Source organism: Crocodylus siamensis, chromosome 4 (genome assembly GCF_052110815.1).
Source record: "Crocodylus siamensis isolate JL-2025a chromosome 4, ASM5211081v1, whole genome shotgun sequence".
Taxonomy (NCBI): Eukaryota; Metazoa; Chordata; order Crocodylia; family Crocodylidae; genus Crocodylus; species Crocodylus siamensis.
In genome coordinates this window covers 124,110,467-124,366,678 of record NC_143398.1, presented here as the reverse complement: position 1 = coordinate 124,366,678, position 256,212 = coordinate 124,110,467, and the positions used below count along the sequence as shown (strand labels likewise).

The 256,212-nt window shown below is 44.5% G+C and overlaps 4 protein-coding genes and 1 pseudogene across 18 annotated transcripts; 2 read left to right on the top strand and 3 right to left on the bottom strand.

Moving 5' to 3' along the window:
• Window positions 1–87,788: 87,788 nt before the first annotated feature.
• On the top strand, window positions 87,789–127,756 carry KRAS (KRas proto-oncogene, GTPase). 6 transcript variants are annotated; one of them, XM_090043660.1, is made up of 7 exons: window positions 87,789–87,916; window positions 88,540–88,619; window positions 89,148–89,269; window positions 103,980–104,158; window positions 109,851–110,010; window positions 117,916–118,039; window positions 123,540–123,676. In XM_090043660.1, the coding sequence occupies exons 3-6, from the start codon at window positions 89,159–89,161 to the stop codon at window positions 118,033–118,035; spliced, it is 570 nt and encodes a 189-aa protein (XP_089899786.1). In that variant the 5' UTR covers window positions 87,789–87,916; window positions 88,540–88,619; window positions 89,148–89,158; the 3' UTR covers window positions 118,036–118,039; window positions 123,540–123,676. The 6 variants fall into 6 exon arrangements, with proteins under 6 accessions (XP_089899786.1, XP_089899785.1, XP_089899789.1 ...); XM_090043661.1 differs by having other exon boundaries at window positions 87,803–87,916; window positions 88,543–88,619; XM_090043664.1 differs by lacking the exons at window positions 87,789–87,916; window positions 88,540–88,619 and adding exons at window positions 87,938–88,509; window position 118,062 and having other exon boundaries at window positions 117,916–118,031; window positions 123,540–127,756.
• Window positions 127,757–132,987: 5,231 nt separating this feature from the next.
• Window positions 132,988–136,967, bottom strand: ETFRF1 (electron transfer flavoprotein regulatory factor 1). 3 transcript variants are annotated; one of them, XM_090043655.1, is made up of 3 exons: window positions 136,869–136,967; window positions 133,832–133,929; window positions 132,988–133,733 (listed from the first exon to the last, which is right to left on the bottom strand). In XM_090043655.1, exons 2-3 carry the CDS (start codon window positions 133,880–133,882, stop codon window positions 133,518–133,520), a joined length of 267 nt encoding a protein of 88 aa, XP_089899781.1. In that variant the 5' UTR covers window positions 133,883–133,929; window positions 136,869–136,967; the 3' UTR covers window positions 132,988–133,517. The 3 variants fall into 3 exon arrangements, with proteins under 3 accessions (XP_089899781.1, XP_089899784.1, XP_089899783.1); XM_090043658.1 differs by lacking the exon at window positions 136,869–136,967 and adding an exon at window positions 136,632–136,759; XM_090043657.1 differs by lacking the exon at window positions 136,869–136,967 and adding an exon at window positions 136,588–136,720.
• DNAI7 (dynein axonemal intermediate chain 7) lies at window positions 136,691–199,651 on the top strand. 8 transcript variants are annotated; one of them, XM_090043650.1, is made up of 16 exons: window positions 136,737–136,783; window positions 148,321–148,341; window positions 149,650–149,731; window positions 151,945–152,036; window positions 159,573–159,674; window positions 160,779–160,916; window positions 162,151–162,297; window positions 167,196–167,299; window positions 168,142–168,424; window positions 169,496–169,601; window positions 171,344–171,510; window positions 183,875–184,025; window positions 186,362–186,576; window positions 187,834–188,001; window positions 188,493–188,606; window positions 198,938–199,651. In XM_090043650.1, the coding sequence occupies exons 5-16, from the start codon at window positions 159,639–159,641 to the stop codon at window positions 199,211–199,213; spliced, it is 1,905 nt and encodes a 634-aa protein (XP_089899776.1). In that variant the 5' UTR covers window positions 136,737–136,783; window positions 148,321–148,341; window positions 149,650–149,731; window positions 151,945–152,036; window positions 159,573–159,638; the 3' UTR covers window positions 199,214–199,651. The 8 variants fall into 8 exon arrangements, with proteins under 8 accessions (XP_089899778.1, XP_089899780.1, XP_089899776.1 ...); XM_090043647.1 differs by lacking the exon at window positions 136,737–136,783 and adding an exon at window positions 137,025–137,088; XM_090043651.1 differs by lacking the exon at window positions 136,737–136,783 and adding an exon at window positions 144,559–144,694.
• Window positions 139,884–147,538, bottom strand: LOC149866440 (uncharacterized; annotated as a pseudogene).
• Window positions 199,652–199,670: 19 nt separating the features above from the next.
• On the bottom strand, window positions 199,671–254,324 carry IRAG2 (inositol 1,4,5-triphosphate receptor associated 2). Its single transcript, XM_090041607.1, has 38 exons — window positions 253,748–254,324; window positions 252,310–252,420; window positions 250,536–250,716; window positions 250,239–250,315; window positions 248,605–248,683; window positions 247,561–247,719; window positions 244,833–244,950; window positions 244,061–244,111; window positions 241,961–242,038; window positions 240,375–240,431; window positions 238,970–239,029; window positions 238,793–238,857; window positions 238,594–238,693; window positions 237,903–238,016; window positions 237,722–237,823; window positions 234,702–234,865; window positions 230,154–230,268; window positions 229,579–229,741; window positions 227,176–227,237; window positions 224,472–224,546; window positions 222,450–222,543; window positions 220,592–220,739; window positions 219,867–219,948; window positions 213,576–213,669; window positions 213,343–213,459; window positions 210,347–210,426; window positions 209,955–210,027; window positions 208,651–208,705; window positions 208,538–208,565; window positions 207,470–207,610; window positions 206,605–206,739; window positions 204,595–204,742; window positions 204,155–204,198; window positions 203,502–203,573; window positions 203,349–203,413; window positions 201,002–201,103; window positions 200,694–200,801; window positions 199,671–199,917 (listed from the first exon to the last, which is right to left on the bottom strand). Exons 1-38 carry the CDS (start codon window positions 254,322–254,324, stop codon window positions 199,674–199,676), a joined length of 4,338 nt encoding a protein of 1,445 aa, XP_089897733.1. The 3' UTR covers window positions 199,671–199,673.
• Window positions 254,325–256,212: the final 1,888 nt, after the last annotated feature.

Genomic DNA, 256,212 nt, shown 5'->3' with positions numbered 1-256,212 from the left:
CACTCAAAATATTTTCAGGGTATTATTTCCTATACTACAATAATCTGTTGCCTGCTCTTTTTTTTTTACAGGGTGCTAGTAAACTATCAAACCCAGTAGAGGCTGGTGATAAATGAGACTAGGTTGTCAAAGTTGCCTCACAAAATGCTCCCAGGGTCAGCGATGGCTAATGATTATGCTATAAGGCAAAAACTGGGCAGCCAAAGCGCTAGATCATGACTGCTCTGTCAACTCCCCTGTGCCCTGGGGAAGGGGAAAGCAGTGTTGAGTGCTGGTGGGGAGACTTGGTGGGGGAGGAGAGGGGAGGAGAGAAGAAAGTTGATCTTACCTGTCTTAGCTGTCCTCACAGCTGGCTTCTCCAGCCAGGTGGTCAGTGCAGGGCTGCTATAGTCACAGCAAAGACTGGGTAGGGGGCAAGGGTATAATTCTGGTTTCTGCTCTAAATAGATGCCCAGAACTAGTTCCCCTCTTTCCCTGCCCCTCATCCCCCTCCAGTTACGCTACTGTCTTTACATCCAAAATTCAGTTACAAACTTCCTCTAAATTGGTGAGTAGTGAGATCCAAGCTTTTGTTTCAGACTGTTACAAGGTTAGGAGCCTGCTGTGAAATTCTGGATCCCAACCTAGATGCAGATGTCCTCAAACCCCATAATGTTTGGATTCTGTTAACCCCATCTGCAGTGCTAATAGAAACTTACTCTCCTCTCCTGTGTTTAGGACCATAGGAAAGTAGGGCTTGAAGGGACCTCACAAGGGCATCCAGCTCAGCCCCTTACTTAAGGCAGGATCTCCCTTGGCTAAACCATCCCAGCCAAATGTCTGTCTAATCTGCTCTTGAAAACTTCCAAGGATGGAGATTCCACAGTTGCTCTAGGTAGCCTGTTCCAGTTCTTGACCACTCTCACAGTCAGAAAATTCCTCCTAATCACCAACCTAAATTTCCCCTGATGAAGCTTGAGGCCATCATTTCTAATCCTATCCCCTACACCTACTGAGCAAAGACCCACTGGGGAGCCAGCATTTTATTTTTAGTAAGTTTTTGTTTTTGCTTTTTCTGTGGATTTTGTGGAGATTTCCTGATTTTGCAATTTCTGCAAAATCTACACGATGATTTGGGCAGATCCCTATCTGTAATAGCCCTCCAGGGATTTGAAGACTGTTATCAAATCAGTCTTCTCTTCTCCAGACTAAATAACCCTAGTTCTTTCAGCCTTTTCTCATAAGTCTTGCTTCCCAGGCCTGTAATAATTTGGTTTGCTCTGCATGAGGCTCTTTCCAAAATGTCCACCTCCTTCTTGAAGTGTGCCTCAAAACTTGATACAGTAGTCCAGGTGATGCTTGACCAGTGCTAAATAGAGTGGAAGAATCACTTCCCTTGATTTACAAGTAACACTTCTGTTAATACAACCCAATAAAAAGTTGTTGCCTTTTTTGGCAACAAGAGCACACTTTTGGCTCATATTCAGCTTGTGTTCCACTATAACTCCCAGGTCCTTCTCTGCAGCACTGTAGCCTAACTAGTCATTCCCCTGTCTGTATTTATGCATGTCATTATTCCATCCTGAATGCAGGACTTGGCACTTGTCTTTGTTAAATCTCATCTGATTGATTGCAGATCACTTCTCCAATCTACACGGGTCATTCTGAATTCTGACTGCAGCTCCAGCACACACTGCAGACTTCTCTCCCATCCCTGCTAAGCAGGAATTCCTTCCTCCCCTCTGCCTTGCAGAGAGGTGTCTGTATATTAGCTAGCAGACCACATGTTGGCTACAGGTCCATGCTGAATTAACAGGTAGAATTAAAAGGTAGCTGGTAATGTCCCTCTGTTGTTTTCTTAATGGGGTGATGAATACTGAGTTAGGGGGTGATTCCCCCCTAACTCAATTCCCTGCTGGGCTAATCAGAGCATCTTGATGGAGCCTAGCCATGCTCCCCCTTAAGCTCAGTGCTGTGGAAGGGACAGGAGGGTGCTCTAGTGCCCCTTGGCTTCCAGCCTGAGCCACTGCAGGCATGTGCCTGCATTTTTTAGATGTCTGTCTGGTTACAAAACTGATTTAGCCTAGCCAGGTTAGACTAACCTGCAAAGATTGAATCAATTCAAGCTCAGGTTTTTTGAATGTCTGTCCCTAGCCTTACAAATATTTGAGGTACACTGGTTGGAACTGACTTAACTGATCATCAAACCAGGCCTTCCTTTGCTTCAGTTGAATGGAAAAAGCCACTTGTATACATTGTTAATTCCCCCAAAAAAGAATGAAAGAAAAAGTTTTCCAACCCCTGTTGAAGGCACATCCATTTTTGCTTACTCCGTACTTTTTCCTCACATTGTATGTACAGCCTCTTTCCCTAGTCTGACCTACCTTTGGTCTGTTAAGTCATTATCATTGTCTGGAAATCACAAAGAATATTTGAAATCCTTATTGTTCAGGATTATTATTGCAATGTGTAATTATTGCAGTTTTTATTGCCTTGACAGTATGTTGGCAAGTATCTTATTTCAGCTATAGGGATTCCTTTTGCCTTCATAAAATTCCTGACTTTTTATTAAAAAAATAAATAAATATGTGTACTAATAAAGTGCTACACGCGAGAAACATTTCATTCCAGATGTTCTGTTTACTACTGTGTTTATGCAGAAGATGGGTCGATAAGATAAACACAGAACAGATTCAGCTACTCTCTAGAGGCTTGTCACTGATGCCATTTTAATAAACCTTGTTCATGCCGTGTTCAAAGGGTTGCCAGAGGCAGATCCAGGAGGATCCAGGAGGTGGTACCATCCCTCCTCACTTTGGCTTTCTCGCCAAAGGAGGGAACTCTCTGAGCTCATTAGCTGGTCAGCACAGGCTTGTGCTAGAGCCACTACTTTCACATGGCTGAGGAGCCCAGGGGTGAATGCCACCGCTGTTTGTACCCCCACCCCTTTCCATGTGACTAATTTGGGGGCAAGAGAAAGGACGGGGTGAACGGCAGTGGTGCTCATGCCCTGGCGGGACCCCACACTGACCAGCTGATGAACTCAGAGAGCTCCCTGCACAGGCAGAGCTCTGGAAGGAGCATGCACTGACCATCCAGGAGTTCAGAGAATTCACTGTGCATGTGCAGCACAGGCAAGGGGGGCATGGCTGCACCCCTCTCACTCCTTTCCTGGTTCTTTCCATGAGGCTACCCCATAGCAGAATGAACTGGAGTTTGCAGCAGCTGAGTTCCATTCCACAGTGTGTATTGACTTTACAGCAGCAGCACTGTCTTGGCTATGTTCTCATGTGCAGAAAGAGACTGCTAAGGGCTATAGTCTGTGCTACCTACTTAACATAAAAGCTTCCTTCTCCTGCTCTTTGTAATTTTGGCTGCTTACAGATGTAACCATCCCAAAACGGTGCTTTACTTGGAACTCAGTGTGCCCCTGCACCAAGTTAGAACATGCCCAGAAGATGGATTGCGTTACTTTGATGCAGCTTGCCCAACATCTGTATCGATTGGGCGCTCCAGTGAGTCTTTTTTGGCACTTTTATCTAACAGCCGTTTGAATCAATGCTGGGGTTGAACTAACATGTTGCCTCTTCCAAAAAAGCGTAGGTTTGGTTTTCTTCCCATGCCTGCCAGCAGCCTTAGTCTTCAAGTTGAGGTGCAGGTGTGTTTTGGGGGGTACTTGGCTAGGGTGGAATAGGATCCCACTTTGGTGCTTAGATGCCTACTAGCTGGCATAAGATTTGGCCTGGACTTTGTATTGTTGCTTTAGGCAACTTGATGTTGTTCTGCTTTCTTTTTCTCTGTGCCTGCTTATGATTGTTATTGAGGGTACTACTGCATGGCAGAAGGGAACTAGCCTTGAGCATATCTTCCAATAAGGTCCAGTTGTCTAGCAATGAGCCACCTCCAGCACATCTGGAGGAGGGAGCAGAGAACTCCCCATTCATTTCATAGGGGCTTGAAGCATGCACAAAGCACACAGACACAGGCATTTCTCTCTTGCTGATCCTGATGACAGCATCATGGCATGACCTTTACTGTAGTTTCTGCTGGCTGAAGCAGAATATGTTCATGTGAGGTCTGTTTTTCCCCTGATATGCACAACGACAATATAAACCCAAGGAGAGAAAGGAATTGTTTAGGGTGGGTCCAAGCATAACTAGGAGTAATGGGAGGAAACAGAACAAAGAAACATTTAAGCTGAATATCAGGAAAAACATCCTAACACTGAAGTTTACAAGGTTGTAGAATAACCTCCAAAAGGAAAAGGTGGAAACCTTATCAGTGAGTCATTTCACACTGGAGAGAACAAAGCCCAGAGTGCAGGGAATAGTCAGGCACTGGTGAGGGCCTCAGAAGCACTTTTTAAATGAGCTTGAATGATATGAAGTACATTAATGAGTTTTCAAGTCATTTTCTTTTTTTCTTCAGCCCTGCCAAAATGTGTGTCTGTTCTGGCAGCAGTTTTCTAGCAAATTAATGAAACATCAGATGAGCACATCCAGCCAGATCAGAGTAGTGTGTTCCCAGAAGTGAGCCTGAATAGGCAGATCCTCAGCTGTTGTAAATCAATATAGCACCATTGCTTTTGCTGCAGAGCAACCCCAATTTACAGCAACTAGCCCTACTTGGTGTTAAAATACAAATACTGCTTTCAATTTTCCCAGTCGCACTGCAAGAAGGTGCACTTGAGTTTGCCAGCTTCCAGTTCCCACTGTAGTTCCTTCAGTATTGATATGTTTTGCTTCCTGCTTCAGAAAAACCTGGGACATTATACTTTGGAAATCAGTGGGCACATCTACACATGCAGTTGCTATGCAGTAACTGAAATTACTGTGCAGTAGCCAAAAATTTCTGCACCATATGGTGGTATCTATAAGTGCATGCCCATACTGTGCAGTAAATATGGTGACTTAGGCTGACTTGGGGGTAAATTTGATACCTGCATCATATAGCCATCACATTTATGCCCAATTAGTTAATATGCAGTAACACACATGTAGATGCCTTACTGCACAGTAACACTGTGCGTGGACTGACTTGAGACTGACTTTAGTTCTAAGTCAGTCCATACACAGTGTTACTGTGCTTTAACGCCTGCACATGTAGACATGTAAATGTGTCCAGTATGTCAGGTTGGTAAGGCATTTTCGTGTCCTCCTGAACTATCCATTTATAAAAGCCTTCTCATTGTTTTTAACTGACCTTTCCTGTTAATAGTAATAATAGCTATCATTGAAATTATCATGCAGTACTAGCCATGTTACACAATCTCTCAGAGGCATAACTGGGCAGTTCTGTTCTCTGGACAAAGGCAGTGCATAGGCTAGCACCTGCAGTTAGGGTGCTAGTGGTGGCAGCCATGCCAGCAGCACACCTGCTATTTTTGTGCTCCCCAAAACCCAGCATCTAGAGGTTGGTGCCTTGATCACTACCCTTAGTTACACTACCGCCATCTCGAGGAAGTAACAAGATATCATATCTATGGACTACAACAGAATGTTGTTTCTTACCAGACAGAGTTGAAGGCATCCTGAGGCCTGGCTTGAACTCAGGGTTGTTGGTAAAAACATATCAGTGTGTTCTTGGCAGCATGCCCAGCCATAGTAAACCAGGGCTAGGTACAGTAATTCAAAAAGCCCAAGGCAGACAAGATCTAAGTTATGTGGTTTTCTGTAAGTGGCATAATTTAGACCAGTAGTGTACAGAACACACATTTGCCTCTTGGGGGGCAGGGGGCAAGGAGAGAGGGCAAATCTTAGACAGGGTTGAACCATTTTTAACCATTTTATGTTTGCTGAATTTCTGTTCTGCTATGGGTAGAGGCCAGTTTTTGATCCTTTATACTGGTAAAAATATAATGTCTACCTGGCCCAGCAGTGTTGCTCTGCTGCCAGCAAAGGTAGAGTTAAGGGGCACATCCACACATGCAAATATGTGCGCTTGCAGCAGCTCAAATAGAAGTGGTGCAAATTTGAGCCAGGACTTTTTGCCTCATTACACGTGCTTGGACATGCACTTTGGTGTGGAGCAAATTGTGCTACTTGGGGCGAAATAACCCTGCCTGGCTCCTCCCAGATCTGTAGCCAGGGGGAGCTAAAGCCCGGGGCCAGCACCTGTGTTGTCCCCAGCAGTATAAAAAGCTGCCCTGTCCTGACCCCATCCATACAAAAAGCTGCCCTGGCAACCAGCTTGGGGCTACTCGCTCTCTGGAGTTTCTAGGGCCCCGCCAATTGATATCTGGGGACACTACCCCTTGTGCCAGCTGGGCTGCTGCAGCAGCATCCCAAATCCATTTTTTAAAATACCCCCAAATCCATGTTCTTCCACAATTAAAACAAAAAAACACTCCACACACACACACACACACACATCACACACACACACACACACATCTAGAGAGAGAGAGAGAGAGAGTGATAAGTTGGGTAATGCTTTATTGGTATATTTACAGTGTTAAAGCAATTTGGAAGCCTACCAGTGTCTCTATCATCATGAAAAAATAAATTCTAAATACCTATATGTGTTTATCTGTGGTTTTGGTTTTCTTCATACATGATGGGTGTGTGATGGGGGATGTGGTGTTTGTAGAAAGGGGGTGATAAGGGGTGTGGGGGAAGGTGGGTGGGTGGATGTGGGTTGGTCTGTGCGTAGGAGTGGGGCAATTGCTGGGGCACTGCGGGTGTGGGGGACCTTGTGGGGGGGCTGCTTGGGAGGGGTGGGTCCCTTGGCCCCCACAGGGTGCAGCCCCCCCACACAGCACATGGAATGCCCCCCTGCCCAGGGTCCCAGTTCCCCCCTGGAGAGCCACAGCCCTATCCCCCCCAGGGCCCCAGCCCCCTGCCCAGGGCCCACAACTAACCTTTAACAGAGCAGGGGAGGGACCATGTGCTGAGCCCAGTCTGGTTTTGCCAGCCCTGGGGTTGCTATTGCCCCCCAGCTGGGCTGGTTTTGTAGCAGCAGGACCTGGTGTGGCATGCAGGGACCATGTGCCAGGCCCAGCCAGGTCCTGGGCCCCCTCTGCAGTCCAGCTGGGCTGGGCCCATGATGACAGGACCTAGTGTGGCATGCAGAGACCATGTGCCAGGCCCAGCTGGGTCCTGGAGCCCCTCTGCAGCCCAGCCGGGCTGAGCTCAGATCCCTGAGGCTCACTAGTCTGGCTTTGCCCTGGAGCAGGTCTCACGGCTCCAGGAGGCGCACACAGGAGCCACACCTCCTGTAGCCCTGTGACCTGCTCCAGTGCAATGCTAGACTAGTGAGCCACATGGGGCTGGGCCAGGTCCTTACCCCCCTGCAGGCACAGGGGGCAGAGGCAGGTGCCGGCCTGGCTCAGCCCAGTGCACGGGGACCATGCGGAGCTGAGCTGTGTCCTGCCGGCCCCAGGTGGCTCGTGTTCCCTGGCCTGGCGTGCGGTGACCATGTGGAGCCAGGTCCTGTCAGCCTGGGGGCTTCTCATGCTGCCCAGCTGGCAGGAAGCACAAGCAGCCCCAGGGCCAGCAGGACCTGGCTCGGCTCCGCACGCTGGGCCAGGTCCTGCAACTAGAGGAAGGGCCCAGCCATGACAGGACCTGGCATGGCACACAGGAACTGCATGCCGCGCTGGCTCCTGTCAGCATGGGCTGGGCCCCAGGGCCGGCTCCTGCCTCTGTCCCCTGTGCCTGCAGGGGGGTGAGGACCTGGCCCAGCCCCATGTGGCTCGCTAGTCTGGCCTTGCACTGGAGCGGGTCACAGGGCTCTGGGAGGTGTGGCTCCTGTGCGTGCCTTCTGGAGCCATGCGACCTGTTCCAGTGCAAAGCCTGATTAGTGAGCCTCAGGGATCTGGGCCAAGTCCTCACCCCCCCCCGCCCCCACAGCCCCAGGGACACCCTCCCTGCCACTCTCCAACCTCCCCCCACATTCCCCTGCCACCCCTCACCCCGCAACCATGAACTCTTTCCCACCCGCCCCAACTTACCTTGGACAGTGTTGGGGGCAGCAGGAACACAAACGAGATGCTCTGGCCAAAACCAAAGAGTCTCTTTTGGAGGACTGGCTCCAGGCAAGGTCTTGAACTGTGCCTTGCTCCGCTCTATTGCGGAGCAGTTTTTTTATACCCTTGGATATCCATGGTCTAATTAAACATTTTTTAATTCCTGCATGTACCTGTTGCCCTGCAAGGGGTTTGAGGCAGGGCAATAGGCAAGTGCGCACTAGTCTGGACTTCCCCATGTAGTTTCCCAATGACTAGGCATGTCTACACATTCCTATTAATGTGCTGCAATAAACTCTGGTGCTTATTGCACTGGAGTTTATCGCTCTGAGCACACCATTTGCATGTGCACCCAAGATTGCAGCAAGTTGAATCAGGTTGGAGCAGCCTCAGCTGGCAGGGAGCCCAGGGCCTGCTATCCTGGGGATGCTCCGCCCAGCTCAATATGCCATGAAGGAGCTGGCTAGGACATGAGAGTACTTCAGTGCAGGGCTAGCCAGCAAGCAACCCCCAAAATGAAACACCCTTGTGCCCCAATATGCTCATGAAGCTGGAGATTCTAGGCAGAATTGCCCACAGGCAGCCCTGACAGACTGCCTTAACTTGGAACACCTCCCCAAGCTACCTAAATTACAGTAAGCCATTTCATCCCTTGAGCAGATAGAACCCGTCCAGCTAAAGCCACCTCTGTCCTTTCTCCCTGAGAGCTATACCTGTATGTTCTGCTCCTGCTGGAGTCACACAGCATTCACTCTGAGCATTCAGCTTTAATTTGGCATGGGGCAGGGAGACAGAAAACGTGGGGTGCCTGGATTTCTCTGGCCATTGGGACCACCTTGAAAATCTTAGGATAGATCAAACCTAGCACAGTGGACACTAAGGTTGTGAATGTGTGTTTGAAGAGAAGAGAAGAGCAGTATGAGGCACTCCTATGTTTAGGCAGGCCCCAGCAAAGCCAATTATTGAGCTCGTTGTCTGGATTCCCTTTAAATGTGGGGGTATACATTATCTTACTAATTAAAAGTTGTTTCATACCATTTGTTTCTGAAATGCCCATGTTAACTGGTGAAAGCTGGGCTTATATCAAGCAAGAAAAAAAAGGTGTTTCAGTATTGTCCTGTAGAAAGATGCCATGCTTCCACCAGCTCCTATTGTCAGGGGAAGGACTGAAGGAGAAGACCAATCTCTTAATCCTGGAAGAGTGAAAGAAAGAACAGAACTCTTTGCAGTCTCCTGCTTGTAGCTTGCACACCCCTTACAAGCGCTGGAAGAAACATCCCTGTGACTGAGACAAAGGGGAAGAAGATAAGCAATTAGTTGAGTACAAAGGAACAGAAAAGGGGCAAAAGACAGGGTAGAGGCAGGAAAGGGTGGAGTTGTGATCAAGACTGTGAAGGGAAGCTACCAGGGTAACAGATGGAATGAGGGAGGGTACCAAGGGATGGTGGAATGGTGGAGATGTAGAGACATGAGGGAGAGAGCAGGGAAAGAAACATCTGGGAAACACAGAGAGAAAGTAGAGGTTACTAGGGACTAAGGAAGAGGATGGGGAGCCTAGGAACAGGGGAGGACAAGTGATTAGGGAAAGACAGAGAAAGAAATGAGGGAGACAGTGTGGAGAGAGAGATGGTGGGAAATGGAGGAGGAGGCAAAATGGCTACAAGAGGGAAGCAGCGGGAAAGAGGAAATGTCCTGGAGACCAATGGAAAATGTGATCCAGGAGGTTGAAGAGAGGGGGAGAACAAGGCGAGCCACCTGTGACTTGCAGGTTAGTATATTTCATTTCATGTATTCATGTTGGCACTTTTTATTATATCTCCCTACCAAAAAGGGGGTATGTACAGGCACTGGGGGATCTCAAACCAGGAGGCCTGTTGTAGACCTGCAGATGGAGACGAGCTGGAAAGCAGGGGAGAATATTCAGGATGTTTGTGAGACTGGGGCTTGCAATGGGGGGTTCTCTGCCCTGCCTCAGCTTTGAGCACTCAGTGGAAATAATTTCCAATGAACTTGTCTTCACCTCATTTTGCTGGCAACAGTGCCCTCTAGTGGCCACAGCAGGCTGGGTCAGAGGTAAGAGCTGTATTTAAGAGCCACATGCAATGCTGCAGTCCAGATCTGTAATATCTGTTCAGTTCATTTCCTTTTCACAAAGATATGAAATTCTGCTTTCTCAGCTTGCAACTGAGTTGATGATTGGGCAAAGATATGTAAAAAAATCATGTAATTGCAAAGCATTACAGCACATGCATTAGCCCCTCAGTCCAAGGCCCAGGTAAGAGCTAACTTTCCTGTGTCATTTTTCCTGCACACCTTCCAAGTAGTGCATGGAAAGAATGATCTATGATGGCTTATGGGGGTATTTCTTGGTCACAGCTTCCAAAAGGTAACTAAAACTGAGCTATGTTAATCGTAAGCCATCAGCCAGAATGGTTTGGGTTTCAATATAAATATAAGTTAAAGCAGCAAGAACAAATGATGACATCCATGCTTTGGACTTATGCTTTCTAGTTCCATCTGCATGCTGAGCTAATATGACCAACAAAAATAAGACCCCCATTTGACTTACTGCCCTCTTAATCCTATTTCTACATCCAAATGTTTTCATATGGATCATTGGGGCACAGGTGTGTGGCGTGTGCTGGCAGAATGGTTACAGTATCTCATAATGATTCCAGAAGTATGTATTCAAGTCCTACCCTGGACTTGTGCTAAAGGCTGTTCCATGTTGACACAGCTATAAATAAGGGCCTGGTCCTTTTGCCAGACATGGTGCTAGACCCAACATTTCCTTCTATGCCTTAATCTAGCGTACCTTAACCATTTTATCTCTATAGGCTGGTATGTTTGAGAGAACTTGTGCCCTTGATAGCATCTGTCCATTAAACTGTCTGATATCTTGGATCCTGATTACATTGCGTTTTTCACAAGAGAGGATATTTACTCATGGGAACAAACTGCCAAGTGATATGATAGATTCTCTGACTCTTAAAAAATCTTCACATCAGGACTGAATGATGTTCTGGAAAGCATGCTTTTGCCAAATGTAAGATATTGAGCTCACTGCAGGAATATCTGGATGACAGTCCACAATCTGTATTATGCAGGAAACCAAATAAATGATCTAATAGTCTCTCCTGCCCTTAAACTATCAATTAGAATCTATGAAAAAGTCACCCAGATGTGGGAGTAAACTGGTAACATTTCAAGGAGGGGAATTACATTAATTAAATTGAGGATACTTTGGAATGTGGATCCTTTTTCAGCACAAAATGGATTATGAGGGATGTAGGCATAATTAAACTTCCCTTGCATTTCCCAGCAGATGTGATATGCTTCACTTCCTGTCCTAAACTCTTGTATAGTATGACTGTGCATGCAGAAAAAGCTGCTGTGTTTCATTTTCCTGATGCCTTTCTAAGGAGAAAAGTTCTAGAGTAAGTTATCGAGCTCCATTCAGGAATTACAAAGTGAAATTCTAATCTGAGCTAAACAGGAGCTCAAACTAATCATAGTTGTTCCTTTTATTTAATTCTATGGAACTATGATTCCAGGGATGAGGAATGTATTCCCTGTGGCTCAGATTCTGCTTCCTGGTAAGTGGAATCTAAAGCTATCTGCCACTTCGGAGCTACTTGTAGAGTGAGGTGCTACTTAGTATGAGGAGTAGCAGCAGACGGTATTTTTCATTTTTCTTCAGCTGTGGAATGATAGTTAACAATAACTATAATAGTTACTTTTATAGTAAGAAACTATAATAATAACTTTAACTTTCACTTCCCTTTCCAATTGCTACAGATTTCTCACTCAAACTCCTTTTGGAATGAAATTTGCCTCCTCAGCACAAGGGTGCATTTTGTTCCCTTTTCCTGTAATCTTGCATCTGTTCCCCTGCCTAGCCTTTGAGTCTTCTTTTTCCACTCCCCTTTTCTTTTTCCCACTCTTGCTCTTTGCTACTATTAACCCTATTTCCAAAATCAGGTCTCTCCTTGCTTCCTTTGCCTTTTCCTCATATTCTCCCCATCCCTTCTTTACCACCCCCCACCTCTTTCTTTTTCCATTGTATGTTCCATATTGCCACTGAGAATGGAGAATTGTTCTAAATCAGTTTGAATCTGATTTTAGTTGAGTCAGAAATGGACTATTTACTGAATAGTCTTTTTGCCTTTGATGTTCACAGCCACATACTGGGCACATCTATACATTCATTAATGCTCTGTAATCATGGCAAATTAAGTTTAGTACCTGTAATAACAGATACTAACTTAATGCATTGTAATCAGTGCTACTGTGCAGTAGCACAGAAGAACGGTTTTTGTATGATGTTACACGCTAAAGATATTGTCCTTGGCAGTCTTGGGAAAGGCTTCTGGAAATGTTGCAGCATGGTTTCACTGTTGCATTTTGGGTTTGGGACATGAGAATGGGAGTTAGTGGGTGTAGTGCAGTAGTAGTGCCCTTGGAGAGGGTGTCCATTCCACACCTTGTCATGGAAGTAAGTACCACTTTGATGCCTCATAAGTGGAGTGTGATCTAGCTCGATAGGTTCTTTTCTGCAATGTGTCATGCCCTTTGAATCATAGAATCATAGAAGTAGGGTCGGAAGGGACCTTATAGATCTTCAAGTCTGACCCCCTTCCTGGACAGGAGAAAAAACTGGGCTCAAATGATTCTAGCCAGGTAGGCATCAAGCTTCCTCTTAAAGATACCCAGGGTAGGAGCCAGCACCACTTCCCTTGGGAGTTGGTTCCAGATCCTAGCCGCCCTGACTGTGAAGTAGTTCTTATGGATGTTTAATCTAAACCTACTCTCAAACAACTTATGGCCATTATTCCTTGTTATGCCAGGGGGCACTAGGGGAAACAAGGTCTCTCCCAAACCCTTCTGGTCCCCCCTAGTGAGTTTATAGATGATCACCAGGTCCCCCCTCAGCCTTCTCTTGTGAAGGCTTAACAGGTTCAGGTCCCGCAGTCTCTCATTGTAGGGTCTGCCCTGTTGTCCCTGGATCATGTGGGTGGCCCTCCTCTGGACCCTCTCAATATTATCCACATCCCTTCTGAAGTGGGGCACCCAGAACTGGACACAGTACTCCAGCTGTGGCCTGACCAGTGGTGCATAGAGGGGGAGGATCACCACCTTGGCCCTGCTAGAGATGCATCTGTGGATGCACGACAAGGTCCTATTAGCCCTGCCAACCGTGACCTCACATTGTCGGCCCATGTTCATCTTGGAGTCAGTAATGACTCCAAGATCCCTTTCTGCCTCCGTGCTCTCAGGAAGGGAGTTTCCCATCTTATAAGCATGCTGCTGGTTACTACTGCCCAAGTGCAGCACCCTGCACTTGCCAGTATTGAAACGCATCCTGTTTTTTTTAGCCCACCCCTGCAACCTATCCAGGTCTTGCTGCAGTCTTTCCCTGCCTACCAGCGTGCTCACCTCACTCCAAATTTTCGTATCATCAGTGAATTTAAACATGTTGCTTTTCACTGCATTGTCCAAATCGCTGATAAAGAAATTGAACAGCACGGGCCCAAGAACTGAGCCCTGGGGGACTCCGCTGCCCACTTCTCCCCAGGTCAAATGTGACCCGTCCACCACCACCTTCTGGGTATGACCCTTCAGCCAATCTGCAATCCATCTGGCTGTGTAGGCATCAATGCCACAGTTGCCCAATTTTTTAGTGAGGATGGGGTGGGAGACGGTGTCAAAGGCCTTGCTGAAGTCCAGAAAGACTACATCCATGGCGACACCTGCATCCAATGCTTTTGTGACCTGATCATAAAAGTCAATCAGGTTGTGTCTGATATGACCTGCCCCTAATGAAACCGTGCTGGTTGCCCTTGAGCATCATCCCTGAGGCCGGCCCATTGCAAATGTGCTCCATGATGATCTTCTCAAAGAGTTTCCCTAGGATTGAAGTAAGTAAGACTGACGGGCCTATAGTTGCCCGGGTCCTCCCTCCTCCCTTTTTTAAAGATGAGGACCATGTTGGCTATCTTCCAGTCATCTGGCACCTGGCCCGAGCACCACGAGCGCTCATAAAGCCATGCCAAGGGCCCTGCAATAACCCCTGCTAGCTTCCTCAACACCCTGGGGTGGAGAGCATCTGGACCCGCTGATTTAAACACGTCCAGCCCCTCCAGAAGCTCTCTAACCCGATCCTCCCCAACCTGAGGTCTGGAAGCATTCCCCTCGAGTCCGTCTTGCATCACGGTGGGGAAGTCCCGGTCCCTGCACAAGAAAACGGAGGTGAAGAATTGGTTAAGGAGGTCTGCTTTCACCTCTGGTGCAACCACCAGATTGCCCAGAGGATCTTGCAGGGGCCCCACATTTCCTGGTGCTTTCTTCATCCTCCCTATATATTTGAAAAAGGACTATTATCTTTGATTTTTGACACAAGTCCTAGCTCTATGTCCACCTTAGCTTTCCTGACAGCCCTCCTACAGGCCCGAGCAGAGGAGGTATACTCCTCTTTGGAGATAGCATCCCCCTTCCACTGGTTGTATGCCACCTTTTGGCAATCAGGCATCCCTGTACACCCTTGGTGAGCCAGAGGGGCTTTCGGGCACTCCTGCCCCCCCTTGCTTTTTGTTGGGATGGTCACCCCTTGGGCCCTGAATATTGTCTCCTTAAGGAACGACCACTCATCTTGGGCACTGAGCTCCCCTGATCTCAAGAACCCCAGCGCCTCCCACTAATCTCAACTTGTTGAAGTTGGCCCTCTTGACGTCTAGGGCCTTGCTGCAGGCCCTTGACACCCTGCGCTGGATGGTGAATTCCAGCAAGCGATGATCACTATCACCCAGGTGGTCAAGGACCTGAAGGCCCCTTATTAGGTCATTGCCTGTGGCCAGGACCAGGTTCAACAGGGCATTTCCTCTGGTGGGACTGTGCACCTCCTGAATTAAGTGGAGGTCCTGTACCTCAGCCAGGAACCTCCTGGAACAGTCTGACCTGGCTGACTGTCCCTCCCAGCAGATGTCCAGGTAATTGAAATCACCCATGACAACTACATCCTTCGCCTTAAATGCCTCTGCAAGCTGGCCCAAAAATTCCCGGTCCAGCTCCTCCCCTTGGTTGGGGGATCCATAGTAGACCCCCACCGTTAGACCCCTCCCCCCACGGCCCCCTTGTATCTTGACCCAGAGCACTTCAGCCTACCCTTCCTCTGACCCCATTCTGCTGGCAGAGGATATGTATTGCTTCCTGACATAGAGCGCCACACCCCACCTTTCCTTCCTTCTTTATCCTGCCTATAAAGCCTATAGCCCCTAATGCTAACTGCCCAGTCGTGGGATGAATCCCACCAAGTTTCTGTAAGCCCTATTATGTCTGGGTCTAAACTGGCTATTCTGAGGGCAAGTTCCTCCTGTTTATTCCCCATACTCCGAGCATTGGAATATAGGCATTTAATACCTTGCCTACCTGCGTGTGCCACCCCCCGATTTGGGAGACTGTTTGTACCCCTGTTTCTAACCTGGGCACTCCTTGCATTTGTCACCTGTCTTGCTCGGGTGGCATCTCCTCGTCTTTCTGTGGCCCCCTCCCCGGCAATGCTAGTTTGGCCCTAGTTCTGCAAACCATGTACTCACTTTTAAGCCTATAAGGAATCCGACTGAAATAAAGTTTAGTGTGCCCTTCAGCAAGATCAGGCCAAAAATGCTTAGCGTTTTGTAGGCTCAAGAACTTAGGAACAGGTCTTTGTTGAATAGGGGAGTAAACTGTAGAAGGAAACAGAACCACATAATAACTTGTGATTATTATCTGAGGGCTAGGTGGAGTGTTTAATGCAGGGGGAACAGCTAGAAGTGTACAGATCTGGACTGGAGAAGCTGACACTGTGGAATTTCTTTCTATATGGCAATGCTTTGGTTTATCCTGAGCTCCCATGCTTCCCAGTGGGGTCACAGCTGTGCAACCTGCAAACAGTCCTCCCTTTTTGATCAAGGACCATGTGGTGACAATGAGAACAGAGAGAGAAGCAAATAAATATTTAAGGGAATATGAATTGGATGTTTCATGTGTGCATGCTACTGACTTCTGTATTGTTTCTCATTGCTCTAGTTATGAGAGATGTCCTAATTACAAGCGTCTAAAATACATAAAATTACTTTTGCCACCCCAAATAAATGGTGCTGTAAAACCTAAAAATATTGTTACTGTGACCACGGCCAAGAAACTTTAATGGACCCCCTCTTAAGTGAGACACAAAACAGCCATACATAAGCAACAAATTAGCTGAATGCTCCAGAAAACAAATATTACATAGTACCCTCGGCACTTTCCAGGCAAGTTCTGTCAATCTGTTATGCATATTGTTACCAGATTTGCCCGCTACTTTGGGGTGTGCTCATTTATTAGGGCGAGGGTCTTGGTAATTCTATTAATGTGCTGCTTGTGTTACTTGTGTTTCTATACGGAGCTGTATCTCTCCCTTCTGCAAGCCCTCACCCCCAATGGAGCTATCTTGCAGCACTCAGTTCAGTGGGGCTGGGTTCCTCCAGTCCCCAAATCAGTCATACACACAAACACACACAGATTAACATGACACGCCTTACCTGGCCGGGTTGATCAGCATGGACAGGCTGACACTCTCATATGCCAAGAATCAGTTCATCAGAGCAACAATAACTATAGTCAGACACAAGCACACAGTTAAACAGAATACCTCTGAATCTGGCTGGGGGTCCAGACAACACCTTCATGGGCTAGCATTCAGTTCATTAGGGCACGTCTGAGCCAAACTGGGTCAATCAGCCTGTAGAAGCTGATCCCCTTATGTGTTTCAAACTCAGCACGTCCCAATCTTTTAGCCTTTTGATGAGCAGACCCCACAGTATTTCTAGGCTTCACAGGGATCTTTAGCTTAGGTAAGAGGGGCGTTGCTGCAGAGCAAGTGGGGAAAAGAGAAGTAAAGAAGGCAAAATATACCCAATTACCACCAGTTTGACTATAAAAGTTACTTATTGCTAAGTAGATGAAATATATATTGATACTAGTAGTGATAGACATGGAAAGGAAAAACAAACACAAACAGTCACAGTATACCCTGGTTTCACTAATTATTTGGGGAAACTTAGCTCAAGCTTAACTAATACAGTTCAAGTTCAGAAATCTATGCTTAGAGAGAGAGAAGAGAAAAGAGAGAGAGAGCTGGGATCTCACCAGTCCAAGGCACTCAGGTTGCAAAGCCGCAAAGCCAACAGGTCAAAGTTCTCAGCACGATCCTTGAAGGGAGATGATCTGCCTCCTGCAGCCTCTCCGGAAGAAAGCGAGTGGTGTCAGCACACACACTGCTGCTTCTTTTACAGATTTTTATACCCCCAGTTCAGCTTCTTTCAGGCATTCTCAATAGTGTAAATCAAATTGTCCTCTCTATTGACAAGGGGTTATCTAGGTGGAACATCTCAGGAACTTGATTGATACTCACGAAACACCTACTTGGGAGCCAGCTTGACATTATATACTTGATGGGATATCTCTTGGTGTCTTCAGAAACAATAGATTGCAGCATCAGGGTTTTGGATTTTTGCTGTGAACAAGCCTCAGCTTAGCATGACTTTTCCAGATCTTACTATAGTCTTTTAACAGACTTAAGGCACTTACTGGAGTGTTCATAACCGGTTGCGGGGAGGACTTCCACCAGTCGTCTCGGGAAAAGTATGACAACACTTGTGGTCAGGGCTCCAATGGGCTGGATGCTGTGGTGAACCCTGTACCATTGTTCAAATGTTGCCCATACCCCCTCAGACTCAGTCTATTGCCTCAGTATTCCCTAACCCGGCAACCAAGTTTTAGCCAATTAAGTTTACGTAGGCCTCCCATAGTGGGACTGGGGAATGTACAGCCCGAGATGCCTAATAAACTTACTTTTGCTTAGAGGTGGGGGGGAGGGGGAGGGAAAGGTGGGGGAAGAAAAGTCCTTTGTAAAGCCAGATTAGGACTGGTCTGATAAATGCTGAGCTGGATGTGAGGGTTGATTAGCATTTGGAACACAGCTTCCCCATCAGGCAGTGCTTCCCTGCTTTGCTGATCCCAGAATTCACTACAGTCTCTGCTTCAGGCTTTCTGTTCTCCATCTCTTATGTAAATGAATGGTCATCTGTTCCCATCTCAGATGCAAATGAGACCTAGGGCAGTTGTTTCACTTTTGTCACCCTTATCTGGAGGGTTTTAGGTGCGTCTCCCACTGCATCTGAATCAGTTTCTGTTTAGGTGTGTGTGTGTGAGGGGGGGATTCTTTGTGAGTCAGACAGGTGTCAGAGTTCCCCAAGAACATGGAGCTGACAGGTAACAATATACATAACCTCATTTTGTAGAACCGGTGGTCTGAATATTTCACCAAGATCTCTTAAGAACCAGCAAATGAACAGTTCAGGTAAAGTGATTGTCCAAGGCAATGATGCTCAGCTTGTAGGCTGGGAGTTTTACCTGGCTCTTCAAAGCCCTGTGCTTAGCTTTCCTGTCAGGTCTGAGAGGCACTGCGTGACATCCTAACTATGATGCAGCAGTTGCTCTGGGGAAAATGACAATATAGAACATAAGCATAGACGCTCTGGCTTCATGGGAGGTGGCAACACTGATAGAAACAGACTTTTCAAAATGTGTGACAGACTTCAAGTATCAGATCCCCTCTTGAGGCCTAAACTATACTTCTTAGATTGCAACCTTTACCACGTTGTTTTGACAACTGCAAACTTCTTTCCTAGCAAACATGTTACTTGGGCTTTTGTAGTTTAAACTGGTGGTATTAATGGGGTTGCTTAGAGCCACTGCCTAACAGCCCACAACTAGCAAGTTTCACCAAACATGAAAGGCCCACCTTGGTAAGAAGCAAGCAATCATCAGCCTTCAGACTGTGCACAGAAGTGGCTATGTAAGGAAGCAAAATATTCAGACAGGGAGAAATTTGCCTCAGAAATTTGCCTGTGCCTCATTTCCATTGCACTTCAAGTCTCCAAAAGGGACTTAAAAGGTGCCTAGACTTTTAACAGCATATAGGAATGGACTAAATCCATTCAGTATAGATGACAGATGATGGGAAGGGTGCGTATTTTCTGGAAGCAGGCCCCAAGAGATGGACTTGCAAATGAGAAAAACACAGTGTTTTTGGCTGAATAACGTATCTGTTACTGTGTTATTGCTTTGACCATAGCTATAGGCACTTTGGACTTTGAAGAAAAAGCTTCTAATACTTTTTCCCTAAAACAGACATTTGTGTTTCCTAAGCAGCTTTGGGAGTGTTCCATTAGGATGCAAAAAGCTCCCAAGTATGCTAGGCAACCATAGCCACCACTTTGGTGCTTTTTGAAGACCTTTATTAGCACTTTAAAAGGAAAAGTTGTAGATGAGAGTTTACCCACTGCAGCCTGTGGAACTTCAGCACATGCTTCGTCTTTATCTTCAGGAGATATATCATTTGGGAACTTGTCTTCAGACGTTCATTCAAACACAGTTTTATTCCAGTTAAGACTTTAAAATAATGCACTGAAGCTATGCTGAAGCATCAACACAAAGTATCTGCCAAGGCAGAAGTCAAGATTGCTGTTTTTGAAGAAAATTGACAAACTGCATGACAGCTGCTAAGAAGTAGAGAGATTGACAGGATCCAACAATTAATTATCTGTGGCTCTAGTTAAATACAGCTCTGCCTTTAATAGAAAAATACAAAATAGCGATTTGGAACTTTTAACAGTGACAATACCAGGAGATGGTAATTAAGCAGTACACTGTTATTTCATACTTCGGGCTAAAGGACAGATTTATGAAACTCCCAGGGATGGCAAGGATTACCTCCTGAATGTGAGGAAAGGTGGCAAATTTTAAAATTACAAGACCAGAAATTAACCTGTTTGCATTGCAGAGTAATAGGCTTATTGCTGTTTTGTTGTACAATGGTTTAATTTGTCTTTGGGAGGATTTGTTCCTGTCTCCTATGGTTGTCGACATGGTGTAAGTGGCCACCAAGTTCAAGGCCCTATAGGGATGTTTCTAGCTGGATGAAACATGATATAACTCAGTTACATACAAGGTTCATCTACATGTGAAATTAGCGTGATGCAATAAACTCCAGCATGGTTTGCACTGGTATTCATTGCTTCCGGCTGCAGTGTTTACACATGCACCTGAAACCACAGCACATTGAGCTGGGGTGGTACAGCCCTGGTTGCCAACCTAGAGCTGTTATGCCCTGGCTCAACATGCTGCAGAGGGGCTGGTTCTGGCACAAGGGTGCTTCAGCATGGGGTTAATTGGCAAACAGCCCTGGCATTGAAGTGGTCTCATGTCCCAGGTGGCCCAGGAAGCATTTCTATATGTGGTGCTGTGGAGTAAATAAATATGCCATGGAATAGTAGTTGTATTGGGCAGTACTAACCTATGGTGGAGTTAATCAGTTTACTCTAGCCTAATAGCGTCTCATATGTAGACAGACATGCTGTAGAGCTAATTAGGCAACTACAATAAGCATCTTGCACAGGGCTGGATTAAAGCATAGGCAAACTAGGCACATGCCTAGGGCCCTGAGCTGCAGGGGGGCTAGTCCTTCCCTCTGCAGCAGCAGTGTGGATGGTCCTGTCCACTTCCCTTCCCGTTCCCATAGGTGGATTAACAGATTGGCCAGCTGGACCCAAGCCCAGGAGCCACTACCAATCAGGGCCCCCTGGATCCTCATTAGCAGGGAAGCAAAACATACAATTTTAAACTTGGCACCGTTTTTGTCTCCCCGATCCTCAGCCACAGGGAGACAAAAATGGCATCAAGTTTAAAAGTATGGCTTTAGCTTTTGCTTCCCTGTGAGCTGGAAGCTGGGCCCCTCCACCAATGGGGCACGGAGAAGCAGGGCCAGGGCCGGGCCAGGCCAAACCAAACCAGGAGCTCTGTGCTGTGCCTCTTGTGGGGGAAGATGGTCAGGCTGGGCTGGGAGCATCGCTCCACACCTCTGCAGGTGGGCAGCAGTGCTGGGAGGGGTGGCTATGGGGAAGCTAAGGTGAATTTGAGGGAGGGCTATCAGCCCCCAAGCTTCCTCCAGCACCACCCCCGTGCATTTACACAGCCACATGTGACAAGCCAGGCAGCAGTTCCCTGCAGGTAAGTCTAATGGGGGGGGGCAGAGCAAGGCCCCCATAGTGAAGGAGGGAGTGGAGTAGGGCAGGGGCTGGGGGCCCATGGCCAGTGGGGAGCTACATGGAGCCACAGGTGGCTCATGGCAGAGGGGTGGCCTCAAAGAGATCGAGAGTGGAGGAGGTCCTGTGAGGGAAAAGTGTGTGTGTGCATTTGTCTGTCACTGCAGGGACAGGCTGCACCAGGCCAGAGAGCTCCCATGAGGGGAGGGTGCCTCCAATTTTCTCCTTGCCCAGGGTCCCAAAAATCCTTAATCTGCCTCTGCCCTTCCCCTCCCTTCCACCAGCTTCACTGCTGTAGCAGCTGCTTCCTAGAGGCAGCTCCTGGTCCCTTTCCCCACAGATGGTAGAACCGGGGTGGGGAGGGGGGTTTCGACTGGTCCGGGGCCCACAAGTTTGTTTGTTGCCCACTAAAGAGTTAATCCAGCCCTGATCTCACATAAATCCTCCCCAAAGAGTACATGTATCAAAACCTGTTTCCTTGAACCTAACAGGAACAAAGAACAGCAAGTAATTTTCTTCCTCAGAAATCCCCACTCCAGCAAGCTGTGCCAAAGAAGCCCTTTCTTGCTGCGTCCTCGGAGCCACACTCATCACTGTTTCTCCTAGTTTTCTCTTAGATCCAGAACACCCAGGCAATAGTCAATAACCTATCCTTTTCCATTTGCAGCCAGGGAGCCCCCTCAACTGAGACAGCTAGACTTTTGCTGCCATGCACCTATTTTCTGTAGTTTTTATTACTAAGGGGGGTTAATTTCTTCTGCTCCCAGAGAAGAGTGGTTGGTATATCCACAGCTTAAAACAAGGGTCACCTGACGTAATCTCTTGTACCAATTTATTTTCAGTCAGTTTTAATTCTTTATGATCTATTCTAAGCATTAAAAAGGTTACAATAAACACTGATTTTTCAATTTTGTCCAAGCTATAAATGTATGTCTACATACATTGATTTTGACAGCAAATATTGATTGCATTAAGTAGGCTGTGGACTAGATCCAGTAAAGAATGTAGTTGCTTAAGGCAGGGCTCAGATAGAAGAAAAGCACTCTAAACTTAACACCGGGATCCAAAACACCTCTATTTAGCTACTGTGCATACCAGAGATGCCAAAAATATTAAGTGCCTACCTATTTGACCTTCAAGTTCTCTAGAAGCATATTGCTCTATTGCTTATTCACAGTAATGCTTGAGTCTGAGCAGCTCAGTACCAATCAAGGATCCAGAATCTAAGTAGTCTTCTTCTCAATTCCCCCCAGGGTTCTGAGGCATGCTCAGAGTATACTAAACATGCCCCAACAGGATTATGCTTTCTACAAAATGCAGTTATGACTACTTTGCTTTAAAATACAATCAAAATCATTGTTCCAAGGAACTGTTCAGGGAACAGGAGCCAGAAGCCAGGATTTTACATTATTTTCTGAACTATGGCACAACTTTAATGGGAGAGTTCCCTCTCCCAGAAGAACCTATAGGTTGATACTCCCAAAAGATGAGAGATGGAATACTTTCAGGCTGAGGAAGAAATTGAACCTAAGCCACTTACTTTCTTTAGGGAGCGCTCTAACCACTAAGGTATTATATAAAAGCTGGGTACAGCCAGTTCTGCTTTAAAAGACAAGACTAGGCCCCGTTCAGTTCCTGAAAGAAGAACTGGAAGGGTCTACCTCCAGGAGACAATTCTGGGCCCCAAGCAGAGGGAGGTATTTATCTGCTGCCTCCATCCTTTCCCCATATGCTGCATAGGGAGCTTGGGATCTTATGTATCTGACTGCACATTCTGGATCCCACTTTCCAGACTGGGTGCCTTACTGAACTCAGCTTCTTGTCTCTATGGATAAATAGCCCCATACTGGGAGCAACTGATGCATCTGCATCTGTGCTGACTCCTAATGAATGACAACAGGGCATGCAGAAATTTGTACCAATTAAGCTCTATGAAGTTTACCCTGATTAGCTCCTTACATTTCATTATCTTTAGGAATCAGCACAGGTGCTGCTAATGCTCAACCAAAGTATTCTTGTATGAAGAAGGCCTAGGATGGGTTAGATGGGTAAAGGATATGTAAAACAATTCAATCAATCGCTCTATCAACCATGTTAAGAACTTTTTGTCTGAGGAGAGACTGGGGTTCTAAGAAGGTAAAAAATCTCTATGGGTTCTACTATATCTTAATGTATGAGAGCTTGCAATAACTCTCAGTGAGAGTAGGATTTTGCAAAATGTTCAAAATGATCCATGTACAATAGTAAAGTGTAGAATAAGCTGTCTGGCAAAAGAGTACAGCCTGATATGGAAACACAAGCAATAATGTGGGATATGGACAAGGTATGGCTGAAAGCATAGTGTAAATATTTCAAACTCTTGGTCTTGATTCTTCTTTGTTCTATGCCTTGTGTAGTCATTTGTGCCAGTGAAAAATGGATATTTACACTTACTATTTTGAGTTAGTATCAGTTTACACTCATTTTACATTGGAAGAAATGACTGTATGGTGGAGAACTGGACTCTCAGCAACTTCCTGGTATGGCAAATCTGTTAATGGAGAAAAACTCTTATCATCTGAAAGTCTGCTTTGATGATTCACTAACCAAAATCAGTGGCAACAGCCTTCACTGGGGGGGATGGGGAGAACTTAGGTAACATCCTTGTATTGAGTTATGCGTGTGTTTTATAAATGATTTAAAGCAAGTAGGTTTAGAATAAAATGGATCTCCCACCTGGAGGAAAAGTTTACCACAAAAACCAAATTTTGTCTGATAAAAACAAAAATTCACCAAGTTCAGCAGATTTGCAGGTGAATCAAATCTGAGTTCATAAAACAATTTCTGGAGCTGAATAGTTACTCTTGGATAGAATAGGTTGAAATGCTTTGAATTCTGATGAAATATTAGGGGAGAGGGAGCATTAGTTTGGTCTTTTGGCTGTGAAGCTGGAGAGACTTTGCACTTCTGTCTTGCTGGTTCATGTTCAGCCCCTGAAAGTAAACATGAGATGTCTTTCCATTTCATGACGGGTGGTCTGTGTGAACTGAGTTTGAGGCCTTAGATCTGGTACTAAGGAACAGGTGTTCATATCCTACCCTACCCTCAAATTGGCATGAATTAGTAATCTTGTCATCAGTCTCAGAAGAGAAGTCAAGGAATAAATGAACTAAGAGATTAGCTGAGCCATCCTATAAGCCCCAGGACCTGGGGGGTATGGGTGGGTGAGTATGGGGTTTGTTGGGGGCTGTGGGGATGTGTGTGTTTTCAGGGGAGGGTGTGGATATGGATGTTTGTGCAGGTGTGTGGGGGGGGTGTAGGTGTGGGTGGGTATAGGGTTTGTGGGGGGTTACATGTATGGGTGTATGCATATGTGGGTTGTGGGGTTTGTGGGGGAGGTTTGTGGGTGGATATGGTGCTTGTGGGAGTATGTGGGTGAGGGGCTGTGGGTGTGGAGGTGTGTTTGGATCTGTGTGTGAGGGCCCCCCCTTCAAACACTCCCCCTTGACACCTCCCCCCCCCCCAAGCACAGCCCCTGCCACTAGTGGCAGCAGCAGGCGGTAGACCCTCAGGGTACTCAACCCATGGCAGGCAGAGCCCCCCCGGCAGCATATGGTCCCGGCGAGCCCCAGGACTATGGGTGGCTGGGCCACCAGCTCCATTGCATGGGGCTCGCATGCAGCTCCTGGGTTCTCCACCTGAGCTCCATGCCATCAGAGGTAGCCCCATGCAACGAAGCCAATGGTGCAGGTCATGGGGCTCGACTGAGGCATGGGGAGAGGGGCAAAGCCAGCCTGGCTCCATAGCAAGGAGCCCCCACCATTCCCTGAGCTGGGCCATCGGCTCCATCTCACAGGGCTTCTCCAGAGGTATGTGACTTGGGTGGAGAACCCAGGAACTGCATGTGAGCCAGGGGGAGCCATGCACAATGGAGCCAGGCAGACCCCACCAGACCAGGTTCTGCACTCCTGCTGCCCTGCCCTGCGTCTCTGCCAACTCCGCACTCCCACCTAGCTGCTGCTACTTCCCCCCTGCCCACCTGCTGGCTGCTGCTTTCCCCCCTGCCTGTCCACCACCACATCCGCTTCCCTGCCCAGCATCATCGCTGCCCTTCCCCCACCCATCTGTCACTGCCACTTCTGGCGCTGTCCTTTCCCTGCCCACTGCTGCAATTTCTCCCTACCTGTGGGGCTGGTGTCGGGGCCATCCTGCCAGCAAAGGCGGAAGTGCAATGCACACTGCCCCCACAGGAGTGAGCAGGGCTTGGCTCCAGGTGAGCACAGCAGGGGCAACCTGGGGCTAGGCCAGATACAATGATTGGCTGACATCTGCCCATGGGCCAGATCCAGCCCACAGGCTGTATTTTGCCTGCCCCTGGACTAGAGAATCTTTCTCTCTCCAGGGCTAAAACCCAGCACCTTTCCCTAGTGCACACAAACTCATCACTTGAGAACTGTTATTACTAATGTCTTAAATCTTCAGGTGTTTGCAACACCATCTAACATGCAGGAAGGGAGTGCTTAAACTTGCTTAAATTGCATAGACATTAGACCTCAGCACAGCAGGGTGTCAGACTTCTTCCAGCTGTGTGAGTAAAACTGCTATCTAATCTGTTGAAAGTTTATTTAGTTTCTTTCAAGATATGTAAGTTGGCCTATCCCAAACAGGGGGCGCTCTGTGACTAATATCTGTGGGCCTTTCAAAAGCTGTAAGAAAACTTAATTGCCCTAGCTAATAAACAGTTTTGAATGCTATGAGTCTAAATACAACATTGACTGACCTCTAGGCATTTACAAAATCTACCTTACTGAGATCATTATTTCTGGCTTACTTCATACATAAGTAGCCTCATGAATTTCTTCAGGATATAAAGCCAGAAATAAGTTTTTGTTGCAGACTGAAAATTTGGGATCTTTAGTCTGTTCTGGATTCCTTTCACCCCACCCTCCTTCCCCCCGTACTGTTTTCCTATTTCATGATTGAAACTAATATGCAGAAAGAACTATAAACTGACGGCAGTTTTAGCTTTTGGAGGTTATCCCAACACAATATTACACTTAATAGTGAGTACAATATTTTCTTTTTGGCATGCAAATTAAACTGATTTTTGCCTTTCCCCCCATTCCCAACACAGAGCTCATAGGTGTTAGTTTGGTTTAGTACAGTGTTAAAACTTATTGTAGGGGAGGTTGTTTGTTTTCTAAAAAAAACCTGGATTTCCCTCCTACCCTCTCAAAGAACAAATCCTTTGACGGCTTGTCAAAATCTGACCCATTACTATGGCTGTATTTAAATCACTCCTTCCAAATAACAGTAATGGGCAACATTTTAACTGGTATGTAAGATTATTTTTAAGTCAGCTATTGAAAAAGTCCCTCTTCTGTGAAGACAGTTGTTTGCAAGCAAGAGTTTGAGACTTCGTTGGCTCTTAATCTATGCTGTGAATAAGCATCATCAGTTCCTGTAAAGCAGTGGTTCTCAACCTTTTTTGTACCAGGACCCATTTGTAAACATTGATGGCCAGTCCTGACCCAGTGCTTCTGACCTGCTGCCCCCCACCTTCAGGCTCCAGCTCTTGGGGGAGGGTGGCATTCTTGCAGGCTAGAACTCTTTCATATATTCTTGCAGCCCACTTCTTGGGTTGTGACACACAGGTTGAGAAACGCTGCTGTAAAGAACATGCAGGAAAATTTGAAAAACTGCACACACATGATAGAACATGTTCCCTCTGAAGAAGAAACACTTAGACATCCCAGACTCCAGTGGTCCATAAAGGTAGGGTCTCCGCTATATACAAATGGGATTGAAAGGTAGACTGTTCTAAACTAAAACAATATGGTGATATGCTTTTTGTTCCCCAAAGTGCATAAAAGCACGAGAAAGTAACCAATAGCAGCAGCAGAGCGCTTCCTAGTTGAATTTGCTGCATGAGTGTGGTGGGTTCTTTTCTTTTGTTTTCTTGTTTCTTTTTTTAAGGGCAAATTTAACTAATAGCTAATACTGGGTGCATCTACAGGAGACCTTTACAGTGCAGTAGACTTATTGGCTGCAAAGTATTCTTTGCATATCTACATGCGTGTCCCTGTTAGGCTGGAGTAAACTAATTTACTCCACAGCAGCGCATATGTAGATGCTACCCTGGCAGGCTTCAGTTCAGGGGCTGCCTGCCAGCTAGCCTTGCACTGACATATCCTTGTGCCCCAGCCAGCCCCTCTACAACATGTTGAGCTGGGGGGAGCAGCCCCAGGCTAGCAGGCTGACCTCCAGGGCCCCTGCCAGCCGGGGCTGCCCCGACCTGGCTCAGCGTGCTGCAGTCCTAGGCGTGTGTGCAAACAGCAGACCCAGAGCAACAAAGTGAGGCAATAAGCCATGGAATGCATTAATATGTATGTGTAGAAACACCCACTGTGTTTTAAATTAAGTTGTTCATCATGAGAGTAGCCTATTAAAAGATCAAGTCCAAAAAGGTAGCTTACATTAGTTTCCATTTAAAAATATGCCCTTGGGACTGATCCCCAGCTGGTCCTCTGATCATCACTGGGCACTGATGGGATGTCTTTACCAGCTTAATAGTAGAATTCATGTTTGTTCTCCTTGACAAAACTGTTGTCCTACATGAATGTCCTTCTATCAAAATTCTATACATAGCCAATTTATCAACCTCAAGAATTCAGAAATCGTGATATATTTGGTAAATAAATTTAGAATTCTTTTCATTTTTTTTTTTTCTGTGAGGGTTTTTGTTCATTTTGTTTGAGGCCTTGAGGGCTCATGCTTTTAGGACTTCTGTGTCATGAAGCTTAGAAACTTTTTCTTTTTTAAATAAAGAATCCTGTGGTTCCAGAAGCTTTAGAAAACCCCTCAAATATTGTTGAGGGTGTGGACACATACATCTAGAGCCCTTTCAAAAGGGGAAGATCTGTCCCAGGAGTGTGTGGAAACTTGCAGAGTCATCTTGTGCATGAAATCTCTTCCCTCTTGGGACCTAGGGCAGTTCTTGTTAGCTGAACTTTAAAGGAACACTACAGATGTAGGGGTTCTGGTGACCAGAGCATCTGTGGGAGTCCCAGGTCTATAGCATAGATCAGTAGTTCTCAGCCTTTTTTTGGACCAGGACCCATTTGTAAACATCGATGACCAGTCCTGACCCAGTGCCTCTCACTTCTGATTTACTGCCCGCAGTATGTGGGACAGGGGGTATGTGTGGGACATGGGCAGCCCCTTGCAGGCTGGAACTCTGCCAGCCTGCAAGAGAAAACTCATGGTTTCCCATGTGTTTGTGTTTCTTCTTTTGGATTGTAACCCATGGCATAGATGGCCCTGACCTCCTAAGTTTCTCGGTATCTGTCTGCTGTGAGGGCTCTCCAATTTCTGCAGGAGATGGAAACTGTCCCCTACTGCCATATGATGGGCCAGCAGAAGGGGAACTGCCAGGGAAATGGAAATCTCAAACTGTTGTGAGCAAATGCAATAATAGTGCAAATATTTGAGATGGTCAAAACTTAGAATTTCCATCAGAAAAATCGACACCTGAATCCTTTGCGAAATTAGCTATTCTGAAAATTGTTGCAAACATGTCAAGGTGTGTTTGTTTGGATGAGGCTAAAGCATCCTCTTTTGCATCTAAATATATATATAAATAAAACAAGTTTACTGAAAAATGGTTTCAAACTGCCCAAGAAAGAAGTGACAGAAATGGGTATGTTCCTGGAAAAAAAACCCAACAGCTTGGATTTTGTCAAACTGATGCTTCAAGAGAAACCTTTCAATCGGAACATGGTCAACCAGCTCTAGTAAATGATGATCCACAAAGAGGCTGAAAACCCTGGTGTTTATACATCTTGCTGCCACATGGAGAGAACTGCTTTAAAGTTCTCTGAGAAGCATGGATAATGATACAATGAATTTAGAAAGGGTGTGACTGAGAGAAAGGAAGTCACCACTTCCCTCCCTCCCCCTATAAGCTACATGGCTCTTTATCCTTCAACATGTAGTCATTTAGCTGGAGGAATATACCCCTTCCCCTTCAGCTCCTTTCTCTATCTACTCTGTGGTTTGCCTTGTCACTTGACTGAGCACATCATGAGTCATGACACTGTATTGACGTCTGCAACCTTGAGACCTTTGTTTGCTTTTCCCACCCCGCCCCTGAGGAATTCCAAAAATACATCACCGGAGTGGCCGTGAGGTCATTCCTCCCACCCGTTCCTCCACCCACCAAGCCTGATGCTCCAAGGTGGGCTTAAGGACACGGATTGGGGATTGGGGGGGGGGGAGGGGGGCGGAATCCTGGTGGGCTGGTGTTAGCTCCAGGGGACTGGCGGTGCCAAACAGCAGCAGCCCCAGACCCGCCTCAAGGCTTGGCGCTAACCTATTCCAAGGCGGGGGCGGGGGGGGGGGGGAATCCTACTTCGCACCGTGTGTGTGTGTGTGTGTGTGTGTGTGTGTGTGTGTGTGTGATCGTGCTCCATGCTCACTGTGTGCGCGCACGTGTTTGCAAGATCTTGCATCGGGGTGTGCGTGTGTGTAACTATGTCACCCCACGCTCGCAAGCCCCAGCGCCCGCAGCCGCTCCAGCTGTGGGGGCGGGGAGTGGCGGGCAGCCCAGCTGTGTGCCGCCGCCTGTATGCAAAGCAGCTGGGAGGTGGCGGCCAATCAGGGGCCGGGCTCGGCCGGAGTATTTATAGCCCGTATTTAAAGAGCCCTTGGGAGTCTGGGCAGGGCTCTGCTGGGCGGCGGCTGGGTCTGACGGACGCGCGCGTGCGGCTGGCTGGCGGGGGCCCTTGCGCTCCCCCCAGCAGGCTCGGGGCGGCAGCTCTCCCTGCAGCCTTTCTTCGCCGCCGCTGTCCAGAGGCGCGGGGAGACGAGCCGCCCTGCACACAGACACGTTCCCGTGCTAGGCAGCCATAGCCCCGCCGGGGCAACGGGTTAATAGCACTGGGCTTGGCAGGAGGAACCTGGTTTGCAAGGAAATGAATACGGACTGGGTTTGCACAGGGTAGGGAGGGCGATTCCAGTGTAAAGCAACACCTTTTTTTTCCTGAATAAAACTGCCGGGTGACTCTAAGCCAAGCCGGAGCTCCCCGCTGAGGCGGCCAAACCTGTGGGGTAGGGCCCGGGAGGGGCTGCAGGGCCCCAGAGAAGTAGGACTTCTAAAAGGGCACAGGGCTGGGGAGGAGGTTGCTGGCGTGTGATGTTTCAGCCCTTGTTGCACAGAGTCCTACAGAAGCCAGGTTGGGCTGGGCGTGCAGAGGTCATCTAGTCCAGTCCAATCCCCCCTGCCTGAGGCAGAAGCAGCCCTATCCAAGCCAGCCCATGCAAATCAAAATCAAAGTTGGCACAACATTGACTGAGCACCCTAATCTGCCCCAGGTAAAGTAGGGGAGCCACAGCAGCCAATGTACTGGTTCTGTTAAATGTTGATTTCAATGTGCAAGTGGTTCTTGCCCCTCACTACAGTGGAAGACAAATCGGTTGCAGTCCACAAGAATCTGACCATGGGCTAAAATTCCTTCTTAACCCTAAATATGGTGATCAATTTGAGCCTGGGCAAAATCCTCAAGCCAGGAACCTCTGGCTTTGGTCCCAACAGGAGCATTGGCACACCCCAAAGTCCCCAGCCTCAGCTGTAGCCAACACCCAGTGTTTTAATATGCTCCCAAGGTGCCTTTTACAGTGACTGGAGAGGAGGACAAATTGGAGGAGGAGAGAGAGAAAGCGAGTGATCTTGCTTCAGGCTGTGTGTGTGTTTGTGTGATTTTGCTTCATGGTCATCATGTACATGTGTGTGTATGAGATCTTGCTTCCCAAGATCTTGCTGAGATCTTGCTTCCCAAGGCCCATTGTGTGTGAGAGAGAGATTTGAGTCCCCTACTACAGAAAGGATGTGGACAAATTGGAGAGAGTGCAGAACATGGTTTGGGGGCTGGGGCACATGATTTAGGAGAGGCTGAGGGAACTGGGTTTATACAGTCTGGAGAAGAGAAGACTGACAAGGGGCTTTAATAACTTCCTTTAATTCCTTCCAGAGAGGATGGGGCTAGATTGCTCTGTCAACTGCTGCCACTGAGGGCAAGGAGCCGTGGTCTCAAATTCCTGTGAGAGAAATTTAAGTTTGGTATCAGGAAAAACTTTGTCATTAGAAGGGTAATAAAACACTGGAAGAGGCTACCCAGAAAAGTCATGGAATCTCCACCATCCTTAGAGGTTTTTAAGACCCAGCTAAGCAAAGCTTTGGTTGGGATGATCTAGTCAGGGATGGTCCTGCTTTGCGCAGGGGATTAGATTATATGTCTTCCTGAGGTCCCTTCCAACCCTCATTTTCTATGATTCTGTAAGGATTACAAAGGCTGCTGAGGTGCTCTGGCCTATGTCTCGTGCCAGGAACCACTATGTGAATTTTTATTGCATCAGTCTGAATTCACTTATGCATGCAATCCTGTGAGGTGCTGAGCTCCTTCAATTCCCATTAGCTGCAGTGAGGGCTGAGGGACCTCTGAGGAAACATTTGGTACTTTTAGGGTCAGGCTGCAAAAGTTTGATGTGGAGTGGTTCTGGGCCCTACCTCCTTTGAAATCATTAGATAGTAATAATAAGTATTGATTCCTTACTATGTCATCTTTCTTGTAGCCAGTGACAGGAAAATAGAAAAAAAAATACTACCAAATTACAAAAGCTGCATTTTACATCCTTGTGGCAGTGGAGAATTGAGTCCTAATGTTCAATTCTTCACACCCTCTGCGAGACTGATTTTCTTTCTATCGAAAACATTTCCTGAAAGCATGAAACAGAATTAGAATTCTGATGATGTGCACAAGTTAGCCGAGTCCATGACGAACTTTTAGGACAACTGCGTTTCCAACAGTGTGCAAGTCACTACAGCGGTGTTGCTCTGCCAGTAAGGGTTTGTTCCCCACAGGAAATTATTGCAAAATATGCTGGTGTGTTATTTTAAAGCATAACAGCTTTTCTGCACTAGTTCCCCATGCACCTTAGCCTTTTGAGCTAAGACTTTGCTTCTATGCATGTCAATTGCAAAATTCCCTTTGACTTCACCTGATACAGGGTTGGTCCCCTAGACCTTTCAAATAAAGAAAGAAGCCTTTGCAGCTAGTTTTACTTTAATGAATAATCCATAGGGATGCATTTTAATAATATAGAAGCACGTAATACATGATTTAGAAACATTGCATACATAATACCATAGCAACCTCTTACAAAGCAAATCCTGTTGAAAGCTGTGTTATGTTAGATTGCAAGTCTGTCCTGCTAACCCTTATGTCAGATGGATCAAACAGTAAAGTTTGGCCCAAGGCAAATATAAAGGACTTCATCATAATTTCCTGAAAACATTTAGTTTTGAATAGAAAGTATATGTCTACATAATATATTGGTATTTGCAAGTAATATCCTTCAGTGAAACTGAAATTTAGTTGAACATACTGTTACCCTCTACTGTTTTTTAGGCAAAAATCAGCTTCTCATCTGTATAAATCAGTGATTTATTTTTTTCAGTGGTGTTAAATTAGTTTACACCAGCTGAAGAGCTGACCCTTTAAAAATATTATTTTAGCAATAATGTGTTACAGTTTGTTAAAAGTTCACTGCAGTTGAGTTACTGTTCTGTGAACAGTAAGCCAGGAATATTCAACCTGTATATTTTTTTAATCCTTTGTGTGTGGGTGGGTTTTTCTTTATTTAAAAACAGGTAAATCAAGTTGTTATGAATTTCTTGGAGGTCTAGATTATCTTCAACTGTAAATATGAGAAATTTCCTGCCAAAAGAAGTGTTTTGTTTGTTGCTCTGAGAAAGTTGGGAGGGAGAAATACCAATTCTGAACCTGCCTTGCTGTTGGCCTGTAATCTGTGTCTTAAGCAAAATGGCTATAAACTGTTATCAGAATATGCAGGCAGCATTTTACACTTGTTTCTAAGGACACCAGTATAAGTAATGATGAAATATACTAGAAATTGTGAACTGGGCCCAGTGTGCAAGTCCTTTGGCTTGCAGCTGCCCAACTGAAGTTGTGATGCTCCCCTGCCTCAGTTTACAAACATAAGCCCAGAGAACTAATGAAAAATCTCTTAAACAATATTGCTTTCTGATGCAAAGTATTCCAGAGCAACCCTGCTTGTCATGGTGAAAATCAATGACAGTTTAAAATATTGGGCTTTGCAGTTTATTTTTTTAAAATATATAAATCATCCTATTTGTTTGGTTATTCCACTCTGTCCCTTTTCCCCTCCCATAGACTGAATAGTTACTAAAAATGTCTTTCATTCTGAATAAAACTAATTTGGTGAGGCTGCTAATGTGAATTCTGGGAGGACAGGAGAAGGGGAATTCACTCTCTCTGTCTGATAGGTTTACGCCTGTCTTTCATTACAATTGCTTCAGGTAATTAAAAAAGCTACTCTAAGCACCGACTTCATGGCTTCAAAAAAACATAATCATCCTTTGCGAGTTCTTGATAAATACATTTCTTGGGTTGTATTGTACAGACATTGATTTGCCTGACTCTAATTTTACTAGAGTATTATATTGAGTTTCAAAATAAAATAGAAAGTGGTCCATGGAAGCAAGCCAGGAAAATGAAAGCATACACATTTCTTAGCTTTTCTGTGCATATCCAACATGTTGCAATCCATGGAAAGATTCCATTTGACTTCACTGAGCTTTGGATCATCTATAAAAAGAACCCATATAAAAAATGTGATGGGTAAGTGCACTTTATGTGAGCTTTCTGACAGGTCATATCCCTAGGTATTTCAGTTCATAAAGGCATCCTCCTTCATTAGCACATCACAGACAGAGGAAGAATAAATCAGTACTGTAATCATGTAGATAAACTATTCTTTACTTATTTTGTTTTTACAGCCCTTTTTATTTGGTCCTATTATTCCTATTAAATAGAGGCCAAGAATGAATGAATTCAGTTTTAGAGCTCTGACTTTTGTGGTTCTCGGCAAATATATTATTCCAGTGAGCTTATGCAGAGAATTTCTCCAACATTTAAGTGGATGAAATGGTGCAGAAAAGTATGATGTACCTTTACTATACTCAGATTTTTGTTAAGAAGTAAAAGAATAATGAAATCTTGTCCCAGGTGAGTGCCCTAGTCAGCAGCAAATATTATCAGCCTAGTAGTAATGGTCTTTAACACAAAAGAACTAAAACTCCATCAAGACCCTACCCCTACCACCAATGAACTGCTTTACAAACATATGGAGATGGGATGAAGGTGAGTAATAAAACAGAAATAAAATAGGAAATTCCATAGGAGAGAAATACAGTTGAGGAGCCAAAGAGAGAGAGACAGTGTTTCTCCAAGCAGCTGTTGAAAATAAGTCTTTGGGCCAAGTGGCAAGACTGAGAAAGATGGCAGCTGCCCACACTGGAGCCACTCCATCAACCAGTGCTGAAGGGAAGGGTAGCATGAAGGGCAGCCAGAGATCAACATGGCAGCTCCCCCTCTTCCCTCCTCCCCCCCTCCCGGGGCCTCTCCATCACTCAGCACCAAGTAGCAGGGTCTCTTTGCCAATTAGCAGAGACAGCCAGGGTTGCTGTGAAATGCCTTCAAAATTGGCTCTGTGTGCTGCAAGCTGCTGCAAGCAGGCCATGAAAACCCCTTTGTCTCACTGCAATTTAGGTAGGCTCCTACCCAAAGTAAGTGAAAGCTAAACCATACTAGCTTAGTTCTTTTCACTTAGGGTTAAGCTACCCAGCTTATCTTCTACTGACTAGGCATGTCTATACATTCACTTTAGAGCATTGTGGCTGTAACAATATGTATAGATCCCAAAGGCAAAGCAAACAGCAGCAGAAAGGAGGAATCTGAAGGAGAAACAGAACATGAAGGGGAGGAGACAGGAAGAGGAGGAGAGTTAGGCAGTCTGGGGCAGAACAGCAGGCCCTGTAACAGGTCTGTAAGTAACTGCTATAATAAAGACATTGTTTATATTACGTAGGGAACTGCTCCTTGATTACCCACACAGGGTGACATGAAACATGGTGGCAGCAGAAAGTTTGTGAGGAAGCCCAAGAGAAAAGAGAGAGACCTGGGCCCCAGCAGTGATTCAAACAGATTGCAAGAAACATGGAGGGACTGAAATCCCCTGAACAGCTGGATTTCAACACGCAGAGCCTGGCACAGGCATGGACACAATGGAAGCAAGAATTCAGTCTGTATACAGAGTTAACCATGGCTGATAAAGAAGAGAAAATGAAGGTAAAGGTGTTTTACTATCTAGTGGGGGAAAAGGGTTGTGAAGTGAGTGCGACTCTGATGCCAGGGGACCCCAACACACTAGAACAGTTAATAAAAGCATTTGATGCATACTGTGACCACAGGAAAAAATGAGACTGTAGAGAGAGATCGGTTTTTCACCCAAAACCAAGAGGAAGAAGAAGAAATAGAGACCTATAATCACAGCACTGAAAACTCTGGCATCCTCATGCAACTTTGGAAACATAAGACTCCCTAATCAGGGATAGGATTGTGTATGGCACATGGGGCTCTGCCCAGAGGGAGAGACTACTAAGAGAGGTAGATCTAACCCTGGAAAAGTGTCACCAAATTGCAAGTCCAGCAGAATTGTCTAAACAGAGTATCAAAATTATATCAACAGCCACGTGTACAGAGCAGGTTCACAGGCTCAGCCTAAGGGACTCTGGAAAGCAGGAACCTGACAGGCCAACTGCAAACGCCAACAGTATGATTCAGTGCATGTTCTGTGGGAAGCTACATGAAAGGTGGAAGGACAAATGCCCAGCCTATGGAAAAGAGTGCAAAAGAAATGTGGAAAAAGGAATCATTTCAGGGGTCAATGTCGTAGCCACCGAAATATGAAAAAACAAACAAACCAGGCCACGCAGTGATAAGAGATCAAGAGACTACAGATGAGGAGGAAGCTTTCAGTGTAAATTTGACAGATTCACAGGATATACACATTACAGAAAATAGTAATTTTACTATTACTAAATAGTAAATAGTAACAACTCAGCCATATTTGCACCTATGGTGCTAGAGTAAAGACCTACAAGATTCCAGGCGGCACATGGAGCCACTTGCAATGTCCTTCCTGTGGATCTATTGGGTAGCAGCATTGTAATGGAAAAATATCACCAAGTCCTGTTAATGTATAACAAAACAATTGTGAGGATACTGGGGAAGTGCCGGCTGACTATAATAAATCCATGCCACAAGAAACAGTACCATCTGGAATTTATAGTGATTGACAGGGCAGACACCCATCCACTGCTGGGCAGCCAGGCAGCACAGGCCATGGATTTAATTCCAGTGCAACACCACAACATCCTCCAGGTCACAGAAGAGCAAGAATGGTCATTAGGTTCACTACCTAACATTCTGTTAAGATATGAAGACATATTCCAATATGACTACCAAAACACAGAGTTCTGCTAGCCCTACTGGAGCCACTGAAGAAAGAATTGACAAACCTGCAGAAAAAAGGCATCATTACACCAGTTGAAAAAAACACTGACTAGATCAGCAGCCTAGTAGTAATAAGGAAGCCATCAGGCAAAATGAGAATCTGTATTGATCCAAAAGCACTTAACAGGGCACTCAAAAGAAGCCACTACCCACTGCCAACAATTGAGGATGTACTACCTGACCTGTAAAAGTGTTCACAGTTTGTAATGTCAAGAATGGATTTTGGCATGTAGAGCTAGACGAATCTTCCAGCCACCTGCCAAAGGGTGTACTAAAGGTTGTCATGGGGATCAGTCCAGCTCCAGAAGTTTTCAAGCAGAAACTGAACAGGAGCTGGAAGGTCTTCTAGGTATCAAGATTGTGGCTGATGATATTCTTGTCATAGGAGAAAGGGATGATAAGGAAGAGGCGATCCATGACCTTGATGCCAAACTGCAACAACTCCTTAACAGATGCTGGAAGAGGAACATTAAACTGAATACTGACAAAATACAGCTGAGAAGAACAGAAATACCCTACATTAAACATCTGCTGAGTTCAGAAGGACTATGGGCAGACCCAGAGAAGGTGAGAGCCATTATGGGAGATGCCTAGGTGTAACAGGGGGGCCTTCTGGGGGTGATTTGCCTTTGGCCTGCCCATCTGTTTCTGGACAACCGCCCACCTTCTTTCCTGCCATGCCTTGCTGTTAATAAATTAATTATCTTAATTAAGCAGGAGGCTGCCCATTTCTTGCCCCGATGCCAGGGGGCACTATCTGTGGCTGCGTTCCTCCCCTACACCACAGCCCAAGCCTTGCAAATGGTATTTATAAATTTCTCATTATGTTGGGGGTCTCAGCTGCTGTGGGCTTACCCCTTCTCTCTTTCTAGCTAGGCCTGTCAGCCAAAAAACCCCCACTAATCAGGGCTTGACTCCAAGGCTATAGCTCTCAAAACTCACTCAGGCTCCTGCGCCTTCTCTGGCGCTAAGGTCTGCTCCACCCCCCCCCCAATACTGCACCCTCTCAGGCGCTGGGGTCCACTTATCCCTGGATACTGCGCCCACACTGGCACTGGGGTTCCCACACTGCAGTGGGGCCCCAGTGAGGCCTCCTTCTTCCCCAAAAAGCCTCAGCCCAATCCTCTGGTTATTAACATCCAATGCAAACCATAGGCTTCTATGGCCATATAATGGAAAAATAATAAAGAAATAAGAGAGGTAATAATCTGCTTACTTTAGATGATCATGCTTCTGGCTCACAGCGTGGTGTATTTTTCTGAAAGAGGCTGCAGCCGCAGCACCGTGGTCATTGGGAAGTCCCCCTCTCTGCTGCCTCTCTGGCCTTCTCCGCTCACTGTTTATAGAGTTCTGGCCTTCCCCTTCCTGTCACCTGACCAGCTGGCAGGGCTTGAGCCTGAACTCCTACTTGAGCGGCTGGCTGTGACTGGAAGGTTCTGGATTTAAAGGGACCACCCTGTCTCTTGGTAACAGGGCTAGGGTTCCTTGTTACATTAGACTACAAGATGTTAAAGGCCTTATTGGAGTGGTTAACTATCTGTCCAAATTTTGTGCACTTGTGAGCTACTCAGGTTGCTAACACACAATGATACAGCCTGGGAATGGGCACAAACCCAAGAGGAGGCATTCAAAATAGTTAAGAAACTCATCAGTGAGGCCCCAACACTGAAGTACTACAACACAGCTAAGCAACTAGTACTACAGTGTGATGCATCATAAGAAGGAGAACCAGCAGCCCGTAGCTTTTGCTAGTAGAGCAGTGACTGAAACCGAAAGGAGATACGCACCGATAGAAAAGGAGTTACCATCAGTATTGTTTGGACTGGAATGGATGTCCAAAAGTGTAGGTATACAATCAGACCACAAACCATTAGAGATCATAATGAAAAAACCCTTGCTTTTAAGAGACTTCAATGCATGCTGCTGAGACTCCAGGCCTATGATGTGAATATAAAATACTACCAAGGGAAGTCCCTGCAAGTGGCAGATACATTAAGTAGAGCATACCTTCCAGAGTGCAGCACAGATGGATCTGTAGAACAGGAGATAGAGTCAATTAGCATGGTACAAGACTTATCCATCTCCAAAAGCAGTCTCAAAGCAATACAACAGAGTATGGAACAGGATGATGTGCTACAAGCAGTTAAACAAACCATCCTAGAGGGTTGGCCACAGCACAAGGCACAAGTACCACCAGAAGTTGTCACATACTACCAATGGAGGGATGAACTATGTACACAGGATGGAATTTGGCAAGACATCATGAACCGACTCCATGCTTCACATATGGGAATAGAGTCATACCCGAGGAGAGCACGGGAGCGCATCTACTGGCCAGGCATGAATGCCCTCTTGAGAACATACATGGAGCAGTGCGACGTGTGCAAGGAATACACTGACAAACAGGAAAAAGAGATATTGAACCCTCATGACATCTCCTCTTGGCCCTGGGAGAAGGTAGGGACTGACTTGTTCAATTTTAATGACAGAAATTATATGGTCACTGTAGACTACTACTCCCGTTTTTGGGAGGTGGATTACCTTGAAGACACTTCGGCAAAAACAGTGATTAGGAAGCTGAAGGCTCATTTTGCACAGCATGGGATACCTGACACTTTGTTCTCAGACAATGGCCCACAGTACACCTCAAGAGAATTCAAACAGTTCTGCACTAAATGGGAATTCCAGCACAAGACATCATCCCCTAGGTACCCACAAAGCAATGGGAAGGCTGAATCGGTGGTGAAGACAGCTAAGAGACTCTTGCTGAAGGCAAATAAGACTGCAGGGAGTCCCTATCGGCTCTATTGGACCATCGCAACACACCATCCCAAGGAATGGACAGTAGCCCTGCCCAAAGCTTAATGGGCCAGAGAACTAAGACATTACTGCCATGAGAGACTGTTTGCTACAACCCCAGGGGCAAGGGTGCAACAGTACATGGAAGCAGCTAAAAAAGCAGCAGTCTCAGCAAGTATCACAGCATAACAAAGGAGCCAGGGACCTGAGGCCACTGTGCAGTAAGTCCACATGTGAAAGAAAGGCAAAAGGCCACTGTTGAGGGTGCAGTGGGAGATAGCGGACAGCAACTGAGATGTAACGAGAAGCAGCTGTGGAGTGCTGGCAGAGTGGAAATACAAGGGAGCAAAAGATGCCAGGATCAGAACCAAGATAGCTTTGACAACTGGTCAGTCATCAGTGAGCCCCAGATTGTGGAGTCCATGGATTCCCCAAAGGAAACAGATACACAAGCAGAGTCCAGCCCACAAAACAAAGACATGGGCAGAACAGAAACAGACATAGCACCCAGAAAAATCAGCCAAACAAGTGGGAGGCTGGTACAACTACCAGCATACCTGGATGACTGAGCCCTAAAGAACACAGGAGACCAGTGGTAAAGGCTCGGTCTCCATGGTGGGCTATGTGCTAGCAATCTCTGGCCCAGCCAGGGGAATAAGTTAATCATCTGCTTTGAACTGTTGAAAGGAAAACGTAACAATATGTATGGATCTCAGAGGCAAAACCAGCAACAGGAGAAAGGAGAAATCTGAAGGAGGAACGAGACATGAGGGGGAAGAGACAGGAAAAGGAGGAGAGTTAGGCCGTCTGGGGCAGAACAGCAGACCCTATAACAGCTCTGTAAGTAACTGCAATAATAAAGACATTGTTTATATTAAGCAGGGAGCTGCTCCTTGATTACCCATACGGGTCACATGAAACAGTGGCAAAAACAATGCTAATATGCTAATGCACAGTAAAACAGGCTGCTATGTATTAAGCGTCACGTAAAAACCATGAGCATTTGTTACTGAACACTAAGGCAGTCTAATGCGCATTTCTTTAGTACTTTACATTGGAGATACTAAATTTAATGCACATTAGAAAAAAAGTGCTTTAATGCATGTGTAGATACACCCATTGTTAGGGAATAACATGCACAAAAATAACTATAGAGCACACCTGATGCATGGTCAAATCCTGCCTGTCTTTTATCTCACTTGTAATTGCTTGTATCTTCACATTTTCAGGCTTGCCTTGCAGTTATCCCAACACTGCTCACCTTATGCCTGCTTAAATCTTCTTCTGGAATCTCAGCATGCAAATTGCAGCTACTTAGTTACACCAACATGTAATTTGATCTGATTCCCTAACACTTCACTCAAGTCAATTTAAGAAGAGCTAATGGCATCTGAGTGCAAAGGAATCTGAGCATAAGAAAATCTACTTTTGCATCAGTGAATTTGGCTGACTCTGACAGAATGGGGGAACAATAAGGAAAGAGCCCGTGGCATTGTTTGAGAAATGAAGCAGGTGGTGGTTCTTGCTGATGGCTGAGCAACTGTTTAATTGAATTGGGCATATTTTAAAATGGACATTCAAGAATGTGGTTCACCAATTGGAGATGGTTCTTAGATAGATAGAATATTAATGTTAATGATAAATCTCCTGTACTGTATGGTACATTCTTGTAACTGGGAATTTATGAACTTCCCATTCTGGGAAACATGTCTGCACCACAAATCTATGGACTACAATACTGTTTATGAAACAGTGAATTCTAGAAATAAATTTAAGCAGCATAGCGTAGTAAAAGTTTGTCAACTAAATTTTAGCATGGCATGATGCAACACCTGATTGTAGACAATTAGTTACATGTTTTGACTTGCAAATAATTCAGTAAAGTGGCTTGAGCTTAATGTGGACTTTGCTATCCCTTTTTCAGAAGGAAAAAATAAATCTAATTTTGGTACCAGTATTTTGCTGGAACTGAAATTATAATCTGTGCTTAACCTAACTGTTTTGTAAGTGAATGTTTCCTGTTTTGTTGAAATTATTCAGATGTGGTTTCAAATAGATTGCACATTTGTATGTCCTGCCACATACTGATATCCTAGAATTAATATAGCTTATTTAGTTTTCACAAATAAAATAATGATATTTTTATTACACATAGTTTTCCTTGTTGTGTTTTCCTACCTTTTTGTTCATGTAAAACTATTCTTGCCTACAGTAGGTCGGGTCTGGCAGCAAATGAGCTGCCGCAGGGAAGCTGCCAGAGCACATAGGCGGCTCCTCTGCATCAGCTGTGCTAGCTGGGCATAAAGTGCACTCTTGGTATGAGCACATGCATCTTCTGCTGGCTCCTGGAAGGCAACAGAAGCTGCCTGCAGTCTGAGCTGCTTTTATTCTCTGCCTGAAGAAAGAAACAGTTTTGCTTCCATAGGAAACCTGTGAATGTGAACACATTTACAGAATTCTTCCAGAAAAAACGATGTAGTGCAGATCAGGCCTTAGTAACTTAGTCAGAGACATATCTGTATGCCTTTACTTAGATTAAGTTTTGTGTTTTTAAAAAACTGAATGCCTCTTTCATTTTCCTTGTAGACTGAGGTATTCTTGGCACATGTAATGGTGGCAGAATCTAGTCCTTGCTCAACATTCATTAGTGTTGGTAGGTAAAGAAGGTCTCTCCCTGATAAAATAATAATGGATTTGCCCAACTACATATATCTGGTAGCATTACGTTTTCCATTTGCATTTTTAGCTATGGTAAATAATTAAAGCTCTCCCAAAGAAAGATATGAACAGTGAGGTTTTTGTTTAATCTGTTCTTAAAGTTAAGGCTTGTTTATTTTACAGGTAAATAAAACCTGTTAAGTAGGTTAGAGTGGATGTTACCATGGTGTGAGTTATAGGAAGTTGTGCTACTTTTCCAATGGTTTCAGTATTTACCAAGATTCTTGCTATCAGCAAGCAAGCAGTAGGTTTAGACCTCTCTGGGACAAAGAATCTCACTAGTTGAGGAGTAAGACTGTATTCCAGGATCTAGAACAAGCTTGCTCATGTCAGATCTTTAACTGGAATAGTTCAGCTTTAAAGCTATATTGAAGTCAGCGGAGTTATGCTCATTTACACCAGGTGACCATTTGTGTTGTATGCTCCTCTGAGTTACAGAAAGAGTAGGAAGCAGGAACCAGCAAACTCTTTCAGCTTCTGAGACTTTAATATGGCACTAGGAAGTTAAATTGCAGGTGATGACTGGAAAGCTGTGTATTTATAGCCTAACCTGATTGCTTTCTTGTTTGCTTAACGGCAACTTGTATGAGTGAAGGTTACAAGATCAGGCTTAATTCTTTAGATAAGTATGTTACCTGTGCTCTTTTCCTGGTGACTGTCCAGCAAGCATAGTGATGCCCAGGTTTAGTAAACACAGATGAGTAAGGACAACTGAAAACCAGGTTTTATTTGTAGTGCAGTAGGCAAGCCTCTGTAGTCCTTTAGTCTATTAGCTGGGTTGCAGCTCTCTCAGGGACCATCTCTCAATTCTCAACTCTGTCTCCTATTAGGGCGCATTTGTATATTTTAATTTTTATCACTACATCTTCCTTCTTAACAAAAATCAATTAATACAAAAACACTGCCAGGAGTGACCAGGAATAATGGTCACAAGCTGGCAGAGGGTAGATTTAGGCTAGATAACAGGAGGCACTACTTCACGGTCTGGGTGGCTAGGATCTGGAACCAACTTCCAAGAGAAGTGGTCTTTAAGAGGAGGCTAGATGTATACCTTGCTGGGGTTGTTTGACCCCAGTACTCTTTCCTGCCATGGCAGGGGGTTGGACTCGATGAACTGCTCAGGTCCCTTCCGACCCTAGAAACTATGAAACTATGAAAAATCAATTAATACCTGTCTACGGAGGAGAGTTTACTAACATGTCACCAGTGAATGAATCTTTACCATTCACTTTCCTATTCCTCCTTTCCTGAAGCTCTTTTAACAAATCTCTGGGTGCATCTGCATGTGCAATTAATGCTACCTAGACTTACTGCACAGTAAGCCAACCCTGGGAAGGCATTTATGTGTGTACCCTGTGAGCATGTCTACACATTCATTTATGTGTTTTTGCTAATGCTCATTAAATTTAGTACCTTTGGGCTCCTATACACGTGCAAGGAAGCTGCTCTGACACTGTAATTTCAGCATATTGGAGCAGACTTGATTAATTGAGTCTGCTGGAGCATGGTAATTATCATGCTCCAGCAGACTCCAGTGTCACATATATCAGCATCCTCAAGATGAAAAATGGGAAGAGGGAGCTTTAAACTAAAGCTCAGTTGAGCTCATTTGCCCCCGCCTCTTGGAGCACATCTATAAATATGAGTTACTAGAAAAAGGTGCATGAGCCCATTTTAATGTGCATTAGCAGAAGCACACAGGTTTTTTGTGTCACTTTAATAAGCATTAAAATAGGCTAATATGCATTAGAGTGCACATTTAGATGCCCCCTCTGAGTCTTTCAGGATGTTTTAGTTTCTTCTCAGACTAATAAAGTATCAGATCCAGTTTCTGATTTGTTCTTAGTGAGAAGTTTTTCTGCAAAGGCCTGACTCTTAATACTGGGATCCAAGGAGTTGTACTTTTCACAACTGTGCTTTTGCACCTATCACAAAGTACATCAGGTATAGCCTGCTGAGGGCAGTTTTCTTTTTCTGGATGACAGTGTTTGCATCTGTGTCCATAAGTACATTTCTTCCCTTAGGGACCTGGTTGCTTCTTGTTTTCTGGAACAATTTTTACCAATAATTTCTATCACTGCAGAAGGACTTTCAGCCCTCTGTACTTAGGCCTCATATATATCACAGCCCATATCATCAACATTTCTTCAATACAAGGATGACAGTTTCCAGTAAACGAGGAGGTTATTGGTGAGTGTGGAGATAACTGAGGAGGCTGATATGAGATCCACACGATCAACTGCAGATGTGACAGATAGTTCTTGGAGGAAAAGTATATCCTGGTGATGTTGGGTCATGGCTCTTTCTCTTTGATTCTCATCTATTTGCCTCCATAGTGAGACATGTTTGCTCAAAACAGTCAATGGCTTGTCATACATTACAGCACCATATGGGACAATTCAGGGCTTTAGTCTTCCAGGTATTGGTGGTAATATCGCATGTCTTTAGATTGGCTTTCAAAATGTCCTTGAATATCTTATTTTGCCCACTTCTAGAGTGGTTACTATCCATGAGCGGGAATATGCAACCTGTTTTGGGAGCCAGTTGTCAGGCCAAAAAATCCTGTCCAGTAGAACTGGTGTCATATAAATGTGGCTTCAATGTGGGTGATATTTGCTTGAGCTGGAACACTGGTGTTCCTTCTTCTGTCCTTCCAACTGACGTGGAAGATTTTCTGAAGGCACTGCTGATAGTACCATTCCAAGACTTTCATGTGTTTCAAATTCGTCATCCAAGTTTTACACCCATACAACTGGGTAGGGATGACTACAGACTGGTGAACAAGAGGTTTGGTTTGGGTCCTGATGTCAAGATCACTGCAGATATGATTTCAAAGATGTCCAAAGGCAGCAGTGGCAGACTTTATCCAGTTCTGAATATCGTCCTTTATGTTCACATTTTGGGAAAGGTGGCTGCCCGGGTAGGGGAAATGCTTAACATTCTCCAAAGACTGTCCTCTAATTGTAATATGTGAAAGAGCAGCTGGTTTATTTGGGTTGGTTGGTAAGATATCTTGCTTTTCATGAAGTTGATAGTGAATCCAAGCATTTCATATGCTCCACAGAAGCAGTTAAGAGTGACCTGAAGATCTTTGATTGAGTTGGCACACATGAAACAGATAGTCATCAGAACATTAAAGATCAGTAACTGAGGTTCGGGTTATCTTGGATGGAACATAACTGGTTGATGTTAAAGAGACTTATGTCCAGGCAACATTGTATGTTGGCTCCAGATAAAAATCTGTCAGCAATGAGATGTGGAATAACTGATATAGAAGGAAAAGAGTGTCGGTATAATCACGTGTTCTTGCTTGACTCTAGTTCTGATAGTGAAGGGGTTGGTTTTCAAGCCATGTTGTCAAGAACAAGTCTGTCCTTTGCTCCAATCGGTCATTAGACACCTGGATAGTCCCACGGCTAAAGCACAGAGTTGGTTGCAGCAATTTAATGCCTCATTAATACTTGTGCATGCAATCTGACATCATTTTGCTGCAGAAGCTTCTGCATACAGTTTGGGGAAATTCATTGTCTGAATGCTTTCTGCAAGCATTTGAGATGCTGAGTCATATTGCCAGAAATAAATGAAAAAATGTAGTGAAAACGGACCAAGAAAATTAAATCGGCAAACCAAATAAGTGATTATCGGCACAGCTTTAACATATGCCTAGATCATGAGAAAAATTAAACTTCTAACTGCCAAAAGCTGAGAACTCAGTTAATTAGCTCTATATACACAGTTATAATTGCACTGAAAGTCTTCTTGGATTTCTTTTTAATGAAAAGCCTTATTAAGAGAACATTTTTAAATTGTCCATGATTGTCTATCATGCCTTCTGTAGCATTTTAAAAAATAGCTTCGATTTTTATGAGGTCTCTTTGATTTTATCTTGTGACTCTGTATGTTCTAAACTTTTAATTATGCCACATTTTTATCTGAAGCTTCATTTTTACTTGAAGCTTTTTCATGCATTCCAGTTTTAAATGGAGGCAACAGCAGAGTACAGAAGTGGGACTTGTTCTAGTGTGGGAAGTGGGACCTAATCCAGGCACAGTAAACGAGGAAACTTCTTGAAAAGATTCCTCTATGGATACTTCAGAGCCTACCTTGCACCGTGTGACCTTATCTCTTTATTAGAAATTATTGGGCGGAGGAGGAGTGAGAGTAGGAGAAATGCCTTTATTAGCCAAAGAACTAGATTTTGATGGCTGGAAATAGAACAGATGTTTGAGTCCAGCTTAGAAGTGTTTTGTTCCATAAAACTCAAGACAATAAGAGATTCTTTTTCTCTTCTGTGACCCCTTATGCCCATGAACCAGTATATAGAGGTCAGTATTGAGGAAGGCAAATTTCCCCAGTTCAAGAGAGATGTAGTTTATGTAATCTGCCCTATATTGCACTTCCGCATAGCCTTCAACAGCTGTAGGCCACAGGTGTGGTTAAGGACGGGTGAGAGGGAAATGGTGGGAGAAGGTAATTTATAAGGTTGGCAGGCTGGCGGTGGCAGTGGCAATCCCTTGATTTGAGGATGATCTCTACTATGGCTTATTGATAGGACTTAAGGTGACTTCAGAGTCCAATCCTTGAGCAGAAGTTGCAGGGAGAGTAGGCCATAAGCTAGGATTTCTCTCCTTTTCCTTTCTCCATTCCCTCTTCTCTGTTTCAAGAACAAGATACTTCACTTTGAAATGGGCTGGCAGTTGGCTGATTTTGCAATACCATTGGATTTGGCTGGCAGCCAGCTCCTCCCAGCTCTTGATATTGACATCCATTTTCTTGAGGTACACTTGCAATATGCCCTTGTAGTATTTCCTCTGGCCACTGCAAGATCTCAGGCCATTACAAAACTAGGAGTAGAGCACTTGTTGTAGAAGTTGATTTGGGCATTCATACACAATGTTCAGTCCAGTGAAGTTGGTGTTTGAGAATCACTGACTCAATGCTGGTAACCTTGGCTTCAGCAAGGATGATGGCACTTGTAAGGTGATCTTCACATGTGATGTAGAAGGTTTTCTGGAGGCATCATTGGTGATACCTTCCCAGGCTCTTGAAATGACAATGGTACCCACATTTTGTATCCATAGAGGAGAGGAGAGATGATGACTGCTTTGTAGACCTGGACTTTTGTGTCTTTCCAGAGATTGCAATGAATAAAGACACATTGAAGCAGTTTCCCAAAGGAGGCATTTGCACACTGCATCCTGTGCTGGATCTCTTCATCAATGTTCACTGTCTGAGAGAAGTAGCTACTGAGGTAGGGGAAGTGCTCAACTACAGGGTTATTCCCTCAATAGTAATTTGGGAGGGGAGGGGGTCACATTCATGACTTGGGGAGGCTGATAGAGCACTTTAGTCTTCTTGATGTTGAGAGAGAGGCCCAGTGATTGGTAGGCTTCTCCAAAAACATCCAATGTATCTGGAGGTTTTTTTCAGTGTGTGCAAGGATGGCACAGCTGTTGGCAAACTGAAGGTCAAGGATGGTTGTTCTGAGTACTTTGGTCTTTGACCAAAAACATCCCAGACTGACCAGTTTTCTATCCATTTGGTATTTTATGTCAATTCCAAGCAGAAAAGTGGTCCTTAATGAGAACCCAGATGACTGTTGAAAAAATGGAGAACAGAGTTAGGGGCAATGACATGTCCTTGCCTCATGCCAGTTCAGATGACAAATGGATCTGTTTCCAATCTGCTATATGTGATGGCTGCAGTCATTTGGTTGGGAAGAAGCCTCAGGACCTTGATGTACTTTTCAGGACATCCAAATCTAGCCAGTACTTTTCACAAGGCTTTGCAATTGATGGAATTAAAGGCCTCAGTGCAGTCAATGAAAGCCATATACAGGTTCTCATCATAGAATCATACAAAATTAGGGCTGGAAGGGACCTTGAGAGGCCATTTAATCCAACCCCCTGCTCAAAGCACAACCATCCTGAAACCGAACTAGATCATTCCATCCAGGGCTTTAACAAGTGGGGACTTAAAAACCTCCAAGGATGGAGATTCTACCACCTCTCCGGGTAACCTGTTTCCATAGGTGACTGGTGCCTCCCGAGTCCAGCGTGGGGTACCAGATAGCTGATGGGGAGGAGGGTCCTCCAGCCACTAATCACCAACCAGGGGAGAGTCCCTCAGGCTCCCCTCAGAAGTCATGTGCCCCAGCCCCCTAACCAGTTGTATTGCCCTCTGGTGCACTGTCTCCAATTTGTCCACATCCTTTCTATAATGGGGGGCCCAAATCAGTACTCCAGATGTAGCCTTACTAGTACTGAATAGAGGGGTACTATAACTTCCCTAGATCTGCCAGCAACACTTCTACTAATACAGCCTAATATACTATTAGCCTTCTTCACAACAAAAGCACACTGTTGGTTCATATTCATCTTATTGTCCACTGTAACTCCCAGGTCCTTTTCTGCAGAGCTATTGCTTAGCCAGTTGGTCTGCAGCCTGTAAAAGTTCTTGGGACTATTCTGTCCTAAGTGCAAAATTTTGCATTTGTCCTTATTGAAACTCATGTAACTTCTTTTGGTCCAATCCTCCAATGTGTCTAGGTCTAACCATACCCTCCAGTATATCTACTAATCCCCCCAGCTTGGTGTCATAGAATCATAGAAAGTTAAGGTTGGAAGGGACCTCTGGAGGCTATCTAGTCCAACCCCCTGTGCAAAGCAGGGCCATCCCCAACTAGATTATCCCAGGCAAATCTTTGTTTAGGTGGGTCTTGGAAACCTCCAAGGATAGAGATTCCACAACCTCTCTGGGTAACCTGTTCCAGTCTTTTACTATCCTCCTAGTGAGAAAATTCTTCCTGATATCTAACCTAAACTTCCCTTGCTGCAACTTGAGACCATTGCTCCTTGTTTTGTCATCTGCCACCACTAGGCGGAAGTTAATGTAGACTGCCCGAAAATTTTAATGAGGCTTTTTTTTTTGGTGTGGTGCATTTTTGTTTGCATGAACAGTGCTTTTGAGTGAGTTAAGCCCCTGCGTGTCATTCCCCTCAGATTTCAGTAACAGGAATCAAATACCAATTTATCCCCTAGAATGTCCTAATCTTGTGATGTGATATCTTTCCTAATTTATTACAGCAGGAGGCACATGTGAACTGCCCAGGTTCTCTAGTCCCTGCCCCTGGACTCTCACAGGGCAGTCCTGATGCTCACTGGCAGTCTCCCCTGGGCACAGTCATGGTCACCCCAAAATCCTTGTCACTTGCACCCACCTATGCTCACATGTTGTCATCTCGTTCCATTAGTACATGATCCCAAAGACCCGTCTCAATCCCAAACACAAGCTGCGTGAATCCTCCCTCCCATTCCTTTTCCTTCCCTTCCCATCCCACCATGCTATAAATATATGGGGTTGTGTTTTTTCTTCCATTAACTAGAGTTAATCAAGAGTAAATTGGATGCTTATCTTGCTGGGATCCTATGACCCCAGCTGACTTCCTGCCCTTTGGGCAGGGGGCTGAACTCAATGATCTCCCGAGGTCCCTTCCAGCCCTGATGTCTATGAAATCTATGAAACTATAGCTGCTAAATAACTGCTTTCTCATAAGAGTAGTGGGTGGTGGGTGTTTGTTGCCGCCCCATTGATAGGCAATTGCTGTCAGTGTTGTTGGTGGTGCGGTTGTCTGGCTTTTTTTGTTTGTTTGTTTTTTCTGGACTGGACTACATTTCCCAGCATGCCCAAGTTCATTGGTCTTTTGTACAGTTTGCAATGGGGGCTCCCATTGGAACCCTCCAGTTTCCTGCCCAGGTATACCATCAGTCTGTTTGTGTAGTGCCACATATGGCTTTTGGAGGTGTGTTGTGAATTGTTTTATAAATTTTTTTTGGAATATTTTTCAAAATGTGGCTTGCTGTTTGGCTTGTTTCCCCCTCCCTGTGGGGCTCTTTCACATGTGGGTGATGGTGCATAATGCCCCCCTCTCCTAAAACACTCACAGTCTGAAAGCAGCAAACCCCTAGCCCAGTCCAGATTGCCTCCCCCTTCCCCTGACCATCCTCCCTTCTGCCCCCCATCTGCAATACTGCATGCCCCTATAGACAGACACAGATTTAAAGTGTAAAAAAAAATGTATTTTTATTTTATAACAAAGCACTCCTAGGGGTTGTTGTCAGCAATATATCCTGCCAGATAATCACGCACAAGGGCCACCCAGCCAGCCTCTCCTTGAGGATATCTCCTCGGTCCCTGTGCTGCTGCCCCACAACTCTATTGTCTGGTCACTGCCTGTTGCACTTCTTCCCACAAGTCCTTGAAAACCTCTCTGTGGCTCTCAGATATTGTGCAACAAGCAGGCTACCAGAATAAAGGTCAGTAGATTTTATTGATCCATCTTGAGCTGGCACGTAAGCGCCCTCCATTGTCCTTTCAGTTGGCTAAATGCACATTCCACAGCCATCCTGTAACTGCTGAGGCAGTAGTTGAAAGCCAGCTTCTGTGGGTCAGTAACACTCCCTCCATAAGGCTTCATAAGCTAGGGCTTTACAGGGTAGGTTCAGACTCTTTGCTTCTCTTCACTTTGTGAGCAAAAATAACTATAACTATATACAATATTAAAACGTGGGGAAAGAAAAGTTTTTTTTCAGTTTGGTATCCACTGTTTACTATCCACCCTTCACTGGCCTGTGGGCTTGTCCCTGGTGAGTTCTGCCCACAAAATTTTCTGTGAGGAGGGAGGAAAAAGGAAGAAGAGAAAGAGGAGGGGGGGCTTGGCGCACAGTTAAAAAATATGGACTTTTGCAACCTGCCCCCACACTCACACCTACATGAACGCACATGCATGCACACAAGCTCAGTGGGACATATTACCTAAATAACACCCAGAATGCTGCGTACTCTGGGTGTCAGATCTGGTAGGCAATGTCATGCTGCCCTTTGACTCATGGCTCTGGAGTGGGATGTGAAGATGAAGTTTAGGTTGCAGTATTGAAGGAAGTCATGTAACCACTCCCTCCCTCCCCTCCAAAGTTTCAGACTACTTGCAGAAAACTTACCATTACTGCTGCCGCTGCCACTGCCACCGGGAGCCATGGGCACTGCACTGGCAGAAAACAGGGGGTGCAGGGCTCGCAGCAGGTAGAGAGTACTGAGGGAGCTGGAGGACAGGAGGGTACATGGGTGGGGGGAGGACACAGACAAGAGGTGGCAGGGGGGTGCTGGCAATTAAGAGGGGATAGAAAATGATACTATAGCTCTCCCCCATTCTTTCAATAATAAAAATAAGAATAAAATAAGAATAATTGGTTGGACTGGTCAACCAAACAAACATGTCCTGACCTGATTGCAGAGGAAGGAGGGGTGAGGAGTGAAGGAGGGTAAAAAAGAACACACAGCTCCACCTACTGGCTGGAGGCTGGAATGCAGCGGCCCCACGTGGCAAAGGGGATTGATTAATTACAAGTCTTTGGAGTCTCTGGCTGTTTGCATGAACAAAATCCACAGATGGAGCAGCGTAACAGGAAAGCGACGCAATTTAAAACATCTCTGAGTAGCGTTAATTTAAGATGCTAAATGGACTTTACAGTGGTGGGAAATTCTGGGTTGTACAAACACAAACGCAGTTGCATTGACATAAATGGGAAATTTAGTTTTGTCTTCACATGCCCACTGAGAACAGTCTACTCCATCCTCTTTCAAACCTACCTTCATGTAGTTGAAAGCTGCTATTAAATCCCCTCTCAGTCTTCTTTTCTCCAAACTAAATAAGTCCAGTTCCCTTAGCCTCTCCTCGTAAGTCATATGCCTCAGCCCCAAACCATTTTTGTTGCCCTCCACTGGACTCTCCAATTTGTCCACATCCTTTCTGTAGTGGGGGGCCCAAAACTAAACAGGGCACTCCACATGTGGCCTCACCAATGCTGAATAGAGGGGAATAATCACAGATGATCTGCTGGCAACACACCTACCAATGCAGCCTAGTATGCTGTTAGCCTTCTTGGCAACAAGGGCACACTGTTGGCTCATATTCAAGTTATTGTCCACTGTAAGCTCTGGGTCCTTTTCTGCAGAGCTGCTGGCCAGCCAGTCAGCCCCCAGCCTGTACTGGTGCATGGGATTGCTGCGTCCTAAGTGCAAGACTTTGCACTTGTCCTTGTTGAACCTCCTGAGATTTCTTTTGGCCCAATCCTCCAATTTGTCTATGTTGCACTGAATCCTAGCCCTACCCTGCCAGCATATTTACTGCTCCCCCCAGATTGGTGTCATCTTCAGACTTGCTGAGGGTGAACTCTATGCCATCTTCCAGGTCATTGATTAAGACATTGACCAAAACTAGCCCCAGAACTGACCCCTGGGGCACTCCCTTGATACCGACTGCCATTAGACATTGAGCCTGATGCTCCAGCCAGTTGTCTGTTCATCTTATAGTTCCTTCATCCAGCCCATACTTCTTTAGCTTGCTTGGGAGAATGTTGTGGGAGACTGTATCAAAAGCCTTGCTAAAATCAACATATACCACATCCATTGGTCTCCCCGTGTCCACAGAGCCAGTCATTTAATTGTAGAAGGCAATCAGGTTTGTCAGGCATGACTTGCCCTTGCTGACTGTTCCTAATAACTTTCTTCTCCTCTGAGTGCTTAGAAATGGATTCTTTGAGGATCTGCTCCATGATTTTTCCAGGGACTGAGATGAGACTGACTGGTCTGTAGTTCCCTGGATCCTCCTTTTTCTCATATGGGCACTATGTTTGCCCTTTTCCAGTCATCTGGGACCTCTCCTGATTGCCATGAATTTTCAAAGATTATGGACAGTGATTCTGCAATCTCATCAGCCAACTCCCTCAGCACCCTTGGATGCATCCCATCTGGCCCCATGACTGGCATTTCTAAATAGTCCCTAACCTGTTCTTTCACCACTGTTGGCTGCTCACCTCCTCCCCCAAACTGTGCTCCTGGTGCCGTAGTTTGGGAGCCTATCTTGCCTGTGAAGACTCAGGCAAAAATGGCATTGAGCACTTCATCCTTTTTCTGCATCCTCTGTCACAACATTGCCTCCCCCATTCAGTAAGTGACCCACACTTTCCCTGATCCTCTTCTTGCTACCAACATACTTGTAGTTACCCTTCATATCCCTTGCTAGCTGCAACTCCAATCATGCTTTTGTCTTCCTGACTTCATTCTTGCATGCCTGAGCAATGTCTTATACTCCTTCCTAGTTATTTGTCCAAGTTTCCACTTCTTATAAGCTTCCTTTTTGTGATTTAGTTTACTGAAGAGGTCCCTGCTAAGCTAAGCTTATCTTCTGCCATACTTACTAGTCTTCCTGCATATCGGAAAGGTTTGTTCCTGGACTTTAAAGAAGTACAGCCAGCTCTCCTGGACTCCTCTCCTCCTCAGACTGGCTTCCCAAGGGATTCAGGAACATGAATTCCCCGAGCAAGTCAAAGTCTGTTTTTCTGAAGTCCGAAGTCTATACTCTGCTGCTCTCCTTCCGTCCTTTCCTCAGGATCCTGAACTCAATCATCTTGTGGTCACTGCTGCCCAAGTTGTCATCCACTACTACATTCCCCATCAATTCTTCCCTGTTTGTGATGTGACCAGCTGGTCAAGAACACGGCCCCTAGTTGGCCTTTCCAGTACTTGCACCAGAAAGCTGTTCCCAGTACTTTCCAAAAACTTCCTGTGCACCTGTGAATCACCTGTGCACTGCTGCATTGCCCTCCCAGTAGATGTCAGTGTGATTGAAGTTCCCCATGAGGAGAGGTTCCAGACAAACCACAGTCCAACCCCAACTCCTCAATGGTAGATTAGATGGAAGAAGGCTGCAGCAAGATGGAGATCTCCTGTCATCGAGGGTTCTCCCTTGCCACTGGGCTCAGATCTCCACCTTGTCAAGATGGTGGTTGCTGTTTCCATGCACCAGCTTCTTCGCATAAAACAATCACATGCAGACTTCTACCACAGTAAACAACACACTGTCCTGTACCATCCTCCAAGAGCCCTGTGGCTATGAAACAGTCGTGATGGAGAAAGAATTAGTGAATGGTGGTGAGTGGCGGTGTTTTCAATGCTGTGAAAAATACAGAAAGGCCTTGTCTCCACTGGAAAGGGTCTATCAGTACAGATGTGCTATAGCTTTCCTAAAAAACCTCCTAGGGGAGATGCAGCTTATTCTGGCATCTATATCATTTGCCAGTATAACATCAGTTCCAGAACAATATGAGCTAGATCAGCAAAAGAGTCCTTTGCTGACTTTAGTAATAAGTTAGACAAGGATTTTTTGGGGATGGTTTGGATAAGGATGATCCTGCCTGAGCCAGGGTGTTGGACTAGCTGACCTCTGGAGGTCCCTTTCAGCTGTACTTTTTTGTGATACTATAAGTGCATGTATATTAAGGCTTTTTCTGGAATAGCTATGCTGAAAAAAATGTATTTGTTTCTGTCCTTCCCCAGACTCTCCTAACAGAGGTATGCTGGCAACAATTTAAGTGTAGGCCATGCCAAAGATATAATCCTTTCATGATGAGCGCATTGTAAGGCAGGGTTTGGCAACTTACAAGCCACAGGTTGTATCTGGACCATTAATCCATTGGATCTGGCCTGCAGATGTGAGATTTCAGTGGCATTTAGTGGACGTGGTCTTTAGCTGTGGACACTTTTCCCCATGCTGCTGTGGGGAGACTTGCTGACTCTGGATGGATCCTACTGCCTGTCCCACCTCTTATTCAAAGCGAATCATTCTGACCTGCTTTCTCTGCATGTGCAATTGCTCATTTTACAAGAAGATTAAAATGGCAACCATGGTGGGGGGCGGGGGCTTGTTTGTTTTGGTTTGGGCTTTTGGGAGGGGAGTCCAGTTTGGAAACTGGGCCATGAGGTAAATTTTGCTTTTTTTCTCTGGCACTGTAATTGGAGCAGTTCTGTGGGACATCAGTGGGAACCAAATTTTAGGAGGCTGTGAAAGGAACACTTACTTCCTGTATAGGTTAAAGCCTATGTCAGTGAAGGTTTCCCATGCAGTCAGTTATGAGAATTGGTTGGGTCTTATGACCAGAGGATCTAAGAGGATATATAATAATTCTTTCTTTATCCCATAAAAGGGTCCAGAGAAGCTATGGAAACTACTTGAACATGTAGCAATAGAGTAGCTTCCACAGATCAGCTCCAGAACCTTGACCCTGAAGCATGCTCCTTTCCACTCTGCCTCTGAAGATTGCCCAGAAACCAGCTGAGTTACTTGATAAATCTATTTCCTGTTTAAGATCAGCTCAAAGTTCATTTCCAGGTCTAAACTTTCCCAGACCTCTGAAAAGTGAAGACCCAGGTGTTTTGTTCACCCCATTATAGACAGAGGCAATGGAATAAAAAGAGGGAACGGGACTGAAAGTAAGAAGGAGGGCTGAAAGGTGCTGAATGAGACATAGTTTGACTTAATTTATTTGGATTCTTTTTCATTGTGAGGCACCATGGCTGAGGAGAAATTGCTGCTTGGCATACAAGATGGCAATACTAAAGGAGGATAGCTCAGGAAGTTCATGTGCTCTTTGGATAGCCTCCAGAGATGTTTAGCAACATGGGAACAGAAGCTGAGGCAGCGGGGTGTTGGGTGACAGCCAGCAACAGCGGGATCAGTGAGACAGATGGTACAGCGAGAAAAGGAGAAAAGGTTTGAAAAATAAAGAGAGAAGAAAATAGAAATATTGGTGAGTAGGAGTTGTTGAGGAAATCATCACCTGGAGATGCACCTGGGTCATCCCTTGGACTGCCAGGGGCAGATACTGCAGTTGATAGCATGTCAGGGGATCAGTGTGCCAACACAGTCCCACTGAAATGGTTGCTTGATATGGATGTAACAGCTTGTTTACTTGCTTGCATGCTGTTTGCCAGTCAAGACCCAGATCTTGCAGTCAATATTCCTTGATATCACTCTGGAAAAATCACATTTAACAATTCCTCAGGCACCACAGGATATGGCAGCATATCTTGCAAAGTTGGACACAAGTATATAATTTGCTTCATCAGCGGGGTCACTTAATTAAGTTGTCTTGCAGGGAGCTGATTTAAGCTTATATTAATAGTGAATGGAAATGACTCTTGCTTAATCATAAGAGTCTTTAATATAAATTCCATTTAACAGAGGTGTGCTTGATGGGCAGCAAATGGTAAGAGATATTTAACTGTCAAGGTATGAAATTCTTATGTTCTCTCTTTCAATGAAGAAATGGTGAATTTAGCCAACTTAGACTCAGTTTCTCCATCGTAAAACAAGGGTAATAATATTTCCATTATGGACAATTCTTTATGATTCTTGACTGTAGTGTTAGGTAAGCACAGATATTATTCCAGTGGGTATATATTTGTAACTTGGATTCTTCCTTGTGGTATATTATACATAGTTCTTAGAACAACCCTGAGTCATTTGAAGCAAGGTCATCTGAGTAGCCTAACCTCATAATCCAGTTTTCTACCAGGTTAGCAGGGTGGCAGAACAGACTGGCAGGGGTTAAAATGCTTGACAACTTTTGCAGCTGGAGTCCAGTTTCAGGGCTCAGCTGTTAGTTATCTGGAAGATGAGAGGGACTGGGGGAGAGGGGTTGTTAGACTCAAGATGGAAAGGAAGAGACTGCATAGTCTAGCTTCTACTAGAAAATCTGTGCTTTATTTGTGTTCTGAAAAAGCCTCTTCTACTTTGTTCTCTCGTTTGTGCCCTGGAGAAGGAAATCTTATAACAAACCCCAAAAACTAAATCTGGGAAAGGGCAAAGAGATTCTTATTCTGGTGCATAGGGAGCAATATTCCCTGCAGACTGGGAAGCTCACCCTGCAGACAAGGAGTGACTGTAACCCTACAATCCCAACTGTAGCATGCAGTAGAGGATAACACTGAAGAAACAGCAAGCATTACCATCAGAAATTCTGAGCCAAATCCTACACTCTCTACTCAAACTGCTTCCATTATCTCCAGGGGAGCTTTGTCTAGTAAGGACTGTAAGATTTGCTCCATACAGTCTGTATTTTGGATATGTGTAGATGTTAAAGGGAAGCATCATTTTTTTTCTTATGAAGAGTAGTAGCAGTATATATATACAATAAAATAAAAAATCCTAAATAGCTACAGAAATGAAATCCTTGCCCATTCTCCTGTCAAACTTTGTTCCTAAAGATATTCACAGGGCTGACACCCTTCCTTTTAATATGTGCTTGCATTTCTACCCATATATCTCCAGACGGATAATATACACACTGTAACTTTGAGTCAGCCTTTACAGATAGTGACTAAAAATGCGACTTTTGGCACCTGTCTAATGTCTGGTCTGGCTTCAGGTAGAGCTGATGGTGGCACATAAAATAAAGACAAATGTGAAATTCTTCCTGCCCAATAGCTGTTTGCTTTGTCTGTAAGACTATAATAAATAATAAAGCTGTTGTCAAAGGTACTAACAGCAGTAAAGTTAAACATAAGGCAATGTTTTTTCTGTTATTTAGCTTAGCCTGTGTTCTTCCCAGACCTAAAGAGAAGCACTTTTTGTGCTCAAAAGCTGGTCCAACATTTTTCCCAAAAATACTGGGAAATAAAAAAGATCACAAAAAGACTCTTGTCCTACTGCAGGAGTGTCTGATTTCAGCAGCCAGGGGCTGCACATCTTCTCCTCCCCCACTGCTCCCATGCACTTGCCTCTGCCTTGTGGACTTCTCTGTCATGTGGCCTCCCCCACCACATGGATGCCCCCTCCTAAATGCCCCCCCAGTTTCCCTCACCACATGGGTTTCCATGCACCCTCCCTGCCACCATATGGCCTCCCCTGTGCCCACCCCCACCACATAATCTTCCCCACACTCCCTTGCTGCATGGGCTTCCTTGTTCCTGTCCTCCCCCAACTGTGTGACTTTCCAGCAACCACCCTATGTGTGCCCCCCTGCCCTATGTGCTTTCTTGTACCACCTCGTCCCCCCCAGCTTTTATGTCTGTCCTCTTGCATGAGGCACCTGTAGCTCCTACTGTCATGAAGGACTGAATATGCTCCAACTTTTCCTAACAGGGGTGATGCATAGGGGCTGCACGCAGGTGCACCTGCATCCCCTATGGGTGGTCACCACTCACCATCCTGCCGTCGGCACTGCTGATGGCATACGAGGGCAGTCCATGATCACCCCTGGCCACCACTGCCACTGCTGGAGGTGTCTGTGGCTGATCGCCAATCCCTGGATGGCACTTGCCACCCCCTGCCAACCAACAGTGCTGGCGGTATCTGCAGGAGCTCCCTGCTTACCGTGGCTGGGTTCCTGCCACCACTGCTGCACTCCCGCCAGCACAACAGTGCACCCCCAGCCACTGGGGGCACATGCCATTCATATTTCCTAAGGTCCCTGGAATTGCATTTATCCTCACTGTTTTGTGCAATTTCAGTTAAATAAGGATAATATTACTTAGCTGTCATAGGGAGTTATTGTAAGAATGAATGAATTGACAGTACTGAAGTTCCTCAAAGATGAAAAGTGCCATTGAACTTTTAACTTGAAGAAAAATAAGACATGAGTTAGGATCTCACTTTGTACTTGGACATGGTAAGTCAGCATATTGATAGCCACCCTGAAGCAGGGAAAGTGTGAGGGTTTTAAATCCAGCTATTAAGTACTGTTCTAGATTTACCCTGACAGAGTTATACTTGAAGCCAGTGGCACCAAACTTTTTTGGCGGTGGTGCCACAAATTAACACCCTTCTTGAGTGCCACTCTGATCCCCTTTTCTTGCTCAATCTTGCTTTCTGCTCCCTGCCATGTGTTCCCTGTCAGATCTGCTGTTTTGCTTTCTGCTTACTGTCCTATCTACTATTGTGCTACAGGTCCTCTCCCCAGTCTCTGTTACAGAGGCTGTCCTTTCTACTTCTAGTATGTGCACCACAGGTTGTCTACCCCTGCCTTAAGATGACAATTCATCTGTGTGGGGGGGTGGTTTGTGTGGGTTTTTTTTTTTCAAATCTTCTCTTCCACACATAGAAATGTTCTGGAAGTAGTGGCTGAGCCCTGGAGGACAAGTGAGAGAATATAACTTGCCTCATTTTGCAGATCAGTTGAGTAGCAGTCACAAGGTTGCAGAGGGTGTCTGGGTCACACTTTGACCCTCTGGGTAAAACCTACAGAACCCATCAGAACATGGATCAACTGACTGAGCCAGTGCCTGGTAGAGTCTCCTAGGAAATATAAGCTTTACCACTTTAGTGCAAAATTCACTTTCTTTTATTAACAAAGCTAAATTCTTCCTGTATGCACACAGACAAAGAACTCAAACCCACGCACAAACATGCAAACAAACCTTAAGCTACTGGTCTTATGAAGCTGCCAAGGAAGAAAAGGAGATTGTTTCTGTGATTCTGTTTTTAAATATTTGGGAGGTGTTCAGTTCTACAGCTTTGGGGATTATACAGGTACTTAAGTACAATCTATGAGAGCTCCAACTGTAGCACCAACACCAATTTAAATATCTGAGCTATGAAATCCTCCACTTAAATGGTAACAGAAATTAGGGCTAGCTTCCCGGATTAAGGATAATAAGAAGTCCTTCTTCAAATACATAGTGGGGAAAAAGAAGATTCTGGGTAATGTGGGGCCCCTGCAGGACGTGTTGGGGAATTTGATTGTCACACCAGACGACAAAGCTAACATGTTTAACGATTTCTTTGCCTCCGTCTTCCTAAGTAGGGACCAGAACAGTCACCTCCCTGCTGGGCCCCCCTTGGGCCCCGGGGGAGGCACACCTGGGCCATGGGTTAGTAAGGAACTAGTTAGGGAACTTCTGGAGGGACTGGATGTGTTCAAGTCAGCCAGTCTGGATGATCTCCACCCTACAGTACTAAAGGAATTGGCCGAGGTCATTGCAGGACCCTTGGCACGGCTTTATGAGCACTTGTGGTGCTCTGGTGTGGTGCCGGAGGACTGGAAGAGGGCCAACGTGGTTCCCATCTTCAAAAAGGGGAAAAAGGAGGACCTGGGAAACTATAGGCCAGTTAGTCTTACCTCGATCCTAGACAAGCTGTTTGAGAAAATTATTCTGGCACACATCCATGAGGGGCCTGCAGGGGAGATTATGCTTAGGGGCAACCAACACGGGTTCATCAGTGGCAGGTCCTGTCAGACCAACCTGGTGGCCTTTTACGATCAGATCACCAAATCATTAGATGCAGGGGTAGCAGTGGATATAATCTTCCTGGACTTCCGGAAGGCTTTCAACACTGTCTCTCACCCCGTTCTCATTAAGAAACTGGGGGACTGTGGTGTCGACGCCCACACAGTCAAATGGGTCGCCAACTGGCTGGAGGGCCACACCCAGAGGGTGGTAGTGGATGGGTCCTACTCAACCTGGAAGGACGTGGGCAGTGGGGTTCCACAGGGCTCAGTCCTCGGGCCCGCACTGTTCAACATCTTCATCAGTGACTTGGACGAGGGGGTAAAAAGCACCCTGTTCAAATTTGCTGATGACACTAAGATGTGGGGGGACGTGGGCACACTAGAAGGAAGCAACAGGCTACAATCGGACCTGGACAGGTTACAAGGGTGGGCAGATGAGAATAGGATGGGATTCAACACAGACAAGTGCAAAGTGATGCACCTGGGGAGGAATAACCGGCACCATACCTACAGGTTGGGGAACTCCCCTCTTGTCAGCACAGAGGTGGAAAAGCATCTTGGAGCCATCATTGACTCCAAGATGAACATGGGCCAGCAGTGTGGGGAGGCAGTCAGGAAGGCCAACCATACCTTGTCATGCATCCACAGATGCATCTCGAGCAGGTCCAAAGAGGTGATCCTCCCCCTCTATGCAGAAGTGGTCAGGCCGCAGCTGGAGTACTGCGTCCAGTTCTGGGCACCGCACTTCAAGAGGGATGTGGACAACTTGAAGAGGGTCCAGAGGAAGGCCACTCGCATGATCAGGGGGCAGGACCTGAACCTGTTCAGCCTCCAAAAGAGAAGGCTGAGGGGGGATCTAGTGGCCTGTTACAAACTAGTCAGAGGGGACCAGCAGGCACTGGGGAAGTCCCTGTTCCCCTGAGCACTGCCAGGAGTGACCAGGAATAACAGTCACAAGCTGGCAGAGGGTAGATTTAGGCTAGATATCAGGAGGCGCTACTTCATGGTCAGGGCGGCTAGGATCTGGAACCAACTTCCAAGAGAAGTGATGCAGGCTTCTACCCTGGGGGTTTTTAAGAGGAGGTTAGATGAACATCTTGCTGGAGTCATTTGATCCCAGTACTCTTTCCTGCCATGGCAGGGGGTCGGACTAGATGATCTACTCAGGTCCCTTCCGACCCTAGAAACTACGAAACTATGAAGAAACAATGACTTTAAACTACTGTTCTGCACCCTTGAATCTGTGAAAGTCTCAAGTTTGGCCAAAGTCTGCTCTAGGACGCACAGTCCAAAATGGCCTTCTAGCAGTCAGTTGGATTGCTGGAATGCAGCAGCCTGTGGCTCAATCACTGGCCAACGTAAGAAAAACTGTTTAAAAAACTCTTTAAAAATACTTGGGTTTCCTGGGGGCAGCAAGTAGTATGGAGCTGGCTATGTCAGCTTTACAGCAAATGTTGATTCCAGGAAACCCCTACTGTCCTGTAAGGACAACTTTTTCCCAACTTGGAGCAATGCAAAGGGATGAGATATGGGTAAGGAGTTAGCACTCCAACCTGCACACTCAGATACCTCTGTATAGCTTATATCCTCCTGTGTATCACTCATGAATTTAGTGAACTGAGCCCAGGGAGGCTAAGCTGGTGTAAATATATGTTAAGAGATGCTGCAAGAGAAGAAAATAGGAGGGTGCTGGTTAAAGTGGGAGGTGGCCTGTGTTAACTTACACCTTTCTGTTTACTTTTCTTGCTCCATACCTTTCCTATCCCTCAGCATGCTTAGACACAGATCCACCTCTGAAATTGGCATTTAGACTCTGCAGAATCACTAATTTAAGCCCTGGCAGGGTTGACATGTTCCTCTGTAATTCCAAGGTAGAAACATGGAGTCCATGTAGTTTGCATGGAACTGTTTTAAATGAAACGGTCACATTAACAATCTGCAGAACACCAAAGATCTTGTGACAATTTTGGTTTTTCTCTGTCATCAGCCAAAACCTCCCCAACACCCCTGCCCTTCCCCAGTACTGTTTATCTGGCATGTAGCTTGGTTGATGGCTTCTCAAACCTGTGTACAATATGCTGGTTTGGCAGGTGTAGTATTGTATTAAAAAATGCTTTTGGTTGAAAGGTACTCTCTGCACGTACCAGCCTCATCATCAGCTAATGCAAATTGATGCTGCATTGCCATCAGTGAAGGTAGGATGATTGATAGGAACTAAGAATCTGGTCCATCGAACATTAGTATTAAAATTCACAACACTGCCTAGACTTCACTGTTTAAAGATTATTATCTGAGTTGCCCTATTTAATCGTGGAATATGAAACAGGCCTATAAGTAATTTAAAGAGGAGAGGACTTGAAGATCTGAAATATTTTTCTCTGTCTGCCAAACTGGAAGTTGACTTTACAATAAAACTATCCTAAACCATCTTTTTTTTCTTTATGTCATGTCTCTCTCTCAACCCCTAAAACTAGCCAGACATTTTTCTTAATATCCTCTTGTACAAGAATATGCTAAAAATTATTCTCTTGATCTGAAGGCTTTGTTTGCCATGTATGAAGTCCACGAGCATACTTTTACAGCTAAGTTGCAAATCCATGAAAAATAGATTTATCATCTATGTATAAAATAATTTGGCCATCCCTGAAACCAAGATCCACAAGATTCTTTGGTTTCTATATGCAACATTCCCCCACCCTCCCTTTGATAAACTATGATTAAAACAGCAAAATATAGAGACAAAGGCCACTGAAAAATGTGTTATAACCAGGGACCCGTGTTTTCTATTTCCCACAGAAAAATGGGGGAAAAGGGCAGATTTTCCCTTTTAACTAAGAAAAATCTGGATTTTTCATTTTAACAGAGAAACGCATGGATTATCCACTTTTGCAAAGAGCTCTCTGCAGCCTTGCAGAGTTCCAGCCTGCAAGGGGCTGTGGGGAGCAGGAAAAGGGTGGTCAGGCACAGGGCACCATAAGCAAGTGCATGCTCACACATGCACGTGGCCACCAGGCAGCATGGAGAGCAGCTCCTGCAAGTAAGTCTGGTTGTGGGGGGAGAGGAAATTGAGGCTCCCATAGGTAGGAATGGAGGGAGTTGGGAAGGCTGGGGCTGGGGCTGTAGGTGCAGCCCGGCTGGGGCAGTGTGTGAGACCTGGAGCCAGAATGCATGGCTGCAGGGCTCTGGCAGGGAGCAAGAAGGAGCCCCAGGCAGTTTGTCCAAGGGGCAGGGAGGCTGGCTCCAGGGAGGGGCAGCGGGGGCACGTGTCCCCCAGATCTGTGCATGGGGGTGGGGGCGGGGGGCAGGCTGCCCTCTGCAGGCTTGGGCTTCCCTCCCTGCTGTCTTCTGCACAGGGCCTCTGCAGCCCAGAGGGAGGGACCCAGCAGGCAGGGCAGAGCAAGGCCAGGAGGGGAAGCTCTTTGCTGCTGCAAGGACCACATCACCGTAATGAGGTGCCCCCTGCCTGCCCAGCAGTAGTGGGGCTGGCGGCATGGAATTGTGCCCCTCACTGCTGCCAGGTAAGCAGGCAATGCCTCGTCATGTCAAGTGCAGGGCTCCTGGTGGTGGCACCAAGCTTCCCCGCCTGTCCCCACTCTGCCCTGCCATGCTGGGTCCTACCTGCTGAGCCACAGAGGCCCCGGGGGAGGACCAGCAGGGCAGGGAGCCCAAGCTTGCAGCAGGCAGCTGCATCTACCCTCACCCCCCTGACAGGCTTTACCCTGGCTGTGCCACATATGGGAGGGGCTTGAGCCAGGCCCTGCATTCCACTCCACTCAAGCCCAGGAGTGAGAGGCCTGGGCTTGTATCCTGGTGAGTGAAGGAGGCAAGGGGAGCTCTGATTTTCCATGATAAAAAACCCAAAATCAAATAACAAAATGTATAAGTACTTAGAATATATTTTACTGTAATGATTGAGGCACTGGTAGGCTTCCAAATTGCTTTAAAATTGTAAATACCTTAACAAAACATTGTGTTCAATTGATACCTATATATATATAGTGGTCTGTTATTTTAATCATGGATTAAATTAGAGAATTTGTGATTTTAATCAGAGTTGTTGGTTGTAGCCATGTTGGTCTAAGGACATAGGCAGACAACGTTCTTTGGGTAGATATGATATCTTTTATTAAACCAACCAGATAGTTGGAAAAATTGTTCTTTGTCAGCTTTTGGGCACAGGGAGCGCAAACTCTCCATATGCCTGAAGAAGGAAGTTTGTACCCAAAAGCTGGCAAAGAACAATTTCTCCAACTATTTAGTTGGTCTAGTATAAGATATCACACTGTGCTATCTTTCTACTGGTGGTCTAGTGGATATGTTAAATATAATTAATATATAATATATATATGATAACATGAATTAGAGTTAGGGCCCAACTCTGTCATCTATATCTATATCTATCTATCTATCTATATATATATACTCAAATCTGCACTTAATGATTTACAACTAGTATTTTGATCATTTCTGGTGGGTCTTTCCTGAGTGAAATCTGGACACTTAACTTTGATACCAAGTTTGTATTCTGGACCACGGGTACCAAACTTTCACATGCCGGCCTCCTTGTTATAGCCAGTTTGGATCCAGATTTTTGAGTTGATGATTTGTCCAAAATACAAAACACTTAATTGAACCAAACCTCCACACTGTTTTCACGTTTGCTCATTACTACAGACTTACCACTGAAAGGAAAATATCTTGAAAAGACAATAGCATCCCTTAAGGGAGGACAAAAATCTGATGAGATTTCTTTAAAAATGCCATACAAAATATTTCAAATATTCATGAGAACTCAGTCTTGAAACTATGCTGAAGAAAAGAGGCATTCTTACCCAGCCCCCACATAGCTAAAACTCTGCTTTGATAGGCTAATCTTTGTAGCTCATGCATTCAATTGAGGTTGGTGAGTATCTGAGCCAACACCCTGAATAAAAAGCAGAGCATTTAGTATTTAAACATTCCCTTTAATCCTTGTAGCAAAGGGCTTTCTGTTTTTGTTTTTCTTTTTTTGAAGAAATGCATATATTTGGGGTTCTCTTTAAAAATATCTTACCTCTGTGAACCAATCTATTAGATTATTACACTCCATTTATTTCAGATCCTTCTTTAAGATACTCTTTTGCAATGCAATGTACAAGAACTCAGTCCAAATATAATAGCTGAACAGAGGTGCATTCAAGGAAAGGGCAGTGTGATGATTAGAGGAAGTCAATATTTATGCCTTCCTCCAATGAAGTCATGGCTCTGTAATTCACTGCATGCAAGTATACTGCTGTGCTTATAAATGGTGAGCTGGATGATTAGAGTCTTAATAAATAAAATAACCCACATACATATCCCATTAAAAATAGAAAGATACTGATTGCAACAGGCATTGTACTGGGGCATATATACACACCTATCTGATTTTCTGTTTCTCTTCTCTGCCCTTTGTATGTTACTTATTTCCCTAGATCTTAAGCTCTTATGGACAAAGGACCATAATCTTCTATGGATACAGACAAATCTATGCTTTAGCTGCTTTAAAAGGAAAAGGAGCTGCTTCTTGGGACTCTGTTACTCTGTAGTTGTTATATCTGCATGACTCTGTAGTAATACATATTAGTTAAATCTCCCTAATTTTGATTTTGAATGAAGCTGGGTTACAGTTGGAGCAGTTTTGCTATGTATGTATTGCTAGGAAATTGCTGCAGATGTAATAGTTGCATTGTATCAGCTTATATCAACATCTTTTAATATTGGTACAATTTTTACAGCTGCAAGTACCCTCTTTTTTGTACAGTGCCTAGGTCAAGTCTCTGAAGACTAGTCTGGGACAGACATTGCATAAACTAGTTTCAGCCAAATCAGTTAAGTCTGATACTACATTCAACCAGGTTTATCTCAAACAGGTTTCAGCCATTCTCAAACTGGTTTGTGCGCACTGAGCATCTGTTCTGTTACAGGTTTAAACCAGCTTCTGATCACTTAAATCAGTTTGCGTGTAATATCTGTCCCTAGCCTACGGCAATATTCAGTTTTCCCAAGTATTATTTGAGCTGTTCATTCAAAGTGATAGAAGTTTTGAGGAGGAGATAGGTTTAAGCCACAAAGTTCATGTGCTAACCAGTTCTGAACTTTCGTAAAGCTACGTTCATCTTTATCACTCCCAAATATTTCTCCCATGTTTTTTCTTTTAACAGTGAGACAGAGAGATGAGCCTCAAACAAAAGTCCAATTCAAACTCCTTTCATCTCCCTTCCAAAGTTCAGACATACTTAGACCTGGGCTTTGTCAAAACTCATCTGTTTAAAAAACAGGCTTTGAAGAACCCCTGGGAGTGGTAGATGATACTGGTTTCTGGAAGGGTGAAAAATAAATTTAAGGTAAAATATGTAGGCACAAGGAGAATTAAGATTCCTTCGCATCTATTTCCCCCCCCCTTTTTTTTTTTTAGGACTGCGGTACAACAGGACACTTTCAGATCAAGCAAAACTGTTGAAGGGAAGAAAAATACAAGCTAAGATCTTAGAGTACTAAGTACTTCTGTTCACTGACTATAAACTCACAACACATGAGAATCTACAAAGTCTTTAGCTAGCAGTGTGCTGATACAGTAAGCAAGAAATGGAAGAGGTGAAGAATAGAATTATTTTTAGTAATTTTTACCATTAACTTAATGTTGGTTGAGCAAACTAAATAGCAATCTTTTTAATAGAAAAGATGAAAGAAAAAGAGAGAAGGTAAGAGAGAATCTTGATTGTTTTGACCAGTTCCCACCCTGAAAGAACTCTTCGTTTTGAATTTCACAGCCACAAGTTCTAAATAAGCTTCAGCACTTTACTAATTCTGCATGTCAAGGTGCTCAGAGTCAAGCCTGGAGGCCAAATATATCCTGTGGTGTCCTAACCTCTGCATTCCAGGGTCAGTCCCTCCCTGTAATTGTAGTAGGGCAGGGGTGTTCGTATTTTTATAGACTACAGTTGTTTTTAGCCAAATTATACCCAGTTTTCCTTTATAACAAGAGAATCATTTTATAAGGGACTCTCACAGAAATCTTTCCCATTACGTCAACATTCCTTCTGCCCTCACTTCCTCAAGCTACTTATTAATTATCCTCAATGTAGTTCTATACTTGATAAGGAACAACTGCCACAGCAGGTAAATGTCTCATGGTATCAACTGGTGGTGGTGGTAAACTCATTAGAAAGATAGTTCCTAGTTCATTCTGTCTACTTTCATATCTTAAGCCTTTACACAGTCAAGATTCAGATTTGGCTATGGCATGGAGATGAATTTACTGGCACTAATATAATAACTTCCATAAAGAATATACACTCAAAGAAAAGTTATGTGCTTGATGCAGAAATGACTGTATTAGGGTTTTTTGTCCTGTATTCTGCTGCTCAGACTAGCCTAGAGGATTCAGTATTAGTCAGTAAATGGAAAGTGCTCAGACCACAATGTTGATACTGCTCATGCCTGTCAGTTGCTTTCATTATTATTGATTGCAAAGAGCTGCTAGCAGACCTAACAGGAATGGATGGCATAACACTAATGGGCCTTAATCATTCCTCTCAGACAGATCCCACAGATGCTCATCATCTATGCTGCTCAACTGCTTCATGTATAGTCCCACAAGAATCATTCCTGCCTTCTCTCCTTTAAAAATCTTGAGAGAGGGTGTGTAGTGCCACAGATTACTATGGCACCAATATTTATAAAACATCTGTTTTTAAGCTCCCTTCTCAGCTGGTATGACTAGTGCCTTGCCACATGTGAGACAATGCCAGCAAGAGAGAAGATCCTGATCAAAAACACTTATCCCAGTAAAGAGAGGAGTATGCTGGAAGGAAGAGGAAATAGCTTCTAGACCATGACCACATCCTTTATAAGAGTTTATCTTGTACTGGAATCAACACTGATCTTTGAAAATCCATTAATTCTGGAAGCTAGAGACAGCATCTTCCAGAGGTGAAAGAAGTACAAATGGTTGAAATGAAAGTTGAAACAGCAAATTTTGTGCAAAAGCAAGCTTTAGAAACCAGCTATCCTAAGATTCCTGCTTTCACCCATCTTTCTATCTAACTAGTAAGGATAGTTTCATAGTTGGTAGGGTCAGAAGGGACCTAAACAGATCAAGTCCAACCCCCTGCCACTGGCAGGAAAGGGTGCTGGAGTCAAATGACTCTGGCTAGATGATCATCCAGCCTCCTTTTGAAGACCTCCAAGGTAGGGGCGAGCACCACTTCCCTTGGAAGTTGGTTCCAGATCCTAGCCGCCCTGACTGTGAAGTAGTGCCTCCTGATAGCTAGCCTGAATCTACTCTCAGTCAACTGATGGCCGTTGTTCCTTGTTACTCCTAGTAGTGCTCAGGGGAACAGGGACTCTCCCATTGCCTTCTGGTCCCCCTTGGCAAGTTTATAGGTGGCCACCAAATCCCCTCTCAGGCTTATTTTGTGGAAACTGAAGAGGTTCAGATCCCATAGCCTCTCCTCATAGGGCCTACCCTGCTGCCCCCTGATCATGCAACTGGCCCTCCTCTGGACTCTCTCGATGCTATCCACATCCGTCCAGAAGTGCGGCACCGAGAACTGGATGCAGTACTCTAACTGCAGCCTGACCAATGTCACATAGAGGGGGAGGATCACCTCCTTGGACCTGCTCATGACGCATCTATGGATGCATGACAAGGTGCAGTTAGCCTTCCTGATTGCATCCCCATGCTGCCGGCCCATGTTCATCTTAGCATCAATAAGGACTCCAAGATCCTTTTCTGCCTCTGTGCTGACAAGGAGGGAGTTCCCCAGCCTGTAGGTATGCTGCTGGTTCTTCCTCCAGTGGTGCAACACCTTGCACGTGTCCATACTGAAACCCATCCTATTCTCATCTGCCCAACCCTGTAATCTGTCCAAATCAAGTTGTAGCCTGTCCCTCTCTTCCAGCATGCTCACTTCTCCCCACATCTTAGTGTCATCTATGAACTTGAACAAGGTGCTTTTCACCCCCTCGTCCAAGTCACCGATGAAGATATTGAACAGTGCGGGCCCTGGGGAACCCCACTGCCCACGTCCCTCCAGGTCAAAAATGACCCATCCACCACCACTCACCCTGCAGCCAATTTGAGACCCATTTGACTGTGTAGGCGTCGACACCACAGTCGCCTAATTTATTAATAGAGGATAGAGTGAGAGACAGTGTCAAAGGCCTTCCTAAAGTCCAGAAAAACTACGTCCACTGCAACACCTGCATCCAAGTCTTTTGTGACCTGGTCATAGAAGGCCACCAGGTTGGTCTGACAGGACCTGCCTCTGATGAACCCATGTTGGTTGCCTCTAAGCATAATCTCCCCTGCTGGTCCCTTGCAGATGTGCTCCTGGATAATTTTCTCAAAGAGCTTCCCCAGGACCGAGGTAAAACTAATGGGCCTATAGTTTCCTGGGTCCTCTTTCCTCCCTTTTTTGAAAATGGGGACCACATCAGCCCTTTTCCAGTCCTCTGGCACCTCGCCAGAGCACCACGAGTGCTCATAAAGCTGTGCCAGAGGTCCCACAATGACTTCTGCCAATTCCCTTAGATACACATCCTTGAAATGTTCCGGAGATCCTCATAATTTCCAGTTAAAAAAAAAAAAGGATATGTGAAGTAGGTGAGGACATGAGCCAACTAGATATTGTTGCTGTCCTTGTTTTTTTCCAATGTTCAAGTGCCTATGAAAATGCAGAATGTTGGAGACTAATCAATGAATTAACAGGCTTTTTATTTTATTAACTCTTTTTGGGCCCAAATATCTTTGTTTCTAAACTAATTACTATTTTTAATTATCAAGAATGTTAGATATAGTTATGTACCCTAGCACAGTTGTTCATTTCTGGGAAGGTTAATTGGATCCATTTACTATATTTCCTCAAAAATAAACATCCCTGTAATGACAGTATTTATAGAAGTGAGCCCACAGAAGATGATTGATAATAAAAAAGTAACACAGAAGACATCTTTTCCTTTCATCCTGACAAACAAATTAGTTGTGTATAATAACTGTTGGGGTTTGATTTTGCTCTCATTTACAGTGGTGAGGATTCAGAGTAGCTTCACCCACTTTAATGCCATTACTCTAGTCATAAAAGTGTAAGTAGATTCTAACCCTCAGACTCTGAAATAAAATACAGAATAGAAGTGTTAGCATGCTAAGCAACGCTTATCTTCTCCTATTTTGTATCTGATGAGATACTTGACTGAACTGATTCAGCTCCACTAACCATTGGAAAAATGTAGTCAGAGCACGTGAAATGTAGTGTTGTTTTAATAGAATATTCCCCTTCACCTTTTCCTTCTATTTCTTCTTGCACTGTATTAAAAATGCATTTCTTTTCTGTATTTATCAGCTTGACTTGATTGTCACATTCTCAAGGGATGAGTATTTCAGCAATACATTCTAAGAATAAATATTCCATGTGCCAGGTGGATTTAAAGAACTAGAGTATGGACATTTAAACATGGGTAGACCTAGTAAATGATTTTATCCTTTCCCCTTTCCCACCAACACTGCATGGTGGGATTCCCCTTATCTATGTTATCTTGTATGTTGTCCTGTCTAGTTTTAAATCATTCATATAAAAAGACCTGATAAAAACATCATATTTACTCAAATACAAGACAAGGTATTTTTCCCCATTCAATGTCTGAGGAAAAAGAAACCTCATCCTGGATTTGAAGATGACCTGGGGCAGGCAGCTGCTGCAGCACTGGTTCCAGCTCTGGCCCCAACCTTGTGGGAGGGGAGCATGTGGAAGACCTGTCGTGCAGCGGGAGGGGAGCATAGGGAGACTGCGTGGTGCTGGAAGGGAGCTGCTGGACCCCCAGCTCTGGTCCCAACCTAGGGCCAGGGCTGGTGCTGCCACCATTACCGGCTAGGGCCACAGTCACCACGCAGGGTAACATAACTCCTATGCCGGAGGCTGGAGATGGAGCCAGAACCAGAGCCACTGCATATGGTAAACGGTGGGGGTGGGGAGCAAATGGTAGTGGGGCAAGCTATGGTGGGGGAGGAACGAAAGGAGCAAGTGGTGGTGAGAAGGAGAGACCATGGGGAGGCAAGTGGCAGGCAGGCAGGTATTAAGGAAGGAGAGCGGTCACTGGTGGGGCAAGTGAGGATCGGAAAGAGGGAAGGGAGAGGATGAATTTAAGATGACTCTCCAATAATTAGATTCTATACATGGAAAACAAATTTATCATTTATAACAAATTATAATTTTCCATGTGTACAATCTAATTACTGGGGGGTCATCATAAATTTGAAGTTGTCTTGGATGTAGGCAAATATGGTATTAAAGGGGATAAGCACACAAAAATATAGGGCATTTTTACACCTGCTTTGAGAGGCCCAGGGGGGTGCTTTAATTAGCAAACCACACTAATTAGGAGCACCTGATCATCACATGAATCAGCTTCTCCCATGCTGAAAAATGGTGGCAGGGCGCTTTGAACTAAAGCTTATCAAACGAGCTTTAGTTCAAAGTGCTCTACTGCCATTTTTCATCATGGGGGATGCTGATACATGTGACACTGGAGTCTGCTGAAGCACAGTAATTTCAGTGCTCCAGCAGATCCAATTAATCAAGTCTGCCGCAACACACTGGATGTCTAGGCTACCGCGGGGCTGGCCACACCCCCTGCCTGCCATTCAAGCAGCAAGCAGGGCAAAATGCCTGACAGGGGCTGCTGTGCCCTTGGCTGGCAGACCCTGGTTGGGGCCATGCTGGTGGGACAGGGGAGAGAGGGGAAAATTAAACCCTCCTCCATCTCCCTTTTCACTACAGGCTGCTGCCAAGGCTGGCCACACACCTTGTCACTTGAGTGGTGGGGTGGAGGAAATGCCTGATGGGCTGCTATGCCCCCACCAGGTAGACCCTAGATGTGGTTCCCTGGAGGGGAGAGGGAAAGGAGGAGAGGGGAATAAATCCCTTTTCTGCCTCCTCTGCTGTAGAGGGCCATGCCTGCCGATGTCTGGCCACAGCCCTGCCCTTTCCCTGGCTAGAATACAGAGGGGCAGGGCCAGCCCTGCTCTCTGGAGCAGAGAGTACAGCCAGCCCAGGGCTGAAAAGCATGCTGGGATGCTGGGGGACTCTGATTTAACTTAAACCAGGAAGGGGTCTGGGACAGAAGTTCCATAAACCAGTTTGACTTTAGTCAGTTAAGTCTGATACTACATTCAACCAGGTTTATCTTAAACTAGTTTCAGCCATTTTGAAACTGGTTTATGTGCACTGAACTTTTGTTCTGTTACAGGTTTAAACCAGTTTTGGGCTTCTCTCTCTTTTCAAGCCTCTTTTAAAATTCAAACAGATGCAGATGTTTAAACACATTCTGTGTCCCTTTTTCTCCCTAAGTCCTTCACTTTACACCTGGTAAACCCCTAGTCCAGGGGTTGGCAACCCCTGCACACGTGCCATTAGTGGCACATGGAGACATTTTTCCCGCCACACTGGGAGGCATGCAAAGAAATTGTTTAATTTTTTTTTTAAGTTACTGCTCTGGGCTGTCCTGTGCAGCCACAAGTCCCAGCACCGTGGCAGGCACTGGGGTGGAGCCAGAAGAACAGGGGCAGGGAAGCTGTTTGTGTTCTACTGACCCCGCCCCTCGCACCCAGGCTGCATCCTCCAGCCCAGCTGGCCTGTGGAGGGAGCTGCGGATGGACAGGGCTAGGGCCAGAGCAGGCGCTGTGCAGGGTCACTGTCCTGGAGGTTTCCAGCAGATGGCATAGCTCTGGGGCAGCACTGGGGTGCTGAGTGCTGGGGCCAGGCAGTCAGGACAGGTTCTGGGAGGTGTGGGGGAGGTGCCACAGGCAAGCCAGCCCAGTTGGGCCCTTAGCAAGGCGGGGGATAGGCAGGAAGTGGGGGCAGCCCTGGGGCTCTGTGGGCTCGAGCTGCGGTGGGCAGGCAGGTGGAGGTGCCCAGCAGCACCTGTGATGAGGCCTGGCCCGGCCTGTGCAGCTCCTCAGGGATAGGCCACAGCCACTCTGTGCACATGGGGATGCTGTCTGACTGGGGCAGGATGCTGGGCTCGGGAGCTTCCCTCTCTGGGATCAGCCTCCCTGCATGCTGGGCACAGTGCAAGCAGGTCAGAGCCGTCCCCTGGCTGCAGGAGCCCCCTGGAGCCTGGGAATAGCCACCGTGGCTGCCTCATCCTGCCTGGGTCCTGGCCTTGCCCACCCACAGCTCCCCTCAAGGGGCTGGGGCAGGCGTTGCACAGAGCTGCAGCGCTGTTCCAATAGCTTTAGTGCAGGTCAGCAATTTTATACTAGCTGAAAATCTGGCTCAGAGTCTCCAATGAGGAAATTTCCTTGGCTCCCTCCACTCCCAACCCCCTCTTCCCTTCAGAAATAAATCACCATTGCATGTTTTCCATTTTCCTATAAGTTTTCTATCTAATGGCCCCCAAACTCTCCAAAATAAACATGTACATTTCCTTCCTTGGTACTGCATGTCAGGTTCTGTTAGCTACCACTGCAGTTGCAAGAGATTCAGAAAAATCCCACCACTGTGATCAAACAAAAGTTTCTTTTAGTTTTAGAGCCATCTGTGAAACTACACTTAAATTTGACTCTTTCATGTCCTCACAAAGTTTCTACCCTGCAATGATTAAAATGTCCTTTCAGTTACGCTAGTGCAAATACAGGAGAACTCCATTGACTTCAGTGAGAAAATTCTCTTTTTACTTACATTAAGGCAATGCTAGCGTACAGGCAGCTATTTTAGTGCAGTTTTAAAAACAGAATTTAGAATATACGTTGTTACAGTATGGAACCTTCCTGTATTGAACATAAAGCAGTGGGGATTAGGAAGATATTTTAGCAGGGAGACTGTGGGGGGTTGCTGGGACTCCTGATTGTAGCCCCAGATTTCAAAGGGGAGTGAAATCTAAATAGAGCAGTGGTTAGAGCAGGACTAAGGACCAAGATGGCTTTAGGATGCCAGGGCTCATGGGGTTCATCCTACAATGAAAACAGAATTGCATCAGAACAACGTAGAAACTGCAGTCCTTACTACAATAACCACATGTCCACATTCTTATAGTAAAGTTCTACATGTGGGGGGGACAAGTCACAGGACTGAGTTAAGATCAGTGTCTTTCACCATGTTCAGCAAGAATAAGTCAGCATCACATCATTGAAACTGATAAACCCATATGGATTGACACTAGTCCATGATCTGACCCTCAGTCCTTGTTTTACAATCTCACTCAAGGAAAGAACGGAGTGGAATAAAACAAAACCCCTAAATTTTTCTGTCCAATTTGTTAGTCTACACTGAAAGTCACTGTTATTCTGACTTGATAGCATGATAGAGACATATGCTGCATTTGCTTTGAACTTGTGTAAATAAATACAAAAGGCACAGGACAACAGGCTCAGGCCCAGCATGTTTTGGAGGTTCAAGTGTCCTACATTCTGTTCTCTATTACAGCTGTAGAAATATATGGGCTGGGTACAGATGTTACACTTTTGCTAGTATAAATGACAGGCAACCAGCCTATACCCATAACAGAACAGAAGTCTGGTGCACACTGACTGGTTTAAAAATGGCAGAACCCAGTCTAAGAACTTTCTCTACCACCAAAGGGCGAATGTTTGTTCTGTTAGCTACTGATATAAACTGTGCTGCTTACAGAAAACCGTGCAGCTCAGATCAATTTTGCCTTGAACTTTTTGAATGTCTTTATCTATCCATGGAAATCAATGCAGCTTCATGTATGTGACAACAGGCATATTTACAGTTTTCTTAATAAGAGTGACAGCACAACACTTTTCCTGTAAGAGAATGTGTAAAATAAAAACAACCTGGTTCTTTATTCTTCACTTAGAAAAGCCTGTTTGGGATTGATGCAACTTAATGCTAAACAAACATTGGGTTCTACTTAGTCGTTTCTGTACAAAGGGCTGGCTTGGAAATTCTCTGATAGAACACTAACTTGTTGAAATCGAAACGTTCTAGGGGAATGTGATGATTTCAGTGAAACTTCCAGTGATACTCAGGCAGGTCTCCTGCCTTCGTTCCTTCTTGACTGCTCAGCAATCAGAGCTCACACATTGCTCAGAAGCTCACTTGGTATGGAACTTATGGGATATCCGTATCATGGCAGGAATGTGTCTCAAGTAGGATGGCCCAAGCATCCTCCCTTGCCCTTCCCCTGAAACCCCGCTGTCCACTAGCTCTTGTTTGCATACTCCAAACCTGAAAATGCATTGCTGAAGCAGCTCAGGGTTTGTCCACAGTGGCCACTTCCACAGCATCTGATAAAGTGAGCTCAGGTTTGCCAAAGTTTATGCTATGCATCTCTGATTTAGTTAGCCGATACAGTGCAAATCTCCCCTGCCTTCTGTCTGGCTTCAGACTCACACAGCTAACTACCTTACTTTACTTTTAAAGAAGCTACATACCAAGCCCAGATCATCCCCATCACTAGATTCCTAGGTTTGGAGTGTACAAGCAAGACTGAGTGGACAAGGTGTGTTCAGGGCCCAACCAAGGTATATCACTGTCACTTTGTAGGTAACAAAGAGGAGGATTATGGGGAAACTCCAGTTTTCCCATATCCACAGCAGCTAGCTAGGCAGGCTACAGCTTCTCCTGTTAGCTGACTTCCCAGGCTTCACAGATTAATGGCTGACCAGTTCCCCTGGCTGATACAGCTCACTCACTGGCTGTCATACAGCTTCACAGGTCAGCTACCCTGTGTCCCTTCTAATAGGGATTTCAGGTTTTAGGGGAGCCTGGGAACTTGATGCATTGTAGAAGAATTGAAATGTTTGTGCCTCTGGACTGTTTTGCTGTTTCTGAAATTAAGTTTTGTAGAATTTTATTTCTTTTAGTCCTTTTCCAAAGTGCTGAGAGTATTTTTATTCTTTTTTTTTTAAGTAAAAAAAAAGCAAATGAACCATTTTGGGGAATGTCTTTTTCTTTAGGCAGCATTTGAATAATTTGTTTCCCTTCCATGTGTTTCTTATTCTGTCAGAATGATGTATACAGTTTTACCAAACTCCCAAGAAATATAACTTCTGGTTAACCAGAAACTGGCTTTGTCCCGAAGGGTTGTAATGATACCAAGGGATCTGAGAAGAGGCAATACTAACATGTAAACCAAGAGCTTAATCCTACCTCTGTGGAAGTAGATGCCAATAATCTTAAAATCAAAAGCTGCTGTTCCTGATTTCAGATGAGAGAGGCAAAATCCACCCTGCTTACTCTGATTGTATGTCTTTACTGGAAAATTAGCCTGGACTTTTATTTTGGTGTTGCTGCTAACCTGGCTTCCATACATGTGCAAGACACTTTCACCCAGCTGTGATAGAGCTGTCAACTAGAGCTAGCTGTCTCATCTGGAACTGCAGTTCTTTCACAGTGAAGAACATACTCCATACTCCAATGGCATGCTCTCCAGTGTTTCTCCACATGAAAGACAGTCAATTTCCCCTCCAGTTCACTGGGACAGAATCAAAAATGATCAGAAGGGATCCAGGTTTTCCATTTGCCGTGGAAGAATGAGGTAAAAACTGGATTTTCTCATTTTAAGGAGAAAAACACAGGAAACAGGTTACTCCCTGCAGCCTGGCAGAGTCCCAGCCTGCAAGGGACTGGGGGGAGCAGAAGGAGGGTCATGGAGGGGGTGCTGTGCATGTGTGCATGCACATATGCACATGGCCACCAAGCAGCCTGGAGAGCAGCTCCCCACAGGTAAGTCTGGTGTGGGGGGTGGAAAATTGAGGCCCCCATAGGGAGGGAGTAGGAAGGGCTGGGGCTGAGGCTGCTGCCCAGCCAGGGTGGTGCATAGGGCTTGGGGCTTGGGGCCTGGGGCCAGAATGCATGGCCACAGGGCCCAGGTGGGAAGTGAGATGCAGCCATGGGCAACTAATCCAAGGAGTGAGGGAAGCTGGCTCCCTGCTGATGCATGTGCTCCCAGGGTGGGGGGCATAGGGGACACGTGACCCCCAGATTTGACATGAGGCGGGCTGCCTGCTGCAGGCTAGGGCTCAGGCTCTCTGCCCTGCTCCTCTCCCCCTAGGGTCTCTGCAACCCAGTGGGTGAGACCTGGCCTGGCAGGGCAGAGCAGGAACAGGTGAGAAAGCTCGGTGCCCCCACCACAAGCCTTGAGCTGACATGGTGAGGTACCCCTGCCCGCCCAGCAGCAGCGGGGGTAGCAGCATGGAGATGTGCCCCCTGCTGCTGCTGGGCAGGCATGGCACTCCTCACCATGGCAGCACAGAGCTCCCAGAAGTGGCACAAGCCTCCCCGCCTGGCCCCACTTTGTCTTGCCACGCCAGTTCCCACCCGCTGGGCTGTGGTGGCCTGGGGGGAGGAGAGGAGGGCAACAGGGTGGAGAGAAGAAGCCCACAGCAGGCAGCCAGTAGCAACCCCCCACACACTCTGCCACAGCAGCCACTGCTTCCTGTGGGCAGCAGCTGTGGCTTGGGTGCTGCTGCGGTGCATGCAGGGAACTGTGGACCTGGGTCCCTGGCCCTGTAGCCCTGACAGCTGGGGACCTCCTCCGGCAGGGCTGGGAGAGGTAATGGGTGGGGGGAGTAAGGAGCACTGGCAGGCAAGAGGGCAGTGGGTGGGGAATGAGGGGCACCAGCAGGGCTGTGGGGCTGTGACTTGGGAGTGAGGGGCCTGGACTTGTGCCCTGGTGAGCAAAGGGGGCAATGGGAGCTCTGATTTTCCATGATAAAAAAAACTCAAAATCAACTACTAAAACTTAAAGGTACAGTACTTAGAAGTTATTTTATTACAGCATTTGAATCACTGGTAAGCATTCCAAATTGCTTTAAAATTGTGAATATCTCAATAAAATATTCTGTTCAATTGATACCTGTATATAATTGGGGTTTCATATTAACCATGGATTTTGGGTTTCTAAATCAGAGAATTTGCGATTTTTAAACAGAGAAAACTAGGGTTTCTGGTGATCAGCTAAGTGGAGCACAGTAAAGCATAGGGATATGGCCTCAGCAGTCCTAGCTATACACCTGGGTAAATATAGAACCCCTGGAGTTATATTAACTTAGCTATGGCTTTTCACTCCCAGGCCCCAAATGCCCATAATATCTGTGGTGAAGATGTTCTCTGAGGGCACCTATACATCTTCCAGATGTCTGTTCCCATGCGTGCTGATTAGCACGTGTCGGAGCAAACTTGACTAATCAAGTCTGCTGGGGTGTGCTAATTAGCATGCTCCAGTAGCTTCCGCATCATGTCTATTCAGTGTCCCTGTGCTTCAAAACGGTGGTGGGAGCGCTTTAACTAAAGCTTATCAAACAAGCGTTAGTTAAAGCACCTCCGCTGCCATTCTGAAGTGTGGGATGCTGAATACGCGTGATGACATGGGTGTTTTAATTCTTGGAGCAGCTCTAATTTAAGTGCCCCACCTTCTACCCCAGAGTATGTGTATAAACTTTTACTGTGAGGCTTTCTGGATATTTTAATAATTATGGATATTCTAATACATTATTATGGATATTCTAATACTCTTTGGCTTTTCCTGTGGCTTGTAAATTAAGTACTGACCCCACACAGTTCTTCTTGGCATTCACTAGAGTTGCAGCTGATCAGCACAGGGTAAGAAGCACAGCCTGGAGTATAGCCTTAGCATGGCCAGTTAGGCTAGGGACTGACATTACACATAAACTGGTCTAAGTAATCAGAAACTGGTTTAAACCTGTAACAGAACACATGTTCAGTGCACATAAACCACCTTGAAAATGGCTGAAACTGGTTTGAGATAAACCTGGTTGAATGTTGTATCAGACTTAACTGATTTGGCTCAAAATGGTTTATGCAATGTCTGTCCCAGACCCTTTCCTGTTTAAGATAAACCAGATGTCCCCAGCATCCTGGCATGCTCTCTGGGCTGGGAGGGGCTCTCTGCTTCACAGCAGGGCTGGCCCCTCCCCTCTGCTCCCTGACCAGAGCTTCTCTGGCACAGATTTGCAGACACAGGAGGGTCTGCTGGCTTCCCCCTGTCCTACCCCTCCTTATTGCTCAAGCAGGAAATCCTCCCCCACCCTCCCTCCCATCGCCCACAGCACGGACCCCAGCCCCACAGACCCTAGGCATGTGGTGTGCTAGCTAATGCCAAGAGGTGTCCGTGTGTGTGTCTCTCCAATTTCATTGGGACAGGCAGGGAGACAGAACAGGATGTTTGGAGCTAATCAACAGGTCACCCTGGTAAGCTGTCTAAAAAGAGTTTGAAGTGATGGGAGAAAGGCTTTTGTTTTGCTAATCAGGTGATAAAGACTCCTACCAGCTCTGGGATACCTTGCTCCCATGTCAGTTTGTTGCAGACAGTCTGACAAGCAGGGAGGGAGATTGAAAAGCTGTGTATCATCAACAGATGCATACACTGCATACCCTACCTTGCCTCAGAGTGCTAGAAAGGGTCTGGGGGCTGACAATTCTCCCACCCCTTGAGCAGCCAGTGAGGAAAAGCCTGAGATGGTGCAGGCAGACCTCCCTAATGAGAAAGTCCTGCTGGGGCCTGGCCATGTCCTCCTCAGCTCAACTCTATGCAAGGAAAGGGAGGGCTGTTCTAGCGGCCACCCCCTCCCCTGGCTTCTAGCCTGAGCCACTGTAGGCATTACGGGTGTGCAAAATGGGCCGTATTCAATTCGGACTTGGATTCGACCCAAATCGAGAACAGCGTTTCGACTTGTTGATTCGGACCACTGTCCCTGATTCAATTTGGCCAAATCTGAAGATTTGGTGCTGATTCAGAGAATCAGCAATTTGGACATAGACACAGCTTTAAATGTTTTTTCTACATACCTTGAGGTACCAGGTGTGGCTCATGAATGCTGAGATAGACATTGTCCCACAGGAGCACAGGGGTGGTGGTGGTGGGGGGGGTGTCATGTGCTTGGCAGCAAACCTGGAAGTACTTCCAGTCCACTTCTGGGTCTGCCAGGGACTGCGCTAGCCCCCCCGCCCCATGATGCCCTCCTGGATCAGCAATCAGCCACGGGGGGACCCCAGATGCCCCCCCAGACCCAGGAAGTACTAGTCACCAAGCTGGGAGTGGCATAGGGGGCCCCCTGCGTGTTCCCCGGCATACCTGAAAGTGGACTGGAAGTGGTTCTGGTTCACTTCTGAGTCTGCTGCTGAGCGCACTGGGGAGCCCCCCATGCTCCTATGAGACACTCCATCCACTCCAGCATCGTAGTATTCATGAGCCACCCAGTAGCTTGAGGTATGTAGAAAAAACATTTAAAACTGTGTCTATGTCTGAATCGCTGAGTCTTTCCAGATCTCTTGGAATCGATTCGGGGTTGCAATTTGATTTGGAGAGATTAAAGGGTCTCCTGATTCAATGTAGATTTGGAGGTTCGGCCACTGAATCAGGCCGAATCGCCGCCAGATCAAATCAGGGACACCCCTAGTAGGCATGTGCCTGAATTTCCTCAATCTAGAGAGTTTCCAACCTGTTCAGCCTAGCCAAGTTAGACTAAGGCTCAGGCTCTTTGAATGTCTGTCCCACAAAATCCACTAATTTCTATTCCCTGGTCGCTGGATTAGAAGAGTTAAAGTACCATTGGATGGTCAGTTTCCAATACATCCACAGGCCACTTTTTCCTGAGGTTTCAGATAGTTTTAATTTATCTTTAAGATAAAATGATTTTGCTCACAAATTTTGTATCCGTAATAGTTCAGATACAGAATGCAGGCAGCATTTCATCGTTTGATTTCCAGGTTAGATAAACAGCTGTGTTTCCAAATATCTCTGGGCCTGATCCAAAGAACTCCTGTTAACGTCAATGGGTTTTGGATTCCATTGAAATAAAAGAATGAAAATGTTCTTTTTTTTTAAAACCACCCTCTCCCTAGATATACCAGTGTTAAATCAGAAACTTGTAACAACTGATTTTTTAAAATTAATGTGTAGCTTTATGTTGGCACTATAATTAGAGGGATGCCATGTTAATTAATGCTGATTGGAACCCTGGAGTAGCAAAATCCTTCAGCCTTCTAAAGAACACTTTGCAGCCAAAGTGCTTGTTTTTTCTTTTCATTATATCCTGTTTCTAGATAGTGAAACCTACTATTAAAAAAGCAAGTGTAGCAACTGGAGATACACTAAAAACAAATTTATTTAGGAACTCCAGCAAAATTCAGAATAGTAAAACGTGGGTGACTGGTGCCTCCCAAGTCAGGGGGGGCCACTAGGGGACCCCACCCGATCACCAACCAGAGGAGGGTGGGGTCCCCTAGTGGCCAATAGCTGAGCCAGTGGTGTAACTGGAAGTGCACTTTCACTGACGCTTCCAGGAGGTGCACAGCCAATCCCAGGGGGTGCATGTGCACCCATGTGCACTCCCTACACGTTGCCAATATAATAAAATATTGCTTTCAAACTTAAGTGGGATGTTATGGTAGATAACTTTTAACCAAGTTGCTTTGAAAACTGCATGCAGTGAAGAGATTAAAAAGAATTAAGCCAAGCCTAATGGTGAGATAACATGTGTCCTTGGATGCATGTTTGTTTGGTTATCTGGCCAGCACTGAAGTCAATGGAAGGTCTCTGTAAGCAGAATTGCAATTTGTGCATTGTAATATACTGGGCAGGGGCAGGGAGAGGGAGGTAGAAACCAGAAACTTTCTTTCCATTTCATTTTAAAAGCTTTTTCTGTATCTGAGTTTATTGAATTATTCTGTACATGACATTTGTTACTATGCTTGTCTTTTAGGCCATGTGTAGACTAGAGTTAACTTGTTAAGGAACCTGTTAACTACCACAAATGTACATTCTAATATAAATATAAGAGTTTGAGAAAGTTCTGGGATGTTTTATATATATTCTGTATTAGGGACATATGTATAGAAGTTCCTTTAAAATGTTTAGAACAGCGGTGCTTAACCTCTGGCCTGTGGGCCAGATCCAGACCACTGGGCTGTGCCACCTAGCCCATGGATCTCCCTACAAGTCCAGAAATTTGGCAGCAGGGGAATGGTGGCAGTCAGGGCCCAATTAGTGCATAGGCAAACTAGGTGCACTACCTAGTGCCCTGAGTTGTAGTGGGGAGCTGGGTCCTTCCCTCCATGGCAGCAGTGCAAATGGCCCTATCCATCTCCCTTCCCCTACCCTCCACCAGCCTCGTTGCTGCCATAGTAGCTTCCTTAGCCAGAGCTCTGAGCCGTGTTCCCTGCACTGGGGTGGGAATGACACAGAGCCCACAAGTTTGTTTGCATAGGGCCCACTAAAGGGTTAATCCAGCCCTGGTGGCAGTATTACTTGCCACTTCCCTGATGCCAAATTTCTGGACCAACAGGGAGCCCCGGAGACCTGCTAATGTGGTTGAGCATGCAGGGTCAGATTGACGCAAAGCTGGGTCTTTGAACCAACCCCCTGCCATTCATCTGGTTCAAGGGCCAGAAAGTTAGGTGACACTGGTTTAGAACATACCTGGAAAGGGGAAGGTGGGAATGGTGAAGATACATGCATTGAGGGAGGGGAAGAGGAAATGAAAACTGACTTCTCATACCTACAACAGGAATTTGTTGCTATTTTATATGCGAGTCTCCTTGTCAGTATTTTTAGGCCATGGTGGACAGTTTTTTATCTGCATTAAATTCATTCCCTTTTTGTGAGCTAATTCTCCACAGCCTTGCATCATTATTTATTCTGCATTCATCACAGTGCACAGGAGCAAGTGCCCGTGAACACCGTGGAGAAATACAGTGTCTCAGTTCCATAACCAAGACATCATTCAGGTTTCCTTGTGCATATCTGACTTGTCCCAGCATTTACCCAGGTAATCAACATTGAGCCAGCTAGCTGATGAACAAACTACCACACTCTTCAGTTTAGAATGCCATGAGCTTTATTGCCTAATATAAAACTGGATGAGTCTAAGAAGGAGCAAATCTTGGAACTGTAATGGAAAGGAAAGGAAAATACTCTTTCAGAGTAAGTAGCTGTAGTTATAGTTTTGCCAGATGTGTAGGATATTTTCCAAGTGCAGACCTTCTCAGATCCATATTATCATGGGCATTTTTTGGTTGCATGTGAGCCTTAAACCTTCTTTTCATCTGGGCTAGCATCTTGTGATTAGGCTAAATATAGAATTGGCTTAGAATGTGTTGATAAATGTGTTGCAAGTGGATAGAAATGTTTAGTTCTACAGCACCAAAGTCTTTTCTCTTTTTTGGAAAATACATCTTATTTGCCTATGTCCAGAACTTTCACTGTGCATGTTAGTGAAATGATAATCAAACAGAAGACATTTTATACATTAAAGTTACTTATCAAATTCCATCTTCTTTGGTGCGTTTGTACTAGATTTTCAAAAGCTTACCTCTAATTATTTCAATATCTGAGCTTGTTTTAAACATATTTTAATGAAATTACAGGTTATTTTGTTTTGTTCATATTTAAATAATGAACAAAAAACCCCAGTTCCCTATGCTTCTAGATGCTTTTGATTAAAAGACAAAAGGTGAAATAAAAAAATTAGCAATGTGGTTAAACCCATAGACCACAAAAATCAAGCCAAAATGTTTCCCCAAATGTATCCCCAGCCCTTGTTCTTTTCCAGAAATCCCAATAAATGGATTGGTTTTAAATGCAATTGAGACAGCATGCCTTGGAGTCAAGCTTGAGGATGAATTCCAAAGCTGAGGATCCCTCCAGGGGAATGCCTTACCACTAGCAGCTTCTTTCTGAAGACTCTTTTCTGATCTCAGCTATGGCTAGACAGCATGGGGAGAAAAGCATGCTCTCAAGTACTTGAGACCCAAACCACATAGGGCCTTATAGGTTAAAACAAGGAGCCAAGCATTGTGTGCAGAGCTGAGCATAAAATAGATTTCCAATTCCACAAAACATGAAAAAAATACATCCTCCATGTATTGGAATGAAAATAAGACTCTTCAAACCCTTTAACAGGAGAAAGGAAGGGGGAGGGAGAAACTCTGTCCCTCTTACCCCTTGCACAGCCAATAGCCTAGTGGTGAAAGGACTCACTTAAGATTGCTACACATACAGGCTGTCTATGCTACTTATGGCACATAGGCTGCAGGTTGGTCATCAGAGACTGAGGCTACTGACTTTCCCAGCGGTCTCTGGTTTGGTTTTGCCCAGTTTTTTAGTTCAGATCAAGTGTCGTTTCCTGTGCTCCTGGGAAATGCCCTACCTAACAAGCAATCCATGCTCTTCTGTCCTAACTGCAGTTTTTGAAAGGACTGTACATATTACATTACTATATATTTTTGTGGACTTGTGTGTTGAATCTGCTCAAATGAGACCCAAGAAACAGAGAAGAACCAAGCCCTTTAAGTGCCTGGGGTAGAGGCATGTGCGGATTGGGTGGGGGAATTATGCTGACCACTGGAGGAGGAGGTGGGCAAAAGGGAGGGGTGAGGGAGAGGGAGAAGAGTTTTATCTGCCCCAGGTTTCTTCACTTGGGTGGCAGCTGCTATTGAAGCTTGGGTGGTCTGCTGCTGCTGAGAGAGAGGAAGCAGCAGAGGCTCTCCAGGGGCTGCTCCTGGTGCTCAGATCACCCTCCCCCACCTTAAAAGTACAGGGCTATGCCTCCCATAAGAAAGCTTCCTGGGGGGTGTCATTCCAGCCTCCTTTCCCCCAGATATGCTACTAGGCATGGGGCTGCATTTGCCTGGTTCCTTTGGCCAGACTGCACAGGGCTGTGCCTACCCCAGCAATGACTTCTAGGGGGGAAGAAGCCATGTTTGTACCCTCTCTAAGTTGGCACCCAGGGCTTGTGCTCCACTTACCATCCTCTAGTTCTGTTGCTGCTGCTAAGAATGAGTAAAGCAAAGACTGTATACAGGAACTATAAATAAAACACTTGATGGTCAGTTAGTTTAACAAGTTTTATATATTCACCTCTTGAATGGCACCAGGTTACTGTCTTATAGTACCAAGAAAGAAATGACAGAAATGATGCATAAGATCATACATGCTCTGTGCACAGTATACCTGTTACTATAATTCTTACACCAATATTCTAAATCTTGTCCCACAGAAATCCATAGGACTTTTAGCATTCTCTTTAATGACAGCAGGTCAGGTCTCAAGAATAGAAAGTGACTAGTCTGAGTTTTTTCAAGCTCTACATAAAGGAATGTGGTGGCTGTAGCAGGGTGATCGCAGTCAGCCCTGCTAAGAAATTCCAGCTGTGGGGCATTTGGGTGGGTGGATGGGATGTCCTACTGGGAAATTTAAGAGCTGCCAGAAGTGTGAGGAGGAGGAAGTAAGTTGCGGAGGGAACAACTTGCTGCAAAGAGAAGCCAAGCAGCTGTACTGGGGTCAGAGCAAAAGGGGCTCTGTTCCTAATGTCTGGAACAGGACAGAGGGATTTTGTTTTGTTTGCTTATTTAAAAGACGGACCTTTGCATTGGAGGGTTGGTCCTCAGGAAGTGAATCCTCCTATAAAAGCCAGTCAGCTAAGCCACCCACTCACAGTGGCATTTTCAGAGCACAGTTCAGGAACGTGCACTCTTCTGTTTTTCTCCCCAGGGCTTAAATTCTCAACATCAGGGAATACTCTTGAACAGCTACTTAGGGGAATGTAGTAGCAAAGCCTGCTTGCATCAATCACCCATGGGGACATGGTGCTATGAGGGCCAATCTTTTTGGCAGGTGTGCCACTCTGATCTCCTTCCTCAGCCCAATCTCCTGCTCTGCTTTTTGCTTCCTGCCTGACTTGCTGCTCCACTTTCTGCTCCCTGCCCTGTGCTCCTTGGCTGATCTGCTGCTTGCTTTCTACCCTTTCTGCTGCTGTGCTACCTGTCCCCTCCCTGAACTGTCTTGGTACTCGCACAGGCTGCCTGTGCTACTTGAGGTACATGTGCTGCAGGTTGGCCACCCCTGTGGTAATGAATGCTTTCCTATTCAGATCAGTGATGCCCAGCCTTCACTAACCCTTGAGCAGAGGATGAGTGATGTGACTTTTTCTGTCAGTGATACAAAACAAGTGATGTGCTGGGGGCAACATCAAACTTTTGCTTTTCCCGCTGTACTTAGTTTTATCTTTGCTTGCAGATAGGAGAAATTCCAGTGACAGTGGGTGTCTTCCTGTGAGTCACAGGACTGGCGCCTTCAGATTTAAATGCTATGTAACTGACCCTACAGCTCTTTCATGGCATGGTTGGCATGCTGTTGTGGCTGTCATGATCTTGGAAATGTACAAGTCATTTTTGTGATACATCTTTTACTGGGCCAGCAGTATATCTGGAAGACCTGTTGGACCAGCTTTGGGGCTTCATGTGCCTTTCCTCAGGGCTCTGTTGGAATCAGTACATGATGGGAGCCTGCATATGTGACCAGCCGTGCACAGGTTGGGCTTGGGGTGCCTGTGTGCATGAGCTCAGTGTCCCTGAAGCCAATGTTACTAGCATGGAGTTGGTGATCCTCAAGCGCCAGCTTTGCTGGACTGGACACTGGGTGGAGATGCCTGACTCCTGACTCCCAAAATGAGTGCTCAACTCCCAGCTTATCTCACAGCAGCTACAGGCAATGCTACAAGGACATGTTGAAGGCATGCCTCAAGGAAATGGATGCCACATTAGGAGCTGGCTGCCAACTGGTGCTAATGGTGCCGCCACCTCAACCAAGTGGCAGCCCACTTTGACAGCCATAGGCAAAAACAGGAGTCTTCCCTGAATGATTAATTAATTCAAAATAAAAGTGTAAATATGTTGTTAAAATGGTATCCTTTCAAGCTTTCAGGAGCAAGACCTCATTTCACCACATGCTGTAACACCTGATCAAGTGCACTCCTGCTCAGGACAGCTTAGCTTAGCAGACTCTGCAGGTGCCTGAAAAGTATTGGTGCCCAAATGTTTGCAAAGAACAATTTTTTCCAGCTATTTAGTTGGTCTAATAAAAGATACCACATTTACCCAAAGAACTTGTCTGCCTAGCTTCTTTCATTCAGTTTGTCTCTCTTGGACTCTTATGTCACCTCAAGCCCCATCAGTGAGCTGCCCTACATCGAGGGATGACCTGTGATGTCTGTCCCTGGCTCTGGGGCAGCTGTGGGTGGGTGGCTTTGACCTGAAAGCCTTGCACTGGCCCTGTGGCTCCCTGGCTGGATGCCTCCTCAGCTCCCAAGGGTGTTGGTCTAAGGACATAGGCAGACAAGGTTCTTTGGGTAAATGTGATCTCTTTATTAGATCAATCTTTCCTTATTTCTTATGTATTAATATTATTGGACCAATCTTAATAATGATTATTATTGGTCTAATAATAATACATGAAAAATAAGAAAAATAAATAAGAAAAGATTGGTCTAATCAAATAACAATAAATACAAATAATAAAAATTTTAAAAAAAATTGATCTAATAATAAATCCATAAAAATAATGACAATAGTAAAAGATTGGTCTAATAATAATGTCTTTTATTATTATTATTTGTATGTATTATTATTAGATCAATCTTGCATTGTTTATTGTTATTTTTATTAGACCAATCTTTTATTTTTTATTATTTTCATTTTTTTCTTCAGTATTATTTTTATTAGACTAATCTTTTCGTAGTCCTGGCAAAGCAGGGAGAGACCCCGAGCGGCTTCAGTGCATTTCCGGCCGCGGGGGAGCGGGGCGGGACGGGGCGCAAGAGGGGGTGGGGCGGGGCGGCCCCTCCCCCCGGCCAGGCGGGGAGCGCCGAGCGCATGGATGAGGCAATCCTTGCGCTCGGCGCTCCGCCTCCCCGGGCAGCGCCAGCCCGGCCCGCCCTGGCCCCGCCATTTCAGACCGGGCCGCCGAGGGACGCGCACTGCCCCGCCCCGCCCCGCGCCGGGGGATACAGCAGAGCCGGCCGCGGCCAGGGCAGCGCCGCAGGCACGTAGCGCGGCCGGGAAGAGCGCGGGGCTCAGGGGGCGGCTGCCTGGGAGCGGGACCGCGGGCGGCGCTGACAGCCCCCCGGGGCGGCCGCGGCCGGACAGGTGGCACTGCCCGGCACCTCCCGGCCCTGTACTGCCCCGGCATGGACCGGCGAGCAGCGCCCTGTGTAGGCACCTCCCACCCCCTTGCGCTGCGCCGGGCAGTCCGCGCCCACACCCACACCCACACCACCTCTCTTCTCTCCCAGCTCGCGCTCTCTCACCAGCTCATGCACATTCCCTAGCTCACCCCCACCTAAGCCAGCTCCACACACCTCCTTTCCCCTAATCCAGCTTGCTCACTTACACACACGCCTCTTCCCCCTAGCCTAGCTGTCTCTCTCTCTCTCTCTCTCTCACACACACACACACACACACACACACACACACACACACACGTGTGTGCGCGTGCCCCTCCTCCCCCCAAGCCGTCTCCCTAGCCCCCCAGGGATGAACCTGTAAGCACCTGAGGAACCAAGTTGCCCCTCCCTGGCTCCTGGCAGCTCCTTGGCTCTTAGTGGCCTCTTACTCAGGGTTTTCCTGAGTTCCCAGGTAAGACCCCATGTGTTTGTTACCTTCCAGCAGCCTTGTAATCCTCTGCACTGACTAAGAGCCCCCAAATCAGCAGTGATACCTTGCTGCTTGCCCAGAGAACAGTCAAGGTGAGCTCCTGTTGCTTAACTCTAATAAAATATGGAGGCAGTTCTTTATAGCACTTCCCTTCAGTAAACTCATTGAAAATCTTAGTAACAGCTATACTTAATCCAATTCATAAATCTTTTTTCAAATCCAGGGAACCATCTCCCCCAATTCCTCAACATTTCTTCTTTTTTTAAAAAACAGCTGATCACAACATGAGCTGAACTTTGTGTTTCAGTCTGCAAGAACAAATGTCCAGCTGTTACCAGAATTTAATGCATGATAGATATTAATAACTGATTTTTAAGTTCAGCAGTAACCAATGGGTACAAATATTGTTGATCTAAATCTTTATGTGTAATGATTGAGAAATGGAAATAACATCCCCTTCTGGATGTGCGTCTAAAAGGGAGGATGAGGGAAATGAGAAACTTCTTTTCCTTTATACCTGAAGTGAATTTAGGGATGGCTGTTAAACTAGCATTATTTTCAATTAATTGAAACAAAGTTTTGTTTGACTTACACTTGATTTCTTGTTTTCTCCTTACCAGGGCTGCTAAAAATGACAGAATATAAGCTTGTCGTTGTTGGAGCTGGTGGTGTAGGCAAGAGCGCCTTGACAATTCAGCTAATTCAGAATCATTTTGTGGATGAATATGATCCTACAATAGAGGTAGACGGTTTCATTGTAACAGCATGTACATGTTTTTATAATACAAGAGGCAGATTGATTTTTCTCTCCTGTTGGTACTGTTTTTGAGATGTTTGTGAGTAGGCAGTGTAGTATTTTTTTTCTCCCCTCAAGTACATCATGGGATACACTTGAAATTAGATTTGAGGCCCTAGATTTTAGTCTGTTAACTATTTATTTGGGAGTTGTTTTAGGTTGGGGTTTAAATAATTCTGTAAAAAAAGTACTGCCTTTTTAATTGTAAGGGAAATTACTGATGATGGCAGAAATCTCAAGTGGATCAGCATACTTGATAAACCAAATTCCCTGCACAGGATCAGAAACAACACTATAGTTGAAATGCTGTGTTTACTTTCCTGGAGTCAAATTATGTGCATCGTGTTTTGCAAAACTAGGAATGCACCAATAAAGATTTTTTTGGTCAATACCAATAGCCAATTATTAACCAGCCATATCAGCCAATACCAATCCAATAGCTGATATGCAGCCTAGCAGCATAGAAAGCAGTGTCCAGCTGGTCAGTCTGTTGTGGGGGGGAGAAGGCAGGCTGGGGCTGGGGCTGGGGCTGGGGCTGGGGCTGGGGCTGGGGCTGGGGCTGGGGCAGGTGCTGGCACTGCCTGGGCAGGGCAGGGGCAGAGCTGAGAGGCATGGGGGGCATGTGCCCCCCTGCATTTGTGTGCAGGGTAAGGATGGGTTGCCTGCTGCAGGCTTGGAGCCAAGGGCTGTGCTGGCCTCTTCCCAGTGGGGGGCCTGGGCTGTGCTTGAGGGGGGGGCAGGGCAGGCAGCAGCAGCACTAGAGGGGGGAGGGGGAGGCTACAGGGTAGGCTATAGTGAATTTGGGGTGGCTGTAGCCTACACCATAGCCCCTCTTCCCAGCATTGCTGCTGTCTGCCCTACCCTGCCCCAGGCACAGCCCCAGACCAGGCCTCCTGCTGGGAAGAAGCCAGCGCAGCCCCTAGCCCAGAGCCCACTGCAGGCAGCTTACCCTTGTCCTGCACACAGATCTAGGGGCACTTGCTCGCCGTGCCTCCCCTGGGGTGTGCGCAGCTGTGAGGAGCTGTCCTCCTCTCCACCTCCCTGTGCCCAGGCCTCTCCTGTGCTCTGCCCCAGCTGGGCAGCACCTGCTCCATCCCAGTTCTCTCTCTCACTTTGGGGGCCTCGATCTGCAACCCCCCATGCCCTTTCCCTCCCCCATGTCCCCTCCCCCACAGACTTACCAGCTGGACTGTGCTTTCTAAGCTGCTGGGCTGCGTTCCCTGCCAATTATATGCTGTGGCTGTGTGCATGCGCATGGCATCTATCGGTGACGTTATCAGCTACATCGGCCAAAAAAGCCGATCGCCGATAATGTCAATTTTCCTTTTATCAGTGCTGATCCGATATGGACCAATATATTGATATACCTCTATGAAAAACGGCATAAAAGTCTGTGCCCCAGAGAGCTCCCAATCTAATTTGACATGATAAAATGCAGTAGATTTACGTGCAAGGGTAGGGCTCGGTGATAGGGTTGTAAATTAAAAAAAAAAAATTGAGACTTGGTGGGCATAGATGTCAAGAGCATCTGGTTGGTAACATGAGGGCGACCCTTCTTGTGTCATCTTTAAAAATGTACAGTGTGTGAAGCTAAGAATAAAGGAAATGGATAGAAGTAGCATGGCACTTGTGACTGCTCATTCTTGCCAAAGGAACTTGTCTCTGAAGTTACAAGTCTCCATAATAGAAACTTATGACTTAACTACTGTGATTGTGCAAAATCAGAGTTTTGCTTAGATGCCCAGGACTTGTATGACATGGATATTTCATATCAGAATTGAGGCATGTTACTAGAACTGAGAGAAGCCCAGTGGCTATTATTTGCTCCCTATCACTGGTAGTGTCCAGCTCAGGACACCATATTCAGAATGTTAAAATGAAACTACTTTCTGGGTGGTGGAGGGGAAGTAATCTTCCTGGAAAATGTTGCTTTTATTCTTGAAAGCTTTCAGACTAACTGCACAGGATGACCTGAACATTATTTTGTGATCCAGTAATTGGGAAAATGTTTGTGCATTGCTGTACTAAAGATGCCCTCTCGCTTCCCCCCCGTCCCCTCACCTCCACACACCTCATTCAGTGTTTTACCTTCATAAACAACTTGATCCAGTAGTATTCCTCCAAGTGTTACTTTAGTGGATGCTGTCTGAACAGATGGAAAAAAATAATATGTATATCTAATATCTATAAAATAACATGTTAGATTGTAGGACCTTCAGGACAGCGACTGTACCTTTGATATGTGTACCAAACCACCATGTATGCTTACAACACTAAAAATGTATCCAAGCTTGTAGGCAAGGCATCATTTAATTAGAAAATTCACTTGTCATTCAAGGAGAAGTGATCAGTTTTAAAATTTGGGGAGAAAAATTTAAATGTTGCTTTATATTTAGCAAGTTTCATAATTGTGTAAATACCCATAATTATGTAAATTTCAAACCTTTGAAAGTATTAATATGACTAAAGGAGTTGTTGCCATCATCACCGAGAAGGGGAGAGGGAAGTGTTCACTGTTTATCAAAGCAATATGGTTACTATTTATCCCTGTACATACTTTCAGTAACATATTTAATGATAGTGCTATGGAAGCTCTTGGGTCCCCCCCCCCCCCCGGGCCCAATTGGTGTATTTCTGCTCATGACTTTTAACTCAACTAAATCTGTTTCCTAAAACTGCTTGCTTTAGTAAAATCTCTGGAAGTTTCTGTGTGGACGCTTACTTCTGAATAAAACTGGCTCATTTTAATCAGTTTGTCTGTTAGAGTCTTCTGCTTTTTATTTTGAAATGAGTGTCCATGTGGTAACTGGCATCTAAATAATTAAAACAGCCTAAGGAACGGAGTTAATTAAATCTGTGCAGTTCAGTGTAGGAGCTAACCCTTATAAATCTAGTCTAATGTATTGAGGGAGTTGGGTTAGTGCCCTCTACTGGTCAAATATTAATCTTATTGAAACCTTGAGTTGTGGTACCTTCATTTTGACATTTTCTTAAACATCTATTATGTATTCTATTTAAAATCATTTTCAGGCAAAGCACTCCTTGCTGGCTTTTCCTTAAATCCTGAACCAAAACTTAGAAGTTTAGAATTGGATTTACAAAAATCTGCTAGATTTAGGAATAGGGACGTGAGCAAGTTTAGAAGTTCCATGAATTTCTTTTAATATTATCATAATTTGTACGTTGTGTATGTGCATAAATAGTGGAGAAACTAGTGGGTATATTTAGAAATTGCTGACACACATACATATTTAATAACTGCCCAAATATGATGGATGGTTTTAGCTGTATCACTGCTACTAGTTAACAGATGCTGAAGGTGTTTCACATTATCATAACTCATGTTGACTTTATGGCAGGTTATAAGGCTTATAAGACCAGGTTCAATAAATAGTGCGTGAAAATAAATCTTTTTGCTGTAAATGAGTAAACAAACAAGTTTTCTTGTATTCAGAAAACAAATGCAGACTGACATAAGAATGCTTCAAGACATACAAGTGAGGTTTTCATTTTTTTGTTTTTTTTTTTAACTTTAGGACTGCTTTCCTCAGCTCTTGGTTTTTCTTTCTTACTATATTAATGTATTTTTGTGCCAAACCCACTACCCATTCATTGCATTTTTTTTTTCTAATTCTCAGTGAGGCTGTTCAGATTTCTCAGTCTCAGTCTTCCTCTGAGACTGTGTGCAGCCCAGTCTTCCTTTGATGTTTGAGCGTACCCTGTTTGAAGGGGAGCCTGTAGGCAGTGTCTGGTCCAGCAGGTGCTTTGGAGCAGTTGAGCAACTTCAACAGAGTAAGAATGAAACTTTCTTCTAGAGGTCACAGAAGAAGTAGATTTCTTGTGTCTGTAATCCTTCGTCTCTCTTGTACAGTGCAGGCTAAATTCACTTTTAAGAACTCTGTACACTTTTTGGAAATGTATACTTCATTATTTTGGGAATTATCATCTTGGATCCATCTAGAGTGTTAGTCCTCACTATATCTGGGCACTTTCAGTACAGAGTTTTAAAATAATGTTCTGAGAGTCTCTTTATACAGTGAGGCATGCAATTTCAAGTTGGGCGTCACCTTTTCAATTTTACTTTTGTCTATAAGGCATTTATTTCCCCTGTCCCAAATAGAAGTGTGTCTTTGGGACAAGGAGAGAAAAATTCCACACCTTAAATTATCTCCCAGAACCTTTTGTTCTTGTTTCATTTCTACCTCATATCCCCTTTCTGGACTTGGTAGTGGGGCTTCCTTTCTAGACTTGGAAAGCAAGCATTTTCCCCAGAAGGCCCTGTTTGCACATGCCTTTTTTGTCCAAAATCACTTGGCTGCACAAAACCTCCTGGTGTAGTGGTGTTCAACCTTTTGTCCCTGCGGATCAAATGACCGATATGGGTCTGGTCCTCAGGCTGCATTGGGTGGAAGCTGATTAGGACCTGGATCTCTATGAATGGACTGGGTGGAGGCCATGGAGCCCAATCTAGTGTGCAGGGTCATGCTATCCATCTTGTGGGTCCCCCATGGGTTCAGAAACTTGGCAGCAGGGAAGCAACAACTTCCTGCCAGTGGTCCACAGCTGTCAAATTTTTGGACTGGGGGAGACCATGCTCCACAGGCTGAATCTGGCCTGCAGTCCCCCCTCAGCAGGGACCCACCTCAACAGCAGGGTTGAGCACCACTGTCTTAGGCCTTTGTGTTTCAGGATATGTTTGCACAACACAACAGTTTTGATTGTCACAAATGTTAGTATACTTATGCTGTTAATCTGACTGTCATGGGGCTAGTAACTTGAATGTGTATCCAGGTCAGCATCAGGCTTGGACCCTGATTCCTAGTCCATGCTGAAAGCCATGCTGATGTGTCTTCAGTGCAGTTGTTAACAGTGCTACCAGGGTATGCCCACCCATGCTGCATTCGTACTTTGGTACACTACATAAACCAGGGGTATGCATATTCCTGGTAGTATGGAAGACTTCTCTCATGGGTATGTAGGAGAAATTGTATATTCTTTATAATAATAATTGGCATTTAAGGGGTTAAAATATAAAACAGGCTGATAGCAGTACATGGGCAACTGGTAAATCTGGAAGGGGGTACACAATAAGAAAGTTTGGGGACCTCCAGCATAGACAGATTGTAAACCAGAGACTGCTGTGCTATGTGCAACAGCCAGCAGATGAGGCAGAGGAAGTTGCACCCAAGTCTGAAAGTAGATATTTCAAGGGAGGCAGTCAGAAGTGTGTACATTGGGTCATGGCAGGAGCCAGCCATCACCGAGTTGTTGCTGTATAAAATGGTAGCCAAAGCTACCCATTCAGCAGTCTACACTCCTTTTCCCTTTCCTTCATGTGCCACCCTTTGTCCCCTACCAACTTTTCCTTGTGGTTGCTTTTTTTAAGATAGTTGTATTTATTTCTTTTATATATGTACTAGTCAGTTCTCTGAATGACAGGGAGGTTGAGTAGGAAGCTGGAATGGAGTGCCGCCACCTAATGCCCATGCTGCTGCTGCTGTGCCTCTGCACCCCCTCCCCCCCTTGTTTGGCTTCATGTGCGGCCCCCTCATCCTCTGCTGGACTAATGCCCCATGCTGCTGCTCTACCTCTGCCCCCCTCCCTTGTTTGGCTACTTGTGTGCCCCTCCCCCCATCCTCTGCTGCCCCACCCCGTGTCTCCTCCATTCTCTGCCATCACTGCAGTGCTCTGCCATGCCAACCTGTCCCCTTTGTCCTCCAAGGATCAGAATGACAGATGGCTTACAAATAAGAGGAACAAACAGGTAGGTTTTACATTTTATATGTATTGTAGCTTAAGGACAGTATGTTGAAAACTTAAATTAAGCAGACTGAACATGTAAAGATACGAATTGTTTCCTTTCCCTCTGATTCAGTATGCCATTGGGGTTGGTTCCCCGGTGTTCCTTTGGGTTGCTTACAGTTTGGTTAAGCATGCAGATGGTGTGTGAGGAATCAAGTATCATCAAATATCTCCTGAAAGCCTATGTTTTCAGTGAATATTTTCTTGTCACCATTTAGATTTCCTTGTTTCTTTGCAACCAGTGAAATGTATATTTTTAAAAACACTGTTTCTGGTAAGCAGAGGCCAACTGAGTTGAATGTTTGTCCTTGTGATTTATTAATTGTTATCGCAAACATTGTTGTTATGGGAAATTGTCTCCTTTTCAGAATGAAAGGTAGTTGTGTGCCTGATGGAGCCAAATCAATCCAAGGGATTGATTGACGTGTTATCCTACAGTAGTACCTGCAATTATTTCAGCATGTATGAAATTGTGGTTTAATCCTCTTATCAGTCAAATTCCATTGTGTAGTCCCATTTTTGGATTCATATTTCTGATTAACATAACAATAGCACCAATTTTCAGGTGCAAATCATGTGGTGGGAGTCCTGATGGTGTTTGCACATTTAAAAATTCAATGGGATAAGTAGTTTGATTTTCAGAGTCATCTGCAATCATGGAAGCTGCAGTACTTTCATTTCACCAGGCAGCAAAGTTATAATTTTAGTATTCAATTCCATGGTGTATTTATTTTTGGGAGTTACAATAATTTCATTTCCAAGTCTTCTGCTTCAATGTGGTTCCCATAAACTGTTGTGGTAATGGACTCTATTTCAATAAAGGTTTCTGGTATTTCAATTAGATCTGGTGGCAACCTATAATCATTTGACATAGTTCCTTCACCGGCTTTGAGAGTCCTGCCATTGAATTGATGTTGTCCTTCAGTGACCATATTTTGTGATCATTTGATTTTGGTGAAATTCGACCACAGATGATGACTCTTTATGCATGCCTCAGTCATCTCTGTTCTTGTAGATCGTACTATGACTGGTAATGTTTGTCTGAAGTCTCTGCCTAACAAAAGCAGTTTTCTTCCAAATGGCATTTCATTTTGCATAATCTCTTTAACTAATACATCAGTGCATGTAAGTGGATCAGGGAGACCTAAAGTACTACAATATAGTCCATGGACCATCAACAATTCTTGGATATCTAGCAATGTCTTCTGTACTGCAGCGTTATCATTGTGATGTCTCCTACGGTCCTCTGTCATGGCATCCTGACATTGTTTCAATAGCTGAAATGCATTAGATAGCTTACAAAATATGCAGATGAATGCAAAAGTGTGCCTCAGACACACAGTATCTGGGCATTTGAATTCCAGCTGCATCCTCCAGGCAGTAGCTCCATTCTTCATCACTGGCCATCAAATTACGTCTTTTTGCTGTTTCTTGAAACGTATCTCAGAGGGCATTGTTAACAGTACGTAATTCTTCAGAACTGGTTGCTGCATGGACATACAGTAGTAGAGCTCTTAAACAGAATCTTTCTATATTGTTTGGACTTACTGAATACATTCTAGGGAGAATATTGTCTCCACCTCTTTGTCATCTTTGCCAAACACCTTTTTTTAGAATATGTAATGGTATGGAATTTCACAGTATAAATACCGTTGTGCTTCAGGGCAATTGTGATTTAATAAAAAACAAGTGTTTAAAGTTGTTTTTGAAATGCCTATGTGATTGGCCTCATGTTCATGCCCTGGCTGAAAATACACTGACTGTTGGAGTGGCAAATGAACTGCTAATTTAATGATTCCATGAGATCTATCATGCGTTCAGTTTTCCAGCGGTCTCCACATAGCCTCTGGTGGTTTCACGTACCTTGCATCAAGGTATCTTGTCATGTTGCAGTCATTGCTTGTTTACTATTTTAATATTTGTGCAGTCATGTTCTTTGTAAACATATTTAAGATGTATTTGATGGATTTAATCAATGTGCAAACTTCAGCATTGATATGAGTGGTGTATTTTAACAAAAGATATTGTATGAAGCAACATAACTGTCTTCTGTTTGTTTGCATACTTGGATGGTACATGTTTGGCTTCTTTTATATCAGGGGTAGGCAGTTATTTCGGGCAGAGGGCCACTTACCGAGTTTTGGGAACCCATCACGGGCTGCGTTACAACAGGCCAGATAAGTGTTGCCAGGGTCAGATCATCATGCCAGGGTCGGATAAGTATTGATTTTTCTAAATTTTTTAGGGGCTGTGTGGGTTGAATAGAATGGCCTGGTGGGCTGCATTTTGCCCACCTGTTTTATATAAAGGGTATCTATTGACATTAGCTACTGTTTCTTGTTGAAACGGCTTTGGAAAATTTTGGTACAATTTCCCTCACTCATGCATGGTGAATTACTGTTGAAAATACCACATGGTCTACGTATTGTGCATTTTTTTTACTATGCAATATAAAATTGGGTCTGTATCTGGAGCAGGAATTTCTGCACTAACTATACAATCAACGACTGCTTGTGTGTCAAGCTTGTTCTCCAGTATAAATAGCATGTGTGCATGTGGGAGTTCTCATTTTTGAAACTCAGTTGTGTATACATGGATGATAACTGGACCAAATATTTTTTTTTCTGGCATCATCCAGTAAAGATGCCAGCTTAATTTTGAATACTCTTGCTACTAAGTCTGGTCTGTCTGAGGGATTTTGTCCAGGAAACAAATTTTCTTGAGTAGCAAGCCATTTTGGATTTGGATTTGCAGTGAATGTAATAAACATATCTGGGTGACCATATTTGCTCACTATTGCCATGGTGTTATGATATTGTTCTTGCATATTTCTTGGTCCTCTTTAGAATTATGATGGTAAAATGACAGTTTTTCATAATTGCATACCAGAGATTTCAGCAGTTTCTGTTAAGAAGTCCATAAGACCATTAAGTTTTCTTTGCTGTTGCCTAAGGTAATTTAAATTGTTTGCTTCAACTTGTAAATGTGAATCTACAATCCACTGTAGAGTTAATTTTTCTCCACGTAACATTGGATTAAATTCATTTTGATGAACTGCTGTTTGAGCAACTTTGCATTGTAACATGGAAACTTCTTTCGATGTTGAAGTCTCATATCCAGCAAGTTTTAAAGCTGGATGCCAACCTGGTTCACCATATGGATAAAACACAACGTATGTCATGGGATCTAAGTTGGCATTCATAATACTTATATTTTCAAAGCCTTGAGATCTTGAGTAAATTCTTATATCCCTATGGAAAGGCAGTTCTTCGTTGTCATTTCAGAAAACCATGGCAATTTCAACATTGCTTGGTAAATTATATCTTCTGTCAGATTCTCTGTCACAACAGAACACCATGCTAATATTTGCAATTGAATGACTTTCCTCACCCGCTGTTCACTCTTCTTCTCTTACAACTTCAACTAACATTTTGTAAGAGTTGAAAGTGAATTGATGTTTCTCATTAAAGTGTCCAGGTCCTACATTAAAGCAGGATCGCATAGGTGATTTTGGGGATAATTTAACCATTCTTCAGCTGCGTCTTTGGGATCCAAAATATAAAGTAGGCCATAGGATCTTGCTTCTCCTCCTTTAGGCTGTAAATGAGGTGATCGAATTGTCCATAGACACAAAAGAAATATGGGCCCTGTTCAGGAACAGGTGTGACTTTTTTTTTTCTCTCAAAGATGCAAAGCTTAAAGAACTATTCAATAACCTGGTATTGGTCCGGAAGTTCTCATAAAACATATGCTGCGAGTTGCTTATGATCTCTTTAAGTAATGGAGGAAATTTGTGGCAGTAAGGCAACCTCACTTTTCCTTTGTGACAGCAATTTTTAAACTTCCCATCTGATGGCTACTTAGCTGTGAAGTTTAAAGAATGACACAATTGGCAAACAAGTCCATTTTACTGCAATAATGCCTTTCTACTTCTGACTCTGTCAAGAAATTACAGTTTGTCATTAGGGATTGCCTTTGTCATGTTCTTGCAGAGCAAACGGAGTTCAACTATTGTCTCACTGCAGCATGTTCTTGGAACTCAGTTGCCCGGCTTGCTTGATGGCATGTGGCATCTAAATGTCTTTGCATCATGCCTTTTTCATGAGACTCACTTGCATGACTTTCTTTATGGTGTTGCGCATCTAATTGTCTGCACAAAGCTGCCTCCTCTTGTGATTCATTAGCACGGCATTCTTGATGGCGTTGTGCATCTAATAGTCTTTGCACAGTAGCCTGTCATCTACAGGCTCTCACGATGTTGTCGCAAATCCCATCACCGCCTTCATGTAGCGTGGTCCTCAGATTCATTGTCACTTAAACGTCTTTTTCTACTTGCATCTAATAGTCGTTGTTCAGCAGATTGTTCTAGAGTGTGGCTCTGTCTCCAGTGTTAGCGCTCTTTATTGTGACAACATTTTCTCTCAGCATGACATTTACATCCCATAGTAAAGCACTGGCAGAGTTTGTGACAACTTCTTGAAAGGTGTTGGGCATCCAATTGTTCTATCATGGTATTGTCACAATAGCTGGGAACTTGGCTTCTGCTTTTCCTCAGGTGGTCCTGCTGCTAATAAATTGCTTTTCACAACTGATTTATTAGGTGTAGAAAAAGGGTGGAGGGAGTTGCTGCACCAACAGCTTGGAGGCAGCAGGTAACATGGAAGGGGTGGTCCTTTTTCTTAACTGGCCTCAGCACTAATTAATTTTAAAGCCTAATTGATTTATTTTTTGTGATGCTGAGGAGGGAGCTGCTGCACCTGAAGTTGTTGTAGCAGGCATGCTGCACTGTGAGGACTTGGGGTGGCATCAGTTACCATGGACGGCCTACTAATTTTTCTGAGGTGGCCCCAGCACGACTAATGGCAAAGCATAACAGGCCTGTGTGAAGCAACTAGTATTTGCTTTGGATTTGGATTTGGACGATTCAGGGGACAGTTACTTGATTTGGTGATTCGAATTACTGTCCCAAATTGATCTGTCTAAATCTGATTTGGCTGAATCTCTGAACCAAACAGGCCCTATCCCCTGCCCACTCTCCCAGCCCTGTCAATGGCTGCCCCACCCAGCTCTAGCATCCCATTCTTTAAAACAAACAAAAAAAAGAGCCCTGTACTCACTGACTGCTGCAGTGGCCATCGGGGCTTCTGGAGGCTCGTGGCAGAGCCCCCCATGCAGCATGGGGCAGTGGGGATCGCCCCCCCTGCCTGGTAGGAGCCAGTGAGCGTGGGGCTCCTTTAAAAACAACTGAATGAATGCTGGGGCTGGGTGGGGCAGCCATTGATGGGGCTGGGAGAGCAGTCAGGGTGTGCTCAGGGGGGCTGGGAGAGCAGGCAGAGGATGGGGCCTGGCAGGGGTCCCCCCCATGGTCCCCTCCCTCCTCATCCAATCCCCCCCCCCCCATGGAGGTTCTGTTGTTTTTTTCTGAGGTGGTCCAAGCACTAATTTAATGTCCAAGCTGTGGGAGGTGGGGTCTGTGGTCACCCCTTGGATGCAGCAGTGAGGTAGGGGGGGCAAGGCCAGCACTACTGACCTTGCCCCCTCACTCCTTTCCCGGAGTCCGGGTCTGGGCTCTGCAGCTTGTAAAGTACTTGTGTTTTTTCATCCCTTTTTTTTTTTTTTCACTTTGCATCTGTTGGCAGTGGGAGTGAGGCCAGCACTGTGATGCCAGCACCCCAGTCTAAGGCCAGGCCCACTCCCCCCACGCACCTCCTCACCGCTTCAGGACCAGGCCGCTTACCCCCACTATGCCCCCTCACCCCATCCCAGCTGGCTTTTGTTGAGGTGCCATCCTTGGTGCCGGTTTCAGGGAGTGGGATGGGGGAGCCGAGGCTAGCAGCTCTGGCCTCTGATTCCCCCACTCTGTCAGGTCCTCAGTGCTGCTTCGCCGTTATTGCGGTGCTATGCTGTGCTTGGAGCACTCCGATTGGCTGTTTCCGTCAGCCAATCAGAGTGTGCATAAAGCATTATGGCTGGATAGACAGCCTACAGCTTTTATAATAGGTGGGGCCAGCTCCAGTGGCCTCACTCCTCCTCCTACCCCCATCCACTGTTACCAGCTGTTCTGTTTCCACCGCCTCCAGGGAGCAGGTCTCCTGTGCCATTATGGTGGCACGTGCGCGCACACACACATTTGTGTGCATGTGTGTATATATGGTAGGGATTTTGGGGGCTGATATCAATAGTTGATTTTTAAGGAGGCATGTTGGCCAATACGGATCCAATATAGCTGCCATCAGGTAGTAAGTCTGGTGTGGTGGAAAGGGGTGTGGTGGGGGTAGATCAACACCCCCCTGTGATGAGGGAGGGGGCAGGAGCAGGTACTGCCCAGCTGGGTTGGGGGGGCAGGTGCAGGATGGAGGCACAACTCGTGTGGTGGGGGCAGCTCCCACCACTGCTTGTGCCCTAGGAGGGTGGGGACAGGGAGGCGTGCAACTGGATCTGTGCAGCATGGGGCAAGCTGAAGCTGTAGGGTGGAGCCAGAGCCAGTGCTGTGCAGGGCTTTTCTTGCTGGGGTCTGGGTTTGGAGCGGGCTCTGGTGGCACTGAGAGGCAGCTGCAACACCTCCAAATTTACCCGCAGCTCCGTTCCCAGCCCCACGCCACCACCCAGCGCAGCCCCGGCTTTTTCTGTTGCTTGGGTGGAGGTAGGGCATTCAGCTGGGACAGTGCAGGGCTGGGAGTGGAGCTGCTGCAAAATTTGAGGTGGCCGCAGCTTTCTCCCAGTGGTGCTGGTGTCTGCTGAGAGCCCAGCCCCTGACATGAAAAGCCCCGTGCAGCTCCGGCCCACCTTGCAGCTGAAGCCCGCCCTTTGCTGCATAGATCTGGAGGCACATGCCCCGCCCTCCCAGGGTGTAAGCAGTTGTCGGAGCTGCCCCCACCCCACAAGCCATGCCTCTATCCTGTGCGTGCCCCCCTCCCCCCCCAGCTGGGCAGTGCCTGCCCATGCCCCCTCTCTCACCACAGGGGATGTTGATCTGACCCCCACCTTCCCCTTCTCCCCACCTTCCCCTTCCGACTTACCAGCTGGAGGCAGCTTTCCACGCTGCCAGCTCTGCTCCACGCTGTGTTGCATCTGCACACAGCACGGGCATTTAACGGCCAACAATTATGCAGGTTTGCTTTTTTTGGAGAGATGGTGCTATATGAAGGGCTAATACACATTTACTTTTCATGAATAGTGACATATGGTGACAAGTAAGTTGTTTTTTTTCCTTTTGTTGCATTCAGTTATCGTCAACTATGATAGAGCTGATAGCAAAAAATGGGAGCACAGTTTTCCTATTTAATAGGAACAGGAATCACTTTCTGAATTTCTGTACAATGGGACAAAGTATGAACCTTGATTTCAGGCTTCCCGAAGCTTGGGGGCTTATTATGATCTTATCCAGTTGTAAGCACTGGTTTGTATTTTTGCAGTAGGTTTACTGTTTCTTACTTCAGCACTGGCTTTGCATTTTAGGGAAGTGGGTATTTCCAAAATTCTGTCAGAGGTGACCTTTATCTTTAAGGGACATAGCCATGTTTGAAGTACTTAACCATTATTGTTACAGATAACATCTAGGGTTATAATAAGTATAAAATTAAAGAGTTGTTTTTTTTTCCCCTTTGTGTATTTGACAAACTGTACTTTGTATGGAATTGGTATCCTCTACCCCATTCCAGATCAGTTAGGTCACTTTCCTCGTTTGGTTTATATGAGACCCATATAACCAGGCAGAGACCAAGTTTAAAATAGGAGTTAAAAAAAAATGTGAATACACCAACTGGTAGACAGCATGAGGTTCCGGTATAATACCTGAAACTAATCTGTATTGCAGTAATCAACTCTCCAGTTTTACTTAGTATTAAAATCCTGTTTTATATAAATAAGAATAGAAGTGATATTTTCTGAACTCCTATACCTGATATGCATTTAGGAAAAGTATTTTGTAACGTAAACATTTCATACATAGATAAATCCTTTTAAGTGCTTTGGCATAAGCATGCAACTTTCTACACACAGGATGCATCTACATGTATAATTAATGTGACACAATAAACTCTGGAACAGTTAATGTCAGAGTAAACTGCTCCTGGGCGCAGCATCTACATATGTGTCTGGAATAGCAGCAATATGAGCTGGGGTGGAACAGGCCCCTAGCTGGCTGGGCTGCTGGGGTGCAATTTATGCCCCCTGGTCACCATCTACATGTGCATTTTATCTGAGTCAAAACCCAGGAGGGCATAGATCTTTACACAGCCTGTTCTTGGATTGAATGGTAATTAACTTGAAAGATTGTCCCAGGAAAAAAGTGTTAGCTCAGATATTTCATAGGTACTTGAAATGGGATAATTAGTTCCTATGTCTGTAGGATCTTAGGCATTTCTCCTAGGAGAAGTGTGATACCTGTTTTAACTAATATATAGCTAGATTATACCTGCTTGCTTCTGTAGCTTGGGTCTGCATGGAAACACAACTAAGATGCCAGTGAAACTCTGATGTGGAACTCTGTCCAACTTGCAGATATCCATGTAGTAAAGGGTGAACATTGCCACTTGTGCTTTGAGTGGGTAGGAGCATACAGTATTTTCTAAGATTATGGAAACGGGTTGTAGTAATCGGAACAGGAAAACAAGAATCTGCAATCTCAAGTCTGTTCTCCGTTTTCCTTCTGGTTTGCTGTATGATTGTGAACAAGTGACTTGGTCTTAGTTTGCCTATCTTTAAAATTGAAGAGCTAAAACTTTAACTCATAGGCATGTTGAATTTAGTTTAATGTTCATAAAGCATTTTGAAATCCATTGTTCAGTTATATTATTTAAGTCTTTCTTTTGATGTGTAACTTGGAATTTTTTTTTTTTTACTCTGTTCTCAGGATTCATACAGGAAACAAGTAGTAATTGATGGCGAAACCTGTCTCTTGGATATTCTTGACACAGCAGGTCAAGAAGAGTACAGTGCGATGAGGGACCAATACATGAGAACAGGAGAGGGTTTTCTATGTGTATTTGCCATAAATAATACAAAATCATTTGAAGATATTCATCATTATAGGTAAGTCTAATAAAATAAATTACTTCAGTAATTCTCCAAAGAGGGAATGATTTGCTTGTTTGTGCTTATAACCGAAGATAATTTATTTCTTACAGTTATGGAATTGTAACATAATCATGTTTCCAAACTAGCAGTGAGCAGTTACTTTTGAAGTCAATAAGCCATTAAAAATATATCTTTTTATTTTGGTCACCTAGCCAGAGTGATTATGCAATGGGCTGCCCATTCTTGGAGCATACTCACAGTTTTGGGTTGATGGAAGAAGGCTGGTTGAAGCTACCTGAAAATTCCTCTAGTAGTATGTTTTTGAAATATAAAACAGATGTAGAGATATGGGCTTCAGAATTAACATCCTACTGAGATTAATAGAAATCAAGTATGGATCAAATTCTGCCTTCCTCATGGCTGTAGAGTAGTACTTCCATGGCTGTAGAATACAGTTAAGTAAAGTAATTTTGGTCTTTGTCTCTGTGAAATGTGCCTGTGAAAGCAGTGGATGACACTAACACTTATGAACATCCCAATTCCGTGGGGGCAACTTTTCTACTATTTATGGCTGGAGCTCTTCTCTTCTAGTAGTCTGAAGTAGGCAACCAAATTCTATTATGACTTGATAGATATTATATTAAGACTTAATATCACTTTAATCTTTCCTCCTCAGTGTCTGTTTTTTATATATGAAAAAGTTCTTGCCTGTTCCATATATAACAGAAATATATTTTTAAAAAAAAGTAGAAAAAAAAATCCATGTGACTTTTTAACAAAAGTGTGCCTATCTCAGTAGGACTCTGCAAATTGGGAGAAACTACCTACATTTACAATATTATTTGCCATGTATAAACCAAGTCATAGTTGGTTAGCCTTCATCTGTAATTCAGTCGTAAAGACACTGAACTCTTACAGGACATATTGTTGCCAGTATCTCCTAACCCTCTCATCTGTCTGCTGGATGTCGGATAGAAGAGATGATCGTGCAAATCCAAGCCAGTAACTAAAAATTACTACTTTAAAAACAAAATAATAAAGCCTCTGGATAATGTGCATGTGATAATTAAACATACAGCAAATAGCAAACTTTTCATAGATTCATAGACGTTAGGGCTGGAAGGGACCTCATGAGATCATTGGGTCTAGCCCCATGTCCAAGGGCAGGAAGTCAGCTGGGGTCAGATCACCCCAGCAAGATAAGCATCCAAGTGATTCTTAAAGGTATCCAGAGTAGGTGCTTGCACCACTTCTGGGGGAGTTTATTCCAGATTCTGGAGACTCGGATGGTGAAGAAGTTTTTCATTATGTCCAGTCTAAAACGGTCTTTCAGCAGTTTGTGGCCATTAGTGTTGTATTGGGGTGCTCTGGTGAACAGAGCACCCCCATTTCCTGATGCACACCCCTTGTATACTTATAGGCTGCCACCAAGTCACTCCTGAGCCTTTGCTTCTCCAGGCTTAAGAGTCCCATTACTCTCAGCCTCTCCTCATAAGGCCTTTTCTCTTAACCTCTGCTCATGTGTGTGGCTCTCCTTTGGATTGTCTCAAGCTTCTCCCCATCCTTTCTGAAGTGTTGAGCCCAGAACTGGGTGCAGTATTCCAGCTACAGCCTCATCAAGGCTGAGTAAAGCAGGAGGATGACTTCCTGGATCTTGCTTGATGTGCATTGGTAGATGCAAGCCAGAGTTTTATTTGCTTTGCCAGCTGTGGTATCACATTGGTGGCTTATGTTCATCTTGTGGTCAATTATGACCCCCAAGTCGCTTTCCGTACTGGTGCTAGTGAGTATAGCACTGCCAAGCCTATAAGTATGATGTGTGTTTTGTTTTGTTTTTTTAATCCCAAGGTGGAGCACCTTGCATTTCTTTGTTAAATGTTATCAGGTTTTGATCTGACCACCTTGTGAGCTTGTCCAGGTTGGCTCGAATTGCCAGCCTGTCCACTTGCCCATAATTTGGTGTCATCTGCAAACTTGGCCAGTCCACTTCTGACACCCGAATCTAGATCCTTCATGAATATATTAAAGAGTACTGGTCCGAGTACTGAGCCCTGGGGGACACCTGTGGTCGTCATGCACCATGTTGACTCAGTTCCATCGACTATCACTCGCTGGGTCTGACCATGAAGCTAGTTTGCCAGCCATCGGACTGTAAAGTTTTTTGAGGCCGCAGTTCCCCAATTTTACCATGGGAGATGTAAAATTTTACATCTTACTTTAAACAGTAAAAGAAGCACAGAATTGCTATCTGTTTTTAAAAGTATTGACTTTTATACTATTTAGTCTTTTAAACCTTTAAAAAGAGAACAAGAGAATGACTAATCATGTAAAAAGCCCTCTTGTTATACAGCTTCTCCCTAAGAACACTACATGTGGAAACTGACAGTTGCACTGGCAGCATGTTAACTCATCAATGAATGAGCTTGTGAATAGACATTGAAGGTTCACAAATAAATAACTAATGCACTATGAAATCATAATTGTGTTATTTGAGGAGTAACTGTCCATGTTCTCTCAAAAAGGAATGAAGTTATAGACTAGTATTATATGTTGAGTTTCTTTCAGCAGCTTTGTCATCTTGCTGAATAGTTCTGACTACAATACTGTTTTAAAGATGTATTTTAACTTGAGCTACTTGCTAAAGAAAACTTCAGAAAATATTAACCAGATAGAGACAGATTCTTAAAATCTGCCCCTACAAATCCAGTGCCTTAACCATAGTTTTTTTAGAACATAGTAGCATCAGTTTTTTAGGGGGGATGTTTGACTTTTTTTTTAATTCAAAAAGGTGATATGGATATACAAAATGAATTTCAGGGTTCTGGTTAGCATGAAAACTGTACAATGTCTACACACATTTACATTGGGATACTTTAAATGAGAAAATCATCTGTGCTTTTGATTCCAATCTTGGAAGCACATTTTCCGATTCCTTCACTCGCCCAAGAGCAAGAAGGTAGAGGAGGAGATAGTTGCTCTTTCTAAACTCTCTCACCGCTTGCACATAGCACCAAGTCTAATGCAGTTATTTACCTAGTAGAGGTGTGCGAAATGGGCCATTTTCAATTCAGATTCGGATTGGGCCTGAATCGGAGACAGTGATTTGGTGTGTTGATTCAGATCACTGTCCCCAATTCAATTCGGCCAAATCTGAATCTGAAGATTCGATGCTGATTTGGAAAATCAGAGACTCAGCCATAGACACAGCTTTAAATGTTGGGATGAAGCGTCCCACAGGAGCACAGGAAGGGGGGGGGGCCGCATGCTTGGCTGCAAACCCGGAAGTAGACCAGAAGTCCTTCCAATCCACTTCCAGGTCCACTGCCAAGCATGCTGGGGACCCACGCCCATGCTTCTGTTGGATGCTCCATCCACATCAGCGTCTCAGCATTCATGAGCTGCTTGGTACCGTAAGGTATGTAGAAAAAACATTTAAAGCTGTGTCCATGTCCGAATCATCGAATCTTTCAAAATCTCTCTGAATCAATTCAGAGGGTTTCAATCCAGAGAGACTCAAGGGTCTCTTGATTTGATTTATGAACTTTATGGCTTTATGAGCACTCATGGTGCTCTCACGATGTGCCAGAGGACTGCAAAAGGGCCAGTGTGGTTCCCATTTTTAAAAAAGGGAGGAATGAGACCCAGGAAACTATAGGCCTGTTAGTCTTACCTCAGTCCTGGGGGAGCTTTTTGAGAGTTATCCTGGCTCATGTCCACGAGGGGCCAGCAGGGGAGATTATGCTTAGGGGCAACCAACACGTGTTCATTAGAGGCAGGTCCTGTCAGACCGACTTGGTGGCCTTCTATGACCAGGTCACAAAAACCTTGGACACTGGTGTCGCAGTGGATGTAGTCTTTCTGGACTTTCGGAAGGCCTTCGACATTGTCTCTCACCCGATTCTCATTAAAAAACTAGGAGACTGTGGTGTCGATACCTACACAGCCAGATGGGTCACTAATTGGCTGGAGGGCTGCACCCAGAGAATGGTGGTGGACAGGTTTTATTCCACCTGGAGGGATGTGGGCAGTGGGGTTCCGCAAGGATCGGTCCTCGGGGCCCGCACTGTTCAACATCTTCATCAGCGACTTGGATGAGGGGTGAAAAGCACCCTGTTGAAATTTGCAGATGACACTAAGATGGGGGGATAAGTGGACATGCCAGAAGGGAGGAACAGGTTGCAATTGAACCTGGACAGGTTACGGGGGGGAGTGGATGAGAACAGGATGGGTTTCAACACTGACAAGTGCAGGGTGCACCTGGGAAGGAAGAACCAGCAGCATACCTACAGGCTGGAGAACTCCCTTCTTGTCAGTGCAAAGGCAGAAAAGGATCTTGGAGTCATTATTGATGCCAAAATGAATTTGGGCCGACAGTGTCGGGACGTGGTCAGGAAGGCGAACCATACCTTGCCATGCATCCACAGATGCATCTCAAGCAGGTCCAAGGAGGAGCTTCTCCCCCTCTATGTGACACTGGTCAGGCCCCAGTTGGAGTACTGCGTCCACTTCTGGGTGCCACACTTCAGGAGGGATATGGACAACATGGAGAGTGTCCAGAGGAGGGCCACCTATGTGATCAGGGGTCAGCAGGGCAGGCCCTACAAGAAGAGGCTAAGGGACCTGAACCTGTTCAGCCTCCACAAGAGAAGGCTGAGGGGGGATTTAGTGGCCGTTTACAAACTGGTCAGGGGGGACCAGCAGGCATTGGGAGAGTCCCTGTTCTCCCGAGCACTACCAGGAGTGCAAGAAATAATGGTCATAAGCTGGCAGAGGGTAGATTCAGGCTAGACATCAGGAGGAGCCACTTCACTGTCAGGGCGGCTAGGATCTGGAACCAACCTCCAAGAGAAGTGGTGCTGGCTCCTACGCCAGAGGTCTGTAAAGGAGGCTGGATGAATGTCTTGGCCGGGGTCGTTTGATCCCAGTACTCTTTTCTGCCATGGCAGAAGGTCGGACTTGATCTGCTCAGGTCCCTTACAACCCTGCCAACTATGAAACTATGATTTAGAGATTCAGCCACTGAATCGGGCCAAATCAAATCAGCGACTGAAGCTTCACACAGCCCTACTACCTAGTGAATATGACCCTGTAGCATACTGGAGGAACTTCTTTGAAATCACTCAGATTTTATCTATTTCTAATGTAAATAGAGGGCTTAAATGTTGTATTATATTTTAGGGCTTAACTATTACATTCTATCCTCAGCTGTAAGTAGGGATTTTGCATGAGTGGGACAAGGTCTCTAAGGAATAATAATAATTTTTACAAAAACCTCAGCCATGTGACTTGATTTTCATTTATATTAAGGTACTCTGCACTGTGCTGGCATTAAAATAATCATAAAAGTAAAGGACCCCGTCGTGTAAATAGGGTGGAGTCTGTCATTTTAGCCCTGTGAGTCTCATTGGCAGTAAGAGCCATGTCTAATCATCTAGCAGGTTTAGTTATTTTTGTTTTGTTTTTCATATATATATATGCAATTCTTCTGTGTTAAGTCGAAAGGTTAAATGTAAAAGGCAAAAGGGGCAACTGCATACATTGTTTTGAAATTTCAAACTATGTCCAGAAAATAAAAGGCATTCATATTGTTGTTCCCGAAAAAAAAGTCTAATTTGTATTTTGTTTTCTTTCAAAATCCAATTTTTATTAATGCTGCTAAGATTATATTTAATAAATCTCTCAATTTTTCCTTTTCTTTTATTTTTAGGGAACAGATAAAAAGAGTTAAAGATTCTGAAGATGTCCCTATGGTGCTAGTAGGAAACAAATGTGATTTACCTTCAAGAACGGTAGATACAAAACAAGCTCAGGACTTAGCAAGAAGTTATGGAATTCCTTTCATTGAAACATCAGCAAAGACAAGACAGGTGAAGTTCATATCAAGAGATACACAAAAGCAGAACTCCTGCTTGAATTTTTAAAAAAGCTAGATCAATTCAACCATCAGCAACTGCCATGAACGATGCATGTCCCTAGGGTGCACAGCCACACTCAGGGTGTGCATATGCACCTGTGTGCACCCCTCTATGCGTAGCCCCTGGCAACTGCTATCTGACATTTATGTATATTTTTCTAAAGGAAAAACTTGTGGTGATTTGCTGTTTAGTGAACCTGCTGAATCGTGATCAGTGATGCAGCTTAGCTGCTCAGACTAAAGAGACCTAAGCCTCTGTTGCACTGAGCTACCAAGTGGAAGCATACTCCTTCAAGTTGCAGTTAACTTTTTTTAATAGCTTTGAGATAATTTCATTTAAAAAAAAAGAAAATGTCTGAAGGTCATGCATTGCTTTTTTGAAGCAAAGGTGTTCAGCAGTCAGACAACTAAACCAGTTTTTGACATCCAGTGGTCTGTCTTGACAGCGAAAACATTTCTTTTTTTTGGTTATTGGCTTATTCTCAGTGGATATGTTTTGTAAGACATTTCTCTATTTAAGCAATTGTCCCTACAATTCTTTGTCAAAACTTCAGATTTAATTGTTTGACAAGGTGTGAATTCCTTGAGTGAAAATTTGGCATATAGATATTTAGTGGGACTGGGATTTTACCCTTCTGTATGAGAGAGTTTTATCTGTTCAGTATAACTGGTGTGGAAACAACAAGATACTTTCCCTCCCAGCTAACTGGTATCAAGGTGTTTGTACTGGTACAGCCTGTTCCTCTTTCCTTAATGGGTAGGAGCTATCTCAGTATGAATAGAGCTGGCTGAGAACTTTTTGACACACTGCCAGAAAATGTTGATCTGTTAAAATCAAAACTTGTAATGGAGAAGATTAATCTGCATATTTCCTATGATAAAGAGAAATTTCTTTAACACAAAACAGAATCATTTGATTATTTTGGATTCCAAATAATTTAAAAAAAACAAAAAGAAAAGTTCAACATAAAAGAATATTTTAAGAATATTAAGAATAAGACTTACCATCAACCCACTCTTTTCTTTGTTGACTTGTTTTATAATTCCAATTTGAGACCTGAGCAACTTTTTCATGGTAATAGGAATACTGTTCCTTGCTCAGCTCTAGGCATAAGGTACTTTTTGCAGTGATAGTTACTGCTGTGCTAGGGACTGTACTGGTATAATTCTGTTTATTTAAAAAAAAACCACAGCCCTTATTGAAATAGAAATGATAGTACAAAAACAGTACTTCAGATCTAAATGGCAAAATTTCCAAGCTCTAAATCGGTGGGGCGACAGAATAAAATAAACTACAAGTAACTTCAGTAAGCTAAGTGGGGTACAGGCTGGCTGAATAACTCTAGGTAATATAATGTCCTTTACTGAATTAGATTGTCTGTCATTGCAGCTATAGGATAAAAATGGAAAAACTGGGAAATGAAAATAGTAGCAAAAACGCTGCTTTTTAAACTATAAAGTCTATGCTATCACTTTAATGTTGGGATTTTTGTTTACAATTAGCCAGTTTTGTACAGAAATCTTCCTCTTCACCCTTCCCTCACCACAATGCCTTTTAAATGCTAAATGTTTAAAATTAACCTGTCTTTAGGAGTTTATTACCAAACAAACATGATGGATGTATCAGCCCTTTTGTGTGTGTGGTGTGTGTAGGTTTCTTTTCCCTTTGTTCCCCTTGCCTGATACAAAATTATTTGCTTAGAAATCACTGCTTGGAATTCTGCTCAGTCTTAAATTTATCTTTTTAAGGATTGTCAAACTGTTTTGGTATGTGATTTGTTTCTCCTCCTGTTGAGAGACTTTTTTTAAAGAGCTGTGCTCAACCATAATGCAGTTAGTGGATTTATTGCAATCATTTTCCATATGCCCTTTGTTATCCTTACCACAAGAGTGCATTTAGGCTAGAACGTGTCTTGATCATTGTATTTTACTTTTTTTTTGGTTTGACTTGCCTCTTGCTCCATATGGTTGGGAAGAAATTATCCTTTTTATCTAGGGATTAATTTTGTTCTTCAAGGTTAGATTATTATTTTTCTTCTTTCTGTAGCTATTGCAACTACTACTTGTAGAATTGGCTTTAGAATTAATTCCAGAACTGAGCCCAAAATGTGGGTGTGTATAGGATGTGTCCTTCCCACCCTCAGGGGACCTCTTATTAGTATTAGATTAAAATGGATGGGATGGAAGGAGTGCCCTGAAGTGTCTAGAGTTTAAGTTGCCACCAAACCTTTGGACAAGTTTGATGTAAAGTGCTAATCATGTTGCATCTTAATGGTCTTCTATTTTAAGATCACAGGAGTGATGAGAATCAGAGTAGTGAACGCTAGTGCCTATGAATTTTGGAGAAGTAAGTAGGGCTGCATTTATAAAAATCTGGATACAGGACTTCACTTATCTTCAGTGTGGGTTTCAGGTTTTGAACCAGCCAGCTGTTTTCAAGTTACAGCATAAGAAACACCTGGAACTTTGTTACTAAACTTCAGTATGCTGCAGTTGTTTTTTATTGTAGGTGATACTTTGAGCCCTGTTTGTTAGCTTTCCATTAAACTAGAGACAAATAGATTGTTGCCAATGCTAACACAGAATTCTGATATTCATCTGGTATGCTGATTGATCCTTTAGTGGGGGAAAAATAGTCTTTAATTATCTAATCACACTATCTTGTAACACATCAGCAGAACACAGGCACAGTTTAAACTTGTGCATTTGGCATTTACTATCTTTTGAGTGGTTGACTCGCCAACCTTCATCTTTTTAACATAGGGGTTTTTGGGTGTGGTGTTAATTTAATATGCATGATACATGTTCAGTATCTGATTTTCAAAAGGATAGGAACTTAATCAGTTTTTAAAACAAAGGTTTTTTATCTAAAGAACAGCTGAATTTGTACACATTATAATTAGCTGACATAACTACAGAATAGATCTTTTAAAAAAAAGTGATAAGCAAAACTATCATTTGATTCACTTGATATTTTTATTTGTAGTCCTAATAAATTATTTAACAGGTAACACAGTTTACATTGGCATGATGTAACTTGCTTTTTAAACAGTGGTAGAATATTTTGGTGCACTGGCTATTTTGTGGCGCATAGATCAAGATAAGTTCTAGCACATAGATGAAGATAAGTTCAATGATCAAGATAAGTTCTAGCATAAATGCACTCTTGTGATTAGGATAACAAAGGGCATACGGAAAATGGTTGCAATAAATCCACTAAACTGCATTATGGTTGGGCACAGCTCTTTTGCAGGCTTCAGTAACTATCATGTTGAGTGTGACTGTCAGATGTTAATACACAGTGGTTTTTAAGAGGCACTTTTGAAGATGAAAGGCACTTTGAATATTTTGACCGATCCTCCGAGGTGTTAATACCCAATGTACAAATAAAAATGTACCCTTTTTTTACTACGGTGAAGGGCAGTACTGTGCTGTGCTAAGACATCAGAGTAGCTTCATGCCAGATAGTTTCAAGACTGGATAGCAGTGGAATTGCTGGGAGGAAGAGATCAGTGGCATCCATGCACAGCATTGCACAAACAGAGCTATATTGCTTCCAGGTCAGGTTGTAGTGGATGAGTGTTATGTATGTAAGCTATTTTTAATAGCAGAGCTGGGATTGGAACTTGGAAGTCTGGGCCTTAGAATTTTCTTTAAGTTGCAAGTGAGTGCCTTTATGATGGCTGGTAGTGTTTTTTGTTTTTGAGTTTACTTAACTCTGGAAGGCATCTTTGAACATGTAGGCACTTTTGTGGTCATATTCACATTAATTTATGTTAAGCATAATTTACAAAACAGTTGTTTTTAGAAAAGTTGAAAATATCTTAAGGCACATAATGTTGGACAGGGTGCTCTCAAGATGATGAGGCCTTTTTTGATTTAGATGTTCCTTTGAACATTATTTGCCAGTGTAAAAGGCTATTGTAAATAGTCCCATTTAAAATTGGCTGTCATAGGAGTCATCTCCATGTCTCAAACACCGCTACAAGATTGTGGATCCTTCACAGTTTTCAAAGTATCAGAGCACTTTAAACTATACAGTTTATGTATATTTGATTAGATTTATACCCTACCTTATACAAAAGGCACAGAGCAGTAGAAGAACATGTATTTAATTCTGTGGAAGAAAAATATTCTTAAATTCTATTTCTTCTTTTAAAAAAATTTCAGTAATGGTGCTCTGACCATAAATTATATTAGTAAGTACATCAATTGGTTATGAATTTGGCCTTCAAAGAGAGACAATATTTAGCCCCATCCCTCCTTTAAAAAAAAAATTACAGTCCTAAAACTTAAAACCTATCAGTCTGGTGACTGGCTCTTAAAACTTTTTGCTTTGTTGAGGTAATGTCTTTTTCTATTTAAAAAATATATATATATATGAGATCTTTCAGTGAGACTTCTGTTAACAGAAGTCTTTATGTTATATTCTTGGTGGTGGTAGTAATTTCTTTTTTTCATTTTGTGCCTATTTCTCTGCATTGCTAAAGAAAATTGCATTTCCTGTTGTTGGTGATGGGAATGTTGACATTCTGAAGTCAAATGAAGTAGTATCGCCTAACTAGTGATCTCAAAACTACATAATCAAATTGCATACTGGTGCTCTGAAACTGTAGACAACACACTCTTTGATTCCTAGATGGAATGTGTTCAGGAGCATTGCAGCTGATCACTATTTATTCTCCTCTTTTTAGGAATAAGTTCCCCTGTTCCCCAGGTAGACATGAAAATATGAGCTTTACTTGATTTATTAGATGCTGTTTCCAAAAATGTAAATTCTGCAAATCATGCTTCAAATATCAGAAGACTTGCCAAGCTGTCTGCATTTTGTGGGTGTAAGATTAACTTTCTCCTTTTCTTAAAGGGTAGACTCTATTTCCTGGAAGCTTAATTACTTAGTTGTACCTGTCTACGTACACAACTCAATGTACTTAACCCTTGATCTCATCCTGATGATTTATTTGAACCGCAGCAGAATAGCAAACGCTGATTTATCTTGTTTTTAAGCATGGGTTTGTAAGCATAAATTCTAAATATATCTTATGGCACAACTAAAAAATGAGCCAAATAGCAGTACCCTATGAATAGGCAATATACTTTTGGTTTGTAGTGTTCCCTTCTGATTTCAGTTGTGTAATGCAATGTATAGTTAAAATAATCTTATTTCAAAGTCAAAGCTGTAAATTTATCTATTACAGAATTATAGGAACAATAGCTAGAGTACACTGAAAATGAGATAAACTGGTATAACAGGTGCTATGTAATGCAAGTTAAACTAGTATGTTGAAAATAGATTCCCTGTCTTTGTACCTGACTGAGCTAAACTTAGCTCAACCTGAGGAAGTAGGTAGGTATAAGGCACCATTTTTCTTACCCCAGTTTTTGGGCTAGCTCTTCAGCCTCAGTGCAGCTTTGCTTTGAACAGACCCACAAATTTCTGTGCACCTCTTTTTCGACATTTTATTTTGCAAAATGAAGCCGCTTCAGTTCAAAAGTAGCCTTTTTATAACTTATAATTGTTGGCTGCATTACATGTTTTATATTGGGGGTGCACCAATAGACATTTTTTTGGCCGATATCAATGGCCAATTTTTAAGGAGCCATATCGGCCAATACTAATCCGATTGACGATATGTGGCCTGGTGGCTTGGACAGCAGTATCTGGCTGGTAAGTCTGTTATGGGGGAAGGGATGAGGGGAAGATCAAGGCCCCCCCACAGCGATGGAGGGAGTGGGGCAGGCCTGTGTGTGGCTCATCCAGGGGAGCGGCTCATCCAGGGGGATGGCTGCCACCACTCCGTGCACCCCAGGAGGGCATGGGGGGCATGTGCCCCTGGTCTGTGTGCAGGGCAAAGGTGAGCTGGGGCCAGGGCTGTGTTCTTCTTCCTGGCAGCAGGGCTGGGCTGGGCTGGACTGTGCTTGGGGTGAGCAGTGGCAGCACTGGGATCAGGTGTATGGGGGGAGGGGGGGGCCTGCATCCACCCCAAAAATCTCCATAGCCCCTGCTGTCAGTTCTGCTGCCAGCCCCAAGTGGAACCTAGCGCAGCCCAGGCCCCAGCCCGCCCTTGCTCCACATGCAGATCCGGGGTCACATGCCTTCCCAGGGTATGTATAGTAGTGGGAGCTGCATCCCCCCTGCCCCCCCCAACTTCCCAGGATGAGATGCTCATGGCTCTGCCTTGCACCCTGCTTCACCCTGGCTGGGCAGCACCCAGTCCCACTCCCTCTCTCACCACAGGGGCCTTAGTCTGCCCCCGCCCCTTCCCCCACAACAGACTTACCAGCCAGACGCTGCTGGGCTATGCTCCTGGCTGCCTGTGTGCAGTATCTTTTTCTGACACTGGGAGATTCCACATATGCTAGGGGAGTCTGCTCCAGCTAGGATTGCTGCCCGTGTTGCAGATTGACCCTAGCAGTTCCCTGAAACTGTAAGCAAATAAGCACAAAGATCAATAATTTATTAAACTTATTCTTGCAGCCGTCAATAGCAGAACTTGTTTTTGAACTGGAAACGTAAGTTAATTTCTTGTATGTTTTGAAAATTTGAGTCACTGCTCATGATTTTAAGGGAGCTTCTAAGTGTTTCATCCAAGTATATGCCTGGCCTGAAATAATAAGTGATAATAGTACTTATTCAGTTTTAAAATAGTAGCCTACTTTGTGGCAGTAAGCATTAACTGTATGCTTCCTTCTGCCTGTTTCTGAAATAAATAACAAAAGCTTTCCTCAGCCTTGTTCAGAATGAAGACACTATTCTTAATTTTTTTTTTTAAGGTATGTAAAAATTATTCTTCACTCATCTACCTGAAGATGTCCGGGCCCAAAAAAAAGGCATAAATATTAGGGCTGTCCGAAACATCACTGTTCCTTTCCGACTTCAGTTTCGAGGTCTGGATGGAACAATGTTTTGTATCGAATATAATTTTGAGTCGAAACAGAGTCTGTTTTGACTGTTTCGCTGGACCATGGGGCTGGGGAAAAAACTCAGCCCAGCTGGGCTGCGTTCCCAACCCCAGCGCCATGGTCAAAACATTTCAGAAGTCCAAATGTTTCGGCTAGCCTTGTTTTGTTTCGCGGCTGTTTCGATGGCCTTTGTTTCATTTCAATTCTGTTGTTTCAACCTTGAAATGAGCTGAAACCATGTCAGAACGAAACTGCCGTTGAAATTTCACACAGCCCTAGTAAATATGCCTGCTGAACTCAAAAGGTTAGAATATGTGGTTTGGTAATCATAACTATAAACATTCATCCCACTTAATTATCAACCAACTCTATCAACCTGCGATGTACAATGAATTGTACACAAGCAAAGTTAGACAGTTTAGCAGAACAGTTCATCAGTTAAAACAGTATTCCCTTCTGCCCTTTTTCTGTCTTACTAGTAAAAGGTCTTTAAGTACATTGCAGTACAGTACCTGTCATTCATTCAGGTCTTACTCTTTTGTGTCTACCTCTCATTTGCTTATATCAGTTAACATTTTTATTGGTCAACACATTCAAGATTTTAAATGGGTAAGCAGCAAATCTTAATTTTCCTTTATAAAATTTGGTACTAAAATAAATCTTACATCTTGTTTTTAGCCAAGATAATGTGATGTGTTGCTAGTAGGGAATGACAATTCAGAATGATATTTCAAGAATCCTGGTTCCGCATAAGTCTGTGATTTATAAAGCGCTCTTTGATAGGCAGGTTATTGCCTTTTTTGTCTGCAGACTGATTGTGAACAGAGCCTTAAATTTAGAGGTACGCTTCACAAGAAAAGCTCATAATTTCTGTGTGTGTGTTCTGCCGTGGATGCCCCAGTACCTCATATTTGTCAAAGAAGCAGATTTTAAGGAGCTGTCTCTTACAATGCAGAGAGTGGAGGATGCTTTTTATACATTGGTGCGAGAGATTCGACAATACAGAGTGAAAAAAATCAGCAAAGAAGAAAAGACTCCAGGGTGTGTGAAAATAAAAAAATGCCTTGTAATGTAACAGGGTAAGTTCTTGCAATATAACAGGGTAAGTTTTGCAAATCAATTTTAGCAGAAAAATTAATCATGATTTCATGCAAATCAGGTTTATCAAACAATAGTGATTACATAATTTCAGAGCAAGTAACTTTAAATCCACAAACCCCTAAACTTATAGAATCTTCCTTCATAATTGTTTAGTTTTGAGCTCTAGTTTCTTAGTTCTTAACAAAAAAATCTCTTAAATGCTATAGGTCTGTGTTCTTTGCTGTGATTTTGACAAATGGGTAAGAGGATGCCTGTTCAGTGTGTGACTGGGCATGGCACACAAGCACAGAGAGATTCAGTTCTGTCTAAAATTCTAGTGTATTCCAGCCTCAGAGAGAGAGAGTTCTGAGGGGGGAAAAAAACCTTATGGATGCATTGGAGTTGCAGACACTGTAGTGATGAAGACCACAGCCAGACTTTCCAGTTGCTTTACAAATAACTGATTCTCTTGCCCCATCTATTTCCATTTCTCAGGCGTAGAGTCTTGAAGCCCACAATGGCCATATCATATAAGAATTCTACTGAAGAGATTTCTGGTTCCTGCTTCTGTCCTGCCTCCCTCTAAACTAAAGTAATTCATTTTATCACTACAGATAGGCATCTTAATTTCTTCTTCCCCATGTCAACTGTTATACCATCAGTTTCATCAATTTATTTTGAGAGGAGGAATGGATTTTTCTCCTTTTTAATGTCTTTAGCACTATTATGATAAATTTAAAAACGAGACAAATGTCAGAACAATAACAATGTATTTGGTGTCATGAAATATTACCTAATATCCACTGACTTCTGGAAACTTGTATCCAGAGCATTTGAATTACAAGGCTTTTTATACTTCTCCCCAGCAAGGTTAAAAAATAAGCATCTATCATAAAACCCAGTCCAGGATCCCTTCAGTTGAGAATAAGTGAGGCTTAAGCAGCATCAAATATTCTATTAAATATTGTTAGCTCTTCTTTTCTGATTCATTATGAATTTAGCTGTGCTGGGGGGAAATAAATGACAGTAATTTAGTTCAGAGGTATTAGACTTCTTGTCTCTTAAGATGTACTTGGCTACTTCCTTAAATTTTCCTTCAGGGAGAAAATACTGTTTTGCATTCTTGAGCTAAGCCCAAAGCCTCCATCTTGGTCCTGTGTTGGGGTGCAAAGCCTTTGGGGTGGAATGACCTTCTTTCTGTGTTTTCCTTGTGGAAGAGTTTAGAATCTGATGTGTTTTTGTTCCCAACTGAAAAACTTGAGCTGTTGCTGCCTTAACTCAGCTGTCTTTCAGAAAGCGCTTTTCGTTTTCCTTGGTATGGGAGAACTTCACAATAAGGCCACATCCAGACGTGTGGATGTTCGGTTCCACAGGGACAACTAGTGGCAGGGCGTCTCGTGCCGCTGCTGGTTGTACCCAGGGAACACCCATGCCACATGCACACTGGTGTGTGGCAAGTTACCCCAAGTGGGATAGGGGAGGCTGGGGCCAGCACTGGGCAGTGGTGCATGCTGCTGTCATGTGCTCAGCTCCACTTTTTTTTTTCTCTTTGACTCCTGGATATCCAGGGGTCAAAAAGAACATTGGAGTGTGCAGTATGTGGTGCCACAGTCCTGTCTGGACGCGGCCTAAGAGTCTACTTAGTCAGCCTAACTGTGTAGCAAAATGGTTAAAGCGATACAAGGAGGGGGATTTCTGAGAGACTGCAGTGAACCCCCATCCAAAACTTGAGGAATAATTATGATAGCCTAACCTGAAGTAGCTTTTGGCAGTGAAATATATTCATGCTGCTTTCTTGCTAGCAGGTAATAAAAACCCCATTATTTTTGTTCATCGTATATCTGTTGTTTGTGGAACTTCTCTTGCATTTTGTTTTTTCCCCACAAACTCAACATGGAACAGTATTTTTTTTTCCTTTCACTCAGACTGGTGTGCTGGACTAGGTAATGTAGGCTTGATACACTGGTGTGCTGATGTCTTCCAAGCAAGTATTCTGTATGCTATTATGCTATTATGTCGTAAAGCAAGAAGCACTTAACACATCTGGTTGACTGTCATGCATAGTAAGCAGACAAAACATTATGCCTTTATGTAAAACCTACAACAAATCCTTTTCTTGAAAGGGTGTAATACAAGTAGTGCGTTTATTATGGGCTACTGTTGCTTAAAGGAGCCTAAGTTGAATTGTAAATTAGACAGCTGGAAGCCATAGTGATAGGTTTGGAGATTTTTTTATCACCATTTTATACTAACTATTTATTTTTTTTATCTTTCATTACCTTTCTGACTTTATGGATGATACTTTCAGAGTAGAGCTCTTATTTTGTAGATTCAGAGATTTATGTATGATTCTTCCAGTGTTAAAAGCCTTAGCCAAGACAAATTCATTAAAGGTAAGCATTTTCATTTGACCACAGTAGGCTAAATTAATAAAATATAAAACAAACCAAAAAAACTCTGCGTAGTCTGAAATTAATCAGAACAGAAGGAAGTAGAAATATTCCATGCCCGCTTGAAAACATGGGTTAGAATTCCAAAACCCGGTTTAGAGGGTGATTTCAGCTGGAAAAAAGAAAGCAGTATGATTTGTAGAGAGTTGCATGCTTCTTTATTCATTGTTTCAATAGCACAATTTAATGCTAGGTATCAAATAATTTGGGGATTCTACTTCGTGCTTGCTAAATGTCTATATTACATATGTGAGACCTGCATATTTCTCATGCTACAATGTAAAAGTAGTGTAAGACTTGTAGCTGTGATGTTCCAGAAATTATGCATGGGGCAAGGACTTTCTAGCGTGAAACCTTTTATTGGACCAACTGCATAGTTGGGGAGGAGGAGTTAGTCAAGCTTTTGAATGCAAAACTTTCTTCATCAGGTCTGACTAGTGCAACCAGGTGGAGCATAGTCCTTAGGCAGATACAGTGTTGTTATTTTAATTTGAGTTTGGGAACTGCTTTCTAGGGGTCCACTGAATAAGTGGACATGCATACGATTGACCCCTAATTAATTAGTGTCCTCTGTAAAGGGAGAGGGTTTTTTGATAACTTTTTCCCACTATACTACAGTGCAGTCTGCTGAACCCCAAATGTTGAAGTAATTGTATCTTTTTCTTAAAGATAACTGAATTAAACACATAGGTTTAAATGAAGGATAAACTGTTGAATGTATTTTTTTTGTTCTCACTTAAAGCACTCTTTGAGTCTTAATGCAAGAGCCCCAGTTGTCCAGCATATAGTTTAAAGAGAATTTACAGCAGAACCTAGCCTGGTAAAACTGAAAAGCTGTACAAATGTTTTTAAGTGTTATTTGCAGAAGTAAATAAATTCAAAAGCAGAAATGCTGTAGCAAGTTGCCCCCTAGTGTGTAGAGTTTGCAACATACACAAGATTACCTTGTAAACCTATAGTAAGCACAGTACAGTATGTTTCAGCTTTAACTGGACCATCCTTTTCTTTTTTTTGAGTTTGAGTCCCTTGAATTCAGTTGTGTAAGGAATTAGCTTCCTGGCATTTATTTTTAAAATACTTGAAAATGTTTTGCAGCAGCTTTAGAGTTATAATTTGCCACTAGCACTTTCAGTCTGAGTGTTTTAAAGCACTCTCCAGATGTTTATGATGGCCCCTAGGCAAGTAGTATTTTACAATGGGGAAAACTGAAGTACTGAACAGGTGCTCTGTTCAAAGTCCTGGGTGCAGTATGTGGTAGAAGTGCTTTAAGCTTTTGATTTCAATACTGTACACGAGCAATGAGATACACTTCTTATCCTTTGTGGTGGACTGTTGGTATGTTTACTCCTTTTTATCAATGGGCGTAATAAATATTGCAGTATGTAAATCTTATACTTGCATATCTATTCAGCTACAGCACCACTATGTCTGGATACAGAGTATATCTGCAGGTATGGGTGGCCAAAGATTCATTTTATGTCTTCGATTTTTTTTTTTAAGTTGTAAATTAAGAGACTTAGTAATATTTTACCAGTATTCAGTTACTCATTACTAATTGTAGAGATTAATTCTAGCTCTTTCAAAATGGACTAACATTTAAAGAAAAAAGCCCAGGATATTGTACTATAACATGCACTGTGTTTTATTTGGATTGTTCTAAAGGGTGTGTGCATGTGTGTGTGGTTTTTTTGTGTGTGGGGGAGATTAATTCAGAATTTACTACAAAAGCACTCTGAGAGCTGGGGATAAATATGGATTAGCAAAGTGCAGGTTGCTGAGAGTTCTGAAGTATCTTTAGGCTCAGATCAAATTCCTTAAGAGCACACATGGATTGTAATGCTATGTTGCAAATGCACAGCTTTTTTGCATTTTGTTTTTACTTTCTGGTGTAGATTTCTAAATGAATTGTTTAATTTTCAAATTTTCCATCTGCTTGGAAAAAGCATGCACCATTATGGTGTAATGCAGTCACTAAGTTCTTAAGTGCCATTCTGTTCTCATTCGTGTTAATGGAGAAGCTTCTTTGCTCTTGACTTCAGCAGGAGTATGTTTATTACCTTGTTTTGGTTGCTTGCTGATTACAAAAGCTGGGAGGGTCTCTAATCAGTAAGATAATCTTTTTCTTCTTCTTTTTTTTTTTTTAACTCAAGAGGTAGAAACGTATGTCAACTGTAAGACTACATTTCTACACCTGCTTCTGCAAAGTGTGGTTTAGCACACTTTTATGCTACCATTTTATGTTATCTTCTACATGTGTGACAGTACATTAAGAGCAGTGGAGAATTGGAGCCATCTTTTTAGCCAGATGAAATGCAATATAAAACCGACAACTTTCAAAACCAGTTTCCAAGGCTAATACAGATTTCTCAGTGACAACTTTTCAACTTAATTGTTTAGGTACAGTTTTTATAATATTGGAAAAAATCTGTTTCAAGCTAAATCTTTAGGGAGCTATTCATAAACTAGATCAACTTTTTGTTTCTAAAAAGCTTGAAGATTCTCCATTGCTTCTGTGTATCAAGGTACAAAGATACATACAGCTATAAAAATACTTTTCAGTGAATAAATTAAATGTGCAGTGGCTTTACATGAATGGTGTCAGCAGTTATGTATTCTATGTAGTTTTTCAAAACATATGTTTAATTTTAAGTAAAGTGAATGCTTTTAATCTTGACAAGAAATGCTACAAAGTCACGGTCCCTGGGAACTTCATCCACTGCTGAGACATAGTAGAGTTTCTTCATCCAGTGCTGAGACGTAGTAGAGTTTAATTGCAGTACTTCCTCAGTGGGTGTTCAGTTAATTTCCTTTGACATGTATACCTATGCTGTATAGGTATACCTTGGCTACTGAAAATATTAACACTTTTTCCACCAGCTTTCTGGTATATTAGTATAGCATAATCAGAGCTAAACAAACTTCTCCCTGACAGAAATTGTAAAAATAAGAATGATAATAAATCTCTAGCCTTATTTAAACAAATTGTATCCAATTAGTGCACAAATTACGTTAATTTAATCTCAATGTAGCCATGTGTATTTCCTTTCAGGGTGTCGATGATGCCTTCTATACATTAGTTCGAGAAATTCGAAAACACAAAGAGAAGATGAGCAAAGATGGTAAAAAGAAGAAAAAGAAGACAAAGACAAAGTGTATAATTATGTAAATACAATTTATCGTTTAGTCTTCAGACGTACTTAAGTGATTTTTTTGTACATTACACTAAATTATTAGCATTTGTTTTAGCATTACTTAATTTTCTTTCTGCTTCATGAACCTGTTAGTTTTATATGAATGCTTGTTTTAAATGACAGTGGGAACATTATTCCTCTGAAGTGCCAGTATGCCTGTGAAAAAACAAACAAACATGAGAATTGTCTTTTTTGGTGCATGCACAGTTACTAACTTCCTGTTTTTCTTAACAGTTGTGAACTTTTGTTGTGTGTGCAAAAAATAATGAAGTAATGGTACACAGGTTGTTTGGTTTGTTTGGTTTTGTTTTTTAAAACATGGCTTTTACTGTGTTTTTTTTCTTTCCCTCTAATCTGGTTGGGTAGAAAGACTATTTAGCAAAACAGACTTTTATTTCCAACATTTGTTTTCTTTTATTCTAGACTGACTGCAATATTGAGAGACCAGAAGCCTTTTATAGTCTTCCTGTAGATTCTGCTTTTAGGCATCTAGTCTTGTAGCATTTCAGATCAACTTTAATGAATGTAAACAAATAACTTTCACAAAGTTTTTCACTGCAATTTGCAATTTGTCATGGTCATTCTTTAAATGCTATATTTTTTCTAGAAAAAAAAAATTAAAAAAAAGACAACAATGCACATCTGGCAATGGAAAAAGTAAAAGTTCTGATTAGATTGAGTTGCTCTGGTACTGCATTGCTTTAAGACTTCCACTAATTTTTTGGTTTTTGGAAGACCTAGGGTGAAGTCCTGCCTCCTCTGAAGCTGCTGAAAAACCTCAAAGTAGCTTCAGTAGGTCCAAGATCTTGCCTTCAGTGTCTCTAACAAGTATGGGAGCGCCTTAACAGATTAGTTAATTCAGTCTCTTAGATTTAATTCATATATGAATTCCAAGTTTATCCAAGAATGAGGTCAAGACCTCTTGGCCATATGGGTGCCAATTCTGCCCCTCCTTCCCCTGTGATATTAAATATTTCCAAATGCCTAATTTGTATATAATAGGAGGCATTTTAAATTCTAGTAACCTCTTTAGTTTCAATGATTGAATAAGCTTGTATTTGGCTGCTTCATGCAAATTATTTGAAAATCCATTGTGCCATAAAAATGGCGATATGGAATTTGCACAGACATTCAGTAGACATAGTTGAGATCATGGTTTCCAGAATCAGTGTCATTTTGTGTGATTCTTGTGAAGTATTAATCTCCCTACCCCTCCAATAAAGTTGGTTAGTGACATAAAAATGTCAGGGTTGTTTCACAACCAGGTTTGTCAATGTTGTCGTATGATTTCTGGTTGGAATTGATTAATTATTTTGAAGTTTTAAATAGTAGTACTGCAGTAGTTTGAGTTATCAGCACTGAAGTAAGTCAGTAATTCTAGTGTTGTCTATTCTTGTAATTTTGTGAGTCTTGTAGTATATGCCTTTTTTTTTTTTTTTTTTTTTTTTTTTAAGCCCCAGCTCCTGGATCTGTAAGTTTACATGAGTATCTCAGCTTCCCTTTTTTTTTGTTTGCTTTTGAAGAGAGCAGTTAGCCATTGTTGCAAAGTAAGGATTGAAAACATAATCGCCCCAGTGTATTTTAAAGGATAAAAGAGAAGATTAGATAAATACGAAACTGTTATTCTTTAAAGCCTTGTGATGTTTTGGGAAGCCTGATTTGTGAATTCTGAAAGTTCAGAATAAGGAAAAGCAGTATTGTGTATCCTAAGTTTTATATCAAAACTTTTAATTGGAGTTTCTATACTGAGTTGATAGAGTAGGATTTTAATGCACCAGTGTAACTTGAAGCCATGTGTATGAGTATGCAGGATTACCTTTTTATTTCTACGCACAGAGCAGAGGTGGTCACATTTGAAGGAAGTAAAAAGTATACTAACTGGATAGCTCTTAAAGTTGGCTGAGGAAGTAATAGGACTACTACCTTAATAGCCTGTAAGATTTGGGTCTGGGAAAGAATGTACAATTCTTTGGATGTGGGTAATGCTGCCCTTCATACTGCTTACAGTACTGAAAGATGATCATAGGAGAACCTAACCTTATATTTTAAATAGGACCAATAAGAAATGAGAACAAATACCTATAGAAGTTGTAAGCCTCTTCTATTCACAGTTTCTAAGGTTAAAACATATTAAAGTTGAGAGTTGTGTTGGTTGTCTTTCCATATTTCAGATGCTACTATCAATGTATTTTGAATAATGTAGCAGAAGTGGATGGTGTTAACAAACGCATGAAATGAAATCTAAAGACTCATGATTTGTAACCAAGTCACACCACATGCCAACTTGGGTCTTGTCTAAACAGTTCATGCACTGGCTTAACTAAATCCTTAGAAGACTATTGTAGTCTTCTGTGGATGTAGTTTTTTTCAATATGAAGGCATACAGTAGGACTTTGTGAAGCTTCAGTGGCTGATTTAATTTGACAAAGATTCGGCCTGATTTGGTGGCTGAACCTCTGAATCCAGATCGAATCAGGAGACCCTTTAATTTCTCCTAATCGAATCGGAACCCTCCAAATCGATTCAGAAAGATTCGACAAATCAAACGTAGATACAGCTTTAAATGTTTTTGTTACGTACCTCAAGGTACCGGGTGGCTTATGAATGCTGAGATGCTAGGGCAGATGGAACGTCCCACTGGATCACAGGGGGTCCCCAGCAGTACTTCCAGTCCACTTCCAGGTCTGTTGGGGAGTGCACTGGCTCTCCCCCCACCTCTTCTGGCTTGGCGACTGGTGCTCCTGGGTCTGGCAGGGCACCCAGGGTTCCCCCATGCTTCTGTGGGATGTTCCACCTTCCCAACCATCACAGCATTCACAAGCCGTGCCTGGTACCTTGAGGTATGTAGAAAAGCATTTAAAGCTGTGTCTATGGCTGATTCACTGAATCAGCATCAAATCTTCAGAATCGAGTAATTGAATCATTGTCCGCAATTTGGGCTGAATCCAAATTGAATATGGCCCATTTCGCACATCCCTAGTATACAGCTTATTTTATCTAGTTTATTCTGTAAACTATCAGTTTTGTTAAATTTAGTACAGAAATGGTTTAGAACAAGTCCTTTTGTGATTTTTCACAAAACACTTGTCCTTGCCAGTATTGTGCCATTTTGTCCTAATATTTGTAGAGATTTGGTGAAGCATGTTGGATTGCAGCATGCACAAATTGATCTTTTAATTATTCTGATGTCTTTCCCTATTTGAAATGCTTAAAAAACATCCAGATACTTTTTCTGATGGTAATTACAAAATGAACACACAATGACACTTACTACATTAATACACTAGATTTCCATGTGTCAGGAAGTAATGCCTTATAGTAGCTTTGTGTAGCTTGATAGACAATCTGTATAAAAAGGTTGTCATGTATCTCAAAAGTTAAAATTGTTTTTGTTTTTTAACCATCACAGTAGTCCTAAAATCTTGAGTGACGTAGATCATGAGAAATTTAACAGTCCAACATGCATTACAGCAATATTGTTTTTTTCCTATACATAAATACTGTATGTAAACTTCAAGTCTTGTGTTTGTACTATGAAGCAATGCAGCTGTTACTTTCAAAGGACACCAAGCTGTAAGCAAGTCGGGGGGGGGTGTTATTTGTTTGGTTGGGGGATTTTTCTTAATTCTACGTAAAGCTACATAAGCAGTGAATCTTTCCTAACTAACATTTCTTAATTCCACTGTCTTGTGTTTTCATGTTGAAAATACTTCTGCTTTTTCCTCTCCAGTGCCAACTTCTTACTAGAACAATTTCTTAATGTAATATGTTTACCTGGAATGTATTTTAACTATTTTTGTATAGTGTAAACTGAAACATGCACATATTTGTACATTGTGCTTTTTGTTGTGGAACATATGCAGTGTGATCCAGTTTTTACATCATTCGGCTGCGTGACCAAGGAATGTTGGTCATACCAGATATTACATTTTTTTTTTTTAAATGACCACTGTTTAAACTTTTTAATGTTGTTTTATAGGAGTATGTGCTGTGGGGTGATCTGGAATTTGTCATTTTTGTCAAACTGTACTGCTCCTATTTATTGTAATGTAATAAAAGATAGTTATTGAAAGTCTTTGCTGTTTAATTTCCTGCTGCTTTGAAGAATTTAAGTGCTAATGTCTTATAGTTCAATAGCTGACCAACTTCATGTGTTTTAATAGCTTCCATCTCAATTTCCTCTTACATATTTAATTGCCAGCCAAACTGGCCTTGTCTCTGCCCATCAGTGTTTGTACAAAGAAAATCTATTTTACCTTGCCGCAAGCCATTCTGTTCAGAGAAGTCTTTCCTTATGAAAGCTTCAGTGAATAAACTGGGGCATAACATTAGGTCAGTGATTTGTCAACTAGGGTGATGCAAGATCCTTTTTTAAGGGTGACCAGCACCTAGCCCCTGGTGTGAGGGAGGTAAGTGGTCCCAGCATCGTGTGGGCAAGCAGTACCTGTAGCTGCTCCTCTCGAAACTGCTGCTGCTGCCCTTTACCTCCTGGCAGTCCCTCTGTTGGCTGCCCCCACACTCTAACACTGCATTCTGCCATGGGTGGCTATGAGGATGCGGAGCTGTGCTTCTCAGTCTGGCTTGTGTCTCTCTCCCCCTCCTCCTTCTCTCCCATGCCCCCTTACTTGCTCCTTCCATGCTCCCAGGGCCAGAAGGGGCTTTAAGGCTAAGTGACTCTGGTTGTTAGCCTGCAAGATACAAGAGGAGCAACTTCAGCAGAGGGAGTGCCCTTATTCTCTCAGGTATATATGGGGCAGGAAGAGGGTAGACAGAGTGGGACACCACCTTTACTCGGCATCTGCTAGATCAGTAGTTCTTGACTTTCTTTTAGCCTCAAGGCCCTTTCCAAAACTTTGTCAAAGGAAGAGGGAGAGCAAGTTAGGCTGTGGAGATCAGCAACAGTGCAAGGCAGGGAAGGGGCCACATCAGTCCAAACTGCTTCATGTTTATCCCCCCTGCCACAGGCCAGATCTAGTCACTTTGGGGTCAACATCTGGCCTGTGAGCTGTAGTATGCTATAGACTGTTAGTCAATCTCTTTAAATACACCTTCAGTGTATTGTTTCATGTGGAGAGTGCTAGTAGCACTGCTATGTTTATTATTACACAATGGAAAACAGTCTCATACAGCAACTATTTCCAGTATTAACTATTTGAGATATTTTCCAAGTTGGGTGACTGCCTCAGGCTGAACTTCTTTCAGAATAGTTCAGCAGTTTGAATTTGGCTGATAGTTTTCAGAGATGGTTATTAATTGAACACCCAGGAAACTGAATGCCTGATCCCACAGGTTTCTGATGCATAGAAGTGCTGAAGCTATGCCTTGGTGTAGGAAGTGCTAACTATTCTAAATGCTAGATCCTAGGTTTCTCAAATTAGGTCCGCAAGCTTAGAGGATGTTTCTAGCTAGGGTATCTTTTCTTCAATTCCCAACCTGAAAAGTGGGTATAATACCCTCTCTCAATACTGTGGTGATGATGTTTGAAGCACTTGCTACAATATACGGGTGATGACCCCCCCAAAAATAACAATTATTTATTCGGAGTAGGGTATATATACGGTGCAGCACATGAAGCCAGACCTTTGAACAAGAAGAAAACAAAACTAAATAGTAGCTCTGTTAGTGAACAGTAACTATTTTACTGCATTAAGGCACGGATTCAGATGCATAAATTTCACACAGTCCAGCAAAGAACAATGAAAACGATTGGGGAAATATGATGTATGAGGAAATGGTGCAAAAAATAAAATTTTATTTTGGAGAAAAAAGACTGGGTGGGATTTGATAACAGTCTTCAAATCAGGGCTGGGCAAAACATGGCCTATGGGCTGCATCTGGCCCATGGCTGCCCCCCTGCCATGCTCCGCATAGGCCTGAGCTCCACTCTTGTTGGGGCAGCCTATGCTTCCACCAGCACAGGACAGGACAGGTGGCACTGTTCCCAGTGTGGCTGTAGCCAGCTGGATGCTCCTTTGTTCCCCTCACCTCCAGCAAGAGCAGCTGAGTTGAAGTTTGTCCCCACCCCGAGCAGTGCAGTAGAGGCAGGAACAGGAACAGGAGCAGGAGGAGCGGCTGCTGGAGATGAGCAGCGCATAGCAGCACCTTGCTGGCTGCAGCCACACGGGGAGCTGCACACTGGCCGGGGCTGTTTTGCTCCCTTAATCTCCAGCTGTGGCTGCTGCTCCTACCCCTACAGTGTCTCCCTGGGTGGACAGGAAGCTTCAGCAAAGCTCTCAGCCACCTGCTCTGCCCACCTGCAGGTGGCTGCTCATTGCACCAGGTGGATAGGGAATGGGCAGAAGGCAGCTGGGAGCTAGAGCCAGAGCTTCGCATGCTGGGCAGGAGCTGCTTGGCTGAAGCTTCTCACCCACCTGCTCATATCATATGTTGTCTTTTTGAGGTCTTTTTGGAGGTGGTATGATTAGAATTAGGGAATTGCTTTGAATTTCCATATGTTAGCTGAACTGCACATTCTCATGTGCAGAATGAAGAATGACTTTGTTGTGAATTGAATGAGCTGCAATTAAACATGCACAGAATGTCATAGCTTTCTTAGATAAGTGATGCTCAGGAAATCTAGTTCAACTGGGGATTGAACCTGTGACCTTGGTGTTATTAGCACCACACTCTAACCAATAGAGCACTCAGCTAAATTGTCTTGAGGGAGGGGGGTGCACACTTTATCTCATAGTTCAGAGGTATTTAAAGGAGGACAGTGGATCGGCACATCTCAAGGTAGAAATAGCTGTCACTGAAGCAAAATCCCCACAGCTGATCTGCTTTACTAGGTGACGCACCTTGGCCCTCGTGCTAAATCAGGCCTACTGCCTAATGCAGAACAACGGGCAATAAGTTCCCCTTGCCTGGAGATTTCCTGGGTTCCTTGTTGCCTACATCAGGACCCACGCTGACCAATGCCTTATGTGGAGACACAGGTCTACATAGGTACTAGTGCACAGAGACACCAGGCTGACTAATCTTCTGTGCCTTCATGCAGGGACCGGCGCTAACCCAAGCCTCCACCTGAAGCACTGGCCAGCAGAGGTCTTAGCAAGGGTGGCCATCATAGAGAACAGTCCAGTTGTCCTCTCTCCTTTATTGATACGAAACCCAATGCCTTTATGTTCTCTATTTTTCTCTTCAAGGATTCCACCCACTATCGCCTGTTATAGTCCAGGTTGTGGGTGGGTGTGGGGGCTGCTTAGGAAGGGTGGGTCCCCTGCATGAATGCTGAGTACCACCAGCGGCTGCCATGCGCTGGTGGTGGCAGGACTGGTAAGTGGGGAGCTCCCGCAGATGCTGCCAGTGCTGTCGGCAGTGGGGGGAGGGGTCGGCGACCACCCGCAAACACTGTTGGCAGTGACAGTGGCAATTGCTGACTGCCTGCTGACGTTGCCAATGGTCCCCTACCCTGCACAGGGCAGAGCCCCCCTCCCTCCCCAGCACATGGACAACCCTGCCTGCAGGGTCCCAGCCCCCCAAGGCTGGAGAAGAGCAGGGGGCTGAAGACCAGCAGGAAGCTGGAGATGAGCCCCTGGAAATGAGCTGGAGACCATTCCCCTGTTTTCTTCAGCCTCCTGTTCCTTCTCTGCTACTCCCAGTGAGTGTGGGGGGGCTGGGAGAGCAAGTGGGGAGCTAAGGGAATGAGTTGGGGGTGGGGGAATGAACAGAGTTGGGAAAGGTCCCAACCCCCTACTTACCTGGCAGAAGCTGGGTCCAGATCCCTACAGCTTGCACCACTACCTGCCCCAGACAGGCAGGCAGCGTGCTTCAGGACCGGGGAAAGGGCCAACCACCGAGAAGCTCTGGCAGGCTGCTAGAGCGTCTCTGTGGAGGACTTTGCCTCGGGGCACAGTCTGAAACCATGCCCTGACCCGTTTTTTTTTCCCTCCCAGGGTATTGTTTGATCCCTGGATATCCAGGGGTCTAATTTTGCTCCCCCACTACAAATTTGTAGCATGTGGGACGTTCTTTTTGTTCCCACACGTGCCTCTTGCAGCATCTCGAAGAGGTTTGAAATGCTGCAAAAGGCACATGCGGGCTCATCTGGACGTGTCCATTGAGGTTTTTACCACTGGAGAGGGGAAGGGAAGCTTCTCTTGACTAGCTAGGTAAAATCTTACTGAAGACAAGGTATTCTATAGTTTTAATGCAACTTAATAGGTTGAGATAGAGACCATAGTGGAGCCTTAGGTTTCCTTTCACCCAACTTGTGCTGAAACTGCACATTCCTTTCCCTCGACTAGGATTTTACTATGTCAGCTACCTCAAGTTACAAGCATGCCTTTTTCAGAGTGAAGATGCACCAGAAGGAGGAGCTACTGAAGTAGCTTGGTTAAAGGCATGGTGAGTATTTTTGGAACCTCTGCATGATCTACTGCTTGCAGTGCATCTTTTTGAGTTCTGGCAACTTATAAACATTTGTTTCTATAATTTAAATTTGACTGTGGCTGCTGTAAACAACTGTAATACCACAGTACGCCCTGTTTTCCTTAAATGAATTGCATGTAAAGTGGCAAACATTTTAATATTTGTGGCCAGGAAGTGTCTTCTTTTGCTCCGAGTTCACTATTTCATAGTTCCAGAAAGAAGTAACTCAATGGTTATTGTTAAGGCAGTTTAAAAAGAGGATTGATAATCTTTGGCCTCTTCTACAGTCTGAAATATCTCAATAGCTACTCCGCACTGATTTCCCTGTAGACACTTATCTTGCACTAAGAACTGTTTACATCTACTTCGGAAGCTGATTTAACCTAAACTATGTAAAGGTACTTACTGTTGTGGAAAAGTGAGATTTTTCAGATAGGTAGGGTTTCAGGTTCTGAAAGGAAAGCAGAGACCTTACCTCATCTACAACAGCCTATTATGTAATTAGTCTCAGTAGCTTTAGAAAACTGCATTCATTTCTGCCCCAAGATCAATGCATGTAAACATTGTGGCTGTGACAACAATTAGTCATACAAAAATTAATATCACTGTCTCCTATCTCCTTGTGTTCTTATAGTAATCTGGTACTTAGTTCTATGTAGAAGAAATCAGTTGCAGCCCAGGTTTGTTTAAAGGTGCTGGTATTTAACTGCTGCAGCAGGAGCTCATAACATGACCACAGGCAACCCTTTAAGTGCTCTTAATTGGTTTCTGAGAAACCCAGCATTAAGTGAAACAAAAATGCACCTTATGCATCTAACATTTAGCCAGTGTTTCTCTAAATAATTGTCCCTTTCCATGCACATAGTGACTGTGCATCCAAACAAGCCAGAATACCCAACACATTGCCAGGAGGACAGCCACACAGGGAAGTCATTCTCAAACATTTTTTTAATGATTTTAATTTTCAACCTCCATTTGACCAGGACACACACATTTTGCATAACTTCCAAATCAAAAAAAAAAAAAATTCAACACCTCTTAAAGAGCAAATGAAATCTGGGTCAATATTAAAAACTTGTATTTTTTCAGTTTTAAATCTATGAAGAGCTCTCTGTTTAGTTAGTTTAATATGGAGAAAGGAAGAGACTCACACTAAAAGCACTTTCTACAAGCTTTTTTCTTTTTTTTTGTTTTTACAAATTGAGCTTCAGTTCAGGGAGGACCTGGACTAAGTAACCCTCTGAGCTGTCGCTATAAAATTACACCTGCATGGCCCTTATACTCCTGATACCCAAATCATCCAGGTAACCCCTTGAAGTGCAGTGAAGTAGTTATAGATGTGATATGCCCATGTATTTCAGATGGCTTGCATTTCATTGCCTTTGAGAGAATCATTCTGTTTTATTCATTCATCCTAATTACTTGAGCCTGTATTATTACATGTGAATATTCAACAATGCTATGGATCACTCATTGTCATCCTTGTAGTAGCGCTGTTTCATAGCTCTGTACTTTCTCAGATAGTACAGGGCCTCTAACTCTTTTATAACAAATTCTCCTTGTGCAATTAGTTGTTTAATTTGTTCAGGATCTTTCACGTCCTTATTTTTTAGGAAAGCTGCCTTCAAACGGCTTCTAAAGTAGTCTGCTCCTTTGGGATATTCCCTTCCCAGGTGCAGCAGCTTTAAAAAAAACAAAAATATAAGCATTTTAAACTGAGTACATGGCAAAAGTGTTTTATTTTGACAAGGAAAATGCTAGAGGTATTGAGGAGACTTACATTTTTGTAAAGATTCAGTACTTCCCCTCTTAAAGGACTGGCCATTTTCATGTTTCACTGAACATAGATAGACACTTTATTCCTGTGTGATTATTTACCTGAAGAATAATCAGTTCAATATTAATCTCCATGAACTTCAATACATGACTGTGGTTAAACAATTAATGGTTAATTACTTTGTAGAGTTCTGACTGGATTTTCCTCTGCCCTGTTATGACTAGCTGTTTGTTCCTGGCCCCTTTTCCCATGGCCTGCCCCACTACTCTTCTCCCCTGAATTTTTATTTCCATTCAGCTTATCCCTTTCTAAACAGAAACTCTCTCCCGAGGCTTCCCCGACCTGGTACATCTGTCACCATGGCATTGCTCATATCTACTCATGCCATTTACATTATAAGCATGTGAGCAGGGACCACATTCTGCTCTATGTTTGTACATTGTTTAGCAAAATGGGACACAGTTTCTAGTTGGTCTTTTGGCTCTCCTCAACTAGGCTATTACTAACTTACAATATTGCCCCAAGTTCCTGATGAAGTGAACTCTTGCTCATGTATCTCTGATTTAGTTAATGTATAAGGTGAATCTCTACCCTGCCTTCTGCCTCATTGCAGACTAATGTGGCTAACTGCCTCTCTATCGTAAGTACCTGCTATGTTGAACTAGTTTCCATTCACGTTCTCTATTTTAAATACAGATAACTTCTGAAATAAAGATAAATAATTTATTTTCAGATTGTAGTGGTGCTTACATTTATTAGGCTAGAAAAAAACCCATATATAAATCAACGCGTGAACTTGCTAGCTCATAATGTTATTGTTTCTCTACATAGATATCTATTAGCTGCAAGTAGGCAGGTTGTATATATTCCAATTCACTTCTTGGATCATTGCTGTTCTTTCAAGTACCGTGGCTCTCTCATAATTCTGAAACCCTCTATAGGAGGTGAAGTTTTCTTTTATATATGGAAGCATGGTAATGTTTTTGTGTAAATCATACTGCTGAGATGCAAGAGTGAAAAGAGCTGAACTAAAAAGCCTCTTCAGACAGTCTCCAGCCTGTCAGCCTCTTCTTACATGTTTTACTTTGCTTTGGTATCCAGTCACAGATGACAAATCAGCTGTAACTAGAAAAGAGCTGAGCATATGGTTAACAAACTTTATATTTTGAGTTTAATTCTTGTAACAAATCTGTGCATTTGTATTATGAAAAGGTTTGTATAAAGAGCACAGGGACTGCAAGAGAAGACAGATGCCAGAGCATATTCTATTTCTACGCATTTTATTTAGCAATTCCTGAGTTATAGAGCAGGCTAAAGAGCCTTATATATGCAAGAAATAAATTGCTAAAACTTAATTAGCCCTACCCCCTCATTACCCCACTTTGTCTTCATTTACTGGCACAGAAAATGTTACTCCTTCATATATTTAGTTAAATTGAAACCATTTCTTCCATTATAACCTTCATTCCTTCATTATAAGCATAAAGTGGAGGGTAAAAAACGTACATCTTCTGCAACTTCTGGTACATTATGCTTTCAGGTACTACTTTTTTGTGGGGGGCAGGAGAGAGGGAGGAGTTCAGGAAAATGCCTTGATGTCGTTCCTGGCTTAGCAACACAAGAGACAGTTTTACAAAGAAAAAGGAAGTTCTTGGAATGAATCCTATGAACCCTTCCTATGGCTATGAATAAGAATTATCTAGGGGAAGCAAAAATCATAAGCTGTGTAAGCATGGTATTACGGACTAAATTACAGGTCAAAAGTCAAGTCTGACTTCCAAATTTTCAAACTCTTCCCCCCCCCCGGTCAGCTGTTTAGGAAAAACTACACTGTGGAATTCAAGAGCCACCATCCTCATTCAGATCCTGAAATATCCTGCCAATATGTATACTTTAAACATCTATTTATACATTAACATATTTGAATGTGTGTGATATATATAATTGCCAAATTATATTTTTAAAGTATACACTTGGGTACTAAGCCAGTTCTCATAAAATCATCATCATCATCATCATCATAAGCAACAGAGTGAGTGACCACCAGGGATCCTGGTTTTCTCTGATTTAAAAAAAATCCCCAATTTTCAGTTTTAAAAAGGTAACCCCAAATCCACATTTTTCCGTGATTTAAATGAAAATAAATCCATCTAGTGGTGTTTCATTTTAATCATGGAAAAATGGATTTGGAGTTACTTTTTTTAACTGAAAATTGGGGATTTTTCTGAGAAAACCAGGATCTCTGGTGACCACACACCTTGCAAGTTGCACAGGCCCTTTTTAAAATCCAATGCCAAGACCTGGCACCATGGATGAGCTGAAGCCATTTGATTAGTCATGCGGGAGCATCTGGGCCCTGGGCAGGGAAGGGAAGAGGCAACAGACCCAGGATTTGGGGACTGATGGTCTTTTACTGCACCAACTGTGCGGGAGGCATAAACTGCAGGAAAAGGCAGGATATATCTGCACCATGGAGAGTAACCAAAGTAGAAAGAGAGATGCAGAGAGAGAGAATGTTATCTTCTCAATTATTTATATCTGTACAGACACACACATACACAAATCTGCTTCTACATATTTACATGTGTGCCTACATATACATGTAAACACATTTGTGTATTAAATAAATATAAATGCATGTATATACGAATATATTAGTGTAAATATATTTTTATACAAATTTGTGTCTGTATATACACATACATGCATAAACAGATACACATGCACAGAGAACGTTATCTGCCTAGCCCTCTCTGTACCTCTGTCTCTACGTAGGTACACGTGAGTCCGTGAACCTATGTACCAGTATGTACATGCGGGTGCGCGTTCAGACGTGACACGCACACAGCCCGCCTGCCCGGGCCCTCCTGCTGGCTGGGGGCAGGCTCACGCGGGCGCAGAAGGCGGACGGAGAGGCCAGGCCGGGCCGGGCCGAAGCTCCCATTCCCCGGCCCGGTGAGTGCCCTTCGTGCCCTACAGCACGGACAGACTGTTGGCGTGGTGGGGGGTGGGGTGCCAGAGCACGAGCGTCCAGACGCACCTCACGCCGGAAAGGAAGCCCCAGTCCGCACCTCGCCTGCCGCGGCTGCCCAGCCCCAGGGGAGCGCGTTTTGCGGCACCTGCTTTCTTTACGGCAGGAGCATGACGACCCCTGGGAAATCTACGGGGAGGGAGGGGCAAGCGGGCGGGGCCGGTTGCCGGGGTAACGGAGCGGGCGATGTAAACACGGGGCGCCGGTTGCTGCGCGTGGCGGCGAAATGGTGAGAGCGGGGTGGCGGGGGGAGGTCACGTGGGCTGGAACCTTCCCCCGCAGGGCCGGGGGTGGGAAGGACCGTAGAGGTCTTCCTTGCTCTCGTTTTCCAGCCTTCTTGGGGCAGTTTACCATGATACCCCGCGTTCATCTTAGCCCCACACCTCGCCAGATTAGTTCACCTCAGTTAACATTGTCTTCTTTCTCAAACGAACCTGTCATCTCTCTCTTGCTGCCTCTTAGTTTTCCTTTAAAAAAAAAAGGGGGGGGGGCCGTTGGGAAAGCAGCCAAGCTGCTGCCCTGAAGTCTGACCTGACACAATCCTGCCTGCCCTCCTTGCCTGAAGCCCCCCACAAAGGGACACATGGGTGTCATGAGACATGGGCAGGCCCACATGGCTGCTTATCCCATGCATGCCCCAGCCACCCCCAGCCCTGCTCTTGTGCATGCCTTTAGACTCAGTCTTGCCTCTTGCAGGGTTTTTTTCCCCTGGCGGCTGCTGCTGGAAAAGGGGGCCCCGACAAGAGGAGAAGCGTACAGTGCAGGGCTCAGCAGTGGCCCTGGTCATTGGCTATGCATAGGGGGTGCATGTGAACCCCCTGAGATTTACAGTGCACCCCCTAAGAGAAGCGCCACTGGCAGTGGTTGCAGGCAGTTGTTGCTTGCCACACCCTCCCCTCGCTGCAGACACTCTTGGCAGCATCTGTGGGCAGTCACTGATTACCACTGGCCACTGCTGACACTGCTGGGGTGTCTGTGGCTGGTCACCAACTGCTGGTCGGCACTCGCCATCCTTCCCCCTGCCGCTGACACTGCTGCAGCCACCTGCAGGAGCTCCCCTCTCACTACCGCCGCCGCTCGCAGGCAGTTACCATGCCCCCCCAACCTCCAGTAGCACACGTCGTTTGTGGCTCTGGTGATGCACAAAGTAGCGGCTCTTAGTTGCACAAAGTACATTAAGGCTGTTAAACAGAAAAGTTAGGAAAAATGCATCCTCTGTCATCTCTGTATCAGTGATGGGGGATGCCAGGGAGGCTAATGATATGCGGGGAGGGGAAGGTAGATCACCCTAGATGTGCGTACTTCACTGCTCTTCCCTCTGAAGTAACCACTCCTGCCACTATTGGTAACAGACTTTTGAGGCCTAAGGTTAACATGGACCGAACCCCCACAGACCAACCGGCAGCACCTCCTCTCCACATTGTTAGGGTGGGGTATTAGGTAAACATCAACTGATCTGGGGAGACAAGAAAACAGAGGCAAGAGTGAGTGAGGTCACCAGTTCAGAACGAGCACGCCAAGGAGGGACGACACAGAGTATGCCAGATGGTGACCGTTGGCCCTCAAACATGTCCAAGGAACCAATGGACGCTGCCCAGTGAAACTGCCTGGAGGATAGAAAAACAGGCCTCTTGCTGGCAGGCTCCTGGGTTAGATGGATCATTGAACTGACCTAGTGTGGTACGTGTTATGTTCTTAATAAAAGAAAACTTTGGTTTTCCTTATTTTTTTTTATTACACTAGTTCCAAGGATCACATGGCATTTTTACATGTACTTCTGATGTAGTGCCTGATGCTTTTAATTAGTGAGCTGTGCTAATTGAAAGTGCCCAGTGCTGTGTCAGAACCAGATGTACCAGCAGCGCAGCATGCGTCAGTGCTGAGAAAATAGCACTTTGAACTAAAGCACATGGAACTTGTTTTAGTTCAAAGCGTACTGCTGCCATTTTTTCAGTGCTGATATGCACTTAATTGAGTCTGCTCCAATGTGCTGGGTTTTCAGAGCATTGGAGTAGATTCCCTGCATGTGTGTAAGTGCGCATAGTGACAAACTGTGGGTTAAAACAAAACCAGAGAGGTTGTCTGATAGTGGCCCTCTAACCCAGGGCTGGGCAAAATACGGCCCATGGGCCGGATGCCTGTGAGGCCATTCTATCCAGCCCATGGGGCCTCTAAAAGATTTGGAAAATTAATATTTATCTGCCCTTTGTCCCTGTCAAAAATGACAGGAACCAAGGGCAGTAGGACCCAGGGGAAGCCCAGCAGGCTCCCACAACAGCAGGGCCTGCCCGGCCCTGCCCCCCCAGCAGCCCCTCTCTTGCCCTGTGGCCAGCACTCCCTGCTACAACGGCTCACAGCATGGGGCGTTGGGCACGGGGTGGGCGAGTGGCCACTTTTCTCCCCCTGCACTCAGCACCAGCTTGTAACCCGGCCCCGCTGCCAGCCTGGGCGCCACGCTGGCTCTGCACTCGCCTGTCGGGGCTGCGCCGCAGCAGGAGCTGCGGCCTCCCCACTTGCTGCATCGGGCAGTGTTTGTCACTGCCACCTGTGGGCTGCCCAGCGTATGAGCTCTGGGCAGACAGCAGCAGCAGCCAACACTGCCTGGGACTGCAAGCGGGGGTGGGGCCCGCAGCTGCTGCTGCCATGCGCAGCCCCCATAGACGAGCCCAGAGCCGACGCAGAGCCCAGACTGGCAGCAGGGGTGGGTTACAAGCTCGTGCTGAGCATGGGGGGGGGGACACGTGGCTCCTCGCTTACCCCATGGCCGGTGCCCTGCACTGTAGCCACTTGCAGCCTGCATGGGCTGCGAGCGCCTGCAACAGGGAGTGCCAGCTCCCCCTCTCCTTGCTGGTGCAGTCCAGCTTGGCTCCACAGACCCCTGCCAGCCTGTGCCCTGCTTTGGGCCCCACCAGCGCTGACCCTGGTACATTGGTCCTGTGATATTGGGACATTGGACCCAAGATGGTGACCAGGGGGCGGGGCACCTGTCAAGGGGTGGGGTGGGGCTACCCATGAGGCCCTCGGTAAGCGGCCCTCCACCCAAAATAATTGCCCGCCCCTGTTCTAACCACAGCAATTTGGTTTCATGGGCAAAGATATCCAAAATCTCTCCCACATGGCTGCTCTGCCTGGGTCAGTGCATAGGTTGAAAAATTGTACTAAGTTATCCCCTTCATTTTTGCTGAGACCAACAACAGCAGTGCCAAAGACTACAGTGACCATGGAGGGGGGGTTTACCATGTGGGCAGCTGTCTTTCTGGACATTAGGGATTTAGCAGAGGTCATTGCAGGACCCCTGGCACGGCTTTACGAGCACACATGGTGTTCTGGCGTGGTGCCAGAGGTCTGGAAAAGGGCCAGTGTGGTTCCCATTTTCAAAAAAGGGAGGAAGGAGGACCTGGGAAACTATAGGCCAGTTAGTCTCACCTCGGTCCTGGGTAAGCTTTTTCAGAGAGTTATCCTGGCACATGTCAGCAAGGGGCCAGCAGGGGAGATTATGCTTAGGGGCAACCAGCACGGGTTCATTAGAGGCAGGTCCTGTCATACCAACCTGGTGGCCTTCTATGACCAGGTCACAAAATCCTTAGATGCAGGTGTAGCAGTAGACATAGTCTTTCTGGAGCAACTGAGGTATAGTCCTCCCTGGTGATGGCCCCTCCCTTCCATTGGGTGTACGCCTCCTTTTTAGCTAAGAGAAGTTCCTGTATACTTTTTGTGAGCCATGGGGGCTTTTGCCCCCTTTGATTTGTACTGGGATTACCTCCCTTTGGGCTTGAAGGATCATCTCCTTAAGGAATGACCACTCTTCTTGGACACCCGACTCCCCTCCCCTCCGGGACCTCAGTGCCTCTCCAACTATTCTCCTTATCTCATGGAAATCCGCCCTCCTGAAGTCCAGGGCTGCTGCCTTGCTGCAGGCCTTTGCCACCTTGTGCTGGATGTTGAATTCCAGCAGGCGATGATCACTGTTGCCCAGGTGGTCGAGCACCTGCAGGCCCCTCGCCAGGTTGTCGCCCATGGCCAGGACCACATCGAACAAGGCATCTCCCCTGGTGGGGCTGTGCACCTCCTGGGTTAGATGGAGGTCCTGTATCTGGAAAGTTCAGGTCACCCATGATGCGGTACCATGTCCTTTGACCTAACTACCTCCGTGAGCTGACTTAATTCCCTGTCTAGCTCTTCCCCTTGGCTGGGTGGTCTGTAGTAGACCCCCACCATTAAGTCCCTTTCCCCTCGACTTCCTTGTATTCTAACCCAGAGCACTTCAGTGTGCCCCTCCTCTGACCCAGAGCTACTCCTTGAGGATGTGTATTTCTCCTTGACGTAGAGCGCTACACCCCCACCTTTCCTCCCTGTCCTATCCCTCCTGTACAGCCTATAGCCCTTGATATTCACCACCCAGTCGTGCGTTGGGTGTTACCACGTTTCGGTGAGCCCCACTATGTCTGGGTTGGTGTTAGCTAGCAGGAGGGTAAGTTCCTCCTGCTTGTTCCCCATACTACGAGCATTAGTGTAGAGGCATTTGAGGCCTCCTGAAGATGCATGCACTGGCCCCCTAACCTCAGTACTACCCAGGCCCCTGTTGCTTACCTGGGTATTTGTTCTACTTGCCATCGGTCTAGGCTGGGCTGTTCTTGTGGGTGATGCTTGGTTTAGTGGTCCAAGGCTTCTTCCGCCCTCATCTTCCCCTTCCCCTGACGAGCCTAGTTTAAAGCCCTACGGAGATCAGCCAACCTAGAAGAGAACACATGCTTACCTTTGGGGGGAAGCTGAAGCCCATGGCATCCGAGCATGTCTGTCATCCTGATGTGTGGGTCGTTGTCTAAGACAGCGGTCTCCAAACTTTTTTGATCGCGCACTCCTATCAGTAAAAAATTTTTGAGCACACACCCCCAATATATGTATATTTATAGAAACAGAAGTTCTAATATTTTCTTCCTGCACCCCAATGGATTGTCTTGAGCACCTCCTGGGGTGCACGCACCCCACTTTGGAGACCACTGGTCTAAGAAGCCGAAGCCCGCCTCAAAACACCATTCCGGAAGCCTCAAGTTGACCTCTCTGATGCAGGTCTTGTGTCATCTTCCACGACTGCTCACTGGTAGGACAGAATACCACCTATCTCCTTCAGCATGCCCCCCCAGAGTGTGGTAGTCCATCATTAGGTGATCAGGGCTTCTCCTGGCCACATCATTAGTGCCCACTTGGATTAGGACCATGGGGTAGTAATTGGTGGGCCGGATCATGGCCTGGATCATCCTCATCATATCCTGAATCTTTGCTCCGGGCAGGCAGTAGACCTCATGTGTCAAGGGGTCCTGGCAACAGATGGGACCCTCTGTATCTCTCAGGATGGAGTCACCTGTCACGGTCACTTAACATTTCCTCCCCCGGGTCTGCTTAACTCCTTCAGCCTGTTCAGAGTGTGGAGAGTGTGGAGTTGCCTCCTCTCTGGAGGTTTCCTTCTCTTCTTCCTTCTCCTGCAGTGTCGCCAGGGCCTCGTACCTGTTCTCCAGCCAAACTGGAGGAACTGGTACTGCTCTGCTGCAAGCAGCCCTGGTTCCGGAGGGGACCGTCTGCCACTTTGCTGTGGACGGCGCCTCCCGGGGTGCTTCTTCCTTGGATGCATGGCCCTGCAGGAAGAGAAAATACCCATCAATTTCATCCTCTGCCTCCCTGAGTCCCCTCAGCCTGCTAACCTCCTCCTGGAGCTCCCTCACCTGCGCCTCCAGGGCCCTAAGACGGGTGCTGCAGAACAGGTGTGAGGGCCCCCATTCCCTGCCCCCCTGGCCCTGCTCGGCATCCCCCGCAGGCCAGGGGGAAGGGGGGACGCCAGCTCTTCCATGGGTTCTGTTTGGGTGGAGGCCTCAGACAAGCCCCAGGTAGGCAGCATGCCCTGGGCCTTAGCAGCATTCCACATCAACACCATTTTATAAATTGCTATTTATTTATATTTTTGTGTGGTGCCTTCACCCTACCCTTGCTGGAGTCTCCCTCCTGTCCCTTCCTGGTTGCCCGCCAGCAGGAACGCTGGTGCAAACGCAGGCATGCTCTTACAGAGCACATCTGTTTGCACGCTCTGTTTGCGCCGTGTGGCTTGGGAGTGCGGCTCCCTACCGGCTCAACTAAAAGGGATCTGGGGAGCTTCCCCTCCGGATCTGGCTCAGCTGTGCTGGCTCCCTCTGCTCCACTTACCTTTGGGGAATCAGCTGTTGCTGCCCCCGCTGCTGGCTCCATTGCTGTGTCTGCCTCTGCCTCGGGTCAGGTAAAGGGGCACACGTGTGTGCGGGGATGCATGTGTGCCCAGTTCCCTCCTCTCCACCCTGCTGCTGGCTCCCGAGTGCAGAATGGGGTCTCTCACCCCATTCTCATTAAAAAACTATGGGACTGTGGCATTGACACCTACACAGTCAAATGAGTCACTAGTTGGCTGGAGGGCCACACCCAGAGAATGGTGGTGGACGGGTCATTTTTGACCTGGAGGGATGCGGGCAGTGGGGTTCCGCAGGGCTCAGTCCTCAGGCCTACACTGTTTAACATCTTCATCAGTGACTTGGACGAGGGTGTAAAAAGCATCCTGTTCAAATTTGCAGATGACACTAAGATGTGGAGTGAAGTGGGCATGCTAGAAGGGAGGAATAGGCTGCAATCAGACTTGGACAGACTACAGGGGTGGGCGGATAAGAACAGGGGAGGAAGAACCGGCACCACACTTACAGGTTGGGGAACTCCCCTCTTGCCAGCATGGAGACGGAAAAGGATCTTGGAGTCGTCATTGACTCCACGATGAACATGGGCCGGCAGTGTGGGGAGGCAGTCAAGAAGGCCAATCGTACCCTGTCATGCATCCACAGATGCATCCACAGATGCATCTCGAGCAGGTCCAGGGAGGTGATCCTCCCCCTCTATGCGGCACTGGTCAGGCCGCAGCTGGAGTACTGCGTCCAGTTCTGGGCGCCACACTTCAAGAGGGACGTGGACAATATGGAAAGAGTTCAGAGGAGGGCCACTCGTATGATCAGGGGTCAGCAGGGCAGGCCTTATGAGGATAGGCTACGGGACCTGAACCTGTTTAGCCTCCACAAGAGAAGGTTAAGGGGGGACCTTGTGGCCTGCTACAAACTGGTCAGGGGGGATCAGCAGGTATTGGGGGAGTCCCTGTTCCCCCGTGCGCTGCCAGGAGTGACCAGGAATAACGGTCACAAACTGGCGGAGGGTAAGTTTAGATTAGATATTAGGAGGCGCTACTTCACAGTCAGGGCGGCTAGGGCCTGGAACCAGCTTCCAGGGGAAGTGGTGCAGGCTCCTAGCCTGGGGATTTTTAAAAGGAAGTTAGATGAGCACCTTGCCGGGGTCATCTGACCCCGGTGCTCTTTCCTGCTAAGGCAGGGGGTCGGACTAGATGATCTACCTAGGTCCCTTCCGACTCTAGCTACTATGAAACTATGAAACTAGGATGGGTTTCAACACTGACAAGTGCAGGGTACTGCACCTGGGGAGGAAGAACGAGCAACATACCTACAGGCTGGGGAATTCCCTTCTCATCAGTGCAGAGGCAGAAAAGGATCTTGGAGTCATTATTGATGCGGAAATGAACGTGGGCCGACAGTGTGGGGAAGCGGTAAGGAAGGCTAACCATATCTTGTCATGCATCCACAGATGCATCTCAGGCAGGTCCAAGGAGGTGATCTGCCCCTTGTACACGACAGTGGTCATGCCGCAGTTGGAGTACTGCGTCCAGTTCTGGGCGCCGCACTTCAGGAGGGACAACATGTGGACAACATGAAGAGGGTCCAGAGGCGGGCCACTCGTATGATCAGGGCAGGCCCTACGAGGTGAGGCTGGGGGACCTGAACCTGTTCAGCCTTCACAAGAGAAGGCTGAGGTGGGATCTAGTGGCCTGTTACAAACTAGTCAGAGGGGACCAGCAGGCATTGGGGGAGTCCCCGTTCCCCCCGAGCACTACCAGGAGTGACAAGAAATAACGGTCACAAGCTGGCAGAGGGTAGATTTAGGCTAGGTATCAGGAGGTTTCACTGTCAGGGTGGCTAGGATCTGGAACCAACTTCCAAGAGAAGTGGTGCTGGCTTCTACCCTGGGGGTCTTTAAGAGGAGGCTGGATAATCACCTAGCTGGGGTCATTTAACCCCAGCATTCTTTCCTGCCATGGCAGGGGGCCGGACTTGGTGGTCTGCTCAGGTCCCTTCCGACCCTATCAACTATGAAACTATAAGTGAACTGACACCCTCACATCATATCAGTGTGGGTTTTTGAAATGCCAGCCTATGGAAATAGTTTTTAATCATTACCAGTCTGAGTTGGTCTTGGTAATAGTGAAAACATTTTATCCTGCCCCAGTCTTGTCATACAGCTAGTTTTTTTATGTTGTGAACCACTGGGGCAGTTCAGCATGAAGCCCAGCATTCATCTTAACTATCACACCTTCTCAGAATTATTTCACCACAGTAGATATTTTCTTCGTCCCCAAACAAGCCTGTCATGTCTCCGTAGCTCTCTGTTTCTCCCCTTTCTTACTTTCTTGCTTCCCCACTCCACTTTCAACCACTTCATCCCACTTAAAAATTTCAGGCTTTATATCTTAAATATGATGCGTGTAGATTTAGGCAGCCAGGGCCATAACATTCAGATTTCACTCTTAATATTGCTTAACTATTGCCACCCTGCCATTACACCAAAAATGTAACTGTGGTGTACAGGATTGGATTCTGGGATACTTCCATTTCAATCCCTAGTCTGCATAACTTTTTATTCCCTTCTAAAAATCTCTTAATTATTTGTACTTCCATTTCCCTGTGTATAAAAAGAGTTCAATTGTGCTTATTGTTCTTGTTAAGTGGTTTGGTAGTAGAACTGTATATTATTCCTGTTGTATGTACTAAACAACAGTGAATCCAGTAAATGTGGGGCTGAGATATTTTTAAATGTATCCTGCACTGAGTAACATTTCTTATTTTGTACACTGGGATGGTAAAAGGTGAGCTGCCGTTACTTTACCTATGCTATATCACTGTAAAGGTTGTGGTTTATTAAAACCAGTGAAAGCAGTGAAATTATGTACCACTGGTTTCTCTCCCTATCCTCAACATTATCAGTCAGGGGTTGTCAACCGGGGGTACGTGTACCGGTCCTAGATAGTATGCTCGGGTGGGTAGGGATGGAGTGCTGCTGCCCCCCAAGAGCAGGGATGGGGAAGCTTGCAAGTGGCAGCTGCTGCCACCACCAGACACCAGCCCAATGAGCTTCCCCACCCAACAGAGGAATGCCAGTGCCCTTACCTCAGCCTGATGAGTTTCCCCGCCCCAACCCAGCCCTGCTTCTGGGAGAGGGCAGCACTCTGTCCCCCTGCGCCAGTCCTGCCTCCCAGCTAAGCGTTCAGCCGCCGAGAGTACTTAGACTAAAAAAGGTTGAAAACCCCTGTTATAGGTTATTAACATTAGCAGATATTGCTATCTGAGTGTTGTAATAAAATTCTTAGCTAATTGCATTTCCTTATTACTTATTGGTTGTTGGTTGTAGCCGTGTTGGTCTAAGGACATAGGCAGATAAGGTTCTTTAGGTAAATGTGATCTCTTTATTAGACTAACTATATAGTTGGAAAATTGTTCTTTGCAAGCTTTCAGGTACAAGCACCCTTCTTCAGGCATGTGGAGAGTTTGTTGTTTCTTTGTGTGATCTCCTGGGTAGAATGGAAGCCAGTATGCAAAATGCTGGTCTGCGAAAATGCAGATGCATGGTAGGAGTGATCAGGGGCCTGGTGAGAGAAAGGTGGTGGGTTAAAAGGGAAGAATGTAGCTGATAAAATACAGACAGTTTACCTGGGATTATCAGATGTTAGGCAGGTTACATTGTTCCATAAAGCCAGTGTCTGTTTTTAGTCCATGATTTTTTGTATCCGCTAGATTTATGAAGTGAAGGTCTTAGGCTCGTCTACAAAAGGTGTTTTGTGAATTCCCTTTGAGGGTTAGAACTGAGAGATTGGAGAGAGTGTGGCTGTCTTGTGAGAAGTGTGCACCCACAGGTAGTTGGGTATTTTTGTTTTTGATAGATTTTCGGTGTGCATTTGTTCTGGTACACAGTTGTTTGGTTTCTCCTACATAGTTTCCATCTAGGCATTTAGTACACTGGATGAGATATGTTACCTTTCTGGAAGTGTAGGTGTAAGATCTAGGAATGGTGATGGTTCTGTTGTGGGGTGTAGTAATTGTGGGAGTGGTGGAGATGTGTTGGCATGTTTTACATTTTTTGTCTGGCTTAGATCTGGACATTTTTTGTCCGGCATGGATCTGGATCCATGCATTGTGGGTTGGGCCATAGGAGTTTTTCTTTTGGTGAGGTTTGTTGCTTGTTTAAAGGCTAGGATGGGTGGTTCTGGAAAGGTCTTTTTGAGAATTGGGTCTTCTTCTAGTATGGGTTGCAATTGTTTGAGGACTTTCCATATAGGTTCCAGGGAAGAATGGTATGTTATAACTAATGATGTGTAATTCATGGAGGTTTTCTTTTTGTACTGCAGCAGTTCCTCACATGGTATGTAGGTATGTGGGTGGGTCTTTCAAAAGTACAATCTGTGTCTCCGGAGGAGTGTCCTTGTTTAGTGAAAGCCCTTTTGAGATTTCTGATATGATGATTGTGGGTATTCTCCTCAATGCAAATTCAGTCATATCGGAGGGCTTGGCTGTATATTACAGCGTTCTTGGTGTCTTTAGGGTGATTTCTGGGTCTCTGTAGATATGTGTGTTGGTCCATGGGTTTCTGGTATGTTGCGGTTTGTATTTTACTGAGCATGGTGTCTAAAAAGGAGATGTTGGTGCTGGAGTTTTCAAGAGAGAGTCTAATGGAGGGGTAATGGTTATTGAATTTGTGATGGAAAAATCAGAGACTGTAGGTTTTTGATCCAAATGATGAAGATGCAGCTATATATCTTAGGTAAAGCATAGGTTTGATGGTGCAGTTCTTGAGTAATTCATCTTCCAGGTGGGCCATGAAAAGGTTGGCATATTGTGGGACCATTTTGGTACCCATAGCTGTGCCCATGGTTGGGAGCAAGTGTTGGTTGTTAAAACAGAAGTTGTTATATGTGGGGATGAAGTGTATAATTTCAGTAATATCTTGAGAGCTGTACTTATGAGGCAGGCTTGGATGCCATCCACACCATTAGTTATGACATACCCTGCCATGCATTTGCATTTTCACAGACCAGCATTTTGCATACTGGCTTCCAATCTACCCAGGAGAGAACACGAAGAAACAGCAAACTCTCCCTGTGCCTGAAGAAGGGCATTTGTGCCTGAAAGCTTGCAAAGAACAATATTTCCAACTATTTAGTTGGTCTAATAAAACATTAGACCAACTATTTATATTTACCTGAAGAACCTTGTCTATCTTGTTACTCTTGTTACTTCGTTACATTCTCTGATGCTTTTCCTTTTCCTTGAATTTTTAGGGTCCAAAAAAGAAAAAAAAGGTAGGTAGGTAGTTCAAATATAGTTTTTTCCCCCAACTTTATGGCATTCATTTACATAATACAGAAAAACAATTCAGGAATCATAGGGTGAAACTATGGCATATATTATTACAGGATTGCAATAGTTTATGTTTTAAAAGCATATAGTCAAATATGGTGCAAAAGCTAGCTTTTGAGAAAGGAAGTTTTTCCAAAACTTAAGGCAAAATAATAATATATCTGCATTTTTTTTTAATTCCAGTGGAAATAGTTTTTTAAATGCACAAAAATAATGCACTCCACTAGTGTTTTGTATATTGCCGTGCTGGGCTAAGATATGAGAGGCTGAGAAGAAAATAGATGGGACCTGGTTGTAAGCAAGTTAAACTGACTAGTCTTCTTTCACTTTCCAAACCGAGAGATTCAAGAAAACTAAACAAGTACAAAGAGTGAAAAGTGTGTTATTTAAACTTTCTTTAACTTTTAATGAACTAAGGCACTGATCCTACAATGATGGGCAATCCCCATCATGGGTGGCCCCTCAAGTTTGTATTTACACACTTCAGTGTGAAAGAACCTTGCAGAAATTTGTTTCTGTTCCTTTTGCCACACCAAGTTCTAACCATTTTGGCACCTTGGCCAGAAGCACAAAATAGTCTCTTGCATAATTCTTTAACTTTGCTAGATGGAAATAATACTATTCAAATACGTATTTTTATGTACCAAATGACAGGTCTCCTCTCTTCCTTTGGAAAGTGGATTGACTAAGATGCTTAGTTAGTGAACACATCAGTAATATAACATGATGAGGCAAAAATATGTAGTAGAGCTTCTATCATAATATTTATTTGTAAGTTTTTGGACATTTGCTTTTTCCTTCTCTTCCTCCTCTCTGTTATTCTGTATCTCACTCTGGCCTTTGTACTTGTACAGTTGTATGCACCTTTATAAAATGGATACAGTGTTACTTTTCTAATTTAGTGACATTTTGCTTTCCCCTCACAACAAGAAAATGGAGAATCAGGAATAATTCTTTACATTAACTCTTAATTTTTACTTATATATTGATGATATTCAACTATAAATATCTTGACTCCATGTCTTTGCCTTTAAATTTTTTGCAATGTTATACTGAGATGTATGCTTTACACCTGCACAGAAATATAATAGTGTAACTACAAGTGAAGACAAGAACAAAATCAAAACTGACTGTAGCTGATAATGATTTGCTAAGATTAAGAGTGCTGAGTACTAGTAACATTATAGGAATAAAGTGAGTAAAATAGGTGTTGATGTTATATATATTTTTTATTTGTTGCCTATGTTAAGTCGGGTGGTAAAAAGAAACTTAGCAAAGCTGAACGGATCAGAATACAGAAAGAAGAAGAAGAGAGAAGATTGAAAGAAGAAGGTACAGTGCATTTCACATAGCTGGAACTTGATTCCACCAGAGGACTAATTAAGTGGGATGTAGCCTCTCAAATATAATGCCCAATAATATCTAAATGCTATTTCATCTGAGTAGAGTTATTCACTTGTTAGTTCTCTGTTTTTAGGCCTGACTTCCATGCTTTGGAGGTTCCTGAAAGGTTGTTTTGGGGGATCTTACCTATCCTCAATGTTTCCAAATTCTTTTTCCATTTTTCTATTCCCTCCCCTCCCCAGTGGCTGGGAAGTAAAGGAAAGGATGAGGAATTGTTAATTTTATCTCTCTCTCTTCCTGTTATGATTCCAGCAAAGTCAGCAGCAAGATTGAGAGAACACAGATTTTCTCCTCTCTATACCTGGTGATCAACAGAGAAAGAGATACTTAATGTCTAGGAGTTTTTCAGAGTAGACTAGCAGAGCACACTGGTTTTGAGTGTAATAGAGTCCTCATTGGTGTGTTCAGATAAAAGCAGGCAACATAGCCCCATTTAAATAGGCTAGGCTTGCAAACAGGGACTGATTAAAGAATATAGGCCTGTACTAAGGCCCCAGCTCCTACAGTCAATCTCAGCTTTTATTTTTTTTAAAAAAGGTATAGACAGGTGTATTGCTATCAAAGGGTCTTGGCTGACATTAATTTAATTGCATGATAGCATCTGAAGAATTGTATCCCAGATCCCAAAAATCCTGAGTCCTGCTATGCCAGACATTCAAGATCCCATCATCATGCATCTGCTGGAGCATGCAGTTGGCTGTATTTATGCCAGGGTGTGGGAAGCTGAGAATTGCGGAGCTCCCCAGTCCCCAGCTCCCCTTACCATGGAGCTGTCAATGTCAGGTGTGCAGGTACACACCCGTGGTGCAGGGAGCTAGGGACACATGAGATCCATGACACATGTTCAAATTCAAGTACAATGCAAACCAGCCACAAAGATATTCCACATCAAATTAAGATGTTCCCCATGGAATGTGAAACATCTTTGTGGCTTGTTTGCTGTTTTTAACTGCATGATGAATTTGCTGACTTGTGTGGCATGTTACAATTTATTGGACAATGAACATGTTCTTTCCATGATAAATCTGGTAGGGGCCAAAGGGTATTGATATAGGCTGTTGTGCTGCAACTGTCATGTCTGCATGATTTTGTAACAATACAGGTGTAGCAAAACCTACCTCAGCATCAAAGTTAGGATTGTTTAGCACATTTGTATCGCTACAGGATCATGAAGATGTAATAGTTACAGCATAACAAGCTGCTGAACACTGTAGCTGCAGCTTCCTCTCCCCTTATAGAAGAGGTAACATTTATTCTGTCCATACCCAAAACCAAGCAAACAAAAAAAACCCATATTGTACAGTCCTTCTGAAAGAAAAGCTTGAAATACATTACATTAGATAAGCTTGGATTGTATCTGGAGAGAACCTGAGACAACAGTTATGGGCACATCTACATGTGTCCTTTAATGCACAGTAGTCTTTTTTAAAAATCATGCTATTACGCTAATGCACAATAAAATAGGCTACTGCGCATTAAGCATCACCTAAAAAGCATGTGTTTGTGCTACTGCGCAGCCGGGCAGCCTAATGTGCATTGATGTAGTACTTCACAATGGAGGTACTAAATTTAATGTGCATTAATGCATGTGTAGATGTGCCCTGTGAGATATAACAACTACTTAAGCACTGAAACAGGTATTAGCTGGAGGGATGTGCTATCATCCCTCCGTCTCCTCACCTCTCAGCAAGCAAAGTATAGGATATGTAGATGAGAGGAAAAGAAAGAACAAATCAGGGTCAAGCCTTCCAACCAAATGTGATGTGGTTGTGGGAATAAGCACTGGATGCTATTTTGCAGCCATTGTACAAATGATGGGGAAAAAAAGGGATTTCTGCTTTTGTCCCAGGTGCTCCTGAGGGGAAGAGGCTTACTGCTCCTGGTTTCCTGGAGTTGGGATGATACTAGTTCAAGAAGGGGTAGGGCCATACAGAGACCTGCATGTTTAAAGTTGTGGATTGACTTAATCTGGCTATATTTATAAACTTTAAGGATTGAATCCTAAAGAGAAAATATAAATTTAGCTCTCACTATAATTGGTTATTTGATATGCAAGTATTCATGTACTAGCTAATATCTTTAAACTAATGCACTTGTTTTTATTCAGCTGGATTGCTGATAACCAATTTATCATTTTTCAGAGGAAGCCCGTTTGCGAGCTGAACAAGAAGAAGCAGAAAGATTCGAAAAGGAGAGACTTGAACAAGAGAAGAGGGAAAAACTTGAAGCAAAAGTTAGTTTAAAGCCAGCTTAGTAAATAACTCTTGAAAACCATTACTATGTTTCTTTATACTATGTTTTAAAAGTTGACTAATCCATTATGAGAAAATAGAGATTTTTCCTCATCTCCTTCATTATGGAGCTAATATGGGAGACTTTTCAGTAGTTTTGAATCGGCATTAATTACAAAAATTCTTATTAGGGGCTGATACCGATAGCCAATTTTTAAAGGAGGCATATTGGCCAATATCAATAAATCCAATCTGATTTGCAGCCTGGTAGCATTCAGAGCAGTGTCCAGCTGGTAAGACTGTTGTGGTGGAAGGGGAAGAGGAAAGGAAGGGGCATAGGTGGGGGGGGTTCATGTCCATAGATCTACACGGGACGGGCTGCTGCTGCAGTCTGGGTCCAGAGCTGTGCTGGACTCTTCCCAGTGGGGGCTGGGCCGGGCAGCACTTGGGGTGGTCAGTGGCGGTGCTGGGAAGGGAACTACGAGGGGGCTGCAGTGACCCCCAAAAATGCTGCCCCCCCTCCCAATGCCTCTTCCACACACCTGCACCGGGAAGAGCCTGGCACAGCCCCAACTCTAGCTCACAGTGGCAACCCACCCCACACGCAGATCCGGGAGCACATGCCCCCCATGCCCTCCATGCGCGTACAGCAACATGAGCCGCTCTCCCCTCCCTGTGCCCCCTAGATGAGCTGCGGCTCCGTCCCGCACCCTGCTCCATCCCAGCTGGGCAGCACCTGTCCCTGTTCCAGCTCCACTCCCTCCCTCACTGTGGGGGCCTTGATCTCCCCCCCACACTGCTTTTCTCCCCTCTCCCCTTCCACTACAACAGACTTAGCAGCTGGACACAGCTCTCCATGCTGCCAGCTTTGCTTCTTGCAGCATACGTGCTGCACTGAAGCTGCGTGCATGCACAGGGCATTTATTGGCCACACCAGGCAAAAAAAAGCTGATTTCCAATACAGTCAATTTCTTTATATCGGTGCTGATCTAATATCAGACTGATGTATCAGTGCACGTCTAATTCTAATGATTATATATGTTTCCTTTTTTACTTGATTCCAAGACAAGATATTCCTTCCCTAGTCAACATAGGAAAACCAAACCTTAACTTAGAATTGGGTGCACCTGCACATGCATTTAATGTGCATTAAGCGAGTGCACATTAAGCGATTTTTGGCAGCTGTCTACACATGCAGGGACTTGGCACTAAACATAGTACACTTGGCACAAATGTTAGTGCCAAGTCCCTGCAGCCCTGCCATGTGCCCCTAGTGGCTGGGCAGACCCGGCACTAAAGTTAGTGCCAGGTTGTGTCTACACATGCACCTCATTTGCTTTAGCCTAATTTCGCTACTTTTAATTAGCATTAAGGGTGCACACATGTAAACACGTGCCCTTAATGCACATTAAATTAGGCTAATGGGCATTAACGTGTCTTGTGTAGATGTACCCATAGAGCATCAAACTGCTCCAGCTGTGAGCTGTGAGGAGCAGATGTGCAGGGACCCCAGACCCCAGCTCAGCTGGAGACAGCATCAGCAGTGCATAAGGTTCCTCCTTCCAACATCTGCTTCTTGCTCATCTTTTCTCCTCCTCCTCCTCACCCCCATCTCTCTCATTGGCAGGGAGCAGATACTGGAAGGAGGAACCTGCACGCCACTACTGAAGTCCCCAGGCAGGCTGAGGTGGAGGTGGGGGCACTTTAATTACAGTGTCACTGAGAGCCGCTTTAATTAAAGTGCCCACAGCATTGTGTGTATTCAGCATCCCACACTTCAAAATGGTAGGGGGGGGCCTTTACCTAAAGCTCGTTTGATAAGCTTTAGTTAAAGTGCCCTTGTTGCTATTTTGAAACACAGGGACACTGAATACACATGATGCGGAGGCTGCTGGAGCATGCTAATTAGCATGTTCCAGCAGACTCACAGCAGACTTATTTAATCAAGTATGCTAATTAGCATGTATCAGAGGAGACATCTGTCATGTCTAGCAAGTGCCCCTTGTACTCCCACAGCTCCCAGCTGGACTGATCTGACCATGGGCAACTGGTGCTACGTTAATCAGGGGGGGCATGTGCCCCCCCCCCAGCAACCAGTCATTGACCGAGGGGGTCCTCCCTTGGCCAATCTCACCAACGGGGGGGAGAGGGGGGTTTCCCCACGACAGCTCATGCCAAGCAGGAAGTGGCCACAGCCACGGCACTCCTGAAAGTGACCACGGTACTTCCAGAAGTGACTGCAGTGCTTCATCCAGCGCTCCCACTCCCTGGCCAGTGATCGCCGGGGCGAGCACCTACGTTCCTGCCTGCTTCCCCTGTTCGTCACCTAAATGGGGAGTGTTGCCTTTCAGGGGGTGCACCAAAGCTCTCACAGGATGCGCATGCAGCCCCTACACATCACCACTGGATCTGGCTGCCAGCTGACACAGGTTTGTAAAGGGAGGAGTTCTCAGAGCCATTCCTGACTAGCTCCTGCCTTGTGCTGCAGTAAGCACAAGAAGCTGTGGCAGTCTGCAGGTTCCTCCTTCCAGCTTGTTCCTGGTCAGCAGGGGATATAGCATGAAGCTGAATGGGGAGGGAAGAACCTGTGCTGTCCCAGCCAAGCTGGATTTCCTCACAGCCGCTCCCAACAGCTCTCAGCTGGAGTGGTCTGCAGGCAGGGGGGAGCTCAAGAACCACTCCTGCCCTGCTCCTGCTCTGCATTGTGGGGAGCAGCTATATGAACATCCCATCTAGGCTGAGGACAGCAGCAGTGGCATGCAGATTTCTACTAGTCACTTGTCCCTGCCAGAAAGGGATGGGGGAGGAGAGCTAGACAGGGAGCAGATGCTGGAAGGAGGAAACTTTGAGGTGCTGATGCTGTCCCTGGCTGAGCTGGGCTCCCTGCAACCAGATCAGCTGGAGACAGCAGCAGGAGAGGGCAAGTTGTAGGTGGTGGCAGGCATTCAGTTTCTCTTATGCTTGAGGCAAATGGTGAGGAAACAGCTGGTGGTGGGGGGAGTGTAACTGGTGGGGGGTTGGTGCCAGGGGGGCAGGCACCAGGGGGTACAGAACAGAGAACAGCCCACCTTCCTCTCATGTTGTGTGCCTCCCTGCCACTTGCTCCGTTGATGCTGCTTTCCCCACTGCAGTAAGGAGGATGAATTTAAGAGAACCCCACAATAATCAAATTCCATACATGAAAAATTACAACAAATTTATAATTTTCCATGCGTGGAATCTCATTATTGGGAGGATCTTCTTAAATTTGAAATTATCTTGCATTTGGATAAATACAGTACTCTAAACAAGGCAATGAGTTAGGTTGGTGATTAAATATCAGAGTTTTATGGAAAATGAAGGATAGTATGGAAAGAGTGTGGTAGGAGTGGCCTCCTGTGATCCAGCAGGATAGTGTGGCAGGAGCAGCCTCCTGTGATCCAGCAGGCCAGTCAGGGCTCCTGCACTCCTGGGAGGGCTGTGGGACTTTGCTGACTCTTCCCAGAAGTGTGGATAGCCCCGATCTGCCTGCTGGATGCAGGAAGCTAGTGCTGCTGGCTGGGACAGGCGCTGGGCGCAGCCCGTTCTGGGAAGATTGGTGCTGCTGCTGGCCCCAGCTGACAGCACCAGCCTCCTGTCATCAGGCAGGCAGACTGGGGGCTTGCCCACACCCGCAGGAGGACTGCAGGGGCCGTGCTGGACTCCCCCCAATTTTCCCAGCGCTGGGTGCAGAACAGCCTATGGGTGAAAAACAGTAAAACACTTTCGACAAAATGAAATGGAACAGTGCTTTCGAAACTAAACAAAACTCAAAACACTGTTTTGTCAAAATGGAAGTCAAAACAAAATGGTGCTGTTTCGCACAGGCCTAGTGCTGGAGTCGAGTTGTGGTAGCAGCTTCCCATCCTCCTGTCCCCCATAGCCCTAATTTGTACCTTGCACTTTCCCTGCACTGATTCAGTCAACAGCAGTGGCAGTGCAGGGTCACTTCCATAAACTTGCAGAACTTCACCTACACACTTATGGGTGGTGCGCAGTGCAGCAGCAGTGTCCAGAGGCTTGCTATTGTGGGATGAGATGTCACTGCCTTTTTTGTGTTACCAGAAACTGGTGGGTTTTTGGCTACTGAACTTGCACATTGGTGGCAATAAAGGTGGTGCCAATTCCCCAGTAGCAGAAAACCTCCTGTCCTGCTCCAGGACTGTGTGGTGCCACTACTATTCTGCTCTCTCCACTGCCAGAACTGGAGCTGCAGCTGCAGCTGCAGCTGGAGCTAGAGCTGGAATCATGGCAGGAGTGAGGTGGAGGGACAAAGGCATAGTGCTGGCTATTATGCCTCAGACAAAACTGATACATCAGGGGGTGGGCAAAATACAGCCTGCCAGGCCATTCTGTCCAGCCTGCGGGACCCCTAATTTTTAAAAAAAAATTAATATTTAACTGCCCATGGCTTCTGTCATTCCTGACAGGAGCCAGGGGCAGAAGGACCCACAGCAGGTCCCTGGAACAGCAGGGCTTGCCCGCCCTTGCCACCCAGCCGGGACTGTGGGGTGCTCATGCCTGCGTCATAGTGGGAAATTCAGGTAAGGGTGGGGGAACAGGGAGGCAGGGGAGGACCACAGGTAATCACCCCAGTTCTCAGGCTGGGCCGGCTCCTGCTGAGTCCCACAGTCTGATTATATAGCCAGGATCAAGTGGGCGCAGGAGCTAGCAACAGCTGGGATCCTTTCACCCAAATGAGTGAATGTAGGGCATGCAGATTCAGGGCTGTGCACACTGGTCCTCACATGACCATGGGGCTGGGGTGGGGGGGCTGAGAGCGAGTGGGCGCATGGGAGCCAGTGCCAGTGTTCCACAGTGGCTCCCCTCTCCCTGCTGGCACAGCCCAGCCACGCTCCAGGCTTCTGCTGCCCCACTCTGGGCCCCACTGGCCCTGGGGCCCTGCCAGGCTGTTGCTGGCTCCTGTGCATTTGCTCACTCCCGGTTCCCCAGCCCCACGGTACAGACAGGGACCAGCACGCGCACTCCTGACCCCACATACCCTGCGCTTGCCCATCTGGACAAAAGGATTGGGCCCCGGGCCACTCAGGCAGGTGGCCACCCCTCTGGCAGCCTGGCCTGGGGCCAGGTGGTTGTGGAGATTTGCATCGGGCCCACAGCCATATTTGCATTACAGCACCTTTTGCTGCCTCCTGGAGGCAAGGGGCCACCGGGGATGGGCCTGTCATGCCCTGGCAACAGTGCAGGGGGCACCCAGAGCCACTGTGGGCATGACACAGTAAGCGCAGGGAGGCAGTGTGGAAGTTCAGTTACATGCCTGAAGCTTGGGACAGCAACAGCCCAGCTGCAGGTACCCAGTCTGGGGCACAGGAAACCCAGGGAGACCACAGGAGCTTCTGGATCAGAAAAGCATCCATGGATCTGAAATGGCTCCTGGTGCAGCCTCCCTATCTGTCCCAGGGCTGGGGGGTGAGCTGCCAGTGGACCGCTGGGCCCCTGCAGGGCAGGGGCAGCTGGGCCTTCCCCCTGGGGCAGCAGCGCTCACTAAGGCCGCCCATAGGGAGGGCAGCTGGTCCATTGCTGGCCCAAGCCTCAGGCCACATCCCTGCCTCCTTGTGCTGTCCCCAGTGGCTCCAGGCACCCCCTGTGCTTCCTCTTGGGCCTGACAGGCCCTTCCCCGGCAGCCCAGTGGCCCGCTGGCAGCTCACCCCCTGGTCCCGGGATTTGCAGGGAAGCTCCGCCAGGAGCAAGATTAGCCCTGCAGATGCTTTTGCATTCCAGAGGCTCCTGTGGCTGCCAGGAACCTGGAAGCCATCCCGGAAGGGCCTGGCCAGCCCAGGGGATATCACAGGGGTGCAGCTGAGGCCACTGGGGGCAGCACAAGTCAGTGGGGACCTGACACAGGGCACTGGAAATGCAGGAAGGCTCCACCAAAGTTGGATCAGCGTGCTACACCAGCGTGCTCAGGCTCTGGGTTATTGCAGAGCAGGGGTGGGTGCTGAACATCTCAGCGTGGAGTGCACAGGGTGCTCCCATGCACACTCATATACCCTCAAACCCTTCTCGCAAACCCCACAGCCAGACCCTTCACACAAAACCATACATCCCACAAATACCATACACACACACACACACACACAAACATACACATCCACAGCTCCCCACAAACCCCACCCATACCCCCGACACCCCTGCACACCCCACACACTATACAAAAGTAAGACTGCATTTTGAGCTATTATGTAATCACTTCTATATGTACAGCACAAACACACACAAATCAGGACAAAAATATATATTTTAAATTGTATTAAAATATATTATTATTGGTATGTGACTTTTAGTGCATCATTTGTTTTTTTCCTGGTTCTAAGATAGCAAACCCTCTTCCCCGAAGGAGTACTTCCAGGGGCAAGGGGAGGGACTTCTGGTGGCAAAGGTCTGAGGTTAGGGGCAGGAAGGAAGGGGAGTGGGGGAAAGTGTAAATGGTAAGGTCAGACAGGTACCTGGTGAATCAGATGTCAGGCAGGTTGTAATGTGTCATAAATCCAAGTGTCTATACTGAGTCGATGATTTTTGTATCCAGTAGATGTATGAGGTGAAATCCATAGGCTTGTCTACGAAAGGAGCTTTGTAAATTCCCTTCCTCTCCTCCCCTCCTTTTCTACCCTTTGTCTTCCTTATTTCCAGCTATTTCCAGCTTATTCCAGACCGCAGGAGCTGGTCCGTTTTCACAGACTGCCTCTTTTCTACCTTGGAGAAATCAACCATAGTAGAGTCTCTCTTACTTACCTCTGGCGTTTTCCCTGCCTCATTTCTCCCTCTCCCTTCTCTTGTTTACCTATTGATTTCCTAATTTCCACCTATTTACATTCTTACTGACATCTTTCATTCCTTGGAGATCTCAGAACAACAGAGACTCCATATGCCTGAAGAAGGGTGCTTGTGCCCGAAAGCTGGCAAAGAACTTTTTTCCAACTACTCAGTTGGTCAAATAAAAGATATCACATCTACTGAAATAGCTTGCCTTACGTTTTTCTTGATTTTCGACAGTTCCAGTTATATTTTCAGTTGGATATACATTGCCTGTAGTCTCCTAAACTGTAGTTGGTACTATTCAGTACTATTCAGGTGTGTTATGGATTCTATAATTAACTGCATTTTATGGCAGGTTTATAGGTTTATGTATATATGTGTGTGAGTATGCATGTGCATGATCATGCTGTAGAAAGTTTTATTGGAATGAATTTAAGATGACTGCAGTTCCAAAATTTAAAACTGTGTTAGGTAAATCACTCCAAACAGGTACTGATAGAAATTGTTACATATTCCATGTATGGGACATTTGTCAGAAAAAAAAGAATAGAAACATTTTAGTAATTTAACATTCTTTACTTTACTGATGCTTCTTAAACTGTAAACCCAATTAGGTAAGACTTTAAGGAAGATAACTAGATTATTTTAAATTTGAACAACAGTTGATTGAAAGATTGAAATAAGCTTTGGAGTCTTTACCACAAAATAATTATAAAAATAAAACTAAGTTAATATGTTAACAGGATCAAGAACGGAGAGGGTCTGAACTTACAGAACTCCATGCACTAGAAGAGAACTTTTTGTCTGCAATGCAATGGAAAGAGGAATATAGAGCATATGCAAAGGTAAGCTTGCTTCCTAACATATTTGCATAGAACAGTCATGCCCTACCTTTTTGCCTAGGAGGCTGGATGGTCAGTGCCTGGTCCATCCATGGGCCAGATTTGACTGGTATCACCCACCGGTGACCAGGGCAGGTGGAGGTCTGACTGTACAGAGGTAGGTGGGAGGCAGCCTGGCCCCAGTCCAGCTGTGTGGGAAGAAGAGGACATGGCCCAGCCACAATTCCGTCCTGTGGGCAAAAGGGTGTGTGGCTTTGCCCTGATTCAGCAGTGCAGGAGAAAGGGGGCATGGGTTGGACCCAACCCAACCCCATTGGGGATGGCCTGGCTTTGATTCAGCCATGCAGGGGGAAGGGGACTTGGCCCAACCCTGACCTCACTGCGCAGGGGGAGAGGGTGTGGGATTTTGGTAGTGGGGTAGGATGGCTATTAATGGCCAGTGCTTCACCACCAAATTTTCTGACTCATGAGGAGCCCTGCATGTGAGATGCAATGGGTCCACAGGCCACATTAGACCTGCAGGCCGGAGGATGAGCACCCAGGACTTAGTCACAGAATATAGACATGGAAAAGGTTTTTATAGCATCTAACTGTTGTCTCATTAACTGCAAGCTTGTTTCCTTATTTCTAGTGCTTTGTTCATTTTAATTTAAAACATCATGAGGAAAACCACCATAGTTCTAATTAAAACACTTCTGTAGAATTTCAGGCAGTTGGTAACACCTGTTCAAGGGCCTCAGACTAAACAGCCTGCTAGTCAGGCTTTTGATGTATATTGGCAGAATTACGTGAAGAAAACAGTGCAAATTTGAAATGGATGTTACTGAGACACGGAAGTTACAGTAAAATGCAATTGAAACGGTATAACAAATCATGTGGAATAAAAAAAAAGATATTTGATTTATACCTGAAGCAAGCATTATATACTCAGGAAATTCAGTGTTAATCAGCCAGTAGAGCCTTTATTTTACCTTGTAGTGACATCATGCAATACGCATATTGTTATGACTAAGTCATGTTAGTATTTGTTCTCCCAAATTAAATTAAACTGACCTGACAAATTTAAAATGTTTGCATCTATTTTTTTTCTTTTAAAATTCTCTCTAGTGGGAACACTACATTGGTTGTGATGGGAGTCCTGATCCAGCTGTGCCTCAAGAAATAAATACTTTTATGAGCTTGTGGCGAGAAGATCAAAACAAGGATATTGAGTTTGTGATTGAGAAGGGAAACAAAGTGCTAAATGTAAGGATCAAAATAATATTCTTAGGTTTGCGAAAGACATTATGTATCTCTGCATAGCCATTTGGCTGTAATTTGCCATTCCTGAACTTTCACTACTTTTTTGTGCCATTCTCCCTGTTATGTGTTGTCTTTACTTTCCTAATATAACAAGTCTATGGTCCTTGATGCTTGACAGGACAGCATTGACCCCAAACACTCAACATCTTTCCATTTAGGAACATATAGGTAATGTTTAGAGATGTATTCAATCAAAAGTCTGAATCCAAACAGCTTTTCCCCATATTTGTGAAAATTTGCATCAGGATCCAGTTTATGAACCTTGCAATGCATGTATAAACCTCAAAGAAGCACATAGATTCATAGATTGTAAAGCTGGAAGAGACTTCAGATGATCATTGGTTCCAGCCTCCTGCACCAAGCAGGAAAGATAACTGAGTGACCCCAGCAAAGTAACTGTGTAGTCTCCTATTGAAGATTTCCAGGGTAGGTGATTGCACCACCTCTGGAGGGAGCTTATTCCACAGTTTAGACACCATGACTGTGAAGAAGTTTTTCCTAATGTTGAGCCTGAATCGATCTTCTAGGAGTTTGTGGCCATTAGTCCTGGTTTTCCCCTCAGGTGCCCTGGTGAACAGTCGCTCACCAAGGCCTTAATGTACTCTCATAATGTAATGGTAAGCTGCTACCAGGTCCCCCCTCAGCCTTCTTTTCCTCAGGCTGAAGAGTCCTAGATCTCTCAGCCTTTCCTTGTATGGCTTGCCTTTTAAGACTCTGATCATAGGTGTGGCTCTTCTTTGGACTCTCTCAAGCTTGTCCACGTCCTTGTTAAAGTGTGGTGCCCAGAACTGGACACAGTACTCCAGCTGCGGTCTCACCTGTGTTGAGCAGAGCAGAAGAATCACCTAGGTTTTGTTGGAGATGCATCAATTGATGCATACCGGAGTATTATTTGCCCTACTGGCTACAGCATTCCACTCCTGGCTCATATTCATACTGTGGTCTATTATTACCCCCAGGTCCCTTTCATTTGTGGTGCTTGTCAGTTTGGTGCCACCAAGCCTGTAGGTGTGTTGGGGGTTGCTCATCCCAAGGTGGAGCACTTTACATGTCTTGACATATGATATCTGAAAGCAGAGTGCGAGCATACTCAACATTACTCCTTTAAAAGGAATCGTAAGGTAATAAGCCACTGGTTTGACCTGAAAGCTAATGTAGAAAATTTAACCTCCTTCAGTTAATCAACAAGTTGGATTTTCTGTTATTGGACACTCCACTGAATGAACTACCTGAAAAAAATGTAATTCAGTACCAGGAATCAATTTTGGATTTGCAGAGTCTTCTTCATCAGAAATACAATGAAGCAACAGAAAACCTGCTTAAAGTAAGCAAGCTAGCTAAGCTTTATATTTTGGTTATGTTAATCATGTTTGCAGTTTTGTACATTGGAATAATTTGAACAAGTGGAAAGTAATTTTTGTTGTTTGTTTTATTTTAGACTGTGATGCAATTAGTATATAAGTGTCCCCACGTAAACATGTCCAGGATGTTTATAAAGACCTTACACATTCAAAGTATCTTAAACTGGGATTTTAAAATGAACCTAAGGGAGTTGGTTCTACTTCTACTAAATTTCATTAGGATTTGGAATGTGAAGCAGTTAAGAGCCCTATGAAAGCCCTGGCTTTCTTTAATTTGTCCCTGTGATTTGTATTAGGAGCAACCACTGATTATACAAAAAAGTTGTAATTCCACAAAATTGTCAGCTACATTAAACCCCAAAATAATTAAGGCCAAAGATTTTCTGCACAATAGAAACTGAATGCACTTATATTTGGAAAATATAAATGCTAGCATTTTCTTCAATTAAAATAATACATATACAGCAATTGTGTTGTAACTTTTGATTCAACCTCAGAAGTTAAAATGATTTGCCTCTGATTCACTGCATAATTAGAACAGCAGTACTGAATCATTGGGTGCATCTACACAAGACATTTACTGTGGAGCTGCCTAATTAGTCCTCAGCAAAGTCTCAATGTCTACACGTGTGCCTCAATTAGTTGCAGTAAACTAATAAATGTTGCTGTAGGTTAGTACTTGTAAACACAGGGTGTGTGTAAATGAAACAAGGGCCCTAAATTGAAGTGGTGGGTTTTTAAAAACACCGCTTCAATTAAGGGCAAAGTAAACCCCCATGTCAAGTATACCCATGTCTTACCTGCTTCTTCCGTGGTGGGGAGGGGAGGGTGAGCTGCCGGTGGGTGGAGCAGTTCCTGGGCTGTGGGAGTGGGGTGGGAAGGGGTGGACTGGTGCTTCCCCCCCATGGCGGTGGCATCCACCTGCAGGCACCCAACTCAGGTGATCTCAAGGGACACTGCAGCCACGGGGGGAAGGACTGGGTCCCCACACAGCTCATGGAGGCAGGCAGGCTCCAGGGGGAAGAAAAAAAAGATCAGGCTTGCCGTTGTTTTGTGTTTCTTCAGTGGAGCCTGCCTCACAGGGCTGCTGCCAGGCTGTCTACCCAGGCTGTCTGCAAAGTCCTTGAGCTTCATGGAGCCCGTGTTTCACTTCGCAGCTGTAGGGAAGCAAACTAAAACTGCTTGGAACTATTTTAGTTTGCTGCACCTCAAAGTCATTTAAGGTGCATTACACACCAAATGTGCTACAGCGGCTGGAATTAATGTGCCGATACATGCAAACACCAACACATTAAATCGGTGCAAAAGCATTTAACTTGCTTTGAAGTCTCATGCATGCATTTTGTCTACACACACCCACAGGTACTATCATACAGTGGCATTATTTAGTGAACCACAACATGTGTAGATACCAACAGGGCTGTCTGGGATACAAGCGTGCATCAATGTGGGGACTGCTTGCTGGCTCCCACCTGGGAGCAGCCTCGTGTCCCAGTCAGCCCCTCTGCAGCACATTGAGCTGGGTCAGACAGGTCCCCACCTGCCTGCATGGGGAACCCCTATTGGGCGCAGGGTGTCTCCCCATGTGCACAGGGCAGGAGAGCTCTACAGAAGCTGTCTCCTGGCCCTGTGCATATCAGGACTGCTCCTGATGTGTACGGAGCCAGGAGACAGCTGCTTTTGCAGCCAGCAGAGCTTTCCTGGCTCTATGCACATGGGAACTGTGCCCCATGCTTTCTGTCAGCCCCCAAGCTAGCACTGAGGGCAAGTCTGGAGCTCCCCTGGCTGCTGCAGCAGGGCTGAGCAGGGCAGGAGCAGCCCTGTACCAGTGGCCACTCCCATTGTGAGCAATTCTGCTTCCAAGAAGGAGCATGCATAGATACGCTCCCAGGTAGGTTTATTGCATAGTATTTTTACTGCACAGTTAGCATACTTTGAATTAATCGCACATGTAGATGTACCCTGCAGTTTCTTTCCTTCTCTTAAAGTTTTGCCCCTTTTTGATCTGGAAATCCCGTACTGCTTATGCAAGCTTGGAAAGATATCTTTCTAAATGTCTTTATGTGTTAAGAGGCAAGGATTTCTTATGGTGCTCTTTTATTGAACCAATTGTAGATTTAGACAAGAGTTTGAGTGCAAGTCAGTTTCTGTCAGGTATTATTAAAGTACTCTCTGTGTTACCAAAGTAACATGCAATCTTTTGTGGACAAAGTAACTTTTAACTGCTTGGAACTATTGGGGTAGTATGCATTAGCTGTCATGCCGTAACTGTAATTCAATTGATCAAAATCACTGTAAATATAACCCTGAATAAAACAGTGTTGATTGCAGTCGTTTTGCTACACTAGGAACACTACAGGAACATGCAGAGTTAACAGTTACATTGTACGGTTACCAATCAACCACATGTTTTAGTTAACAAGAAAGGACTGGGTCCCAAGTAATGCAGTTGTTCAGCATTTTGTATTTGCAGTTTACAATTACTGGAGGTTTGGGCCTCATGATCTAATAAAAGCCATAGGCATTCTTGCAGCTGTGCAGGGATTGATTGATTTCATTGGGACTCTGGGTGGTCATCTGAGTCTGCCTGTACCTATTTGATTAAGTGATAGATTAGGCAGAAGAAGGCAGAGTTGCACTACTTACACTAGCGGTGGGCAAAATCCAGCCTATGGGCTGGATTTGGCCCACCAGAGAATTTTATCTGGTCTGCCTGGCCCAGGTGCAAGAGGCAGCCTGAGCCATAGTGACTGCGGCCAATCCTGCTGCCGCTGAGTGCACAGTGGGGCTGGGGTAGCGTGGCAGTTGGACTCAGCTTCCCGGCAGCCCTGGTGGCAGCAGCTTCTTCTGGCTGCCATTGCCAGGGTTACTGCCGCTGTCAGACCCTGCCCTGCTGCCTGGACTCCCTGGCCATCTGCCCTGGACCCACCAGACAGAGCGGGCAGGCAGGGTCTCCATGGAGACTGGCCCAAGCCCCCCATGGGCAGGGTGTGCTTGGCTGGGCAGATGGGATGAGGCTGCTGGCAGGGGGGGAGCAGTGGCCAGGAGAGGGACAGATGGGCAAGACGGACTGGGGCTGGCGCTGGGAATGCAGGATGGTGACAGCATGGGACCAGGGTTTGGGGTACAGCCATGATCTGTTCCCTATATACCCTGGCCCACAGAACCAGCCCCCATCACAGAGGCATGCAGGGAGCAGATCGTGGCTCTGTCCCAGATCCTGGGCCCCAGCGCCATGGTTTCACAGCTCTGCAATCCCAGCCCTGAACCCACCAACCCGTCCCACTCCCAGATGCCACACCCTGCTCACGCATGGCCCCATCCTATCCATTCAGCCAAGCATGCCCTGCCTATGGGGTGCTGGGCCCAGTCTCCATGGAGACCCTGCCTGCCCACTCCGTCCAGTGCTTCTGGCAGTGGGTGCAGAGTGGATGGGCCTGGGCCAGATAGAATCAATTGCCCCTCCACCCAGCCGTACCAGGATGCATCAGCACCCCTCCCTGCTGCCATGCTGGGTCAGCACTGCTCCCACCTCCACCCAGCCTGCAACAGCTCACCCAATTTCCCTATGTGGCCCTCCAGCCCAAATAATTGCCCACCTGTATCTTACACTAATTCAGAGATGCATGAGTGTTTGTAAGCAACAGCTTACTTCATCAGATGGTATGAAGGACTTGCAAGGTAGCAGGTATTCAAATAGAAAAAGTGATTAAAGGATAAGGAAGGAGAGAGGGAAAGAGGGGCATCTTTGCCTCTCAGCTATCTACAAGTCCTTTCATAGGACTGACCAAGTAAATTTATGCATCTCTGAATTAGTATAAAAGATACAACTCTGTCCTGCCTTCATCCTGACTTCAGAGTAATACTGCTAACTACTCCTCTCTGCTTATGTGATAGATTAGTTCAGATGTCATTTCATAAAGGAACAGAAAGAATCACACTTGAGTTATGTAAGTAATTAACAGAGGGTGAAATGTGCAGATGTTCCAATGCAATATGCAACTAGAAGTTTCCTTGTAGTGCAGTTGAGTGCAATTGCATACACGTTGAAGGACAGGACAATGATTCAGAATGACCCTGGTAAACTGGAAAAAATGGTCTAAAAAAATCAAATGAAATTCAATAAGTCTTGAACTTTGGGTGGAACAATCAAATGTACAAAAACAAATTAGGGGATGACTGACTAAGCTGCTGTACTGGCTAAGCTGAAAAGGACCCCAGGGTTATAGTAGACCACAATTTAATGTGAAACACCAGTGTACTCATGTGGTTGCATTAACAGGAATGTCACCTGTAAATTCAGGGATGTGATTTTTACATGGTATTCAGCACTGAAAAATCACTGGACTTCAAGAAAGATGTAGACATATTAGAACAAAACTGATTAGAGGTTGAGGAAACGGACTTACAAAAAAAAAGTTGGAAGAATTTGGATGATTTAGTTGGGAAAACAGAAAATTAAATATTCTGCAACTTGTTGACATCCCTCCCTTGTTTTTATTTCCCACAAGCTTTTATCACCTTACTGATGGATCAGTTTGTTGGGAAAAAATTAAATTCCTCATTTTTATCTTTTCATTAAATTTCTTTCCTGGCCTCCTTCACTGAAAAAAGGAGTGAAGATTATTGCTGCTCACTCCATTTATAGTTTCACTGGGACACTGGTTACCTCTATAGCAGACATATTATATACAGTAGTTCAATCTTCATAATTTTTTAAACTGGCTTGGTGGACCAAAGTCCATTGGCTATATTTCTTAGAAAAAGCCTGGTAAACAAATGATATTTTATAACTTCCATTTAATTTTGTCATTCTTTATGCTTCATTAATATTCTGATTGAGTCTGTCTGATTTTTGTAGAAGGCTAACACTTATGCAGATTCTGACAGTGGAAATATGGCGATGGTCATTAAAGATAAAAATGTTACTTTCTGTATTTGGGCAAATCTGAAGAAGAATCCAAGGTACAGTAGACAACTAATCTCATTTCATTTAATCTTATTTTATTTAAATAAAGACTAATGGCCAGATTCTGACAACCTGCATTCTTGCTGTGTAGTACCTTATAGTCCACAGTACTTTAAGTTGGTTAAACTCACCTCCATGTCCCTTCCACTGAGTGCAAGTTCTGTATTGGACGATATTAAAAGTATAGTGAATAACATTTATAAAATGGACAGATGAATTCTCATATGAGCAAGATTGTCTCCTCAGGAAAGAGAATGAATAGGAATGGGACCTGTAGTTTTACAGTCTGAGGCATGAGGGAAGAGGGCCCAAGTGGGTTCACAGAATACCTTATCTGACACAGAACTCATTTCACTCTTTGTGCCTCCTAGTCTGCTCACCACATTTCTGCAAAAGTTGCTGGATGTGTGGTACTGTTGGTTCTCCTAGTTTGGCTGCCTTTACCTCTGTGTGTGTCTGCAGCTTGTATCTGGAAGCTGTGGAAAGGGGTTTATTGCAAGTGTCAGCTACATTAACCTGTGTAGATCTTTGCCTAGCCTATTGCTTTATTTTACCCAGGAGTAAGCTATACAGGATAATTGTTGTTTGAATCTGTCCTCTTTCATTTCTGGCCACAATCTTTAAAGGCAAGCAGATCTCATATAGTTTTCTTGGGAAGCTTGTGACAGTCAACCATGCTGTGAGAGCATGTGGTGATGATCCAGTTTTGCTCCGTAGACTCCACTATGTGAAGAAAATGTAGTTGCCGGTTTTGCAATGAAACTGAACAAAATGTACTTGAATATTATTGTGTTGGTTTTACTAGAGATAATTTTTTATTTAAACCCATTATTTACAGGTTCAAAAATCATACATTTTGTGAGGCAGACTATGGGTTTGACCTTCCAAAGTCCCTGGCAGTGAGCGATGTTGCTGTGCGCATCTTGCACACTCATTATGATCATGTTTCTCCACTACATCATATTCTTCCACTGCACCTGATGCAGGAACTCTCAAAAATCAGATCAGATTTGGTTTTGGAAGTGACAGAAGAGGAAAAGGAGAAAGAGGAAGGGGAGCAAAAGAGTGAAAAAGAAAGTGACCTGGCAAATGAAGAGGAAAGCTATTCACCTGGAGGAAAGGTAGGAAAAATCTAGAATGTGCAACTTGCACAGTACTGTCAGTCAAAGCCCAGCTGCAAGGTGGTAGCACCTTAACACATTTTTATTGCCTGAACCTTGTACAATTCCAGTCTTGGATGTAAAAGCAAGAATATCCCAGTCAAACTTTAATGCTATGGCAAGAGGGAAAATGAGAAGCCAAACCTATAAACTTTTTTTGAGCCAATTCCAGTGATGCCCCAGAGATTTTCCTGTAGTTAGTATCCTTCCATCCCTTTCATTAGCGCATGTTTTCCTCCTTGCACCTACCCAAAAGCATTATTTTCTTCCTTGAAGATGCAGCCTTTTCCCATTGTCTTCTTAAGGCCCCTGTTTTTAATATCTGTTGGGTTCACTTGAGACTGGGAGGCTGAAACTTTGCAGTCTTTCATATTTGCAAGCTATTGCTTTAGTTTCTCATTTGTGAAGAGAGAATTTAGTTATTGTTTGAGTTCATTTGATACTGCAATAGTAACTTCATTGATGGTTGTAAGATGCTTTGGGATTGTTAGATGGAATGACTATAGAAATGCAGTTATACTTTGATTTCTACATATATATCGGCTTGTTAAATTGATTAATTGACTTTGAAAAAAATCTAGGCTGGCCAAGAAGAATTTATAATGCTAAGAGAATGTGTACCATCATGACTGACTGGTGCCTCCTGAGACTGGGGGCGGGGGGCACAATTTGTGGGCTACAGTGTTGGCGATCACCAGTGTGGGGGGGTTGCGATTGGCAATAGGCAACCGCTCACAGTAGTCAGCAGTGGCGGCCAATCTCAGGGTGGGGCACGTGCTTCCCTGTGCCCCTGCTACATGTTGCCTATGTGTACCATAAATCAAAACTGAGTATTTCAGCCAGCAAAGCACTAATGCACTACAGTTCCATTCTCTACTTCCCCAAATGAGGTCCTCATTCCTGCAGCAAGTTACATGTGGATCTCACAGAAGGAATATTCCCATGATACCTTCATTTTCAAGGAAGAGCTATGTCATTCTTAATTTTGCCTCTTTCACTCTAATATAAAACTGTTATCTTTTGTTTTTTTAGAGTGGTATCTCATTCAAAGAAGACAGTAAAAGTGATGCTGATGAAAATGAGATGATGGGAGAGGAGCCTGATAAGAAATCAGAAAGTTTTAACACTGTTTCACAAGGTACTCAGTCAGAGCTTATCTGCAACGTTGCATAATTATGTACATTTTTAAGCTTCTTTTTTTACTTGTGGCAAACATCTCAGTATGTATTATAGCATAGCCCCTGACATAAACACAGCAACATGTGTAAAGCTATTGCTGTTTCAGTTACACCAGAAAAGTTAGTATAGCAGTGTTTTGCTAAATGCCAAATGTACATACAGAGACAACGTCATTGCTGAGAATTGCGTGTGTGTGGAAGAGAGCTTTCTTGAGATGTTTGTTGTTTCTTGAGGCTGCTCAGGTTACAGTTCTAGGTATCTGTCTTTGGAAGGCAGAGTTCTGGTCTTGCTTTTATTTTAGACCAAGATCCAGTAAGTTACTGAAGTATGCATCTGCATAACTCCAATCATATGAATGTTTCCCTACTTAAATAAGATGTTCAAATAAGGTACATTCTTAACTACTTTGCTGAATAGGGGTTATAATGCCAGAAACCAGTACTGCTCATCAACTTTTTCTTCATATAAATCATCTGTCCCTTTTTTGTACTTCCATGTTTTTTAGTTTAGTAAACCTACTAACTCAGTATATCCACTAATTTACTTCTAGCACGTTCTTCTGAAACAACATAGCAATGTGTTGTGAATAGGTGATGTATATTATTAATCCTGCTATTTGTTTTAAAGAACTTTCTGAGGGGTACAGATTTGACAGTCAAATGACTAGGTTCATCACTAGAAACCAGTCAGCCAAATATTTACATTGGGATTTTCAAAGGAGTTAGGCACTGGTCAGTGGAATGTGGTAATTCTATCCCCGTACCACTTCTAAAATCTCTATCTCCCCATTTTCTAAGATCCAAGACCAGAAAAGGAATAATCCTATCTGAATAGTGTTTTTCTAGTGTGAAAATGCATTTAGAGTGCCCAGTACCCTATATACCTTTAATTTTATTTTTGTAAGTGATACAAGAGTTTAAATTTGTTATTTTTTTATATAAATAAAAGACTCCTGATTGTAATAGGAGAGTTTCTGTTACTGGAAATCATTTACTCTATCTCAGGACAGAAAGAAATTAAATAGTATGGTCACTAGCATCAATATTAAATGCACCACTTGTTAGGTTGTTGAAATATTTTGGTTTTTAATATTTAATATTTTATTTTGTAAGCTTGCTACAGATTTATATTGTGTTAGTAAATATGGATGGGCTTCACTACAAGGCATTAGCTACCATATATAATATGGACAGCATATCATACATGGAGTTTTGAGGCCAAGAAGCCATCCAGCTACTTACAGTCATTGTGTTTGCACTTTCTAATAGCACTTTTCTTAAAGTACTTAACTTTTTTTTTAAAAGTCTCTTGCCCACACTTCTCTCGCCCACAACCTCTTATTGATTTTTATTGTCTCTCCAGTTTTCAGAAGGTATAGTAAATGCTATTCCTTCCCAGCATCTGATGAAGCAAGCTGCTGTCTACATAAGCTTATGCATTTCCAATTTAGTTAGTCTGTAAGGTGCAAATTATCCTGCCTTCTGCCTGACTTCAGACTAACATGATTCTTTCTCTCTCCTCTCTCTGGTTTTCTCCATTCTAAAGGAACCCTTAAAGATTTGCAGAGCACCAGAAGGTGGTGCTGAGATACTACAGAGTGGAAAGCCATTAAAGTAGAGAGATGTATGAATATGTCTGATTTGACATCTCAATACTGTATTTAGACCCTGCAGTAACACATGATGTTTGGCTGTTATTTAGTTCAGATTTCAACACTGCAGGAGGAGACCAATGAAAAGGAAGAAGAGATAATTGATGAAAATATTGTTGATTTGCGACAGTTCGCACCACTGGGTGGAGTATATCATATTGATGCACTGAAGCTCCCACCTCAAGCTAAACAAGTCAAAGGCTGGATCATGGTGGAAGTAGGTTTAAAGCTAAAGCAAACTTGCCCCCAGTGAAGTTTTATTTGATCACCCGCAAAAGAGTGCAGCAGTTCCTAAGATTTGTTAGTATGGTACATGCAAGTCACTGTTATGCATGTTGAGTTTGTGCACTGAGATTGCAGGCCAGGTTTTCAAACTGCGCTTCCTCAGTTGTATCCTCAGAACTTTCACACCTGTCTGAGACACTGACATAATGGAAGTCCTTGCATTTTTTTAATAACTGAAGGTTAAAGCACTGCACTGTGCCAAAGTTGACTTGAGTTCAGTTCGAGGCTGTGGCATTGACTTGGGCATGTGCTTCAGTTTCCCCAGTTGTAACATTAGAGATGAAGTCTACTTACAACACAGTGTTTGTGAAGCTCTATTCATTATTGGGTGAAATGCACTTCAGGAACATAAAACCTAAGTAGTCGGGCAGGGAAGTAGAGGAACACAGATAGCTCTTTATCCCAGTGCAGCTGCAGCACAGCCCCCCCGTCAGCCAGAACATCAGCATCAAGACTGTTGGCTGGTCTTGTCACTGCCTTCCCTTTTGGATACTGCACCATATTTGAAGACCTCAGGGTCTGTTTAAAACTTCAGTAGACATGCCTTAGGAAGGGCTAATTTAGGGCCCCTCCAGGCAGTACACAAAAGGTTCAGATGCATTTAGGGAAGACAAAGTTCTTTGAATTAATGTGGGTGCTCATCCACATTACACCTCTCCTGTTTCCATGTTAGATTTTTCCTGTGTCTACATTGTCATGGGATGGGGTCCCTAAGGATGGCCGGGATCTCCTAAGGCCCCTCAACTGTGCCATTTTGGCCCAATGGGCACCCTCAGTTCTCACCCGCCATGTCTTTGATGGAAATATAAAAATAGGGAGGCTGACCTTAAAGTCCTCTTGGACATAGTTTGATGGGATCTCTGAACCCCGTGGGTTCCCAGACCCCTTGTGCATCCCGTTTTCACAATGGGTGTTTCGGGGGCACCCTAGCCTTATGGATTATATGCATGGCTCCATCCACCCCTTTACCATGCCCCAAGCCTCGCAGATGATATTGATGTTGTTTGGTCTGGGCCTTGGTATGAGTTGGCCCCCTTGTCTTCTCTGAGCTCTCCGCAGCCCTGTCTCTGCGCCTCACTGGTGCCGGTGCACCTCAAATGTCATGCCCTCACTGGCACCAGGGTCAGTGCACCCCAAATCCTTCACCCTCACTGGCGCCAGGGTCCCCACACTGCAGTGGGCCCCCAGTGCAACCTTCTCCTTCCCCAAATAGCCTCACCCAAACCACCAGTCTTATAAAACTACAACCAAAACATAAGCCCCTGGGCTATAACATAACACAAATGGTGTAAGGTGTGCTCTGCCCCTTTACATACTAGGAGCAGAACTTAGTTAGGCCTCTTCCCTTCACTTACTCTACGAAGGCTCCTTCCCCCTTGGCCACCAGCAGAGAACTGCCCTTCTTAGCTCCAGCCTGGGGTTTATATGGGCCCAGGGCCCTGCCCCTTCTGGCCAGCTGACCAGGCGCAGGTACAGACTAATTTCCTCATTAGCTGATTGCCATGGCAACCTGCACCTGGGCTTCTGCCTGGCTCTTTGGGCTCTCCCCAGGAAGTTCCTGCTCTTCTAGGAGCAGGAACTGCACACACATGACAAAAAACACCATTAAGCTAACTAAATTGCATCTGCAAATCCACATTATCAGCTGATTTTATCATTTTAGTTTTTTTTCTTTCATGGTAATTTCAAACACCTCTGATGTGTTTTACTTTTGGCTCCTGAACTTTTTCCATGAGGGGTTTTTTTATGGTTTTAAATTTTCAAAGTTGATCTGAGGCTCATCCAAAAATGGGATTTTTCCTGTGTTGCAACAATTTCACCACCAGGTGCCACTTGGGTTCACTCAGTAATCCATGGAAATCCATTGAATTTTTATTGCAATGCTGCAACAAGACTCCAGGGGCTAATCTTGCAAAATTTTACTGGTGACTTAGTTCAAGGTTCAGATTAATGAAAAATACAACATTTTTGGATTCCAAAAAACATTGTTCCCTGTGTGTTCGCATGCACTTTGTAGCAAAGATCAGTTTGGGTCAGGCAGTTCAAGACTCAGGTTAATCAAAATTACTTTTGTTGGACTGGGTTTTTGGTTGTAGCAGCATTGGTCTAAGGATATAGGCAGACCCTGGGGTTTTAAACTTGGTGTGGTTTTTGTCTCCTTGCAGTTCAGGAGCTGTGGGTCGGAAGTGAGAGGCACCAGCTGGGCTGGGGGAGCAGGTCAGGAGTGAGGCGATCCAGCAGGACTGGGGGAAGTAGGGGGCTGTGGGTCAGGAGTGAAGGGCCCTGGCAGTGTATGTTGAGGGCTGTGTTTTTTGTGGCCATTGCACCCTGCTCTGGGGTATATCTCAGACCTCCCCATAACCTGTTATATTAAGCTGTTACACCCAAGGACTGAGCACGTCTTCCATTCCCATGCACTGTTATATGTGGCTGTTACACCCTAGGGCTAGGGCTACCCCATGCTATGCCTCTGTGACACTGGGGGACTCTGTTGGACACCCGTGACCCCATGGGCTGGACCGGGAAGAATTTCCAACTGCAGTCCTAGCCCAGAAACCAGCCCAGTTCCAGGAAAGCCAGAAAACTAGAAAAACCACAGAGGCATGGGATGGGATGGCTCTAGAAGGATTTCCATCTCTAATCCCAGCCCAAAAGAAATTCCTTATTTGAGCCCTATACTTAGTTCAGTGGGCAGGACTGTCAATTGGCAGCCTGGCATGCAGAAACCGTGCTTTGGGCTGGACAAGATTCTGGCCAGAGATGTCCAGAAGAGTCCTGCGGTGCCACAGAGGTATGTCATGGGGTAGCCCAAGTATGACTTTTAACCACACTCCCAGACCAAAATCCAGTTCCTTATTTGAGAGGGTTCAGTGGAGGGCCATTCGCATGGTCAGGGGGCAGCAGGCCAGGCCCTGCAAAGATAGACTAAAGGATCTGAATCTATTCAGCCTTCACCAGAGAAGACTGAGAGGGGATCTGGTGGCTGTCTATAAACTCACCAGTGGGGACCAGCAGAAAATAAGTGAGGCTCTGTTCCCCCAGGCACCACCTAGCATAACAAGGAATAACAACCACAAATTGATTGAGAGCAGGTTCAGGCTTGATATCAGGAGGCATTACTTTACGGTTAGGGTTGCCAGGCTCTGGAATGGGCTCCCAAGGGAAATTTTCTCAGGTCCCTTTCAACCCTAGAAACTATGAAACTATTTGGGTCCATATACTTAGAACTGTGGCTGGGGTGCTGTCAGTTGGCAACCTGGCATAGCCAAGCTTTGTTTTGAGCCAGACAAGACTCTGGTCAGGAATGTCTAGGAGAGTCCCCCAGTGACACACAGGAATGGTGTCAGATGGTCTAGAAAGGATTTCAATCTGTAATCTCAGCCCAAAAGCCAGTTCCTTATTCAAGGACATATACTTAGTACGGCAGGCATGGTGGAGCTGTCATTTGGCAGCCTGCCATGCACAAATCACACTTTGGGCTGGGCAGGAATATAGTCAGGGTTCTTTGGGACATTCCCGCAGTGGCATGGACAGGAAGTTGGGGGTTCACCCTGCCCTGGCTGGCCACCAAACTATTGCCAAGCCTAGTCTTTCTCTGGTCTTTCTTCTGCCCCTCCCCCTTTTGACAGTGCCTATTTTAAAACCCAAAAACGGGGTTCTATCCAAGCTATAGGCACTCTTGCTCTCTCACAGACTTTGGGGATTAATGGAGTTGCCAACAATGCTGGGTGACAGGGAAGCTGCCCATCACACAGCTGCACACAGCTGCACACAGCCCATCAGACTTTCCAACAAGGGCACACACCAGGGGCTTCATGCCTCATCTGTCAGTTTTGCTGGGGTGCTGCTTTTAGGATGACTCCACTGGTCACCCAGGCAGTTCCCTCATTGCTGGACAGCTCCCCCTGACACTGACCACAGTAGCAGACCATGGTACTGTCTCCTCAGCACTCTGGACACAATTGTGTTGACCCAGGACTGACAAAGGTGAACCCAGCTCTGGAATGTAATGTCCATGTATAACAGTGTATGGTGAGGGCTGTGATGAAATGTTATGTGTGGCCGTTGTACCCAGCTCTGCAGTGTCTCTCAGCCCCCACCATGCACTGTTATATATGGCCATTACACCCCAAAGTTAGGGCCACCCCACACCCTGCCTCTGGCACTGGGGACTCTCCTGAGCACCCTGACCATGTAAGCTGACCCAGGAAGGAATTTCAGCTGTCATCCCAAGCCAAAAACTAGTTTCTTATTCAAGCCCATATAGTTAGTATAGTGTGCATGGGGGGCTGTGAGTTGGCAGCCTGGCATGAACAAACCATGCTTTGGGCCAGGCAGGACTCTAGTCAGAGATGTTTGGGAGAGTCCCCTGGTGCCAGTCACGGTGTGGGGCAGGCCTAAGAAGGATTTCCATGTCTAATCCCAGCCCAAAAGAAATTCCTTATTCGAATAGCCCATATACTTATTACAGTGTGCATGGGGAGCTGTCAATCAGGCCACGCTTTGGGCCGTGCAAGACTGGTCAGAGATGTCCAGGAGAGTCCCCTGGTGGTACACAGGCATGGTGGGTGCAGGATATTAATTTACATATTATTTGGAAAATATGCATAGCTAATAAAATTCTCTCTAGAATGTGTAATTCATTAATAAGAATGAACTGGTGACTGGTGAACAGATCAAATAAAGTGCATGGCTTGCCAAGTGCAAGGCACAGTGAAGCAGGCTTTTGCCAATTCTGGAAGAAAACCCTAACGTAGTATTGAATGCAAGTGGTACGGGTCAGGTAGTTCTAGGTAATGGAATAGGTCTTCAGCACACTGGAAGGTAATGCAGGAATGGGCTCCCTCTATTCCTAACAGGGCAAGTAACAAGAAAACAATAATATTCCTGGCCCTAGAATAGTCACATCACAGAAGTCTGCTATTAGAAGAGAAAACTATATGGTTTATTGAACTGAGTTGGTGTCTGTTCAAACTGCTGGAAAACCAGGTTTGGAGGTCTGCCTCAAGGCACAGACTGATGAGACCTGTAACCTGAGCTGGGGGGGGGGAACCAGAATTGATATGCAAATAGGGTTACTGTGAAATGCTGATAGAGCAATGCACTGTCAGATTTCAAGTATCTCCACAAAAAGCAGACCCAGGGTCCTTGGATTCTACAAAACCATGTCTGACTGTATGAAAATAAAAAATAAATAAATACATTTGCTCAATCAAAAAGATCATGGTCACTGACTTGTCACGCTTTGGAGTGCCTCTCGCTTCCAAAATGCAGCCCCTGTCCCCCCAGTGCTGCTGGTGCCCTCATCCAGGGCCCCAGGGCCCCAGCCAAAAAGCAGCTTCGTTGGAGTACTGTTAATGCAGACAAAGCAATTCAAAGTTCATTTGGGTTTTTGATTGTAGCCTTGTTGGTCTAAGGACATAGGCAGGCAAGGTACTTTGAGTAGATGTGATATCTTTTATTAAACCAACTGAGTAGCTGGAAAAAAGTTCTTGGCAAGCTTTCGGGCACAGTCACCCTTCATCACGCATGAGGAGTTTCTGCTGTTTTGAGACTCCAAGAAATGAAAGAAGCTAAAAGTGTGGCAGGATGTCAGTGAAAATGTAACTAAGTCAGCACTCCAGGATTTAGCCAGTCATTCACAGCTGTTTGAGGACTTCTGGTGCTCAGGCCAAGTCCCTGAGGACTGGAAAAGGGCCAATGTGGTCCCTATTTTCAAGAAGGGGAGGAAGGAAGAGCCTGGGAACTACAGGCCGGTCAGTCAGCCTCACTTCTATCCTGGGGAAGGTCTTTGAAAAAATTATCAAGGGCCACATTTGTGAGAGCCCTGCAGGGGAAGTGATGTTGAGGGGTAACCAACACGGGTTTGTGCCAGGCCGATCCTGCCTGACTAACCTGGTCTCTTTCTATGACCAGGTAACAAAAAGCCTAGATGTGAAGGAGGAAGTCAATGTCATCTTCTTGGACTTCCAGAAGGCCTTCGACACAGTGTCCCCACCCAATTGTGGTGAGCAAGCTGAGCGACTGCGGCATCGATGAAAGCACAGTCGCATCGGTGGCAAACTGGCTCCAGGGGCGAACCCAGAGTGTGGTGGTGGACGGGTTGATGTCGAGCAGCAGAGTCCCCCAGGGCTCAGTCCTTGGGCCAGTGCTGTTCAACATCTTCATTAGCGACCTGGACGAGGGTGTGGAGAGCACCCTGTTCAAGTTCGCTGATGACACCAAGCTGTGGGGCAAAGTGTATACACAAGCAGGCAGGGACCGCATCCAGGCAGACCTGGATAGGTTAGAGAAGTGGGCGGATCTGAACAGGATGCGGTTCAACAAGGACAAGTGCAGAGTGCTGCACCTGGGGAGAGGGAACCAGCATTATGGTTATAGGTTAGGGGCTGACCCTCTCGGCAGCACAGAAGCAGAGAAAGATCTCGGAGTCATGATTGACTCCAGGATGAATATGAGTTGCCAATGCGACGAAGCAATAGGCAGAGCCAACCACACCATGTCATGCATCAACAGGGGCATCACTAACAGGTCCAGAGAGGTCTTGCTCCCCCTCTATGCAGCGCTGGTCAGGCTGCAGCTGAAGTACTGTATCCAGTTCTGGGCGTCACACTTCAAGAGGGACGTGGGGAACCTGGAGAGGGTCCATAGGAGGGTCACTCATATGGTTGGGGGCTTCCGTGGTCAGCCCCATGAGGAGAGGCTGAGGGACCTGAGTCTCTTCAGTCTCCACAAGAGGAGTCTGAGGGGGGATCTTGTGGCTGCCTACAACCTTATCAGGGGCCAGCAGCAGGGACTCAGGGAAAGTCTGTTCACCAGGGCCCCCCTTGGAGTCACCAGGAACAATGGCCACAAGCTGAGGGAGGATAGGTTTTGGTTAGATATCAGGAGGAACTGCTTCACAGTAAGGGTGGCCAGAGCCTGGAATAGACTTCCCAGAGAGGTGGTGCTCTCACCTTCCCTGGAGACCTTCAAGAGGAGACTGGATAGGCACCTGGCTGGGGTTTTATGACCCCTCCCACCCCCAGTGCTCCTTCCTGCCCATGGCAGGGGGTCGGACTAGATGATCTGTCTAGGTCCCTTCCGACTCATCGAGTCTATGATTCTGCGATTTTACAGGTTGTGTTGAGGAATCTTAAGGTAATGCTCTGAGGGGGGATGGGATATGTTCCTCTCCAGTCCTACAGGAGGCACAATATACAACAATCACACAGAAAACATGATCATGCTTTACAGCCAAGCCACTGGCCCTCAGTCTTGCCACTGCCCCTCACCCACTTCACCTCTGCCGGGGTGGCCTTAGCTCTGGGGTGTAACAGCCACAGATAGCAGTGCATGGGGAGGGCAGAGATGCTCCCAGCTCTGGGGTGTAACAGCTCCATATAACAGTGTATGGAGAGGGCTGAGATATACCCCTGGGCTGGGTGCAGTGACCACATATAACAGTTTAGTACAGCCCGCACCATACACAGTTATACTTGGCCATTACAACCCAGAGTTGGGTGCATCACAGGACCCAAGCCTCTCCAAGAGCGCATGACTTGCTTCTCTCTGCAGTGGCCGGGGTTGTGGCATGAGTGCACGAGGGGCTGGTGGTTAGCATGGGTGACACCCCCTCACCTGCCAGCCCTGCCTGTGTCCCTCACTCTGAACCTGAAGCCCCCCACCCCACCAGCCCTGCCAGTGCCTCATTCCTAGCTAACCTGCAGCCCCCCAGCCCAGCTGGTGCCCCTCATTCCTGCTGCAGTCCCCTGCCCTTCCAGCCCCCTCCCCCCCACAAACCCTGCTGGTGCACCTCGCTCCCTAACTGCAGCCCCCTGCCCCTTCAGCCCAGCTGGTGCCCCTCACTCCTGACCTGCAGCACTCTGTACTCCCAGAACGAGGCAGCAGGCTGACTGTCAGACAGAGCAATGGCAAGCAGAGGGTGGTCAAAGCAGGACAGAGACATGTTGCTGGGGACAAAAATAGGCTTGGAAGGAACAGGAGTACCAGAGAAGAGGGGCAAGCTTGGGGGGTAGAGGACAGGAGGGAGAACAAATATTGAAGGGATCTGGTTGTAGGCTGGGGGGATACGACTGCAGGCTATGATGATCTGTCAGTACAGCAATTAAAATATTGACATGCAACTAGACTAAGTGATAAGAAAAGTCATCTCATTGAGCCTGGGTTGTTTCTTTCTTCACCTCAACCCACACCATGCCCCTGCCATGTCGGGGTGGGGGTGTTAGGTCATGCTGGCTGCTGTGGTGATCACAGGGGCAGAGGGAGTTGAAGTAGGCTGATCACGGTTCCCCGCCCCCACACACACACTTTGAGGGAAGCTGTCCTGGGCACAGGGATACCCAAGAAACCTTAATCAACTTCAATAACCCCAGGCCACTCCCACCCACCCCCACAACCCACTTGTTCTCAGCGCTTTGAAAAAAATCCTGCTTTTTGACATGAGGATACAAAGAACAGGAGACACAGGATTCTTTCTGTTTTACATAAAAATTCCTGTAGTAATGTTTCCATTTAGGCTTCAGCCTGGGTACCTTGCATACATGATACCCAGATGTAAACACACAGGAGGTGAGGCAGCCAGACCCTTTGTGTACCCTTGTGCAGCCCTAAGCGTACCCCACACCCAGTGCCCAGTGCAACAAGCATACAGAAAAAGTCAGGGGCAGAACTACATTGGGACCTGGCTTAGGTAGGGGGGCAGCCCCTTCAGGAGGCCTGCAGTACACACCCCCAGTGCCAATCCAGAGTTGTGAGGGGGAGGCAACCAGGCTCACTCTTTCGGAGCTTTGCATGAAAAGATTTCCCTCCCCACCCAGCAGTGCCCCGTGCAACAAGCGATAAGCACCCAGAAAAAAGCAGGAGGCTTTGCAGGGGAGGCAGGCAGCACTGCTTATTGAACTCAAAACCGTCTCAAAAATGTCTCTCTCTCAAGCAAAACTGCCAACAATTCCCCACAAAAAGGCAACCCGGCACGCGACCCAAGAAAACAAACCAGACAAAATATCAAATCTTGTCCTAAAACGCCACCTGGCAGTAAAGTAGTACAGGCGACCCTCGCCATTCCCAGGGGATACATTCTCGTATCCCCTGTGAATGGCAAAATCTACAAATAAGGCAGTGTGTTCATGAATGTGGTGCCCCCCAGCGGCTGGCGGGGGGCACGATTCCAGTGGTGACAGTGGGAGCAAGCGCGGAGCTCCCAAGGAGCTCCTAGAAGTTTATAAAGTGTATTTAAAATGTAGGTTCGGCGTTTGCGAATATTTGAAACCACAAATGCCGAACCCACAAATAACAAGGGTTTCCTGTACGGAAAGCGCAGGAGGGTAAAATTGTTCTGACATTTTACTATTTATAACATAATAAGCCATTGTGTGGTAAATCACGTCCATGTTACTTTATTAGTCGTCATAAATTAAGTAAGGAAAATTAAACCAGAAACCTTTTTTTGTTGGTAAACACCAATTACATGGACAAGTGCCATGTGATATCTTCTATAAGACCAACTAAATAGTTGGAAAAATTGTTCTTTGCAAGCTTTTGTGTAAAAACTCCCTTCTTCAGGCACAGGGAGCATCTGGGGGTTTTTTTGTGTGCTCCTCTGGGTAGAATGGAAACTAGTATGCAAAATGCAGATCTGTGAACGTGCAAATAGGTAGCAACCAGGATCAGAGGCCCTGTGAAACAATAGGTGTGAGATAGGTGGGTAGGAATGGTAGAATATAGCTGTTAAAATGCAGACAAGTTACTTGGGGTTATCAGATGTCAGGCAGGTTATAATGTACCATAAATCTAATGTCTATATTTAGTCCATGCTTTTTTATTTCCAGTAGATTTACAAAAAGTTAAGCTCATAGGCTCATCTATGAAGGGTGTTTTGTAGGGTTGTACAAAACAGCATCATTCCGCTTTGACTTGCATTTCAATGGAACAGTGTTTCATTTCGAGTTTGGTTTCATTTTAAAAGCACTATATCGTTTCTTTTCATCAAAAGTGTTTTACTGTTTTGATGCTGTTTTGACGTTTTGCCCACCAGGTGCCAGGAAGATTGGTGCTGCCACTGGTCCCAGCCAGCAGCACCAGCCTCCTGTCATCTGGCAGGCAGATCAGGGGCCTGCACCCCTGGGAGCAGTCCAGCACAGCCCCCACAGCCCTTCCAGGGGTGTAGGTAAGCCTCCAATCCGCCTCCTGGATGACAGGAAGATGGTGCTGTCAGCTGGGGCCAGTGGCAGCACCAATCTTCCCAGCCCAGGCTGCACCCAGCTGGCAGCACCAGCCTCCTGTCATCTAGCAGGAAGATCAGGGCTGCCTGCACCCCTGGGAGGGCTACAGGGGCTGTGCCAGACTGCTCCTGGGAGTGTGGGCCCCTGATCTGCCTCCCAAATTGCAGGAGGCTAGTGCTGTTGCCTGGGGCCAGAATGGGGGCCGGTCCCCACACAAGCTGAGTTGCCCCAGGCCCTGCACCCTCCTCAGGCTGGCTCCAGTACAGGGTCTGGGACATATCAGCTCATGAAGAGACCTACCACTGCCCTGATCCCAGGGCAGGGGAGAGTCCCCACATGAGCTGATTTGCCCTGGGCCTACCTGCTGCCAGCCCCAGGTGGCACCATCAGCCTCCTGTCATCCAGGAGGCAAATCAGGGGCCCACACCCCTGGAAGCAGTCCAGCATAGCCCCCCCACCAGCTCTCCCCGGGGTGCAGGCAGGCCCCGATCTGCTATCACAGGGCAGCTGCAGCTGGGGTCTCCATGGAGACCAGCACCAGCCATGCAGGCAGAGGCTGCTGGGAAATGGAGTTTGGCTGCCAGCTGGATCCACCATTTTGGAGGCCCCTGGTCTGGATCCATTTGGTGTGCTTTGGGCCATAGGAAGTTTGCTTCTGGTGATGAGATTGGTGAGGTCTGGTGCTTGTTTAAAGGCTAGAATGGGTGGTTGTGGAAAGAGCTCTTTGAGAACTGGGTCTTCTTCTAGTATGAGTTGCAATGGTTTGAGGATTTTCCCTATAGGTTCCAGGGAAGGATAGTATACCATAAATAATGGTGTGGAATTCATCTGGATTTTCTTTTTGCACTGCAGCAGTTCATGTGGTATGTGGGTTGCGCTTTCAAAAGTACGGTCTCTCTCTCTGAAGGAGTGTCCTTGTTGGGTGAATGCCCTTTTGAGATTTGCAAGGTGACAATTGCGGGTATTCTTCTCAGTGCAAACTCAAGTATTGGAGAGCTTGGCTGTATACTACAGTTTTCTCAGTGTGTTTAGGGCGATTGCTGGTTCTGTGTAGATATGTATGTTGGTCCGTGGGTTTCTTGTACATGGTAGTTTGTATTTTACCATTCGGAATATTGATCATAGTGTCTAAAAAGAAGATGCTGATGCTGGAATATTCAAGAAAGAGTCTGATAGAGGGGTGATGATTATTGAATTCTGATGGAATCAAAGACTACAGGTTTTCAGTTCAAATGATGAAGATGTCATCAATAAATCTTAGGAATAGCATGGATTTGAGGGTGTAGTTCTTGTGGAATTCTTCTTCCAGGTGGGCCATGAGAAGGTTGGTGGCAATGAAAAACCATTTTGGTGCCCATAGCTTTTCCCATGGTCTGGAAGAAGTGTTGGTTGTTAAAACAGAAGGTGTTATGTGTGAGGATGAAGTATATAGGTTCAATAATATCTTGAAGTCTGTACTCTGAATTGTAATCTTGCTCTTGTAGATATATATGTAAGGCAGGCTTGGATGCCATCCACACTATTAGTTATGACATACTACAAAGAAAAACAGCAGATGCTCCCTATTCCTGAAGAAGGGTGTTTGTTTCCAAAAGCCTGCAAAAAACAATTTTTCCAACTCTTTAGTTGGTCTAATAAAAGATATTACATTGGCTCAAAGAAACTTGTAGGCCTATGTCCTTAGACCAACACAGCTACAACCAACACCCAGATGTATTTAAGCGATTTGTTCTCTTACAATTTTCTACATTGTAGCGCCAGAGGGACTTGTGTGTCAAAACTTTACACTGGTTTCCATATCAGGATAAGCTTCACCCTAGTATGTGCTTAACCTCCCATGACTCCCCTAAACAAAAAGTACTCCAGTTTGACATCCTTAAATGGCAGATGCAGTAGAAGCAGCATAATATTTACAACATTTCCTAATGCTTGGGCTTATAAAGTAGAATATAACATTTTTAGATGCTTAGGTTTTATTTTAGCAACTTTGCAGCAAACCCATGCGGATAAAAAGAGATCATTGCAGTTTCTCATTTAATTCTTTTTTCTTTTTTTTCCACCTCACACCCAAAGTTACTTGACATGGGACTGGAAACATATCCATATCCTCCAGAATCAGAAGAAAGCAAGGATGTCACTTATCCACAGATTGGAATAACTGTTCAGCTTCTTGACACTGTGATATATTTTGAGGAGCCTACTGTTGCTAGATGGGATACTGCAGGTACAGTTAAGTCTCCAGCTACTTATTATGCACATATTCTGAAATTAAAACCTCTTAAAGATCAAGCTAAAAAGTTCAGATTGGTCTTTGAAGTTTTGCAAAGTTCAGAAACGTTCGCAAAAGTTCCACTATAGAGAAGAACAGATCTGATTTTGAGTTTAGTTTGGAATCTTTACTGACTGTTATGCTTCACTTTCTGAAAGCTATCTTAATATTACATTTGTACTTCATTTTTAATATACTCAATTCAAGGCTTTCACTTCACCCAGTTTGAGCAATTGCTCTCACTTTGTAAATTATTTGGAAAGAAAGGAAGTGTTATGTAATATTTCAGCCCTCAGTCAAACTGCAAAAGCATTTACCAAATGATCTTAAAGTAATTTCTACAACTAAGGGCCTTAGTTGTGGTGCTCCCAGCCACAGGGATGACTCATGCACCCCCAGGTGAGGAATCACAGCTGCCACAATCTCCCAGTCTGGGAGTTTCATAAACCCTGGGAAAGTTACACACCCCCAGCTACCAAGACCCAGGCAGGTCCCAGTGCCCAGAGTTCTCATCTAAAGGACTCTGTGTCCCTGTGCTGCCAGAACCCAGAGTTGGTAGCTGCTGGGGCTGAGTCCCCCAACTTGTGGGACTTCTAGTCCTAGCTGGACCTGGTGCACCCATGTGGCTGGGAGCCCTGTCAGCTGAAGAGACTCCCAACCACAGGGGAGACTCTGCTACATGTGCAAATTAAAGCTCAAAAGCAACCTGCTATAAAGTGAGTACACATTTTTGGGATCTAACTTTATAGGTAGTTGGACCTTTTCATGGTGTGATAGGTAATTTGCACATGTAACTGGTCTCAAGGTAATTGTGGTATTAATCAGTTAACTGTGCAATACCTGTAATGTGCAGAGGGGGCCTAATGTGCTTAATCTCAGCTTTACTGATTTGAGTTTTCATCCTGTAGCTTCCATTTTGTTATAAATATTAGAGCTGGGTGGCAAACTGTATTCCATCTTGTGGAAATGTTTAGTATTTTGGAATTCAGTTTTGGTCTGATACAGAACAAAATGTAAAGCATGAAAGGGATGGAAGGAACCCTGGATCCTAAGTAGTCCACCTGACAGGATGTACAGAATTACAGAACATGGATGAAGCAAAAAGTCTAGTGCTAGAACTGCAGACTCCATAGGTCATTGTTTTGAAATATGCCTGGCAGGCAAGGTTCTATCGTAAACTTCAAGGGAATTTGTTGAACAGAAGAGAAATGAAAAATCAGTTTCCAAGGAGCAATTTGATTCAGACAAATCAGCAAATTACAGAGAAAATATTTTGCTAGGGTTTTTGTTAATAGCTATGCCTACATACACAGAATGTACTGACTAATCAAGTTACAGTATTTTTAATTTAATAAAATTTCACTAACAGTTCTGTAGTACTTCTACCCCATTAATTTAATGATTAAAAGTAAATTGCACAACATCAATGGTTAATGATAAAAATTAAAATGAGTAAATAATTATAAATAGAATTCTTTTAACCCCATTTTTCTCTCAAATCTTACATATAAGGCTGTGTCCAGATGAGCACAGCCGCGCAGCATGTGGTGCTGCAGACCCATCTGCAGCACCACACACTGTAGATGTGTGGTGTAACCTGCCATGTGCCAGAGGGCACGTGGCACAGGCATTCCCTGGGAACAAGTAGCAGCAGCACAAGGTGTGCTGCTGCTTCTTGTCCTCAAGGAAAGAAATCTCCAGGCTCATGTGCACACAGCCTAAGAGGCCAAACATTACTCTGTTACCAATAGAAATGCAAAGTCTACTAGAGTTCAGTAGAATTACTTGGGGAATTACTCGTATATGCACCAGGGTTTATTGCTGTGCATTAATTGCATGTGTAAACACGTCCAGTGAAAGGAAAAAAAATGAAGTCCTTGTTTTTTTCACAACTGAAGGTTAGGTTAAAGCACTGCACTGTGCCAAAGTTGACTTGAGTTCTATTCTAGGCTATGCCATTGACCTGGGCAATGTGCTTCAGTTTCCCCAGTTGTAACATCAGAGATCCATTAGTAAGTGGAAATGAACTATATACGAGGGCTTGAAATGAGGATTAAAAATGAACTCCCAGCAATTTACAAATGGTAACAGCCTGCTTGATATTATTGGTTTAGATGAAGGAGAAATTGGTGGTGCCAGTTTGCCCATATACAGTTCAGTCTAACTCTCACTTAAGTCAATCAAGTGACTTCCTGCCTCCATTACATGCCTAAAATTCCTCCAGAACTCCAAGTTGTTTTCTAAGACCACAATTAGAAGCTCCAATACTACTGTTTCTTCTCCTTTACAAGGCAAACAGTGGAGAACTGATGGCATCAGCAACATAAATTACAAGATGGAAGAGAAACAAGTCTCCTTTGAGATGGATAGTTTTTATACGGTTGCCCTGCTTCAGGACCTTCACCTCAACATGCCCTACCAGTCCTGGGAACTGCGACCTACTGACATAGATGAGTTGTTCCTTACTGTCGTTACTGCCTTTGCAGAGGTTCAAATACAAATTAAGGTACAAGCGTCTCAATTTAAGTAAATCAAATAAAGATTTGTACGGTTAAAGATTTTGGAATTTGGGGTGTTCATATGTATTTTGAAAATGGCAGATCTCATGGGCTCTCCAATCTGATATTTTAAATGCAACTTGCAGTAAATCAGCAGCAAGTATTTTAAGGTACATCCACCTTTTAATTGTCCTTGAAGTCTAAAAAGTAATTTAGAACTGAATTGAAAGCTCATATGAGAACATGAGCCCATATGTTTGCTTCCCTTATTTGTCCTGTATATCATTGTTTGACAGTGCTGGACATGTGTTTGCACTTGCATACATCAGAAACATTCAAAGTGAATATATATTAGAGCTGTGCAAAGCTTTGGTCCTGATTTGATTTGGCAGAGATTTGGCCTGATTAGGTGGCCAAATCTCCAAATTGGAAATGAATCAGAGGACCCTTTAATCTCTCCAAATCAAATCAGAACCCTCCAAATCAATATGGAGAGATTTGGAAAGATTCAGAGATTCAGACATAGACACAAAATGTTTTTTCTACATACCTCTAGGTAGCAGGTGGCTCATGAGTGCTGCAATGCTGGGGCATGTGGAGTGTCCCACAGAAGCATTGCGGGGGCATGTCTCCAACACGCTCAGCAGCAGACCCAGAAGTGGACCAGAAGCACTTCCAATCTACTTCTGGGTCTACTGGGGAGCACACGGGGGGGGCTCTCTGCACCTCCCCAGCTCAGTGACAGGTGCTTCCTGGATCAGGCGAGGGCACCTGGGGTCCCCCCATGGCTGATCGCTGAGCCAGAGGTTTATGGGGGGCCCCCGTGTGCTCCCCAGTGGACCTGGAAGTGGACCGGAACTACGTCCAGTGCATTTCCAGGTTCACCGCCAAGCATGTGGAGGGCCCCCACCCCTCCCTCTCCTGTGGGACACTCCATACACCCCAGCATTGCAGCTTTCACAAGTTGCGCTGGTACTGCAACCTCAAGGTATGTAGGAAAAAAACATTTAAAGCTGAATCCGAATCAGCATTGAATCGTCAGATTCGGATTCGGCCGAATGAAATCAGAGATAGGGATCCGAATCAATTAATCAAATTACTGTTCCTGATTCGGGCCAGATCCTAATCGAATAGGGCCCGCTTCGCACACCCCTAATATATATGCGGCCTTGTATGGTGAGGGAACAGAAGTAGTCATCAAAGGTCTGAGCTATGTAATAATTTCCATCAGAAATAAAAGCTTTTTTCCTTGCATTTTACAACAGGGTAATCAATGTATGTTATCTTCAATAATTGTGGAAAAGGGTGAGGTACTTTCCTACTTGACAGGAAGGTGGACAACTCCAGTTGGTCTAACAATTGCGTTGAAAAAGGCTGGTGTGAACATCTTCCCAGCAGAGTACTCTCACAAGTACGTCTATGTAAACAAAAAGGTAAGGCATGTTACACTTTATAATAACATTTTCTTGCAGTGAGCTAGATACATCATCCAGTAGCCCCCACTCACTGACTTTCAGAGCAACTGAGGAGAAGACAGAATTCCCAGAATTAACTTTGAGCATGTTTGTGTTTACAGCAGTGATTCTCAGCTAGGGTACCACACTGCCCTGGAGTGCTGCAAGGTCCTTTTAAGGGTTCTATGCAATGTTAGCACTATTAGGTGTGCAAACCCTACACGATTCACAAGATAAATTCAGATTTCAAATAGGAATCCAGAACGTCAAATACATTCTGAGCTGCTGTGGTCTTTCTGCATTCTTTGCAACAGAAGAATTGCTCAAAAGTTTTTCCGTAGTCAGAGAAGAAGAAAGCCAAAGTCTGGCATTCTTCAAGGGGTGCCGTAAATCTAACAAGGTTGGGGAGCCACTATTTGAGTGTTGCAATTTTGAACAAACCATTTCTGATCTGTACTTTTGCTTTACAGACTCCGTTAGCTGAAATCAGAGCTTATCAACAGATGGCACTGTCCGCATCTGCTTTTGCTTTCAGTTGGAGCAAATGGAATTTGGAGTCTGGTGAAGATCAAGTAGTTTTCAAGGTTTATTTAAACATCTTAAAAGTTTCCTAGTGTCTAAAACAACAATGCATACTAAATGAAGGAACAGACAGAACAGTCATTAGCAGTTAGAATTAGGCTGCAATTCTAGAGTTGTGACAGCATTAGAGTTTAACTTTAGCAGCTCACTGTAGCATACCAAAATCTGAATTTTCCACTACAGTTTTGGTAACAGTCTATACCTTTGTGAAGGGACAAGGATGTGTGTGTGTGTGTGTGTGTGTGTGTGTGTGTGTGTGTGTGTGTGTGTGTGTGTGTGTGTGTGTGTGTGTGTGTATACATACACACACACACACACACACACACACACACACACACACACACGTTATATTCTACAGTGGTATATTCTACAGTGTATTCTGCAACTGGGGTAGTCAGTCCCTCTGACTGAGGCTCTTGCTATATAGTGAAAATGCCTGAGCGTGAGTGCTTGTATGCAACTAAGTCTGTCAACTAGTGCTTAGAGCCCTCAGCAGGGAAGAGCAAATACTGAATTTCTAGTCCTGCTCTGCTGCATACTTGAACTATGTTAGATCAATAATTGAACTAAATTTTGTCTGAAGTCACATAGGGACTTTCACCAGATGTCTTAATCCAGCCTGTTTAAAAGGCTAGTATCAACAGTTAGGTCAAGAATATGTTTCTACTTCCTCCTACATATACATATATCCTTGTCCCTTCACAAAAGTATAGACACTTACCAAAACTGCATCCATAAACTTCTGTGCCTTTTACAACCTAGCTTGTACAACTGACCTTAACTTATGGGAGTCTTAAGACATGGCTGGATGCAATAGGGTGAAGTTTCATTCAAAGTCTAATGAAAGGACTACCAGCTGGCTGCTCAGGTTGGGGGTTTTTTTGGGGTTTTTTTTAAATCAGGAAAGCCCCATTTCTGTCCCCCCACAGCCTGACTCCTTTAAGACTTTAGTGCTCAGGCCCTTTTGGCATGATTCCTTCTGGGATTCAGTTAATTGCAATTAAACCATCCAGGTCATCAGTTTACATCAGACAGTACTAGGGTTCTGGAAATCAGCATTTCATAGGTACTTAACATGGTACATTTAGTGATTACATTACTGTCCACACATACCATATGCTGAATTCCTATTGCTCTTTTAAACAACAAAACTAGTTAAGAACACAATCCCTGTCAAATTTCTAGCTTAAAAAGGGCAGGTCCGTATTAAAAAGCCTTAACCTCTCCGATGTGACAGTGGGAACTGTAACAGAGCCAGATAGTATAGGTGTGTGAAGCTTTGGTTGCAGATTTGATTTGGAGAAGATTTGGCCCAATTCAGAGACCAAAACACCAAATCCAAATCGAATTGGGAGACAAAAAAACCCCCTCTGAATCTATTCGGAGCCTCCAACTTGATTTGGAAAAGGTTTGGAAAGATTCGGAAATTCAGAAGGCAGTCTTTCAGGGGAACAGAAACTGAGAAGTGGGAGCAGGAACGGGAGCAGGAGTGGGGGGAAGACTGACATCTGTAGCTGGCCAGTGGCTGATATCTTTCCCTGAGTCCCCTTCCAATCACAGTGCTCTGGAGGAGGGATGTAGAAAGAGCATATAAGCCTCTGTCTGCAGCCTTTCTGTTCCTTTTGTGAGCTGTTTCTGCCTAAGCAACAGTGTCTAAAACATACTACTAAACTGGCTTGGCTTCCTAGTCAGTCTCCTGCTAATCTATCTTCTTGGAAATGATTGGATACAGCTTACTAACTACCCTTGCCTAGAATCCCTCTACTTATCTCTATCCAATCCATTTCTTTCAACTTACTCTAACCCAAAAAAACCTCTTATTTGTTCTTGTTATTCCCCTCCCCCCCAACACACACACACACACACACACACTTTAAAATAAAGCTGTGGTTTCCCGGGTAGTGCTGTGTTTTCCACCGCAGCATCAAGGGGAACAAGATGCTATGGGGAACACAGGCAGAGCTGAGCAACCTGCAGCACAAAATCATACAGGATGTGGAGACTTGGTGGAATGCCACATACCTGATGCTGGAAAGCTTGGTGGAGCAACAGAAGGCCATCCATGAGATGGCCTTGCTTGGAGAGATTGAGATCAGCGGCCACCTTAACAAAGCTGAGTGGGATACCATCTCCCAGATCTTAGTGGTCCTCAAACCATTCCTGGAGGCCACCAAGACCCTCAGTGCTGGCAATGCCCTCCTTAGCCAGGTGATCCCCATAGCCAAGGAGCTTGAGAACCAAATGGAAAAGTTCCAGGGGATCCATGTTCCTGGCTGGGGCAAGCAGCTTTCACCAGAGGTGCAGGTACTGAATGAAGCAGCTGAAGGAGGGCATCAAAAAATGGTTGGATCTGATGCAGGCCAGTATGGTCCACATGCTGGCAGGCATGTGCGACCCGAGGGTGAAGGGGAGCATGTGCACTAGCAGCACCAAACCCTCACTGGATGGAGGTGCTGGTGAAGTAATGGAGCCAGAGGGGTGGAGGCAAGGGGGTGTGGAAGAGGGGGATCCACTTTCCCATGCCAGCACTCCCTGCACCAGCCAGTCTCCTCCATGCCTGCTACCTCCAGTGTGGGTCAAGGGCATGGCTTCAATGTTGGGGTCCAGACACACCAGACCCCAGCCTTGGGTAGGTAGCACCGAGGCTTTAGTGGCTACCTAGGTCACCAAGGACGCGGAGCCACTGAACTGCGACCCTTTGGCCTATTGGGCAGCTTGCAGCCAGATGTGGCAGGATCTGGCCACAGTTGCCTGGGAACACCTGTCCTGTCTACTGACCAATGTTCTGAGCAAGAGGGTGTTCAACATTGCTGGGGATGTTGGTGACACCCCACTGCACCTCCTTAGATCTTGGCTTGATGGAGCAGCTGGTATTCCTCAAAGTGAACCTCCTGCTGCTAGGGTTCCCCAAGCTCCACCTGCAGATAGAGTGAGTGCCACCCTCCTTGGTCCATTCACACCGATTTCCATTTTGTTTTTTTTTTAAACATTTAAAGCCCCACTCTCCGAGCTGTAGCAGCACTCACTGCATCACCAGCCAGCAGAGGAAGAGCATCTCCCTGCTGAGCTCCCATGCCAGGGAGAACATGGAGGTATAAGGGCTGGGGCATCATCCTGGTCATGACCTAAAACTGCATCCTGAAAGGGCAGGGAGGCCTGGGTGGGACTGCCAGGACCACAACCCTCCCTGGTGAAAGGCAGGTAGGAATAGGAGGCACCTGATAACCTCCAACCATTGCAATCCTGGCTGGGGAAAGCCCAGACCTGTAAGATCTATGAGGCCTGAGGCTTACTGGTTGCAGTGGAGTTGTGAGGGTGAGAACAGGGGCTGCCATTTCTGCAGTTTTCACCCCGCTGCACCTTAACACACAGAGTCATAAATGTCATGAGTTTTGCTTGTCAGCATCTTGAGGTGCAGTGTCGCAGAAACCCCTGCACCTATGTCCTTGAAACTTAGCAGGCCTCATGCCCTTAGAAGCCCTGCTGTTTTCATCCAAATCTACTAAAAAATTACAAAGTTATAAGTATTTCAGCATTATATTCTATGGCTGAATCTAAATTGGCTTTGGAAGATTCGGCCAAATCGATTCAGGACAGTGATCCGAATCAAATCACTGTCCTCCGAATTGAATACTTTCCTATTTGCACAGCCCTACCAGATAGCACATTTGTCCTCATAACCACTGTGATCTAGAGCATTTTGCCCCCAAAGAATGGTGTTAGCCAAGACTACTACATAGGGCTGTGTGAAATGGCACCGTTCCGTTTCAACCCATGTTTCAATGGAACAGTGTTTCGTTTCAAATGTCATTTAGATTCCAAACTGCTGTTCCATTTTGTCAAAAGGGTTTCGCTGTTTCAACATTTTGCCCATAGGCTACAACGGGGAAGATCAAATGAGCTATAACTTTGTTATTGCTGGCCTGATTTGGATGAAACTTACAGGAATGGTAGCTCCTTCTGAGGGCATGAAGCCTGCCAAGTTTCAAGGAGATGGGTGCAGGGATTTCAGGGAAACTGCACCTCAAGCTACAGATGAGCAAAACTCATGACATGGGTGGCACTAAACGTTAAGGTGCAGCAGGGTGAAAGCTGCAGGCTTGCTAGCCCCTGCTGAGGCCATGAAGCCTGCCAGCTTTCAAGAAGATAGGTGCAGGGAGAGTCTGGGTTTGGGGCCCATCACCTCTAGCTGCTGACAGGCAAAACTCTTGACATGGGTGGGTGACACTGTGTGCACATTAAAGTGCACCCTCACTCAACTGACACCAAGTCAGAAAGCTTGGCAGTTCAAACAATACTACCTTTTATGTAGTTTTTCCATCCTCCTCCCCCACCAGTACTGGGATTGGAAGGGACCTCAGGAAAGGATGACAGTCACTAGCCAGTAGGACTGTGCGAGTCTTTGGATCCTGAGCTGCTTCGGCATCTGAAGCAGCAGTTTCAGATCGAAGCAGGGTCCCAGCAACGGTATCCGGAGTGGGTCAGAGGCATCCAAAGCTCTTTGGATCCACTTCGGATGCTTCGGACCCACTTCAGCCATTTTGAGGCAATTAGAAGAGGGAAGGGGGTGGGGGAGGGATGGAGAATGGGGGAGCGGTGAAGGAAAGACTGATCTCTGTAGGCAGCCAGTGAGAAGGATAACAGCAGTGTCTGTGGGGTGGGACTAAAAAAAAAAAAAAAAAAAAAAAAAAAAAAAAAAAGCATAAAAGCCTCTGTCTGCCTTTTGCAGCTTGTTCCCTGTCAGCAACTGTGAGAGAGAGGAATGCTGTGACTGAGACCTGCCTACTCCTTTTTTGTTGTTTTAAAGGAGTGGTTAGGATTTAGCTTAGCTTAGCTATTCTATTCAATTATTAGTAGTATTACAATTCAATTTATTTGAATTTTTTTTTTTGGAAACTTTGCAAAAACAAAGTTGTGTTTTCCCAGCCAGCGTTATCTATCACTGTGCAGGGAGGCACAGATTGCTTGCTTGCACGCACACAGAGACCCAGAATATAGGGGAAAAAAAAATAATAATAATAATCACAGTGGAAGAAGACAGGTAGTTACAGAAGAACAAGACACAGCTAATATATGGATACACACAAAGAGACACAAATAATTTTATTCAGAGCAGAACAAGACGCAGATATACAAAATGATTCACACACAGAGAGACCTTTTGCAGCACAGGAAAGATCAATATGAAGTGTACTGGAAAGGCAGGTGCCAGGTCTTCTAGCAGGGGAGGGAGAGGGGGTATGGGGAGAGCTAGAGCTGCAAGCCACCCCATCCCAAACACAGACACATCCTATTCCTGAGCAGCCATGGCATCAGTGCTGCCAGCGGAAGCCAGGAGGTGGGAGCAGTGTCTGCATCTAACATCCCTGCACCCGCATCACCTACACTCAGTCCAGAAGTGGGTACCAGCAGTGGAATCACTGCCTCTTCCACCCCAATTTCAGCTCTCAGTGTGAGCCTCCTACTGAGAGAGGAGGAGCTGGAGCTGGAACCAGGGATGCTGAGCATGCTGGCTCAAGCACTTCTGGGGACTGAGGAGGAATCAGAGTTTGTGCTCCACATCCCTCAAGTTTCCCCTAGACCCGGGTCTCCTCCGGAAAGCATCACCTTGGAGGAGACTGAGGTTGTGAAGGCAAGTGGCTCGGCTGAGGCAGCTCCTCCTGCTGTTCAGCCTCAGCCTGCTGAGAAGGGGGGAAAAAAAAACAGGATACTCACCCTCAACCCAGAAGCAGGGGAGTAGCGTAGTGTGGGATCATTTTGAGGTGGCAGATGATCCCAGGTTTGCCATTTGCCAGCACTGCCAAAGGCACATGACCCATGGCAAGGATGCAAGATGCTTCACCACGGCTATGCTGCTGCATCTGAGGCGGCAAGGGAGATCATGGGGGCCATGAACCGCATGGTGCAGAGGTGGCTTATTGGCTAAGCCAAGCTCACCCATGGGTTCATGCTTACTGACAACAGGGCCAATATTGTGAAGGCTGTCCATGAGGTGTGGCGCACAAGCTGCACTGAATAGCAAGGGGTGCCTTGGAGGGGGACAGAGCTGGCAGTGACAGTGCCGCCACCAGTACTGCTACAAGCCAGCTGATTTCAAAATGCAGGATGATGGCAGGCTACTTCCACCACAGCAATCAAGGGGAACAAGATGCTGTGGGGGAAACAGGCAGAGCTAAGTATCCTGCAGCACAGAATCACAGGATGCGGAGACTTGGTGGAACTCCACATACCTGATGCTCAAGAGGCTGGTGGAGCAACAGAAGGCCATCCATGAGATGGCCTTGCTTGGGGAGATTGGGATCAGCGCCCCTCTGAACAGAGCTGAGTGGGGTACCATTTCCTAGGTGGTGGTCCTCAAGCCCTTCCTTGGCACCACCAGGACCTTTAGCACTGGTGGTGCCCTCCTCAGCCAGGTGATCTTCCTAGTGAGGGAACTGGAGAACCAAATGGAGAAGTTCCAGGGGAATCAATGTTCCTGACTGGAGCAGGCCACTGTCACCAGATGTGCAGGCACTGGTGAGGCAGCTGAAGGAGGGCATCAGGAGATGGCTGGATCCCTTGTGGTCCAGTACGGTCCACCTGATGGTAGGCACGCGCAACCTAAGGGTGAAGGGGAACATGTGCACTGGCAGCCCCAAAACCCTCGATCACTGGATGCAGATGCTGGTGAACAAAGTCAGGGAGGCTGAAGTGCAGAGGCAAGGGGATGTGGAAGAGGGGGATCCACTTTCCTATGCCAGCACTCCGAGCACCAGCACCAGCCAGTCTCCTCCACGCCAGCCACTGCCAACATGGGCCATGGGCATGGCTTCAATGCCGGGGCCCAAAACACACCAGCCCCCAGCCTCGGGCAGGTAGTGCTGAGGCTTTGCTTGCTACTGATCTGGCTGAAGATGTGGAGCCACTGGACTGCAACCCCTTGGCCTACTGGACAAGCCACAGCCAGAGGTGGCAGGATCTGGCCACAGTTGCCCAGCAATATTTGTCCTGTCCACTAACCGGCATTCCAAGCAAGAAGGTGTTCAGCATTGCTGGGGATATTATCACACCTCACCGCACCTGCTTGGATCCTACTTTGGTGGAACAGCTGGTGTTCCTAAAGGTGAACCTCCTACCTGCAGACAGACTGAGTGCCACCCTCCTCACTCCATCTGCACCAGTTTCCTTTTCTGAGGTTTTGAAAAGCTGAGTAATGCCCCACTCTCAGCTGGAGGGGGCACTAACTGCATCAGCAGCCACGAGGGGAAGAACATGTCCCTGCTGAGCTCATTCCCTTGCCAGGATGAACTTGGAGGTATGGGATTGGGGCTATGGGGAAGGAGGCGGCCCCAAGTCCTGGGCGTGACCACTAAAACTGCACCCTGCCAGGGTGGGGAGGCCTGGTGGGACTGCTGGCAGCACAGCAGCCCCGTAAATGCCAGAACCAATGATCCCCTGGCAAAAGGCAGGTAGGAGGCACCATAACCACCAGCTAATGCACACACATACACACAAAGCCCTGGCTGGGGAGACACCCAGACCGGTCATGTCTTTGGCCTGCCACTCGCTGGTTGCAGTGCAGTTGTGAGGCTGCTGGTGAGCTCAGCTTAGCTGCCCAGGATACCAGCTTTAGGGTTGAAAACCCTTTCATCAGGCTGAGGAAGTACCAGCAGTTGGTCCTGGATGGAAGGAATAGTAAAGCAGTCAGAGACTGGCCTGGCCCGTAATGCAGGCAAGAAAGCCAGTCAGTGAAAATGGAAATGGAGGCCTCACAGGGAAGGACAGGGTAGGAAAGGGGGATGTAGCAGTGCAGGTAAAAAAAAAAAAGTGCAGAGGTGTCTGGGGTGTCAGATGTCTGGCTGGTCACAGTGTGGCAGAATCCACTGTGTATATTGAGTCTATGAGTTTTTGTACCTACTGCCTAGGAGGCTGATGAAGTGATGTTCATAGGCCCCGCTCTGAGAAGTGGTTTGCATTGTAACTTTGCCTCCAGTCTCTCAGGCCTGATCCTGAGAGGGAATGAGTGTTTATTTGGTGAAGAATGTGTCCCCACTGGTAGATGGGTTTTGTTGTCTTTGATAGATTCTGGTGTGCAGTTTGTGGGGGTACTTGAGATAGTTGGCAAGTTTTGCATTTTGAGCTGCAGGAAGTTGGCTTCAGTTCTGGTGATGAGATTAGGTGCTTGTTTGAATGTACACCCCAGGTACCTCTGCACTTTTACCCGAGTTGCTACATCACCTTTTCCCCCCCACTATCGTCTACTCCAGCCATCCCTTACCCCCTGACACTTCCATTTCCATTTTCACTGACTGGCTTTCTTGCCTGCATTGCAGGCCAGGCCAGCCTCTGGCTTCTTTACTATTCTTTCCATCCAAGACCAACTGCAGGTACTTCCTCAGCCTGACAAAGGGGTTTTCAACCCTAAAGCTTTCAAAGATACATTTTTATTTTATTTAATTTTTTAAGTACTCCTTTTTTTCCCCCATAATACATATATAGACATAAAAACACAAGATAAGCCATCACACACCATGGATAACATCATTATGTCCAACCCAACCCAACCCCTTTACTTCTTGCTCTCAATTCTTTTATAAAATGACAGGCTCTGTGACAGTTCCGCTTGGGTACCTTTGATGCTGCTGCTGCTACTGGTGTTGAGCCAGCTAAGTTATTTTCCCCGTTGTCACATAAAGCATAGTACCGGGCATGAGGCTGTAGGGAAGGAGGCAGATGCAGTGGGGCACACTGCCATGATGTGCAGAGGCCCCAGCACCACAGAGGGTGCTGGAGGCTCTGCACACACAATGTCACCCACCCACATGACAAGTTTTGCCTGTCAGCAGCTTGGAGTGCAGTTCCCCCCAAACCCCATGCACCCGTCTTTTTGAAACTCAGCAGGTTTTGTGGCCTCAGTAAAAGCTACCACCCCTGCAGTTTTTACCTCCACCCCCACAACGTTGCAAACACAGACGTGACAGGAGTTTTGCTTACAAGAATTTGGGGTACCAGTTCCCCCCAAACCCCTGCACTGATCTTGAAACTTGGCAGGCTTCATTCTCTCAGCAGAAGCTACTATCCCTGGAGGTTTCATCTAAATCATACAAAAAACCCCAAAATTATAGATCCTTTCATTGATTCCCCATTATACTATGGCTGGAATACCAAGGTGGCTCCAAAGCTTCAGAGCTGCCTCGGCCAGATTGAGGCAGAAACCCAGTCCGGAGCTCCGGATCGGATCACTGCCAACTCACACAGGCCGACTGGATAGCTACATAGTCAATAATGAAAGCATTCTTTCCCCCTCACTCTCCTTTAGTTTGTTTCCCTGCAAGTAAGTCCAGTGAGAGCTTCAAAACTTGAAACGTTTTGACAATTTCAAAACAGTTTGACTTGCCTCATTTCATTTCAAGGCCGTTTCCAAGCTCTCTGTTTCATTTCGATTTTGCTGTTTTGTCCTAGAAATGAATCAAAACAGTGCTGGAAAAAACTAACGGTGAAATTTCGCACAGCCCTAATACTCATGTGCTGCAATACCCGGGGGGGGGGGGCACATCCCCACGAGCAGAAACATGCATTTCCCCAGGGACAAAACAGCAGTGGCACAATGTGCTGCTGCTTTTGCTTGACCCAAGGAAACAGTTGTGGAAACATGCTGACACTTGACATAGTGTCCTAGGTCAGGTAGGGGAGCTGGGGCCAGCACTTGGGCTGGCCCCTGCAGGCTTACCTGGGGTCCTGAGGGTCTCAGGTGGCTGCAGTGGCAGCAATCTAACAGCACAGAACCTGGCCAGCAGCCAGAGCATGGCTCCAGCCAGCCAGGCCCCAGTTTCTGGTGGCACATCCTACCACCCCGTGCACCACCCAGTGTGAAAAAAAAATCCACTGTGTGCTGCAGGTTAGCAGCACAGAAAATGCCTGCATCTGCAGTGTGTGACGCCACAGACTGTATGTCTGAGCTCTTCTGGACATGCCCTAGTGGTCTTGCTGCTTCGTGAAACATTTAGCCCCAAGTAAGATGCTGTATACAGTCTGTGGAAGTTAGAGCTCTGTGCTCAGCTATCTTCTGCAGACCCTTTACTTGGGGGCTTGTCTGTTATGGTGAGCCTGCAGCTTGTAAACTTGGGAAAGATTTCCCACTAAGGCAATATGATGCTTACAGTTAAGTGTCAGAATGATCAAGTCTTACAGGCAGTGTCCAGTGGAGCAGGAAATCAGATGTAGGTATCAGAATTCAAGGCTAGAAACCTACTGGTCTAGGTGCTATGTTGGCTACAAATTGAAAACCAGGGGACTTCTAGTTAGTATTTTCAATTGTAGAACTGGTGTTTCAATACTTCTATTTCTGTTCTAGGTTAGTGAACATCTTAACCAAGATCTTGTAAAAGATGAGGATTGGTCCCTTTATATGTTCAACGGTCAACGGGCACAAAGACTCAAGATCAGTGAAACTAGTGAAGCCTTCTCAGAGGAGCTGGCAGAAGAAACTGAATTTCATTCTACACTCTATCACATGATTAAAGATTTTGCTAGTGAACAAGCAATTGAGAGAGTAAAAAAAGCAAGCTACCTATTTACTGATGTTGTGTACCAGCTACTCCTTGGAACTAGAGTTTTAACATACTCTTAAAACCAAGATTTAAAAAAAAAAAAAAAATTTATTGAGCATTAAAAAAAAATTGGTCAATAAAGTCAGATTTGAAATCCATCATTTCACATTCAGATAGTCCCAACAGCCTTAAAATGACTGAAAGTAGCTTACTGCATTTAAAGACTATCATTTTCCTTCCTCTCTAGCAGTTGGGAAATTTAATCCTGTTTATGTTTCAAATACCTGTTTTTAACATTCTAAGCTGAATGAAATATGGAAGGTGAAAGTCTCTTTTTGATAGTTTAAGTTGTGCTTCTCTGGTGAAAAAGTTACTTCAAAAGCAGTCTAAAAGCATCAAACTAGCTTTAAATACACCTCTCAGCTCCTCACATCTATAGATTTACTCAACTAAAAGAGGCATTTTGTTGTGAACTAACATAATACCACACAGAAAAAAAAAAAAGATTACTATACAAGCCAAAAGGGTTCTAATCCAGTGTTATGTAGGTGGTGGTCCATTGTGTCGAAGTCCAGTATATGGCCACAACAGCTTTTGTAGTGAAGTCCAGGAATTCCCAGTTCCCACAGGAGCGGCATCTGCTGGTCTTTGAAGAGACAGGCCAGTGAGAAAACTTGTGAACGCAGCAAGGAGGACCAGAATGGTAACCGAAATCCATAAAGTCTTGTTAGCATCACAAAAGGAAGTCTTGAGACGAGAAACCCATGAAGACATCATATTGCAGCTATGGAGAAGCACATAAAACACAGGGTTTTTTTGTTTTACTTAAGCTATCATTTCACAATCTGAGACCTAAAAGACAAGGCTGTTAGCTTTCTGTTAAGTACCTAGAATTTAAAGCCCAGGCTTCCTGGCCAGTATTAAGGGCAGGTTCCAAAAAAAGAAAGAAAAGCAATTAAGATTCTGATCACCATATCAGAATCCATACTCCTAAAGCAAGCACCTTCATTCCCTGATCAACAAATTGAGGTGGTAGGGGCTCAAATGGAATTAACAAAAGCACACTGAGCAGGGAGTCACCTAAAACCAGCAGTTAGGAATGCTAAAAGGTACCCATGTTCAAATATTACACCTCTCTGGGGTTTAAATGTCTATTAGCCTTGAGTAAGAGTGGTATATTCTACAGTGTATTCTGCAGCTGGGGTAGGTCAGTTCCTCTGCCTGAAACTCTTGCACAGTATAGTGAAAGTGACCAAGCTCTAGTGCTTGCGTGCAACCAAGTCTGTCAACTAGTGCTCATAGCCCTTCAGCAGGGAAGAGCAAATACTGGATGTCTAGCCCTGCTCTACTGCATACTTGAACTGTTAGACCAATAATTGAACAAGGTCTTGTCTGAAGCCACATAGAGATTTTAACCAGATGTCTTAATTCAGCCATATTTAAAAAGCTAGCACCAACAATTAGGTCAAGAATATGCTTCTACTTGCTCCTAACCTCACTTGAACACTTCCCCTTACATGGATTCCTGTTTATAAGTGGAGGATGCAAACGCATACTCACGTCGAGTTTAGAATCCATTTTGACGGATTTTTCCTCTTTTCAGCAACACTCATCTTCCTCTGTTGGTCTCCTCTTGTTTCTTCAACTGGTGGTTCCAACTTTTTGTTTCTGTTGATAAGCATTAAAACAAAAAGGTAAGCTTCTCCAATAAGTACTTATGAGCATACCAAATATTTATTTTGGTTTATAGCACCAAATAGTTTTGCCATAAAATATCTCTCGATATAGATATAGATCTCTCTCTCAAGGAAAATGAACACTCAAAAGGAACGTGTAAAAGCCTTGGAAATTAAATGATCTAAACCTACTTTGTTTCAGAGCATTCTTCCTCATACTCTGTCCAGGAATATGTGCTAATGAATCGTTGCAGTGAAGGACGCTTCTCATTTTGCTTTGCTCCTAATCTTCCCCTGTCAAATGAGACAACATGTTCTTTACTGTTACTCTGTAAAAGGATTTAGCCAAATTTTAGTGCAAACTAGAATTTGAACAGCTTCAGCTAAAATTAGTGTGCTCATTTGAACTAAGTTGTATAACTTTAGTCCACAATTTTTGCAGCCAAAAGTTTAAATACCTGGTTTCATTAAGCATAGTAACCCCCAAAATCACCCAATTTCACAGCTCTCAGGCCCTTACAAACTGAAGTCACCCAGAACTATGAAGGATCTTTGTGCCTCAAATTTAAGTACAGACAGAAAAGTCAGGCATTATTTAGGCACACAGTCTTACAACCACTTCACTGCAAGCATCAAAATTTGCAAAACTATGATAAAAAAAAAAAAACAAAACGAAACACCTACTCTAGGAATAAGCAGCTAGGTCTGTGGGCCAGACCTCGCTGCAAAGCCATTTGATCTGCCCTTCAGCTGTATTTGGCAGCAGTTGCTCTCCATGGGTAGATGTTGCAGCTGTAGTAGCTGGCTTCTAATCACCCACCTGCCCACCTCTGACCTGAGCCATGTCATTCCAGCCCACAACGTGATAAGGTTGCTGACTACAGATCCACTCTATGCAAGTATAATATGTCTTTCACAAGACACTTTGTGAACAACGCCTCTGGAACCATTTATCGCAGCTATTGATCAAGCTGAAAACTAGGGCTGTGCAAGGCTTTGGACAGAGCTTTGGATTTGGAGAAGCTTCGGTGTCTGAAGCAGCATGTTCAGGTGGAAGCACTGGCCTCATTAGGCTTCCCAAAGCGATTCGGAGCTTCCGAAGCACCTCAGAGATCCAGCGATAGGGTATAATGGGGAAATAGAGCATCTATAACTTTGTTGGTTTTTGTCCAATTTGGATGGAATATTCAGGGATGGTAGACTATGCAGAGAGCATGAATCCTGCCAAGTTTCAAGAAGATTGGAACAGGGGCTTGGGGGGAACTGCACCCCAAATTCTTGAAAGCAGAACTCCTGTCATGTCTGTGTTACAACACGGGAGTCAAAACTGCATGGCTGGTAGCTCTTATTGAGGCCACAAAGCCTGCCAAGTTTCAAGATCAGTGTGGGGGTTGGAGATGGGGCGGGGGGGGAGGGGAGGGGGGGCAGGGACTGCCCACCACACTGCAGACAGGCAAAAAAAAAAACTCATGCCATGAGTGACACTGCATGTGTTAAAGGTGCAGCAGGATGACAGCTGCAGGGATGGTGGCCCCTGCTACAGCCATGAAGCCTGCCAGCTGTTGAGGAGATGGGTGCAGGGGTGTTCTGGGGCATTGCACCCCTAGCTGCTGACAGGCAAAAAAAACCCTCATGCCATGGATGCTTGTGGAACTGACTGTCTCCGTCTTGGGGTATGGGAGATGCTACTGCTGGCCTGGCTACTAAAAGCTACTGTGTTACCAGTTACCAATCAATCATCATTCACTCAGGGACCAGCTCACTACACAAGACCTAGCTAATGTAACCAGTTAATTGCCATCAATTAGTACCTACAAAACCAGGCTAAGGAGAGGAAATAATCAATACAGACAATCAACTGCCCCAAGACAGACTGTCAGCCCCACAAGCACCCATGGCACGAGTTTTGCCCATCAGCAGCTAGGGGTGCAGGGCCCCAGAACCTCCCTGCACCCATCTCCTCAACAGCTGGCAGGCTTTGTGGCCTCAGCAGGGGCCACCATCCTTGCAGCTTTCACCCTGCTGCGCCTTAACACACACAGGGTCACCCAAGTCATGAGTTCTGATTGTCCACAGCTTGAGGTGCAGTTCCCTCATCTCCTTGAAACTTGGCAGGCGTTGTGGCCTCAGTAAGAGCTACAAGCCCCATAATTTTGACCCCCCTGTGGTGTAACAGCCATGACAGGAGTTTGGCTTTCAAGAATTTGGGTACAGTTCCCCCAGACCCCTGGACTGATCTTGTAACCTGGCAGATTTCATGCTGTCAGCAGAGGCTACCATCCCTGAAAGTTTCATCCAAATCAGACAAAAACAAAAGTTCTAGATATTTCATTGATTCCCCCATTATACCCTATGGCCGGATCTCCAAGGCAGCTCTGAAGCTTCAGAGCCATTTCATCTGGATTGAGGTAGACACCTGGTCTGGAGCTCCAGATTGGATTCCTGGAATCCAAAGCAGCCAGATTGGATCACTGCTGCCTCTTACAGGCCTACTGAAAATCTCAGCTTCCGTTTAAGAACAAGACCCAAGTAGCCTCACCAACTGCTTGATCTCCTGTTGAATTTGTCACTCTTTTCTGGTCCACCAGTTTCATTTAGCTGAGCCTGTAGGGGAAGTGTAGAGAGGTTTCCTTTGCTTTTGAAATATTAAAAACCCAAAGTAGACACTACTAGAATGAGAAACTTTACTCACCAGTGACAGACCAATGCCAGCGTTTCCAGTACTCTTGGGCAACGTTGCAATGCTAACTCTTCGTAGTGGGGGCTACATAAATAAAAGTGGTAATACTAACTTATGCACTGGCTAGGTTGTACAAAAACGCAAAAGACTGGCAAGTAAAGAGATTGTGTTAATATTAAGCTTCAACACAAATAAAGGACAACCTATGCCAACTGAAACAGATGTAATGTGCTCCAACAAGGAATCTTTGCAGATTAACTTGTTAATTTTCTACTTTGACAGACTGATGCTCAAAATATTGCTATTGCCCCTTTCCTGAACTGATTCCATTTTTTCCTGATTGCTAAACACTTTGTTGTCAAGATCCTTAAACAAAGAGAGCCCCCTTTAAGCGATAGCTCTTGAACAACAAAAAGGGAGAGCACAAGGGTTTAGACCTCAACAAATCAATTTGCAAATTTGTAAATGCAAGTATATCATCTTTTCAGTTGAAAAGAGTGAAATGTTAGTGTGACCAAGATAGACAGATTACTTCTCAGGGTTTGAAGAATTTAGAGTTCAGTGGAAAACTACTACTATACCAGTAAAATACTTATATAAAAAGCAGACAAAGAACATACAGAGCATGAATCATTTGGCCTTAATACCTAATATTATATCATTACCTTGTAATTGAGAGAACTTGGAAGACTTTTATTTGCAGATTCATCTGTGAAAAGGAACAGATACAAGTAGGTTCATAAAAAAAAGTTGCTACTGCAGCATAAAACCTGGCTAACTACAGTTTCCACTAAAGATAACTGCATCTCAGCACCTCAAAAATTAATTTAAAAAAAAAATCATGCTGCAGAACATCAATAGAGACAGTCCCATCTCTTTTGATAAGATAACCTGCCACCTACAACAATTGTGACTTGGTCTTATTGACCTATGGGTCTAGGATCTCCTCTCCTTTCAACAAGTTAAATCTCTGTAGCCAAAAAGAAATAAAAACATTGACATCAGCTTCTGCAAGGATGTCCATGTATGTGACTGCCAGGATAGAGCTTTGTTTGTTTGTTTGTTTAAGATAGACAAATGTGCTCCTGATTCTCAACAGAATTACCTCTGTCTCCAAGAGAGCTAAATGATCTTTCATTTTGAAGTAGAACTTGTTTCAGCTCCTCAAGTTCTGCATGTTCTTTGGTATACATGCGTTTCAAATTTTCCACGTGTTGAATCATTACTTCTACTGCTTTACTGACACGGTTCTCCTAGCAAAACACAATATAACCATGTAAATGCAAATACAAGTATGATGGAAGAGACATTAGTTCAAATGCTGAGTTGTTGTGAATCCAAACAATCACTCCAATATTAGTCTTCTTAGCTACTTGCACATTTTCCTTCTCTTGCATATCTTGGCAACCACAAGATCTTTCTCTGGCTTTGATAATGCAGCCTTGTTACACCAGGGACAGGTACAATATGGCCCATGGGCTGCATCCAGTCCACCAAGTGATTTCATCCAACTCATGGATGGATGGCCACCAATTAATTGTATCCAGCCCTGCCCTTGGCTGCCCCTGCTGCATTCCACATGGGGCTGAGCCCTGCCTGCTGCTGCTGCTGCACAAGTGCACTGCGTTCCCATCCTCATGTGCGAGACAGTCCCAGCCCCAGCCCCAGCCAAGCATATAGCTTCCAAGCAAGACCGCCACCACCCAGGGAACTGCTCAGCTACCCCAGCCTTCAGCAGCTCCTCCTTGTGTCCCTACTGCAGCACTCCAGACAACAACTAGGGAAGAGGCAGCAGGCAGAGGGAAGTAGCAGCTGGGCAGGAGTGTAGAGCTTAGTTTGTAGACCCCATGCCCAGCATGGTGGCAGGGACACAGAGCATGGGTCACCCCAGCTCCATTGTACAGGGCTTCCCTTGGCTCCTGTGCAGGTCCCAGGACTTGTGCACCACCAAGGAGAAGCCCTGTGTGATGGAGCTGGCATCCTTCCTCACTCCCTGCTGTCATGTGCAGTTGCTGGGACTTCAGAAGTGGAGTGTAGTGGTGCTCCACATGGAGCCAGGGCAGTTCTGCTCCCTCCTTTCTGGTGGAGTCCAGGGAAATGCATGTGGTAACAGGAAGCAGGGCCAGGCCACCAGCTCCATCATGTAAGGCTCTCCCATGCAGTGTGCTGTTCTGGCCAAGTCCTGGGAGCTACATGCAAGATGCAGGGAGCCCTGTGCCTTGCTGCCATGTGCAGCTCCCAGGAGTGGCTGGAGTGGTTCACCTGCACAGGCCATGAGCATCCTGAGATACTGTGTACCATGGGGGGTGGGGGGGGAAGAAGAGGTGGGAGCATATGGGCTCCCACATGCACAACCCACTATACCCACACATCCTCCCCAAACAAATCCCAAAGCCACACTGTCCCAAACTGCACACCCCTACCCCCAAACACCCTCCTCCACACTCCGGGAACTTGTCACACATTCACACCCCATACCTGTCCCACAAACCCCACCCCCACAAAGATCCACACCTCACACACTATATACAAGAATAAGACCTTATTTTAGCTATTATGTCCTCACCTCTATATACACACACTACACAAATGCATGTAAATAAAGAACAAAACTATCCATCCATAGGTGGGTGATAGAGGCTGACAAGTTATTTACCCAAGTATATTTGTGCTTTCTCCTTTGCTCTTCCCCATGCTTAAGAAGCTTCCCATAAACATCCACCAAGCTTATTTATCCTTTTCAAGAGCCCTCAAAAAAAAAAAAATCTCCCCCCAATGCCTACAAAAACTAGAACAGGCCAGCTAGGGTACTGAGATCACACCAATCAGTAGTTTCGCTGTCTTCTTGCAGGCTTTCCTCTCTTTTCCATCTGTTATGATGCTTTTTGAGGCAGGGATTGCATTTTTGTTCTCTGCTTGGGCAGCATCTAGTACAGCTATGTCCTGGCTCCTAATGCTATTTTATTAATCATTTGTACTGCCATAGAGAACACTGTGGATGGATCAAAAATGTTATTGGCTGTTCAAATTAGAAAAGCCGTTACAAGCCTTATATTAAATTATAGGGTTTTTACAAGAGTACTCCTCATAAAAAACAAGTAGTCAAGTTACTTACTTGATTGATGGCTCCCAACATCTCTGCTCTACTAGCAACCCTGGTCACATACTGACTAAGGCTTTGCAAACATTTCTCCAGTTTCTTAATGATCTCTTGAGCTTGATTATCTTCATCACACAAAGGTGCTAAAGACTGGAGAGAAAATGCAAATGAACTGAGTACCAAATAAACAAAATGCTGGTCCCTAAATTAGCTGCTCATGACAGGAAATTATCATGCTTCCCTTAGATTCCATACAGATCAGAGAGTCTGCACTAGCACATATATTCACAGGATTAGTGCCCAACATGTTCAATTAGTGCAAAAGTTAGTGCTGTTTTATCAGCAGCATGGAGTTTGGCTGATTTTCACCAAGTACAGATCTGTCTCTTAGACATTTACCTTATGCTGCTGTCAATGTGAAACCATTCACTGAAACACAGTAGCTTCCTTTTTAGCATACAATACATCCAATGGTACAGAAGAACTTCAAAATGCTAAAATCTCTTTAATGTTCAAGATAAACTACTTTATGGGTGCATCTACATGAGATGCTTTGAGCACACTAAATTCTACTGTACATTAGCGCAGCAAGCAAAACCCATGCTAAAATGTGCAGTAGATTTAAAACTACTGTGCATTAGATGTCACAAAAAGAATGTTTGTTTGCTCTAATGCTCAGTAATGCTAATTATGGTGCATGTAGTACCCATCTATAGGTTCCAAACTTAACGTGCTGTAATTACAGCACATTAAATGAGCATGTAGATGCACACCATGTGATCAAAACCAAAATAAAAGTTCCTATTAAGAAAGCTGTACATCAAATGTACATTGTCTAGCCATGTATCCCTTTCCCCTTCCAATCTTATCTACTTCTAACCTCTAGTAGTTTCAGCCCATTAGTGATCTCCTTTTTCAAGTTTTCTTCAGCCAAGTCTCGAGACCTTTCTTCAAGACGCACTCGCTTGTCCAAGGTAAACAGGTCACATTTAAAGCCCAAAGACAATCTGAGAAACTCTGCCTGTTTTGTTTTGGTTTTTTTTTAAAAACAGAAGAGAGCCATCAGAACAGACCTAGCAATGTAAGTCCAATCACTATTAAGAAGTTACTCAGGACAGACCTCCTAATCCCATCAACACTCAAGCCAGAGTTGTTGGAGATTGGGAAACAAAAGGTGGAACCAAAATCAGTAGGTCTCAACTTCTACCCAAGGGATTTTCAAAAAAAGAAAGATTTCCTGACTTACTTATCACTTGAGATTTGGCAGTTTGCAAACAGAGTAGCTCCTTCTCCAGCATAGGTCATGGTTGCCTTGTGCAACAGGACTAGACAGTTCGACTTAAAATGAGTGGTACAATTGGTATACCCTGATGGGTTTGGATTTGGGAGACAAAGAGAGCTAGGTCCAACAGAGCGTTTAAAAAAGTTGATCATGGCTCTACTCTGATCCTGCCTGCCTCATTCACAGATGCTGCTCCCCACCCACCCAAAGCCCTATCCCATGTGCCTGGCCAAGGGGGTCCTGGGCTGGCCTCCATGGAGAGACCACCCACTTGCTCTGTCCAGCATCCCCAGACTACGTGGGGAGTTTTGGTGAGCTCATGGGCTGGGGCGGGGGGGGGAGGGGAGGGGGGGTGACCTGATCTACAACAGCTCACCAAACCTCCAGCCCAAATAAATAAAATTCCCCACACCTGATTTAGGGGATTTCATTTGAACCCAAGTGCTAGACAAAGTAGATATCTATATCATCCATGTTAAAGATGATGTGGGCACATTAGTTAAATTTTGAGAAATTAGAAAAAGTCAAGTTTTGAGCTGCTCCATATCTAAAATCACTACTTATTTTTGTTCAGTAGATTGCAAAATTGTTTACCTGAACTTGAAAGAGTAGACAGATTCCTACTCCCTGAAATATTTGGGGTACAAAAAAGGTCAAAAAACTCACCTCCACCTCCTTTTCATTAGGAGAGCCACTGTAGGAGGAGAACACAACACCAACATAAGCAGAATGAAGTGTTAAACATATGCAGGCTGGAATCAGGCAAAGGTGATACTTACTCATCATTCTGATTGGTTTTAGCTCTTTTAATGCCAGTTGCCATGGGTGAATTCTCTGATTGGAGAGACATGGAAAACAGATCTCAATTTTCAGGTACAGAGCAGAGCAATTTCTCCTCTCAAAGTGTTAAGAATAAAGCAAGAACCCCTAAATTGCAAGATGGCAGGTTCACCAAAACTTTTTGTTGAACCACTGACCTAGAAATGGGTTTGGGTGCATTGAGCCTGAAGGTCTGCAAAGCAGCTTGTTAATAATTTAACTGAGTTTGACCATTGAAAGATCTTATTTGATAGCTATCACCCTGAGCCAGAACATAGATTAAGATCTGATCTAGAAGGAATTGATCTGGTGTTTCACATGGCATCCTGCATACACAGCTTCAAATTGTAGTGATAGAGAGTAACAAAACACACAATGTAGAAGCTATGTTTAACTCACTATTTGTAATTCTCAGGGAGGATCAGCCAAAGACAAAAAGGGACATGGTTACAATGAGAAAGCAAACTGGGCATGCTCAGTAAAGACTGTCATCCACCTTGCACGTAGTTAAAAGCACCAAACCTTTGGTTAGGGCATCCTTTTATAAGGGAATCACAAGTAGTTTCATTAGCATTTAAAGGTCTCAAACACAGCGGCAGCCTGGCCCATTTTGAAAGTCCCAAGGGATGTCTCTCCTCTCCTCAAAGAGGGTGCTGGTTAAACCAATGCCTGTAGACTATGGATAGATGGGTCTTTGTAGGATGGGATACTGCTTCTTTTTGCCCTCACCATTTTGATTCTTAATATAAAAATATATATATAACCCACCCACTTGGTCCTAAAGCCACACTACATAATGCAGCTTTGTTTCGTTGTCTCAGCTTATAAGTGACAGAACAGTAAGAAAATATTTAAAAAGCTGATGTCACCAACATCCTGTACACCCACACAGGAACATGCCCATCTCCATATCATTCATGGAGACTATGCTTACAAAAGATCTGCTCTATAATTTATCAGCTCTCTACATGCTGTTGATAACTATAGATTTGTTACTTTCACTATAAGCAATTAGTTGCATCCTTTTAGACAAGTGGAGTATTTTGCCATGTTATATATACATACACGATAGAAAAATTTAATGTAATTCAGCATTTTGATGATGTTCTGTGCCATTTCTATGCAATATTGTTATTGTACAGAATACAGCAAGATCATAGATAAAGATATTTCAATATGCTGAGGCTTAAGACTATTGATTCAGGAAAGATAGCTTGCATCCAGTTGAGTTGTAATATACAGATATCGAATGAGGACAACTTACCTTTGATACTGGGAACTGCTATGGATGCTTGTCCACTTTCTTCTTTAACAGTCTCCATTTCCTCACCCACCTCCTAAAGAAGTTTCAGAGCAATTACTCAAAAGAAAACCAGAAGTGTTAGAATATGGCTGGGCATCTGGGGCAGCTGCCACAAGGCATCTTCTGTTGCCGTCTCACTGCAGTTCCATAGCTGCAGTAGCTATCATTTTTTTCCACCTCCCTGTTCCTCCTCTTAACTCAGCACTTAAAGGGCAGGGCAGCCAGGGCATCCACTAGTTACTCCAGTGAAGCAAAATGCCACAAATATCTTAAACTCATGTCAGGATTCCCTTCTTACGGCTTAAACCAACTGCAACATTATTAAGACTTCAGCATTTTACTGGAGGTCTTACCACATTTAACTTTAAGGTATTTTCAGGTGTTGTTCTGTGATCTTCCGTGCTTGGGCAGAACTCCCTAGTCAGATCAGCACCTGAAGAGAAACATTTAAGGAACTGAACGTAATCATCTCAAAAGCCTCTGAACTTCCTTTCACCATACAACTCATAGTAATTCCCAGAAGAGCACACAGAAGGAAGAAGGCCTTCCTAAGCCACACAACACTGTGGGAGTGTGGAGGAAGGGATACTGTGATGCCATTCATCAAGCCAAAGTATTACAATATGAAGCAGTACCACTAAGAACAGAGCAGCTGTGACCAGTATCAGTTGCAATTGCTGAAGTTCCCATATGCTCATAAATTTTCCAAAACATGGTGCTTTTGGGCTAAAAGTGTCTATAAAAAAGGTTGAGACACCCAAAATAAGAGGTACAGAGAATGTTTAAAGTTGAGAGTGGCTTGTTTTAAGGAAAAGAGTCTCATCAGGGAGCAGCTAAAGAGGCTCTCATTGGAACTCTGCCCTCCATCCACCCTAGCTTACGTCAAGGTAAGCAGGACAGATACAACTGCCATAAAGCTTAGAAATTCTGATTCTAGGCCAGAGATGGATGCACTTTGCTTACATTTGAAAAAGATGAACAGGTTTTCAAACCAGTATCTGAACTGGGCACACCCAACTGGGCATGCCTTTCCTCTAGGTTCAGCAGCACCCACAGAGTGACCTGTGGTGTACCATACAGGGGCAGGCATTCAGCTGCAAGAAAGCATAAGCAGCAAGGAGGTTACTGAACTTCAAGGGCTGGTAGTTGCAGATCTACAGGGTAGCAAACTACAAAGTTAAATCAAGTCACCTGGCTTTAGGCTATGCAACATCTTTACTGCCAGGAGCTACTGCCTCCTGTTGTAGGCTACAGGGAAGCTTACTGTTTAAGTTATTAAAATCCCAGCTGCTTAAAACATTTTCTAAAAGTTGGCACAGTCCTGCTGCCATGAAATGAGGCAATTCTAAAGTGATAAACTGTTCCTGCTCACTCCACAATTCACAGCTTTAAACAAATAGAGCACACTAACCTATATTAGGGCTACCAAAAGAAACAGGAGGTGACAAGAACTCAACATTTAGAATTTCCCATCTTCAACCTTCATGCAGCATTGAAAACCAGTTTCTTTCACATCCATTTACTATGGGTGTGCAAAATGGGGCATATTCAATTCAGATTCAGCCCAAAAATCAGGGACAGCAATTTGATTAGTTGATTTGGATCACTGTCCTTGATTCGACTCTGTTGAACCTGAAGATTCAATGCAGATTCAGAGAACTGGTGGTTCAGCCACAGCATTAAATTTTTTCTACATACCTTGGAGGTACCAGGCATGACTCATGAATGCTGCAATGCTGGGATGGAGTGTCCCACAGGAGCACAGGGCCCTGCCCCCACGTGCTGGGCAGCAAACCAGGAAGTAGACTGGAAGCACACTCAGCTATCAGCCTGGGGGGAGGACAGACCTCGGGTGCGTGCCCTCCAGAGCTAGGAGGCACCAGTCACTGAGCCAGGGGGCATGAGGAGCCCCCTCAGCATGATCCCTGGTGGACCCAGAAGTGGACCAGAAGTGCTTCTGGTCTGTTTCCAGGTCTGCAGTGGAGCACACTGGGGAGCCCCATACGCTCCTGTGGGATACTCCATCTGCCCCACTGCAGCATTCATGAGCTGCCTGGTAGCTTGATGCATGTAGAGAGAGAAAAAAAAAAAAAATTTAAGAGCTGTGTCTATACCCAAATCATCAAATCTTTCCCAATCAATTTGGAGGGTTCCAATTCAATTCAGAAAGATTAAGGGGTCTCCTGATTCAATTTGGATTTGGAGATTCAGCCACCGAATTGAGCCAAATCTCTGCTGACATAACATTCCCTATGTATCCCACATGTAATTTTGCAAGAGCTGATGGATATTATGACACCTAAAAACAGATGTACCAAATTACCTCATGTCTCCACGTGCAGTACAAACATAAGAAAAGGATTATGCATGTGGAAGATGACGAAAAAACAGATAACAAGCTTTACACTTGCAAGATTCATGGCTGGACTGTTTTGTATGCTTGTTTCACCCCTTCCCCTGGGCACCCAGTCATTTTGTGACTATAAAGGTAGAACAGTAACAAAATTGAATCCGGGATCTAAAATGTGCAGTCAGAACCCAGCCTGAAAGAAGAGTGACTAGTGTTCAGAAAAGGTAAACAGAAGATATGAATAACAATTGGATAAAGCAAGTTATAAGATTAAAGCGCTTTAAAAATGTTTCAATATTTTGGGCAGTGTATCTTAATCTGTTTTTTTAGCAGCACCACATATTATGTAGGGTTTTCTTAAAATTTAGAATCTAAAGGGAATGTGAGGAGAAAGACCATGACACAAGTAGGTATGAGACTAATGTTAGTGTCAAGAAAAAGAACTGTGATAGCCTTCTCATCCAGTCCGATACATCTCAATGAGAACTTGCTTTCCCGATTGATTTGAGAAGAAGTTGGTGTTGGGGGAGAAGCATTCCAATTTTGAGCTTTTCAACCTTTACATACCTTTGAGATTCCCATTTCTATTAAATTAAGCACATAGTACTGAACTTCGCAAACCAGTAAAGAGAGGTTTTCCACTGTCCTTCCTCTCCCCAGCTCCTCCCCCCCCCAGAAAAGAAAAAGAAAGAAAAAAAAGTCAGCACTACTTAAGACAGCCCTGGCAAGAGAACCAGGACTTCACCAACTCATTCTGCGTACCTCATTTGCAGGGTGTTCCACCCTAATCCTGCAACTGCCTGTACTCAGGCACTACCCCATCCCCATGCATCGTTCACTTAGTCTGGGAGAAGCTGCAAGTCAGAGTGGTTATTTCTGATCTAATGTAACCCAGAATTTCTGCAAAGCTGTTTTTCTTACTCAACTTCCTCACTTCAAAAGATCTTTTGGAAGCCAGCTGTTTCCTCATCACACAAATGTTAACAGCAGCTACAGTACCTGACAAATTAACAGTCAGATCCTTATCTTTATTTTGCTTCATTGCCACAGAGGTTGGTACATCTTCCTCTTTTGCCTGTGAAAACTCAGAAGATTTTGTCTCCATAGTGAGCAATTCTATAATAGGAGGCAACAGAAAATAGATCTATTATTGGTTAGCAGCAACATATGCTCATGTATTTGCTCTTTAGGCAGGTATTAATTAGTTCTGTGCTTGTAGATTAAGAGTTTACCTGTTGATGTTTTGGTATTCTCCAATGAGGATCCAGTGGCTTCTGACCTGGAAATTGCTGGGTCAACCAGTGTTAATGGCCCAGTACTGCTTTCCTAAACAAGAAGGAGATTTCATAAGTTAAATATTTATGTTTATGAGTGACAGCCTAATAAAAAAACAAACCAAAAAAAACACTTTTCTTTTGAAACTATACACACTGTTTTCAAGCTGTCCCACACAAGTTATTCCTTCTGTAGGACATGCACCAGCATGCACACTTCTACAAGGGAATGAGTGATGCTGTGACAAAACCATTTGGTTTTTCCTGCAATTTGCTGTTCTATGGTTTTATGCCAAGGGGTGAATATTTACCTTCTGCTCAATAACTTTAGCAGTGTTGCTATTCCAGTACTGTGCCACAGCCACAATGTAGTAGATGGAGACAGTGAGAGGTTAACAGTAGAAATGAGATGGAATAGTGTTCCTGTGCCTACTGGAGCACCCAGTTCCAGGAAAGGAATTTACAAGCCCATGAAGTGGGAGAGTTGAAAATCACTATACCCAGCCTGTTGGCCATGGGGCTGGGGCTCATTCCTTGCCATGGATGGGGCTCAGGAGGCAGGTGGTACAAACTTGGTCTTAGGCAGCTGAAACTGTTTGCCAGGCTCCCCATGAATTCTTTCAGAAGAGTGCAAATGAAGTTTGTTTTACCATTCAAGGTTAAGAAAATTCCCTTCTCTGTTCAATTTGGTTGCAGAAATCAGGACCACAAATCTTTTAATACCATGAAGTTTGCATTTTACTTATTTTCAGTACCTTGGATAATATAAAAAAAAGCAAATACACCTACAGTCGCTTTGGTGCAACTATGTTCTAATGTTTCTGGTTGACAAGCAATGAAACCAAAGCTGTTGGAAGTAGCTAATTTTAATATGTTCACATGCCTTTGTTTCTCAGCGTTTACCTTCAGAGGTTGTTTGCTTTGATGCATATGAATGAATGACTTGGATTAATGATTTAGAAAGAAAGAAGTGCTTTTGTACTATCCTGTACACCAGATACATTTCTTAAAAGCACATGTACTACAGACCATCTTGTGTGCACCAATTATAGTGATGAGCTGAGGGAAAGTGGGTCTTGGACAAATGTATATCGTAGCAAATAATCAGCTTTGATTGAGTCCATTTATCAGACAGTAGCAACAAATATTATTTGAATCTCCAGCATATGTGGAGGACTTAGAACAAGTCTCCCAGTCAGGAGAAGCCAAACTCCTAATAAAATGAATGCAAACCTAGCACACTTGGAAGAACAAAGTTACACCCTGCACAACATTAAAAAAAAAGTTATAACATAGAAATCATCATGAACAAGCTTCACCATCTTTTTAAAAACAGGATAATTCAGAGGACTAGATGAGCATGAAATTTATCAGGTGTTTAAAAAAAAAAAAAAAAAAAAAGAAATACCCAGCTGAAGGGGAAGGGGAGGGGACAGAAATAAAATAAGAAAGGCAGAGGATGAGTTAAACACGTAATCCATTTGGTTAGGACCTAAATGGCTTTGTAAGTTTCCTATCAGTTTTATAAGTCATCTGGTTTGGGACCAGTACAGAAAGAATGGTGAGAAGGGTGCTGATGAGCAGACTTGATTTTATACAGAAGTTAAGAGTGATAGGAAAGTTTGTATCACACACACAAACCACAAATGTATTACAGCACAAGCTTCCACTAAAGAAATATGCCATCTACATTGGCCAAGAGGATTTTTGAAGCAAACAGTGCTTAGGAGTCTCTGCATTTGGGTATGCCAGTGATAGTCAATAATGGGGCTGCAAGATCCTTTTAAGGGTACAGTGGGGAGCCACTCAATATTGCCACAGTCAGATGTGCAAACACCTATTCAGGATTCACAAGATAAGCCCAGAGATTTCAAATAGGAATCCATAGCAGCAAAGGCATCTCTGACCTATTGGAGGTCTTTGATTTCTTTTGGAACAGAAGAATTCTCTATTTTTCTGTAGCAAAAAGTGAAGAGCTGACATTTTCCAAAGGGTTCCTCAAGTCAATGGAAGAAGTTGTATACCTCCAGTGGTTCTCAATCTAATGTCCTCAAAAGGCCTGATGCACAAAGGATGGGCAGTTAGTTTCTGAGTAGTGAGGTCCTCTTCAGAAGTCAAGAATTAGAGTAACCTAAAAAAACCACTCAAATCACTGGTTGCTTTTGACAACCTTGCATAATAGTAGCCCAGTTGTGTTTAATCCTCCCTTCCCCCAACTAGGTTAAGGATCAGTGAATTGAGTTCAGCTCTGTCAGCTGGATGTTTCCTCTCATGCAAACTTCTGCTATTTATACCCTTATTTGAATTCTCTCTCAAGCTTAAGGAAATAGTCTTTTAATTATGGTTCCTAGGTACTGGTGAACTGAGAAGCACACTGGTGTTAAAAACAAAGTCTGAAGGTCTGTGATACAGGAGTACATCAAAATCCAGGGGTGGGGGTAACTAAAGCACCCACATTCTCTCACCCCAAACACACAAGTAAGATCTACCTTTACAAACTGAAGCTGTTATGGAGGGAAACCATGTATCCTCAGCCATGTTTTCCCTAGTGTCCAGTATTATTGGAGTTTCTGGGTTGTACAGATACAGGATTTGAATAAAGCAAGTTATGTTTCTCCTCTACCCCCATCTTAGGTAAACATGTGCTTTGGAAAATGTATGAAAAGCTATAGAGCATGGTTGCAATCCTTTGATACACTATGTCAGGTAATAGCATACAGTAGAGACCAAGCCAACATCTTTCTCCTCTTTCCTCTCTATTCAAGAACACAGTTTCTGTTTCATTGTTCTCCAGATACTGTAGCAATTTATGTTAGGTCACCAGAATCTTCCATAACCCTAAATTAGATCCACATGCTTCCTTGCAAATGCTTTCAGGATGATCCTAGTTTTTAGTACTAAAAGATCTGGAATGCAAAGTTGTTTTTAATCCAAGCACTGTAGACACTTTAGTCTTATACAAGAGCTCTAAGCAGTTCAGGCAGCCCCTAAACTCCTACTGTTGTGCTTTGAGAAATTCAGTAAAATACTTCATAACTTACAGTATGAGCTACTTACATTCTGAAGGACTTGAGCTGCTGACATATCTGCCAAGACCCAGTCTCATAACATACTAGGAAAGCTTTTCCTATTAAACAAGGACATTCAAATTTTACTCTGCGTCATTTTTAAGCTGATCCTGGACACAGCCTATTTGCCTTCTCTTCAGTTCAGACTTTGAATATTTTGTAGAAGAGGGGCGGGAATTATGAATGGTATGCAAAGGGATTAAGAGAAATATCTAGGAACCCCAGCCAGGGCCTAGAAGGGGGTTATTCTTGATATAAGAGAATTTTTATTTTATTTATTTTGCTTTTAGAAACAAGTTACAAGCAAGACCCCTGGGAAGGCTTGGCAAAAAACTTATGTTGGCAGTGTTGCAAATAAATCCCTCAAAAGAAACAGGTCATTGGAACTACAAGATGGGTTTCATCTAGCCCCATCCCCAACTCAGGAACATGCCTCTATTCTTCTCACTATCACTTCTTACTTCAGCAATACTTCTTACTGCAGAGGAGCCCGGCTGACTGCAGTAGACCTTGGTTGGAAAAGCAAGAGTATTTCAAGATTCAAGGCCACTCCATTTGTAACCTGGGAACACCCAACGGTGTGCCCATCCTCAATTGGAAGGGATAGATGGGGCAGGCAACAGTACTGTGAGAGGGACACCTATGATTTGAGCTCAGGTCCCCCTTTCCTCTATCGAATAGACTCCACACAAATGCTCTTAACTAATTAGTTTAATAAATTATAATATACATACTATTCTTATCCTACATATAGGTAAGCATTTCAGTAGGTATCACCCAACAAATAAAGGAAAACTTCCAGTTAGTCCCAGTGATATAAATTCAACACTAAGGGTATACAGATAAATATTTACACCTCCTGGGACTGCTTGTCCCAATAGGGAACCCACCTCAGGGATGGCCTTCTCAACCCCTGCACCCTACAAAGGCCTGGCATAATTAGTAAGTCCTCAGGAGGCCTGTGCAAAGAGGGGTCGATACCCAGGATAGGTGAACCAGGTAAGTTAGGGTCAACAGGTAGTTTACAGGGAACTACAACTGGGTAGGAAAAGAAGCAGGGGAATGGGGGGGGGGGGGTTGCAAGCAGGCAGCATACCAGTGAAGAACCAAATTGTACAAAAACTAAGCCAATCCCATCACATATTATACAGCATATCCATAATTATGATAACAGTCTTACAAAATATAAAGGAGGTGCAGCTTTACACAATAAGGGGAGTTTAACCCTGGATTCCAGTTAGCAAGGGGTACCTTCCCTGCTATGGGTCTAGCTGGGGGGGGGGGGCAAGCTTGTTTCAGGAATGCCTCCCTTGCAGAACCCAATTTTACTAGGAACTCAGTATTCTCTAAGGAGCCATCGACCAGACTTCAGAGTCCTCCACTCAGTCAGAGGTACCCCAGTACAGTCTGCCTCATGCCAAGACCTCCCCTCCTGGCCCCGTGTCATGCTTTGGGCACCAAGGGTTCTTTCAGTTCTTGGGGGGGAGGATCCAGGCGCTGCTAGGTGGGTTTACCCAGCCTTACACCTGGGTCTTCCCTTTCCTGGGCCCTGCTCTAGACTCTGGGGATCTTTTAGTTTCTTGGCTAGGCCACACTGCAGGGCTCTGGCTATCCAGCCTACACCAGGGCTAACCCAAGCAGCATCGAGCTGTTCCCAGGGCCAGCTCTCCACGTGCCGGCCTGCACGCCATTCTGTGCGGCCCCCTGCTGGGGATGCAGGCTTGTCCCACCTCCACATGGCTCCCAGAGCCTGAGCCCCACGTGCAGATTGGCGCATTGGTGGGGCAAAGAAGGGATCCTGGTGGAGGCCCTCTTTGGGCTCTTCAATTTCCAAAGTCCCTCACCACGTCCCCCAGTGCAGCTCATGCTGCTCCTTTTATACCCTCAGGGGACTCCACCTCCTGAAATCCAGCAGAGCTGCAGCTTGCAGGTCTGAACTTGGTCCAGAGGCTTCTCATCCCCTCCCTTCAGGCACCACCAGCTCCTCCCCACTCTTCCAATTGGTGGAGCCCATCCACCAATCAGGGAATTGACAATTCTCAAACAGGTAAGTCCACCACACATTCATCTAAAAAAAAAAAAAAAAAAAAAAAAAAAAAAAAAAAAAAAAAAAAAACAAAACTGTTCTATTCCTGTTAGCCCAAATTAGATTGATTTCACTTCTAAAAGAAGTTGCACTGCATTTCAGCAAAAAGGTCAGATGCAAATCTCCAAAGCTTTTGTTTCAAAACCCTGATCTCAGTAATGCAAATTTCTAATTCATATCAGCTTAAAAAAAGAGCATGATACAGAGTAGAACAGAAAGTTCTGTTGGCCACAATAGTTACCAAATGGAATCAAGTGTTTGTTCAAATCCTTATCTGGCATTCATCTGAGGCAGCATCACTGGTGGGTCCTTGGAACTGAGACCCCCCCTATTGTTTTCCTGGTGTCCTCAACCTTAAATACTGGGTGCACTGAGATATACTGGATCCCACCGAGTACTAAAATGTCAAAATGAACTATATTATACTGGGTGCATCTAGACATTCATTAATGTGCCTTTGCTACAGTGCATTCACATTTTAGCACCTCTGATGCGCTTTTCTGTAATACTTCACATTAGCCCATGCTAGTGTGCAGTAGAAAAATGCAAATATTTTTTGGTGACACTTAATATGCAGTAGACTATTTCTACTGTGCATTAGCACTATTTTTACCACTATGCACTAATGCTCAGTAGAATGCTCACATAGATGTGAGCACTGAGTAGCAGTCACATTTGCTTTTTAAGAGCCAGGGTGGGCTTGACTATTACACAATTCTCATGCCAAAGTAGTAGATAGGAAGAATAAAGTAAATGAATTTAAAATTTGCCCAATTTTAAAGAGAGAGGAAGGGAAGCTCTGAAGTTAAAGTATCACTAACAGATGAGACCTTAGTAACTGCCAAGCAACAACTATATTAAAATTTATACATCTACAAAAGGATCTCCGCTAGGGTATGATTCTTGATGCTCCTGAATTGGGAGTGTTTTCACCTTGACCATCTTAGCACAACTTAAGCAGCACTTCATTTCATTGAAGGGCCGATTTATAACCAGTTGAGACTGTAACCCATAACTTCTATTGTAGAGAATCAGTAAATGTCTACCACATTCACATTCAGAAGCAAGACTGATGAGTGCAAAGACAGTACTCACTTCAGTAAGCAACAAGTCCATCATGGTAGTGGAAACAGGAAGATCTGCCTCAGTCTGTTTGCCAGCAAAATGTATTTTCCACCTGGAAGCACAAGCTTTATTTGCATATTGCCATTTAAAAAGCATATAGTTCAAAGATGTTCTTCCTGAACTCTTATTTTGATAACTCAGTTGGTTTAAAAAAAATTGGCTGCTGTGCTGTTACAGGGACAGTACCCAATTCCCCAAATCACAAAACAGAAGCATCACAATGCGAAATAATCCAGCCGGAGTATTAATGTAGCATACAGATAATAAATCATTGGGTCTCAAACACCATAAGAAAAGCAGCTCATCAGCTTCTACTTCTTCAGTAACATCTAACCCTTACTTTTATTTGTGGACATTACTTAAACAGAAACACTAGAGAATTATAAAGGGGTAAGGGAATTGTTACATCTCAAAACAAAGCATTTTGATGCTACTGCAAGGCTTTTTGAGATGGCTTAAAGCATCAAAGGTTGCCCTCATGGATGGGGCACTTCAAGCTCAGGAGACCAGGATTTCGGTTCTGAGTCTGACTCCAAGCTTTCTGTTGGACAACACTTACCCTGTACCTCAGCTGACATGAGAATTTCACCACCTTGCTATAAAAATCACACCTTCTGTGGATTCTCTTCAGGAGTCTATACATCACCTCTATTTCCCCTTCCACCCCACCAGAAGAACTAGTTTTACCATCTTACTGGAGGGATGCAGGTGTCATATCCAGGATGGACCCATTTATCAGATCCTGCTGTTCAAATGCAGGTAGAGGTCTGGCTGCAGTACATGTGGAACAACTGTGTGTGTGCACTCTTGGATTCAACTGTAGCGTGTCCAGTGTCAGAGCATCTGTTAAAAAAAGATATTCAGACTTGATACAAGAGGTGTCTGTTTAAAGAAAAGCAGCAAACAAACAAAAAACACAACACTGCTAGTATTCATATGTGCAGAATAGGTAGTCTTCTTGATCAGTGCCCCTTCTAGAGAACTAAAGAGAGACAAGGAGATTTACAGATTGTGTTTAATGCAAAGCATAATTATGACAAATGCTACAAATCATCCTGGCCATAAAATAAAAGAAATTAATGCGTGTTCAGGTCTAGTTATCCTTTCTCTTCCCCTCCACTCTCACCTCCAAAACCATCAAAGTCAGAGTCAAAAAGTCACATTGTAAAACAAACAAACAAACAACACGCAGAACCCCTTCCTATGTTCTTTTTTATCATGCATATTAATAAGTTAGATAAAAAAAATTGAAGGTAATATGGGTAATATCATTACTTCATTAGACATTACTACTTGGTATGCATGCTACAATCTCAGGTCATACCACATTAGCAAAGTACTGTAACAGTGTGTAAACAAAGGGGCACTGTAAAAAGAATAGGCTTGGATTCAACTACAAAATTCAGGTAATCAACTATACATATACCTCTTTATTTATTCCAGTGTATTGCAAGGAGATATTTAGAGGTTTCACTAAATATACCATACAGGCAGTGTCCAGAGGATGGTAATAGTCTGTTTATGCCAGGACTATTCTACCAGAAACTAAAATAATCCTAAATCTGTACCATTTTGATTATGCTCTGGAAAGTGCATCTGCTTAGTTCACTTGCTACTGTTAGAGACTATTAGCAAGAAGTTTCAGAAAACTCCAGAGAAGTATTATAGACTACAGGTGGGAGGATACTATTATTATTATTAGCAGAACCCACTTGAGGGGAGTATGACCAACAGTCCAAAAGATATCAATGCCCATCTTACTTTAAGGGAGTGGCACAGCCCAGTTTCCTTATGGCACAGCTGGCAGCCAAACTATTCAATATGACTTTAATATTTTACAGCAATTAGACTTGGAGCGTTGTCATGGAGGAGGGAGACAAGGCTGCAGTATGCAATACGAGAGTCTCACATGAGTAGAAATAGATGTAGCCCTGCAAATCTCACACCTCAACCACCAGTTGGGAATTGAAGATTGTAAAAATTGCAGAATGATGCAGCAACTGGGAAGCGTTTCACAAAGTAGCATACTGGGACATGAAAGGTAACCTAGTGCCTGGGTGGAAGACTACAGTTGAGTCCACATGTGTATGATAACATGACAGTCTTAACAGCAAAGGCTGAAATTTAGATTAAATGAAGGTGGCTAAACTGTTTTTAGGATCAGTAGTTTATAGACTAAAAACATAGCTTTGTCAGTATCAGATACTGTGCCCATATACATGTGCCACCTTTCAACCGCCATTCAACCACTGAAGCTAGATCATGAAGGACCCAGATGTTCTTTGTGGCTAGAGCCTAATGGATCCCACCTAGCCTAATGGATTAACATCTCAGGTTAATTGAAAAGTTATCCACAAAATGAAGCCAGTGGCAATTGTCCCCATGGAATGCCATGCCCGATGTATACTAAGAAGCACACGTGCACATAGTACATCTCACACTTAGCAGCCTGCCATATTAGATTTAGTTCAAAAGTAGGCTACCTGCCAACTAGTTCTTTAAAATTTTCTGAAGAAAAAAAAGCCAGGTGGGAAACTAATTAGCAGACCTTACCCAGTAGAGATGTGTACCACCTGTACTCATGTCCTGACAAAGGTACAAAGGAAACTCCCAGGCGCTGATCTCGTCTTTGGGAGCAGCAATGTTGCTAATTGAAAGGAAAACACTGCATGTTAGAACTGGCCTCTCCTAAAACCATGTGTGGACACACACACACACACACACACTAAAAGAACAGAGCCCCATTATGTGAGGCACTAAAAATATGTAGAGTCACTAATTAGAGCCATTTCCATCAATAAGAGCCAGACAGTGGCTCTCAATTGGAAAGATAGAGTAGAAGTATTTGTGGGGGGGAGGAGAAGGGAGAGGACGGAGTATACACAGTTAACAAATATGCAATAACCATATTAGGTCTACTTTAAAGCGGGAGTAAAGGTGGAGAACAAGTTCAGGACACAGGCAGGGAAGAAGTGGTTGAGAATCAGTGCATGTGCAGCTGAGGAAGAGAGAAAGAGGAACAGAGCTGAAGAGGTAGAATCTCATTAGAATAGTACACAGATGACACCCATTCCAAGAATATTTAAAAAAAAAAAAAAAAGTCCTGGTTTGGCTGCTTCTGCAACTGCTCCTACCACTGTCCCTTCACTAACCACAAAGCAAGCGAGAAAAAAGGCTCCACTTAGGTCCTAGATTTCCCCATAGTGTATATGCCAATTTGTTCATCAGTAAGAGGCTTTATTTGAAGACTTACTGGATAGTCAGTATTGGAAAGAAAGTTTCTGTAGCAGTAGCCTTCACCCACATTTGATTTTAGGGGCTTTTCAGGGAAGGAAGGTTAATTTTGAGTGAATACATCATTGAAGAATCTACATCTTCTATCCTCAAGAATGCTGATATTAGTTTCAGTTGAGACAATTTTTAATGATTTAAGTACCTTTTTGAATTAAACCCCCCCCCCCAAAAAACGGTTCAAGAGTAACTGGAGGAGACCTTGTTTTGCTCAAGTATAGTCCCATTTTCAGGTTTCTATCACTGAATGAGGTGCATTCATTAAAAAAAAGTTAAAGTTTGCAAACTTTTGCACAAAGGTTACTAAAGTGGCCTGGAGCATAACATTTTCAGAAGCACAACAGGAAGCGAGACACAAGAACAAAAAGGTGACACATAGGTAATAAGACATATTCCTTTAATGTCCTGAGGATAGAGGTGACATATGTATGCATGCCGTTTTCTTTTAAAAAAAAAAAGAAAGACAAATGTTGAGCGGTAGTTCCCCACATTAGTCTGAAGTTAGACAGGAGGTAGAGCAGAGTGACACCTTAGAAACTAGTTTAGAGACTTGAGCTTTCCTAAGCCACAACCTACTTCAGATGCTATAAATGGACTGGCAGAAATAAGAGTTTTAAATAAGAGGGAAAGGGATGGGGAAGGGAAACTACCAGGGGAGACATCTAAAGAACACTCAGTGTTCCTCAACTTGAGGACCACTAAAAGTTAACACCTACCCCAGGTAACGGGATAAGAATTTACAGACCTTGTTGAAACCATGGTTAAAACACACCACACAGTCTGTGGATGATGTATTGGTTTTGCAATATTGTGTTCAAGCTGGTTCTTAAAGAGCTTTTGTCCATTTGTTTGTTTAAAAGGAGAGCTACTCTAAGGTCACCAACGGAATGAATGCCTAGGGAGGTTAAAAAGTGTCCTCCCAGAAGCCTCTGTGCATTTCTGGAATCTCTATCTATTTATTCTTTACATGGAGATCACCCTATCTGGCCAATATAGATGGCAGAGGGATATTGTAAGCAGGTGATGGTGTGTATGACCTTGGTGGAAGCAGGCAAATGAGTACTGTGGAAGCAGGCAAATGAGTATCATTTGCATTGTTTAATTCAGCGATCCTCAGTGTGAGCTGATGAGGGGGCCCTGGGAGGTGCGGGGGTGGAAGGGATGTAAAGCTAGTTTAAGGAAGAAGGTTCTGGTAGATGTCAGTGCATCTCTCTCCCAAGATGCAAGAGAAAAAAAGAGTTATTAATACTGAACAATAGTGGTCAAAATTTATAATATGCTTACCTTCTGCTTTACTGTCTCTTGTTTTATATTTGATGTAGACAGTGCACTTTGGCCAGACTCCCCATCTCTAAAACTCTGGTGTAATGCAAAGATAAATTTTGAACAATGACTTTAAAGAGAAGAGTATACCCAGCCCCAGCTTGTAAAAATTACTTGCAGGTGGCTAAAAACGTGTCTTTTCACTGAAGACATTCTTATGCTTTGAACTACTGAACTGACATTTACCTTTACTGAAACTTAAATAGCATGGCTTATAGGATAGTCAAATTCATCTGGTTCTTTTGATTAAACTGCAGGCCTTGTCCTGCAAACTTTTATGCTGAAGTAAAATTTTATTCATGTGTACCCTCTCTTCTTTTTAAGTGGAGTTACTTCTGCCATCGAACTTATGTATGCATCAGAAGACTTGTGGCATTAAAAATAGCAGCTATTTTGTGAATTTCCTCTACAGGTAAGCCAAATCAAAAGAAAACCAGCTCTTTCGGTCTCCAATTTAAGTCCTGCTATTTCCAAAGAGTCAGTTTGTTGAAGATTTAATGTTTCAATTTCAACAGCTTTTCATTTACAAAAGGAATGGATTCTGTTTTGATGATTTCTCAAAATTGAAATTTCATCACTTCATTTATGTAGCACTTCTAGGTTTGTTCTGAAGCTTTCATTCAGATACCAAGTACAACAAAATGTCCATCCCCTTCAAATTTGTGTAAATTTTAATTTTTAAATTCTAGACTTAGAAAAAAAAATTTAAAAAAAAACCGGCCCAATTTTATTTAATAAATCAACTACGCTTGCCTTCAGTAGTAGGCAGAGGAAATACTGTCTTTCTTTATTCCCATTTAACAGAGTTGCCACAAAAGGAAGAGATACTACACATTATCCCACACCACAGCTGAGTGGTGACTATGAAGAGGAAGCAATACATCTTTCCTATTATCCCACACCCTGAGGGCTTCTCTCTGTACCCACTCCCAGCTCAACCATCTTTCTCTCAAAACCGTCTGCAAGACAGTAAAGACGTGCATTGATTAGTTTTAGTGCAATTTTATAAAGTCAAGGGAGATAAAGCTCCCTGTTAAACAAAAACAAAAACCAGCCTGGTTGTTTACCACAAGTGCTGCCAACGTGCTCAGTGCTGAACCAGATAGACAGTGAAGCTCAAGCTTAAGGAGCTTGGAGGCATATCAGTGGCATACAAGTTTATCTGTATATACAGTTCACTTCAGCCAATACATTTAAGTGTCAGCAGGAGAGGATGGGGGTGGGGAAAGAGGTTAACAGTAGGGTTGTGTGAAACTTTGGTAGCCGATACGATTCAGAGGAGATTTGGCCGAATCTTCGAAATCAGAATTGAAATCAGGAGACTCATTAAAAAGGTCAGAATCAAATTGGAAGTCTCCGAATCAGTTCGGAAAAGGATTCAGCCATAGATTAAAAATGGGCAGAAATCCTCACCAGACCAGACACAGCTGCCTCCAGCTGATAAGTCTGTTGTGGTGGGTGGAGGGAAGGAAGGGGCAGATCAATGTCCCCACAGTGTGGCAGGGATTGGTGGCTGACAAGCTGCCCAGCCAGGGCGGTGGCGGGGGGGGCGGGAAGGGAAGGGGTCCCAAGGACTCTGGTGTGGCAGTGCTGGGAGGAGGGGCTATGCCAGGCTACTGCTTGCCCCCTTCCACCCAGACTGAGCTGTGCCCGCATTGTGCCCCACCTCCTTTCCCAGCTGGGCAAGCGGCAGCAGGGCATAGCCCCTGCTCCCAGTGCTGCCACGGTCATATCCTGTGCTCCCCTGCCCTACCTGGGCAAGTGGTGGCAGGGTAGAGCCCACTATTTGCCCAGCTGGGGGGGTGGAGAAAAGATGTGTGTGCAGGATGTGGGTGCTGCCAGAGTGGGGGTTACGTCCTACTGCCTTTTCCACAGCCGGAGTGGGAGGGTGTGGGATGCAGGCGCTGGGAACGCGGCCATGCCCTGCTACTGCTTGCCCAGCCAGAGGTGGGGTGGGGATGCATGATGCAGGCATGGCTTGCTCCAGGCAGAAGGGGTCAAGCAGCAGCAGGGCATAGCCCACTGCTTGGCCAACTGGAGCATGGGATGCAAGCACTGATGCTGCTTGCCTAGCTGGGGCAGGGCAGAGGGGGAAAACAGGACACAGGATATAGGTGCTGCAGCCCTGGAAGCAGGGGCTATGCCCTGCTGCCACTTGCCCTCTTCTACCTGGAGCAAGCTGTGCCTGCCTTGCCACCAGCCCCCCCCACCTCCCAGCTGGGAAAGTGGCAGCAGGGCATAGCCCCCCACTCCCAGGGCTGAAGCACCCACATCCCGCACCCCCCATCCTGGCTGGGCATCTTGTCCCAGCCCCAATCCCTCCCTCCCTGACCCCCCACAAAAACAGATGTACCAGCTGGAGGTGGCCGTGTCCAGCATGGTGAGGACTGCTGCCTCTCTAGTCTATGCCCACTTTCTGAAGTGTCACTGAATCTTCAGCTCTTATGTGGCCAAATCAAATCAAACCACTGTCTCTCAAATTGGCCAAATCAAAATCTGAAGCAAATGCTTGCTGCTCTGTACAGGCCTAGTTGACAGCCATTATAAAATAGTTCCAAGACTACAATTTGTCTGAAACTGGGAGGACCTGGATAATAAAATCACCAGTGTCCATTGTGCCATAAGGCTCAGCCTTCTCCCACCAGCTGAAATATAGACTTCATACCTGATGTAGCGATCCACAGAGCTGCCTTTCAAACAGCATCTCTCGCAGAGTGTTAATAGTTGCTATGAAGAGACATTTACATGTCAGGCTGCAAGCTATCAAAAGTCAAGTTGTACTCTGATCCTTTTTAAAACTGGTTTTGGCCCACCAGTTTTATATCTTTGCTATTTATATCTGCATTTTTATCATTGCTATTTATATCTGCATTTTTTTTTTTTTTTTAAATTGGAGGCAAGATTTTTCAAGTGCTTATTCCATTATACAGGAGACATTGTAAAATTCCTTACACTTTAAAAAAAAAAAAAACGAACAAAAGGAAGAGATAAAACAGACATGTATTCTTTAACTGTGTTGAATTTTAACAGCACATGCAATAAAAGGAATCCTTTTTGGAGACATGCATGCACTTCTGATTTCAGAACTCGTTTAGGTTTTCCTAGTTTTATTTACTAGGAAATAGTAGTAAACCAACTTAGACCAACCAGTCTAAGACCACTTCTAGACCACTGACTGAACAGAGCATGGCCAGACTGTACAATACCAAACATGCAACTGAAAGATGACATGTAAAAAGAATAAATTATTTTGGTTTGTGCCTCATCACCAGTATGATTCCAGAAATAAAAAGCTACCACACTGCACTGCTAGTGATTCCACTGAGGGTGCACAAGCCAAAGCAGGATCCAGACCTCAAAATTATCATCGGTTCTTTTGCACACACACACTTCTACATTACATTTTATTTTAAGACTAATAAAAGTCCATGTACAAAATTGACTATGTACATCTCACTCGCATCAAATTACCCCTACTTCAGCAAACAGATCTGTGGAGTCTGGCACAATACTCCTAACACTGCTGCCATCAGTGGCTTTGTTTGCACGGGCAATGCACAGCAGGAGCTAGTGGCAGAATCTGGTCTGAAGCAACAGAACTGCTGACCACACAGGAGTCAACAGAAAGTGGCACCTTTTTCTTGGAGTCTCAGACCAGCAGAGACTCCCTAAGCCTGAAGACAGGTGAAGGTGCCCAAAAGCTTGCCAAGACCATTCCCGCCCCCCCCCCCCCCCCCCAACTACTCAGTTGGTCTAATAAAAGATATCACATCTACACACAGAGCCCTGCCTGCCTTTTCTACACTTGCTTCTTAGTGACGTTATGGAGAGAGACATTGGGTAATTGGCTTTTGAGAGTGAACATCACCTCAAAAGATTTCCCAAATCACCTTAGCTGCTTTAATTAGTACATCTTTGCTAGCTTAATTGCTGTCAGCTGTAGCTCTATCCCTTCATTACCAGGAGGAATACTCTGGTCTCACCTAACACAAAAGGTCTAGCAGAAGTACAAGGGAAAGGAAATATTTCCACAGATATGTCACTTCCATGCAGCTAAAACCACAATTAGAAAAGAATCAGAAGCCTGAAAAAAAAGCAGCATACATACTTGGGGTATTCATTACAATTCCAAGCTTGCAGCAAATATGCTCATCCTCAGATAGTCTATCATCCTGGTGCAGTGTTCAGGCACCACCTCTTCACTTTGCCTTCAGAGTATGCTGCTGCCTGAGTGGTGTAATCTTTTCAGAAGGAAGCTTTAATACCAGAATACTCTAACGCCGCAATTTAGAATGCATTCTTCCCTCAGGTTCCCTTTATGGCACATTTTAATACATGCTACCATGGGGAAAAACACCCAGGGCTGTATTCTCCACTGGTGTAAGCCTGCATAACTTCTCTGAAGCTAGGGTAGTCAAATATGCCATCTCTACTAGTCCACATCAACTAGAATTAAACAGGTCTGACCACTTTAAAGATGATACCCAAAAAGCTTTTTGACATGAAGTAAATGCCAAATGAATACTAAGGAAAATCTATATAGTCAGTTCAGGAGGGCTTTTATTTAAAAAAAAGTAGCCATCCCTCGGCTGAAGCAGCTGGTTTGACAGCACATGGCAATCCCATACAGTAAGATGGAAGGAGGAAAACAATCCATAGTACAACATCTGTGTGAAATGGGACAAGGAGTTTAAAAATCACCCAAGATGAGGGGTACCAAGGTAGGGGCTATCTAGACATGAAGACCAGTATTTCAGTTAAATTACTGCTTAATACCTCAGCACTGACTCAGAGGGAAGTGACAGCAGTCAAGTAACCCAGTGCCACAGTACCCTAGGATTTTCCTTAGAGGTTTGTCCAGATGACCAATTTAAGACCCTGCTTAGCTGACGTTTTATCTGGGGAACTGCACATTCTGGCGTGGCTACAGGGCTCTCCCAGAGCACAGCAACACAAAAAGTTCATCATCTGTACTGCGAGCTTGCTCGATTCCTCCCTGGTCTCAACTGCAGCAAACTAGCTAGCACTGAAGTGAATAGTGACATACATGTGTCATTCAAGTACTTACTTTTCTGCTCCTTGTTTTTTTCCTGAAGCATCTGGCAAGTGCTCATTAAAGATGTATTCATAGCCTGGAGATTTTTCTGCTCAGAAATGGCTTCCTCCAATTCACATTTCAAAGATTTGGTTTTTTCACAGGCAGAGTAGAGGGCCTCATCTCGATCCTTAACCTGAGCCCAGAATAGCTTTTAAATTTTTTAAAATAAAACTTATAGGTGACATAAGAAGTCTCTACAGATCATGAAAATGCAAACTGAAATGCATCTGTTCTCTCAGGAAGTGTCAGGCTCCTACTGAACTTCTGCATTTTCACATTTGAGGGCTGTGTATGGGAGCTATTTTTGGTGGGGTTTTTTTTTTTGTTTTGTTTTTTTATTATAAAGCCACCACAAAATATGCAAAGTTGTCTCTTTCATCAGCAAAACTGTTGACACCACCCCCTCTGCTTTTACTTCCTCCACACCAGTGACAGTTTTGCAATGAGGCAGTTCATGCTGATCATACAGGTTTCCTTTCTGCTAGCCGAGAATGTAGCAGGCACTGCTTTCTGGGGCACAGAACATCCCATCACCACTCCCCTACCTGTTTGCAGGAATCTTCCACCTGTTTTCTAGCTTCTTGCAGTTGGAAGCTAAGGGTGTCTACTTGTCCAGCAGCTGCTTCTTGTAGCTGCTTGACATTTTCTAGTTCATGTTGCCTGCAGAAGAGCACAAGGGCAAACCACAAGCAGTTGCTATTTCAGAAAAGTTGTGTCTGGGTTGTATGACACCAGTGACGGGGCTAGGCACCATAGTAAAGCCATCAAAAAGGGTAACGCCTCAAAAAAAATCCCATAGGGCTTTCACTTTGACACAGAAAGCAGATATTTTCTATGCTAGCCCTGCAAATTGCTTCTGCGATGCTCCTAGACAGAGTCAACACAAGTACTACGGAATTCAACTGCAAGTACTACGGAATACCAAAGCAATGTTAAAAACTTGCAAAAACAGATTTTTGTTTTTAGAAAGAGTAGGATTCAATAGAATTCTGTCCCCCACCTCCAAAATCCCAACGTATTAGCAGTGTTAGCAACCATTACAGATACACAGCTTTAACAAGTCAACTATGCAGTACAGTGCAATGTTTCATTGAAAGACAGCCAGGCAGCACTACACAAGCTTATATGCAGACTTTGACTCCCTCAGACAACTGGGAGGCTAGTCTAGGGGGGAAAAGGAGTCCAGGAAAGCTTGTTGCATTTTAAAGCAACCTTACTGAAAACATAGGAACAAGCCATCCTGAAGCGTAAGAAGAATAGCAAATGTGGCAAGTGACCAGCTTGGCTTAGCAGAGAACTCTTCTTAAATTTAAGCACAGAAAAGGAAGCTTATAAGTGGAAACTTGGCTAAACAACTTGGGAGGAGTATAAGAATATTGCTCAGGCATGCAGGGGATGAAGTCAGGAAGGCCAAAGTGCAATTGGAGTTGCAGCTAGCAAGGGACATAAAAGCGTAATAAGAAAGGTTTCTACAAATATATTAACAACAAAAAGGAGGAAGGTCAGGGAAAGTGTGGGTCTCTTACTGAATGGGGAAGGCAACCTAGTGGCAGATAATGAGGAAAAAGGCAAGGTCAACTCCTAGACTACATCACCAGGCAACTGTCTGGGGAGAAGGTGAGCAGCCCTCAGCAGTGAAATAACAGGTTAGAGACTATTTAGAAAAACTGGACATGTGTCCAGATGTGTCCAGTCCATAGGGCCAGATGTAAGGCATCTGAGAGTGCTGAGGGAGTTGTCGATGTGATTGCAGAGCAGCTGGCCATAACCTTTCAAAACTTGGAGGTGATCAGGGGAGGTCCCAGACAATTGGAAAAAGGACAAATACAGTGCCCATCTTTAAGAAAGGGAAGGAAGATTCAGGGAACTACAGCTTTACCTCAGTCCCCGGAAAAATCATGGAACAAGTCCTCAAAGAATCCATTTCTAAGCACTTGGAGAAGGCAATTAGGAACAGCCAGCATGGATTCACCAAAAAAGCTTTGACATGAAGTAAATGCCAAATGAATACTAAAGAAAATTTATATAGAGTCAGTTCAGGAGGGCTTTTTTTTGAAAACAAAATGACCAAAAAGAGACAACACTACATTTATGCAAAACAAAGCCTCTATTAAAAAAAGTAGCCATCCCTCAGCTGAAGCAGCTGGTTTGACAGCACATAGCAATTTCATACGTGCCTGAGCAACCCAATTGCCTTCTATGATGAGGTAACTGGCTCTGTAAATGCAGCAAAAGCAGTGGACATAGTATACCTTGACTTTAGCAAGGCTTTCAATAGCATTTCCCACAGCATTCTTTCAAGCAAGTTGAGAAAGCATGGGTTGGATGAATGGACTGTAAGGTGGATAGAAAGCTGGCTGGATTGTCAGGCTTGATGGGTAGTAATCAATAGATCAATGTCTAGCTAGCAGCCACTATCAAGTGGAGTGTCCCCAGGGTCAGACCTGGGACTGGTTTTGTTCAATCTCTTCATTAACAATATGGAAGGTAAGATGGATTTCACCCTCAGCAAATTCACAGATGACATCAAGCTGGGGGCATGTAGTAGATACACTAGAGGGTAGGGCTAGGATTCAGATCCGCCTAAATAGGAGCACTGGGCCAAAAGAAAATCTCATGAGGTTCTACAAGGATGAGTGCAAAGTCCTGTAGTTAGGACAAAAGAATCCCATGCGTCACTACTGCCTGGAGACTGACTGGCTAGACAGCAGGTCTGCAGACGATGGCCTGGGGGTTAGAGTGGACAATAGAATGCGTGAGTCAGTAGTGTGCCAATCCACCCAAGAAGGTGAACATACTGGGCAGCATTAGTAGGAGCATTGCAAGCAGACCAAGAAAAGTAATTATTCCACTCTATTCTGCACTGGTGAGCCCACATCTGGAGTACCATGTCCAGTTTTGCCCCCTCCCTTCCCCCCCACGTTGTGGACAAGTTAGAGAGAGTCCAGTGGAGAGCAACAAAAATGGCTCGGGGGCTGGGGCACACAACTACTGAGGAGAGGCTGAGAGAACTCTCCTTATTTACTCTAGGGAAAAGACAGAGGGGATTTAATAGCAGCCTTCAACTATCTGAGAGAGTGGTTCCAAAGAGGATGGAGCTAGACAATTCTCAGTGGTAAGAAGTGAAGGAACAACGAGCCATGGTCTCAAGTTGCAGTACAGGAGGTTTAGGTAATATTTTAAGGGGGAAAAAAACAACACAAAACAAAACAAGAAAACAAAAACCACACAAACACACACTAGGAGGGTGGTAAAGTAGGTTACCCAGAGAAATGGTAGAATCTCCAGGTTAAAGCCTGGCTTGTCAAAGCCCTGGCTGGTATGATCGAGTTGGGGCCATTCCTGCTTTGAGCAGGGGGTTAGGCTAGATTACCTCCTGCAATCCCTTCCAACCTTAGGTTTCTATGATTTTATGTGCTAAAAGATGGTGGTGGCACACCAGTCCCTAAAGACTGACCTTTTTGTCCAGCTCTTTTGCAATGCAAAAGTAGTCTAGATGCAGCTACTTTCGTCTCCTCACCATCACAGGTTCAGTGATGGCAGCAATCACCAATGTTTGTGTAGGTCCACCTCCCCATATTTTACTAAAAAAGTACCCCCAGCTGACGCTAGGAGGCAGCAGTAACGTCAGGAGCAGGTGACCAAGATTAGTTCTACTGATACAGCTAGAGTAAATGATGGGAAGTGAGCAGACCAAGATGCCACTGCTGCTTAGTGCCAGCAGACAACCCTGGAGGAGCTGATCTAGGTGGTATAGGCAGAAGCAAATCCAGAGGCAGTACAGCCATATAGTTTCACCTCCCTTTTCAACTGCACTAAATGACAGTAGCCTCTGGGGACTTTTTTTTTTTTTTTTTTTAAGTCCCAAAAGTACATAAGAATCTTCCCTTCTCCATGGAGAAAGACACACCCTAATCCAATCTCTATGCAACCTGGCTGGAGCAGGCAAGAATGGCTTTGAAGCTTCTCCCCTCCCCTAGAACAGAATGGAAAGCAGCAGCAGCAGCCACAGATGGGGAAAGAGGGAGAGGAGATGGACATTTGAGTATGAAGGAGGAAGCCATTTTACATGCTTCATGGCCTACGAAAGTCTCCAGAGGCTCCAGCAGTATGGTTTGTCCACACTGGTTGTGGGGGGAGGGAGGCAGGAGGCTTCAGTGAAAGTGGCTACTCTCATACCCCACTTTCCTACACCCTGGATCCATCCCTGGGCATAGCCCATATTTTGACTGGAAAGTGCATGTTGAGGAGCATATTGTAAATATATATAGCACTACCAACTCCTGCCAAAGCCTCTAGTCAAAATCCAGAAGTGGGCACGCCCACATGAAACTGTCGCCATAGCAATGAGCTACAGAGATGTAGCATCAGCAGGCACTGTGACACCACTACTACTGCACTTGTGTGCCACCAGGACTGTGCAGCTACCAGGACCTGCCGGTGGGTGCTGCACAGTCATTTAGTACTTGCTAAAGCAAGTACAAACTATGCAGTCAGAGGCATGTGTAGATACACCCTGTTTAAACTGGAGTTCACTCAAACTCTTTGGTCAGAACTTTGCATAGGTGCCTGGAAGCCCAATGCAATAGTCCCATCTACATACCTTTTAATTCTGTATTTATTGCTCAGAAGCCATGTATATATTGCAAATACATCTAGTTAAGGAAAAGACTCCTATTGTACAGTCCTGCTTCTCCAGAAATAACTTATTCAGGGAGCTCCAGTCTTTCCTAACCATTGAGGAGCCAAGAAAAGGTGTCGGTCTCAGCCAATCATAGTTTTATCTGGTATAAGGATCAGTTTCCAATGAGAAAGAATGTTTTCATTTTTCTACTTTGCAGACAAACCAACTGCTTGTTTAGTGGTTGCACCTGTGAAATGCGCAGCTTGTTTCTTTACATTTTATTCTGTGGTCTGGTTTTAAAGAGCTGCCAGAAATTGGTCTCCTTATTGTATAGAGATTCCAACTCAAGTAGAATGCACTAAATAACCAAACTGATCAGAAGTGTGTGCCATTTGTTTTCTGAAAACATTAACATTCATCAAGTATCTTGTTTACATTTGAAAGCCAGGGGGAAATAAGAAAAAGGTACCTTGAAGCCAGTTCCTTCCTTAAATGAAATTGCTCTGTCCTTGTTCTCCTCAAATTTCCTGACATTTTAATAAACTCTTTATCCAGGGATTCTGTGCGTTTTTTCAAGAAATCAATTTTTTGACACCAGAGCTTTCTTCTTTCTTCTAGCTTTTGCTTAAGAACCTATGAATTTAAAATTGAGTATCATTTGAGATGCAGGAGTTAAACATAAAAAGTTGACTTCCCCTACAAGCTAGGGTTCTGTAAAGACTGTAGTCAACAGACTACCAAACAAGCTGACAAGAAGGATAGAATTCACAGGACATCAAAATTTAATTCTACTCTCAAATTCTAAAAGGAGAGGGGAAAAAAAGATTAGGACAAAGGTAAAACAGCATGTTCAGTAGAGCTAACTAAGTTCATAAAATTGCTTTTCAGAGGAAATGAAAAAGGTTCCTTTTAAAGTCTTCAAACATGAAGATGTGTTTTGAATGAGGATATTTGACCTACTACAAATACACATGCATCCCCATTGCATTTTTTTTTGCCACTGGAATGTGTGCAGGGATGAGAAAAATCCCAAGCTACTAAATTTATTTTGGAAGACAAAAAACACCAATTCAAATTTTAAAAATGCTTATTTTGTTGAAATGTTGCTACAAAACTATTTAATTATAAGTACTTTTCACAATTTTTCATTTGCCCTAAGAACACCAGTTAATACAGGACTTCCAGATATTTCAGAATAAGTAGTCATGCAGTATACTGCAAAACAGATTTATGGATTTTTAATGCAAGTCTTATGTGATAAGATGGGCAGAGTGAGGCTGCATCTTAAATTTTATTTATTTATTTTTAAGGTTACAGAAATTGAAGAATTTGAGGTACAATTCATATGAATTTATGCACAATAAAGTACACATTTCACTATGCTATTGTGCCATTGTCTATTTTCTGTGATTTGCATGGTCAACATAGCAGGGTCTTCTAACTGGCTGCAATATTTCTCTCAGAACTGTGCGGGGCGCGAGCTGGGCTGTGGCTGTAGCCCCGGTGGGTTCTATCCCCTGGTGTTAAGTTGCAAGAGGGAGAGGTAGACTCGTAATGGTTGCAAGGAAGCTTTATTTGGTTTCTTACTTATGCACCACTGATGTAGATGTGGCTGCGCAGGCAGTTACACTTGGTTCAGTCGAACAACAACAAATAAAGTCTCTCACTTGTGCACCACCAGCGTGAATGTGGCTGCACAGACGGATTCCGTCCTGGTTCAGTAAGAGGCGAAGGGAAGAAAACAACAAAACCCTGGATCTGGGTTGGATGGGTGGGGGGGGGGGGGGGGGGGATAAAAATCGATAAAAAAAAAATTCGAGCATCCGTCCCGTTCTGATGGAACGGATGGGAAGTAAACTGACGGCTCTCGGGTTGGGTGAGGGCGAAAACAATGAACCGCTGGACTTCCCGAGAACCAAAACAAGCCGATTGGCAAACAAACAATTTTTGGGAGACAGAAGCAGCTGTGGGAAGCTGGCCAGGCCTACCCACTTAGCAATGGAAGCTCTGGCTTCTGCTCCCGCTAGCTGACCAAGAGCGATGGATTCTCTGGCCTCCGCGTGGTATCTTTCTGGCGTCCACTCTGGGTAGAAGCTCCACCCCAGTCTTTATAGGCCAGATGACAAGCCCAACCTCAAACCCTGATTGGAGGAACTTTCCCACCAAAATGTTCATGGGCTTTTCCTCGGGGGACGGGGTTTTCCTAGCACATGGCCAGGGGCCACAAAGCAAGCCGAATAGGGACTTTCCCGGATCGTGAGGAGAGTGCTGACAGTACCTGTTGCTGGGCAAAGCTGGCAGAGCCCAGCCGGAGCGTGACAAGAACAAGCTCCCGGTGAGAACGTACTGCAGAGTAACAGTTGGCAGAATGCCAGGCCTGGCAATACCTGAACATATTTTAAAGCCATTGTCTGCTCTGCAGTTCCACTTACGTTAAAAGTTTGTGGCTGATGAATGATGCCAGTTTACATAGGCAAACAGCTGAAGTTGTGCATGTTGCTTTGAGATTACCCCAAATTCCCTTTTCACTAGTAATTAATTTTAGCGTGCTCCTACGCCTGCATACACATGTAGTTCCTAATTCCAATAACATGCAACACTGGTGTTCTACCTAGTTGCCCACAACCATACTTCCACATGCAAGTGTTCAAGCCATAGAGTTGCTAGTTTTATACTCTTTGAGCATCCAGCTCACATTTGAACTCTGGGAAGAGATTGGTGTCTCTGGATCTTCCAAAAATGCTGAGCTACAGTGCCCCAGCTTAGACTGAGAAAGTTGCATCTTCTTCCCAACCATGCCTGCAGTGCTGAGTAGAACTGCTGTAGGTTGGCCATACCTGCCCTACTATATGCTACCAGCAGAAAGCAAGAAAGACCAGGGTACTCACTCTACTAGCTTGTATCTATACATGCAATGGAAGTCATTACCATTTAATATTATATTGCTGCTATCTCTTACACCTTGTTAATACTAAAAAAAAAAAAAAAATGTTACCTATTGTACAAGTTTTTACCAATGATTTATTAATGTTATACAGCAGGAACTACAGCTTTAGTACACCTATACCATTGTCAACAGCAAGCAATTTTCCTAGTATAAGCTAGGCACAAACTGCAAGGCCTACGTTAAACTACAGTGGCAGAGTCAGCAGGAGGTACGCCACTCACTGATGAGTTAGGAAGTAGTTTACAGGCAAGAAGTTTCACCACAGTAGGACAAAGATTTAAAACAGTGTTTGGAGAAAGTGTTAAAGGAAGTGACATCTAGGTCCTTATAGTGAGGGACAAAATAGGTGCAAGTCAAAAAGAATATGCACACCAAAGCTACCCAGGTTTTACATTGGAAAACCCCCATAACATTATCAATTCTGTCCTTAAGACATCACTGAGAACTCAAAATACCCACCCTAAGATTTCTTGCCCATTTCAAGGAAACCATGGCTTTAAAAACACAAAGGTCCTCCCCCCACTAAAACCAAGGTCACTTACCACAAGCTCTCTCCCCCAAGTTTCCCTCATGTTCACCTCAGGATCCAGTACCCACTGAAAAGAGGTCACCACAAGTTCCTCAGTTTCAGAGGCTTCCTCCTGCTGCAAGAACAGTTTCAAAAGGCTTTTGGCTAAAAGATTCAATACATCTCTTTCTACTCACTTAAGCTAAAGCACATACCAGTTTTTGGATAGTAGCCTTAAATTCTTCTCTCATTATCTCAGGCCCTTGCAGTAACAATAGTACCTCTCGGTCCAGTGATTCATCCAAAGGTGTCCATTCAAACCTGGTGATCTTTAATCAAAAAAAGCCCACTAAGTTTATTCTGATCTCTTTTGAAGAATGCAGACCCCATAACCAGTAGCATTTAGAACTTACAAAAGCATCCCTAGGTTGTGTTCCCCATCATGTCAGAGCAACTGGGAATTTGAATTTTAAAGTGCATCATGCCATGGGGTAAACCAAGCTGTTGAATGCTCCGACTGTGGCAGATTTCTGTGTCCTACCCTGATATCAAATAGCAACAGTGGATAAGCTGTTACTGGTCTTGACCCAGAGAAAGCAACATGAAGTCAGAATGAAGAGAAGCCCTTTATTTTGCAGTGCTTTGAGTAGGACTTCATTACTGGCTACAGTACTTAAGATTTTTCCTTGCGTCAGGAAGTTCTCTAGCAACTTATTAGAATGAGGTACGTATGCAAACTTCTGCAGAGGAAATCCTTGCATTCTCCCCATTAGATTTTTAAAAAGCTACCCAGGCAATTATTTTTCATGGCTTCAGTGTCTTTTCCATAGAAAAGACAACAATATCTCCTCAACTAGTAATGAATTCTCTCTCTGCAGCAGATCGGTCCAGACTTTAATTGCATACCTCTGGAGACTGAGCAAGTTCTAACTCAGAGTGCAAGGAATCTGCCCCTTCAAGAAGGTTCCTGTTATATTTGCAAATTAGTTGGAAGTGTATGCCATTTCTAAAAGAAAAAAAGGAGCAAAATTGTGTGTTAACAAGAGGAGCTAGACAACCTATTTTTTGATGAAAAACCCTCCTAAAACTTCTACAAGATACTCACGAAATCAGCTCTTGTTGCATTTGTTGCATGCTATACACCAGTTTATTTTTTTCTGCCCGTAAAGTCTAGAATTAAATTTTTTTAAAAAGAACATGTTAGTTGCTATACATATAACAACAACATAAAAAAAAAAAAGTTGTTCTTTCACCCTTGCACAAGGAAGATCTGTTATCATACCTCTATTATTGAAGTGTATTCCACAATGGCAGATTTAAGATCTTTGATATCCAAATCTTTCTGCAAAGGATTGAGGTTGGAAGAGGTAGAGTTGGTGGCACAGAACCCAATGATTAACAAGTTAAACAAGCCGCAGGCACCCAGCTCGGGGTGGGGAGCACTGGGCCCCTGCGCAGCTCAGGCAGGGCGGGGGGGGGGGGGGGGGGGGGGGGGGAGGGAAGGGAGGGGAGGAAAAAAAAATTAAAATTAAAAATCAGGCTTGTCACTTTTCTTGGGTGGAGCCTGCTTTCCCAGGCTGCTGCCAGGCTGCCTACAGGGCTTCCCGCAGAGCCCCCGAGCTGCATGGAACCCAGTGCTTCACTCTAGTGTCAGCAAACGATCTCCTCAAAGGAATTTTAGTTGCTGCTCCCCAAGTCATTTTAAGGCACACTATGCCACCAAATGTCCTACAGCAGCTGGAATTAATGTGCAATACACTGCTGAGGCATGCAAACACCGACACCATTAAAGAGGTGCAAAAGCATTTATTTAAAAGGTACTGTGCGCACATGCCTCTTGTCTACACACAGCCCAAGTTAGATTAATCTAAGTGTAAAGTGGGAAGATTACATTAGGTTGGGTGGCCATTTTTAATGCTATCTAAATCTTCCCGAATGCCCGTATCTAGCGTAGCTGGTCATATCCAGAGAGTAAGTGTAAGTGTATGCCCTTGACAGAATTCTGGTGCTCAAAATCTTTATTAGCTGAGCCAGGGGGGGAAAAAAAAAACAAAACAAAAAAAACCACACACCCTCAAAGCTCTCTTTTCAGTGGAATCCTTATCAAGATGGGAAAGCATATTCACTTGAACTAAAAATCAAAAGACAGATCCCCAAAGGCTTATATAGTTATTTGGCTTTCCTTGTACCTCATTTACAAATAGAGCTATAAACTAGAGCACAGACTGCTTGAAAGATAGCCCCAAAAAAGCAGAAGAAATTATGTTCTATTCTGGGCAAAGGACCAATTTGCCAGGTTTCAAACAATAAGGAACAGTCCACAAAAGTTACTGTTAATTAAACAGAAATCTCCCTCCCCCTTGCCAGAAAAACATAAATGTTATCCTCATCCATGCTTTCCATCTGCTCCAGAGAACGGCTTCTGAAATTTTTCCACCTTTCCTGGAGTCTGTAGTTTTTGTTGCACAGGGACAGTATCTACTTATCCAGAGCCAGATCTCTACCCCTAAATTTTGGACAGCAGTGTCCAGTTCCATTCACAGAGAACATTTATGGGGTAAGGTAATATTGCATAAAAATATTAACATCAAGAGTGTTACCAGAAGACTTGTTTCATTGGCTTTTCCCCATAAATTGAACACCACATTTAAAAAGTTTCAATCTCTAATGTCTCAAAAAAAACCAACCTGGAGTAGACTTGCATCTTTATTCACTGCAGTAGTCTCATAAACATGTATTTGCATCTAAAAGGGAAGGAAACATTTAAGTAGCCTCATGGGCCAGCAGAATTAAGTGCACTATGACAGTCTGGTTCTGTTTAGCTCTATTTCTTGTTTGGAAATATCAGTTACAAGCTTCAGAGATGAGCACCATTAAATTTAATTTTTCCTAGTGTGCCACAAGGTCACAAGTATCCTTGTAGGTCTTCTTGGACTATTATCAGTCCTTCAGTCTAAGAAGGCCATGTGGCAAAAGCCATGGGTTTTCAATGTTGATTTCTGGTCCTTAGTTGCAATAAGCATTAGAAATTAAATGACTCACATTTCTAGGGTCAGAAGGGACCTTGTAGATGAAGTCTGACCCCTACTCTGGGCAGGAAAGAGCACGGGGGTTAAATAACCCCAGCTAGGTGCCTGTCTAGTCTTTCCTTTAATGCCTCTAAAGGTAGGGGAAAGCACCACCTCGCTTGGAAGCCCATTCCATATTTTGGCAACCCTTACCATAAAGAATGTCTTCCTCATGTCCAATCTAAAATCTACTCTCCTTTACTTTGCAGCAGTTATTTCTAGTAACCTCTAGGGGCTCCCTGCCAAACAGAGTATCAGGGAGCCCCTATTCCCTGCTGACCACACCCCCATGATGAGTTTGTAGATAGCCACAAGATCACCTCTCAGCCTTCTCTTGCAGGGGCTAAAGAGATTCAGGTCCCTCAGTCTGTGTTCATAGGATCTTACCTGCAGGCCCTCAACCATGCAAGTAGCCCTCCTCTGAACCCTCTTAAGATTATCCACATCCCTCTTGAAGTGCGGCACCCAAAACTGGACACAGTACTCCAGCTGCAGCCTGACCAATGCCACAGAGGGGAAGCATTACCTCCCTAGACCTACTTGTGATGCACCTACTGATGCAAGAAAGTGTGGTTAGCCTTACTTATTACCTCATCACATGGGCGACTCATGTTCATTTTTGCATCAACCAAGACTCCGAGATCCCTTTCCACTGCTGTAGTACTCAGAATGGTACTTCCCAATCTGTAAGTGTATTGGAGATTCTCTCTACCCAGGTGCAGCACCTTGAACTTATCTTTGTTAAATTGCATCCTATTCTGATCCGCTCACTTCCCCAATCTATCCAAATCTGCCTGGCTTTAATACCTGCCCTCCAGTGTGTTTACTGTACCCCATGCTCATTCTCTTCTCACAAATATTTGCCTGGATGTGCAGTTCAAATAAGCTTTGGAAGGACGTGCCATTCCCACAGACTTATTGGTGGCCATGATTGAACATTTAGAAAAAAGTAATGCAAGGATGTTAAGAGTCTGGGGTGGGAGGAAGGGAAGCCACTGCTGTTTATACTAGTTAGAACAGTCGACAGAAGTATCTACACTTGTGACTCATCAGATCTGTACTATAGACAGACAGGCTGGGGGAGGGGGGGGGAAAATAAAAACTGTATAGCTTCCGGACAGTCAGCTATTAGACCAGAGGAAACTGACTTTTTTTGAAGCCTGTTTGAGCAACAGTCATGAAGGTAAAAGTAAGGATACACTTACTTGGAGCTCAGATACATTCTTGGCCAACTCCAGAATCTTTTTCTGAAGGCCATCAGCATCCAAAGCATTCTTAATATTCTAATAAAAAAAGCAGACTGTTATAACAACTAGTTTAGGAGAGTTACTGTATCAGTGTGGAGGAGCTGAACAAGAACACAAGGAATAAGATCTCCTCCTCTAAAGCCATAGCTTTTTGATTCACTCCTCTAAATAATTCCATATACATGCAAACCCTGCCTTCCTCCCTCCACCCCCAAATATACTTACATCTTTTAAAAAAGGCAGCTACTATATACCCTACAATAGGGGAGAATTTACTTTTAGTGTTGCTATTTTATGTCTCTATACCCTTAGAAACCTTTCATTAGTAAAGGAAGCACACCATGAACTTGCCCCATTCAGTGCTCTTAGGATTTTAGTACCTCTCCTCTTTGTCCTCTGGTCCCTCCCCACTCAGCAGCTCCCAAAACTGAAATGGTACAATCCAGAGAAGTTTCTAGGCTCTGAAACATTAGAGGAAAGCCTTCAACCCACAACATGAAAGCTATTCTTAGGAGGTGTGAGAATGACTCATATCTAGAAGAACTGTGACATTCCTGTTGACCATCTGGAGAAATGCATAAGACAATTCATTAAGACACAGATTCTGAATCAGGGTATTGTGGTACCCTAGGGTGCCTTAGTATATGGTTAGCACTATTTAGGCAAAGCTACACATGCATTTGATCTGGGATCAGTTTACTCACAAGTAAACTACTTACAAGTAAAACACCCAGACAGGCATCTACACATGCAGGGAAGCAGGAGCAGATTTGCTGCTAATGGCAGCAATCTGCTCCCACTTCCTAGGGTGCTGCTTCAGCCACCACTAGGAGGGGCTCTGGGTACTAGGTCAGGGAGGACCAGAGGCTGGGACATTACACCGTGCCCCCAGGGGCTGCCTGCTGCCAGGGTGGGACAATGTTTGGACAGCCCCATGCTCTGATCTGCTGGTGGGGCAGGTAGCAGTGAGCTAGCTTCTAGCTGCCCCACCAGCAGATTGGGGCATATAGCTGGGACCTGTCTTTGACCAGAACGGTTCCCATTCCCCATCCCACACACAAGGCAGAGGCTGAGGAGCCCGATTCCCACTCAGCTCCATAAGGGCACAGCTGGGTGGGGAACAAGCTCCCCAGCCTGTTTCCTGCCCAGTTCTGTGCTTACAGAGCTAAGCAGGGAACAGGCTCCCCAGTTCCTGGCAGCAGGGAGCTCACAGTGCTGGCTCCACTGTCACCAAGGTCTCCCAGCTCTGGCCCCTTGACTGTGGAGCTGGTGTTGGGAGATGGGGAGCAGTGGCTGGCAGACCCTTAACTGCAATTTTGGAACCGAGGGGCTTGGAGCTGGTTGCTGCTGGAGCAGGGGGACAGTCCTTGCCTGGGCTCCACTGGCAGAGCCCCTCCCAGGAGTAGACAGCTCCTAGGGGCAGGGAGCAAATCTCCTGCCCTCTGGTGGACAGCTGACTGGGAACAGATTTGCTCCTGGCTAGGCACCTATACAAGTGCTACTGAACTGTTATTAATTGAAAGTAAATTTGCTATTTGTATTTTCAGGTAGCAAGTTTAGTTGCTATTAGCAAGGTTTACTACATAGAATGTATGTGCACATGTAGATGCACATGCTTACTGCACAGTAAACTACACTACTGTGCAGTTAAGGATCTTGTGTAGACATGCCCTTTGATATGTAAACAAATTCACAAAATAAACCCAGACATTGCAAATAGAAAGCTATAGTTTTAAAGACTTTCATCTATGAGTTCTTCGCAACAGGAGAATTGTTCTAGTATTTTTCCAGGGTCAAAAAACAAGAGCTAGTATTTTTCCAGGGGGTGCCTCAAGTCTAACAAGTGCTATCCTGAGCCTAAAAAGGTTAAGAACCACTGAACAAGTGTCAAAGCTACAAAAAACAACAGGTTTCCCATTTCCACACAACTTTATTTCCGTTTGTGCGCTATTTCTTATGGACCGTCATTCCCAAAGTATTTTAACTCATTTTCTCCACCCCTCTCCTTTCATAAACAAAACCATTATTTTTTTTTTTTTTCTTTCATACACATTGTACCTCTTCTTGAAGATCAGAAATCTTGAGTATGAGACACTGATTCTCTTTTTCCTGGTTAAGTCAAGAAAAACAAAAAAAGGTCAGTCTGTCCTATTTTAGTGGGAGACTTCCTTAAAACATTTGAACTATTACTAGGGTACCATAGCTACTTTTACAAATTAATGCTCTGCCTTGATGAACTTGTAAGCTTTTTCTCAAATTAAGTCAAGGAGCCAAAAAAGATAGGCCCATAACTGTATATTAAATATTATATGAACTGTTGTAATAGAGCCTTGGGGATTTAAAAATCAGAGAAAACCAGGATCTCCAGGATAGAGAAAGTTCAACCCTAAATATCTCTCTCTCTCTTTTTTTTTTTTAAACTATCTTGGCTTCACTGAAAATTTTCCAGTTTACATCAGCACAAACAAAAGAAGAGCATTTTATATAAAAGTTACATATGGAATTTGGAGCTTTTATGTTCTACTCCTAGTTATGCTGCTAGTATACAGCACTAGGTGTTAAGTCACAAAACCAACCCCTTTCAGCAACTTTTTAATTCAGATGGTCTAATGAGCAACAAGGCTCCAAAAATAGGAAGGAAAAAAACCTTAAACTTCAAGCATTGTACTCCAGATTCGGAGGTAGCAGAGAGGCAGTTAGTACAAGATAGGTTTCCTCTCAAAAGCCACATGACCTAGTGGCAATAAGAAGAGAACATGATTTTATATGTTAGACAGTTCACCCCAGGCATTACAGCATGCTACTTTTACAGAATTCTAAGAGCACCTACAAGCTGCTTATTCTGGCTCAGAAGTTTGTGTCTCTTCTCTTCCAAGGAGTTCAGGTTACTTTTCATTTCTTCCAGTTCCTCCTTCAGTGAATTTGTTCTCATAACAGTCTGCTGGGCACTATAAGAAATAATCTAGCATAAGAGAGAGTAGAACAGCCACTGTATTGCCTTATATTCTTGCTTATCCACTTAAAGACATCTGCTAAATATGTATCAGTTGGGATTAAACCTGGACTTTTTGGCTAGTGCACCATCCTAGATTTTTTCCAGTCTTCACCAAGGCCAACCACCATTACCATATTTACTGAAATAGAAGGTGAGGTCCCTCCTCATTCAGCATGGGGGGGCCTCTAGTATTAGAATCCAGTATGGGTCAGGCAAGCAGCTGCTGCAGCTCTGGCAGGACCAGGGTAGCAGGCAGTGTGCACAGGAGAGAGTGTGGAGAAGGTGGAACATGAAGGAAAAGGTAGCAGGGAGATTGCAGGGAAAAGGACATGGCAATGCAGCACAGGAGGCAGCATGGGGGCAAGAGCAAGGAGTGGGGAGGCAGGTGGGACAGGAAGCACAGCGAGGGGAGCACAGTACATGGGGAAATGCAGGTGAAGGGATGCACAAAGCAAGGGAAGTTTAGAGAAAGGGACATGTGGAACAATGGAAAGAGGAACAGAGTGAGGGGAGTGCAGGGCAGGGGCATAGGGAAGGAAGGGGCACAGAGCATCAGGCAAGCTTCAGAGGCTCTAGCCTCAACTCTAGCTGGGGCTGGAGGCTGAAGCTGGAGCTGCTGTGACTGCCTGGCACTCCATGGCCCCAGCAGAAACCAAGCAAGAGCAGCTGCAAAAGGTAAGGGGGTGGGGGACAGGTACAAGAAAGGGCATGGAACAGGTTGCCTGCCCCCTAGCTACTTCTTTCCTTGTGGTAGTGGTGGGAGGGACAAGTTTAAAATGATCCTCTAATAACTAGATTCTAGACCTGGAAAATGAATATTCCACACTTATAATCTAATAATTGGGGGGTAGTCTTAAATTCAAATAAATGTGGTATTTCCAGTTAGCCAAGGAAAAAGGATTCATTCATTTAGCCACACTTACTTCAGTTAGTTCATTGTAACTAGTACCAAATTTCAAGTTAGCATGCATAGACAATACTTTCCTAGTGACCACAGCAGCTATCAAAGTCTTGCTTTTGCCTAAAGGACGTAGGCCATCACATGTTCTACATTCAGGATGCACAAATATAATCTCACTAGCTCCTCTTCTCCTCCAAAGGAAGGCCACTCATATGATTGGGAGCCTCCGTGGCCAGCCCCATGAGGAGAGGCTGAGGGACCTGAATCTCTTCAGTCTCCACAAGAGGAGACTGAGGGGGGGCGGATCTTGTGGCTGCCTACAACCTTATCAGGGGCCAGCAGCAGGGACTCGGGGAAAATCTGTTCACCAGGGTCCCCCTTGGAGTCACCAGGAACAATGGCCACAAGCTGAGGGAGGATAGGTTTTGGTTAGATATTAGGAAGAACTGCTTCACAGTAAGGGTGGCCAGAGCCTGGAATGGGCTTTCCAGAGAGGTGGTGCTCTCACCTTCCCTGGAAATCTTCAAGAGGAGACTGGATAGGCACCTGGCTGGGGTCTTATGACCCCTCCCACCCCCAGTGCTCCTTCCTGCCCATGGCGGGGGGTCAGACTAGATGATCTGTCTAGGTCCCTTCTGACTCATTAATTCTATGATTCTTGCAGCTAGCTCTGAACAGTAGGTCCTTGAGAACATTGCCAAAATCCTTTGTTGTACTCTGCATACCCTTCATGGGAGAGCAAAGCCCGACTGTATAGAATGGCTGCCTAGGTTTCCCCATAAAGCCCTGATGAAAGATTGGCTGCATAATGGCTGTGGCCTGTTGCTGCAGATGCAAAGATTACGGAGTGTACTGTATCAGAGGAAAGTCAAATGTGTTACAAGATGCAGAGCTGTGCTTTCAATACTGATGAGCCTCTAGGACACAGCAATACCATAGGGCAAGCAAGATGATCCAATATTTCTTCAGGTTTAAAAGCTGTCATGTTCATAGTCAAGCTACTGGGCAATCAGAATAGACAAGTGAACTCAAAAAGGTCTTGGCTTGTGTTGTTAGCACATTTTAGAAGTATCCCACAAAGTTATACATTCACAAATTGATAGGCTAAAGTCAGTGACTGGCAGTAATACAGAAGTCATAGTGGGCTTTTTTAAGCATCTCTTTTTAAAGACAGACTGCATTGTCCACCACCCCACCAAGTCTTCAGTGAGGGGAGGCTAGATTAAGATTGAATAACATCATTTGTGGGAGATACAAGCACAGTTGGGACAATCACTAAGAATCTGAAGTGTGCGCACACGCATGTGTGCAGGCAGCCAAGAGTGTGCACCCTTAATTGTAAATAATTCAAAGTAGATGGCAGAATTCAAGAACTTCACATGGAAATTATAGCCAGTACTATTTCTAGTTAAATGCACTTTTGGAAGAAAATAGTTGAATCAACTCCCCACCCATGAAAGGCTTTCTAATCCTTCCCAGTCAGTGCTTTATCACATCTAAACATCTGGGGAGTATGTCACTTCCTTTCAGTTTAGGATTTTAAATACTTCTCATGTTTAGGCTAAGTGGTAAATACACCCCTCCCCACCATACATGCACAGTCCAGTTGGTCACCATTAAACTTTGGCTATTGCTTTTCAATGAAGTTGTGATCAAATTTACCTTTTCACTTGATTATGCAGTTCCTCCAAGTCTCCCATTAGCCTGTTGTTAGCCTCCTCCATGCTTTCCAGAGCCAGCTTTAATTTGCTGTTCTCTTCTTGAAGTTTTTGGTTGTTAAATTGAAGGTCTGCTACACAGGTAATCAAGTCAGAGGTCTCTCTGGATTCATTAAATAAAAACCCAGTCAATCACATTTCTACCTTCTTCTTGGTATTTGTCTTCAAGCAAGCTAACCAGTGACTGCAAGCTCACCAGTGTGACACTGACCCTGCAATGCTCTTTTTCTGGAAGATTGCAGGCAAATCACTCTCTGGCTCATATGTCCTGATCATACGCAGACTGCACTTACGATGCAAGTCATTCCATTAGTCTGAATGGGACCACTGACAAACATGTTTAAGTATTTGCAGATTAAGCTAGTCTCTCCTTTAATTAGCCAGTTTTCTTGCAACAACAGCAACTTGTAGTTATTGAAATTTTTCCCTCACCCCCATTTAAACTTGCAATGAAAAAAGAGAGTTATAACTCAGGGAAAATTTCAAATGACTACGACTACGGCTACCGTATGCTTGAACTATGACAGGAGATGTGATTGAAAAAAGCATAAATTTTGAATTTTTAGTTGAGACATCCTAAGCATCTGGGGTTCCCCTAGCAATGCAACCCAAGTCAGAAGGACAACAGTAAGAGTTCACAATAAAAAAAAGAAGGGATAGAATTTCAGGTACTGATCACATGTTTTGCACTAGTGTCAAATAACTTGAATTTAAGAACTGAAGTAGATTGATCATACTGTCAGTGATGTCAAACAAAAATATATATATCAGTCAAGTAAGTAGTATAAGAGAAATTCCAAGAGAAGTTACAATAAGGCACACGAAAGTGTCAAGAAATAACAAGAACCAGAAACAGTTTTTGCATGTTCAAGACTACAGCAAGAAAGAAAAGGAATGCACTTCTGACAGAATGATTCTGAGCTCAATAGATTGCAGGCTTATGAAAAAAACCCAGGGCATTTACTTTGAAAACCATGAGTGAACTTACAAGTCTCCTTTAGATGCATCTCCACCAAAGGCCTCTAAGCTTCCTGATGTAACATTCAGCCTAACAGAAGCCTTTTTTGCTGAAAGAAATTTTATTCCAGTTATAGTTTAGAAAGAAGGAGTGCCACTTCCTTTCTAAACTATCCTAGAAGACGACTCTTGGCCCGCGTAACTTAAGTATGACATAATAATACAGTAAGCAACCCAGAGTTTTTCTACACAATGTGTAACCATCTTTGGGATACAAACAAGCCACAGAAATGTTATGCATTATGCACAGTACAACTTTGTGGCTTGTTTGTATGTCTTAAACTGAAGGCATAGCAGCCAGTGCCCAGCTGAGTGTTAGGATCAGGCATAGGGTATCCCCAGGGACTCGGACATAGCTGTCCCTTATGTAATCAGGCTGCAGGCAAAACCAATTCCTGGACCCTGTATCCCTGCCCAACCCTGGTGGCAGATGGGGGACACCACAAGCGCAATATCAGGGAGCATCCATCTCCCCAATCTGAGGCTCACTGCACCTTAGACAGCAGGTATACAGCTGGGCTGCATACACATTTAAGGGTCTTGATGTGTGTCAGTACCCTGGGATTAGGGAACCTGTCCCTAGTCGAGGTTCCCCATGCACCAGGGATGGCAGAAAAAGTCACCTGTGCAGCCCAAGTGCAGATGTGATTTTCAGGTCTTGTCAGGATGGATCCCTGGGATCAAGGAGAGGCCCCTTCATTTTAGAGTCCCAGAGTATGGGGACCTTTAAAAGCTGCGAGTACAGCCGAGTTGCACATACGGTTTTCCAACACCCCTGGCTCATGGACACCCTGGGATCAAGGAGGCTCTCCCAAGCAGGGTTCAAATTATGGGGGAGCTTATGGGGGGGCTTAGCCCCCCCATAAGAGACAAGAACCCCCATATAAGATTTGAAAACCATAGCCTGGGGGGTCTCCAACTTTCATTATGACATTATGATGGGCAGCCTGATTTTTTTTGCAGACCCCTCTCCTCCTCCGCCTCTCCCAAGAAGAGTCAAAGTATAATTTGAACCCTGATTCCCAGTCCTGGCAATTACTCCATTGTGGCTTCATCTGGGCTGCATGCAGTTTTTACATGTTGCAGTCCATGGGAACACTGGGACTGGGAAGCAGCAGCAGCCTGATCTCGGGAATCCAAGGTGTGTAAAATCTCAGCAGGAACAGGGTTTAATGTCCCCAGTGGGCCAAGTCCTTCAGCTCCCCCTCCTGGAAGCCTCTGATCTGCTGTATCCACCAACCCAGCCAGAGCTGCCAAGCTTGGAGATTTGGCAATCTGCTGATTATCCATATAGTGGGGGCTGTGCTGGGGACCAAAATTTCAGACCCTGGTTCAGTCCCCAACCTCAGCTAACAACTGGGCTGCTTGTTGGGCAGCTGCTTGGTGGGCACCCAGCTTCCAGCTTGTTGGAGCAAGGTGATCCTGGTATCAATCTCAGGCACCCCCTGCACTGGCAAATAGGATGTGCTATTTTCCAATCACACCCTGTCATGCATGTCTAGCACAGCAGGAGGCATGACAACTGGTACTGCAGATCAGACCCCATCACACCTTTAAATGAGTATGTCAGCTATCCAAGAATAAAAAAAATTGTGTAATCTGTACCTGCTGGAATGATTTCATGCAATTTCAAGTCAGAGTCTTCCATACTTAGAGTTATTTCCTTGGTGGCATCACCTTCCCTGAAACAAAACAAGCATTTCAATTACTCAAAACCTATTTACACCTGCCCTGCCCACTTACACAGCTTAGGTTTAAACACATTTTTTCTTGTGGACTCATTGACTAATTTGTGACTACAGTGTGGCTTTGTTTTAGGATTCTCTGGCATGCAGTTACCATGATTTTCATTGTCTTGTCTCTATAGGTACTTTATGGTATTAGAGGATAAGACCAACTTACCATTTTCTTCTGCAGTCTTCAATCCACTCTTTCATGGTTGCATGAAATGTTTCAAAGTCCATTGAAATATCCCTTTTATCAGGATCAAGCATATTACATAACTCTTCAAGACCACTGTCATCCGACCCCCGGCTAGTTGTATGCCTCATATAATCAACTATTGTGGAAACTGTTACTTTTCCTAGAAGATGTAGACAGATTATACACCATATTTAAAAAAGGCAAGATAGACTTATCACCTAGGCAAAGCTAATAAGGCCACTGCCAATACATTCTCCAGAGGCTTGCTATTCTAGGGATGCTACAGCACAGATGTCATCTTGAGAAGCGATAGACCAGCTACAGACAATAGACATCCCAGCATGACATGGAGAAGTAGGCACTAGGCCTGTGCCAAAGCAGCTAGTATTTGTTTTGTATTTGGCAGACAGTCATTTGAGTTGCGATTCAAATCACTGTCCTGAATCTATTTGGCCAAATCTCCAAAATCACAGGCCTCATCCCCTGCCTATTCTCCCAGCTCTGTCAATTGTTGCCCTGCCTGGTCCCAGCATCCCAGCTCTTTAAAAAAAGCCCCACACCCACCAGCTCCCTACTGCCCTGCACAGAGGGGCTCTGCCATGATGTGTTTATGTCTGTGCCTGTTTTTTTAAAGGAATGCTGGGGCCGGGTAGGGCAGCCATTGATGGGGCTGGGAGAGCAGGCAGGGGATGGGGCCTGGCAGGGGTCGCCTCCTCCAGCCCCAACCCCTTCTGCCCCCTACTTACCATCGCAGAGTCCCTGTGGCAGGGAGTGGGGACTGCCTGAATCTCCAAATTGATTCAGACCTTTTTATTGGTCTCCCAATTTGATTCAGATTTGGAGATTTGGCCACCAAATTGGACTGAATCTGCTTCAAATTGAAACATCGGCACCCACTGCTTTGCACAGTCCTAGTAGAGACCATGCAAAAATTTTGGCTTTAGACCCAGGGATATTCCTGGGGTGAATTCCTGGCCACAATTAAATCAAACAATTTAATCTTTTCCATTTCATTTTTATGATTTCACACCAACATGACATGTCTCTGCCTCTTAACATGCAAATCTACTTTCCTGCCCCCACTCCCCTACACACACCTTAGATGAAACTTAGAATCCCGATGTTAAGCAATTATAACTGAAGTGGGGAGCAATTTTTTTTTTAAATGGAAGATGCTTAATAACTAAGTCTTAAATTTTACAAGAAAAAGTCAAAATTACATTTCTTGCAATATTTCAAAGAGATGCATGGAAAGACCCCATCCACTAGAAGGACATTGGCATTTTTCTCCCTTTTTCTGAAAATAAGTTTCAGGAAAGATGTTTTCCAACAAACTGTTTATCAAAATAATTTTTGTTAGGTAAAAATAATATAATCAGCTTCAAGTAGATGACTAATATCCAACTCTACAAAACCAGGACTTTAAAGAATCATGTTCCTTCCCTACCACAGCTATAACACCTTTCAGAGAATCAAACTCCGTTTCACAAATATTTAGTCACAGGCATGTAAGTGCCCTAGTCTTTTAGATGAGGAACAAAAGCACAAAGCAGATTGGGGACTGTCAGTTTCCCACACAACTTTATCCCTAGTTCAGCCACAAGCATCTCATCCCCAAGATTTCAGGTTACAATTTAGAAAACAACTTTCTGCATCTTTTGCTGTGCATGTATGCACCTTTAGCAGCCATAATAAAATGAAAATCTTGACATTTTACTGAGCAGAAAAGACCATGAAGCCAGTAGTAGCATACCTTTACATTCTGTGTCACAGGCATAGAAGATAGTAGTCAGCAAGTCTTCTTCACAGATCAAGCTCACATTATAAGTATCATCAGCTTTATTTTCTAGTGATGACCTCCATCCTATGGAGGAGAGACTTAGAGTCTGCCCACATTTTTATTTCATTTCTTTTTAAAAGTTACTGTGATCAACATTCAGGAACTTTTTTTTTTTTTAAAATAGCATAATCTTATCATAGAAAGTTAGGGGTAGAAGGGACCTTGGGAGGTCAACTAGTTAACCCCCCTACTCAAAGCAAGACCAGCCCCAACTAGATCATCCCAGCCAAAGCTTTGTCTAGCCAGGGTTTGACATCCTCCAAGGATGGAGCTTCCACCACCACCCTGGGTAACTTACTCCAGTGTCTTACTACCTTCCTAGTGAGAAAATTCTTCCTAATATCCAACTTAAACTTCCCTTGCTGCAACTTGAGACCATTGCTCCTTGTTCTGTCATCTGCCACCACTGAGAACTACTCCAGATGTGGCCTCACCAGTGCTGAATAGAAGGGAATAATTAACTTTCCTTGATTTGCTGGCAACACTACTACCAATACAGCCCGGTATGCTGTTCGCCTTCTTGGCAACAGGGGCACACTGCTGGCTCATATTCAGCTTTATTGTGCACTGTAACCCCCAGGTCCTTTCCTGCTGAGTTTCTGCCCAACTAGTCAGCCCCCCACCTATACTGGTATATGGGATTGTTCTGTCCCAAGTGCAGGACTTTACTTGTCCTTTTTGAATCTCATGAGATTCCTTTTGGCCCAATCCTCCAATTTGTCTAAATCACTCTGAATCCTAGCCCTACCAGCATATCTACTACTTCCCCTTCTTAAACTAAAATCTCTGAACATACTATGTAAAACTAAGGCTTTGACCTTGTAACTTACAATTTGCACATAAATCTTCCAAAATCAGGGTCTTTCCCTGTATTGTAACTCACAAGTCTGGAAGTGAATACACTTCAGGTGGAAAGCAATACATTTGAGCAAGTTGTATGGACGAAAGGACTCCACACTCTTCTTTTATGAAGAGGGGAAAGGGTTGCAGAACAGAGTTGGGCAAATATCTGATAGTTTTGGTCCATTGGAGAATGTGGAGGAAAAGTTATTAGAGCCAAAGCAATATTGTTTGGGTTTTTCCTTTACCCTTTTTTTTTTTTAATTTAGAAGTTTCATTAATAAAATGAAATGTTACACAAGGAGAAAAAAAAAGCAGCATTGTTCTGAAAAACATTATTTTTTGACCAAAACAGTTTGAGACTATATCAATTTTTGGTGAAGGTTTGCCTTGGTTCAGATGAACCTACAGCAAGGTAAATGCTTCTGCAAGGTTGTGTGTAAAAATGTGCATCAACTAAACAGTAGGAAATCTAGATAGTTTGTTGCAGGTATCTGTGGTTTGTTTTTACCTCTTTCATCCAAGGAAAATTTCTTTGAAAAAGGAGACAGGAATACAAAATCTCTTGTCTTTTGATCAGTTGTTAAGAAATGCAAGTTAGGACTTGATGTCAGGTAATTCATTTCATGAGTTAGGTCTTTATATTCGGAGTTGGAGGCTGCAGATGACCAACTGCCAGGATTGTCCTCTCTAGCTGGGAGAATAAGTGGAGAACAGCTCTCACTAAGGCAGATTAGTCTCCGTGGCTTGCCGCTGCACTCTTTACTTTTAATGAGGGAATTGGCTGCTTTCCCAGGATAGAAGTCAGAGACATCTCTAAAACTAGGGGATATAGCCTGTAAGTATGGAGAGAAAATATTATTCTTATTAGGACTTCTGGAACATGGCATACCATCATAACTTTTAAAAGTCCTTTTTTTCAATAGCTCTTCTAGATTTTTCCTGGCATTATTCTGTGGGCTATCAAAGTTCCTGGACTGAAATTTGGGGATCTGTAGAACAGGATTTGAGAATTGGTCCATCATCTGGATAGTTTTGATCTTTCGGCAAATACTGTCCACCGGATTATGACGTTTTGTCTGTGCCATTTTCAGACAGTGTTGGTGAATGAATATCCCTCTTGAACAGTCACTGAAAGAAAAGGGCCAAGACAGAGATTAAATACTGATTTAAGTACATAGTTTGCAGCAGTCTAAGAGATGGTATACAAAACTTGTTATGGTAGCACTCAGAAAATTCTTGGATAACATCAGCATGGTTCTGCAAGTCTGCAGCCACTCTGTTTAAATTATTAATTTTAGGTAGAGAGTCGATTTAAAAAAAACAAAACAAAATACACACAAAAACCCACCACTTCTGAAAATTTAGTACTTTAACTTAAAATTAAAGCTTGATTACAGTTGATTAAAGAAAACCTTTCAGTTGATTAAAAGAAAATATCTAAGCATGTTTCCCTTATTTGATTATTGGAGGATCATCTTAAATTCATCCCCATTACCAATGCATTGGGAAAAGCAGTGGTAGGGGCCCTTGGTAGACAGTAGGGATCTGGCATCAGGGTCACAGCTCATATTTGACCCACTCTCTTATATTTGATTCCAAGACAAGGGGCTCCTCCCTCCTCCCATGTTAAGTGGGGGGAGAAGGGGGATGGGAAGAAATCTCATTTTGGAATTAAGTTATCACTTTACGTTTATTTAAGATGTGCATGTTTTCAGATGTCATCTTCAGAAGATAACCTTTTCCCACTTAAAGAAATTATTAGCTCTGATTTTCTTGTCATTCCTAATCTAATCAAGCTGTTTGCTGAAACTAAGCTGTCCTAATCTCTCAAACTTCTATTTGTAAGGGAAAAATGTCTCCACTGCTATCTATGATCTAGCCCTTTTCCTGCTCCCACATGCACTCTTAAAAGAGACCCCCATCAATTACACATGTAGAAATACTGGCATGGACAAAACATCAGCCACCAGTAGCATCTGGCTGCTTGGTTCAGATCCGAACTGAGCATGTTAGACAACATATGCCAGTAGCTGCCAAGGTGTTGTTAACTGGAACTATAAGGCTTCTGGCAAGTTTAAAATAAAGCTTATAACATACCCTAAAGTTCCTATAGTATTGAAACTCCATAACATGAGGGTATACCCATGTAGCACATAGCCCTGTGTGGAGCTAAACACTGCCTCCCACCCACCCAGGGGCACACTGTAAAAATGTAACATTTTCAGAAATTCCCCAAGAACTGTTTACAAAGGTATTTTGGTATTTTGTATTACAAATAGATGCTTTGAAAATTCCACTAGTACCTCGAACTCCCATATAAAGTCGCTCTTGTTGGTAGGGGTGCACCGATTCAGATTCTGGGGGCCGATACTGATAGCTGAGTTTTAAGGAGGCATATCGACCAATTTCTGATATGCAGCCTAGCAGCTTGAAGAGCTGTGCCCAGCTGTTAAGTCTGTTGTGGTGGATGGGGAAGGGGGGGGGGGGGGCAGATCAAAGGCCCCTGCAATGAGGAAGTGCTGGGGCAGGTGCTGCCCAGCTGGGGTGAGGTGGGAATGGGATGAAGCCTTGACTTGTCCAGGGGGTGCAGGGGTGGGGGAGCTGCTCCCACCACTGCAGTCACCCCAGGAGGGCATGGGGGGGGGGGGAAGGCATGTGTCCCCCAGATCTGCACAGAGCAAGGCAGGCTGTAGCTGTGGGCTGGGGTTGCACCAGGCTCTTCCCAGAAGGGGCTGGGCCAGGCTGTGCTTGGGGCAAGCAGCAGTGGTGCTGAGAGGGGGCTAGCCACCCCAACATTTGCCATCGCCCACCCAACTCCCCAACCACTGGGAAGAGCCTGGTACAGTCCCAGCCCCAGCTTGCAGCAGCAGCCCACCCTGCCCATGCCCTGCACAGATCCAGGTGCACACACACCTCCCCATACCTTCCCAGGGCGTGTGCAGCAGCAGCAGCAGCAGCCGCCCTGCCCTGCTT

Coding starts and splice junctions, on each gene's coding strand:
- KRAS (XM_090043664.1), top strand. CDS start 89,159: ATGACAGAATATAAGCTTGTCGTTGTTGGAGCTGGTGGTGTAGGCAAG. Junction 104,159..109,850: donor GAAGATATTCATCATTATAG/GTAAGTCTAATA, acceptor TTTTATTTTTAG/GGAACAGATAAAAAGAGTTA. Junction 110,011..117,915: donor CATCAGCAAAGACAAGACAG/GTGAAGTTCATA, acceptor CTTACAATGCAG/AGAGTGGAGGATGCTTTTTA.
- ETFRF1 (XM_090043655.1), bottom strand. CDS start 133,882: ATGAAAATGGCCAGTCCTTTAAGAGGGGAAGTACTGAATCTTTACAAA. Junction 133,734..133,831: donor TACTGAATCTTTACAAAAAT/GTAAGTCTCCTC, acceptor TTTTTTTTAAAG/CTGCTGCACCTGGGAAGGGA.
- DNAI7 (XM_090043647.1), top strand. Junction 152,037..159,572: donor GGGAAAAACTTGAAGCAAAA/GTTAGTTTAAAG, acceptor ATATGTTAACAG/GATCAAGAACGGAGAGGGTC. Junction 162,298..167,195: donor CAACAGAAAACCTGCTTAAA/GTAAGCAAGCTA, acceptor TGATTTTTGTAG/AAGGCTAACACTTATGCAGA.
- IRAG2 (XM_090041607.1), bottom strand. CDS start 254,324: ATGGCACAGACAAAACGTCATAATCCGGTGGACAGTATTTGCCGAAAG. Junction 242,039..244,060: donor TTTCTGATCTTCAAGAAGAG/GTACAATGTGTA, acceptor TTTTTTTATTAG/AATATTAAGAATGCTTTGGA. Junction 203,574..204,154: donor CAAGTTCTCTCAATTACAAG/GTAATGATATAA, acceptor TTATTTATGTAG/CCCCCACTACGAAGAGTTAG.